General features: G+C 43.0%; 1 protein-coding gene and 3 long non-coding RNA genes across 9 annotated transcripts; 3 read left to right on the top strand and 1 right to left on the bottom strand.

Annotated features, from left to right (window-relative positions):
- The first annotated feature begins 1,526 nt into the window (after window positions 1–1,526).
- Window positions 1,527–7,419, top strand: LOC149916671 (uncharacterized). The gene is made up of 2 exons (XR_016469816.1): window positions 1,527–2,092; window positions 7,316–7,419. It is a non-coding gene; the product is annotated as an uncharacterized LOC149916671 (long non-coding RNA).
- Window positions 7,420–17,646: 10,227 nt separating this feature from the next.
- On the bottom strand, window positions 17,647–132,597 carry LOC116243396 (calcium-activated potassium channel subunit beta-2). Of its 6 annotated transcripts, none has more exons than XM_090147743.1 (5): window positions 132,415–132,597; window positions 30,589–30,699; window positions 25,534–25,704; window positions 23,590–23,785; window positions 17,647–18,675 (listed from the first exon to the last, which is right to left on the bottom strand). In XM_090147743.1, the coding sequence occupies exons 1-5, from the start codon at window positions 132,450–132,452 to the stop codon at window positions 18,391–18,393; spliced, it is 801 nt and encodes a 266-aa protein (XP_090003869.1). In that variant the 5' UTR covers window positions 132,453–132,597; the 3' UTR covers window positions 17,647–18,390. The 6 variants fall into 6 exon arrangements, with proteins under 6 accessions (XP_090003869.1, XP_090003870.1, XP_090003871.1 ...); XM_090147744.1 differs by lacking the exon at window positions 132,415–132,597 and adding an exon at window positions 95,094–95,804; XM_090147745.1 differs by lacking the exon at window positions 132,415–132,597 and adding an exon at window positions 56,927–58,801.
- LOC149916670 (uncharacterized) lies at window positions 50,330–89,786 on the top strand. Its single transcript, XR_016469814.1, has 3 exons — window positions 50,330–51,043; window positions 78,253–86,152; window positions 87,172–89,786. It is a non-coding gene; the product is annotated as an uncharacterized LOC149916670 (long non-coding RNA).
- LOC149916669 (uncharacterized) lies at window positions 128,776–182,219 on the top strand. Its single transcript, XR_016469815.1, has 4 exons — window positions 128,776–129,076; window positions 140,527–140,670; window positions 164,518–164,641; window positions 181,671–182,219. It is a non-coding gene; the product is annotated as an uncharacterized LOC149916669 (long non-coding RNA).
- Window positions 182,220–243,793: the final 61,574 nt, after the last annotated feature.

The following is a 243,793-nucleotide window of genomic DNA, read 5'->3' as shown; positions in this document are numbered from 1 at the left end:
TAGAAGTGGTAATATCCCATGGAAACAGAAGAGGGCAGCTGTTTTTTGCAAAATGAAGAGCGCATTGACAGTTTTTGAGAATGAAATAGCAGCCACTGATCTGAGCAAAAGGGCTTTTTTCTCATGAATGAATAAAAATAGTGCGGTATTCCAGAGCCTGTGGTAGTGTAATTAGTGTATGAAATAATGAGACCCCATCACCTTCTGCTCAGTCCCTGGGCTTCGTCTGGCAAAATTAGATTCTTTGCAATTTTATTGCAATGTAATTAAAATGTAACCAAGGGAATACAGAACTCAGTCTTCAGAGATGTTCATCATCAGGCTGAAAAGAGTCAGAATGAGAAGGATTCAGCAAACTTGCTGGCTTTGCAGCTGATTTATTTGCTTACTGCTCAAACTGAAGAAAATTCAAAAAGTTGTGAATTGTACATATGGAAAGCTATGGGGAAAAAAGTCAGATTTAATAAAATGTTGTTCAAACCTCTAAATGGATATTTTTAACTGAAAGTTGTTTTCAATTTGTACTTGGCAACAAATGGATGAATTCCAAAACAAAACATCCTTCTTGCATGAAATCTTTCTTCTAATCCAAATGAAGCATTTTGTGACTTCTTACTTTTCAAAGCTTTGATTTCCAGTGAAAATAATTATGTAAGTTTGATGTGAATTTGCCACTAGGTTCAGTCCATCTGAACCTCTATGCCCTGGGGCTGGGCTTGGTCCAGTGTTATGCACCTGTTTATATGCTTAAAGCCATAGCAACCAACCAAGGGAGATAGTTCTGGAGCACTGAAGGCTAAATACCTGCGTGAAACTTCCACCTCCCAATGCCTTTGTTGTTCCGTCCCGTAGGAAATTTGGAAAATTCATCAGAGATCCCTTCCAGTGCCTTCCTGCTGTCTCTGTGTCTTTCTGGCTCTGAACATAAATGGGAGTTTTTGTATTTGGCACCAATGAGGAATGTGTGATGTCTTTCTTTTTATATAGCTCTGAGGCAGAAACAATTAGAGACCCACAGTAATGAAACAGTACTGACTGAAAAGGCTAACCCAGAAAGACTACTCTTCTGATGCAGAAAATAATGAGGACTGCCCTAAACTTTTAATCAGGATCTCAACTTTTATTTGCAGCTCCTGACAAGGACTGCATTCCTTAATAACATTTCTGTCAGTTCCAAACTCCTGAAATTAATATGAGAGCAATGAGGATTTAGTGGAAGTGCTAATTACAGATGCTGAAGTTATTCTGCTGCAATTCAAAACCTCTGGAGTGGAGAAACTCTTAGCACGGATGGGCTGCCATCTAATTTCTGTGAAGTTGTGCTGTGGAAGGTGACCCTGGCTTTATGCACTTTCATTCTGAAAAACATGGGCATTCTTCTTTCCCACTGACTTCACACCTTGTGAAGAATTAGGATGCAAATAATAAATTCCTCTTGCTCTGGAAATTGTACTACTCATACTCCTATTGCATGCCATTCCTACTATTTCCACTCTCATTATTTGTCCTAATGTCCTGGACAAATGGGTACCAATAGTGGGGACAGCTTCCCATTCTTATTCATGCTGTGAGCCTGGTGCTGCCCCAATGAGATGCTCTGGGTGCCCAGAGAACCCTGCCAGCACCCCTCACAGGGTTTTATCATTCTTGTGGAAGCTGGGTACACAGCAGCAAGCCCACACTACCCTCAATGCAAATCCTCAATACGCTCTGTCATTTGGTAGCTCAGCAATTAGGGAATGAAGAATTAAGTTTGAAGGCTTTAAAGTTTCTATTTCAGGTTGCTAGTTAGAATCATAGAGTGGCTTGTGCTGGAAGAGACCTCAAAGGTGATCTAGTTCCAACCCCCTGCTGTGGGCTGGCTGCCCAGGGCCCATCCAGCTTGGTCTTTGCACTGCAATGGAATTGCCAGGTCACAGCTGGAACCAATAGCTGAGCTCCAGGTAAAAAGGCATGGCTAACCTAGGGAGCTCAGGTGCAAGCAATGCTCCTAAGTGAGCATCCTCATTTAAGGGTTAGCAGCTGAGGGTGTAGCATCTCTCTTTGGATAAAGATTGTGTTCCTCTTGAACTGTCCCTGGTTGTTGGACAGGGTAAGCTAGTTTTCCTTCTTTATTATTTGTTGTTGCTCTGTGTGCCTGTATCCCATTTGATAGTCTTGTAGTTGCTTTCTTTTGCTGTACAGACGTTTCCTGGGATGGAGCACCCACAGCTCTCTGGGCAGCTAGAATGTCACAGACCTGGGCTCTTGCTATCTTTCCTCAAAAGGCAACAATTTTTGTGTGATTCTTCTCTGCCTGTTTTGTAGCCAGCTCTGAAGCTTGAACCTTAATATTAGTTCCATTCCAACTGTTGAATAGCATTAGATGATTCATCGCTTCTATTAACACAAAAAGTAATACTGCTTTGTGCGTAATGCCTTTTGAGAAATAGATGAAGACATAAGGGACGTCAAAGAATTATTTAATCTAAGCCTTTTTCTCTAGCCCTGCATTTTCTCTCTTTATTGAATGATTATGTGCTGGTCCCTGGCCTTGCCCCATTGTGCTGGAGATGATGCATGCTGACAGTGGCCATCTCTTGTGAGGGAAGGCTGTGATAAGAGTTGCACAAAGGCACAAATGCCCCTGGGTGGAACAGAATGAAGAAGAGGGGGAAAAGACAAACTGTGTTTTCTGTGCTCTGTTAGTAAGCCAAAGCCACTATCATCAGTATCATAAAAATACCACCCCAAACTTTGAAATTCAAAGTGAAGTCTGAATGATTGGGCTGGAAACCTCCTTTAGTGAAGAGGCAGTATGGAGATTTTCTGCACTGATCAGTGTCTGTAGAGTCATACATGCTTATAATCCCAGCAAACATTCTGAGGAGCCAGTGTGCTCCATGGCAATACGGATGGAGAAGTTTTTATTGTTGGGGGTGATGGTTCACAAGTGAGGTGGGTTTTGCAGCTGGAAGGTGAGGACCTGTTGTATGGATTTAGAACTCTCATTACATGGTGAGGGCCTGGACAGAAGGGACCCTGCGCACTCCTTCCCTTTCTCTCCCTTCTCTGCTATTAAGAAGGGGGGAAATAGATCAAATAGGAAATGTTAGAAGTAAAAATGAGAGTCAAGAGGAATCCTATAGCGTTAGGTTTTGGGGAAGGGTATTTGTAAACCCAGTACTCCGTTTCAAATAAAAATGTCCTGTCTCTTCCAGACAGGTTTTTGCTGTTGTCAAAGGTAGCAGCTCTAACAAAACAAGGCTGCATTTTCTCAGCACATCATTATTATGGTTATTTCCCCAGCACTGTCAGCATCCTCATTGCTTTCTCATTATTTAATAGATGTGTAAGAACCTGGTCCATCTTCCATTGAAGTCAATAATGATCTTTCTTAATTAGCACTCAAATCACTACCAGTCTCTTAATGTAGAGATGCAACTCCTACTCTGTTCTTGGAGCACTTCATGGCCAGACTGAGAGCTTTAGATGGCACCCAGTGGCCATCAGAGGCTCTCTGAGATGCTGCTGGAGGAGAAGGACTCCAAAATGGCAGACGCAGCAGTGGACCAAAGGATGTGGTGGCTGTGCCTGCAAAGGGGCAGCTTTGTTGCCCTGCTCCACTCCAGCAAACATCCTGTGAGTGTCAGAACTGCAATTTTATTCACAGAATAAATTCACAGAAAGGAGCCTTTCCTCCTTTTCCCTCTGAGCTGGATCCCTGAGGGCTGCAGTGACCTTGGCGCTCCCACCAAGAGCTGGGCTGAGGCCCAGGAATTAAGACATGCAGGTTTCTAAGGCCAATTACAGCACCTGGGAGCAAATGATAACTGGCTCAGCTCTGCAGCCTGGAAAGCTGCTGCGTACCAGTGCCAAGTTCACTGCAGTGGGCACAGTGCAATTGATGTAGATACTGAGGAGGTGCAAAGGGAGATGGACCCGTTCAGCAGTGGGTGCTGAGATTGCAGCATGTGTTTGCTGTGCGAGGTTCTTTATTCAGATTGTGATCTGAAGTGTTTGCAGTACTTCAGTCAAAAGGAGAAGGAAAAAAAAAAAGGCAAGGAAGAATGTGCTTTGATGAACTTAAAGAGTAGAGCAAACCTGGCTCCCTGCTGACTGTACCAACGTTTGCTGAAATTTAGCTTATCAGCACATGGTGATATTTGCTAGCAAAACAGACTAAATGATCTAAACCAAAGCACCTGGGGCCATTATAAACCTCCAATGCCTTAGAATAGAAAATTGTCTTGTACAGGGGCTCTCAGGCTTCTCTCATATTATCCCTCCCAGAGGCATCTGGAGACATCTGTCTTCAGCTAGGATTTTGAGGGCTGCCACCTATTTTCTTCTCACTGCAAAGCCTATTTTACATTTGCACTATTTGCACTCTTGACTGCTGATTTTTCACAACTACTGGTACAACTGAATTAATTCTGTATATGGATACGAAAGCAGAAATACGTGCTTTGCCCTGAGTTCCATATGAGATTAATGCTGGAGCTTTGAGCACTTTTACTTAAATTCCAGACCTGCATACGTTGCCCCCTCCTTCCTCTCTGAGTTGATAACAAGACCCTCCTGACAAGGACAGCACCTGAAGTGACCTATTAATGTATGCTGCTGGCTTGAGTGCAGGGGCAGACATCAGTAAATAAGGGCAAATATCAAGAAATACTGACAGGACTAGGATTTTTCTTGCAGGGTGGAGCACATCAACTAGTGATAGGACATGAGATGATGGCCTCAAGTTGTGCCAGGGGAGGTTCAGGTTGGATATTAGGAAAAGAGCAGTGCTGCATTGGCACAAGCTGCCCAGAGAGTGGTGGAGTCAGTGTCCCTGGAGGTGTTCTAGAACTGTGCAGATACGGCACTGAGGGATGTGGCCAGTGGACATGATGGGGCTTGGTCGATGGTCGGACTTGGTGCTCTTAGAGGTCTTTTCTAACCTTAATGATTCTGTGACTAGCTGCAGCAGATTGGGTGCATGGGGAGCAGGGCCCCTTGCTGGCACCACAGGCTGCCCCAGCTCCAACGTATTCTTTGTTCACTCACATCTCACAGCAAGGTTTCATTTATCTATATGTGCTAGCTCAACAAAACATCCATTTCTTAACTGCTATGATAGACTCACCTCTGCTGCCTTTTGAAAATAGAAAAATCCGTGCAGTAAAACGGTGTGTTTTGATGAGTATCTTCATGCTTTTTCAGCTCTTTCTTTGCTTCACATCATAGTAAACTTCAGAAACTCACCTTGGCACCTGCAGGACTGCCTTCAATTTACGTTAATTTCAGATACCATAAAGTAAATCCCTAATAGTTTCCTAAGCAATGTTAACTTTTTTCTTCATTCTCTATATATATTAAAAAAAAAAAAAAAGAGTCTGAAAGAAATCCATATACTGTACATAATAACAATTTGCTGTGAAGCAAATACCCTTAATGTCCCAGTGAAAGCTCTTGGAATAAAATACATACAGTTCTCTCTCTTTGGCTGTTGATTCCAATTTCATAATGTTATCCCAAGCCTTTCAATTTTTGGAGCAAGAAGAAAATAAGATCTCAGTTCTTCGTACTCAGGAGCAATACAGCCTCAGGGCTGGGAGCTGAGATGATTCCTGGACTTGCCTGGGTACAATGTGGAGAGGGAAATCCCCTTCCCCTCCCCCCTGATGCTTTTCCAGCCTGGAAGGAGAACTTTAAAGAGCAGTCATTTAAAATTATGATATATATTCCATCAAAAAGGTCCTGGCTTATTTCTAAAGCACAGAAAACTGAAAAATGACTTTGTTTAAGCAGTGTACTTATCTCCATTGGAAGATTAATCCTTGGTCATGTTGGAAGAGACTTAGCTTTGAAATCACAGGTCCAGTGATTTAAAATTAACATATACACCAGAGTGAGCTCTTTTCCTCTGAGTTTGTCCACTATAGGCACTTTTTGCCTCAATTTAATTGACTGCCAATTAATGTTAAGCAGTCACACATTTTTAAGTCTGGTATAGACACTTTCCCATATTAATCCCCATGTTATCTGAGATACCTACCCCACCAACCCCAGAGGCTGTTTTGTCCATTAGATATATGATATACAAGAACAATATATGATATGTGATGTTAAAAAGAACAACTGTATCTTAAGATAGCTGGGCAGCTTTCTATAAATGCCAGAAATGTGCATCTCATCTAATCTTGTTCTGAGAGCAAGTACAACCACTTGCTGATGGCTGCTAATGATGAGACTGGGGCTGCATGCAGCTATGGCTGAGCTAAGCCAGTATTTGAGAGGGAAAAATTGCTGGCAGAACCGTTTGCTTTCTGGTGGTGAGGACCTCATGTCCCAGAGTGCCAGTGACTCATTCTTAGATCTCAAACAACAAATGTGTTGCCTGGTGCTATCATGACAGATGCAGCACAAATCATCAGGGACTCTTTTCTTTGCCTAATGAAAGCAAAGTATTTAATCAGGAGAGACCAAATGGATTATTAGAACTACTTCTTCCAGGACACGTGCTGAACAACTTTCATCAGGACTTGCACCAGCACTTCAATGCCTGAGTCTGCTGAGCTGACAAAGTCCCCAGACCACAGTGAACGCCTCAAAACTGGAGTGCTATGGGCAGCAATGCCACAGGCTGGGCTGGGCAGACTTCCTAATTCAACCATACCAAACAGATTGGCCATACCAGGGGAGTACATCATGGAGAACTGGTGCCTTGATACAGGCAACAAGGACATTAATTCCCCCCCCTCCCACACAAAGTGATAACAAAAAGCCATCACCCTTAGTTTCCAAGATGAACTTTGTCTTCGCAATGCAGCCTCAAGCAGATCTGTAGTTAACCCTATAGCCTGAGGAACAGGAGCTTCTGCGAATGTGACTGAAGGAAGCCCCCATAAAACACTGAACTTGTCTTAAGCAAGGTCAGTAACAGTGCCACAGTGAGTTGAGCTTTAAGGAAAAAAATGCCTTTTACTTTTAATTATTATTTAAAGAAAGGTGGATAGTTCCTATTGATTTTCTTTAGTCAGGATTTTTGGAGTGATTTCATGAAGCAACTTTCACTGCAGTGTTCCTGAAAATAAACGGACCACATATTATGCTCATTCTTTAAACCCACCAGATCTATTTAAAAAGAATGGGAGCTGATTGTGTTAGCTTTCCATAATTGAAAAGGGGCTGGCTGCACCACTCTTCTCACAAAGTAATTTGTCTGCTTGGGAACTGGATCATCAGCTGCAGTTAAAAATCCTGCTGCTTTCAGGATTCTTGTTTTGTGTCCCACTCTGTTGTTTTTTTTCCCAAGTCATACTGATCTGGTCTTTGTAACCTACAGAAACCATGGTGAATGAAACCAAAGCCTGTCTCCTCGCTGACCTTTTTCCCCACTGCCACTTGGATGGTGGTTCTCCTACTGCCTGACTGCTTCCCTTTGATGTCCTTCCTCTCACACGGAGAGTAATACAAAGAAAAAAAAAAAATCATCCGAAAGGAGCCTCTCTCCTTCCCACCCACGTTATTTTGGAAGCAAGGAAGCAGGAAAAGCTTGAGCTGTAGAACCCCACATTAAGATCTCAGAGAAGAGCTGCTGAACCGGTGTGCTGCCAGGGTCTGACAGCTTTCCTCCTGATTTGTGACCCTGTGGGAGGAAAAGCAGTCAGAAATCAATGTTAGTGGATTTTAAATGAACTCCTAAATTATCTCACCTTCGGTCATAGTGGATTAACTCCAGAATGATTCCTAAAAATTATATTGGTTTTAAATGCATGGTGGGTTCAGCATTATATATCCCACTGCCAGAGGGGGGGAAATAATAAAAGAAAATACTAGAAAAAAGCAATAACATTTTTTCTGTTAGATTCCATGTAAAGACCTCTAGATTTACCTCCCAGAGAGCTACTGATGAAAATATCACAATGCAATAACGTTTGTGGAGTAAGAACCCCTGCGCTGCTGCTGCATGTGGCACAGAAACCAGATAACATATATCAAATAAAGAGGCTTTTTTAAGTATATGAATAGAGGGTCATCTGCAAGTTGTTTTTCTTACTGGCTTTGGAACCAGGTGTCAGTAGGTTTAATCAATGTACACTTATTTGTTAGTGTGATACTAGTGAGCCTTTATTACAGTGGAAGAGAAACACCTGTGACAGAAAAAAAACCCACCATAAGTACTTCATCATTTCAGCCACAGCTGCTCCGTGGCACTTGTGCTGAATTGTAAGAGATAGTAAAACCCATAATCATTTCCTTCTTCTGCATCTTCTAGCCAAAACACAATTAGAGTGAAACGCTGAGCTTTGCAGGAAGGAAGAGGTGAAAGCGTGACTCCCAGTGCCATCCCCAGGGTGGGGTGGGGATGAGATTGAGGACGGCAGCCCCCTGAGTGAGGAATGTGGATGATAAGGTCAGGCCCAGGAGCACACACGCAGGTGGGAGGATGGAGCTCCAGCACAGCTGCTGGGGTCAGGGGGCGTGGGGGCCACAGGTGGGCCTGGTTAAGGCCTGTTTGGGCCTTCAGTCCCAGGCTTTAACAGTGCTCAGTGTAACACTTTTAAGTTCTTTAGAAGGTTTTAGGCTTGGATGCAGTATATTGGCTCGTTTCCTGGCTCCTAGCAGTGCTCCCCAGGTATGTATCATGCTATGGATGAGTCTGCATGGGCTTGGAGACCTAAATAAACTTACTGCTTTTGATGCTGTTATGCTGTAAGTGGGGCGAGAACAGGTTATCAGTGGAAATAGTCTTCTAGGACTAGAGTGCTTCAAGGAAAAGCAATACATTTCTTCACCAGCTGTAGTTCCAGGCTGTAAGCAAGGGATGCAGTTCCTTCGGCAACTGCTGAAGGATCTGCATGAGGACGGCGTGGCCTTCTGATGGTGCTTGGGTCTTCTGGCACCACTCCTCAGAGTGGCATTCTCTGGCATTCTCTCCCCTTTCTGTGGAGCAGATGGTTTCTCTTACTGAACATCAGAAACTTTTGGTTGTAAGATGTCATACCCAAGTACTTTTTTCCTTAAAGAATCTTAAATTTAAAAAAAAAAATCAAACTCTGTACCCTGATGCACACATTTTATCTACTAATTAAAGGCTCTTATCAAACCAAGCTCTACTTTAAAAATAGTTCATAGTTTCTCTACGGACTGTGGAGGAAAAAGATTTTCTTAAGCAACGCGTGGTAGAGAAACTTATGCACTTCCTATCACTTCTGCCTCTGGAAAGGCAAAGTTGGGGAGGGCAGAGGGAGTCACAGCAGTGAAGTATTTATCCCTTTCTTAAGTAAAAATAACTTGACCTCTACTTATTTATCCTCTCAACTGACTGGAGATGGGAAGACCCACAGTGTGGAAAGAAGCATAAGGAAAAGGTGATGATGTCCTGCTTGACTTGAAGCAATGCGCTTCAGGGCTGAAAGGCCTGAAGGTTTGGTAGTGTCACCAGGGCTTGTTCCTTTCCCTCTGGAATTGGTGGTGGTTGTTTCTGGAGCTCCTTGCTCCAGTGACACTGGAAGGAGGGCTGCTAGTTTTCCTGTACACCATAGGGAGGTAGAGTAAATGTGGCACTTAGGAACATGGTTGGTGATTATGGTGGAGATGGGTTGATTGTTGGACTCAGTGATTTTAGTGGTCTTCCAAGAGTAATGATTCTATGATGTTTAGCTGAGAAAAGAACAGTTGATGTGCTGAATGAGGAAATCTAGGTGGGTTTTGGAACAAAAGAAACCTGCCTTTCATCTTTTCCTCTGCAAACCAGAGCATACTCTGAGGGTTTTCTCAGTGTTGTCATTGTTAGCACCTGAAAAATATCAACAATGGTGTGTGGAGCATCTGTAATGCTCCAGTTAGAAGCCCAATCCTAAAAGGTGACCAAAGAACAGAAATAGGGATGTATTATTCTCCTATCCCTTCAGCCTGATGTTGTGACAAGGATGAGGTGGCCCCACACTCTGGTGCTGTTGGGGAGATGTGTGGCTGAGCAGTACCAGGCCTGCACTCAATGTGGAGACCCCTCCTCTTTGCCATGCACATCACCCGATTTATGTGCACAGCTGTTCCAACACCAATTAGTCATGTGACATTTGAAACATCAAATATTCTTTCCCTGCTTATCAACACTGTAATTATGGCCTGTCAGGGCTTTATGCTCATCTTAAAATAAACACCCAAATGCTGGTGTTAACCCTTCAGCACTGTGCCTTAGCCAAATTGTGACTTGATTTAAATCTCTAGGATAAATTGAGTTGGAGAGACTGTCCCAAATGCACAAAGCAGGCTTGGTTGGCAGAATGGGCTGTGTAAGCCTGGACTTAATTATTTGCTGCCAAAGTATATGTGAAAGGGTTGCAGCTCACTGAGCCCCCCCATGGCACCCAGTCCAGGAGAGTGGTGGCCCTTTGGTGGGTGTTGTAGGACTTGACTCAAATCAGCAATGCATTGAATTGAGCACAGTTTATTGCTCATTTTTTCAGCTGCATCCTGACTAACTGCAAGCCTCTTCTGCTGGCCAGGCCTATATTTTGCTGACTTGAACCACTCCAGATCTAAAAGTCCCCAGAATTGTGTGCGGACAGTGCACTTGCAGATACCAGCAGATACAGTTATGGCCTCTACTTCTGCAAGCAAATACAATGATTTGTAAGGCTCCCCCTGTGCCAGCACTTCTACCCAAAGGCCATCTAAATGCACAGATGTGGAGCTACAGCTCTGGAGCACTGCTTTGAGCTCTGCTGATCCCTGTTCCTTGCGCTTGCTGCCTCCATGGAAGTGCAGTAAGAGGAGTGCTCTGTCTGAGCACTCACTCCTTTGGACTGGACATAGCCCTGGAGACTGCAGAGGTCAGCATGGCAGATGCAGGAATATGGGGCTATTCCTTGCAGTACTTGCTCTTCTTGCAGCCTCAGTGCCTCTTGGGCCTGCAACAGTCCTGTAACCTGTGAACCTACAATCAAAATCTGTGCCCTTGAGGCACCCCAAAGCAATTACTCATGGGCAGTGAGGTTCAGGGCTGGACTGAAACTCACAGTTCTGAGGGCACATCCAAGCTTTGAATGTCTGCACAGTCCTTGTCTCAGTGCATTGCCTTATTTGCCAGGGAAAACTGTCATGCTGAGTTGGCAGGTGTAATTCTTTTTTTTTTGTTCTGTTTGTAATGCTTGATGTTTCACAATGTGCATATGCTTATTTGCTTCCTGAGGAACAGGAGATACTACATGGTGCAAGTATGCTATGCATTGAGATTGTGTTAATTCTTTGCATTTCCTATGCTGGAGATATCTTGGAGTCAGTGAGCATGAACTCTGACAGATTCAGACCAAAGGCTTAATAATAATAATAATAATAATAAAAAGCTGGAGACATTAAAAACAAACACGTGAGTGATACAGACTCTAACAGTCTCTGCTGCCTGTGAAGCACTAGTCACCATGGGGAAAAACATTTAGAAAAAAAATCCAGGTAAATCAATTAGTTTTACTTCATTTCCTCCTCATTTCTTTCACTGCCTTATCGTGTTTCACCACATTTTGCTGTGACGTGGTGATGTGCTCTGTGGCTGAGAACTGATTGCACATCATGGCGGGGATGGTCACGGCTTGTGGAGAGTCCTCAGTCTGTCTGCAGTGCTGATGGCTGTGGTTGACCAGTTCCCATCTTTCCATGCACACAACCACCCTCCTCTGTGACCTGTCCTATAGACAATGCCCAGATGAACTGGGGGAACGTGGCCTCCAGTAGCTGTTGAGTCTGTGTTGGTAGATTTGTATTTTACTTGAGGAAAGACAGACCTAGGACTTTAGGGAAAGTCTGTGTGCTGGTCTCATTCTCTTCGATCTGCTCTGGCAGACCTCTATGGGAGCGGTGACGAGAGCTGGTGGATGGGATTTCTGGCACAGCTCTGCTTAGAGCAGAGCCCAGCAGTCTTTATTTTGCACCAGCCTGGCCATTGGAGAGTCGAGCAGCAGAAGGATCTGCAGGATTCTGGGGACAGAGAGGCTCTCCATCAGCCTCTCTTTATCCTCACTGTGTCCTCTGCTGAAGGACATCAGATGTTGTCTTCTGTCCCTGCACTGGGTACGGAGGCTGTCTTTACATGATACTGTGCCACAGAAAAACTGCTCAATCTGCATGCTTCTGATGCCCACCTCTGAGCTAGGTTGCCCAGGGCTGGCATGGCTGTCTTTGGCGAGAGCCTTGAGCCTTGGAGAAGGAGACATAGGGTTCTGCTGAGTGAGCAGCAATTGACAGCAGCTCTGTCAGACATTGAGGGCACACACAGAACAACAAGGGTTAAAAAGAAGTAGAGCAATGACTTATTTACTCAATTTCTTCCACTTGGGTCAGGGCTGGGGGTCCTGTGGAGAAGTGGTATATCACTGCATAGTTGAAGTCTGTATCATAATGCGTATATACAAATGGTGCTGCATGAAGACTGTTCAGGCAGCTCTATTTCTGGCATTTTGAAACTTTAGAGTGCTTGCTTTTGCAACCCAAATAATGTTCTTTTAAGTGTATCGTTTGGGTTTTTGTTTTTTTTTTTTTTAGTATGTAATTATAATCTTGTTCTACATAATTTAATAGCATCAGAGCAGGAGATTTTTATCTGAGGCTGGAAATAATTGTTGCCCAAGCTTATTGCTCAACTGAGGTGACGTGAGGAAAGGTCTAAGTGCTACTGTTGGCCATACAACAGAGCACAGGATGAGTCCACCCCTGGCTGTGCACTTACAGACTCTGGGCTTGGAGTGGTGATTAAATCTTTGCCATGCTCTGGATCCTTGGGGTGGTAGCAGTGGGTCCATAGTAAGCTGCTGGGGGGACAGTCAGCTCCCAAGACAGAGGACTGGTGACACCAAGGCATCCTTGGCCAGGCATCTGGATTTTGATTAGTGCTGACTCCAGCTACGTAGCACTCTGATGGGAAGCAGATGGCTCTTGGGCTTTGCTTTTCCTGCTGTTCTCTGCATATAGACGAGCATGGCCACATCATCACAGGGAGAGAGGCCAGAAGGGGTGGGAGGGGACTCAGAGAGGATATGAGGGAGCAACACATTTCCCAGATCATTAATCTGCTATTTGCGGCCAGGATGATATTGGCTTGAGATGAAGGACTGCCAGAGATGGCAGCAGAAATCTGGGACTGCAGATGTTCTCCCTCCTTCAGGTGACTGCTCAGCAGCACAGAGCTAATGGCAGAGAACAGGGACATCAGAAGCAGCGTGTGCCTCCTGAATTTCTGCTAGCTGACCGTACTGTTCTGCACAGATATAAAGCAAGGCATTGACGGTTCAACTCTGGTTGAATTTCCTTAACTTCAGGAGGAATTGTGATGGAACAAAGGCTTCCCAGTTTTGACAGAAGAGTATCTGAATTCCTTTTAATGGCAGTTCTAATTTTGATACTCCTTAGCATGGGGAAAGCCTTTTGGTTAGCTCTGCCTGTGTCCCTGATAGGATGTGTTGGAGTTAAGAGTGAAAAATGGATTGTGATAGTGTTAGCAGAAAATCAGGCTTTGAGTGAGGTAGATCAAATTGCTCACTTGCAGCTATGTCCATCACAGCCCCGAATATGGCTCCTTCTTACTAGATATATCCTGTACTATGGAGCCTGGCAGCTCTCTCGTTGTGCATCTGGTTCGGCAGTGCTTGTGTTCTTTTCCTGCCCGGCACCTAGCTGGGAGCACCCAGCTCTGCAGTTCATTGTGGTTTGTCCTTTGATCCCCTGTGGCCATGCTGAGTGGGGATCTGAGCGCTTCAGTGTTTGCCCCCAGGCAGCAAAACATCTTGGGTTTAGCAAACTGAAGGCAAGCCTGGTGTCAGTTTACCTGGCAGCATTTCCAATTAAAGTGGACCTCTCCAGGCTGTTAGGGACATTGGCACTGGGAGCTGCCACCAGCTGCACCAGTGCTACCCTGGTGAAGATGGATAAATGCTGCTTTTCTCCTTCCCCTCCCGGTGCTCTGGTGCTGTAGGCTCTGATGCTTTGCTTTACTCATAGCTGTGATCAGTGATGTCTCTAGGGCTTGTAAGGGGGGCTGCTGGTGGCTGTGTCCCCGTGACCGATCCCATGCTCCTCTGATGGTTGAGGAGAATGGAAGAGAAGAAACATGTCACCAGTCAGCCTCTAAAAATAAATTCTTCAAAACATTCACTGAACCGAGCAATTGCCGATAGCTTTGTTTCGCATCAAAGGAACTATTATATTTATTTTTCAAGCGTCCCTAGTAGGAAAGCTGCTCCTCTCCTGGATTTCAGCAGGCAGCAGTGGGTCAAACTGAGAAATGGAAACACTGTGTTTTCAAAACATTTCAAACTAAGTAGTTTATACTTTTTCCTCAGATAGCCCAAACCACTCAGAAGAGTCTGTATGCAGTTGTGAAAAGTTTGGGTACACCACAGACTGCGATTTCCTCCTGGATTCTGAGTGCTGGGAAGTGACAAGCTCAGGGTGCTCAGTGAAGCAGGAAAGTGTTCTTTTCCCTGGGTCTATGATAGATGATGAGCAGTGCAGCAGCTAATGGAGAGCTGATGCTATCATCATGCTCAGGTTCTGAGGCTGCAAGGTTGCATTGCTGCAGAGATATTGGTTCAGTCCCCTTGGAAAGCTGCAGTTCTGTTAGTATGGGCATTATTGGATGAGAAGGAGAATTAACTGTCCAGTTCTTGAAGTGCTGTCACACTGAAATTGCTGTTTCCACTAGAGGTTTCACTGCATTGCTGTAGGGCTGCAGTTTCTGTAACAGAGGTGCTGGAGTCTGCCTGGCTGGTCAACAGCAGACACAGCTTTGAGTCATTTCACTGAGCTGCACTGTACCTTGTGCCATGCCAGCAGCTTCTGCTGGGTACCACTTTTGGGATGCATGCTTCAATGTGAGCAAATGCTGATATGCTGCTCCAGAATCCCCTTCTGCACACACAAGGCTTGCCTATGGCTAGCAATGCTCTCTTTGTGATGTGGCCATGATGAATGAGCAGTGAGTACCCAAGGTGGGGACTGTGGCCATGTCTCCAGCCTTGACTTGGGACTTTGTGCCAGATCTGTGATTGTGGCACTGTGTCTTCTCAAGGTGTGCAGCTCTCTCATTTCTCGAGCCCTCTTCCTGCCTTTCTGTAGTTATCTCCAATTTCTACTGATTGCTTTCTGGGTACATTTTGTGAGATAAAAGAGATGTCTGCTCAAACAGAAGAGCTAAACCCAACTGTGCTCTCTGTTGTTCTAGCTGGTGACATTTAGTAAGTCTGCAGCAAAGTGCCAAGTTTCAGAGAACTGCAGCAGTGTTGGTCACTCTTCTTGTTCACAGTTGTTCCAGAGTAGAAATAAGACCTGAAGTAAATAATCTAATTAAGAAAATACCTATTAAAAGGCTGTGTGAATGTGGCACCTGCAATATTACACATGCCCTAAGTCCCATGAGTGGGCCCCAGTGCGTCCAGGCACTGTGCTGACATTTTTCTGTGACGCTTTTCCATTGGGAGTTTTGCAGCCCCGGTTGCTCCCTCCTGCCCCAGCTGGATATGGTGTGAGATGGTTGTGCCAAGAAGCATATGCATTTAGTTGGCATGGTGATGGTTGGTGTAGGTGATGTTAGTGACCTTTTCCAATGTGGTGGGTTTGTGCGAATACTCAAGCTCACCCCTAGAGCTGTGTGTGGATAGGGGATGTTTCTCATTCATTTGTGCTGCCTACAGGAATATCAGTTTTGCTCAAAATGATATTGAAGTGGTGGTAGAGAAAAAGAGCAGCACATCTCCACCAAAGCACTCCTCTTTGGGGCAGCAGGAACTGTCAACATTGTGTTTGCAGTGCTAACGCTTCTGTGGGGGGTTAACTGTGCCAGGCAGTTAATTCCCTTTAAAATTACTGTTTTACCTCACTCCATCCAATTACTCAAGTTATTTTGCTATCGCACGGATCTCTCTGTTAATGTCAACAAAATGATTACAGAAAGCAGCAGCATCAAGGTGCATCACCCACAGGGAGCACTGACAGCAAGAGCAGCGTGCAGTGTGTTTGAGGAGTTCCATCAGCACCAAACAGCACTGATGTGGGCAGCCTGGTTGTCATGCGTGGTCCTGGGGTGATGTTGGATTTGTGAGCTGAGATTGGCAGTGTGGCTCTCCCTTTGGCATGGATGGTAGCAGGGGGCTGAATGGGGGACAGTTGAGCACCAGCACGGGGCAAACCCCTCTGCTTGAAGGGAAAGCAATGTTGTAAAGGAAGAAAACTAGGAACCATGTGTCTGTATGGGTCCTGAATTTGTCCCAAAAGGGACAGCTTTGGCTGAGGACAAAGTGAAGTTTTTTGCTCAACAAAGACTTTGCCACACCGGTCCTGCTAATGGTGGGAGTGCCCAGATCTGCTGTGATCCATGTGAATTGCACAGATTGATCCAGAAAATATTCTACACAGAAACCTTCATGAATTCCCTGTTGCATCAGCACTCCTGATTTCTTAGCAGCAGGAGCTATAAAGGAAAGTCTAATGAAACAAGCCAAATCTGAATGCAGAAGATATTGAAATCTGGAAGATTTAATTTAATATTTTTATTACATATCTTTGGAACCCTGATTATCCCCCCGCCCTTCAGGCATTTATTTACCTAAGGAAAATTATACTACTGATTACAAGATTGCAGCTCCATTTTCACTGCTTAGAACTCTTTTTTTTTTTTTTTTTTTTTTAACAGCTCATGTTACACTTGCATGACTTGTAAAGTTTCATAACATCTTGAAATTTTTAATGCTATGTTGCAGAAAGGTACTTAGATAGAGATGAAAGAGGCAGAAGATTTGCTTTGCAGTCTTTTTGAGGGGAAAAATGTTAGTTTCTTGGCTTGGAAAGGCCTGTGAATGATTCCTTTGAATCTGGGCAGTGAGTTCACACCCTGCATTGTCCTTCAGACTAAGTGCAAAGTGAGAAATGATGAGAGGTAACCTTAAACACAGAGTAAAAAGGAATGTTTTCTATGTGGGGAATAAGAATAAATTATGCAGAAATCATGACTATAGTGTGTGTGCTTGTGTGTATGGAATCAGACCTGCTATATTCCTGTGGTAAATAAATGACAGATAGGGCAACATATTAGGAAAAAACACGAGTATTTCCAATAAATCCTTGCACCTGGGCATTTTAAATCAGAATTTACTTCAGCCAGAACTGCACACTGAGTTGAGATCAGGAGAGATTTCCAGAAGTATTATGATTATTACCTAACAATTCAGTTAATAAGAGCTGTGGAATTGGATTAGATTTTTGTCATTTTGGATGTTACAACAATAGGGACCTTTGCCTGACACAACATCATGAATATTGGATGGGATCCTGCAGTGCTGCTCCTCCACGTTATGATATTATCCAAGGCTGAAGGTTATGAATACATGAGTTATGCTGTTCACTTCTCAGTTGGTAAAAACAAAAAAGCCACCACCCCATAATCAAGTTCTGATACACAACTAGATATAATATAGCTTTTCTTTATATATATATATATATATCTGTATATATATCAAGTAAAAAAATCTAAAATAGTTGGAAGTAAAAAATGAAAAAATAGCTGATTGTGTTACTTTTTCTTTACAGTGATATGGTAGCAAATACACGACAAATGAGTAATAAACCTTTACATAAGGTGTTCTGGTCCCGTCTCCATCAGCAGGGCTCAGACTGAAGTACAAAATGGAACAAGGTGATTTTTGTTGGTTTTCTTTTTTTTTTTTTTTTGGCTACGGCTTCTGCAGATGACAAAGATGCTGTTGGTAAGACAGAAGGAAAATACAGCATAAAATAAATAAAACTCCAAAGTGTTTTGCAAAAGACTGTACATACCACTGGGTAAAATTTACTTCTGAACTGGGGGAGCTAACACATAGCATCACCAAGTCCTACTTAGGCAGAAAATACTCATATTTATCTTGGCCTCACAGTAGTCCGTATGGTGCCACCTGCTCATAGAAAAACCTCTGTTTTGTTTCCCTACTTTTTTCCTCTGCAACCAATAATAAAAAGGCAAAACCAGAAATCCACTGGCAGGGCTGAGCCAGAGGTGAGACCTCAGTGATACACAAGTCATTTGCTGCCTTTTATCCAGGCGTGAATTTCCCCAGAATCCTTTACATTGAGAAAGTCAATTGACTGAGCTTGGCAAATGGTCACACTGAGCCCAATTCTGGCTGTAGAAAAGAAAGAAGTACAAGTCTCAGCATCAAACAAGATCGTCAACACAAACAATAATTTTTTCAGTTGTCTGCATAATAATAACATCATGTTTGCATATAGAACAGCTTTTGCATTATTGCTCTACTTATAAGAATATAGTAAGGAACTTATAACAGACTTGCACATTACAAACTTAAGGTTCTTTGGTGAAGAATGAGAAAACAGTATTTTATCTGTTATTAACTCTTGGAGGAGTTTTCGTTCTTATCTGTTGATCCTTTGGATTCTCTCGCAGAGGAGAGAAAGGTATTGAGTCAGCTTTACCATTGCAACGATGGCAACGCCGCCGATCATCATGCATGTGGGCCAGAAGAGCGAGTGGAACAGCACGTTGGAGCTGTACAGTTTGGTCAGTATCACGTTCTTCTGAGTGCCCTCAGGATCATAGAAGCAGGAGAAGCGTTGATACTTCCGGAAGTTTTCCATCACAACGTTCACCATTGACATGGATTCCTCATAATTCTTGCCGCACTTGGGTATGTACGAGCACTGGGGAGAAATCAGAGGGAGAAAAATGCAACTCCAAACCAGATACCATGTCTGTTTTCAGGTGGCAAGCAGGAAAATCTCAAGATGATTATGCTTTTCATAATAACAGCGCAATACTATTAAGCTAATAATAAATTTATCTCAGACAAAACTCAATATTTTGTACATCTACAGAATTTCCCATTGGAGAGCCTACAAGTGCTGTACAAATATTAATGCTTTAATTTGCACAGCAGCCTCGTGAGATAGGTGAATACATTATTATTGCTAATTTACACATGCAAAAATGAAACTGATTGAAGCACCTCTTCATCTTAAGTGGCATACGTACTCTTGCAGCAAGATGGGTAATTGACTTCCTGTAAATACATATCTGGCAGCTCAGATCTGGCTTGTATGGGATCAAAATGATCTCAGTAGTCACGGGTGTTCACTCACAGAAGGAAAGGCCAACAAGAAAACTTAATACAAATCTTCCATCGGGGCAGTGCCTCAATTAAGGACAAATAGAAAGTCAAAGAGAAAAGGCAGATTTTCCTAGTGACTTCACCTCTTGCTGGGGCTCAACCCTGGCTCTTGGGCTGTTTTTTAACTTGCTCTTGAGTCCTGCCACACTCCCCTGCTTGCACTGCTGATATTCCTTGTAGAGGGTGATAGTTAAATTTAGGTAACTTAACGACAGCAAGAGAGTTTTTCAAAGGAAAAGAGATATCTTTATTAAATTAATGCAACGCATAGCTTTTTATTATTATTATTTTAAGTTATAAACGTTATAAATGTCCCTCTGTTCTTTTTCATGGCTACACTGTGACTTTTCATAACGTACTGAGACGAATCTCTAGTTTTAATAATGATTCAAGGATTAACCTCATAACAGGATTTGATTGATTCATTGGCAAGTTTATTAGCCCAGAATGTGATTTGAAGCACGGCAGGAAGATTGTCTGGAGTTAGCCGACTGCAGCATTAAGGGTAGAGCATGTTGGCCTGCCATAATGAATATTTCATAGAGCTCTAGAAATTAAAGATGGAAAATATCAGGGCAGTAGTATCTCATCCATCTTCCTGTTGGTGCAGGGCTGCTCCCCCCAGGATATTCTCTTGCACTCTGCCCAGCTTTGTCTTAAATGTCCAAAGCTGCAAGCCCTCTTCCAGTGTCTGTGACTCCTTAATAGATCATAATCTAGTCAGTACGGGAAAATTGTCAGTGAAGCTGTACCTAATTTTCTCTTACTGAATCATGCTATCATGGTCCTAACAGCAATATTTCCAGCTCTAATGCTTGGTTGGCTTTTTTTTTTTTTAATTGCAAGTTTGGTGTCAGATTTTTTTGTTCCTTGAAGTCGCAGCTGCCACTGTCCTGAGAGAGGAGACTGAATGAGGACTTGGCTGCTGTTGCACAGTCCTCTCCCCTTGACAGAAAACAGCAGACATGTAAAAGCCCCAGTGATGACAGATTCCTGGAATCAGAGACTACAGAATTGTCCCCAGAGTGCAGTGGGGAGGTTCTGCAGATCCTGACTTCCTGCAGGCTTGAGTATTCTGCAAGCACTTTTGAAGCAGACCTGATGCAGAAGCAGAACTCGAGCTGTTGCCTCCTACACGGAGCTACCAGCCGTGTCGGGCTGGTTGGGCTGCCTGAGCCAACCGGGTTTGAAGTGGTGAAGCCATGGAAGGCAGTCATGCAAGGAAGCTTGATATGCTTTGCATCACAGCCAGGCTCCTTGTGCCAAAATCATCTCTTCTCATGCTTCAAGATAACGGGTGCCCTTCGCTCCATGTGCTAATGTCCTTGTTTCAGTTCTGAGCATTGCGTAGGTGATGGGCAGGCAGGCAGATGCTGATAATGGGATGCTTGCAGTGTTTTCTTTGGTTTGATTGTCATTTAGTTTTCTCAAGTGCTTGGCAGGGAATTTTATATCTGCCATTCTTATGCTGTGTCTATGAATGTAAACTACTAAAGCTGCGCTGCTTTATTACAATTCTGCATTGCCAAACACCTGGAGGTCCGCAAGTATAGAAGTAAGCTTTGTCTGGACCTCTGTCTCAAGTAAGAATTCTGTAACAAAACATGGAAAAAGTGGCTCTTGTGTTACTAGCGATCCGATCACAAAGAGCACATGCTAGGTAGTTAAAAAGAGAACTTGTTAGATTTCCAGCCCTACCTTTCTAATTTAAAGGGCTGGGCAGTTTGTACAGGCTATCTGCCTCTCCACTTGTCCAACCCAAAGCCCTGCTCAGTGAAGGGTCACTTGGCGAGTCAAGCTGTGAGTATCTCCATGGATGGAGACTGCACAACAACTCTGGGCAAGCACGTCACTGGTTCTGATGATCAAATCTGCTTGCTTACCTCACTTACAAAGCACAGATATAAACCAGTGGTGACATGAAAGGAATCAAGATGATGTAGTATGGAATGGAACTGGGGCTTTTGGAACTGCTCTAAGCTGCTCAGTCCTTCCTTGGCATGGCAGATGGATCTGGGTGCAGGGTATGCTGCCCAGTGTACCTCCCCTGTCAACTCTTATAGTGTATGGCAACCAAGTAAGAAAAGTATAGCTGTGAAGGTATTTAAGCTGCCATGATTGCAGTATTGGCAAGGGGCTGGTCTTGCCTTAAGGCTAGAGATAAAGTACAGACAGTAAGAGCAATGACAAGCCATGAAAAACTGTGGATGCTTTTCTGGGATAGGCTTGAGCAGCTCAGCTGGCATCCATTTACTTCCCATTGAGACTGGCAGCGGCACGCCGTATGTCTCAATATGAATGGCACCTGTTTCTCACCACGCCATGTGGGACAGCAGCTCCGTTAGGTAGCAAGTCTCCTAGATTAATCATTATTTAAAATCAAAGTGCATTCTGCTCATTTTGCTGCTGGCAAGAGGGGAGAGATGGGCTGCAGGTGCTGCTTGGCATGCATGGCGGTGCTCAGCGAGGCAGGGGGACCTCTTGGAGGTCGTGTGTGCTGGTGTATAACACGTCTGCGCATCTTCATCTGTGTCAGGGCTCAGTGAGCCAGGGCAGACTTCTCTCTGGCTTGTTTAGCAAGGAGGAAGATAGAGAATGCAGACTTGCAAGGTAGGGGTGGGTAGAGATAGAGGGGAAAATAATAAAAATGGTCCAGTGGCTGCTTAGGGTGAAGAGCTTGCTGGGATGTGGATGTAGGGGTTGGGGTTTGCTGGGAAAGTGTGATGAAACAGGAGAAAGTGGTGAGTACTGAGCATGGGTTGAGCAGGTGTGGGGGTTTTTGGCATTTCCTCTGCCTTTTGGGAAAATACCTCACTTTCTAGTCCACAGCCATGCGTTGTGCTAAAGCTGTGATAATCCTTGGGACTGAAATGGGACATCCTTCTCCTAATCCCCCAAGATCTGCAGTAGGAATTGTCCCAGTGCTTCTGTCACGTAATGCAGATCTTAGAAAACATTTAGGAGAAGGTGGTCCCTACAGAAATGGGCTGCGCTGGCCTGAAGCCTGGAGGCTCTGCTGATCCCAGCCAGGTATTTTACAGACATGGCGAGCGTCCATTAAAAACTGTGTTTGGATTCAGGTCACATAGCCAGCAGTACATGAGGAAAACCTAGGAATCCTCTTGAGAGCAGAGCTTAACCTGTAAAACAACCTTGGGCTGGAGGAGTATTAACTGTGCCCACATTAAATTAAGAGGTGGAGGTGTTTGGGAGAATTTCAAAATCTGTTTTCATCGAACAAAAATCAGTAGCAGAATGTGGAGATTTATGCTAAAACTCCTGATTTACTCGAATCCAGTAGAGTGCGGAAGCTGATCTGATCTGTTTTAATCAAATCACTGGATTATACTTCTGTCCCAGCAGAGAGTCAGATCTGCCCTGGCTTGGGGTGATGGGAAATGGGCTGCAGGTGCCTCTTCTCTGCACTGTTGGGGTGGAATGGGGACACTGCTGTATTTCACACCTCAACTCCAAAGGACTTCGTTTCTCAGCCACAGGAGCTAATTATCCAGCAGAATAACCAGCCCTGTGCAACCACTCGGTGCTTTGACTCATTTTAATATCACTTCATCTTAATATACAGAAGTAATTTGGTCTCCTGAACTGCTGCCATAAATAGAAATACAATAGGTTACGCTGTCAGCTGCTCAAACATGGACTCTGCCATTGCGGACTGCAGCACGCCTGTAGTTTGGGGTTCAGTGACCTTGGATAACTAAGAAGTTAAAGCCTCGTGTTTGAGCTGCATCCCATCTTGCTGCAGCTTGTGGTCTTTGGCACCCAGTGCTGGCTATGCGCAGAAGGGGAGATGAGAGAGGGATACGTCAGAGCCCCATACGCAGCATCGCAGAGGCGGCTAGCAGCCACCTGTGAGCAGGCGCTGCTCGGAGCGGTGCTGCCTGCGTGCCGTCTGTGCGCCTGCTGCCTGCGTGCCCACTGCCTGCATCACAGCCTCCAGGCAGGAGCTGTCTCTGTCCCACCTGGACTGAGTCGTGCTGGGTGCTGGGTGTCACACTTGCTGAAGCAAAGGGGAGTTCTTCTGTTTTTCTGCTTTCAAAGTATGGAATTGGGGAAATGATGTGAGAAAATGGGCTGGCGTCTTAGTCTGCCTTTTATTTTTTTTTATCTCCATCTTTCGTCTTGACAGTCTCTTTTCTGTAAACCTTCAGCATCTTTGCACCATCTGTGACCCCAGCACTGGGAGGGGAATGAGAGGAGGCTCCAGCCCTAGTGCTGTGATACTGCAGAATGTGCTGTCTGTGTGGGGTGGAGGAGAATGTCCCCCTTCAGAGATGAAAGCTCTGTCTGGGCACTGCTCTCTGCTCTGCATTTACCAGGGAAGTAGGAGCTGCAAGCCTTATATCACGTTTAAACAGGGAATAGCTATAACACAGTGAGCAGCCCTCCAGAAATCCATTTAGGAAGAAATTTCATTCCGTGCTCCTACCTCAGAATTAATTTTCATTGTTTCTTCGGTGTGGTAGAGCAGAAGCTTCTGGCCAGAAGAAGTGAGATTGACGTACACCTGCAGGCAGGGGTACTGAGAGATTTTCCAGCAGTCTGGGCCGCAGCTAAACGAGCAGTTGAAGGTTTCTGTGATGGATGCGTTGAGAAGCGAGCACTGAGCTTCTTCTGTCCAGACGCTAAAGCAGAAAAAAGGAGATGTCAGAGCATGGCTAGAATGGGTGATAAGCACTGACTGCAGCTCAGAATTTCCATCAGGGATATATGAGGGGAATCTTGAAGGGCTTTGAGCCAGGACTGGACTTTCTCATGTTATTCAGCAATGCCTAATGTTTGGGGAGACATATTCGCTAATTTCTGTGTGTAGATGAAAAGGGAACTGGGTCTCAGTCTGAAGAAGGGTCTATCAAGATCAAAAGGGATCAGCAGAGAAGGGTACGGAGCAGCATGCTCCGGGGAGAGCATATATCACGTGGGACTGTGATGGGATGCCATGAGCTGAGCCTCAAACATTAACCATGGCATCCAGCTCAGCTCAAGAAGGACAACCTCTCATTGCTGGACTATGGGCATTCACAAGCAGAAACCTGCAGAAACCCTTCTTTTTCTCACTTTTACCTTTGACTGCTGCTTTATTCACAAGTGGGGGTAATAATGTAACACCTACCCATGGGAGACTTGTGAAGTTGGAATATTTGATACATCATAGGTGCTTCAGGCATTTTTTCACATAGTTTTTTATATAAATCAGCTTTCCACATGAGCAATTTTGACCTTAGCAGCCTCTGCAATTGACCCTGATACTGCTGAAAGGTCTGGGAGGGCAGTTTGGAAATGCAAATGTTCTGAGATACTTAAAAGGCCTTGATCCCAGGCTCCAAAAATCTAAACTTTGCTTGGATTTAAGAAGGGATAAATACTTTTATTGCACAAGTAAGATGCTGGCTGGCATTCAGTTCATCCTCATGTGTAATGGTTCTTTTTCCTTATCATGGCAGGGTTGAGGAATGATTTTCAATGGTTGCAGTGATGTTATTGAGGATATTAATACCAGTTAACTTCAGGCACTTATTGTGAATGTCTTAATACAGACCCTGTGGTTGATAAGCCAATGCGGGCCAAGTTTTGGGCAGTATGTCAGTTGGGGCATGCAGACCACCATTTTGATCCGCAATTACACATTTTTCATCCCCCTAACTTTGCTGATTGGGGTGGAAAAAACATTGTTGATGGTTTTATTTCTGTCTGGGATGGATTTTAAATAGGGCTGGTGCTTGAAATCTGCTTTCAAATACTGCTAATGAATCACAGGCCAAAATTTCTGCTCTGTAGCAGAGAAAGAAGCCAGAGAAGGCCTTGGAAAAATTAAGTACAATGCAATAAAGATGAAAGATGATACTTCACTTTCACAAATTGCTGTGTTTTGGGAGGATTTCACTTGTTAAACGTGGAAGCGGTAACCCACATGGAAAACAACATGTTCCAAAGCAGCTGGATTTCTTTCCAAATTAATTCTCCATTTTTCATTTGAAAGTGCATTGTTTCTCGAGGCTGCTAAATACTTTTGCTCTCTCCGGAGTTTGCCTGGGCTTTGTAGCAAAGCACTGGGGGGCTGACAGGTTTCAGCAGGCAGCAGAACAGCTGATGTGGATATTATGGCCCTGTTAAACTGTGGCAAGGCTAAAGCCTATGGATCAGATTTCGTCAAACAGGGATCTAATTTTTCCCTCGCTTATGCCTGCATTGCTCAGCTTGCTTTCACTGTCATTATGCCTAAATCATTTTACGAAAAGGAAATGCAGAATATGATCTTTGTTGACCGAAAGAGAAGTTATGCAACCTAAATAAAACCAGTCATGAGAACAAGCCATGATAAGTCAGCTGGAGCAGTGTTTGTGTGAGGTCAGGGTAACCACAACAAAATTACCTTTGCATGTAGGACCGCAGCAGGGTGATTCCCAGGAGAAAGTACATCATGATAGAGCACACCATCATGGCCAGCCCGAGGAGTATGGCCCGGTCTTCTCCAGCTTTTAGGGCTGTGACTGTTTTCCTTTTGTCCAGTAGATCGTGATCCCTGATTTTTTGGTAAATGTTTCTGAGGTTGAAAATAATACATTTTTATGTGAAATTCATTTAGTCAATGAATCCTCTTTAGGGTGGGCAGTTCCACCTCTATTCCCATCTTGTGGGAGGGAAAGACTTAAGGGTCCTCAGGTGTCCTTATTCAGTGGATTCACTCTGACCTGGTGGAAATTAATTCATCTCCAAAACAAATTACAGCCATTTCTGAAAAGGTAAAAACCTCTTATTGCAAATATAGATTAGACACTTGTGCCAGCTCAGTAGATCCTTCTTTGGTGCAGCTTCATTGTCTCAGAATATTTATGCTGTAGAAGAATTTGATTTCTCAGTGCCAATTTAGGGTACTATAACATATTTGGGTGTGTAAGGTGTCTTGTCTTCAGTCAAATATGGTAACAAGACTTATGTTACTGTATGCGGGATATAACTTGAAGAAAGTATCACTGACATTTTGTGAAGGGACAGCTTTCTTTTCTGATTCCCTACAGGTTAGTGGTTTGGGAAAAGTTCAGCCCTGATTGCAGCTCAAGGCTCATGAAACACTTTGGGGATTTTGCAGTTGATTTCTGTGGGTTTATTTGATTGGGAGCTTATTTGCTTTATTTAAAAAATATCTTTCTGGAAGCTCCGTTACTCATTACATTGAAAACTCTGGCAGAAAATTATTCACTAAAGCTATTTGTTCTGGGATTAAAAAAAGCAGATACAACAGACCATTCCCCTTCAGCAGAGTCCTTTCCATTTTCTAACCGTAAGTCCTCCTTTCATCTCTGAGCCTTTGATGATTCGATGGGTCATGAGGACACAATGGTGAAGAAGAAAATATTTGAGTACATTTCAAACACACTCAAACTTTGTGGGTTTAAAATGTACTTACAGACCTGAGGCTGGTCAAAATCTCCTGTGTTTTCTGTTACGGTTCTTTAGAATCATCCAGGCAGCACCCGAAGCATGAGAACCGCACACCTCTGAGCCCTGGCACCACCATAACTTGGACATGGTAGTACACGTGGAAGAGGTTCCTCTTCTACTGTCTGCAAAATGGCAGGTGAGCAACATCAACATCACTGCAAACCCTCCACTTCTTTAAGCTGAACCACCAACTTTCACTCAGCCTTGGAAAAAAGCACTGTGTGACGAAAGACCAACCGTATCACTTACATCCACCAAAAGGGACAAGGAACACAGTAGAGACAGATGGAAAATCATACATAAGCACAGTAAAAACAAGAAAAAAAAATTCTTAATTACAAACTCCTTAAAAGTGGAATTGAACTTGTGTTTAGGTGATAAGTCATAGTCAAGCAAAGCACAGGTGGTGTGGGGTTTTACAGTAAAAATTGTGCTTAGATGCTACTGCCATCAATGCTCCATAACTAAGACCTCTTGAGGTTTCTTCATCCTTCTGTAATTTACTCCTTTGGCTGTCTGTGGTTTCTCTTCCAAACCATCCTTTGAAGCTTGTCAGTGTTTTTCTAGTTGGGAATGAAATGGTAATTCTGCCTGTCAAAATTTTCCTTGGTGCTGGGGAGAAAAATGTATTGTGAAGTGGTGGATGCCATTGCCTTCAAACAAGTGACGTAGAGTAATAATCTGATGCTACTTTTTTATGATTATTTGTCAATCTGTGTTTAACTCTGAGAGCTGCTATTACAATTTGCATTGCTTTCAAATGGAAGCAGGCAGGAAGGCAGAAATTGTCGTGCAGTTCCAGAACATTACCCCATCACACAGCATAACTTATGTCAGCTTGTAGACATAAAACACAGAGCCGTCGCTCACCAGTGTCACTGGAGCAGCTAGGACATAAAAGGGATACAAATGGACAATTTAAAAACAGATAGCTAATTGAGAATGGTTGCAAATACTTCCTATGTGGCCTTGAGCCAAGAGTGTGAGTTAGAAAAAGATGGACTAAAGGGCAAGTAGAATATTTTGCTGCAGCAGGGCAGCCTGAGCATCACCTTAGCAGCTGTGTTACCCTGCCTGTGAGTTTGCAGCTGTGTGGAATGTGTTTTGAGAATGTTTGAATTTTTGGTACATATGAACTTTTGGACTGGGAGAGCTGGAGGGGTGCTGTGCTAAGCTGGCTGATGCTGCACCCCATGGCTGCCAGCACACAGCTCACTGCTTATCTCACAAACTCTATCTAATAATTGTGATTACCTGTGGCAACTCCCCAAATATGATAGTGGTGTGGAAGTGGGTGTATTTTGTTTTTAAAGACGTCACAGCTGTCAAAACACAAAGTCTCTCCACCTCCTGTAAAAACATTTAATAGAAAGCAAACCTCCAAGGACAAAAGGTCTTTGCTCTCATTATCATTTTCAAGCTCCCCTTATCCTGTTCCCTTTGCCAAATTGTTCACAGGATATGGGCTGGCTACTCTCCCCTGGTTCAGCTGCCAGAGAGGAAACCTTGGCTGTGGGGGACAGAACAGAGCAGTCCCTCTGTGGATGTGGCAGCAGAGTGGGGATCCCACTGCAGGGTGGTCAGCAGCTCTTTATGAGGCCATCAGATGAAGGGAGAGGAGGGTGTGTGTTATGTTAGTCAGCCTGAATGCTGCAGCCAAGGAGAAATACAGTGCCTAATCACCTTCATAAAGAAGTTCCATACCTTCTGCAGAACTGCTCACATTTGCTGCAGCCAAGACTTTTCTCTGCCATCATTGGGGACAGATATTTTAGTAGTAGCTAATGAGAAGGACAAGGCTTGTCACTTGCTTCCCACCTGCTCTGTGGGCTGCAGGGCTGTTGAGATTCCTGTCTGCTGGGAATATTCAGAGTGACTTTGAACCAACGTTTTCTTCTCTGATATCACAGTTATTATGCAGAAGTCATACTTCTGATATCTACTGATAGTGGAAGTCCTTGAAGAAAAAGGTCAAAAACCTCTCATATATTAACCACAGAATTTCTAGTGCTCAGGGGCTTTTCTACTCAGAATCCAATTTATTTACATTATTCCTTACTGGGAATGCTTTGTTGCATCAATTATTATTATCTGAAGTATTGCAACAGAATATGTCCCTAGAACTTGTACATGAACCTCTGTGGCGGTTCCTATCACTAAGAATGGACTTCACTCAATTCCCTACCTTGTCACCTCCAAAAGAGGCCAAACTGAATTGTGCTTTGGTTTTCCAAGCTTATAGCATTCTGGAAAAAATAATGAACAGCTGAGAAGTAATGAGGTCTTGGCTAGGTTTCCAAAGCTTAAGAAGTGGCAGTTGGGGAGCAGCAGATTTCTCAAACATAGCAATGAATGCACTTCTTGGCCTTGGTCCTACCAAAGCAGATGCCCAAGAGACACTCCCTTTCCTGGAGGAGGCAATTATCCCCCTGCAAGTGACCCACTGCTGCAGCAGGCTGTTGTTTGCTGGCATAAGTTTGCTGCTCCAGCTGACAGCCTTTCAGTCTGAAGCTTAATGAGCACAGGATTCCTAGGAAAGGGTCATTTAGGGGATGTTATCTGTCTGAAATGTACTGACTGTATGACATGGTGCTGCTGCCAGTGACCTTATCCGTGCTAAAACTGCCATCAGACAGCAACAGGTGAGTTCCTCCCATCGTGAGCACTTGTTCCGTGTTCACACCTCTCTTCTGCAGTCCTGAGGCTGCAGTCAGCACTCTCCTGTTCTCATTTTCTCTTCCTTCAATCCCTTCTGATGGCTTGAAAAGGTATCTGGAATTGCCACGGCTGGTGCATAGGGGTAGAGGAACAAAAGCCTGGGGAAAACTCAATCACAGAAGAGGCTTGCAGAAGTACAGGAGGCAGTTAGATGTCCAGCTCCAACTGAATGTCCATGGAAACCTGCTGCCAAGCTCAGGTCCTCAAAATATCTATTTGGGATTGGATTATCCAAAGAGCTGAGCACCCTTGTGGCATTTGCAGCAGAGTTCAGTGAATTAGCCAGTCCTCCAAAGAAACCCAACATCCCACGGGCAGCTCTAGTATCTGGACTCAAAACCCATTTTCCTAGGCAGATGCCAGTAATGTCTCATTAGAATAACTAACGAGTGTGTTTTGCTAATTGGCACTGGAGCTGCACTGACCTCTGGTTTTGTTTCACTTGAGTCTGACGTTTTGTGATTGCAGTTTAAATAGTGACTGCAAGGAGAGCTGAAGGAGAGGAGGCAAGGGAGAAGGGGGAAAGAAAGGAAGGGGAAATGTGTTTGGTGGTGACAAGATGAGCTGCCCAGCAAATCTCACTACAAAGCAAAGAGATTTTGGAAGGATGAACCTGAGCATTACTTACAATTGTTCTCTCAGCAATGATATTTAACTTCTCTCATTCCCAACTGAGTGCTGCCTTTGTAAAAAGCTCTCCTTCCCTTTCCTTCTCTTCTGTGTAATTCCCTGCCTGTGTGAGACTCAGTATTCCCCTGTCATCAGCCTATTTCCTGTAGCAGTACTGCTGAACTGGGCTGGACCAGAAGCCAGCCACTTTTCCAGCTGTTTGCCATCACCCAGCTGTTGTGCAGTGTCATGCACATGTGGTTTCCATGTGTGCATGCATAGAAACAGGAAGCATCTCTGGCAGCTGGATGCACCACGTAGACGTGTAAAAGGTATAGGTGGGTGGAGGAGAGGTAGAGGTGGCTGGAAAAGAGGAGGCTGTGAGCTGTGCCTGGAGCAGGGCGTGTGTGTGCTGTGGGCAGGGAGCAGAACACCTGTGAAGGGCTTGGAGCCGTGGCTGCAAATCTGTACTGGGGGTAAGTGTGCTGTGTGCTGTGGTAACTTCAGAGCAGCCTTCAGAAAGCAGCTGGGGGGAGCAAAGGGCAAGGGGCTTTGTATCCCTCCTCCCTCCCCCAGTGCCACTGTTATAGAGCAGTGACAGGTCGTGGTCCTAGAGATTCCAAACCCATCAGAGACAATCACTATTGATGCTATTTACCTTTTCTCATCGTGTCTGTAAGATGTAGAGCTCCGGCCACTGGTCCAAATAAACATTTTAGAGGGTTGCCCAGTGTTGGCTTTGCTTGCTGCAGTGGGGCGATGGAAGGACCTAGGGAAGAGTGATAATTTTTGTCACTGCCCACCCAGTGCAGCAGACCAAGTTACACCCAGATCTGCCATGGCTGTGCTCAGGAGGGATTATTTGATAAACTTGAGCTGAGATGTAAAGTAATGAGAATGACAAATTGGCAGAGGGAATGAAGGATACATTTTGTGTGCCCCCCTGGTAAAATATGTTCCACAGTGTGCAGGCTTTGCATCATCAACAAGAAATCATTGGCAATTTAAGAAAAGGTAATAGCTGCATCCAATGTTATGGCAGAATTTTGTTGGGAGAAAGTGGCTGTTGTTTAAGCAAATGCATGCTTATTGCAATTTATTGGCTACACAATGGCCCTCAGTGAGATGAGGTTTTCAGGAAAGGTGTCTGAATGAGGCAGAAGTATGAGACATAAATGCAGTGTTTTATGGAATTGTATCTGATGTGACAAAGATGTCTTTTCCCACAGAAAAATTTCTGTCCCAAAACCATTTGGCCAGATCGGGTAGAGCTTTCTCTGAAGCTAATGAAGTATGGTTTGCTTGATATTTCAGCCTGGGCTTCAGGGATTTTTCTTCCAATATCACTTTTCAAGAGATTTCTCTAAAATCCCACAGAAGCAGCTCCTGCCTGGGGCTTCTGTGTTTCACAGGCGCGTGAGACAGGTGGTGCCTTCTCCAGTCTCAGGGATTTCATTTTAGCTTCAACCCTTTACTGCAATTAGATCTCATGAATGTGAAACACAGCACTGAATGGACCTCAGGAAGTATTTCTCTTTTGTCTGGACCTGCAGAACTGCCCTGATTTAAGGTGTATTTGCTATATGTAGTCCTAGAAGATTGTGGATACCCTGGATTAATTGAATATTAATAACTATCCTTACAGATTGCAGTTTCATTGCCAGGCTTTAAGAATAAATGATATGGATATTGCTGGTGGGGCTTCCACTCCCCTCACAACTTTCTCCAAATCTGCTCCTGAGTGCAGTGAAGTTGTCTATAATCTCCATATCTGGAAATTGGGCCATACAGATTCACTGTATTTCACATTACTTCTTTGCTTAGCACTTTGTGCTTTCAGGTCTTTCTGAGAAAAGTTTAAGAAAAAAATGAAATATGCGGGATATTGAACGCTTTAATGCAGGAGTTCATGCACTGGAACTCATTGAAAAATACATCCAGTTGCTGATGCTGCCATCAGAGAATGCACTTGAACACCTCAGTGCTCCTTTCCTGGAAAAGTCTGTTACGTCACTATCTACGTAAACACGCTAATTTCAATATTTGCATAGTGATGAACCTGGGAGAATACTGAAATCCAGCTGAGATGGCTGCAGGGAAAGACAGGCATGGCTGGGAGCCAAAATCCATGTGTACGCAGATGGGCTGCTGGGTGACATAGCTGAGTACTATCTGGCATGGCTTTGTGCTGCGTTCATGCACAGTAAATTGGACAAGAAAGTGGCTCCAAAGAAGGGAGACAATGGAAATGGTCTCTTCTCTGGTCTTTTCCTCATGTACATGGTCATCGCTGCAGGTCTGTGTGCCAGTAAAACCTCTTTTCTTTCTTACAACCACAGTAGGTAAGTACTGGGAAATCAACAATAAGAAGTCCTTCCTTCCTGTAATAACTGTAGTTTAGAAGGTGAAATAGCATCTATCAGCCAGCAGCTAAGAAGTGTTTTTATAGTGATCGCAGACATAAATTTGTGTTGTAAGACCTTGGGTCTAACCCTACTCTGGTATTTCTGCACTGAGCAATTCAGGAGAGTGCAGAGCAGCTACCTGAGGCCCTGGAGGCCATGAGGGGTGCTGGACTGAGACCTCTGCCAGGCTCAGCCCCCGGGCTCCTTAGTGCTGGAAAATAAAATTACGTTTGTATTTACCACTGCTGCCTCAAGGGTACAGGATGGAAAGCCTGGCTGGCTGGGCTACTATGTCCTGATTGCTCCCAGAGATGGCAGTAAATGCTATCAGAGAGTCTGTTCCTAATTAGGAAAACTCCGGGCACTTGTTAGAAGTGATCAGCAGCTTCTACTGCCTGCTTGAGTCGGCAGAGCTTCCTGGGCAAGGAATAGACCCACAAGCTCCAGAACACATCACATGAGAACCAGAGGGTGATGGCTGGGCAGTGAGGGGCTGCCCCACTGGGGTGATGCCAGAGAGGAAGAGAGGTGTCCTTTCTCCTCTAACATCAGAGGGATTTCAGAGTATCTCATGGCGCCGGTGCCTAGAAGCAGACCATATGTGATGGCATTAATGCTGCCTGCTTCATTAGCTGGGCAATCCAAGCTAACGGTCACTGTTTAACACACAATTGCACACTTAATCTTGTGTAAAATCCTAACTCTGATGACATCATGGAAGCTACTCCAGAAGTCAGATGGAAGTCACTAAATTTGTATCTCCTTTAGGCAGAGGTTAGCTCTACGGTGCAACATCTGCTGTTTCCTACTCACAGCTATGCAGTTAACTGCTAAGCTGAGGTTCTCCTGTCTGCATCCAGAGATGACCCTGGGGAGTTTGCTAGTCCTGGTATGGAAATAATCTAAGAGCCAGAATCAGAACAAAAACAGAACCTGAAACATCCAGCTCCCCTGTATGGCCCATTGCAACATGAAGGGGTAGATGGAAGTAGGGTTGCACCAGGGAGAGGTTGAGGAAAAATCCAGTGGGGTGGTTAAAATGGATCAGATCAGCACCAAACTGGCAATTCCCATGTTGTGACACTATTCATGGGGCAATGTTTCCTCAAAATACTTCTTTTCCCTGCGGGGCTCCATCTGAGCCCAGTGCTTGCTTGCCTGAATTCCACCTGTCTGTGGCCAGAGCAGAAGAACAGCCAGCATGGACTAAGAGGAAAAGCAATAAGTTAACTTATAAAAGAAATGCATTCACATTAGTGGAAGACAGTTACCACTTAGGGAACATTTAACGCCCTGCCAGCAGCAACACTAAATCGTGAAGCAGCAACAGCGATATCAAACGGTGTATTTCTGCCTCGTGACCAGACCTTGCTGTACTGTGAGCTAATGAGCACGGTGTGGGACAGAATGACATAAATAACTGTTCTTGTTGGAGTATCCCAGGAGCTCCGGCTGCACTCAGTGACTAATCCAGCCAGCAAACGACCTTGAATTTGGGGTTCCTCATTACAGCAAGGGAAAACTGGACAATGGGGAGCTGGCGTTAACGTACTAATGAGTTCAGGAAGACTGATCGCTAATGATGCTGCATTAATGATTTCACCTCTATTTCTGGCCTTTCTCCTAAATATCCCTTGAGCTGAGGCTGAACATCCCACTTGGTTTTTGAGTTAAAGGAGGGTCATGCCTGGGACTGATCTCACTGTACTCCACTGGCACAAACATGGCTAAGATGCTCCATGTCCCAAGGAGAAAGATGAGACTGCTAGATACGACTGAAGCCATCACATGGGGTGTAACTTAGCTATGTGCAGAATACAGGGGCTTATGGTTTTGTTTTCAAAGCCAAACTCCTTTTAACTTCAGGTCATCCCTTATAATTATTAAATCCCTCTGCCCAGTATTACACATTAGTCAAAGGGATGTTCAGAAAATTTGAGTCATACTTCTTCACTACATGATGACATCCAGTATGTACTCACTTCAAAATTAAATATTCCAAGGTAGCCTCTAAATCATCCAGATTTGCATGCCATGATCTTTTTTTCTCCAGTACTGATTTTATGTTTTGTGGAAAAAACCTCAAGCCTTATTATTCAATTATTCCTTTAAGCCCTCAGCTTCTTTCCCACCTGGCTCCAAGAGCTATCTGCCTGTTATGAGTCTAGGTAGTCCACACAGCACAGATGCAGACTTCATAGTCTATACTTCTCTTCATTCTTTTTCCCCAAAGTCTCTTCCTGTCCATTTCTATCTCCATGATAACTTGTTTCTCTCATCCCAGTGCAGTGAATTCTGACTTAGCTGATCAAAATGACTTTTTGAAGAAATTCTTGCATACACAGGTCAGCCACAAGAGAGGGATCTGCTGCTTGTTACTGCAAATAAGAGAGTCGCATCCTCTCTTCTTTGGTGACCTTCTGGGCCACCTCCAAGAGCTCTGAGATTGTGGCTCAGCTCCCTCATTCACCCAATGTGCCAGTCCTCCTGCTCTACCTGGCAGAGGACAACACCACCATGCCACCTTCAGCTGGCAGAGTGAAAAACCAGCCCCACTACTCCCATGTTTTGGTGCTGCTGGGTTTGTAATCTAAGCACGAGGCAATGCCTTTCTTGGCACATTGCAGTTGCTGGGGATAATTGTCCCCTTTGCCTGTCAAGACTCTGCAGACATTTTTAGCTTTTTGTGCTTTGTCAGTTGTAGATTAATTTGAATCTGCGTAGGAAGCGACACGTTGGACGAGTACTGTATCATCTCTGCTGTTCCTGGGGTTCAGAGATCACCTGTAACATGGGCTGGCTTTGGGAGGGTGTGCAGCAAGGTCAAGTGCTGGGTCACAAACCCCATGTTGGAGAGCAGAGGCAATGGCAGGTCCCATCAGCACGGACGTCTCCTCCAGCTCTGTGCAGCTATGCCTCAGTGTCACACTCTTCCAGAAAAAAATCTGATCTGAGAAGTGCATGGTTTTTAAACATCCCTGAAGAGATGTTTCATTTGAGGAAAGCGGCACTAAAACCCTGTTAAAACCCTCCCTATGTGGGAACACAAAGAGGGGGTGACAGTGAGGGCACCAGCTGCCACAAAGGAGGAGTGGGTTGGAGAGTTCTGTGGTTTGCAGAGGGGTGAAGGCAGGGAGAGATGAATAACCATGAGGCAGCACCCCAAGGAAAAGCAGAAGCAGCTGGAGCAGATAGGGCAAGAGTGGCTTTTCTCCCATCTAAATCCTTGAGTGGCTCAATCGTTTTTAACTCCTTTGAGTCCGACCCTGTGCCATCGAGAGCACCAGTCAGAACAAAGCCAAGGCAGAGGCAACGCTGAAAGAACGGCCCAGCGGGAGCTGAATGCTCTGGCACTATTTATTTTTGAGTCCACATTTGGATTAGCTGTAAAGAGCTGTGTGGATAAGCAAGCAGGCAATTACAGCTGGGACGTGCTGCTCATGAATGGAAATGGCTCCAATCTGCTCGGGACATATTGAAATTCTAATTCAGTTAGATTCCTTTAGTTACAGCGCGCATCACAAGCACTAAAAGCGATCGGATTAAAAAATAAATACAAGTCGTATGCTGTCTTTGGTCTGCCTTCACTGTTCTCCTTTCTCCCCCTTCCCTCCCCTATGTTAGCTGTTGTTTGACTTTATTTTCTGTGGCAAAATACAGTGGTCTGCATTGAATAGCTTGTTAATTTTTATGAGAGTCTGGCAGTCTGCAGCTGGCTGAACGTGCTCGCTGCTATAACGGGTAGACAAATCCAGAGAATAACTGAGGTTTCACACGTCATGTCTTGCTAAAGGCCATTACTCAGCGGTGTTTGCATTACTGCAAAAGTGCAGGTGCAAAACTGAGGTACAGAGCAAGGAGACTGTTTGTACAACTAAGGAATGGCCTCGATGGGGAAAGGCAGATTTAATAATTCCGTGATACAGACACAACTGAGGCATGGAGCTGTGAAGTAAGCATCTCTATGGCAAAGCCAAAAGCCCAGTTCTGATCTCACAAGCATCTTTCCTGACTTTCTTAGTACAAAAGGGTAAATTTTGCAGGATAAGTACTCTGTGTTATTTCTCATCTTTTCAGAACACATACCTCACTACCCATAGCCATTCGTTACTTGACTACAATCAGCTGTTGCAATCAGCTTCACCAAATAGAATTTTGTGTGCAAACACCATAGAAGAATACTGGAAATATTTTTTCATGCATTAATTTCATATATTTTCCACTTTATGTGTCTTTATTTTTTTTAAATGCAGTTCTATAGAGGAAGCTGCCTATGGGCTTTGGAGCCTAAGTCACGGGCATTACGGCTTCATCTCCATGGACTGCTTCTTTTTTGTTTGCTTTGCCCGCTGGTGGGGGTCTCCAAGTCCCTTGATAGAGACAGAAACCACCTGTCTAAGTGGAAAAAACATTGCAAAATCCTAATTTTTACAGGAAAGGTGCATGACCCAGAGAACAATTTCCGGAATAGGAAGAGGGCAGCATTTCTGATGGATTCATTTTCACAAACCAAATCCAGGCTGGGAAAAAGACTGAGAGAAAATTAGAAATGAAGTGGGGAACAATAAGGTGGAAGATTAGAAAGACAAGGGATGTAACATGTAAGGAAACAACAATGTGCCCACAAAAGAGAGAGTAGGAATGTCTATGTATTCCACAAAAGTATGAAATCTACTGAAGTAGTGGAATGAAGTGGACAGGAAATCTGGTGGAGTGAAGTGAGTCAAATGACTACTGAGATGAGGCTGATGAGCTGTGTTTGGTACAGTGCTTGCGGTCTGTTGGGTAAAAATCACTGTAAGAACCTGCTTTGTGGGTGAGTTCAGAGCATGATACGCTGGATGGTACAAATGCAGACGTAGCCTCCTTAAAACACCAATAGGTTGAGAGCTTATGAATCTCTGTATAGATGTGTTCTTGTAATATACTTTTTAGCATAAAACCAATTTTTCATGAGAGTCAGGAAAAAAGGAGATGATGAGAAAGAACAAAAGCAAAGTCTCTATAAGAGGAAACAATCTGCCTATGCCCTCTATGCAGTTTTGAAACAACAAAGAGAACAAAATCTCTGCAGTCCTCCGAGGCCAGCAGTGCTCTGAACAGTGCAAGGGCCACGTCCCCAAAACAAAAGCCCAATGTATTTTGGTCTAGAAGTGAAAACAATGGCAAGAACAGGCACAGATGCTTCCATTCCTCATATGGCAATAATCTATATTAATTACAGCAAGCGTCCAGCTTCGAGCAATGTCACTGCAGTGCTATTAATGTTGGAGAGTATTGAGTTTCTAAGGAGGTGAATGTCTTTTTCTCTCCCTAATCATGATTACTTGGTTTAGTACTTGAGCTAAGCTTTTATTTAACCAAGATAAATGGTATTTCCAAAACCAGCCTGTTAACACTATGCATCACATTATTACTCTTTTCTAAAATTTCTTGCCTTGTTTGCTATTTTACATAGCTGCTGAACACAACAAAAAGGAGGAGCTGTGCAGAATTCCTTAAGGATTAAAGATAAAAAAAAAAATTAATAAATCTGATTTTTACTCATTACTTCCATCTATAGTGATAATATCTCCCCTCAACCAGTCTAACACAATGTTATCCCTTCTACCATTTCACTCCCTTGAAACATGAGTGCTCACATCACATTTCTACAGACACCACCAGCCTGGCTGACTAATATTTGTTGCTTTCTATTTGGAATCTCTCTGTCATTTAAGCTTATGTGCCAACACTGTAGGTTAACATTCAGAAGAGCAGATGGGGAATTAGAGGCAAAACTTCTGTCAGCAATAATGGGGCTTCTGTGCTTCGTTTCCCTTAGGGCATGGGGAATGTTTCCCTTTTCAATAGCTGTTAAGCGTGCATCCAAGGCATGCTAGAGGCCTACCCAGAGTGCCACCCCCAGTTTTCTTCTGTGGGGCCTCCATCGCTCGGCCAGGTCTCACCCAGCTTCTCCCAAACACCTGAATGTCTCTGCTGAGCCCCTGCTGAAGAAAACAGATGCTGTGAACCAAGATGTGCGGAATATATCTGTTTTCCCTACTTTCTAAGGAAACTTCAAAATTGCCTCTTAATTTTCACCCTTTTTGAAGATTTTCTTAAATTTCCTGCCTTTGTCTCTCCTAAGAATCCCTGAGGCTCAGTAATCAAATGGATTGCATTCAAATCAAAATGAAGAAAAGCTGTATTTTACATCACAGTAGTACAGGGTTCTCTACAGATTCTGCTTGTTTCTAAAAGCTAGTATTTGAATTCCTCAAACTATGTAGGTCAGTTTAAGCAAAGATACCTGTGGGAAAGGTCACTAAGCCATCAGCTAGCACCCTGCAGCTGGCCCTGCTGCAACACTGGTGTGCCTCACTGTAACACAGCATAGGAAGTAAATAAAAGCTGATCATCTCCCTCCTAATGTGTTCAGAGGGCTTTTCTCCTGTATTAATTTGATAGTAGTAATCCAATTACAGCAAACGTCTTCAGAGGCTGTTGTAATGTGGACTGCAGTTTTACTTCATAAGATGTAACTCTCACTCCCAACTGCTCCTCTCTCTTACATTGGAAGTACTGTTGTGAATTTCCCATTTCAGTGTTTTTATTTTTTGAAAGCTGGTGTAAAAGTTTAATGAAGTCTATCAGTTCAGTGCTCCTTGGTATGTACTTCAGAAGAGACTGGGTACCTGATTCTGCTCCTATTTACATCAGTGAGATCAGGAGCTGAATGCAGAAGGAATCAAGGAGCAGGGCAATGGCACAGAACTTGTCAGCACCAGAGCAAACACATTTCTTCAATTTGTTTTACTCTTCTGGGACCACAACCTTGGTCCAATCCCCAGCTGGACTAACACTGGAAGTTTTTGTGGAATAACTCCTTAAACTGGAAGGCGGTTCTAGAATCTAAATAGAATCCTTGCTGAAAGAATGCTCAAAAACTCAGTGTTGACCTTCATATAAGCCAAAAAAGAGATTCTCAGTGTCTGTAAGGATTCAAAAATTGATGTAGAACATTTTGTCCTGTAGTAAGTTTGCGATTCCTTTGGAGTGTTTGTATTTCTACCTTTTGCCACAATGGAAATTCAAGTCAAATGTTCAAAGTTGAGCATTTTATCACCCTTCTGCTCAAATATCTGCTTAAAAGGTAACAGCAGCAGCTCTATAAATGGTAGATGTATTAAGACAAGGAAAATCAATCTTTCGCTCTGTATATAAGGTAAGATTTTTTAATTATATATATATATATATATATTAATATCCTGGTGGAGCCATGTGCTATGAGAACATGTTACCATCAAAAATGATCTGCCATCGACACTTCACAGCTGTAGGAAAGCACGGCCGCTTGAGTACTTTGGCTGCCATAGTGCTCCACAGTGAGATCTGTCTGCTGGTGGGAGGTTCAGAGCTCACAGCAGGAGCTTTGCTATCAGACCCATTTGCCAAGTGGGAACTGGCAATTCAGTTCATCTCCCTTGGGTGCAGAGAAAAGCAGTATCTATTTAATCTGGAGTTTAGAAAGCTGGAACAGAATTGGAGAGATCATTGCCCAGAACCTTTCCATCTTCCATTTATACCTCAAGGAATGTTTTTCTTCACCATAGCATTCAAAGCTCTCACTTCACTCACTGCTGCTGCAGCAATGTGTTTTTGGTAGCCAGCTCCTTCTAGAGTTTTCTGGTTCCAGGCTAGCCCTGCTATGAAGATCAACAGAGTGTGGCAGAAATGCTCATCCAAACCACTGCTACCATCAGCCCTACCATAGGATACACCACCAGTGTTAAGATGAAGGAATACACCTGGTTCTGGTTCTGCAGGTTTTGATGCTCAGAATTAATTCCCTGAGGTATGCAAGCACTGAGCACTGGCCACTGAGCAATGATATCTATGTGCATGTTAGAATCACTAAGGTTGGAAGAGACCACTAACACTGTCTAGTCCAACCATCCACCTACAACACATACTGCCCATTAACCATGCTCCTATGTACCACATCTCCATGGTTCTTGAACACCTCCAGGGATGGTGTTTCCACCTCCTCCCTGGGCAGCCTGTTTAGTGCCTGAGCACTCTTTTGGAGAATAAATTTTTCCTAACTGTTCTCACTCCACATCATTTGCAGTAAATGTAAAGCAGTCAACTGAGCTGGAAGGTCAGGCTGGCTCCAGGACTGCCCTGTCCTTGGTCACCTCCCAAAGAGCATCATTCCAAACATTGCCCCAGCAGTAACAGCAATTGCAATAAATATCAGAGTATTTCCTGTGGCATCTGCACTGCCACTTCCATGAAAAACACAGAGCTGATCTAGGAATAGTTAATTTGGGTGTTGTAATACAATCAAGGTGAAAAGCAGCACTGGAAGACCGCCTGTGGATTTCAGAGTCCCCATAGTTAAATTAAATGTCATCATACTACATGTGGCTGCTGATTTCAGGTTTGCTAATTTGTAAAACAATGTGAAGAACATGCTGCAATTGAGAATGGAGCAGCTGAATTATAGGTACTTACATGGCACAGTAGGGATATGAATTCTCTTTATTGCACAAACCTGTCTCTAATTAATAGAAACAGTAACATTTTCTTGCTCTGCTTTCATTAATTCAGACCTATAGCTTTGGAAGACTGGATTGGGTTAGGAATTGTTTTGGGTTTTTTTTTTTTTCTGGAAGAACAGGACAGAACCACAGGGCTTTCTTGACTTTTCAGCATGAGTCCTGATCTCCTCCAGTGTGCAAGGAGCAAAATTACTAGCAGTGCCCTGCTGCGTGTAACAAACCATCTGTCACCATAATTGTAGCTGTATTTTTTTCCCCCATACTTCTGGGAGAAAAGACCTAAACTTCCCCAGCTGCTTGTCTGAACTGAGCATTATGAAATGTATTTTAGAACTTAGAAACAGCCACAGTGCGTCCAAAGCCTGCTTAAACCCCAGCAGCTCTCCACTGGCGCTGGCACCTGCTGATAAAAACTGGCTTCGGGCTTTACCTAACAAGCTGCAAACGATCCGAACAGCCATGACTCCTTCAAAGGGAGTTTTATAGGCCTTTCCTCTTCTCTGAGGAAGCATAAACATATCAAGCCCTCAAATTATGCTTTATTTATCTCAGTGGAATGGCGTGATATTGTTCCCACAGAAGCACTGGTAATACTTCACCAAAGCAGACAGGAGGGAATGGCACAAGGAGGAGCTGAGGCATGAGTTGGTTTAGCCATTGGTGGTGAACACTGAAATATAGCACCGGTTTCAGCCTGGGTGTAATTTATTATTTTGGGTGTTTCAAGCACTAAAAGCAAGGGCTCTCTAGAAGGGTGATGGAAAAATATGAAAGCTAAAAAGCTACATGAGGGGCAGAGGACTTCACTTTGCCTGGCAGAATGCTTTGCCCCAGTGGGGACAACAGCCACATCCCTCTCAGGGTCAGAGGCTTGGGAATGGGTATGGCAGGCAGGACTTTCTTCCCAATGGTTCACTGAAAAAATATTAATCTTCATAGCTTTCTTACATGAAGTACATACTGACCATTGAACTGCTCTAAGAAGGGCCTTTTATTGATATGACTCCTCAGCCAAGCGTAATGCAATTAAACGATTGGATTTCATTAAGCATATTGACAGGGTGTCAGTGACGATTTCCATTCCTCCCATTATTTCTATAAATAAAGTCATCTGCCATAATCAGAAAATATGAACGTGCTAAGACCTCCATTAATTCTTCCCCATACTAATCTAAGAGCTGGGCAGATGTTTATTAATACCTTGTTACACTGCATTCATCAGCTGTTTCCAAAAATAGAAAGGCTGAGACCTGATCTCTTGCTGAAGGTTAAATGAGAACAGATCTGCCTAAATCTAGCCTTCTGATTAACTTTTTGACAATATTTTTGTTATTTATCAAAATATTTCTTAAAATTTTACCCTTTCTTTCCCTCTCTCCAGTGTGCTTTGGACCACATGTGAAGCTCAACGATGCTCCAATCTCTCCAGCATGGAATTCCTTTAGCAGAGGTCCTGAAGTCTCTTCGGATTTCCATGGAGCTGAATGACATCAGCCTGTGACCTTCCCAGGTATTTATAGATAAGAAGGGTCCAGGTCCACTATATTCAGTGCTGGGCCCTTGCTGGTAACTGCTGGTGGGTTCTTATGGAGGGGTGTTAGAAACAGAAGGAAAGGGTGGATATGCACTGAGCTGTGAGGGTGCTGGGGCTTACCTGTGGGATGCAATGCACCTCTCTGTGTTCCTAGAGGCAGGTTTTGGAGCTGATTAAACCTCAGCCCCAAGTCATTTCCCACTGTCACCTGCACTGGCTCTTCTACTCCACAATTTACTTTGTGAAAGTACTTTTGTCCTGTTCTTTAGAATTTTGTGCTTAATAACCTTAGGTCACTTTCTGATCTTCCTCTCCTTTCCTATTTGTCTAGCTCTTTCTTTCTCTATCCCCACTCTATTTTCCTTAACACCACATGGGGCTGATCCATCTACTGACAGGACTGGTGCAAGCCAGTGCATTTCCACCCAAGTTATATCAGCAAAACAACTGTCCTGTGACCTCTGTAGATGCTTATCTTTTGTGCACAGTGCCCTTACCTACATGGTTGTATCAAGAGAGCTCTGAAGTTCAGGCTGAAGCCAACCCCCTACTTGCTCAGGCTGCCTACAGGGACAGGAGGCACCTGATTTCTGGGCTGAGCCAAATCAGGTGCAAACAATGCTGATTCACATCAGCTGTTCATAGAAACAGAACATAAGATATATGTCTGTCTTACTGCACTGAGACTGCAGTTGGGCTATTTTCATTGTTTTGTGAAAAGCTAAATCTTGCTGACAGAACTTTGTGAACTTCTCCTGGAGGACATAGCTTCTCAGGTTAAAATGGAGCTGTTTCATCCCCAACTTAAATGATAATTATTGTAAATTTTAAATTTTTATATATTATATATATATATATATTTTTTTTTTTTGCAAACTCCTAATATTTTAAGTACACTAATAAGGCTGAGATCTTATGAACTTTTCTCCTCTGAATGCTGGGCTGTTTCAGTTCCATATTTAAAGCCAGATGATGTGTGGCTCTTCTCATGACTGAGATTTACTTTCAAGGGTAAGATGTAATGCTCCGAAATGGGTTGGGTAGCTCTTGGTCTGATCCTGTCTTGGTGTGTTTTGGCTGGGCCACACTTGAAACAAAACTGAGCGTGTTGAGAGTTGCTCAGGTTTGGGGCTGGCCTCTTCCTGCTGCTACATCCAGCACCAACACCTGAGGGGGGCTCTTGATCTTCATCAGGCCTTAAAGAATAATTTGAATAATAATATTTTCAAGGGAGATCACCACACTACAGTGGGGGATAGGCATGACCCAAAGCCTATCAGGTGGCCATCAGTCCAAATCCTAGATTGATGAACTGGGCTGATGGGAATTTTGAAGTACAAGTGGTGGTGGCCAGCCCAACCTACTGCCTATTGTGCTGTGCTACCTCATCCCTTGCCATCCTAGTGCATCCTAGTGTCAGAGACAACAAGGCAGATGAAAAATGGCTCATCAAATCAACAAACAGGATCTGTGTCAAAACTTTTCTGGATCTTAGGAAAAAGGAAGTGGGTGCAAAGCTATACTGCTTGAACCTGCCAAACAGATGTATGTGGGTATTCGTGCTGCTGCTGCTGTTCTCTCTCTTGACTTGATTTCAATAGTACTCAGACCTTTAATTTTACAGATTCATTTGAAAGTTCTGTAAGAAAAACCAAATAAAAAATCTTATTCTGCTTCCACAGCTTTCTAGCTACTGCTCTCCTCCTTAGAGGTGGATGCTGCTTATCTTGTCTGTCATCTCTGAAATTATCCACTTACTTTTAGCACCCTCTTTCCCTTTCCTGGTACTGCATTTACAGAAATGAACCTAAGCACCTATTCTTTGGGTCAGCATTTCAATTAGTTTTAAATTGCACATTTCTATTTCCTAGGTCCTTACTTATTTATTATTACTTATACTGAGTCTTTTTCTGAGTGTTTGCATTGATTCTGATAAATCTGTTGGGTGCTTATCTCTATAAACAGATCAATAGCTTTTGGACTGCTCTTTCTGAAGCAATAGATTGAGAGGCTTGCTTCTAACTTGAAAGTCTCTGTATGGAATTTATTAATACATCCATCAGTTACAAATGTATGCTTCATAAAATGACATCAACCCCAGTTAAAAATAAGTGGATTTCTTCATGGACAGTCCTATTTAGCTGTTGCCAGTCTTACACCTTTTTACTTTATAGACTCCGTCAGTTCATGAAGAGAACCAACACTGTGTGTCATGTCAAAGTTCTTTCCAGAGCTGACAGGGTTGGGATAACTACTGGCCTTGTTAATTATGGGTCCCAGCAGACAAGAAGCATCATGTGCACCTCCAACGGACACAGCTAATCCCTTGGGATCTAAAAGGAGTAATTTGACTGGAACAGATCTCCCATCTCAAATAGTAAATGCTCCCTTCTCCTAAACTACAGGAGAAAAAACAACAACAACAAAACAACCCTACATCCTTTAAACTGATACTGAATTGAAACTGGGCACAAAACAAGAGTTTCATTTTTATTTCTAGCTTGCTCAAAAAAGACCTGTTTGCACTGTCTTTCTCTAAGCCTATTTTGGGCTAAATAAGAAAATGCAGTTCCACAAAATCTCTGTGTGAAGCCAGCAGAAACACAGTAAGATAATAGTGCTGCAAGATAAGGGGGATTAAGATTACCTCTGGGCTTTTTTAAGAAATAAAGGGTGAAAAAGTTAATGGAATGCTCAAATGGGAGATGTTGCTGGGACCTGCAAAAAGTGATAGACTGAGATAGCTTGGTGCACAGCAGGTGCTTTGTGTGGAAGACTGTTGCATGGCCAGCCTTTTTCATGTGGATTAAATTCCACTATGGCATGGCGCCTTTAGGAGCTATGGGTAATGAAGGTGATAATTTCCAGTGATATACACAGTAAAGTGGATGAAGCACAGTGATTTGGCCATTAGTATAATGAGAAATACAACGGCTGGCAATACAATGGCACAATCATTGCAAGATGGGCACTATGTCTCCTGTTGGCTGGAGGATCCCTTGGAGGTTGTGTTATTTGTTATCATGGTGGAAGGCTCTGTCTATTGATTACACCTCATATAGGAAAGTCTAATGGTTGCCTCCCATCCACTTGTGATTTTTCTGTACCAATCTGTGTCTTGCTTAATGCAGGAAAAGGCTCTGGTGCAAGCACAGCAGTGCCTCCTGCGTTCTGCTTTCAAGAGCAGCACAAACTGTGGCTATATTGTGGAAATTAGAAGTTGCTTTAATCACTACGGTGAGTCTGAGTGGAATATACTGCAGAGACAGTAAAGGCCACTGACAATCCAAATGCAGTGGAGGCCTGGTCTGGCTGGTATTGAAGCTGAAGTAATATTTCTATTGTACTTAATGGACATCAGCCTCAGCCTCAGAAGAGCGCATTTCAGATTGAACTTCTCTGCTTTTGCAGAGATCCTATTAGATTTGCAGAGTTGATATTAGATTTGCTGTGTGCTATGAGAACATTATTATTCAGTTAAATTACTTTTTCATTTAATATTACATTCTTTTCTACAAGGATTTTTTTTTTTAAGTCCTTTCTACCTGTTTGCCTTCAGCTGGTTAGGGAACTCATGCTGGCTTTCTGTCTTGAATTATTGCACAGTGTTGCTCTGCAGAATTAAACAGCTCTCACCCACTTCTCAAATGAGTGTCTCTGTGCTAAACTTCTTGTCTCCTGGACAGAGTGTCTCTGTTTTACTGCTGGGATCAAACCAGGAAGACCCTCTTGAGTTACTGGGAAACTTAAATCAAAAAAGTTCTTGACCCTATGCGTTTCTTCATACCTAAGCCTTTTCTATTACAGCATGCAGGGAGGCTCTGTGGGCCCTTTTCCAATGAAACAGATCTCTGAGCTCCAAACTGTATTACGTTATTTGTAGTATTTACATTTGTAATGCCAGCAGTGTACTAAGTGCTTTGTAGAGACACTGGAAGACAAAGTCCCTGCCCAAAGAGCTTAATATTCATATTTTATTCAAAATGAAAAGTATCCCTACTTTGAGTCTGTAAGACACCGGATTAAAAAGGCTTTTCTCTGTATGCCTGCATATAGAAATACAGCCCCAAGGGGAGCAAAGGAGGCAGCTGTGGAGGGAAGGGAGCCAGCACTGCAGTGCACAAAGCAACCTGGAGATGTGCTCCCAGCCTGGGGTCCTCATGGACTCTTTGTCCCTGTGAGCCCAACAGGGATCAGAAATAAGAATCTAATGCACAGTGCCCTGACTGCACAGACTGCACTATTCCTGATATTTTGTCACATCATTATGAGTTGCTATTTCTATGTAAGCACATGATAGTGATAAAATTATTTCTAAAAATACATTAATTCATTAATAATAGCATTTGAAGAAATCTTTGAGAAAAGCTATGTTCCTCCATGAGGTATACTTGAAGTTCAGTGGAAGAATCATAGAATCATTAAGGCTGGAAAAGACCACTAAGACCACCAAGTCCAACCACAAACACACTCCCACCAGTCCCACTGACCAGATCCCTCACATCCCTCTATGCTTCTTGAACATGTCCAGGATGGTGACCCCACCACCTTTCTGGGCAACCTGTTCCAGTGAAGTGGAGCTGGGATAACTTTGCCATAACAAACAACAAGGAAAGTGAAGCGGAGCACAGTGTTCAGGAATGGAACAGGGAGTGCATCTAACACATATCTGAGCAGAATGCAAACCCACCATTACACACAGGGAGAAGCAGAGCCAAGAGTTTTGGAGCTCTAAGTTCTCCAGCTAGCTGCAGAAGTTCAACATGTTTCCACGAGTTATATTTGTAAAAACAAGATTGGGATTAGCAAATGAGTAAATTAAACTGGATTTGAGCAAAGAGATTTGGAAGTAGATTTAAGCACTCCAGTCATCGCTGGCTTTGCCTCCAACTTTTTTTCCTTTGAAAATAGTCCATGAATTCTTACTGCATCTGAAGTTGTTTCCACTATGTACACTAGAGAGTTTGCAGGGAAATCTGCTGGTGTTATACAACAGCAAGAACAGCCCCTGAAGAGGCATTATGGTTCTGTCTTAATGATCTCCCTTTTGTGAAGCACTCATTGCAGATACAATTTCTGGACTTCCCTCCTGGCCACAACACGAGGACAAACACACTCGATGCAAACCTTGCTGAAAATGTCTGTAACAGCCTAAACCCCAATCTGTCCTTCCAGAGTTAATTACTTCCAAAACCTAAGTGAGGTGCAAAGAAAACTGCAGGTACCGGCAAGACAAGTGACTCTGGCTATTGGCTGCACAGCAGGAATGTCACCCCATGGCAGCAGGCAGGGAACAACTGTGGGGGACCCTGACATGCACAACATGCCAAACACCTGTGCTGAGCTCCCTGCCAAATTCACTAAGCTAAATCCACCCCCAAAAAGTGTTATGTTGGTTAACGCAGGAGCTGGGATGCTGACACCAGCATGAGCCAGAAAGCTCAAAAATGGAGAAAGCAATAAGCATTGGTAAAAGGAAACAGCACATTGTGAATCACCCTGATGATATCGTCAGTGTTTTGTCTGTTCCAGAAGGACCCAGACCTGACGTTTTATTGTACGGGGTCTCAAAGAACACTGCAAGGATGTTAGAGATAGGAAAACAGGTTCGGAGCATTCTGACTACTCACCGTGATCGTACTTACTGAGTCACAATTAGATCCAAGGCTTCCCTCTCCAATTTGTGAGGTTAGATCACGCTGATTTCATCAACAAGGTCATTTTAGCACCCACACTTAATCCAAAATCTAGGTTGATACTTGCTTAAGAGATTTGCGTAATCTCTTTAAGACAATTAATAAGTGTTGATGTCCTAAGGAACAATCTCTCCACCCTGTCTGGAGCACAAGGATTTGAGGTCAGAGTTAGGTGAAGGGTCTTTTCAAGGCACTCCAGAAATAAATCAAGTTCTCTTTAGAGACAGAGCACTTACAGAGAGGAGATTGCAAGTAATTTTGTGTTGCCTTTTGGGTTCAGCCATTTGGCTGCTTTGGAGACAACCAGAACATGTGGCACTAGTGCTGGAGTTCTGGTAAGTCAGGAGCTTTTGCTCCAATGAGTTTTACTGTTCCCACAGTCACCTGCAGTCCCTGACCAAGCAGAACGTGAATGCTCTGATGCCCTTCCAACATTGCCACATGCTGCCTCTTGGCCTGTCAGAGCACTGGCCCTGGGGCCATGTGATGGGACCTAATTTCTAGTTAAGGGAGAGGATGGGAAACTTCACTCAAAGTCACTGATGCTCAAATGCCAAGCTGCTAATCTTCAGTAAGTCCTAATTCAGAAATCAGTCTTCTTTATTGGAAATACTTAGAAAGATAATCTGTGGATAAAAGGTCAAATATTCATTTCAGGATTTCAGGTTAAATTTTAGGAAGGGTTTTGAGGAATAGGCTTTGAATCCTTGCAGCCAAAGCTACTCTGTGCATTTTGGTTCTCGGATGGATCTGAAATAAGCCATTTCTACATGCTGACATCTTGTAAGATTAACCCTCATCTCGCTGGTTGGTCCAAGAAAAATAACAAATCCCACAACAGTGGTGATTCCATGAGGCTGCTATCAAGTCAAGCAGAATTGCCAGCATGCAGCTCATGGCACTGTTTTGCTATTAACACCTACACTCTTCTTCTCCATTAAAAAGATTGATGAAATTTTATCTGGAAACAGAAACAAACAGGGCATAAAGGCCCACGGGGGTGGGTGCTGCGGATGCTCATTTCAGGCACCCTGCTGGCTCACAGCTTGCTGCAACACATAAATGTACCCATGCTCTGAGCCAAGGCTCACCAGATGGAACTGCATCCCGTGTAGCCTCATGAGCAGAGGTCGCTCAAGCATCAACTCAGCTTATAAGCTTTGGACTGAGAGGGAGTTCAGAGCATAACTGGGGATCCTGAGGCCAAATATCCAAACCTGGGAGCACATCATGCAGTAGCTACACCTGGAAGTGCTACTACAGCTCGCCTAGTGAGGTTTTACAGAGATGCTTGCCATCCAAGCCTTTGGAAACTTGTTACTTTGTCTGGCTGACAAATTGCAACAGTGATGATTTTACTCTAAAAACAAACAAACCTCCTATTAGATCAGTGAGAAAGTTATATTAAATCTCATTCTTCTACATTCAGGAGACATTTATATAGAGTCCCAGGAATATTCTGGTATTGGAAAAATGGCAGCTTATATGAGAAAATGGAAGCACCTAACATACATATCACAATCTTTTTGGCATAGTGCACAATATTGAAGGCAAAATGTATATGGCAGACATTGACTGAAATAAATCAATATTTATACATGAGACAGCCAGGGAATATGGTAAATGCAAGAATAATTGCTGATGAATTCTACACATTCTTGACAGGCCATTCAGACCAAGCTGGAGTAGGGAAGACCCTTGCTTTGAAGTTGTCTGCTGCATTTGTTGCAAGCCACCGCTAAATCACATCCTTGTGTCCTGCTGTAGAGCTGGGCAGAGCACATGGCAAGACTTCTCAGCCCAGGGACCTGCCTGTAACACAGGTCCCAATCGTTATGTACATTCTTCTATTAATGTTGGACTGAAAATCTTAAAATCTGAAAGCATATTGAAAAGACACTGAAGTCATGCAGAATTACACGAGTCATTTAGTGCTCATTTCTTGATCTAACATTTGTTTCAGCCGAAACTTTATCAGCTCCGTGGGATCCATTCCAGGTTTATTCCAGGGCAACACTGAACTAAGAAGCCTGTGAAGCTGCTAAAGGAAAACACCAAGGTCAGTAATAGCATCTGCTGCAGCCCAGCTCCAAGGCCTGAATGGAATTTCAAGGAGCAGATCTGGTCCCCATTCAGAGTCCTGATTGCCAAGTCTGCTCACAGTCAGTCAAAAGCCTTTCTATAGACCTCTATGTTCAAAATGTTTTGGAAGCCTAAAAACCTGTAACAAACCTAAAGAGATGGAACAAGAGCTACTTCTTTGGTGACTTCTCAGAGGCAAGGTGCATGAGGATGTAGAGGATATAATTGCCATACAGGTATCACACTCAAGTGCTGTTACCTTTCCGTCTGTAAGCACACATAGCTGGCCTGGTGGAGGCCAGCAGCCGTTACCTCCTTCTTTTTCAACCGCCCTGGCTGCAGGCCGAAGCCTGCTGTTACCAGTGGTACAATGCACAGCTCTCCCAAGCAGCTCTTTCTCGTGGCACTCAGAAAGCTGGGGTGGTCTGGTAGCTCAGAGTGCAGCTGTATCATCAGAGGGAGCACTGATGTTGACTGTTGTGTCATCATGCCCATTTTTAATACTATGTATCCTAATGTTGAAACCCAACGTTGCTAGGAGCTGTCAGAGCAAACTTTTAATTTTTGCTGTGTTAATTTCAATGGATGGAAACAGTTCTTAACACACAGCTTGCTGAAGTTACTGAAAGCATGGCAAGTGGGAGCAATCAGCCTGGAGCTGCTGGTGGATGCTGGCTCCAGGTGCCCACAATCAAGGTCAGACTGGGAGTAGATGAATAGTTCACCCAGGAGTTTTGCTGGCTCATTTGTGGAGTTTCCTGCTGAGATGTTTTGAAGAAGGCAGCTCTGGGAGGCATTGTCTAGCAGGGTGAGGAGCAGTTTGTCATGGAGAAAGAAGCATGCATCCAAGGTACAGTGTCAAAAGCACCAGTCTATTCTCTTTCTGTCTATATGTTGCTTCTTTGTGCCCTTAGTTATTGTAGCCTTCTGGGTAGAAAAGCGTATGTTTTGTTGTGTCAAGGTGCTGCTTTTGTGTGTTTACCTTAAAGCTCAGCAAAACTCAGTGTATGTGCTTTCCTCTTTGTGTAGGAATGTGGCTATGGAAGTGGAGTGCAGAAAAGCATCTATTGATTTATATTTCTTGGTGTTTGACAGGAGCAGATCAGGGACTCGGTTCAGCTGTTGGAATGTACTAAATGCAGCCTGGTTCTGCCACTATTATGTGCAAGTTACTTCTGATGTAGCCAAGTTGCTTTGGATGTATTGTAAAAGGTGAAACAAAGCCAGCTTTATAGGCAATAAAAGCAGAATGCTATTATTTAGGCTAAAATGAGTCAATATTTGGAAAATTCCACTGTTAGCAATAAGACCTTGCCTGAGGGAGGCTGCTTGGTGCTGCCTGCAATGAACCTGCACCAGATGGGAGAGCAGCACAGCAGCATGAGGCAGAGCAGTGATCCTGTAGCTGCAGGGAGGCAGTGTTGGGGTGCAGCTTGAGGGTGGTGGGGTCTTGACCAGGATGGTCAAAGAGCAGGTGGGCTCCGAGGGGTCTGGAACATGAAGAAGGGCAGCTTTAGTTGCATGGTGACACAGGATGAGTGGTGGGGGCCCTATGCCTGGTGGGAGGGGATGTGAGCCTAGTTACCAAAGCATAGGGTGAGCAAAGTGTAGCCCCAGGCTTTAACGGGTGGAGGAAAAATATCCAGCTTGGGTAAGGTGTGAGATAGGGATGTGAACTACCTGGAAGCTTGTCCCTGGTTGTGCTTGAAGCTGACTACCTTATGCTGATGCTTGTCCTACAAAACTGACAGCAATAATGAATGATAGTCTGTATTTCTGTAACCTCAGCACACCTAACAATGTGCCATTGACACCAATTTCGAGGGCTGGATTGCAGCCAGTTTTTTTGAAGTGGCAGTAATTTGGCTGCAGTGGGGAGCACTGCTGAGTACTGCTTGTAATCTGGGTGGGATGTGGGGCTTGCCTTTCTCTTCCCCTCAGTACCTCCTGTGCAGACAAATCTTCCTTACACCAATGCTGTGCGTCCAAGATTGTCTAGAAGGCATTAAGAATGTCACCTGCTCAACCTGAGCACCTAGGTAGTCTCAGTGGGAGGTTCAAACTAGAAAGCTACCTCCTCTACTTACACAAGTGTGTGTTAATCAGCTTTCTCAAATCGGAGCAGGTGTCTGTGGTACCAGACAGCAGGTAAAATGACATTGCTGGATGAGTTCTGGGACAAACTATTGCAGTAGCTTATTTAATACAACTCCAGGGGAGCCAATTTTGTTTGTTTTGGAGAGATACAAACCTTTCTATCACTGGCTCGTTGTGTAGGTCAGAACTTTTCTAGTTTTCTGGTTTTTAGAATGCTGAATCTGTTATTACCATTGTTTTCTGAGTTGTGAATGGAAATCTCAACTTTCAGGCTGTGGCCTTTCTCCATGAAAGGAGAAAGGAGCTGCCAAGCATCTTTTGCATGCAGAGGAGACTGATATGATCGAGATATGAATAACTTTAAAGGCTCCTTCAAATCCCAGACTGTGGGTCTGTGTAAACCATCTCATGCAGAGTGCAGCTTGCACAAGCTGTGTGCTTATGCAATTAGGGTGAAGCTCATGGGGCTTGAGAACTTGATGGTGACACAGAGGTGACTCCCTGGTGTCTGGTTACATTCTTAATCCCCGAGTGGGAGGAAGCTGGCACCTGTTCTGCACAGAGGAGTGGTGGGTCTGTGCTGGGCTGTAACTGCAGGCTCAGAGCTCGGTGGTGATTGCTGTATCAACAGCACCTGTGTGCTTGTTTGCTGGGCTTAGTGCTTATTTTCATGGATCAGGAGGTTGCAATCAATTCCAAAAATATCAAGAGTACAGTTTTAGCCCATTAGTCAGATCAGGAGTGGATGCGTACTTGGAAGAATTTGCTTAAGGGGTAAAAAAGTATTTAAAAGTATCGATCCTATAATCACTGTGAAGAATTGACATCAGCAAGGTTTTTCCTGCTCAGTGAAACAAAACGAGTCAAAATTTCCAGACTTCTGGCTTTCCCACTGATACCTGAAAGCAAGCAGCAACCTTCTTGTAGGCACAAAGACAGAGCTACAATGAGAGCAGAGGTGCCCTGTGACTTTAAGACTGGGCAGTGATGGAGAGCTTTGGTGGATGCTACTGTAAAGATACAGAATGATTAATGCAGGCATCTGAGAACACTTAACTTAGCTTTTGGTGTTGTATCTGTTATTTCACTTATGGGGCTGTTAATATCTCATCAGGCCATATCTCGATGATTAAGAAGAGTCTGTTTTATCAGTAACTAGGGAGAAATGCAATTATCTTTAAGTGGTGGAACTCCTGTATTAACTGGATGAGCGGTATTAGATGGCTTTAATATCTCAGCTGAAGGCTGGCTGGGAGGTGCTGAAGCTCTGGATCCAGGTGTAGGGTTAATATAGGACCAATGTGGTGGGGGCAGAGAGATGGGGGATGGCAGAGCTATGGGACACAGCAGCATAGGTGTGAGTGGGAGAGACAGGCTGGAGATGAGGAAAGAAAAAATCTGGTCCTCCCACACTAAGCCCCTGTGCTGATAACAAATTCTGTCCAGGAGCAACCTGTGTCTCCTCCTGTTGGCCTGCAAATAGCAGAGGCTTGCAGACCTGCCAGCCCCCAGCAGTGGGATGGATGCTCCGTTCCTCTCCCTGCAGCTGAAACTTCCAGTGCTTGTCAGCACCACACAGCATTGTTCAGAACAAATTAAGCCGAATGCTTGCATAGACAGACTTCAGTTTCAAGCAGAATAAACCCAGCCATGCCCTACCCACATGCTCATGACTGGGTTCATTCTATTTGAGACTTTTATTCATTCTTCCATCATACGAGGCATTTTTCTCTCCCTATCAGCACTTCTACACCAGCAGTAGAACTGAATATTAGAAGCAGAGTGGGGTGGAAAAAAAGACAGTTTTCAAAGCTTGCTACATCTCCAGTGGGGAGGGCTGCTGTTCAATTCAAACAAGCCTGGTAAGGAAGCTAATTGCTGAGAACAGTGGGATCTTCCAAAGCTCTAATTAGAGGTGATTTTAGATCTCTGCAAGAGCAGGAAGCCTCTGTTGCTCACATACCGGTGAGCAAGACCACCTTACAGCTGGGAGTGCAGCTGGCCTCTTCTAGCAATGGGCATGGCTCTGCTGAGCAAATGGGGAGTTCAGTGGACAGGAACCGGATAGAAACTTGGCCATGATTCCTCCTGCACCCCTGCAGTGTGGCTGGGATATTTCTGAGCATGAAGTGGCACAAAGCTTGAGCACAGTGCTGGGTAAAGTCAGCAGGATTGGGACCCAGCCCAGAACATCAGTGTGTGCTTGAAGCACCAGGGTTACAGTCTGGCTGTGTTGGGGAATATCAGTAGTCCAGTATCAAGAATAAGTTTTATCTAAAGCACAGAGTTAAAAGTTATTTCCATCTTGCTTCATTTCTGGTGAGACGCCTACTGAAAGCAGCCAAACATTACTCCCAGCACCATTTACCTGTGAGCGGGCACAAACAAGTGAGTCTGCGGCCATGTGGGAGCCAGAGGGAGTTCTGCCACAAAGTTCAACTGTCACTAAAATAATTCCTGTAGAATTGCATTTCTGCTATTGCACTGTAATCTCTCTGCTGTAGACTTCTAGCTTAAATGCACATTAAAGTCTGGGGTCACGCCACCTGGCAGTGAGTTAATGGGCCATAGAGTGGCTGCTGCTGTGCTGCCTCTCCTCCATTAAGAGGCAATGTTGCTGAAAGTGGTTGGTGTGCCCCAATTAATGGGGCTCATGGCTTGCCCCTGCACAAGGGAGGATGCTTGTTGCATTTAAACAAGATATTAACCCAAGAGGCACTCCAGAGCTTCTATATCCAAAAAGGAGACTGAATGGGAGTGGAAATCCTGATGTGCCCTTATGGATTGCTTTGGGGAATCATGGACTCCTGTCCCATTTCTGCATGGGGCACTGCTCCTGCCTTACCCCAGAGAATATTACAGGCATCAGTACTCACATCTGTGACCTCTGGATGAACATGCAAAACCCAGAAGGCTCCTTTTTACCAACACCCTTTTGCTGGCAAAGCATGCACCATCTGGTTGCTGGTATAATTATACACCAAATGATTCTTAATACAAAGAAGAAAAATGATGAGTCTCTGAACACATGCACTACTCCAGCCTGCTTAGCTGCTTTGGGCTTTTGGTAGCAGCCTGCAAGGCTCAGTGCTATCCGGCACCCTGATGCTTGGCATGCAAAGAGGCACAGAGAGAGAGTGATTTCTCTGGCTCACTGTAAAGAGTAAAAAAAAAAAAAAAAAAGATGGAAATAAGAGACATTTACCAGCTGTGGTGGTGGGAAGGGTGCTGAGGCCTTCTGCTTTCCTTTCCCATCGTTGTGCTGCTTTTCTCTCTGGGGCCCCATGTTGCAAATCCTACACTCCCATCTGGAGAGCACTGGCTGCAAGCTCCCTCCAGAGCCCGTTGACGCAATCTGGGTCATTCAGGGAAGGTTGTTGGAAAGGATCCTGCGCATCCCTGTGGTGCTGGTGCTGGGATTTGCCTTCCATGATGTGTGAGGGTCTGGGCTGGTCCCATCCCAAATCCAGCTCTCAGCCTGCTGCAGCTCTGGACTCCCACAGTGCCCACTGGGAGGCCAGCTGAGAATTGGATGTGATGTCTCCACTCCAGGGACATAGGAGGTACCTTGTGGGATCCACCTAAGTGCTTTTTTTGGATGGAGAGAAGTCAATGGCTGAAGCTACTGCAGTAGCACTGAGGAGCAGAGCCTGGCTTCCCTGTCCAGGAGCTGCCAGTGAATAAGGGGATTTCTAAAAGGCAGTGACTCCTTCCTAGGGAAGGCAGGATTTCTTGAGGTGGGACTGAGTGGATTACTATTACTGCTAGGAGCTAATCTGTACGGCTGCTTTGTGGGATTCCCTAGTGCCTGCATTTCGTACTTGCAACAGAGGATAAATGTGCAGAGAATTTCTGATTTCAGAAAGGCTATGCAAAAGCCTGCGGAGATGCAGAGCAAGAGACATCAGTTTGTTTGTATTTTAGCTGTGTGTGCAACAATCTCTTCCATTCCATGGTTTAGCACTGAGGGACCAAACGAGCACCACAGCTCAGTGGTACCTTACTCTAGGTTTTTACACATTATGTTAGTGTACCTAACATTGTTTGCAGCATGTACTGTTTGCAACAAATCCAACTCCAGAGCCATTGCTGAGGTGCTTGTCTGCCTCCTGCTCACCACCCACATTCCCATGCAGAGGCAGCTGCTCCTCCACCCCCACGCAGTCCTCAGCCCACATTCACTCCCCCGTTCTCTGACCAGCTTGAGGGTCACTATTGCTGGTGCTGCTCCCAGCCTCAGTGCATTCAGGAGTATTTTGCTTATTATGTGAGAGGCCCAAAGTGCTTTCTAGCAATAATGTTACAACATGCGTTGCTAAAATATTACCACAAACCTTTAACTACACCATGAATGCTACCAGCTGCAACTTCCTCAGCTGATCAAGTGCAACTTAAATCTTTTAGCAGCTCTTGAACTAGTTTGCATAAACATCCTTCAGTCCCTTGACCAGCCTGGCTCATGCCTCTGCCTGGCAGACAAAAGTGCTCCAGGAAATCCTTTTGGGAGCCTCGCTTAGCAACCAAGCCTGAGTTCACTCTAGCTTTAACTACCCCCATGTGGCTCTGCCCAGAAGCCTGCCTTCCTGATGCGGTCCCCACCTCTGATGCCCCACAGCAGTCACCCTGCTGTACCCACCTTTACCTTGCCAGCAGCAGTGCCTAAAATGCAGATCTCAATGTGGTTGGAGGATTTTCCCCATCATCTACGTGCTCCTGTGATTTCCACTCCTGGTGGGCAGGAGGCTTCCATGGAGCTCTTGGTGCATATCCAGTTACTTCTCCCTGCTCTTGTTGTTCCTGGGTTGTTTGGAATGCTTTGTGTTTCAGTAGAGGTAACGCCAGTGTTCAGTGATTTCTCAGCATCAATCCATCAGAAGGAAGCAGGTGAGCAGACTGTCTCAATGAACCCAGCCTTGAGAAGCAGAGTTTATTCTGCCTGTGCTTTACTTCCCGATGCTCCTTGGTACCCCCGTGCTTACAGGTGTTCCTCTTTCCACCTGCTCTGCTTGGGCTCCTCATATGCCCCCAGGGCATGGTGCTCACTGCAGGCAGAGCCTTTGCTCTCACTTCTTTCTTGAAAGAAAACTGCAGGGATTGGGCAGAAAATCCAGTTTGCAGCAGAGTCTGGTGGTGGGGCAGTCCCTGCCCTGATATCTTCTTGTGGTTCCACTTTTTTTCTCAGAAATGCCAGGGCTGTGATGGAACTGCCGTTTGGCTTCCACTCCTGTGCTTGCTCAACCCTGTGTATCCTTCCCTGTGTGACACTGGGGGCTTTCCAGCCCTCCCCTCTGTCACCTCCATCCGGGCTGCTCTGCCCTTGGATGGTGTTTGCTTTTCTGAGCCAGGTGTGTGCCAGATCACTCGCCTCGCGCTGCTCTCCTACTCAATGCACTTGCTGTTTGCTCCTACTACAGGAATGAAAGCTGCTTTTCCTGGCAGAAGGAATGCACGATCTGCAGTTGAGATAGAATCTTTTTCCCTCTGTTTGTTACATGAGGTCTCATGAATTAAGAAGCTCCAACCCGTCTAGACCTTATACCAGTCAGTCTGATTCATCAGCGAATCTCCTTGGAAACACGCTGTTCCTCTCTGATTTGTTACAAACATCTCTCCTAATTTGAAGATGAAATACAGTGAGAGCAGAAAGAGGAGCTATACCATGTAGATACCTCATACAGAACCACGTGCCTTGTGTGCACTGATGTGTGTGGGAAGCAGCCTCTCCATGCTGTGGCACAGGTGGGAAGGGACTGCCCTGTCCTTGTCCTTTCTCCCAGGACAGGGTGACTGTGCAGGAAGACGGTCCTAAATGAGTGCCACTAAACTGCCTCCAGTTCCTTTTACAGGGTAAATCAGGACTCAAAACAAACTCCTTTGTTTTTGTGGGACAGATCTGTGGCATCTCTCATGTCTGGGTAGAAGTGGCCCAGGATCATGCCTTCTGTTCCAGCCGTGCTCAGATTTGTCTGAAATCTATGAATGCACTGCCCCTATGAGCACAGTCTCAAGTGCTCAAAGCTTGATTTGCTGAGTAATCTGGGCTGCAGTGAGCAGCTGCTGATAAATGAGGGTTAAGGCAATCAAGCTCATTTCCAATGCAATCAATCCATGTCAGGAACATGAACTCTTTCTGGCTAATTGAAGCTTTTGCAGATAGTCTAAGTGATGGTAATAAAGGACTGACTCCTAGAGTAGGGGGAGCCCCTGGGCTGGGGGTGACACCTATTTGCCCTGCTTCCATGAGGCTGAAGTGACACAGGAAGATGGGCGTCCCACTGTGTCACCTGGCCCATAGTGAAATACAGGGGGAAGTCTCTTCTCCACCTCCTTCTCACCTTTTTGCTTTCTATGTGGAGCTTAAAGGAAAAGCAAAGCTGTGATGCTTTCAGATCTCAATGCTGGTGTCTGTTGGCAGGAGGGAGGAGAAACAGGGAACAGCATCAGCAGAGCATCTTCTGGTAGAAGGCACCAGCATAGGAGCTGTGCTCTGTTCTGCACAGCTTCAGCAAGTAACTTTTATGAATTAGATCTTCTAAGATAAAAGCTTTGTTACTGCAAAGCAATGAGCTCTCCACACTCTCAGTAGTACAAATTGGCTTCATTTATACTGGGAAGATACAGGCTTATTGTTTTTAGTCTGTTTCTGTAGCACCAGGAATTCTTAATGTGATAATCAGTGTAACTGAGTAAATGAGAGTACAGAGTTGCAGTGCTCTCAATGGGTGATGATGTCAAGCTGTAATGCTACTGGAGGTCTGTGGGCTTTGCACAGGTGACAACAAGAAGGTGCAGGAGTGACACCTGCAGCCCTGGTCCAGCCCTTCCCTGTGCATTTCTCTGTGCCCAGAGCTGCTCTGCCACATTAGTAGAGGGCTTCTCCTTCTTGCAGCCTTGCACAAGTTACTACAGAGCAGTTTGGCCATTAAATGAAGTTGCTTTAACATATGCAATCAGTATGCAAAACCTGCATTTGTGTGCTGCAATCAAGGGGTTCTGTGCTTGGAGAGGGGGCTGAAGCCAGAGCTGGAGGCATGGCTGTAGTGACGTGTGCTCTGTAGTGTTCACACTCATCAGGAAATTGCTTACATTACAAAGCAATTATCATGGTTTAAAATTCCAATAGCATTTTGAAGGTGTTTGTGCCAGGGGGCTTCCATTTGCAGAGAGGTTTTTATTGCACCAGCTTGCCTAATGACTTTACTGTTTGAACCACACTGAGGTGTTTTAGAAGCCAGTTTGTGATTTTTTTGTTGGAAAAACTCTGTAGAACACTTGCTCCGTTGCAGGCTGCTATACTGAAGTCCCTTTATGCTCTGTGTAGATTTAATTGGGTAGAGCCCCGTACATCGTTTTCTACTCCCCTTCTTAATTGTTGGCAGCATGGCACTCAGCTGGAGCACAGCATGTCACTGTCCTATTACCAAGCCCAGCAGCCTCTCCAGGAACAGCAGTCACTTCTGCAGGACATTTTCACTCACTGGCTTGAGTGGGAAGGGTGAACGATGTCCATAAGCTGCTAAATAGCAAATGTGTTGATGGAGATGCTGGTGTTTGGGGATATCGTGCAAGGTGAAGGCACTGCTGCTCCCTAGGACCCATTGCCAGTGCTGAGGATGGGTCCCAGATACTGCCCCAGCCCCAGTGTAGCCCAGGAGGGCTGAGAAGTGAATTGTGACCTCCTGGAGGGGGTGGTTCAGACATTATTCAGTAAGAGAGGAACTTCCTACAGAGAACAATCATGGAATCATTAAGGCTGGAAAAGACCACTAAGATGATTTAGTCCAATGGCCAACCCACCCCCACCATACCTCTTAACTGTGTCCCTCAGGGCCACATTTTCTCAGTTCATGAAAACTTCCAGACCTGACAATATAATACTTCATAGGACTGCTACAGTTCCCTTAAACAACATCATGAGATTTATCATCATGCAAATTTATTGTATACGCAACACATACCAAAGTGCACCCATAATTACCATAGTAACCACGATCACAGCTTTCCTATGTAGGATTTCAACTGTTGGATTACCACATCAGTGATAGTACCCCATCCATACATGTCCTAGCATAAAGCCCATACTCTTCTGGCAACCAGTTTTGTTTCTAGATGTCACTACTTGACATATAAACACTCACCAAACCTTGATTAATCTTGTAACATATTCTTCACTATACATATGATTCTGTGATGTCTTTCAGGTCATGTGAAATTCTGTTTGCAATCCCTTTTATAAATAATAATACAAAACACTTGCTGCTAAATCTAGCTGTCAGCAAACAAATGCCAAGGAGCAAAATGATTATTACTGTTATTTGCTCTATTCCAAAATCCATTAATTTGCCTGTTGTGGTGTTAAGTAATGAACGCTTCTGCAGCAAGGTCACCATTCCATTTACATCACAGCTATCTCATCTCTTGTACAATACTCGGAGCCTATTTCTTGCTCAGAGCAATATATTTTGTTAAGATAATTTTCCTTTGTTTTCTTACAGATTCTTACAGATTGCAAGAAAACAATTGTAAATTGTAGTGTATGACTATAGAGATTGCTTGTGTGACATCTCTTCTTAAATTCGATGCATAATTATAAAATAAAAAGCAGAAAAGCATATATTGCTACCTTAATACACCTCACTTTCTTTGAACAGAAGGACGTGCTGCTGTTATTTACATGACAACACAGGCTTAGCTGAGCTTTGTGGAATTTTGCAGTCTCTGACACACACTCAGTACAGGCAATGCAATGGTGGAAATAATATGAAAGAAAATGATTTGGTTCAAGTCAAAAAGACTAATGCAAGTAGTAAAACCGAGATGAGATGAAAGCAAGAATTACTGAGATAAATATCTGAGATGGAACCTGCAGGAAAGGTTCACTGCAGCTGCAGATGAGTGTCAGCTGGGTTAATTTGCAAGGTGGTAGGTGTCTTAAGAACAGGTGATGCTGAAGGAAAGATCTCGTGTCCTTGGGCTGGGTCTGTTTATGGAGCTGAGCCCCCCCAGGTATTCTTGGAGCATTCCTGATTTGGTGCAGCGGTGACTTTGGCATTTGTGTTTAAGGGTTGTTACACAAACCTGCCCCCCCAGCTAGTAGCATGAGTGCAGCTTGGACTGAATGGCTGTACAGTGCTTCATCTGCTTGAGCAGCTCTGGCCTCACCACTGGCACGTCCTCTAGGCCACCTTCTCCCCATGTTGGCTTTTTCCACCTCTCTTGGTGGGCTTCTCAGCCCTCCTGCCCAGGGGCCAGGGGGTGAGTGCTGCTCTTCCGTGCAGATAGAAAGCCTTCTGGGTGATGCAAAGTGCTTGGCTCAAGGTCACTATGTGCAGCTTTGAAATCACTTGATAAACACTTCATTCCAGCAAATAACATGCTCTGGGCTGTGATCTTATCCTGTAAATGAATCTGAGATACATCCCTCCTCTTTCGTTCTAGTCTGGTAGTGTATTTTGCCCACACTAAATAAGAAGTGGAAAATCATTAACTTTCCCTTCTGATATATGTTTTTAATTTCCTCATTCATAATGAGTTCATTGCTGCAGCAGCAGGGGTGAAATATGTTGTACTACTGGAATTTCTTTGCAATTCAGCATTAATTAATGTCCACTTCTAACACAGTGTTAACAGTAATGAGCCTAATCTTTCAGAGGCCACTGTGGGGAAATTCAGCCTTTTTTTTTTCTAGCAAGTTGTCAGAAATACAGTGAAAATTGTGTCTTAGCCTTTCTTTAAAGCTTCTTGGGATTTTGAAGGGCTGCTGGGTAGTTAAGCATAGTGGCCTTGTTCTCTGACCCTATGCCATGTAATGAGATTCTGGTCTACCTTGCCAGAATTAGCTCCATCCTGGTGCACGATACTACTGAACTTGTGTGCAACCTCAGTTTTGGAGGTTTTCTTGGACTGCTGAATAAGCTGCTGTGGGAGCCTGTGGAACCAGCAGTATGTGCTGTATTGCAGGGGGCTGAGCCAGTCTTATGGTTTCAGAGGAGGGCTGTGCATCCATCCTGTTTCACTGACCTTCCATCAGTAAAGTTTCTTGCTTTTGTTTCTGTATCCAACTTGGAACATGAGTAGAAATTTCAGTCAGTTAAAACATGAACAATGAAAAATAGGAATTAGTGCACCCTGGGGGCAATGATGTAACCCTCTCTATATGGCATTGAACTTGTTAGGACTGAGAAGGACTAAGTACAAACCCAAGGGCAGCAAAGGCGCTTGAGTTAATAGCACATCATAGCACTTTAAAATGGGCTTTGCAGAAAACTTGAAACCTCTTTGCTACACTTGCAGACAAATGTAGCCCTGATTAATGACTTTTTTTTTCACCAAAGCTCCCAATTGCATCTGTCTGTGCTGAATTAATATGCAGAAGTTTATATGAAATGATTTGCTTAGAGGTCTTAATGAATTTGGTTATCAGAGAGGCCTTTCTAATAAAGATAATAGACGTCAGCAGAGCTGGCAGCATTTTTACTGAGGCAATTTTTCATTGAGTCTGGAGTAAATGTTCTCTGATAAATCTTGTCAGTGCTGTCACTCTCAGTCTAATGGCAGAAACAGCCTTTTAGCTCACAGAACAGCAGAGCTATTCAGTGGCTTGTGGGTTCCGGCACCACACTTGTGTGTTCTCCAGCCTTTCCTGTCTTGCTAATCCCTCTGCTGCTAATTCATCAACTTAGAACATAAGAGAGGTTGTCTCCATGGGAGTCTCAGCCTCTGCTGTTCAGACTTTTATGACAGATGCTGCCAGCTCTCCATGTAGAATGTGAGGGGCATGCTGTACTTCACCTGGCTGCCTTGTCATAGATGCATAGGCAGAATTCACGTTCTTAAAGCACCTGAACAGTCTGTTTTCTGTCTTTCTTTCCTCTTCAAAAAAACTTCTGAATCAGATTTCTTCTGGCCTTCACAGCCAGGTGTAGTCCTGAATCTACCTGAGGTCTAAAAGAGAAACCATGCTTTGTGTTTCTTGCAAATAATAGCTTCATACAGCAGGCTCGTTCATCATCAGGGATGCTGAGCTGCCAGCCAGCTGTGTATCACTTGAGCACTGCAGTCCGTCTCATTGAGGCATTCACAGCCTGGGGCTGAGTCCACAGCTGTGATGGCTGTGTGCTATCGTGATGGCAATGACCTTGTTTTCTCAGCTAGGTGTGAAGCTGCCACTGTCTAATGTAGGATGTGTACCTTGCACGCTGGGACAAGTGAGGAGTTTGGAAAAAGCCTTTGCCTGGTGCCAGGAGTGCCCTAGTAGGTGTAGGATCCAAGTGCACTTTGTGAGCCCTCTGACAGGTGGTGGGAGGTTTGTTTGCTTTAAAATTCTTTTAAACTCTCTACTGCTGATCTTACATGCCACCAAACTCCAGTGTCTGTAGCAGAGAAAATATAATCATAGACTCATTAAGGTTGGAAAGGTTAGAAAAGACCTCTCAGATCATCTGTTTGCCTAACACCAATATTGACCATTGACCACAACCCTCAGTGCCATGTTTCCACAGTTCTGGAACACCTCCAGGGTCGGTAACTCCACCACTCCCTGGGCAGCCTGTGCCAATGCATTACTGCTACTTCAGAGAGGGATTTTTTCCTAATACCTAAAATGAAGCCTCTTGATGAGTTGGTTAGCATTTGTGAAGTTCTGAAAGAAAGAAACCGAGAACTGAATAAATGTTGTACAGCTGAGTGAGAGCTCTGTATCAACCAGATCTAACAGTGACTTTGGATAAGTCCTTGGGTGATGTGAACTGGCTCTTATTGCGAGTGGAGAAAATAAAGCTGAAGCAGTTTATACCAGCTGAATACCTGGTCATTATATCTAATGTTGTAAAAGCTGCTGTGGAAGCACAGGCTAAAATGGCTATTCATCTTTGATCCTTCATTAGTACAGGAATCTCAAGTAATCTCTAAGAGCAGGGCTAGGGAGAGCTCAGTTTTATCTACAGTCCCCTAAACACTGTTTGCAAAATGCTTCAGCTCAAAGGGGACAGCATGGCATGGGAAGCCACGCACGGAAGTGTCCTTTGTGCAGACACCAGGACCCCTCTGCTTCCCTGACTGTTAGGAGAAAAGGCAAAACGGTGAATGCTGTGGTTTGCCTACCAAAGCCTTGCTCTTTGAGAGTCCGCTCTGATTCTGATCTCTCGTATAACATTGGAAAAGGATGGATTCAGTGGAGATTGGGGTGCTTTTATGGTGGATGGAAAGCTATTTTCTTCCTTCTCAACTCATAGTAATAATTATGTGTATTTTCAGAAGTCCTGTAGAAAAACTACTTTCCTCCCTCCAAACTACTTAGTGCACTGGTTATCTCGGAGACTGCAGGAAATGTTTGCTCTGTCTTGCTTGTCCTTTTCCCAACAATGCACACGCACAAAAGCCAATTTGGAAACGTTTATGCATTTTGATTGACAATAGAAATTTTTGCTTTGAATTTTGGCAAAGAGTTTATGCTCCCCAGAATGCTTTTCAGTTAACTCTCATTTCATTTGCATGACTAAACAGTGGTTCTGCATTGCTTCATTACAAAAGATTTGCAGAGCTCCAAATGTGTTTCAATGCTGGGGAAAAAAATACCAGCAAATCAAACTGCAGTGTATGGTTAAATTGCTCCAAAATAAAAAAATTCAATAGCAACAGTTCCTTTTATCCCTTCAAATTTAGCCCTGGGTGATATGAAATGAGGAAGCTTCAAGGCCCTGTGAAGAATCTGGGTGTGGATGGTGGAAACGAGAGATGTTGTCTTTCAAGAAATAATCCTGGTTTCTGCCAGCACAATAATGCAAAATGCTGATGATTCACTACCACATCAAATGTATTGCCATGAATTATTTAGCAAATCTAATTGAATGTTAATTTTGCTATTGGAGATAAGTAGCCATTGAGCTTAGAGTGAAAAATCAATTTATATGTGTCATAGTTCTGCTATCCCTTGAACTTGCTTGGGCATATCCACGGTGCTGCCTCTTTGTGCTGCAGCTTTATGTTCCACAGGCATTGGTTTGGCTGGGGAAGTCCAGAAGCCCTAAGCCTCTGAAATTCTACACCCAGGAGGCTGTAAACCTCTCTGACCTTGCAGACTAGGGAATATCTCCACTATTTTTTGTCCTTTTTGGAGCACTCAAGCGCCTTTGGGCAGTGTGACCGGTCCCTGGTTCAGGAGGGATGGGGTTTGCTGCTGAGCTGTGTCATAAAGGAGCCAGAGCACCCTGGGGCTGGAAATGCTCTGCAAATGCTTGGAAACAGCACAAAGAGGCTATGCAGGGTAGATTTGGACTATCAAGGTCAGCATTGCCCACTGAAGGATTAGGTAGGATCAAGTAATTAAGGAAAAGGATAATTTATACCAGATTTCCCTGCAGGCAGAGTAGATGACAGTTTTCTGTTGCCAGTGCTTCTATGTCTGTGTTTTTTGTGTGCAGAAACACAGGAAGGGGAAGAACTGGTATCAGGTTGCTCAAGTGTGGTGCTGCTGTGTCGTGGGGATGATGATGATGTTGCTGAACCTCCTCGCTGTTGAATTTACTTGTGTCAATCTAAGCCTCCTCTGCTTGAGTTGAATAACTTAAAAATAGCAGAACAAGTGGCATCCTTAGGGATGCTCAAGCTCAGGTCTCAGCTCTGTGGCCTGACCTAATTGACTCCATAGCTCATGTAACCCAAGTGTTTGTGTGGTGTGGCTGGAGCTGCAGGCTGGTGGATCCTGCTGCTCTGTGGGAAGAGCTGAATCATAGAATCACTCAGGTTGAAAAAGGCCTCTAAGATCATCTAGTCCAATTGTCCACCTTCCAGCAATACTGCTGGCGTTCCCTGTTGTGTTTGCTCTTGAGAGCCAGAATGTCTTTCCCTTGGAATATACATCTGGATGACAAATAATTGCAGCCGAAGGTAAATTGACCAATCGAGGATTATTTGCTACAAAATTATCCACTTGGTCCATGAACAAATGGATCTGTGAATCGTTCTGGCTGGAGAAAGGAGGAGGAAGGCTTCTGTCAGGGAAGCTGTCATCCCATTTCTGTTTCGAAGCGAACAAAATGCTGCTTCAGTACTTTTAAAATTAAACTCTTGGACTGCTCTGAAATGGTTTTCTGGTTCAAAAATGTGCCTAACTTTTGAAAAGCTAGATTTTAATACTTTAAAAGGACTTGAAATAAAGTGCTAGTTTCATCATTTACATGAAAGTTGTCCTTTTCAGGTCAACCTCAACTAGATTTTTTTTCTCTCTGGTCTTCCCCAACCATCAGACTGGAAATGTCAATATTTGCCAGTCTCCATAAGAGATACTAGATGCTCAACAAATGGGATCATTGGTCTCCTAAAATCAGTGTGGCTGCTGCTGGAACAGTTTGCACCAGGGAACCTTGCTGGGCTTTGGGGTACAGTGTGTTGTACTTGAACACAGAACCACATTGCTCTTCCTGACACAGCAGCTCTGATGCCAAGGAAGCAGAGCCTGAGTGCACTGATGCTTGTGGTTGCAATATAGATATCAAAGGATGATTCCCTCATTGTTCTTGCTTTTATTGCTGACACTGCAAGTTGTTCAGCTGCAGCATCTGGAGCCATTTAGCTGTGTGCAAGAGAAGATTTCTGGGTATATACTAAAAGGGCTGTGTGTTGGTGTGCTTTCCTCCCTGCTCCCATGCTCATTTTGCACAACATGGGATGCTTGTCATCTCCCCTGCTGTTTAAGCATTGTCTCTTTAAAATTTTTCCTGTAGGTTCAAATTTGTCTTTTCCTCTTTTGGAAAGGCAGGGTGCACACTCACAACCTTTGAGATCTGCACCTGAAAGACAGAAGCAGCTTATCTGATTGCATTTGATTTGGCCTCCGCTAAGAAGCTCGTAGTCCCTCTGCTGTGGCATCTTGCTCAGAAATAATGTTATCAGATTAGCATAATCAAAGTGGGAATGGCTCCTAAAACCCTGGTAGAGATAAAGCAGTGTAATCAGATGCAGCATGCCTGTCTTCTTGCACATGGGATGGGCTGTGATAGATGGTCACCCCAGCACAGGCAGATAAGAAACACTTGAGGTAAGGGGAAGAAAATGGAAGATATTTCCCACTGTCTGTTTGTAGTAGTTTGTATAGTGCTGCAAATTAAACTCTATATTATTTTTTTAGCCTGTGTTGTGGCCAGCCATAGCATTCAAAAGCAGTTATGACTTAGCACTGTTTTTATGCACTCCCTTTCTTGTTTTTTATGCCACTTTACAGCTGTATGAGGCTTTGAGGTTGCAGCCGAGCAAGGAGATGCCAGCAGGAATGTGATGGGTGTGGGAAATGCCATGGCATCTCTTCCATCCTAGCTGGATTTCCATTATGAATGTTCTGTTCTTGCAGACAAGTGCATGGACAGCAAACAGCCCAACTTGCAGCATTGCCGCTCAGCACTGGCTACGTGTCTGTCCTTCTGCTCTGAAGTTTGTCCTGGTGCCCCTGTTTGGAGAAAGTGTGCCCTCTGTTATGATAAATAACAGATGGCTGAGGTTTTGAATGTACCTTGGGCATGCTGGAATAAACTGGTCTGTGTACACGTGTTCCATGTGCAGGAATGACCCCAAGAGACAATCTGATCCCAGCACTGAGGGATTACAGCTGTGTATCCATGCAGTGCCACACAGACTACTGCTGCACTTCATTGTGAGGGACCTTCTGTAGCGATCAATGGGGCAGCCAGAGGCACACTCACTGTACTCTCGTTAATTTTACGTGGTGAAGAACTGACACCGGGAATGGTGGTAAAGCTGATCTTGAGGTGAAAGCAGTAACACTATAGAGCAGGTCAGAAGCTTTGGGAGCTGCACACAGGCATCCAAAAGCAGAATTGAATAGTGTTGCCAGCTGGCATAGAACACGACATGGGTTAGATCAGCAAAATGCTGCCAGGAGGAAGGCCAGGTACAGCTAGGTCCTATGCTATCAGCCAGTGGCCACAGCACCTTCTGCCTGCCTTGGGTGGAAGGGTTTCCTTCTGCCCACCCAGGAGAAATGCACTGCTTTGTGTTGTTGCTTTCTCTGTGCCATACTCTCTCCCTGTAGCATGAGTGCTGGAGGCAAACTTTAACTGTACAGAAGCATAATAGCTATTGAGCAGTACATAGTGTCTTTGTACACATTAGTGGCACTGTTGATGTAACACTGCTTAGCTCTCCTGTGATTACAGCAGATTCAGCAAGACAATGATGTTCTCACTGGCAAAGCAGCCTTTTTGAGATGTGGTTCAAGAGGTCATCAGTGGAAGGAGGGGGAATGCATCTATAAGTGAGGGTGCAGTTCTTTCTGCTGCCTGGTGTGGCATGGTGAAGCAGAAATGCTAAATTGAGTGGGGAAGTATTTTTCTGCACATCTGGAATGTCAGATCCCCTTGGAAGGACCAAGGAGAGCAGAACTGGAAAAGGAGAGTCAAAAAACTGCAAGCAGAGCCCCGTTCCCAGGTCTTGTAGACCCAGGTGATTAGCGTGGAGCTGAAGAACCAATCTGGAGCTGGAGCTCCAGGAAATCAATCCACGGGAGTTTGTGTATTGATCTGTTTGGAGGCATTAACCTGAGGAATTTCTCCATCTACACTTGTTTTCATTTGGGTGCGTGTTCTCAGGGATTGATTTTCTTAAGATCTGAGCATTGAATTAGATGTTTTTCTGGATGTACTGTTTCAAAGTCTGCTTTTGTAAGGAGGCATCAGCTGGGATTTCACCTAATTTGACTTTGTTATTGAGATTCTCAGGCAGTAAGCAGGAGGCTTGTGACTGCACTTTTCCCTGTAGCCCCTGAAAGAGCAGAGAGCTCCGCTATCTGTAAGGCTTAATCATGTTCTCCCCCCCGTGCAATGGGAAAAGAATGAGGGGAGACTTAAATAATGCTGTGCAGGAGTAGGTCATATGACTCAATATGGGGAGAATTCCTGCCACAGTGAAATCTGGTGACTTCTTAACAGGCGAAGACACTCAAGACTCATCTTTTCTTAAGAAAAGTCACATGCATAGGTAAAGGAAGTGTCTGTGTGTGTGTATGCATGTATGTCATACCCAGACTGTGTTTGTGTCTTTTGGCTGTGGAGAATGGAGCCTTAAATAGGAGGGAAACTAAGTGGCACTGTATTGTGCCATTTGGGTTGGAGGAGGAGGAGGAGGAGGAAGAAGAGGAAAAAAAAAAAAAGAAAAAAAAAACCTTTTCTAGGGGAGAAAAGGAAGTCAAGGGCTACAGCAGAGGACTGCAAGAAGGCTTCCCTGTTGTCTCTGCTCAGTGATGATGCAGCCTATTTCCCAGCAGGCCCTGTCTGGGTGCAGCCCTGCCTGCCCTTTGCTGTGCCAAAAGCCCCTAGAATGAACAGAATGGGCACTCATAAAGCAGGTATTAACAGTGTTTTTCTTTCTGCTGGTCTGAGTTCAGGCACAGTGTGTCACCAAAAGCAGATAATAAATAGATGTGCAACACCTTTTGAAATGCTAACTTCCCCTGAAAAGTCTGTTTCGTGACTATTTCTAAGCAACACAAAGCACCTTCCTAGACAGTCTGCTCCCTTCTCTCTTTTTTTAATAAGCAAGAAGCATAGCATATGGCTGGAAAGAATGTGACAAATACCTTCATATTCACACAGCTTAGGAAAGCAGGGACATGGCAGAACTTCAAGGAAGCTCAGTTTCTAAGTACAGAGATGCTCAGAGAAGGAAAAGCTGGGAGCAGCTGGGTCTCAGGCAGGGGACTGCCTCTCCCTCCTGCTCCCATCTTTTCCCCATGGACTGGAAGTGGCTGTGCCTTTCCAGGGGATGTTTTATTTCTAAAATAGTTGCAAGAGCAGCTGAAAGCCCAGGTTTCTGCTGTGCCAGGCTCTGTTTAACACAATGTGCACTTGCTTTCCCCAGCTGCATTTTCCCTGTGCTCTTCTGAAGTCGGGTTTGCTGCTGAACTCCTTGTGTGGGTACACTGTGACCCATTTCAGTTCAAATGAACTAGGTTAGCTAAAGCGATGCAGAATGTAGGTCCTTGGCTGTTTTGCCTCACTTTGAGTGAAATCCATTGGCCACAGATCCCTCGGCTGATGCAAGTCAATGCACCTCCTTTGACTTTGGAGGTTTGTATCTTCATTCCAGCTGCAGATCTTGCATGGCATCTGCTACGATTTATCCTGCATGGTATTTATTTTAATAGCCTGATAAAACTGTTATCCTCGAGGGGAGATGGAGGCTGGTAGCTGTATGCTTAGCACAAATCTGCACCCGTGTAGATTCCATAAGTATTTGCTTCAAAGATGTAAACACCACATTACCCAATTAAAGGAGTGTCCTTAATAATTTATCAGGCAATTAAAGTATTCATTGCCCTTTATCCCAGGGAGCTCCACCAGTGATATACTATCTGAACTTGAGTTAAAATGTGATAATAAATGAACAACTATGCAGTGTATCAACCATAATGAGAACATTAAGGCAATGAAGGGTGGTTTGTAAAAAATACAGTACATAACACAGATAGTGGAGCTAACTTAATTTCTAGAAAGATCACTCGTCTTGGATTGGGGCATAGAGGGAGATGGCTGCGGAAGAAATCTCAGGAATACATTCTAGGGAAAATTTACTCGTTGTGAAGTCAGAGATGGAAAAGGTCTGTCTCCCTAGTTGTTATTAATAAGCCTCTGAGACTGGGGTGAGAAAGGGAAATGAGCCGCTGAACGAGGGATCGTAGCAGGAGCTGTGTTTCAGCTCAGCTCTGGCTGCTCATCATAGCACGGTATCACTTTGTCCTTCTATAATGGAAAACATGAAAGCAAAGGGGAAAGGAAAAGAAAAAAAGCAAATGCTTTTGTGACTAATTGTGGCCTAACAGTTTGAAAATGACCCAAGAGGTTATGGGTCCAACTCAGAGAGTTCTAATCTGATACAGACACTTCACAGCTCTTCTGGAAATCCCAGTCACTGCTATAGAAATGCTGGGACTGCCCCAGGGCTCCTGTTGGTGCTGTTAGTCCTGCTGCTGGTGGTACCTGGGGCGCTGAATGTACACCCAAAGGTGATATTCATACACAGTTGAGAAGTGTTGAACTGGGCATGAAGAAGGGATGATATCCCCATCTTTCATGTTTAAATCATATCTTCAGGCAGGTGAGGGGACTAAGGGCCACTGCTGCTACTTTTCAAGGATAGTTCTTGTGCTGTCCAATTCTAGGTATGAAAAAGGATGAGATGGAAGTGAATGCAGATAAGAATATATTGATTCCCCAGTTAGGCAGCCACAAGCAATTTGCTTTAATGGAAAAACCTAAATAAGACTTGTGCTCCAAATTGGGATGGACTTCACAGATACAATGATTTTGACTGTATGCATGAATGTGGCATGCTTTGGAAATGGGTTCTGCCATACCTCTTTTAGTGGGTGAATTCTTGATTATTTCATGGTGACAAATTATTTGTTGGTTAAGAAAGAACTACAGTATTTCAGGCAATGTTACATGCTTTCTGATTTATTTGTCCTTCATAGACCTGTTTAATACCTGTGGAAACTTCAGTCGTTAATACTGAAGGTTTAGCATAACACCATTATCTGAAATCATGCATATTACATCAAAAGAAGTCAAATGACCAAAGGTATGTTTTGGAGACATTTGCAAGGGCAAGAAGTACATGGGCTCTATTCCTACACTGTTACCAAACTGCTCTGCAACATTGGATGCTTTGTGCTATTATTATTCCTCCTTTGCTTATTTGGTTTCCTGTGAACTCTTTGGAGAATGAACAGCTGCTTGCAGCAAGATTGTGCAGTGCTCAGTGCTATATGGCAACTCGTAACAATAGTAGAGTGATTGGATAGTGAGCATTATATTAACTAATTTGGAGTGGATTATATTGACTAGAACAGTGTACTTGAATGCAAGGCTCATTTTCTCCCCACTACTTGCAGTACATTAGCTCTGTTTATTTATATTGCTATGCTTTCCCCTTAATGTGATATGAAGGAGAGTCAGCGTCCTGCTATGAACTCACCAAAGGTTTTGGGGTGAGGATCCGCTCCCTACCAGATATGAGAAAGCTTTTATAGTTATTGACAGCCTCTGGAAGAAGCTTCTTCAGACCTATGTGTGGCTCTGCCACCTTCCCAGTAGCATTGGTGCTGGCATCCCTTTCTTGGTGGAGCAGACTGGGGAGCTGGGCACTTCTTCACAAATTCTTGTCCTAGTCTACATGGTAAGCACTCCTATAGGGGTAAAATAGCTTGGTTTGCTAGGTCACTTCAGAATCAAATTTTTCACTGAATGAATTTAAGGACAAAAGAATACACTTCAAATAAGATCATGAGCCATAAAAAATAAAAGCAAAATATGCCTTTAATGTGATACTTAAAGATTCTTTGTTGTTGGTTTAACTCAGCCGGCTTTTTAAGTTATTTGTTCTAAGCTAAAGTGGGCATCTTCCTCTTCTATCTTAAGAAAGGCACGGAGAATATCCTTATTTCCTTCATTTGTGTAGCCTGCATGTCCTTGCCTTTCCCTCTTACCTTCTGCACTTGTTCTCTTTCTTTTGCAACTGAGCACTTGGATGCTATTCAGCCCACTGGGGGACTACAGCTGTTCTTTCGCTCTTCATCATTCTGGTCATTTGGCTGACATTTCAATTGCATACTTAAACTTCCTCGTTCCTGGTTTCAGTCTGATTTCTTTGCAACCTTTTGTAGACAGAGCAGTACAACCTTTTGTATCGTTATGAGACAAAAGCAAATGTCCGTGCTTCTTAGAACAGTCATAACTACTTTTTCTTGACCTATTAAGATAGTTAAATGAGAAACAGCTTGTGTGGTTTTCTGATGCCCTGCTGCTGTAAAGGTTATGGGAGCTGCTGAAGGTCCCTCTGCAGCTATATACTGCCACTATTTTCTTTATATGAATGCTATCACTTGGCATAAAATTTAGAAGAAGACCTGAAACAAAGCCAAAGACCCAATCTCCCATCCTCAGCAACTTAGGAGAAATGTGCAGTTCTAAATGTACTGTGAAAATACTTGATTTGTGACTAATTTCTAGGAAGAAAAATTACTGCCTTGCAAAAACTGCAAGAATTTCAGTATCATATAAGATGCATTGCTTTTGGTGACCATTTGAATCCTCCTTGTGTCATATAATTTATGTTAATTAAATGCTGATAGTATCTGAAGAAGCATATTGATGGAAGATGTATTCGAGATACTATCATTAATTCATCACTCAGTAGCTAGTGCGTGAAATAATACGTTCTGAGACTTTGATTTAGGACATTTCACTTTTGATATTACTGAGCTGTCTCTTTCCAATAGAAATAACCCTTTGCCATTTTTCTGGAAAACAAAACAAAATCAAAGATCTCCTTGAAATCAGCTGAGTTGAATATTAATTGTGCACTTCCAGGCCTATCGTGCATGCTGATCACAGTTGCCCAGGCAGATGGACAATAAATCATTGATTTTTAAAGTAACAACATTCAAGTATGGAGGAGAACTTTTAAACTCAACAGCATGTGCCATATTGCAGCCCTAGTTTAAGTTTCAGCAAGTATAAAGACATGGCAGTCTTCCTGGAAGTTCAGCAAAACTAAGCTTTGTGCCTAAATCCTCACCAGACCTCAGGCGACAAGAGAGCCTGTAGGTGGTCTTGGACAGTGGAAAATAACTGGGAAAGCACAGGGGATGGTTTCCCACAATTTTACCAGTGTTGGAATTGGTTTTATTCACTGGACGTTTACAGATGACCTATACTTTAGAAGTGCATGTGGGGAACCAGCAGTGCCCCACAACTTAGCTGTTTCCAGTATGCTGAACTTCATTGGCAGAAGGGAGAGAGCCTGATATCCAGAACTTGCTGTTTTTTATTAAAGGTTTTCCCTGCCACTTGCAGCTGTAGCCATTAGGTTTGCTGTTACCAAGAGGAAGGGCTGACACCTTGATAATTCCTCAGCTGTGGAACAGGGGAGGTTGAATATCAGATGTGGGAAGATGATGGTGAGAGATTCTAATGTGCAGTTCTCACTGACTCCATAATGCCTCTAAAAGAGAATTGTTGTTTTCATGGGAATACATAAAATTAGGTCCTGAACAGCCTGTGCAGGTTTAAAGGTGCTCACCCAAGGCTTACAGCTTCCACCGCTCTGTAAGAGCATCATTGATTCAGGAGCTGGGGAAACGCTGCTGTTGACAAACCCAGTTAATGCATGGGGACTTCCATGCGTTCCCCTTCACTGCCTGGAGCCCTAGGCATGAGTTGGAAACAATGGAGAAACCTAATGATGAGCTTCTCTCTGGCAATTACAAATGTAATGGGGAAGGAAGTGGAGTAAGCAGTGAAAACAGAGGTGAAATTTCACGACTGACTGAAGCTGAGCTAACTGTGGGAACTTGCTGAAGCTGCCCCATCCTCTATTCCCAGATGTGTGGCTTTTGTTCCACCAGTACCACCGTGTGGGTGGCAAGCTGAATTGTTCACAGAGTTATGGGGTTAGTTTTCAGGTGCAGCAGTGAGCTGAAGTTAGGAGGAGATGCTTTTGCTGAAGATGAAGAAAAACTGTATCATTGCCAAACTGAGCTGTACAACTGAAGTTATAATGCGACGTGACAGCAGGATATGCGTGCGCAGGTGCCAGCTCCAGCATGCCTCTTTGACAGGACTGATTCGAGCCCTGATGGATCACTTGTGATTTTCTTTCATCTGTTCAGATGCTTCAACAGATTTGTTAAAAATTGCCTCTGTTTGACCCATTAATGGAAAATTAGGTACAAGGATCAGCTCTGTGCCAATGCTAATGAATTCTGTGAGTAGAAAATAGAGAAATGCCCTAGGAGCCAAACTGGACTTTCAGCTTGGACTTGTTGTTTCCTAATCTCCAGATCTGCAAAGAATAGGTTTGCTCTGATTGTTACCAAAGAAGATTGTTTTTTAGCTCAGAGATGTGCAGTGCTTCTTGGTGTTGCCAGCCTTACAGCCTAAAGTTACAACAGTGTCCTTCTGCTCCTGTTCCCTTAAGGAGTGTGGAAAGTCTGTAGGAAGATGCTTAGTCTCAATAGCAGGATAGCTTCAGAAGAATTAATTGGCTCCCCATGTGTGCAGACTGTTGAGATGAAAGCACTCAGATTCTGTTTTTTTCCCTTAGTTCCTGCCATCCTTGTCAATATTCTGCTAATTTTCAAAAGATGAAAAAGGTAAGAAGTCAAACCAGTGCAGTGCTGAACCAAAGGAGGTAGCAGGAATGTGCCAGCAGGGCAAGAGGATGTGGTCACTTGTTGCCTCAGTTCTTCATGGCTTGTCATGCTGTAGGTTGGGAACATAGACCAACATGACCGCTAGGCTGCACTGAGGAGTTGTTGGCTTTGCAGTGTTCATAAGCAGCTGGAAGAATTGAGTATTTGGCCTTATCCTCTAGGGACGCTTATACTGCACCATCAAGAGAAATTAAGATCTGGGAAATGGTTTTTTAAAGCATCTGTGTGGAGAGGATGGAGATGTTCCAGATTGCAAACAGTCACTTTGCTCACCGAGACTAAACTCCAGAGTCATTCTGAGTTTGTTCATAAATATTCCGGCTGCTGGATTCTTTATTTAAATGTAATCCCTGCAGCTTCTTTGGATTCCTCACATCCCTAGGCTTTCAGAGCATGGTGCAATATCAGGAGGTGTGGGGTCTACAGTACAAAGCATGAGAAACTTCTGGCTTCTGCATCACATATAATCCTCTGTTCTTGCATTTCTGTTGATTTATGTACAACCACCCGCCTGGGGACTTATCTTATTTGTTATCTATCATTTTAATTATTGTCTGTGAAGGTGCCAAAGATATCGGGGCATTGAGACAACTACATTATTCATTAATTATTTGTTACTGCTAACATCTTGCTAGTAGAGAGCTGCACTGAGTGAATCCTCCCTCATGGTAGCGAGATAGCAGCTTTATCTGCTTAACTTTCCTTGCTTGATGGTAAGATTGCTAAAAGCTTTGGGGGAGGATTTTCATGTTGGTGATAACTTGTTCTGATGTGAATCTCTAAAACCTGACCTAAAAATCAGCAGAAGGAATCTAGGTTCCCTAATCTACCTTTGCACATTACAACCTATGCCTGACTTCTATCCAGAGAGCTAGGAGAGGGTTTTCCAAGGTGGGTAAGCTGGCTTTCCTTGCCCTCACTCCCACTGAGGAGATGTATCCTCCTTTTGTAGATCCACCCAGGTGTGAAACTCCTCTGGGTTATCTCTAAAGTTCAGTGCAAAAACCATGATGATCTTCATTGCACTTAATTTTAAACACAAACCTTAAAAATAGAAATATCCTAGAGCTGAAATAATTTCCCCTTCCTAGCTGACTGCCTTGCTCACCAGGGTTCGCTTACATTTTGCCTGCAATCGTCAGACTGGAGCTCCCCAGTGCTAATCCCAATGGTGGTTTTCTCACAGAGATACTTGGTCTTGATTTGCCATGGACTTTTATTAATTTATCATCCCTCTGCAATCTGATTTTCACTATTCCCTGTACTATTATAAAAGTAGTGGAGTTATAGATGCCATTACTCCAGTTTTTGAGGCAAAAGAAGCATGTTCCTGGCTCAAATTCAGTGCTACCTTCAACCCGCCTTGCTTTGTAACACTGCAGTTCATGTTGCTCAGTACTAGGGGATATATATGGTTGCAAAAGTGGCTTTTAGTGTAGGTAGAGGTGTGAGCTCTGGTGCCAAATGGAGCATGCATGGCCATGGTTAAGCCAGGTGCCACCATGTGTGGCCCCCCATTGTCACCGCTGCTGGGTTACGCCTTGAATCTGAGCTGGCTACATGCAACTCTGAGCTTTAGCTTTAAGCAAGGTTGTTTGAAACTTCAGGAAAGATTTAACAGGCTGTGTGAGATTTATTTTGGGGTTTAGTTCAAAATAACTAATAATAGCTTAACAGCTGATGTTTGGCTTGAGAGGAAAAGACCTTAATTAGTTGGTAATGAGTTAGGTTGAAACTCCTCAAGTGGATTCATCAGATCAGGCTTTTCCTAGGGATAGCAGAACAGGATTGGAGGCAGAGTTGTGCAATATCTATATATTTTGTCCTCTCGAAAGGGAACTTTTTAGAGACAGCTCCAGCAGCCTGCATTGCTGTGTGCCCTTCTGGAAATAAAGTAAAATCAATGCAGGCTGCTGGGCACTGTCATGGTGAGCAGATCCCATGAGGCTGTCAGGAGAATTTCTTAGTGTGTTGAGGGTGTTTCTGGGAGCTCTGAGACTGAGAGAAAAACATCTCTGGTTTTATGGGCTCATCAAAAATCCTCCTGGGACTCTCTGGTCACCGTGACTGCCTGCTCAAGAGATTTCTGCATCTGCTTGATTAGCATGTTGGATTGCTTTGGTAATCAAGGAAATTAAGTCTTTAGTGCTATGGACAGATTTTCTGACATTTCTAGAGAGGGTTGGGAGGGAGCTTGGGTGAAAACTCCTGGAGCTGGAAGGGTAAATGTAGAGCTTGGCATTGTCATTGTCTGTTTCATGGAAGACAGCTCAATCACTGGTGCGATCAATCCCTATAGATTGAGCTCATGGCTATTATCAACTTTTCCTACGCCCTTCCTGCTTGTAATTTTAACTCCAACTGTCAATTACTTTAAATGAAAAGCACAGCAGCACTGCAGAGAAGGAAAACATGGTGCACACAGCAAAATGTGGTGGGGAAGCACTTTTCTTTGCACGAAGCTTAGTGTCTGCCCAGTGCCTGTGTGGGCTGTGCCGTGCGTTCAGCCCCCTCAGCGCCCCGTGGCTGTTGTTGAGCAGTCACAGTGCGATGCAGACGGATGTGCCTGTCTCTGTCCCTCGACAGTTACACACTCCTGTTGTAAACACTTTAAAGAAAAGGCTCTCAGGAGAGCACAGCCCATTACACACAGTTGTGAGCGTCTCTAGCAGGGATGCATATATTAAATGGCTAGTGTTCTATGTTTTGCAAGGCAATTTTCCCTCTATTGCTCTCTCCAGCTCTCCTACTGCTCTTGGACTCAAATATTTTCACAGTCCCTTGCTGATCTGCCTGAAGACGTTTAGAAGACAAGGTGGGAAAATGCTGGAGAAGTGACTGTCGTTAATCCTGCACTCACCAGCAGCCTCAGGGCTGTGCTTCCGTCTGCTATCTCCATTTCAGAGGGCCCCACAACCCAACACTGAGAGCACCCCAGTGCTTGGCTGAGTGCTGCTGGCTCTATTTGAGGATGAGATGGCCTGGAGCTGGTGTGAGGAGCAGCAGGAAAAGCCTTCTAATGTGAGTTCCTAATTTGGCTACAGGCACACAGAGTAATTTTAGCTCTTGCTCACTGCTCGACACCAAGGCGTTAATTTTGCAGCACCCCGATCTGTTTGCCTACAACTGTCTGTCTCGCATAGACTGCTTTGCGTTGAGCCTGGGCATGAAGCCAATGGCTAGAGGCGTTGGATATGGCAGCAACAGGAGCATCCCATGCCAAAACCACCTCCTAGGCCTAAGCTAATAGAAAACAGCTCATGCTTGCTCCATTTGAAAAAGAAATGTCAACACTGGCTACCAAAGGCCTTTGTGTGTAATTGTGTAGAGACAAAAACTGCAGAAAGGGATGAACTCTGATAATGTCTCATCACCTACAGGAGTGAATACTCCATATATTTTCATCTGATAGCGTATGAATTATCGCCTTCTCTACCTACAATCCCCTATAACACTACTCCTGGCTGTGTAAGGAGCAGTGAAGATCCCAGCATTTTTCACTGAGCCTCATGCAACAGCAGTGCAACATCATCCTGACAGCTGCCCTGCTGCCTGGAGCACATCCAAAGCCATCCCTGCACCTGCAAGGAGAGCGGAGCCCATCTGACACCACATCTGCCTGTCCTGTCCCAGGCTCCTCATGAACACAGGGATGGCTCAGGCTGACGTCTGTAGGAGCCTTGGTTCACCAGCCTTGCTGCCACAGAGATTTCAATCCTTGCTTAAAGGAGAGAGAAACAGAAGTGAGGAAAATTTTGTTTTCACTATGACAGCTTCTGTGCCAAGAGTATGGCAGTGTAGAAGTTGGTCCTTAAAGCAAGTACATTGATTGTAAGAGAAAACTAATACAGAGGAGATCTCCCAATCCTTCCTATCTTCATCTAGAAGATGTATATGCATATACTGTATGTACTCAATGCCAGGGCTATCAGCAGAAAGGCATCACTAATGAATAAAGAATTCTGCTGTTGGAAAGCTGCAGGTATCACTCACAAAGAAACCCTCTCTGCTGCCTGTTATAATCTTCTAATGAGAAAAAAAAAAAAAGGTACCGAAAGCCAACAGCTTCTTGCCAGCAGGTCATCTTCAAATGTGTAATTGGTATCACATTGTGATGTTACCAGAGCTAGCAAAAATTGTAACTGATGATCAGAAAGCAGCATTTTCTGGACAAGTTTTTCTCCCTGGTTAATTTAGCTGATGGAGTGCTACAGCAACTCTCCTGCTCCTGGGGTGCCTGCAGCTACCCTCCACAGTCCCCTCCTGTCACTGCCTCGAGCTGCTTTCATCCCACGCATATTCTTGGGCACTGAGGCACATAGGTATGGGAAGAGAGATGCAGAGCTGCCGTGTGGAAGGTCTTAGGGATCCTTTCAACAGAAAAACAAAGCAGAGTGTATCCTCAGGTCTCTTTCCTGTATTAAGGCAGTTTTTTGTTCAGTCTGTTTGCCTCAAGAGGGACTGTGGTAACTGGTCTGTGGAGATGGTGCATTGCTTGCAGTAATTACGAGACCCAGGATGATCCATTCTCCCAGTGACCACCTCATTTCCAAGTTCCCCAATATCACCTCCTTTTGCCTTGGGTGATCTCAGAGAAGGTGAAGGGGAGATGCTGTGATTTGATCTACGTCCTGCTGAACTGAACACACCTTTTCTCGCTCCTCCACATATACACAGGAAGTTTCTGATTGAAAGTAATACATTTTTTTACGTTAGGAAAAATATTACTCAACAGTATCTGGGGATATTCAACTGGCAGAGATGAAATGTGCTCGTCCTCCCCTCCCTGCCCTTTGTCAGTCACCTCATGGTTGCACGACTCAATAGTGGGCTGTTATCTGAGGAAATGAAATTTAGCAAAAAAAAATATTTTTTTTTATAAAGGCAATCTGCTCCCTGGGAGAGGCAAGGGGAACGTTACAGCTGCAGTATTTAATATAATTTAAAAGCTGATTACCCTGCATGTGAAATAACTACTCCTCATAAGGCTTTCAACTATGTATTGTACACACCCTAATTCATATTAACAGCTCCTTAGGAGCCATCGTAGTTTATCAAGAAAGTAATATGCATTTTAAAAGCACTCAAATAGAGATTTACATGATAAACCTTAATGACTCCAGAATGCCTTATTAGCTATCCCTACACTCCCAGCACCAGTCACTCACTTTGGGCAAATTAGATAATTCAAGAAGCCTATGGAAAACTTCAGCCCAGAGCGAAGCTGTTGCTCACCCACTAGCTAGGATTTATTTCCTGCATGAAGGAATGCTTTTACCTCTGCGTTTGTATGGAAAGTGCTGATTTTTGTGGACAGGAGCATCACTATGATCTCTTCTAAAGAAAACACCCCGTTAAATGTTAAGGCTCATTATTTATCTTATAATGGCCTTATATCTCTGGCAATATTTCCCTGCAATTGTCCTGTCAGCCAGATGCTAAGTTCGATATCAGTATAAACTGTTTTCACAATATCTGTGAAATATTGCAGGAAGATAACAACATTACTGAGATGATGTTTTTAAATCATGCCAAGAGCAAGCCACTAAATTAAGCTATAGCTTCTGTAAAGCCAATGGAAAAATTATTACCGTGAAGAAGTGGGGTTAGCAACTGCATTTCCCCCAGCAAGATGAGATCAAAGCAACTGTGAAAAAGAAAGCTCAATGACTCTTAATTGTGCTGGAGACTGGGACCCCCACGATACAAAGACTTGCATGGAAGGAGGGAAACTGCATCCTAAGGAATAACAACGTGCTCCAAGTGAAAGGATTCACTGACCTTCCTGTGCCCTTGTCCAGACAGCTTCACTTTAAACATCCCTCTTAGTAAGAACTAGTCACGTCATTACAAATGAATGGTGATTTACATTTTTTTCCACTGACTTCTGAGCTGATACTTTCATGCTGTCATTTCTTTATTTTTCAGCTATTCTGTGTTTGCAATTATTTTTATGGGAAAATACCAGTGCAGCAAAGCCTGCTGGCATGACTGCCTTGTGTCTGCCTCCACACGGGTAAGGAAGTGTCTATGGCTTTGACAAGAAGTGCTCACTTTGTGCTGTGTCCAACCTTGTGCTCTATCTGAGCACGAGTTGCTTTGTGGCCAAAAGGGAGGAGGGCTCCAATGGCCCCGGTTCCTCAAGTGCTGCCCAACCCTGCCTCACTTCTCCTAGAAAAAATGGGTCCCTAGCTACATTAAAATTAATATTAAAAAAAAAAAAAAGGTCCTTTAAATATCGTTATTTTCCTTCCCTGTTGTTCTTTGAAAATATGTGAAAATACTGATTTATTGGTTTGCTTTGTAAAGTAAGAAAAAACAACTCTGTGGTCTTGTGTGTGTTCCTCCTGCCCAGGCTGCTTTCAGGCTCTGATTTAGTAGCAATGGGAGCCGTGCTGTGCAGGAGGAAGGATCCTGGCTTACCCCCAGCTGACCCAAGTTCATTACCTGTTTATAAAAAGGCTCAATGTCCATGAACACCGTGCAAATCTGGAAAACTGGGCTGCCTCCAAATGAGCTCTGCTTGTGTGAATGGCACACAGCTTAGTCTTGTGTTGGGGCTGGAAAGGAGGAGTAAGATGGCTGGGAGCCGAGCTTGCCTTCCCTTAGATGGGGCAGTCCTGAGAGAGCAAAATCCTGCCCCTGTTCTCACCTAATGAGACTGTTTCAGATCCTGCTGGTCTGATGACTACTTTACACGTATGCATTTAAAAACAATGCTATTTCCCCATAGACTTATTTTGCTGTATCTCCTTCAGCTGCTTGATGCTGCTGATCCCACCTTAAGCACTATGTGATTTTCTGACAGTTGGAAAATGAGCCTTGAGAAGAGGCTTTGTTTCTGCAGGAACACAGTGAAGTTTTCCTTTCCTCCTACCATGAACGCTAGTCTTTGCTTTTGGGGCTTGAATTGTAGGTATGTTAGGTATCTATTTATACAAAATGGAGAGTTTAGTTGTGAGAGGATAAAAGCAAATCTGGCTTTATTGATTCTCTTCCCTGTTTAAGTGATCATAGAAGCAGCAGCCGTAGCACAAATGCTTGGACACGCTCATTTCTCCTTTGGCATTTCCTCTTGGTAGCCTAAGTCCGACTTTGAAATGAATTTTCTGCAAATTTGTTTCTACGTATGAAGTTTGGCACAAGGCAGATTTGAGACTTGGCACAGCAACAGTGAAAGGAAAACTGTTCTGAAACACAGGGAAACAATCCTGGCAGCATTTCAGTGCTATTTACCTTCCTCTGGAAACCTTCCTTGTAAACACTGGAGCCAGTAAAAGGGGCTCTGTGCTCCCCTCCTCCTTTGCAACTTGCATGCTCCCATTAACAGCCAGGTCTATTGGCTTGTGTGATCCCCTAGCCTGTCATAAAAGACTGCTCTAATTAAATAGGTAAGTGGCCATCTCAGAGTGGGAGTGCAGCTCCTGAGTGGACATTTGCGTGGGTAATGAAAGAGCTTTGTGTAATGGCATTTAATGTTAATATATGAGATTTTGGAGCAGCAATAAGAATCTATGCTTCAGGGCTCAGCTTCTGTCATGATAAGACCATCACTAGCATAGATGATCCTGCATTTATCAAAGAAAGGTTGCTTGGTTTCTGACCAGGTTGTCCCCAGGCAGAGGTGGCAGCTCTTAGATGAGGGGATAAGACAAAAATAGCAGTACCCTTAAAAATTATGGGAGTAGAAGATATGGGATTTAACCAGTGTGCTGGGATCTGGGAAACTGCTGACTTTGATTTAGCCTTTCTCCGTGTTTTTGGACAATGCTCATAATTTTTCTGTGGCTTTGCTCATCTGCTTTAAAATAAAAAAACAGCATTTCCCCCATCTTTGCAGTCAAAACACCAGCCCCTGGCTGGGTAGGAATCTGCTCTTGCTGTGGGCTTGTACAGTGAGTGCCGGCACCGTGCAATCATGGAGCCTTGATTGAATTTGAGGATGTTGATTTTTAGCTGTGATGCTGCCACTCCCGACGATAAGGATGACAGCTGCAGCTCTGCATTTTCTGAAGTTTATTGGTTTCAGCATTTGTTTTTATGTTTCATTTTCTTGCGGTAAAAGCTACTTTTCACACATAACAGCCCGCTTATTCCATTTTTAAATTGTGCGGATGGATAGTAAAGGCACTCAGGAGTTAGCAGAAGGTGAAGTAATTCCACAATATTACCAGAATCTGAATGAAGAAATCAGGTTTAATTTATGATAAAATGATGTCTTTGCAACATATGTTTTGTCCTATTCATCCAGATTTAGCAAAGAAAGATAGCACGGAGCAAGACACGTCTGAAGTCTCTGGAGCTGGGAGATGCTGCCATATATAATTTGTTACTGTTTTCTCACGTCTCAGTATAAAATACTATAGATGAAAAAGATGAGTTAGGGAGGCAAGGGAACTCTCTTTGGGTAAACAATGTTTCCTAGTTATGTTCAGGTGAAAGCCAGAAATATCACACGTGGTACTAAATGTGAGAAGGAATGGAAAAAATGCTGTTCTGGGAAATTTGTATCTGAGAATCTGAATGGCGGATGCCGCATTAGAGGGGGAAGGCTTGGTTTTGTGGTTGCTGTGAATCCTCATGAATGAAAATGTCATTTTTCTGGATTTATGGTATAATACAGTGCAATTTAATGGCTGGCTACAAGCTCTCTGAGGCCCAGTTCCAGAGATGCTGCAAATACAGCCTTTTCCCTCCAAAAAATGACCATACGCAAAGAGTGAGAAGAGAGCACAGTCTCTGTCTGCCCCTCCACCTTCCTCTTCCCCAGCCCAGGAATGCTCTGCTCCCACAGGCCCAGGATCTTGGCTGTTGTGCAGCCTCAGAGAGCTACAAAATGAACCTTCTGTACTCGCACTGTGGCACTTCATTTGCAGCTGCTGCTATCCCGATCTTTCATCACTCTCTGCTGCCCACACTGAACAGTTCAAAAATATGAATGAGGTACTTCAGGAAAGGAAAGCTGGGATCCTTCCTCATCCTTCCTGAGAAAGGTAAAGCAGGCTCTGTGCTCAGCACTCTCCTGGGCTATAGGTATACTGGGTGACTGGCAGCTACAGGGTGACCAACAGCCTGCCAGAGCAAGGGCCCATGAGATGTGGCCAGAGGTTGTTGCTTTGGTACCTGCATACTATATTTTGTTCAGAGCCTGTGTGGATTCACGTGTGGCTTACTGCTGGTTCTGCACAGTCGGTACTGTGTGTTTGGGGAGCACAGAGCAGTCAGCAGAATGATGCCAATGGCATGTCAAACACAGACAGCTAATTACTGCCCTGCTCCACACTGTGCCCCTCTGAGACACTGCAAAGAAACTTACATCCAGGTGCAAAACTTACATGGCAAATGTGCATCCACTTGGGTTTTCATTTCTTCTTTACAAGCTATACCCAGGGCTGTTCAACTACTGGGACTTGCAATCTTGCTTCAGAGAGTAGGAAAAAGGACAGAGAGAGGCTGGGGGCGAGGATACCAAGCTCTGGGAGGGGTGGCTCTGGCTGCGTCAGGGATGTCAGCACTGCTAAAGTGCTCACAGGCTCAGCCCTGCAGGGTTTGTTTCCCAGCAGGTTCCCCTCGGTGATCCCCAAAGCAACCTGTGTGCTCACATGGGTGGCAACAGTGGGCTGTTTCCTCTCACTGTGGGGAATCCCAATGCCTTGTACAAGCATTGTGTTCGTGTGCCTCCCCTAACACATTTAATTTATCTTTATGGCCATGTGTTTGTCTACCACCTGGCACAGCCTGAATCTTTCAGCAGCCACCACGTCAGACACATTAATAATAAATATGCCAATTAGGTATAATTAGTCTGATAACTACTTTGTGTTTTGCATCATGCATGAAGGTGCACAAAAATTGCCATACGTTTGGCACGCTGTCTCACAAACCAAACACATGGGTACTCATCCAAATCCCATACCAGGGACTTGCTCCTGTGCCTCAGCTTGAAGCAGTAACAGTAATCCTGTGCTTCATCACAAAAAAAAAAAAAAAAAAAAAAAAATAGAGACTTTCAGTGCTAGGTGATGCTATTACAAACTGTTTCTAAGCTGTAGGAAAGATATGATGGCTGTGCGTTTTTTCATAGGGGCACGCTGAAAATTGAAGACAAATGGCCTTGTTGTCCGTTTTCTAGAGAAGTCTGGAGGAACTCTTCATGCCAAGGGCTTTTGAAAATCCATTCTTTAATTTTGACAGGACTCTTTGAAGAAAAGTGGTGTTATTGCTGGTGTTTTCAGCTTTTGGCAGATCCCAAATTTGTGACACTGTATTTCTATCTCTGACCAGCCAGCGTAAAGCAGTGCATAGCCGCACTGTAATGAATAGAAGGACAAGTGGCTTTGCCAGACCTCTGATGAAGTGTTCGCATTCGATTTTCTCAACTTTGAGACAAGAATCAGGCTGATTTTTTTTGTCCAAGCCTGTTTGTTCATTTTTAGTTGTCAAACAGCAATAGAATGGGTTTCCGGTTATCCCTGGCACTGTGCTGAATAATCCCTTCTATTGGGTTTATCAGGTGCCATCATCAGCCCTCCATCAGGATCTTTTGCTGACATCTCTGAAGGACACTTTCGTATTCTGATCTCTCCAGGGTAAAGCAGTTTGACACCTAATACAGTTCTCAAGGCAGAATGTGTTATGAAGGTGAGATTCTGCAATAACATTTATTCTCTGATTGCCTTTATAAACTCCCAGTGCATCTTAGCCTTTTTATATTTCTGACATATGCACAGGAGATGAAAGTTATCAGTGTGAAGAAACGCAGAAATCATTAAGGATACATACTGTCACAGTGACTGTGATATTTATTCATGCACATCTGGGGGACTTCTGAGGCTTCTGGTATAGCCCAATAGAAATTACAGGGTTGGTGGGTTTTTTAGCATTAATAGTTGTTAAATATGTCAAAGCTACTGAAGGCAGAGGAGCTTCACATAGAGAAATGTATGAGCAGCATGACAGTTGGTGAGACTCATTGATGAATGCTAGTAAGATTGATTGGAAAGAGTTATCTCAACTTCTCATGTGTTGGGGGGCTTTAAATTAATTATGCTTTAACCACTTTGGAGACAGACTTGAGAACAAATTCTTGGAGCCCAAGTAGACGTGGCTGCTCGATAAGAAGGAGAGGAATAGAAAAGTAATCAACATTTTAGCTGTGTACAAAATGAAAAAGTAAGAAACCACAGAAAATATTATTATAATGCCATTAACATAAATCAATTGCATGCTCTCCCCTCAGAATCCATTTTTATTTCTAGTCATCCTATCTCATAAATTCTCTAATAGATGTAAAAAGAGTGCAGAGACTGACAGTGAAAATGATTAGAGATATGTGGAGATTTGTGCACAAGTGGAGGCAGTGAACTGGGACTGCTTAGAGAAGCTTTAGCTTTCATTTGGAGTGTTCCTGAAAGCCAAACACTTTCTATCTTTCTCCTTGGCTTAAAGGAGAGAAAAAAAGGAGTATTTCTGAGTGAGATGTAAATAATGTTCAGTGACCAGGTCTTGGGGTTGTAAAAGAACATGTGCACTGGTGCTTTAATAATTTTGGTGGTTGATTTTAAGCCAAATCCAGCTGGCTTCACTGAAGCAATTAGCCTGATTATTGCCAGAGGGATTCTCACACAATTAAGGTGAGCAACGTTTGATCCTCCTTACAGAAACAACTTGTCTGCACAGAACTGGCTGACAGAGGAGTTAGGGCAGAACAAGAGTGCTAACAGAAACCTTCAAACCCTGATAAAAGCATGGCTTCTTCCAAGGAATTTGGGCAGGCTTATGTGTCTGGGGAAGCTGGGGGAAGCTAAAATCTAACAGCAAGATGTGCATTCTCACATGGAACTGAACTGTTGCTGCTTCCACGGCTTCCCTAAAGGAAGAAACATTTAGTAAGCTCTACCATTGCTATTTATTTAAAAGAGCATCTGAAGTCTTCCAATGTTTTGTTTTGTTTCTTTTTTCCCTCTCCCTGCTATTTCTAAGATACCTTTCAATGTGGTACATAAGTACCATCTGGATATCTGGCTATTGACCAGCAGGCTATGATATGGGAGGCTTTTTAAGTACAGGCAAGCAGAACAGGGAATAGAAAGAGTAGACAAACAGTGAACAGTTTAATGAAGACTGAAGAGGATATTGATGAAATCACTGAGAAAGAGAGTACAGAAATCCATTTGTTGTTCAACATTTGCTGCTCAAAGAACAGGCTAAGCACTTCTATGAACCTCCACAGCATATTTAAGCTTCCTGGAAAGTGTACTTTGCGGGGTAGAATCATAGAATAATTAAGGTTGGAGAAGACCACAAGATCATCTCGTCCAACTGTTGAACCATCATCACCATGCTCACTAAACCATGTCTACTGCACTGACTCCAGAAATGAGTATTCACAAAAGAAGGGAAGGCGCAGCACTCAGCACAGATATGCTGGATTTCAATTAAGGAAGGGAACAGCTCTGAGATCAAGCCAGACCTTCTCCCTCACCCTAAATTCAAGAAATTTAGTTTTTATCTAATTCATAAGAAATGAAGAAATGTTACAAAATGTGAATTGTCTTTTTTTATTGACCTTAAGAGTTTCTGAATACACTACTGCAGGGTTTTAATGTGAACAAACTGATATTTACTTATTCAAACTCACTCAGGTCAGTGGACTTCCTGCATATGATAGTACTGTTCCCCATGTGGTGTCCAGCAGGTGATGATGTTGCAGCCTGGCAGAGTAACACTGCTAAAAAAACTCCTGCTGTCAATTACTGGGAGTTTTCTTTCAACTCTGATAATTTTGGAGGTGAATTATGACTTGTGGAGCTGCAACAGAATCTTGCAAGTTCTGTGATGGCTTTTGACAGCCCCATCCCAGCAGGGAAAGACTCCTTGCTCAAAATCTATCAACCTCTTCATCACAGGGGAGAAATGAAAAAGAAATCTGCCTAGAAGCTCAAACCAAGTTTGAGTGGGGATTCTCTCCAACTGAGCTGAGTCACTGCAGTCATCTTTACATGACAAGCATATTCATTTGGGGAACCATCTAAAGGCAGGTGCCCGTAACAAAGACATCCCGTTCACGCTTAATGCACCAGATAAATTGTCTTAAAATGTGGAGTTATTTTATGAGTTCTTGAATAAGTGCACTCATATATACATCTCTGAAGTGATTTTTAATTAATTGCTTTCAGTCCTTTTCTTTTTGAAAAATTAGAACAATGAAGGAATAGACTGGCTATGGAGTTTGGCCGAAGAAAGATTATACTAATCCACTTAAAATATGATTAAAACAGCAAGCAAGAAGAGATAAAAGCATTTTTTTCAAAACTCGTTTACCTGTGACAAAATCCCTCCATATCAGCTGCATACAAATTGTTGGATTGTCTTAGTTAAGCTCTACAAAAAAAAGATTTTGCTGTGGACTTCTTGGACTTTACAACCAGAAAGTCCTGTGTTGATCTTTGCAAGATGGGGAATTGCACGTTTCATGCAATTAATAGGAGAGCAGAAGAGCTTTCAAAGAACAGAATTGCCAGTGAGATCAGTGTTTTATATGGAAGTAAACAAAGAGAAGTTTTCAGAAGTTTATGCTATGTCCTGGTGCTTCATTAAAATGGGTTTTCAAAAGCCAGGACACTCATCTTCCGCAAGATCTTCCAGTTAATAAAATGCTGTGGGTCCAAATGAACTTCCTTTGTTCCCTGCCTGGATTAGTGCTCCTTGAAGTATATGTGCTTTGTTGGAGGGATTGAAAGATGGCCTAGTTGCATTGATGTTTTCCACTCAGGCTCTCTGAATGTGCATTTCCTGGATCAGTAAACTTGGCCAAATTACAACAGATATCCTTACATCGGCTCTACAAGGGCTATTTTTCACAGCCATCGATTCTTGCCCTATCACCACAACAGCAGCTCTGGAATTCAACATATGAGCTCAAAAACTACTCATCAATAGATAGAAGGGCCTCAGCAATCAAAGAGCGCAGGCAAATTCTTGGGTCTTTTTTGCTCTTCAGTTCTTTTACAACTCTTGGGCTCTGCAATATGTTGCTATGGTCAAGATGTGGTTATCTGAAGCCTGTTTCTGCAGCAGGTTCATTGAGTCCTTAGGACATAGGAGTTTGGGGTGTTTAGCTAGAAAATGTGCTGTGCTGATGCCGCTCCCCACATCTCACTCCTGGCTCTGCTTTCCTCCTGCTTTTATTGCACCAGCTCTGATGCTTGCTGAGTCCCAGCTGGCATCCCAAAACCAAAGCACATTTTCCTGGATCGTTTGTGAGCTGATTTTGTTTGCCAGGAGGAGTAGAGGGGCGGGAAGGGGGAGGCAGCAGGAGGACAGGGAGTAATACAAGGGCAGCCTGGCTGCTGAGTCTCTGGGGCTGTGCTCCCAAACCCATGGCTTCTGAAGTCAGCGTCAATCTGTCTGGCAGCAGCTCTGAAGAGTGTGCCTGCTCCCATGCATGGAGACGGGCACAGGTCTCCAATGGATTTTATATTCCTTTGTTTCCTCTGACTTTGATTTAACCAGACTGTGATGCTTTAAGTACCAGATATTAATTAGAAGAGGTAGGGAGTGTGTCCCAGAGGGACCATACTAGTAGCCTTCTCACCATTCTGAGTTTGACTTATTTCAAGTTATTGCTCTGAAATATTATTTATTCACTCAGGAGCCTGACGTTTATAGGGCCCATCTAAATTTGCAAATAACTAATGGCTGTCAGAAAGGAGTACCACTCTGCTGAGGTGGAAAATAGCCTGTCTGCAAGTAAAGTACAGCCAAATATACTGAATGTTTTCTGCAACATTTCTTTAAGGCATCGATGTTATCCCAGCCCTCCTATGGTACTGGGCCTTGGAGGCACAAAGGGCTGTGCCACGCAGGGGCTCCTGCTGGGACAGTGACATTGGGAAACGGACCATGTTGGGCTTACACAGAAACTTCAGCCTCACTCTGATCTCTGATCCAGACAGGGAAGTGGGGAAATGGGACAAATAGTCTTTTGTCTCCTCTGGCTTTCAAAATACTTCTGGTGGTGGTTGATTTAGGGCAACTCAGTGGCATGCAGAGCAAGAGGAACACTGAATGTTCCTGAACAACAAAATGGCCAGGTACTTGGGGGTGGCTGGGGCTGGTCCTAGCTGCCGCATGCCCATCGCATCCACTGCGTGGAGATCTAATCATAACCCCCATTAGAACTTTTAGGGTCATCTAACACTGCCAGCTGTTTTCCTCCTTCCTCCTGAAGGACACCTCCTCTGTTGTTTTTGTATCTCTCAGTTCCTTGGGGAGTTTATGGGCAGGCCAGTGCCAAGGGGCCAGCAGGCAAGACAGAAGGTTTTAGTGAGGTTTTGGCCAAGCTCTGATGCAAATGGTTACCTAAAGAACTTGTGTGTTTACTGAAGTAGTTTTGAAAGACTGATGAGTGCCTCAGAGCTGACAAGTTACTCCTGCAGAGCTGCAGAAATGGATGATAAATGGACAGTGGGGAACTCCTGTTCACTAACAGCCATGTTGCTGCCTCTAACCTTTCCAGGGTCTTGGCAGAAGGTGCTACAGCTCCAGGATTGTTGCTGGGTGTCCCTGCAGAACTTGCCATGGGAACATCAGAGATGCAAACATGGCACCCAGCAATGAGGGCAGAACAAGCTGGGATTTCTTTGTTTCCTCTTTAAAAATGAACTACTGCTTTATAAATGGTCTATACAAAATTATCCTGCCTGGAACAAGCACAGATATGGGCAAACTGTGGCCAATAGGTCAGCTTTATACTAAGAAAGCAAAAGCAGCATTTGAAGAAAGAGACATAGCAGGAGTTTTAGCATTATCCAAGGGGATTTCACCCCAGACATGAAATCAATTTTTTTGTAGCAAAGATCCTCTTTGTTTTCTTTGTTTTTGGTTTCCCTAGTTCTTCTAGTTCTATTACTCTCCCCAAGCAGCACTAATCTGGCACTGTGTATGCCCTGACAACATAAATGCACAGGTACTGCCCATGGTAACTGTTGGTGTGTGGCTTGTTCGCATTGTGCTGTTCAGGCTTGTTTCTACTTTTAAAATAAATAGGGATATGTAGGATCATTGAGGTTCAAAATCACTGAAAGAGTGGAAGGAGCCAACAAAATAGGGTGTCACAGTGCTGGTTGGCTCAGTGCTGGCACAGCAGTTCCGACCATTCAGCAGGCACCTGGTTTATTCTACATACAGTGGGGAAGTAGTTGGACTATACAAACACTTGATAAGAGACCTGAGGTTTCCTATTTGACAAAAGTACAGTACAGAATTAGTTCAAAAGGCAAACACATCTCTGTTCTATAACCTTCTCCTCCTCATTTGTTTCCGAGTCAAAAGAGCTTGGTATTTTGACAGCTGCTTTTTTTTCTGTCTCAGAAAAACCACTTGACTGAAACTCTTCGCCCAACTGCTTTTCCCTGCTTTTCAGCCGTACACCAGATGTTAGTTAGTTTCCTTTCGGTCTGCTGCTTCACAGCTCCTCCATATCTCCCTGGCATGCCGTCAGCGCCCTGCATGACAGCACTGAGCCACGTCACCCCCTGTCCCCGCAGTCAGCACCCGCAGGGGGGGACAGCTCCGGGTCCTGCCCTCGCCCGTGCTTGCTGGGATCAGGAGCCCTGAGGTAATGACCTCCACTCACCAGCATCATCGCTAAAAATTGTTAGGGCATATTTACTTGTTCATGCTGTGCCAGACCCTATCTCATACTGTTCACACTCCGCAAGCACTGCGAGAGAGTGGCCCATGCCGTGCGCAGTGGATGATGCTGACTGTTCCTTTTAGCAAAGCTGCAAGAATTCCAACATTTGCCATGAATATTCATATGAATCTGAAAGCTGTTAACCCGGCTCTCACATCTGCCTGGTGGGAGCCCTTCAGCACTTATGTGTTGCTCATATGACTCCTCGCAAGACAGGAACTTTAAACCTGACTGCTCAGATAGTGATGGGAATCCAAGATGAAATTGTTCGCTTGGTTGTAAAATCTGCTATTCACTTGGTTAGTTAGTTACACAAATCATCTACCTGAAGAACACCACATGACTAAAGTAGGCAACGCAGTATGAATTTGCAAGCATTTGCCGTTCCCAAAAGATCTGCCAGCCAAGTGTTATTCACTGATGAAATTCCCAAATATCAAATAAATAAATTAGAAAATTGCATGAGCTCCACAGGCAATTCATAAAGCAGAAGGACGAGTGAGATTCATAGCATAAAGTACTCGTTCAGCTTTTGAAGAAAACGGCAAAATTGTTTCTCAGCACAGTGAATCAATCTGATGCAGGTTACTTCATTATCTGCTGTGCACTGGTGGAGCATAGGGAGCACGAAGAGATTTGGAGTCGCTTCTGACAGGCTCTCAGACAAATGGATATTTGCTACTGGCAGACGTTTTTGTAAGTGGCAAATTCGTCTGGAATAGTTCTGAAAGCAGATTTAGTTTTGAATCATGGGATTTGCAGTATGTCTTATTTACAGTCAAAAACACCTGAAATATGAACCTACTCCTGCAACAAAAGTTTGCTTTGCATTTTCCCTTTTCTTGAACTCTACTTGCAGCCCTGTTCCCTAAGCACTACTACTAACTACATGTTTACTGGTACACTGTCCCACAGGTCTAGAACCACTGCCTGCGGTGCAGTGAGGCTGGGGATTGCCCAAGGCCCTGAAGGATGGAAAGTAAAAAAAGTAAAATTGCCAAAGCCTCTGGATAAAAGGCAGATGGAGAAGAAAAGATGGGTGCTTGACTTCTGCTTGCTCATTTCTGACACAGGTTTAATATCTCTGCATCACATCTCTTTAATCCATATTGCAAACTACTGGGAACATTTTCTTGAGAGAAATTTTTCTCTATTATCATTTTGTACCATGTAGTAGTGTAGATAGCATGGATTGAAACGATTTTTCCCCCAATCTGCAATGCAAAGCAATGCGCTTGACTGAAAAGTTGTTGCTCGGATGCTGAATATTTTTAAGTTGTGTTTCTTAGGGGGAATTCTCGCTGTTCCTAATATTTCTTCCCTTTGGCACAAACTGTATTTGCTGTAACTGAAGGCATGTGGCACTTTTGTTGTTAAATTGTCATCAGTATATCATTTTCAAATGAGTGACCCATGACCCACGTACAATTTGCTTGCTATAATCATTGAAATTCTCCTTAAATGGGACATTTGTTAGGATGAGTAAATTCAGATTCCTCTATAAGTCCCTCCTACATTGGAATCCCTTTTTTAATGAAGCTGTAATGAAAACACTCAATCTACCAGAATTCTCTAAGTTGTGAGCATTTAACAACAGCATTGTAAAGTATGCCTGTAGACACCCACACTGAAGTAGGTTTAAAATGATATCACAGCCTTCCTTTTTATACTTAGCAGAGTGAGCAGTACTAGATCCCTTGCTGCAAGACATGACTCTCAGCTCCTTTAAGTGCATTTTTAATAGCTCCTGTGAGAAGCATTTCCGCAAGCAGAGCATTTTATTGTTGCTAAATACCTCTCACTCTGAAGTCTCTCTGTTGTTTGGGAATTTGAAACTTTAATGCGCAAGTAGAAACAATTCATCAGCCCAGGGAAAGTCACTCTCACATCACACACCCCAAACAATACTGATGCTGTGTATGCACCTTCATAAGGTTTTTGTTCATTAAGCTCCTGCTACTTATCCTGGTGATACACACAAATGTAAATACACAAACTTGCAGCCCAGCACTGAGCAGGGCCACACACAGACCTCACTGCCCTGTTCTGCTGTACAGACCTGACTCTGAGGTTTGGACGTTTTTTGGTCCAGCAAAACCAAACGGGCACGTCGCTAAAAAGTCCACGAGGCTCCCAACTTTGCATATCTCCTCCAGGACTTTGGTTGAGATGAAACCAGCCTTGTCCAGAGGCTATTCCTGTAACACTGCTGAGCATTTCTCCAGTCCCCAGCCCTGGCTGCAGCACTTTGGGTACCCAGCAGAGCACTGATCACATCTCTCCCCACACCGCTGTTTTATGGAGGGGGGTGGCAGGGATTGGCAGCACAGCAGGGAGCCCTCCCTCCTTCTGTCTGAAACTACAGTTCTCATCCAGCAAAACAATGTCAACAGTGCAGAGGAAGCTTTGATTACGCAAAATGGATGGACACGTTATGTTCTGTGGTTTCTTTTTTTGCAATAAGTTATAACCCAAGGAGTTCCTCACCGGAAAATCCAGCCCCTTTTCATTTTCCCCTTTCCAAATGACAGCAGTGGCACACCAGACACATTTTCCACGTTAACAGCAGTCTCCTCCAGCTGACAGGTCTGTCGCTTTCCCCTTCCCCTTTTATTTTAGCGCACCCTCCCCTCTCCACCCCAGAAGCAGCTCGGTAGGTGAGGGGCGAAGTATTTCCCGCATGACCTCTATGCATTCCGCTCACGGGAGCGCACACGCAGCGGGAACGACTCTGGAGCCGCTTTGTCCCCGAGACGTTTCTGCCAGAAACCCCAGTGCTGGCGGCAGCGCTCCCCGCAGCCCGGCCCTCCCGGCCCCCACCTGGCTGCACAACCCGGAGCACCCAGCAGCAACAGCTCCCTTTGTCTCGCATGCAAATCCTACCTCCGACAGCTGTCACATCTTCCTCCGAGGCGAAGCCTAATTGTTAATAAACAGAGCTCCAGCCGTATCCTCCAAAGTGCCACCAGTTGTTAAGCGCTGTCATCGTCCCCTCCCGGTGCTCCAACCCCTTTGGACCATCCGTGTCACAACCCCTACTAACTCATAGCTGGGTGCTCCCCGCTCAAAATGTCTGAGATAGTTTGGAAGGACAATGGGAATGACAGGCACACTAGACAGCCATGCTTGAAATTAGTTATCTCCGGAGCACTTAAGGCTGTTTGCAGCGCTTTAAGGCATTGCTCTCGGGAGGGTTTATTCACCCAGGCTGGGCACACTGCTCCTGCCGCGATTCAGTGCTGGGAGAGGGCGGCTGCTGGAAACGCAGCGATCGCTCTCACCCCACGCTTCCCCCCGCGGCTTTTAAACCTCCCCGGGAGAGGAAATAGCTTCAGTCATCCTTAAACTCACTGAGGCTCCTGTGCCTGCAGAACTGGGCTTCACACATTGTTTGGAAACTAAGAGGAAAGCCGCTCCGGGGAAGGGAAGGAAAGGACTGGAGCTCCTGAAACCGATGCAAGCAGTAAAATGAGGGCAGCAGCACCTGAGTGGGGCTGAGCTGGGAGGTGGGGAGCTGAGAGCTCTCGGAGCTCCGTGAGGCGGATGAGGCAGGAGGAGAGCAAGGGGATGTAGGGACTGTGCCGGTGGCTGGAATTACGTGGGACAGAAGCAGGCTGTGCTTCCCAAAAGGTAAAATACCGTTTGCAGAGAGGGTCTTGCAACCTAAATTTGCAAGTTGACAGGATGCAGGATAGTAATGAATGGAAGAAACACAAACAGTGTGGTATTTGTGGTGTGTGGAAGAAGCGTTGTAACAGGATGCTACCAGGCTGCTGTTTTCAGTACACCTGTGTGCATCCCTAAATCCTAGGTCAGAAATATTACTGCCATGCTGAGCTCTTTGCTCCTTGGCTGCTACTTCATAACCATCCTGGTGAGGACAGATCAAAATTCGTTGGATAACATCTGCCGTCAGTCCGAAGTTGCTGGTCCCATTGTGGTCCCTAGTGGACAAAAGGAAAAGCCACCAGTGCAGCTGCACCTCCAGCAGCAGTGGCACAAAGGCTGGAGGCAGCCTGAGGCATTTGGCACTCTGCTTCTCACCAGCACCTGCCTGAATTTTTGGTACCATTCAGTCCATGACCCTAAGATTAAAACGGTGTGCACTGTGACAATTCCTGCTTTGTGATCTTTTAAAGAAATCTTCCTCTACCACCTATCCAGCATCTTCCTAAGCACTGAATTTACCCTTAAGGGAGAAGAAAAAGGGAAGGAAAGAAAAGTTCTCCCCAACCTGAGCAACACACAGCTGTCCCACTTAGGGGCTCACTGTGCCATTGGTTTGTGAGTGGGATGGCCCAGCAGTTCAAGAGGCATCAGACCTGGGGGTTCTGACTTTTTCTGTGACCCTTTGAGAGCTTTCCGTGCTGAAGTGGAGACAATTGTGTTTACCAGCAGGCTGTAGCAGGGGATCATTGCTATCTATCTGCACTGTTCCCAACCTGTGTATGCAAGGAGGCTCATAAAGAATGGATGGCTCTCAGCTCCCCTCACATGGTCAATAAAGAACCCCTGGATCTCCCTGCCACAGTGATCCCAAAGGAGACCCTTTGTGATAATTTAAAGTCACTCTAACAACAGGTGCAACTGTCAGAGGGAGCTGCATATCAACGGCCCTGGTCTGCAGCAAACCCTCTCTGGGAAAGCTTGCAAAGGAATTGCAACAATTTAAAAATGCTTTTGTCTACCCGACCAACATGCGTGTAGGAAACAACCAAGGAGGGGTGGAGAGGAAGAATTCAGGAGATTTAGAGTTTGCGTGCTGATTTTAAGTCAAACAATATAACAAATGGAACAAATAATGCATAATTTCATTATGAGTCATCCTAATTATAACAAGAATTTGATAGAAACGTAACTAGGAAGTGTAACTCTCTGTTATACATTTCTAATTGCACAAGGGAAGTACACAATGTAATTAGAGCTGCAGGTTACACATACAATAACCTTTTCTCCTCCTGTGGTGATAAATTCTCTAGGAACATTATGAATTTGTTTTGAAATTGCATACCTATCAGACAGCACTCTTTCTACTCACTTGCTGTGTGCTTTTCAAAACATGTCTGCATTTGAAACAGCAGCAGGGAGACTCATTAATCCATAGGTACTTGGTGTGAGTCGTGTGCTGAAGACATTGGAGCAATGATGATGGCTCTTCCATGCTGGGTCAGCACAGCATTAGACTGGCAGGGCTGCAGATGCAACATGCACAGCAGCTAACACTGTGCATTAAGAATGTATAATTACAGCATAAATGAATCAAAGAATCATTAAGATTGGAAAAGACCTCTAAGATCATCTAGTCCAATGGTTCATCTATCACCAGTACTGCCCACTGACCGTGTATCTCAGTGCTATGTCTCCACGTTTCTTGATCGCCTCCAGGGATGGTGACTCACCGCTCCCTGGGCAGCCTGTGCCAATACCTCACCACTCTTTCAGAGAATAAATCTTGCCTAATATCCAACCTGAACTTTCTCTAGTGCAACTTAAGGCCATTACCCCTCATCCTATCACTAGTTATCTGGGAAAAGAGGTTAACATCTAACTTGCTATAACCTCCTTTTAGGGAGTTTTAGAAAGTAAGGTTAGTTTTAGGCAGAATAATCCTTTAAAAGAGGCCAAGTTCTATCATGCACATCCAGATACTCTTGGGCTTTGTGCAGCCTGAAGTCAGAACTGAGCTTTGCTGATGGCAGATATTCCATAGAAAGAGGGAGTCCAGCATGGGAGAAGATAAAATCCCCATGTTGATCTTGGCTACACATTTTAATCCCACTCCCGGCTTTTTGATGAAAGAATTACTAAGAAAGCCAGTTGATGTCAGTGCCTTCATTTATAGCTCTAGCTGCTCTCCATTCTCTTTCCTGTGGTACAATAGTCAACATCTGTGTCTGCTGCAGCTTTGGAGTGCACACACTCAGCCAGGTGACTGGTCATAATGTACAGCGCTAGCGCAAAGCCAGGAATGGCTTGTTTCCTGATGGCGAATTGCAGCCCTGTGTTCGGCCCCAGTCCTGCAGTCTCTGTTGTGCTGAGCACCACAGACAGCCAGGTGTCCTGCAGCTCTGTCCATTAACTGAGTTACCTTTCACAGAGTGGTTAATCACTTCCACATGCTGCTTGATTGTCCCTTTCCATGCCGACTGGCTCTTTCTCACATTGCTCTTTTTGAGCCTCTCGCCTCAGAGAAAATGACTACATCTGGAGCACAGTTAAATGACCCAGAAGTCTCTGCCTTGCAGGCTGACACTATTTGATACAAATAGATGGCTTCTTGCTGTGCAAATCTCCTCGGTTGACAATCCATTGGGTACTTCTGATGATAGTTATCTGAGGAGTTAAAGCACAGGCTCCTCTCTCTGCATATTGACGCTCTCAACCTCACCCAACTGTGGGTATTAAATCCTTCCCGCGCAGTTTTGGAGGAGGCCTTCCTCCTCCCCATTTGTTCGACAGCTGCTGGTGCACGTTGCTGCTTCTCTTTGCCTTCAGCTTTTGCCATCTGCCATCATTAAGTTGCCCAGGTGTCGGAAATCTTCTTGCTCTTCTCTTGTAAACATTATTCTGCCTTCTCCTTCAGTAACTCAGCCTTCATTTATGTAAAGGCTGATAGATCAGGCTGGCTGTTCACAAACATCTGCTACATTCTGTACTTTACGGGGGTGGATGGGGAACAGAGGATGTATACTTGCTGGCAAAAATAAAGGCAGCTTAACCCTTCCATCACTTTTTGTCTCCAAGAGCTTACTGCCTTCCTGTGCTTCCAGATTAATATTTGCCAGTTGCATGTTACACTAATCAAATATGCCATAAAGCACAGCTAATTTTCAGAAACATCAAAGCATCCACGTGTTGTAATAATGTCTATAGCCCTCAATGGTACCAAGGAACAGCAGAGATGGGAAATGTCCGAGACAGCTATCAGCAAAGACATCGGAATAATCCTTTTCCCCTCTCCTGTTGGTGCAAACAGGGGCTTCACTATTTTTTCTGCTCAGATACAAGTCAGGCATCCTTTTATGATTACCCGGAGGGGACATTCAGACTCGAACAGCATCTTTCACAATGGCGGGTAGTGTAAACTATTGAATTCCTTTGGCAGAGATGATGAAATAAAATGATTTCTGGTGTGCCCAATCCTCCTCAGTAAATCACTGAAGATTGACTGTGAGTTTGAGCAGCAACAAAACAGAATCCAACAAAACAGGCTGCTTGCACAATGCTGCTTGTTGGGCCCAGTGGATGTTTACTGCTTAAAGGGCAGTAAAATATGTATCTGAGGATGCACACCCAGTTGCTGGGGCCAGTCTCCAAGGTGCGTGGAGAGTAATTCCAGCAGAATTTCATGCTCTGGTGATTTTACTCTGCTCTGTTTGGGGCTCAGCAGCAGTGCTCTCAGAGCTTGATTTTGTGTGCAGCCATTGGGCAGGGATGCTTTTCTGCTCTGAACAGTTCTGCTGAGCAGCAATTGCTGCCTGCTGCTTTCCCATTTGTTAAGCAATGGATTACTGCTCAAACATTTGCAGCACATGTTGGCCTAAGCTCTGCATGCAATTCTCCCAATTTACTCCTCTCCTGGAATGCCATGATCAGAGGGGTTTCTTCTTTGTTCAGTTATTTCTAGAAGCAGTGTCCCAGTCATCTCTGCTGCGATTTCCATGCTTTGTGATGGATAATCCGCTGTGTTATTCACCTTCCACTGAAAAAAACAAATAGGCCACTTAGATGCTCTCTGATTTTCTATATAGTGTCTAGCTGTTTCTTTTCCACCTCGTGCTGGCTTTCTCTATCCACATTACCCTATTCCTACAGTAATTTTACTTCTCTAACAACTTCATCAAAATATTGCTCCAGAATTGATCCCTCGCCCTTTTTTTCCACCCCCTGCAAATCATTTGCTATGCAATGCTCTCCTTTCTTCGGGACTCAAGTATCTCCTTTAATCTCTTCTTGCTTTTATTCTTTATTCAGCTGCTGCTTTGTTTTGCTGGAATAGTCACTTCTCTGATGAAGCTCATGCTTCTATTTTCATTCTCTCTCTTTTTGAAAGGTCTTTTGCATCAGCGAAATGTTTCTGTTTTAGTGCCTTTGATGACTTGGTGCTGTGTGCTCAGCTGTGCACTCCAGGTACTAAGGATCAAGTCGTGAAGAGAAGATGCGATGCAGGAGGGAAAGTGACTGTTTTGTTGAATGAGGCCATTTTCGTTGAAGCAATGATGTGGTATGGGGGCAGAGGGATAAATGCCCTGGGAGCTGGGAGCTGTTCTGTGGAGGGGCTGTTTTGTAATGTCGTGCTTCAGCTTCCCCACCTGTAAGGCAGAAATAATGGCTCTGCTTTACAAGGTGCTTTTTGAGCTTTGGCTGAAAACTAAAACGTATGTGGATATGTAGATATCAAAGATTCTCCAAGGGTCCAAAATTCTCAGTGGTCCTCTACAAATCAGGAGTGACTAGTGGGATTTCACTGTGCTTACTGCAGTAGAGTCATTAGGGATTTATAGCACTGTGGTCAATGTTCGGTCTGAAATGTATATCTCCAAAGATATATGGGCTGTATATGAAGTTATCTCCCACATAAGTGAAAAACTTACTGCGTCTGCACAAAGCTGCCTCATATTCCCTGCCATCACAACTGCTGAGGACATGGGATGAGCTTATGGATAAAGGACTTGGTCAAAAAAAAAAAAAAAAAAGGTGTTTGGGAACCAAACTGATGCTTTCTAAGAGAAAATGTAGAATGATAAAGCTTTGCCTTTATCACAGGCCAGAGGGGTACTCCTTTGGCATAAACACACTTTTTCCATTGATAAAAGAAATCTGTGTTTTTCATCCTCACTGATAGGTTTTTCAATCTCGCGTATAAAATATTAATGTATCATCAAAGGCTGCAGTGAAGAGGACTCCAGAGGAATTTAGCCAGGGAGTTATGTCAGTTTTTAATTACCTAACACTATTTGTTTACATCTGTTTGAAATTATTTTGCACTCATTATGCCTATTGAGCTAATGTTGCATCATTTCTCTACTTGGGTAACGTTAAAAACAGAACAAAGTAGAAGGAACAACTTGTCCATCAATTCACCTGTAACCTGACCTTTCCTCTGCTCTGGGAAGTTTTGAGATTCTCTAAATTCTTGTGTCTGTACTTGCTCTATTTTGGGACTCTTACAAATAACCTTGGTAGGCAAAGAAGACACTCTGCAAGCTGTGGAACACGTCCCTACTGTTGTGAGGGGCTAACTGCCTAAAATATACATTGCCTATGGATTCGCCCAACAGGACCCAAGTCCTATGCTTCTATTGCAGGGCTCCCAGCCTTAGCCCACAGCCACTGCCTACATCTTAGTGGAGAGACAATAGAAACGATCTGAAAAACAGCCCCAGAAAGTCTTTGCTCCCTCAAATAATGCTCAGTGGCAGTGAGAGCAGCCAGATGTTGTAGGATTTCCTTTAGTTAGCTTTCATGCTTATACTTCTAATAACCCTTGGTGCAGCAAAACAATGTGAAAACAGAATGTGGCCATGCCTAACCTGGGGTAGTGTGAGGATCACTGACCTGGTGCCAATAGGTGCTACTGAACTGGCAGTAAGTGATGCACACACCAAGATGAGGAACGCAGCTTTGAGTCCCAGCACTGAAGATGTGCTTATTCTTCCCTCTTTCACAAATAAATCAACCACAGGTATTAATTGTTCTGGACAGCTCAGTCCTTTCAGGATTTCCTGCCAGGCACTGCACTGTTGTGTCAGGAGCCGTGCAAATACTGTACAAAAAGACACTGTCCACAATTAGTGGTGCACTTTATTTCAGTTGTCCCTTGGTATTTTAGCTACTGGAACACTCCTTAGCCCATACAAAAAGTTTGAGATACTCTGATGATATTTCATGTCATTAATTTTAATATAGCCATCTTAAATGAAATAAAGGAACAAGATTCTACATCTAAATATTTGGTATGATATATACATAATATATTCTCTACTTTGCTCTATTTCCTGACTCTAGATGAACATTTTACTCTTAAAAACTTAAAACCCAAAATGGGATTTTGCTCCAGAGATCTTCCATTCATTTAATGACCCTCAGTAATGTTTGAGTACGACGGGAGAGCCACCTAAATGTACATCTCAGCTCCTTTGCTGTCGGGCAATACAGTTTTACAAAGGAATTCTTTAACTTTCCTGAAGCCCTTCTGATTTCAGTGGGCTGACAGGAATATAAACGAGAAGGAAATTTCCCAGTTTGCTGGCATCTGATTTCTAAATTGGATTAATTATGACAAGAGCTTCTTTTTATCCTGCAAAATCAGATTTGCTAAAATTTCCTTTCTAGATTCATAAAAATGTTTTGTGAAACATTTAAAAGTAAGTGTGGTTTTTCTCTGCAGTTGGGTTCAAATTTAGCTGAACTTTCATCTGGACTCTGGTATTCGTTCAGAGTCTGTCTTTGTTAATAACCATATTTCAGTTTCATTACTTTCTCTAATTCCAGCCACTGACCATTCATTTCATTTTTGTAATAGGAGCAGGAGATTAATTGTCCATGCAAGGCTGTTTGAAACAATCCTAGTACAGCTCGAGTGAAATGCCCTCATTTTTCTTAATTTTCATTAACTCGTCAACTTTACTGTTTGCATGTAGCACAAACAAGTAGTAAAATGCCATATTGCATTCCTGTACGACACGACTTGGAGGTCTGCCTCGTGAGTGATTGAAATGGCCTGAGTGCCCCTGCATCCTGCCCTGGGTGCTGAAAATGAGGATGTGGATAACTTGCTGACATGACATCAGCACACAGGCACCTATCAGCTCCACAGATCTATGTCCTTTTCCAGAAGTGACCAAAGGAAATATAGAGCTGCTTAAGAATTAGATCCTCAGCCAGAAGGCTGTGGTCACCTAACAGCCTGTTAGCTGCACCATCCAGAAGCCTTTGGAGCAAACCCAAGCAAAACACATTCTCCAATTTATTTTCATTTCTAATCACCCGCTTCTGGGTACTTTACCTTTCTCTGATATGTTTTAGGGAACAGATTCCCTAATTGCCATGGGAAGGTATATTGTATTTTGTTTCCACTGGTCGTGTGGAAATACAAGTCTTACACTGGTTTTCTAGAACTTAGTCTGTTTGTTTCCTACACCCTGATTCTGTACTTCAGCACTGCAAAAGCCATTGTAAACCACTTTTGAAGTAACAAATGTGAAACACTCCAAACATTTAAAAAAAGAAAGCCACCAGCAAAGTAGGTAATAGAGGTTAGCTGCTTTTTTGATCTGTCTTTGCTGCAGTCAATATGTAGGGAATCTATCTGCAGACAGGCCTTGGATCCCACTGCTGCTCTGTATAATCCCTGCTTTGCATATTATAAGAGAAATGTGTGATCAATATGACTAGAGGCTTGTTTGTCTGACCCCAATGTTATAAAAGCCTTTATGAAAGAAAATGACTGCTTTTTGATGGAAGGAATGCAACATAAGTTTAGCAAAGGCATATTGGGTCACATGAATTTGATTCTTTTGTTTGATAAGAATTTATTTTCTTGACAAAAGAGTGCAGTAGTTTAATCTCTCTGGACTTCTATCTAATCTCTCTGGACTTTAGTACATGACACAGTGAAAATCTTGGTCAAACTGGAGGGAACAGAGATTAGTGGGATTGTGCTGAAAGTCACTGATGGCTCAGGGAAAATATATAATGGACTGGGGAAAGTTTGGGATGCAGTGGCTGCCCCTGGACTCCGTTTAGGATTGCTGTGAGAGGTTGATGGCATTTATGATTCTCACGGGAGTTTATATTCCTCATGGGAATCACGTCATGCATTGCTGATGTGAAATCCAGCATTGAGGGTCGCTGAACCAGGGCTGAAGAGGCCCCACCTGGAGTAGCAGGCAGTCCTGGCACACCCATTCAGGGAAGGTGTATTAAAGTAGGATCAGCTGCCGAGAAATGCAGCAGGCGCAGCCTTTATCTGGCATGGAGTGATGTGATTGCTGTCTATAAATGTAAAGTTAACACTGGAGAGTGAGGAGAGGGATTTAAACTCAAGGCCAGCTTTGGCACAGGAACAAATAGGTATAAATGGGTCACGGATATACTTAGGATGGAAATTCTGAGGTTTCCAGCCATCAGAAGAATGAGGCACCAGATTGGTCCTTTTGAAAAAGAAGTGGAGGTAAAAACAAACTAGCTTCAAGACAGCTTCACTGCTGGTTGAAAGAGATCTTGTGACATGGTGACTTGTGACTGGGCCCAGTGACGCAGAACCCCCTCCCAGTCTGCTGCTTTTCTCACCCGCCATGAGGGCTTCTGATTCACAGCAATTCTGTGAAACCCTGCAGGGGAGGGGCTGAGGAGAACTTGAAGGAGGGCTCGGAGGAGAAACTTTGCCCCTGTCTGTGGTGCAAAATTACCAAGTGAAGGCCAGCCCTGTGAGTCCATGTGAAAATATCCCCAGTGTGCACATTTGTGAGTGTCAGCATCTTTCTGTCCCCTGGATGAAGGCTTGCTCGATGCAGGGTACTCCAGCCAGGCAGCTTGGCTGCACTCCTGCTCCTGCCCCACAGGAAAAAAAGGAGTCAGGCTTCCTTGCAGCTGAAAGATTCATGACCTGTGCCCAGAATTTTTATCTAAATCCTGAAAATAGAACTAGTCTGAGCTTCAACTCCCAGGCAAACAGCAGCAGCAGAAGGTGCAGCAGTGACCGTCCTTCCCCCTTCTTGTTCCTTGGGCTCTTGCTAAATGACCTCCAGCTGCTGCTGCTCCTGCTGCTGTGCTCTGGGAGCAGCACACAGCCAGGCAGCATCACGGGGCTGTGGCACCTGCAGAAGATACACGCACTGCTGCAGATGGCTGCTGCTCTGCTGCAGTGCTGCTTGCAGGCCAGTGCTCTCAGGTTATGTAGGCCCAGCCTCCTGTGCACCCAACCCTGCATGGTTGTGGCTTGTGTGGTTGCAGCCTCCTGCTGATCACACCGCCATGGCACAAGGATGCAAAGAGCGCTCAGGGCAGTGCTGATGCTCTGCACATCTCGGGGCCTGGCACTTCAACCAAGCTTACTCATGTCTGCTGGTAAAGGTCTTAGCACCATGTCACAACGATGCATCCCAAAGGGTAGCAGGGCTACAGTGGAGTAACAGAAGCCTTATGGAGCACAGTGAGAAGTTTTCCTTCTGCTGGCACGAAGTAGATGTCTCCTTAGCTCATGTAAGGCGAGCTGAGCAACAGCATGGTTGAGATGCCATGTACTCATGAAAGTACCTCTTGACACACTTTCTTAAGAGTGACTGAAGCAACAAGGATGCCATTCAAACACTTGTTCTTATCCAAGCAAGCGTATTTTCAGCTCATGCCCCAGCAGGTCCTGTCTTTGGGGCATAAAGGTATTCAGAGTCCATCAAATAGCTCTCATAATTAAGTCAGGAAGCAAAGGGGACTGACTGAAGTGTCTGTATGCCTTCTTTTAACAAGTTCAGGCCATGCAGTTTACTGCGCAGAATCCAGACAGCATTGTCTGAAATGGAAATAAAAGTGGGTAAGTTAGAGTCCAGGTACTATCGGCGCTTGAGAAGTACCTGGCACTTCAGGAGAGCAAACACTTGAATTTGGGAGGCTTCTGTGTGTCACAGGTTAAAGATGGGAAAATAAGCCTAGTTCTGTGATCCCCGCAGAAAATACAGTTTCTGAGGGGTGAAGAGCTCGTGTCTTGTATCCCTTCCTTAGGTGCTGGGTGACACCTACCAGCGCTTCTCCAGCAGAGAGAGCATCACATAATCGCTCCTATGGTCCTTTGTCAGTGACAGTGCAGCTTCTCTTTTTCAGAGGAACTGAAAAGATTTGTCAAAGAGAGAGCACAAATCTTGCCTTTTGACAAAAATAGCAGGTAGAAGAATTAAAAAGACCCAGAAGACAGAAACTGGGTACTTAAAAGTAGGGGAAAAAAAAAGACCCAGGCCCTTTTTCCAGTGTGAATAACTTCAGGCTCATATTTTCTACATAAGGTCCAAGAGCTCAGGGCACCAAAGGTGCAACACTGGGTATGCAGTCATCATCCCAGTACAGATGTCTTGAGGTGATCCTTCACCCCTGCGTTATGGAAGGAAGAAACCTATTTTCCTGACCCTACTGCAGGCTTTCTTCCAAGAAAGAGCTGCTCTAGAGAAAGAAAACACTTCAGAAATTGATCATTAAGGGTTCACGGATATTGGGAACACCATTTGGGATTACTCTGGTGATGGAGGATTCATTGCCATCTTTTGTCACTGTGTAATATATGTGAATGTGAATGCTGACACTTTTGCTTGGCTTGGCCCCAAGGAGACTGTAGGTAAAAGAGGAATTGGCAGTCACTTTTTCTGCAGTCACTGATTGTTCTGTTGACTTACTGAGCAAAACTTTTTTTTCTAGTGTTTCAGTTTGCTTATTTGTATAGCAAATATTTTTCTGTTGCTGAAGATATTTGTAAAGCCAGGCAGTGTCTGCGGAGTGCTTTGAGATCCCCAGCAGTCCAGAATTACCCTGCTCCGCTGGAGTGGGCAGGGGGTGCTGCTCAAGCCCAAGGTCATGCTGACCTTGGCTGCTGGACGTGACTGAGCTGCCTTTTTTGTTGCTGTTAAAAGTAGATGCAATGAAAACAGTTCGCTCCCTTTCGCTGTTTTGGCAGATTCTCTTTTACTGTGAGAGCTTGCTTCAAGTCAAATGGTCAAATTGTAAAAGGTTTCTGTCCATCTGGTAAATGCCTCAGAATGAGAGGAAGCCAGCAAAGATGACACCACAGCATATATCAGCTGCCTGAACTCAGCTATTACAGAAGACTTTTCCCCATCACCTCATCTGAGTATTAAATAGCTAAGGAGTAATTATGTCTAATATTTCCTGATCTCTTCCCTATTTGCACATGGTAGCTGTTCTGTTTCTGAAACACTGGCCTCATGTTCATGGCATTTGGCCTGCAGCACTGAGGTTGAGTCCAGCCCCAGAACGTCTAAAACATTTTCTTCTAATAGATTGCTCACCGTAAGCTAGAAATGCGTCACACACCAGCCAGTTATTTCCACATCATAAACTCCTAATACTTCTTCAGACTGATGGGGTTTCATATTTGCTAAGACCTGGAAGTATGCCAAATATTCTTCCATGCATTATCTTTCTTTTATTTTAGCCACTGCTGAGCTAATTGTTGGGTATTTCTGGTGCTTGAAAGCTCCTCCATTTGTTTCTGAGAATTAGCTTAAAGCACCATCCACTCTCAGCTTAGCAGCACCCAGCATATCAGGGACAGGAAACAGTTGTGCTGCGATGTCACATCTCAGCAAGGCCAGCAGGTTTGCATTGCGGACATTCTCAGGGCTTCAGGGAATTCCTGGGGCTGTGAGCTGAGCTGTCCTCACGTCCAGGATCCCCCTTGGTGTACTTCCAAACATTTTCTTCGAGCTCTATGTGCTGCTGTTTCTCTTCTTCCACGTCTCTTCCTTTTTTCCTTCTCTGCTTGCCTTCCCCACCTAAAACCGAGTTAAGCGGCCTGGCTGGGAATTTTGAATCATCAGTGTTTGCTGGAAGAAGAGGTGCTTGAGGGGGTGGTTAGAAAGGGTGGGCTCTGAGCACAGATTTTTTTCAGTGGTGGCTTGACTTCTGCTCTCAGCGCTCTCGTGTTCCTGCTGGGATGCAATTGATTTCTGGTCCCAGGAGCCAGAATTCAACTCTAGTTCATTAATCGTTTTGCAACCTGGTTTCTGATGGTCTTACTCACATGATTTGCCTTCCACAAGCTGTCCCACCTTTGAAGTGCTTCCTCTGCTCACTTCCCCCTTTAATATACTCCATTTATGGCAACGCTTCAGTACCTGTTAGCAGAATTTTCCTTTTTCCCCAACTACTCCAAGCCTGATGTGCTTTCTAGAGTCTCCTGCTTATCAACACTAGTTAAGACGGTGCCAACTTGCCAGCAACAAAGCCTTCTTTATTTTTTTTCTTGTGTGTACAAAGCTTCAAGCATAACAATCTGCCTCAGTCCTGAAGCTTGGCAGACAGCATCTCAGGCTGAGAGCAAGTATCTTTGCCAGCTTAAAAACAAAGATAATACATTTGGCCATTTATCAGTAATGAAAGGTAATCATTGGTGTGATGCAAAAGTTTATGGGTTTATTTAACTAAAAATGAGTTTGATTTTGCGCAAGAATTTTGCAAGGGACTCATGCTCAGCATAGCTTTATTGCAGTGCTTTAAATCCCTCCTCCTCCTTTTTTTAAGGTTAATGCAGTTGCATTCACACAAAGGTAAGAATGCATGTGTTCTGCTACAGTGTACTTTGTTCTCCAGAAGCTAGGTGTTAATTACATTCACAGACTTGCTTGCATATGTACATGCATGCAAATACACACGGGCGCATGCACGCCTGGTTTGTTTTCTCTTTGCCCTTTCTAAAATCTCTGACCTTGTACCAACTCTTCTCCTGGTGCTACAGGAACGGCTCCTTCCAGCTCTGCAGAGCTGCTCTCCACAAACAAAAGATTTCTCTCCTCAGTGCATGGCACAAAGTACCTGCAAGCCTCCACTCCTGCATCCTGGCTGACCCGGCTGACAACAGCCCTCACTGTAGACAGAGAACCCTTCAAATGTCAGCTCCCCTAGGGAATACATATCAAAGGACGGCAATAATAGTAATACATTCCACTTCTACCACACTTCTCATCACAGGATGGCAAAGCATTTGATCAGTGCTGGGTTCTGACTACAGGCTTGGAAAATAACTGCAGAAGAAGGGTGTGCTGGCATCTTAAAGCCTAAAAAAAAATATCTTGACTTGACTGCAAACATCACCCTAATGCATGCTGTGGCCATGGCCAGAGGCTGGACAGGAGCTCTGGACATGGCAGGCAGGCAGGCACGAGAGCGTGGAAGGAAGGAAGGAAGGAGGGAAAGAAGGAAGGAAGAGGGAGCAAGGCAGCTGCAGTGATGAGATTCTGCTTTTACTGCGTTCTGACTGTGAGTCAAACTGGTTCAGCTGAAAGCATTCGTAACTCACAGCAAGCTGCGTAAATCACTGTAAACAAAAGCCAGCAAATCCCCTCCACACTACCTGTGTACCTGCTGATGTATATTCTTACAGCATCCCTACTTACACAGCAGTGTAAAGATGGGCCAAATCTCACACCTTAAGATAGATGAAGCCTCTAAACATTTTATGATGTCTAGAAAATAGATTAAACAATGCAGTAAGTTTACCGTGACTCATAATGCACAACAATTAATAACAGGAGCACAGTTACTGCCCAAATCCCTATAAGCACAAAACAAAAGCCTTCCTGTAATAAACACAGCATCGTGCTATACTGCTTAATTCCACCCCAAAACAATTCAAATCCCCTCTGCCACTGGAGGGCTTTGCAGTTATCAGAAATCCAATAGATGAAACCAAAAAGGCATGGCAGAACCGAGACTGTCCAAATTAAATCCCGAGTTTCTCTGTAAATCCATAAACAGAACATAAAAATCATTAATTTATCTCCTGTCTTCACATCCTCCTGACAACTTTGTATCCTAATGTTTTACTGGTGGCTTTTCCCAGCAGCTGGTGAAGTCAGAAGAAAATCAGGAAAGAAAGGGCTTGTGGCTACCAGCACAGACCTGGGCATCGTGCATCCTATACCCTCATGGTCAAAATACTTAACCTTTTTATGCCCCATCTCCCTCTCTGTCCTGGATAACAACTGCTGATTTACTTCACAGGGCTTTTGTGAAGCTCCATTTGTCAGTGCCTGTGATGTATTATTTATTGTCAAAGCCATAAACAGTCGCATCCTGAAGATGCTGAGCACATCAGCTGCATTTTGATTTCTGCCAAAACCTCATTTAGGACAAACCCTTTCTTCTCCTTCACAACTGTAATAGTATTTTATTAAATGATGATCAAATTTAATAAACTAATCTGCATGTTTGGCACCACAAAGTCATGTCTCAATTAGAGACCTGCTCTAACAGGGGAAGTTCCAGGGAAAGCCTTTGGATCCGCGATGCAGTGGTGGCAAAAAGCTTTCCCAGCTTGGAGGGCTCTTTGGAAAATGCTTGCAATGGGTGTCCTGCAGGGTGTCTCCAGCAAGGTGTTGCCTGTGTCTGAAGGACAGCTTTTAGGGTATGTCCTGCATAGATGCTTAAAGAGCAACAGGATAAACATGTGAGGAAGGAGCTGAGCAGAGTCCAGAAGCAGCATGTATCTCTCAGTTAATTCTACAAAGGGTAAATGTGTAGAAAATATGAAAGTACATTTTCTGTGAATCTTGGTGAAAATACAGGTTTGGTTTTAATAATTATTTCTTTCTTCTGGAGATTCTGGTCTATCAGACTCCCTTGTTTCTGTTACAAAACCTGATGACAAACTACGCAGCAGCTAGATTTAACATCCTGACTGACCTTATCTAACTGACCTTGCACCAAAGCAGCACAGCGTGCTGCCAAATTTCCCAATTCTCTTCAGTACCTGAAGTCTCAGGGGCAACATTTCCTGAACAATTTTGCATCTGCTGACCTTATCACACCGGCCAGAAACAAAGATGCTGGGCATTCAGGGGGCATATGAGCACACTGCAAAGAGGGAGCTCTGGGTGCAAAGCTTTTCTCTAATTGTGCCAAAGCACGGGCCGGCCTGGCTGATGCAAAGGGCTGAGGGCAGCAAGGGCTCTTGCTGACATTAATCTGGCCTCCAAATTTCCAGGGAGGTGATGGAGTCACCATCCCTGGAGGTTTTCAAGTAAAAGGTAGATGTGGCACTGAGGGATGTGGTCAGTGGGCATGGGGGGGGGGAGGGGGGGGGATTTATGGTTGGACTGGGTGATCTTAGAGGTCATTTCCAACCTTAATGATACTGTGATTCTATGAAATGCATCTGAATATCAGTATTTGACCCAAATCCTGTCACACTGTGGATGTCTGAAGATGGTTTCAATGAGACAAAGTGCTGTGTTTCCAAAGAGTTCCAGTTTAAGGCAGAGCTCTATCCAACAGTTACAAAAAAAAAAAAAAAGAGAGAGAGAGAGAGAATGTCAGAAACCTCTGTCATGGCTCTTCAGAAGAGTTTTATCTTGTCACTTGTTATGCAAGCAAAAAGTGGGCTTAATGCAAAATGCCACTGGCTTTTCAATCATTAATGACACAATCAACTAAAACACATAATCTGTTGCAGTGAATACAGTGTTTGTAAACACGTGCAATTAAAGTGGAATAAGATTCAATTATAATGGGTTATGTGTGCATAATAATGCAGATCATGCAATTCTTATTAGCTGGGCTGTAGTCTGAGCTCAGTTTGGGAGGAAATTATATTGAAATGTACTATAATGAAGAAGAAATTTTAATGAGAAGGCAAGGTTGAAAAAATATTACTCAAAGCAAGAGAAATGAAAGCATCCAGAGGCAGAATGCAAATGACTGCACAGAGCCATCTGACTACATCACTGCTGCTGTGCCAAGATCACAAATTTACACTTAGCCACTGCCAGGACCTGGGCAGAAGTGGGCACTGCACAGGAGCAGGGTCCATGCTTCCTCCCCCTGCCTTTTTGTGGTCAACTGCTTTTTAAGTGGGAGCAAACAGTACTCCCAAAGATGTTTAACTTCATTTTTTTCCATGTTTTCTTCAGATAAGCACATGGTTAAAGTCCAAGGTAGATGTTATACGTTTCCTCATCTTTCCCTTTGTTTAATCACCCAAATTCATGTGATTTACTTCACATGAATTGCTTTAATTAACTGTTGGGAGGAGGGGAGCAGGACCAGACTACTCAAAAATGCACAGAAAATCACTGGTAAGCAGCATGTAGCTGGTACTGAGCACAGGAGAGCTGATCTCAGCTGAAACATGCAGACCTTGTCTAATTCTGGAACAGACAGCTCACCAACTACTTGATAAAAACCAGTTATAATGGATACACGTGTATAACAATGCAAACAGTGCTGCTCTGATTAGAACAAGGCTTTGAATTGACTTAATCAATATCTGAGAAGTGAAAGCAATACAGCGCATGAAGTTAAACAAAATAGATGAGAACAACAAGGTGCTGCATTGCATTAGTTACACAGTTCTTAGGAAATTGAAATCCTGAGGAATTACTGGTATCAGCTAGGGCAGGGCATTAAGAACATCTGCCCTGAGCTTGTTGCTATCAGCTTGAGCAGCTTCGCTGAAGAACATAGAGAGGAATTTCTGCAGTGCAACAAGTGACTGCAAGTGTGAGAAATCAAATGGGAAATACAGATGCAAACCAGAGGAAACCTATGTGCATGCATCTTGCTCCCAGTGTACTGTGAACCATAAATGCACTCAGACAATCAAGGAAAAAAACATTCCAGAGACCAGAATCCCAACTCTTCATTCTGAGCAAAAGCTCACAAGAGGAAACTTGAAATTCTGGGAAGGAAATGATGCTGTCGCTACAGCTCGCAGTGAGTGGAAGCCTCATACAGACAAGGCTCTGTGGCCTCCCTTGTCAGGAAATGTTTATGGCTCATCAGTCTGTATTTTCTCTTCCTCACTTTGGACTCCTCGTACTTTCTTTTACACCTTTCCCTGCTGCTGAATTTTCCCCTCAGTTTGGTGTTTCTGCACTAGGCTATAATATCTTTCCATAGCCATTTCTCTGAGTGACAGTGTATTACAAATTCAGCTCTTCCAGTACTGATTTAGCTCCTTTAATCTTATAAATGAGTCTCTCCATCCCCTTGATAATTTTTGTTGTTCTTCTCTGAACTCACTACAATTTTTCAATATCTTCTTACTAATAAGTTCCCCAGAACTGAACACAGCATTCCAGGTGCAGAAGCAGCAGAGCAGCATCCAGGTGGGCAGGAGTCGGGCTGCCCCAAATGCACTGCCCTTCCCAATGCCCTGTCTCATTCCCAACTTATCCCCACAAGTTTTGAATCTCCTTTCCCCCTGCCAATGAAAACTGATTGGTTTCTTCTCTTCCAGTGCAAGGAAAGCTGGTTAAATTCTCTTGTGCTGTAACCAACCCTGAATTCATTCTGTAATGCCCTTATCCAGCTGCTTCTGCCTATGGATCTTTTGTGGAGTTTTTTAGTTCCTCCTAATGTCATCTCATCTACATATCTTATTAACATGTTGCTTTCTCCTCTATTTCTATATAAACAGGCAAGACCTTAAATAAAACTTCTGTGCTTTGTGGTTCTTCTAAGGATTCCTCATCTTCTACTCTCTGCTTTGTCGCCCTCTGTTAACCCCTCTTTATGGCTTTCTAGCCCGTTTTCAATCAAGAAGGGAATGTTCATCTCCAATCTGATTTAAATTAATTTTTCTAGAAAGATTTCATGAGGCACAGTATCAAATGCTCTACTCAGATGCAAATATATTACAGCTGCAGCATTCCCTTCATCTCTTAATTTTCTGTTTCTATCAAAAAAGCAATCAGGTTTGTCTGGTGAGATTTATTCCCACCAGACCAATGCAGTCTGGGGCTTTGTGCTGCTGAAGCTGCTGAACACCCATGGCCAGAATTGCCTCCATGGCAGCTGGATGTGTAGGCAGCTCCAAAAATGAGTGTTGGGGTTACTATTATGTCCATCCTACACTGGGGTTCTGCTAATTGGGAGTTCTGTCTTAATTATAATTAGTGCCAAGACCTTGATGGGGCGCAGCATCCCTGTAGGGCTGTCCCAGGGTTGTGGTCCCTCCACCTGCTAAGAGCACAGCCCTTGTCCTGCAGCAAGGTCACCTCGCACAGCTCGGGAAGCCCTGCAGCAGCACGCCTCACTTAACACCATCTGCAAAGCACCCGCCTCCCTGCCAGGGCTCTCAGCAGTGGCATGGTGCCTGGCCAGCACGGGGACCTCCTGCCTGCAGTCTCTTGACAGATTGAGGAGCAATGAGCTCCTGGCAATGGTGGCCTTTGTCATGAGGGACTGCAGCCACCCGGGGACAACTGTGGGACCTTTGGATGGACCAGGTTTCACCTGGCTGTATTCCAAAGCAATACGGATTTATTTCAGAAAGATAGAGTTTTCAGCACGATGTGTTTTGGGATCATTTATTTCTCCTTCTAAGTGTCTGTATGCGCTTTCCTTTAGTCACCTCTCAGTCTTCTGTTTATAGTTCAGGAGGGCACAGTACGATACGGACAGTACAATATTTTTGCCACTTCCCCCTGTATCCTGGGCTCATCTATATCAGCTGATTTGCATGTATGATTATTTTCCCTCAAGTACTTTCTCACATGTTGACTAGGAAGAGATATTTTATTGGCTTTTTCCTCATTTCTAAATTGTTCACATTTCTTTCATCTGTCTCATTAAAGATACATTCTAGCAATCATTAGCTTCACACCCACCCTAATTTACTAATTAATGGACATTCTCTCTCATTCCCCTGACACTCATGCAGTAAGTGTCTTCTGTATTCCCTTTAAATCCTTTGGCAGCATTAATTCACTCTGAATTTTTTTGCTGTCCTCATCCATCCCCTGCTGAGCATTAAATGAATCTGTATTCTTGTTTGATTTCTTCCTCACCATTTCCTATTTTCAGTACAGGTTTTTTCAACCTCCCATCTCTGAGCATTCCTCATGCAGTCTCTGTAATTGCAGCATATAGCAATTTTTACATGCACACATATTAGTCATGCAGATTTGTGGACACTCAGCTGCCATAGAAATTGGATGAAGTAAATGTGAAAATGGCCCTTTGTGAAGAGTGGGTGTGGGACTGGTCAGGATGGGGACCACTGCCATTGGTCCTCCAAAGCTGAGTGCCTTCCCTTGTGCCTTCATGCTCAGGAAGAGCAATAAGCATCTTTCCCTCAGTAATGAGTTCCTTTAATAATTAGTTAATATTTGTACAGTGCTTTGAAGATGCTAAGTGCTCAATAAGTGCACACATTATTTTTGGGATTTCAGAGCCCTTTCAGCCTGGCAGCGAGGGGTGCTGGCAGCACCTAGTTCTCAGCTTTAATGAGTTACATGACATTGCTTAGGGGGATTTGTGTTTACCAGGATTAGTTGCTATCTCTTTGCTATTCTGTGGGAGAAGGAATACCTAGCTCCATTGACCCTTAGGGCAGCTGAGAGCCTCATCCTACTGCAAAGGCTTTCTCCTGGGTGGGAAACACAGCCTCACTCTGTCCAAGGCTGCTCCCAACACAGTTCTGTTGCGAATCCTTTCTCATATGGGGATCTGGTGGGATGAGGGGAAAAAGGTAAATTAAATCCTCTCCTTCTGAGCCAGGTAAATCATTGGTTTTTTGATTTCAGCTTGGACACTGGTGACGTTACGCTTAGTGCTGAGCTATGTAGTTACTTGATAGGATATATCAAAAGCAAACGGGAGTGTTGGTGTTATGGGTTACATTGTTCTTATAAACATACTTAAAGCTCCTAGCTAAGTCATTATTCTGGAAACCTAATGCAAGGCAGCAGGTACTACAGTTCCCCCGCCGAGTCTATTTTCAATATTAATTATCTTGCTGTGCATTAAGTAGTTTTTGTTTTTGCATTAAAAGGTTTATGAAGATTAGATGATTAAAGTGATAAAAACTAATTTTCTCAAGCATAGCCCCTTGGCAGCAGCCAATTGCAAAGAGAAAAATACGTGCATTTATTTGCTGTGGAAGGGTGGTACAACGAGTAAGCTATTGTATGGAGGGGAGGGACCAGTGGGAAATGCTGTTCTATCAGCAACGTAGCTGCTGTCCTGCTGGCCATACACTTGCGCTGTGTTGATGTGGCAGCCATTCATTTTAATTCCCAATAAAGCAGAGTTTTGTCTGAGAAATCAATTTCTCCATATGAAAACCAGTGACAGGAATGGCTATCACTTGCAGACATGTGACATCTGCTGCAAAGCTAAGCTCAGTGTGACAGCAGGGTATGCCTTGCTTGCTCTTTGAGGAGGAGGGGAGCTCTGCGGCTGGGTCTGGTTTCACGGCACTAAGCTGGGCTGCCAGGTGAGTGCCTCTCACAGGGGCAGCTGTCACTGGAAGGAGATCTTATGGCTGAAAGAATCCCTTGTGTAATAGCAGGGTTGTACCTTAGCCCCCTCGCTGCCAGCTGATGAGGAAATTCTGAAGGAGAAGTTTCAGCTCTGCCTTCTGGGAGCCTGTACAGTGTGTGCTTTTCCTTTTCTTTCCCCTGGTTATAAACATGGTGATATATAGGCAGCATAAGTTGTTTTGCTGTAACAATCTTTCCTTCCTGTCAGGTAGATGAACATACGTAACACTTGCTAATGCTAAAGCCATAGGCATTAAAATCACTGTTATCATTAGCATGGTCATCCCCCATTGCACAAATGAAAGTGAAAAAGTAAAAGGTGCTCTGTGGAGTACAGTGCCAAGAAGCTGAGGACATGTAGGAGAATTGCACTGATTATTTTGTATATTGCATGGATCACTTTATGCAGTCTTTATGATTTCTGTATTTTGGAACACTTCCCTTCATTGACTAGCACTCTGAATAGATGATTTCTGTATGAGTTTGCTGTCATTAGTGTTATGAATTCGTATTTGTTAGGATCATGAAGTCTTTTCAATGCCTTAGAATTTATTACAGGTTTTAGAAATGCCTACATTTATCCATTTTACACCTTCATTATCTGATCTAGCCTCATCATTGTACCAAATAGATAGAATGGTATTATCACTGCTGTCTCATTTCATTATATTTCCCATTTCTTAGAAATAAAAGCACTAAACAATTTGTAAGAAGACATGCCTGAGCATAATCAGCACCAATATTATATACATCTGAATCTTGGGTATTGACAGAACGTGTCTGTGACTCAGGGCTGGCACAGTGTGTGTTTTAGGCCAATGCTGGTAATTGGGCCTATGAGAATGTCAATGCAGGATCCCCAAAAGCCTCTGAAAAGCCTGAAATACCCATAGTGAACCTTCAGCTTTCTCAACATCCACAGTGCAGGTTCCTCACAGTGCTAAATATAATATCTGTCCTCAGAAGATGAATTTGTCTTACTAATAATGTATGATATGATCATTTTCCCTAGTTCTTCTAAACTGAACTTTATGCTATGTGAGGCTCCAGAGCCAGCTGCAGGGAGTGGAAAGAAGGGAGAAGGCACAGGGGAAAGGAAGGTGCAACTGTCTTGAAGATGGACATCACCCTCTGATGGTGACAACTGTTGTTCAATTCTTATGTTGAGAGGGATTTTAAGGATCAACTTAAATAGAAAGTAAATCCAAGATGAGAGGAAAGGGGACAGAAAGACAGCTTCAAAGTGCGTGACATGAGGTGACTCTTGATTAAGAAAACAGCCTGTCCACAATGGGAAGAGAAAGTGCGCTTGGAGACTAGGCCAGCTCACTGAATATCCCTCCTGAGAGAAAGCATTGTAAAAGCTGACCTGAATCCATTTTTGGCAGTGACTGTTCTTCCAGCTGGAAGTGTTTTCCAGCTACACTAAAGTCACAGTTCATAGGCAGGATCTGCTTTGCTGGACTCTGCAGTGCTGGTTTTCAGCCACCAACACTTGGAGCAGAGCCTCGTCCTCTAGCAGCATGATGTAGCTTATGGCATTCTTTGACCACAAGCAATAAAGAGTTATAGGAAGTCTTGCAAACTGCTGCAAGAAAAGCAGATAATTATCTCTGTATTTTAGGGAAGCTTACAATGAGTCTGTGTTAGTAGTCACAATCACAGCACATCAGCCATGCTAAAGTCTAAAGGGAAAAGCTCCAGTTTCTCAGTTTGCAAAGTAGTGTTAATAAATCAACCTACAGAGAAAATATTGGAAGTATTTTGGAACAAATAATGTGATTGAAAAAGGCATATTTCATCCAACAAGTCAATTACTACACCCACTGATATTTGTTAAGATTCAATTCGGTGAAAAAAGAAATGTGTGTTTCTGCTACAAACTCTGGCCCATTTCCCATAGATACTAATCCTTAGTTTTTAGCCAGAATTCGCTGATGCATTGTCTGACACAGAAAAGGGCCTCTGAGCTCTGACATAAAATCTAATTACGGGAGGTATAGTAAAATAGGGCAAGAGATGATGAGGAAGAATGGTTTTAAGCTCAAGGAGGGAAGGTTTAGTTTGGATGTCAGGGGGAAGTTCTTCACAGAGAGAGTGGTGAGGTGCTGGAACAGCTGCTCAGAGAGGATGTGGATGCTCCATTCTTGCAGGTGTTGAAGGCCAGGTTGGATGGGGCCCTGGGCAGCCTGGTCTAGTATCAGATCTGGAGGTTGGTGGCAGGGGGTTGGAACCTGATGATCCTTGGGGTCCCTTCCAACCCAAGCCATTCTATGATTCTCTAATTCTTGTAATGCTGAAGACATACATGGTGCTTGCTCTTTTCCATAGCAAAGTACCCAGTCCCACTATCACTACATTAGATGCAGAACATGCACGCAGACACATGCATATGCCTGTACTAAAAAGCATAAACTGCCTCCTCTTTGCTTGAATTCCAACTGCCTGCAGCAATATCAACAAATGCCATAGAAATGAGAAATAACTCTCCAATTCCCAGTGCAAGAAAGCTGTGGTGTGTGCACATCCACAGAGAGGAAACGTGAGGATTTGGCTAATACGTAAGAAGTCAAAATTGATTACACACAGAAGTGTCTCATGAAAGCTCGTCTATTCATTGGAACCTGCCTTGTGTTTGGGCGATGGTGGCAGCTGGGTAAGTCCCCACGATATGCTGGGGTTTGCATCTCTGTGGGCACCAGTGCCTCCAGCATCAGGATGGATTCCCTGGGTACCTTTTCTGTTCTTAGCACTTGTGAAGCTGCACTTTGCTGACACTTTTGCCTAGAGGCTGTGTATCCACACAGACAGGAAGAGTTTGCTCTACGAAGCAGCAGAGAAATGAAAGTGGCTGGCAAAAGGCAGGTTTACAGCACGGCTGCATAACAGCATTTTCCAGCTGCTCCCATTGCTATACCCCACCACTGCTCTTCTCTGCCATCCATCTCATTCTCACCACATATCTGAGACCTTGTTCTGAGCGGCACAGTGTAATCCTAACACATCAGCATGCCAGGCAGCAGCTGCCAGAGCTCACGTATAGGCCTCAAATGCATTTGTTGAGAGCAGGGTTCCCAGATGGGCACAATTAAACAGTCATTCTCTGAGATGTGCCTGATCACGCATCATTCCTTTGCTAAACGAGGATTAACATTTCAAAGGATGCACAGTCTCTATGGCCACTTCCTTCAAGCAACAGCCTCGTGTGTTTCTGCTCTCTTTTCCAGGGACAAATTGTAGAATCACAGAATCAGGAAGGCTGGAAAAGAGCACTAAGATCATCTAGTCCAACCACTGACCCATCCCCACCATCCCTATTAAAACACGTCCCTTGGTGTTCCTCGAACACCTCCAGGGACAGTTAAATTACCTGTGCACGTTCTTGACCTAACGGTGTTAACTCCTATCGTAATGATAGCAGGAGCTCAGTTTAACCCCTTCTTTTTACCTTAGTAGCACAAAAAGCTAAACTACAGCTATAGATACAACATGCTGGAAACCGTGATCTCGGGCCTTCCCTCTGCAGTCCCCGCAGAAAGCAGCACGGCCGGCTGCAGTGCTGGTGTACACGACAGTGACCGAGATGCTTCCAAAAAGCACTTTGTGGGGGTGCGGAGCGCTGCGGCATCCCCCCGCCGCTCCCAGCCCATTGCTGGGGGAAGAGCAGCACCTAGAGGCCCCGGGCGGCCCTGCCCCGGGCTCCGCAGGCACAGGAGTCTCCAGGGCTCCAGGACTTGGGGGCACTTTGCACTTCTGGCGGCTGGGGGATTTAGAGATGAAAGCAGAACGAACCCATCCTCTCTGAATCCCAGACCCGTTCCTTCTGCGTTCAGCCCTGCCAGCCTCTGCGTGGAGGTCTGGCGGAGAGAAAGAGTCCTCCAGTGCTTCACCTAAAGGTTGGTGGTTGGGAGGTCGGGGTGCGATGGCCTTGTGCCACCTATCTGTGCTGAGCTGTTCGTTGTGCTCCGCCTGCTGGACCGGACCCACACGGTCTCACAGTGTTCTGTGAGAAGATGCTGCAGACCACATAATGGCTTTCGTATGGCCCTGCTCTGATCCCCAGCTTCTGCTTTAAAGATGTCATTGCAGTAATTCAAAAGGTCACATAGGCAGTAATTATCCCCTGCGTTTAGTTTAAGGATCACAAATACAGTGTTAATTCTAATTCTGTCATCTCAGATTGAATAATTTCTGCTTGCAGGTGACTATAAACTCCAGGCCTAATTTTTGAGAGAGATTTCACCAAAATAGTAGATCCATGCCCTGAATGTATACCAAGATTACTTCAGATGTTGAATACATTTCTAGCGATGCAAAGTTAATAGGATTATGTTTAAAATCTCTGAATAAGCGTTTCACAAGCAGCGAGAGCTTGGGATAAAAAATAATTTGCTCTTCATTAAAGAGTCCAAAGGGCAAATTTTGAAACCATCCCCTTGACTTTAGAAACCTGAAAATTAATAAAGATGAACTTTGCCCAGTGTTTGGATAGAGGAGCCCAAAAGTCACACTGCCCTCATTTTGTGCACAGCTGTTGAGCTGTGTCTGTCTTTGTATTTTGCTTAATTAAAATCTTTTATTCCTATTGGCTTGAAATGACGGTATGGCTGGATCCTTCATGCTGGAGTCTGCTCTGAACTGACACGATCCAAAGATTTGCATCCTTTGCTATTAGCATTTAGCCTCGTTAAATGCACTCTCAGGAGTTTGGTGGTGAAACCTGAAGCCCTAATTCTCACCTACACACAGCTGAATTAAATCTTTATTTCAGCTCCTAAAGTTTAGAGGAGGCAAGCTGTAAATCTCTACTGATTCCCAGGCCCTGCTGGTATCCAGGGTGTGGGATAGCAGCCTGTTCCCCTCCTGCATCCCATATGGCTTCTGCAGCACTGAGAGCACAACTGTTGGGTTGAAGAAATGTCATGTTTGAATATTATAGTCAGACAAACGTGAGGTTTTTTTCCAGCAGATCTTTTTTGGTTTGAGTTAATCCAGGTGAAACCTTTAAATGAGGGCTGAGGATAGAACCCTCATTGTGGAGGATGAAAACAAATACTAACACAACATTGTCCTTTTTTTAAACAGACCAGGTTAAGAATATAAGGAAGAAACAGTCCATTAAGTGGGAGAGCTGATGAGTACATGGAGAGCTCACCTTGCCTCTGCCTATCACTGCTTGGGCCACTGGTGGATTCATCCTAATCCTGATTAGGGGTGGGCTGAGGTATTTCTGAGCTGTACAGCCCCTGCAGTTGCTGACAAGGATGGCTATGACAAAAGCTGAGCTCCTGGAAAGGCTATGCACAGGACAGATGGGCAATATATATGTAGACCAATACAAATTAGAGCAGAAGAGCATTTTGTGTGCAGATGTGCTTTTCCAGCGCTTCCCATTGATCTTAGTTTAAGGTAGGCCCAATCCTAGCATAGACAGAACAACAAAGGGACAGAAACACCCCTTAAGACATGGCCTCAGTCCTGTATTAAAGCTGTTGGAGATACAGACTTTACACAAAAACTTTGACAGACATATAAAAATATATTAGAAGACAGACCTGGAAAAAACCAAACAAACAAAAAAAAACCTAAAAACAGGCAAACAGAGGATAGAGACATAACCAGAGAAAAAGGAGAAGGGAAATAATTTTCACAAGTAAGGCAAGTCCCTCTGCCAGAGACACTTTGCTCTTTACACACTCTTTAGAGCCAAACTGTTTCTTTAGTCTTGTTTTGCTTCCCTCCATCTCTCATTAACCTTCAACTTATGCAAGCTGTGGTTATATTCTATTCAAAAGCTTTTATGCAAGACAGGTGTTGTGATAACTTAGTGCTTTCACCATGCCCCGCCAACCATCAAGTTAGCAAGATAATTCACTGCTCTCCCTGTGCCTGGCAAACTGGAAGGCAGTTCCTTTGGATGTCAGTGCTTGTAATGGTAACTGCATTTTCATTTGTGAGGTTTGTAATATGCTGGTCACCACTTCCAGTTAAGCAGTAATGATCTATGGAGAGTCCAGACCTGGGAGTAACTGTACATTTGGTAAGACATCAGTATGACTGTGTGTGTTGGAATTGCTGAGACACAGCCTGATTGAGCACCTGGGGAAAGGACCCAGCCAGCCCTGGGAGCACAGGTGAAGGCAATTCATGTGTGTGACCAGAAGGGGTGGAGCCTGGCTGTACCTCTCTTAGACCTCATTTAAGGGCTGACTGCCAGCATTGAAGGCTTTCTTTTTGGAGATTTAAGGCTTTCTTTTTGGAGATTTCTCCTTTGTGGAGCTTCTTTTGTAAGCTGGAACCTCAGAGATGGATGAGCAATCCTTTCTGTTCCTTTGTAACATCTGCTCATTGCTATGATCCTTTTGCCTTTATACTCTGTAATATCATCCTATTGTGCTGGCTTTTCTGTCATTACACTATGCATAAGATCAAAACCTGCAAAAATCAGTAAGGCATTGTATAATCAGTGAAAATTATATAAAGGAATATTATATAATCAAATAATATTAAGATGTTACAATAATGAAATAAGCAAGAGAGTCAGGCACAGCGAGACAAAGAGAATAAATAGGATGCTCACCCGTGTCATGGGCTTGCTCAGGAAACTCCAGTGGAGTGGATCTTCCAAAGAGGGAGAGATCCTTCCCCACTGGCAGTCAGCTCTTAAATGGGTCCAGGAGAGGTGCAGCCAGGCTCCACCCCTTCCTGCAGCACAGGTGAATTGCTTTCAGCTGTGCTCCCAGGGCTGACTCAGTGCTCGCCTCAGGTGATCAATCAGAGGTTCAGGCAGTGACTCAGCTGTTCCCATACAGGCACACAAGCCAGTTGGTGTATGTTAGTGTAACTGCAGGATTTCTTTATACTGGTTGGTCAGATACCAGCTCTAGGCTGCTGGAGTGTTTCCTTAGAAAACATGGAAAGAAGCAAAACGATATTTGGAGCAGGGTTTTGCAGGCACACCAGGGCAGCTGTGGGGCAGGGCAGTGCGAGGCAGCAGAACAGGCTGCCTGCGTGCATCACTTGGCATTAATTACAATTGTTGGACTTCTGTGTGTTCCTTCACAACTTATGTTTGAGGCGCTGCTAAATCAGGCATGGCACCACGACTGTTTTGAATTGTGGCAGTGATGCTGGTCTGGAAACTATGCTAACAGGAAAATCTACAAAGCATCTGAGGTTGTTGTCCAGAATGTAAGTAACCTTGTTTGATTTTATAGTAGGTATTAGGCCTGATGGCATTCTATTTATTTGAGTGAAAGGGGCAAAAGTAATTGCTGTCTTGCTCAATGTTGTGAATAACTATTGAAGTCAGTGAAGTCAGTATTGGCTATGAGGCCCATTTCTCTTGTTAAAATAATTTTGGTGTACAAGATTACATCACGTAACAAGAAAGCACTCATTGACTGAGTACTGCAAAGCTTTTCATAATTGCAGTTATTCCTTTCTATCTTTTATTAATAAACTGAATCTGTACTAGAACTGCGTATATAGCAGTGTATTTAAAGACAGAAATAAGTTCCTTTTCAATCTCAAAAACAAGGATTATTTAGCTTCCTGAGAGAGAAAGGTTGAGTTTCCCATAGTAGAAGAGGAAACTTAAAGCCCAGACCTTGGCTAGGATCTCTCATTACCTGTATAAGAGCCAGGAAATGAAGTTGGACCTCTCATACTTCCACAGCTGCTCTGTAACTGGGGCTATTCTCCCTATTCTGCGTCCCTTTTTTGTGCAAGTCATCAGACTACAAACATGATAATTAGACTGGGAGAAAAGTACTTAACATTGAATATTTTTAGGATGTAATCATTCCAGCCTCAACTGGCAGTAAAAAGATTGCTCTTAATGTCAAAGATAGGGAAACTGAGGCACAACACTTCAAGCTTGTGTGGCTGTTGGAATCAGAGTCCTCCAGCTCCAGACTATAACCCTGTGTCAGTCCTATGAACTATGCTATCTATCAGTGCTAGGGACTGCCACTACTGACAAGGGAGACAAGATATGCTTTTCAATTGAGACAGAGTTGATTAGGCTCATATCACCATGCAATCTGGAGATACTAAGCAACCAGCTCCCTGCATTTACATCAGTGGGAATATTGACTAGGTGGAAATTTCAGGCTCCTCCTGAAATGCAGAAACCTCTCAGTGCTGTATGGGGGAGGGAAGAGAGCTATTTTGGAATGGGAGAAATAAAAACTTTCTCTGACTCCCTTAGAGAAACCTACACATGGCATCAAGGTACCTAAATCTTTCTTGAGTTTGTTTTGCAAAGATAGTGTCAGAGAACAGCCTGCTGGAAGAGTGATAGTCTGTAGGTAACTATCCTACTCTTACCAGTACAATGAGTATTTCTATACAGTGAGGTCACATCTATGTTGGGATGGGATGAACAACAGGAAAGTGATGTCTGAGTGTGCTGAGTGCCAGGATGAGTGCTCCTGTTCCTGGCACAGGTTTTGCCTTGGCAGTGGTTCCGTTGCATTGGATGGTGGACAGACCAGTAGGTGAAGCAAATGCCCTGTACTGCCTTATCATGCTTTGTAGATGAATGAAGCTGGGACAGATATTAGAGTGGGAGAGATTAGGGACTATTTACAATCTAAGGTTTTGTAAAGCTTTTCAGTGAGATTTTTTGGTTGCAGAAACATCTCTCTCAAAACACTCTGCCTTTTTGGTGGACTGCTCTGCCCTTAGTGCTATTGTAAACTTATTTGCCTCGTGATGATGGATCTGTGGGCTGCAGAAGGGTTCCCTGATCTGCCTGCTGGCTGCCAGAGATGCTCTTGCTGACTGAGGGAAAAATGTGCTCCAGGGCTCCTGCAATGGTTTTGCTTGAGACCTTGCATGGCCAAGGGGGACGTAGCATGTGCAATTGGAGGCAGTCAGGGTACCTAAGGCTTTCTGGAAAATGAGCAGTATTTCTGGCTGACTGGGCCCAGTGGTGAATTTACAGAACTCTTTTTGCCTCAAAAAGGAGCAGCAGAGGTGAGGAGGGATGGATCAGCATTGATTAAGCTGCCAGTTCTGCTAATGTCACTGTGGACACAGTCACTTTTCTTTGCCAGCAGCAACTTAAATAATAAGATGCAGAGGGAAAAGGAGGAAGTGTCAGTGCTGAGCTACTCACAGTGCTGTTGGCAGTATTTAGATGAGAAACTGGTGGTGTGATGGATGGCCATGATGCAAAGATACATGGTGATCAGCTCTTGAAACAGGCAGGCTAAGGACTGCGCCTGGCTAGTCTGAAGGTGACTTCACCAAGAGCTGTTTGCTAGATACTAATCAATTTTGTGCCAGACAAATATTATTTGTACTGAACTCAGCAGTAGGTTCAATAATTCATGCAAATATGTTAGCAAGGGCCGCTTTCACGTGTTGGTGTAGGTTTGCACACCATGCTGCTTGCAGCTGGTCCTAGCACTCACAAGCAGAGATGAGCTTGTTTGGTCCTGAGCAGAGCTGTGAGGGGTGGTGCAGCATTTCTGTTTCCATTCCCTGTGCCCCTGCTGATCAGCCACTGTGTGCTCACTGAACAGGCAATCACACCACGCTCTGAAGGTGAGTTCACTTCTCAAACCTTACAGAAATATTTTTCCAAATTCAAACTTCCTTCTGGCAGGCAAAGATCATCTGTACATCTCTACTTAAGCATCTCTAGCTTCCTGACCTAGAACGAAGTAGATTTTGTATTTCACACAACTTTTTATGTTGTCCTGCTGGACTTAAATTAGGCCTCATGCCTTTCATTTTCATGACCGTGGTATCCTATGGTCAGAAATAATGAAATTTATTTTGTGATTTTTTTTTTTTTAAGCTTGACATGCATTTTATATATTACAAACCCTGATAAGCATCTCCGAGAAGAACCTATTGTATAAATACCCAGACATTGCTGTTTGCATCCACATTTTGCTGGTCCTCAAGAAAAGGTGATTTTTTTGACGTCTTTCCAAACAGTACATCAAGCTATTTTGAAGGAGGTTTCTCCTTAGAAATGAGTATAATGCTTTTGTTCCAATTTTGTAGGAGTTAAATTGAATGTTAATAACGTCTCCAACATTTGACTTAATGTATAGAACATTAGGAGCATCTATCTAGTGTTTCCAATTAACCAGGGACACTGCCTTTCCTGTCTGTTTCATCCAAGGACAAAAGTAATTCGTTTGGATTGCAAATTCCATTCCTGCACATTAGCATTAGAGTATCACTGCAAAAATAATCCACGCTATCTGGATTATGGCAGTGAAATTGCTACAAGTGAAAGCTGTTTTCTAAACTAATATTTGGAGGAGATGAGAGAGAAAGAGAGACATGAGGGGCATCATTAAATAGATTTTGATATTTCTTGTTTTGAAAGGTTTCTACTGAAAAGGAGAGTACATCTATCTTGCAGGGGGTTTCCTTAGAGGGTTTAAATGAAGACTGAAGCTTTAAGAACAAAGTGAAAATGGAAGAAGAAATATACTGCCATGGGTAGCTCAGAAATGAGGCACTGGGGGTTTCACAGAGTTTTCATTAATCCTCTCCTGCCCTGAGGGTGTTCCTGTGTGACCATCAAAATGACACATGTGCAGCTGTCTGGTGCTTTACCACATCTCTAGGTCTGATGTACTTTGCTCTGGGGATGGTTAAACCTCCAGCTGTTCAGAATGGCAGTTTGTTTCCTTTAACAAACATGCTTGGATGTTTATCTGAACTATTTAAGTCCACGGAATTAGATTATAACTTGTTTCAAATGGTTTTTCAACACATTTTCCTTGCTAGAACCTGGTAATCAACATCTGAAAACCTGTCTCGCTTGAGCACTGCTTTACTATTACAGCTGGACTGGTGGCTGTGCCTGGGGTATCCTAGCAAGAGCCACTTTACTAATGCAGCTGGGAGGAAACCAAGCGCTTGTCTACCTGACTTGGTGATAGGACTGCAAAGCTCATATGTACACCCAACATAGCAAAAAGCAGTCACTAGGTGCTTCTCTGTGGCAGTACAGCTCGTGCAGTTACATGGCAGGATATACTTGGGCAAAAGGAGGCATTGGGTGAGTCAGACACATCTGGTGGAGGAGCAGCAGCTGGGGATGAGGGCAGCTGGACTCCTGGGAAGGCACTGTGCTTCTGCACACCTGGCTAAGCCAGCAGTGGTGGAAATGATTTGGTTCTGATCACCTCATCAGCTTGGACATTCTAGAGATTTAGAGCATTGAGAAACAGATTAATAATAACTGACAAGATATTAGCATTGATTTTTAACATGCTGTAAGGGTATGATAAAAGAGTAGGTATGTGACTGATGACAACTGTATGAACTATTTGTTTGGCGAAGCTCAGTTGGTGCTGACTGAAAAAGATGAGAGAGGAAAAAAGGATCTTCTCAGCCTGCCATGAATCTTAGCAGAGGAAAGTTCAGACCACCAAGGTTATAACAAATTTCAGAGCTTCTCTTAACATCCTATGTAACAATGTACTGATACAGAGATTGTTACTGAGACAATATCTGACACCTAGAGACAAAATGTTTATTTGCTTCTATTGAGAGAGAGAAAAAAAAAGGCAGGAAGTATGGCTCAGGAGTGTGAACTGGGAAAGAGGACAGATATTTCCAAAGCTAGTGCCAATCCCCTTACATGGACATGATGAGACTATTGCACTGTACTGGAAAAGGATTCATGACTCAACACGTGAATCTGCACCGAACTGCATTCACAGGTTTAAATTTATTATGAAGCTTAAGGTCCAAATACAGGAGCCTTTCAAAAAATGTATTTTAGAAAGATTTTAGAGGGTGATTAAAAACAATAACATTAAACCTCACCTCTGAAATAATGGGAGCAGTTATACATACTTCTTGGCAGTGGAAGAACTAAAATCCAGGCATTTTCTGACTCAGATAAATCTTAAGTTTCCCATGTGTGCATTTGCAATTGTAAATTTGGAGAAAGACTACTGCAGTAAGATGAAAAGTGCTCTTGCCACAGGAGGACCTGGCCCTTCTTGCTCAAATGACAGTGTTTTCAAGATAATTCAGTTTGTGATATATAGGCAGCTCTAAATTCAGATCTTTCAATCTCTTAACTGAAATATTCCTGAAAATATTAAATTCTTGTATAATACAGGATTCGGGGAAACTAAAACCAGTTGTTTGGCCTCCTAACACACAGATGAGGTGCATTTCCCCACTTAAAAATCAGGACAACTGTATCAGTACAGTGGAGGAATATGTCATTCAGGGGGTATTGCAGGCTGATATAGGCAACTAGATATGTTGTACAAAGCTGTCTAAGGGCAGTGTTTGCATGCACAACCTTTCTGTTCCTGGGAAGGGCTTTAGCTTTTCAGGTGTCTGACAACACAAAGACCAGCTGTGTGCATAGCCTGTTAGCTCTCCTCCAGAGCAGGACTGTGCTCTTAGAGCAAAACAAACACATCAAGTTGGCTTCATCTAAACCGTTCTGCATAGCTTCTGTTACTTGTCTACTAATGCAGGCCAGCTGTTTAGTCAGTGAAACAGAAGCATCAAATTACAGAAATAATAAAAAATGGAGAGTAAGAGGCCCCTTAAAGGACATCTTGTCTGTCTGCTCCCTTGGGCGTGCTCAGATTTACCTACACCATTACTCTGTGGTCTGTTGAACTGGTTTTCAAAAGTCGTCAGTGATGGAGATTCCAGATTTACCCACAAACAAGTAAAAAGTAAAAGCTATGTTAACAGTTGAACAGCTGATCGGTTCTGTCCGTGACGTTGGTCTTACAAAGAAAATATCTGCTGCTGAAATATCTGTGTGCTTTACTAATGCGTCAAGGAAACATGCTAATCCTTTGGAGACATGCAGACCTTAGCACTGGAAAATGGGAAATGCGTGCTGATTGTGCCTGTAAGATGGTGAGCAGTAATCTGCATGGATGCCTTTCGGCAAGATTTTGGGATTTTGGGACTGTTGTATTTATGTGTGATTGCCTTTTAGACTGTAATTGTAACAGATGTGATTAGTCTACAGTTCTCCAAGAAGATGCACTGTGACAGGGTTGGGAGTGTTTGCTTCCAACCAGTGCAGGCCAAGGATGAGCTGCACTTTTGTTTTCTATTTTGAAACCTTGTCCAAAGCACTAGAATGTAATGAATTAAGACAGTGCTGAATTGCTGGCCTAGAGCTAGCTATTTTTCTCACTGTGAACATTTTTCTGTTTGGTAATAGTTATTGTTTGAGTGGATTTGGTTGAGTGCATCTTTTCTCTTGTTTTATTGTTGCTTTTTTTTTTTTTAATATATGTTTTTAGAATGAGGCCCCAGAGGAAGAGGCAGAGAAGCAGAAAGCAAGAGCAGAACTTTCTGGGGCAGAGAAGTTGATGTAAAACCCCAATCTTTCAGATGCTTTTTAATGTCTGCAGATGTATCCAGAGGAATAAAATATATATTGGAGAGTTAATTTTGTAAATAGTTCTCAGTAACTGACCAGAAGTTTTGAATATGTAGTTAGATGTTCCTTCCAGTTCCTTAAACACAGCAGTACAATAAGGAATAAACAGATAACTTGGTTGCAACCTAGCTTCGTACTGCCCAGGACATACAGTGTCAGGAAAATATTTTATGTAAAAGCAGGAATTTCATTAAGAAACAACGGCTGAGACACTGTCTTTGTTAATTTGCAGTTCAAAGTCACTTGCTTTTCAAAATCTCTGCTTTGATTTCTGTCAGATGCAGAGGCATGATACATGACACAGCATACATCAATTAACTCTCAACATAAAAAGGTGTGATGATTTTTCTCTAACTGAGGGGATGGGAAGGCAACTTTTTTTTTAATGATCTCGTGAAATGATTTTAAATGGCTGTCAAACATCTGGCATCGATTAGTAGCCAAGTCAACTGAATGGAAGGCTTTCATTTTCTGTAATTGCCTGTTCCCAATGCTTTGTTTTTAAGAGTATTTTACTTTCTGACATTCCTGTTGTTACTTATAGAATGCTTTCCTCCATTTTTAAGACATTCAAATTTGCCTGATGACTTCAATATGCCATTCTGATAATTTCCTTCGGGATCAGTCAGTTCTTTTCCTATGGTATATTCCACGTGAGAGGTTTTTTGATCTTCATGTGACTATCAAGTATCGTCCATGAGCTTTTTTGGTTTTGCTTTTGTTTCCTCCTCCTTGTTGGCAAGTCTACTGTGTTTTATTCTTATGTCCCTACTGACTCCCAGCATGTTATTTAACGGGTGAATATTGTTCTGTGTACTTTGCACATTATTTTTCTCAGACTGTTTTCTACAGTTGGCAAGATTGCACCTTTTTAGGTTAGAAACTCAGCTAAAATAATCTGGGGCAAAATATGAGGAAGAGAGAACTTCTAACTCTGAACTGCTCACAGCAGAAAGCCGGGCTCTGTGCTCCATATGAGAGCTCAGGAGAGAAGGGGCGGCTGGTCACACCTCACCCTGTCTTCTCAGGACACCATTCTGATAGTTTGGAACTGTGGCTGTCACTGTGTCTGTCTCAGTGCCACTTCTGAAAAGCAAACATCTGCAGCAGGAAGCCTATTGGAGGTCTTAGTGGAGGTGGATGTGCTCTGAAAAAGCAAATGTTCCAGTGAGCCATAGCTGCTGCTTTGGGCGGAGTGACTCAGCTCCCTGGGCATGGTTTTGCCAACATAAACGCAGTTTAACTCAGTGTTTCCCTGAAACTGATGAGTAAACTTAATTTGGGGTCTGGTACTGCCATGTAAAACTTCCATCAACTTCAGTGAACTTTTTGCTATGAAAAGGGATGAATTAAGTCAGCACATCCTAGTTATTATCTGTGCTACGCTGCTATATAACTACGAGGCAGACACTTAGAAGCAGTGCATGAGCACCTAATAAATGAAAGTCCCTCCCCCAAGGAATTTGGATCTGCATGGGAGAGGAGATTGGGCAGGAAGTGAACAGGAGCAGCCAGGGGTGATGTGGCTGACAGAAAGATGATTCAGATGCTGCAAAATATTTTGGGGAAGTGTTCATTCTTTTTCATATGTGAACTAACTTTGTGCTGTGTGACCTGCGCTTTTTTCTGTCAAAAGTCCTAAGCAGACAAAAGACTGAATGAACAGAAAGCAGAAAATAACAGTGGATTATTGGATTATTTTCTTTTTTTTTTTTTCCCTGGGAACTGAAAAGTCATGAGAATGCAGTTGGAAACAAACAAAAACATACCATAGGTGTTCATGTAAAACTTTAAGTGACTTGGGGTTTGATACTAGAAACAGTCTGCAGAAAGAAGAAATGATTTTTTTCAGAATTGTTTGAAGAGGAGTACAGGAAAAAAAACCCTGCATCTCAGTAAGTTTCAAGATATTTGAAAGATCTTTCAGAAAATGGAAAGAAGAGATGTCTAGAACTTTTACGTTTTTATTGCCTGCTTTTGACACACATGAGCAGTGTTGATTGGATACGTGCCCCTTTCTCCTCACAAACCTTTTCCATATTTGTACAGCACAATATACCAGCCTATTTTCATCCACCCAAGTGCCAGATATGACACCCTGTGGGTAGAAGATCTGCATGTCATCAAATCCTGTACTGAATGGTTTTCCTTTAAAGACACCATTTTCAGTTTATCTCAAAGTCCAGCTTAGCTCAAAGTATCTCTTTTATGCTGGTACCACCAAACTGTATCAACATTACAGGATTATGAAGTGGGATCACTTACCCTGTCAGCTCTGTGCTAGCATTATGGCTTCACATTGATACTTCCAGCAGAGCAAGTGCTATATTTTATTAGTTACAGAGATTCATTGTGCATCCAGAAACTGCCCTCTGCTCCCTGCTTTTATAACAGGATTCAGTACAGCTGAGCAAATACAACCTCTGTAATATATATGAAATACAAGAAGATAATAGTAGCAGGACAAACTCTGATTTGCTATATAGCGTGCACAGTGAATTGGGAATACAGAGATACTTTGCAAGATGGAGGGAAAATGTATTTAAGGTCTGCCATGAAGGCCTAGCAAAACCCACTTAAAGGATTCCTATCCTAACCAACTCTCCATAATTTCTAACAAAGGCCTGAACGCAATTATTTCTACAGTGTATTTCCAAGCCAGATTTTAGTTACGTTCTTAAAATTGCAGTCAAACTGCAGGAGAAAACGAACCCAAATAAATACTGGTTGTTATCAGCCTCCAAATAATGAGCTGAAAGCAAACCCCCAACCCAAACAGCTCGAGCCATTTGTTTCTACTTACCTCCATTTGTCTCTCGGATATTTAAAGCAAAGACTCATTTTGTCCTGTGGATTCGGTGCTGCTGCTCAGTGTTGTCTTCCTGATCGTAAAAAGGCTCCTGACCAAAAGGAAGAGGAAAGCAGTACGTAAAACAAACACAGAAGCCCAAGAGGAAAGCTACACCCTAAAGACCAGCACTAATAGCAACTGAGAGACAGGGAAAGAGAGAACACTCCCAGTTACTAACTTTTTCCATTGATACATCTGTTACAAAACAATTTTGCTGCAAACTTCTCTTCCTTTATTGCAGGCAATGCTTTGCTGTCTGTGTAGACCTCAGATAAACCACACAGTAAGTGTGGGATTGGGCTTTTTTCTTTTTTTTTCTGTACCAAGTAATCAAATTAGTGAAATATAAGCTAGGAGCTCAGTTGACTACTCTAAAAGCATAGTTCTGGGCAGCAGTTATCACAAGGTGCGTTTGTCCATACTTGAGTTGTTGTTATAATCCAAAATTCTTCAATAGTAAGAGGGTGATGTTTGGAGTAGCCGCCTATGGGACTTTCTGGCCAGAGAGCCTTGGTGCAGCAGAAGTGAATGTTTAGATGGTTAATAACTTAATTTTCTAAGGGCTTGATGGGCAGGCAGAGAAAATACACCAAACTGTCATTGCCACAAAGGGGTTTTTCAGTGCCAAAAATAATAATTAAAAAAAAAATTAAGAACAAGAGTTCATGAATTCACCTCTAAGGATTTCAGGATGAGGGGAATGTGCAGGGGGCAAAGTGGGATTTACTGCAACAGCAGAAGGCACGGGGCTCAGCGTGTGTTCACACTGTCCCTCAGTGGGTTTTGGCTTCTCCAGGGCTGTTCTTTAGTGCAGGTCGAGGAGTAGCAATGTGTGCCCGCAACGGCTGCACGGAAACTTTTCTCACTGACATTTAATATGTGGCTTGGAACAAATAACAAACAATTTGGTTTGAATTAAAAAGTTTTGACAGTTCCATTTTGCCAAGCATTAGTCAGAAAGGAAAACTGATGGATGTGTCATGTTTGAAAATTCCCAGGGTGTAGTAAACTCATTTGTTTTTAAAAAGTTAGGAGCAGATTCTCCCCTCATTTCAGAACAAACCTGGCCCCATTTCAGGGAGGCTGATCAAGCTGTGGTGACAGAAATTAAGGTCATGTCATTTACTAGGGTAAGTGAAATCTGCTCTGAGCCCACAGCTGGGAAATGCTGCATACAGCATCGGAGGTGGGAAAGAACCACTTCAGACAGTAAAGCTGACGCTGGGCCTATGCAGTCAGCATCTCCTTTGAGTCTTGTTTTCTGCAGGTGTGTGTGATGGGGAGTCGTGCACAGCTCAGAAGGGTCAGGGCACCAATAGCTCCTGCTCTGCAGTCTGCCCATGCTGCTGGTGTGCTGGCAATATGGGTTTGTTTTCATGCCTGCTGGCCTTACTGCAGGGCAGTTCGGTGTAGCTGAGGACAGCTCTCAGCCAGCAGTGCTCCAGTCAAGCTTTAATTCTTCAAGACAAGGTCATTACCGATTTGCTGCGCTTGCCTCGCTGACATGTTTTGCTGATCAACTTATTCACCGAGTGTGGCCCTCTGCACAGCAGGGAGCTGCTACAGTGGGAAAGAGGGTTCTCTGTGAAGCTTTAAATAAGATTTGTTTTCCTTTTTGTGTGTGTTTGGAAGAAGCTCTGTGCTGACTTGTCAACATGATTTTCTTCCATCTGTATATGTTTATCCTTGAATTAGAGTATCTCAGAAGTTGAAGAAGGAAATCATTTTAGTCCATCTAATTTATCTGGGAGGTCAGATATACAATTGGCTGCTATCACAGATTTTCCAGAGGTAATATTCCAGTTGATATGTTGCTTCTATTACTTTGCATAGAGGAATTTTTTATCTCAGTAGATCTTTCTTTCTAAAGGTCTGCAGTGGCCTTTGTCTCACTACCTTCCTGGTAGCTGCAGTGCCGCTGTGCCACCCTCATTCATCTCTGTATTATGGATGCTTTCAAAATCAGCTTATATTAAATGTTGACCACACCAGTCAAGTTCTTCTAATTTGTCCAGGCTTCATGTCAGATCCACTAATTGCATCATTTTCTTTGTTCTTTTTTTTTTTTTTTAATTGGGACACAGCTTTGAAGCTGAAAATGCCATAGGTTTGGCTGTTCAGTATGACTTTGCAATCCCCATATGTGCCTCTGTGGAGCAGGAGTGGTTTGCAGACCGCAGTTTGATGGCTGATCTCTGTTTCTGTGCCATGCTTTTGTCAAGCTTAAAGCATTAAGTGCTTTTCTCTTTGACAAGTGTTGGAAGGCGTTTGCACAACGGTGGTGTTTGATGGCTAAGTCTCATTATCACCTCTCCTGGTGGTGCAGGAGGTACAAGGCAGGATTTCCAGTTCATAAGACAGGGCAATTCACCCTTAATGGGCACATTTTCAGAAGAGCCCAACGTGTTGAGCATTTGCACAACTTTGGCCTGAAGAAATCGGCTTGGAGTCATTAATGAAGATGCTTGGCTGTCAGATGGAACCTGCAAACTTGCAGAGTGCATGTCTCACAGTGCTGCACAGAATCACAGAATGCAGGGATTGGAAAGGACTTCTAGAGATGGAGTTCAACACCCTGCTAAAGCAGTTCCATACAGCAAGTTACACGGGTGGGCATCCAGGCAGGTCTTGGATATCTCCAGGGAAAGAGACTCCTGGCTCTCTGGACAGCCTTTTTGCAGTGCTCCACCACTCTGACAGTGTGAGAGTTCTGCTTCACTGCTGCAATTCAGTGCTATAGATTTCAGTGTTACAAACTTGGCTTTCTGCAGAGTTAAGGCTCTAGGTTATGTGACAGCGCAGGAGGCACTTTCCAAATCTGATTTCCAAATTTATGCACTCAGACTTTGCCTTTCAGCTCTCAAAGCACTTCACAGACACTATACACACTGATCTGGTCAGTTGCTTTATGTAACATAAATGCATGTAGGGCGGGGAGGTGCCCACTGCAGTGAGGTACTAATGAACTCTGCAGGGCAGGGGAGCCGACTGCAGTCAGCTTTGTTTGGGAGCTGAGATCGATGCAAATTAAGTTTGTTCTCCAAGAGCAGCTGGGGAAGCAGAGGAGCTGGAAAAGGGCATTTTGGAAAAGATGTTAAAAAGTGATTTACAGGGCATTAAAGGGAGATGTAAAATACTGGCAATCATAAAAAGCCTGGAGGCTGCTCTGCAGTTCTTTGAAGCAGGAGAATCTAGTCTTGGGAAGCGAAAGAGGAATACAGAAACAGAAGAATCAACGTGTACTTGGAGTACAGACAGTAGATTTGTTGCAGTCAGCACTATGGGTTGCAAAGCATCTCAGCGCCGCAGAAACTGTGATTTGGGTCCGTGCTGCGCCTTTCCGACTGCACTATTGAGCTTTCAGAGGCAATCCGTGCGAGCAATCGATCTCTCGAGGCTCCCGTTGCACGAGTTGCTGCTCGGGGCAGCAGGCGCTCAGCGCACCGAACAGCGCAGAGCCTCCCGCCTTCGGGCCGGCGGGGGATTCCCGCCCAAGGGCCGGACCCGCCTGCGGAGCCGCTGCGTCGCCACAAGATGGCGCTGTCGTCACGGCAAAAACGCTCCTGCAAAGCGCTTGTGGAGGCCTTCCGAGATGGTGCTAAATACGCTTCGAAAACAAACAAACATAAATACGTTAATTTCGTGGGCAGCAACGTGGTAAAGACTGTAGGAGGGAAAAAAAAAAAAAAAAAAAAGGGCTTTGAAAGGATAATCTGTAATCTCTTGAGTTTGCAAATTGGCCCCAAGCATGGAAAACAAACATACGTGTGGAGACAACCTGGGCGTGACTGCGGCTCTGGAGAAGAACAGGTATGTTTGTAGGGCTGACAAAATGCCCAAATCTGACATGTAGGGCTGTACCGAGGGCCACTTCCAGTGCAGGACCAAGCTCACGTGCTGCTTCCAGCAAAAGACCCTGAGGGAAGAAGTTCCACCTTTCATATGCTCATTTCTTAAAGGTTACTGTTCCTCCATTCTATTCCCAGTTAAATGCACCTGGATCTTCTTACGGGCAGAAACAACCGAATCTTTCTTTAATTCCTGCTATTTTGGCATCAGAACAATTCTCAGCGCACACTCTGGGACACAAGATTTCCCACCTCTTCTACCGGCCGGCGCCATTTGCTGGCATAGTTGCACCTCTTGTCAGTGTAACGCGAGGCACTGTGAGCCTTCTGCTGACAGGAGCTCCACGAGGGTGGTGACAATTTTGGATTGAGGAGTCCTGAGAACCCTGAATGCCTTGGAAAACCTCTGTAGGAAAAACTTCTCAGGACAGCTCCACCTGTTTGGCTTTATAAATTTATGGAAGATCTGATCAGAGTCATAAGTAACCTTACGGATAGAATATGAATTGATAATGTGATCTCTGGTCTGCTGAAATAAATGCAAGCTGGTAGCTGAGGGTAGTCAAATGCAGATGTACAATAAGCTGCAAAATCCTAACAGGATAATTTGCTGTCAGAACAACTCTTTGGAGGCTTTGGTGGAGTTTTAATGTGATTTACCTAAAAATCCTGTAATTTAACATAGTTCTGCTACAGCATTTCCTGAGCCTCTCTGGTAACAAAAGGAACCAGAGCTAGAACTCTAAAGCCGTGGTTTATTTCTGTAAGACGGGCAAAAGCAGCCAGACAAGGAGTTTCAAGTAAAACTGCAAAAAAAGGAATGGTCTTTCACATGGAAATTATTTTTAGTACAGCTGAGATTAAAGAGGCAATTCTGACCCAGAGGCTATTCCGAGATATTGGATGATTCCTTTTGCAGCCAAATTCCCTGGGAGGTTGTCAGCAGTGTTTAGTGGGCAGAAGGTGCAGTATCATTTCCTCCGGATATAAACCTTGCTAAGATCCTTTCAGGTTACAGGTGTGCATACTGGCAATGAAAAGTGAAGGCTTATTTCCAGTCCCAATCACTACTTTGCTGCAATTCCCTATGATGATACAAACTCACTCTGCAATTTTATGTTCTAATGTGGATAACTGAACTAGCATCTGTGCCCTTTCCCTCCTAGCCCTATCTCATTGTGCCAGTCATGTAAGTTGGCCTCAGGCAAAAAATCTCAGCCTCTCCTATGTCAGAGTGCCAGATCAGAGTATGAGCTCTGGTAATGAGCTCATATACATGATGTTTCTCAGATGAAAAGTAGAAGTATCCTGATGGCTTGTACTCACCTTGTTCATGCAACTGTCTGGGACAGTGCCTATCCGTGTATCTTTTACACTTTGTCTTGCAAAGTTTTGATTTTTATTGCTGGACAAAGGTCTCTCTCCTTGCAGTTGTCACCCAAGAAGGGCTACATCATTAGGCCAGAACAGGGTTGAAGATTCTTTTCCTGCTACTAGCAAAGGAAGACCTGAACAGACTTGACCTAAATCCCTCTGAAATAACTATACATTATTTTCCAATTTCTTGTGGTGGCACAGATGCAACTGAGTAGGTGGCGGTTGCCAATGTAACAGTTTGGAGAGGAAATAAAAGACCCATTAATCCCTTGAAAAATCCACGTGTACTTTGCCTTGGGGTTCTACACTCAGCGTGACCTGAGTTCACTGTGTTACTCACACAGAAATTTGCTTGTCTTTAGTCCTGATGCCAAAAGTTCCTTTCTCTGCTGGGCTCTGCTGTGAGCGTTCAGCTAGCCCTTGCCAAGAGTACTTTCATTCACTGTGCCTTATTTTGGCACGCTGTCTTGGGAACTAAGGATTTGCAGCTTACCAAGGAGTAGACGTGTCTTCTACAATGCATTTTTTTTTCTTCCTATTTCTCTTAACTTTGTGTTGTCTCAAAGCTTGATTAGTTTGATTCTATTCCCCACTTTGAATGCAATGCTCACCTTGTGTTTTTCTGCCAAGCAGTATTGCCGTTTAAAGATCTGAGCTTCTGTTTTTAATTTTATTTTGCTCTGTCCCATGGCGTCTTGCAATTCACTAGTGTTTAGTCCTGAGGTATTGTTTCCAGTGAGCCTGCTGCCACTAAGCCTTGTTCTCACAGATGCTGCTCATTTCCTTCAAGGAAATCTTTTGTGCAAAAGCTCTGTCCATGGCATCTGTGCAGTGCATGGATATGTGAGGGGGGTGCATGGAGGGCATCCGCATGGCTGCAGTCAGTGGGGGAGCATCAATAAAATTCACACTTGCAGTTTCCGCAGCCTTGGCCACTGCAATGGCTCCTGTTGAGAATGTCGGAATTGAACTTTTCTAGGATGGAAAATGATGCTGAGAGATTTCGTCGTAGCTCCCATAAATGCCATGAATGCTTTAATATAACTAACACGTTGAAAAGTCACAAATGTATGATACATCCAAGATGTGGGCACTTAGCCAAAATAGTAATTCTGTCAGTGCACTTACTTTTTTGGAGGGGTGATAATGAGGGATTTCCTTTAATATCGATAAAGGACACCTGGGCCTGCAATGTTCTTTTTAGAAAGGTTATTCCAGCAATAGGTAGATATTTTCTCGTCATTATACATGGTACAATATCTGCTCCCAGAGTCATTGCTTTACTACAGAGCCATTTTATTGAAGTATTACTCATTGGTAATGGTCATATTCATGCCATGTATTGCCAAATGAATACAATAATAAATGAGCAAATATTACTGCATGTGCACATCTGAGAACTTACAGCCATTGAGGATTACCAGTGCAGACAAGCCATAAAACAGCCAGACAAAGGCTTAATCCTGCAAGGAGTCCTTATCTGTGATGGTCCCAGCACATGTATTTGTCCACAGTCAGCTTTCAGCCTCCAAGCCACAGTGCTATCTATAGAAGTCTCAGCCTTGTTTTGTAAATAGCTGCGCTTGCAGTTAGGAGGCACGTAAAGTACGTTGTTTGTTTGTCAGAGCAGCCCAAGAGATTGTTATAGACAATTATCATTTTTAATCTGTTAAACACAAACTGTATGGTAAAACACTGCCAAAAACACAGTGCTACTTTGGCTTGTCTTCTGTGAACCAGCCACTTAGGTTGAAAAGCTACATGAACCCTGCTTGTATTGCCGTGCGAGGATCTGGATGTAGAAGTCTCAATCAGTGCCAAGCAAGACATTCCTCAGGAAATGTGAACCCTGGAGGAATTCAGTTTGCTTTAGTGACCTCGATCAGTTATGAGATGAATAAACTTTATGAGCAATTGGACTTCACATCCAGTGTGCACCTAGTCAGCTATGCTGGCTCTGTGACTAGGGAGGCTTCCTACTGCTATCACAAGTGTAAATTCTCAATTCATTTCAGCTTTTATTCTTTGAAATGAGTCTGACTAATCTCTAAGTAAAGGTTGTCCCCTAGTGAATCTCACACTGGACGTGAGCAGGGTCACCGGGAATTTAAGAAGGGTCATCAGCTTTTTGGACTCACTTGTGTTCCGCTGCCCTTGCCAAGATTTGCTGCCGGTGTTATTGATTCTGTGGTTGAAAGAGGTTCTGGAGGGCTCTGCTGAGCCCAGTCCTGGGGCTGCCCAGATCAATTGTGAAAGACAGATCCTGCTCAGAGAAGGCAGGATCACGTGTGGGCATTGATCAGGTTATGGATCTTCTATGCTTCAAATTACTGGGGCATACAAAAACATATTCTTCTTCAGCAGTATTTTCTCTCTTTCATAAGTGTCTCCCAAGAGAAGTGTAATGTATCATTAATTCTGAAAAAGGGAATGTTGGAAAGATCAAAGCCTTTCAAATGGCAACATATTTCTCCCCTCAAGAAAGCATTAAAAACAACAAAAGTAGATTAGGAAGATGTTATTAGTCTCCCACCTTAGGAAAAAAAACGTAATTATTTTGGCAATTACTTATTTCCAAAAGATTAGAAGGTATCAAAAACTGGCCTGTTCCATTTTGTAATTTAAAGCAATTAGAAAAGCCTGATTTTGCAAAATTCTGAGCTCTGGTAAAGACTTTGATATTAAGGGTCCCTCTGGGATGTACCCATTCTGGTGAGTTCCCTTCAGCAAAGCAGCAGGTTTGTGTTCACAGCTTAGCTTCTCTTCTGCTATTGTCTTTCGGTCTGCCATGCGGGTGGTTTTGGGGTGTTATTTTATTATTTATTTATTTTTCCCTCAGCTTTCTGCTGACTGAAGAGGAAGGAGGAAAACAAGAGCCTTGCAACAACCTCCTATCACTGTTGTGTAATCCAGATTCAAGCCTTTGGTGGCTCTGGGAAAGTGACAGGAGCTCTGCTTGACACCATTAACCTTGACGGTCAGGGTAAGCCCGGGGGAGGAAGAGGCTCTACAACTTATTGCTTTGACCCTATAACATACCAGCTTAGTCCTAGTTTAATTCCAGTAAATTCAGTAAGGTTCCATCAGGGATCAATTTGTTCCTAAGTTTTTATCAGTGCTTTCAAGCATAGAAGTGTCAGGTATTATTAGCAACAGAAGTCTATCTTGTGAGATAGTTTTGAGAACCTGATACAAGCGTGATTTTGTTTCATATTGGCAGAGAATATAGGAAATGCTGTTTGACTCCCTTCACAGCATGGATTAGCAAAATTAGACTTGTCTCCTTTGCACTAACAAGCCCCAGAACAGACTGTGAGCTATTAAATAAAGGAAACTCCTTTCAGACACACACACATGCAGACAAAAGCTGTGGGAAAATAAATCACATAGGCTTCTAGGTGGATAGATTATTACAGAGTTCGTATCTGTAGGGCATCTTCTCTGCAGGATTTTTCTGTGCATGGTGATATGACTTTATGGTTTTATTTACATTTTCTTAACAGTTCACATGACTTGTTTCTGTGGAGGAATGCTGCAGTTGCCTGGAATACACTTTTATATTTACATCACACATACACACACATGATTCTGCCTACACACTGACTTGGTGCCGTGTGACTAATCAGCAAGTAACTATGATGGGCCTGTTAATTTAACAGTTCAAGTCAAGTTTTAATCTCATAAGAGTATTGCTACATCTTCATTTTATTTTACTATTTGCTTATTTTTCCTTTCTTTGATTTTTTCATGAGTAATACATTTGGAACCCAGTCAAATCTGGAAGCAGGTAAATCCTGTTCTCTGAAGCTGCATGTAATATTACTTGCCTTAGGCAAGATTTGCAGAGAAGCTCATTTCTATTAAAACATCCACAAAATTGACTGGAATCTACCTTGACCTTCAGGAACAGTCAGAGTCTGGATGCCAGTTATCTCCTAGTCAGGAGCTTGAGATTTGGGGTAACATAGCCCTGAACAGGCATTGTGAGTACTTGAAATTTTCTCTGAATCTTTTGAAAATCTGCCCTTGAGGTTAAGCTCTGAGCTGACTTTGTGGAACAGAGCGACTTCATTCATTTAGTCCTCTGGGCCTTAAATCTGGCTCCAGCTAGTTTCGCTTACAAATAGAGCTCAGCTTTGAGTTGAGGTTCAGTGAGGACAATAAGCAGAGTTAAAATAGACATTATCTGTGTTTGCCTTTTCAAAGCATTTCTCTGTAGAAGTTTTATAGACTCTGTTCACACAATGATGTTTCAAAGTATTCATGGAAATTTTCTCCCATTTCTATCACCTTAAGTCATACCATCCTCTGCTTGGTTTTGCAGAGGATTTTGTTAGGAAAGTCTTGGATTCAGAGCTCACACCTCAGGCAAAAAAAGCCTCAGTGTGTAATGAGAAAATTGCAGTTTCTTCCTCAATAGATTCTTCTGAGCAGCAAAGAAGCATGCCTTTCATGACATTTCCCCCTCTTCAGTGCCTCTCCCCTCACCCTTCAGAATATCAGAACTCCTTTAAACTCTTCAAAGTACCAGACTGCCAAGTGTCAGACAGGAGCGTAACACCACAAAGTGTTAGAGCTTCAGAGAGCCAGTCAAATGCCACAAAACATTGCTCATGTTCAAATGACGTTATTTTGGTTCTGAATGATTGTGCATTTGTCCACAACCACTTTCCTCCTTATTAATTAATCTCATTTGTTCACACTAGGCTACTTCTGCTCACGTGCATGTTAAAGGAATGACTGTATTTTCAGAGGATTTGAATAATTGGACATTTGTTTTAATATAGATCATTAAGTGCATGCCACATATTAGCTGTTATTTCATTAATTATTCGTCACATATAATCTTAATTTAAAAAGTTCTAGTTATCCAGTCATCCAAGGATGCTGTCACGCAACTTGTGACATAATTTCATAATCATTTTATGTTACAAAAATCTGTCACTGCTTCTTGGAAGATGGTGTCACCTGCCCATTTTTTCCCTTCATCCTACACGGTCCCATTTTTCAGCACAAGAATTCACTTGGTCTTTCAGAGAAAGAGGCCAAGAATATGACCTAGGTTAAAACTAACACCACAAAGGGCAGACAAGCACTTGTGCTGGTGCACAAAGGAACTGGCAGAACAGGGAGTGCACAGGAGTTTCTGGAGGAGAATTCATCTTCTGATGGTCTGTGTAAACTGGAACTGATTGAGAAAGAAGATTGTAAGATGACTGTTACCCTTGCCTGAGGAAGAAATGGTGCACAGCCAAAGCAACAAGTTTGTGACTGCCCTAGATGGCAAACGTGTTTTAAGTTCTCCTAGATGTGGGTGCCTCCTCTTGCAAGGCTGAAGAAAACCTCCTAGGTGCCCTTGGGAGGCCTGTGGTACCAGTAGTCTCCACCACAGCACCATATGCTGAACACGCAGGTAGGAGTGACAGCGTGGTCTCATATAAAGACACCAGGCAGTGGTTTTCCATCCCCACTGGAAAAGCTGGCCTACCTTCATCAAAAGAAAAAGGTTTAAACCAAATGACCACTTTGTATTAACTTTGAAGTTAAGCTTTCTGTTCAGTTTAAGAAATTTCTGCCTGTATCCCTAGTGCTGTCACCATGCTGCATTTCCTTGTGTGTTTACTACCCAGACTAATTGCTTGGACTGGTAGCCAATCTGTGCCACTGCAGGGAGAGGAAAACTACTGTTTTTAAAATGAAGGTTACTGGCTAAAGAGCAGCATAGTGTAGTTGCAAACCCAGCACACTTCAGAGCTCTTAATGTGACAAAACTGAAACGCACTGTCCAATTCATTACCCTTACTGTCTGAAAGAGTGCTTCTGCTGCTCAGCCAAGGTGTTCTTGAAACAGATAACATGCATCTGTGCTTTTCACAGGATAGTAAAAATGAAGATTAACCCTTGACCAGTGTATTTGTGCCGTGCAGGAATTTTCCTTCAACTCTGCCCCAGACTGGTTCATTTTACAGGCAGAGCTCAGCTGCTGGAAGATCTGGGCTTCTCCTCTTGGCATGCCTTATCTTTCCACTCTCCCTTTTGCTTTTCTTATACTGTCTTATGGATTGTTGACTCTTGGTTAATATACTTCTCCCCTGGCCCTGGATAACATGTCTGTTCTTCTGTTTCTCTTGACTCTGGAACTGAGGAACAAAGCAGCACATCTCAGCAATGCACGTTGTTTTTTGACCTTGGTAAATTGTTTTTTGAGTTTGATTTTTCTCTTTCCTCCTTCAGTATCTCCAGTAACCTCGAGTCTCTTGAGCTCCTCTCATCTTCTCTCCACAGTCTCTTCCTACTGTGTTCCCAGAACTGTTTGTCATGCAGACAAAGAGAAGCATCAATTTACTAGAAAGGGAATTGTATGTTTAAACATCACCAGTCCAACACATATTGACTTTTATTTTAAGAGGGAGCATGTAAAACAAATCAAATGTAAGTTTCTGGGGCTTTCTGCTTGGTCAGGCTGCAGTCCCTCCATCACTGATGCCTAATAACAGACTGTGGAACCCATCTCCATATGCTGACCCACCTGCAGACTTTCTCTGAGGATTTAATTTGTGCTGGATTATTTACATTACAGCCCTGTGTATTTGCACTTCTTTATCTCCAAAGTGGTACAGTGATAAACCTTTAGTCCTCTATTCCGCTTTGCATCTGAATCAGACCCTTTTCAGTGCTTTTATGGAAGGCATATCATGTCACTGCTTAAGCTATCTTTGAACCCACAAGCTGAAGGTGACCCTATGCTCCAAGCACACCTGCCATACTCAGTTTGTTTTCCTGTACCATGGCTGCTCATCAGGTACCAGCCTGAAACGTGCCATGGTTTGGCTTGAAAATGGGAGACTGTAGCACCCATGTGTGGAAACACCCTGGCATTACTGAGAGGTTCATACAGTATTGCAAAATGAGTGTCTAAGTAGACTCTAAGGCGGCTCAAAGACGAGCCCCCGACTTCAGGGCATGCATTGCTTCAGCTATCTAGGTCCCTTAGGCAAACAATAGGAAATTTAAGGCCTTTCAGGTGGAGATATGCCACAACTGTAGGGCTGATGACCCATTTACTTCCACTAGAAAGTCATTAGGATTAATCCAAAGCACCTGCAACCCTAATAAAGCAGGTTAGAAAGACGTTTGCAGCATCTCAGAGCTCAGTTTTCTCTGGAGCACGAGGGTAGAAATATGTCTAGTGTCCCAGTGAGATCTGTAAGGGACTAAGGAATTGTAGTTCCAAACGTGTTCTTAGCGATGAGCATGCGGTGAGTGTGAAGGATCACAGTCCTCTGACTGACCTATCCTGCTTCTGAGGATAGCCAAGCTGTGAGCAGCACTGCACAGAGAGGTAAGTATTTGTGTGTGCCTTCTCTAGGAGCCATCACAGTTGTGTGCTTGCTCAGTACTGTGTTTCTGTCTTTGTCCAGGTCTCTACCCAGTGTAGGAGGGTCTCAGTTGGAATTTACTGAGTGCTTTCCTGACTTTTTGCTGTTTGCCACGTGATTCCATCCATATGTTTGTTATGTTGGCTGCTCTGGATCACTTTTTGCAGAAGCCCGCCATATCTTTCTTTGTATTAACTTTGTACCCTGAGTTTTAATGCCATGTTGTTTGTGTCCCCTGCCATTTCACTTGCTATTTGTGCTCAAAAAACCCTTATTGTTGGCCTGTATTTATTGATGATTGAGCTTTTCATGGATTGGTGAAGAAGTGTGTGCTGCTTTTGATCATGGAGGGAATTAATACAGGAAATCACTACAGGTTGCTGACCTTTTGAAATCTTAAGCATGAAGCTTTCTTTTCATTTGAGATCTTATTGGAGGTTATTGTCAAAACATAGACAAGCTTTTCACAGTGCAACGTACAATTCAAAAAGGTTTTTTAAGTGTCAATGTAATTTTCAGAGAGGATAGGATGTGTAGCAGAAAAAACTTAAACACAGTGTTAAAATTTACTGTAAGCTGTGCTAAAGTAATACTGGAAACCAAATAAATGAATTACTGTCTCCCAGCCAATCTATTGTTACAGGTTGGTTTGGTTTCCCCTAAGAGGAAGTGATAGCAGAAATAGCTGATATACTTAAGAAGAAAGAATAAACCTTGTTGAATGTGATGAGCTACCACATGGTGTTAAAGACAATCGCAATGTAAGGCATGAAACAATCTTTGATTGCAAGACAGCTTTAAGGGCCCGAAGAACTTTGTGCTTAATGTGCAAAATGAAAATGTATAGTGCTTGGCTGGCAATGTAATTTAGCTTGCTAATTCTGTTGGTAGCTCATGGAACTGACTGGTGTCATCCATGTTGCTCTTGCAGGCTGTCTGGGTTCTGATTAGGAGGATGCTTCTCCTAGTGGATTTGATGCTTGGTAACACGTTGTGTATTTTTATTTCTTGACTATATACAGGCAGTCCAGTCAACATGGTGTAAAGCACTTTTCGTATGCTGTCATTCTAAGAGTGAGACTGTATTTTGCTAATTTACTGGTAAGAGGCTGTAGTGACTTCCTGGAGAAATCTAGGTGACATTATAAGACTTTTTTCTTGAGCTGTCTTCTGGTGATGTGCTTTTAAACCTTGAAGTTCTCACAAAAAACACACTTGTTTTTAGGAAGTATTTTAAGTTAGACAAAATAAAAATAGATAACAAAGGAAATGGATATTATTAAAGAAAACAATGAATGTAAGTTGCAAGCATTCATGTAAGCAGTACGAAATGGAGGATATGTAACTGAGATCTTAAAATACTGCAGCCTCCAGGTTACTTTGAAAAGTGAAAATGAGAGCAAATACTAGATTTTTATGAGAAGCATTGTCAATCTGCGTGAGCAACAGCATACACCTTAAATTTTCTGTTCTTCACAGTGTGAATTGAACACTAAGGTATGAAGTGCTGCATGGTGGTGGTGTGAGACTCTTGGAACTGCTCATGGAGACTATGGCATGGCCAGGCCTCCGTTTGCATTCTATCGATTGCCAAGGTCCAACTCAGCCTTTAGGGCTCTGTGCTGCCCCGGAGCCTTGTTCCCAGCACAGTCCCCGAGTGCAGGCAGCTCATAGTAGTCATAGCCTGAGTTTTTGCTTCTCTCACTCATTCGATTTATCAGGTGTGTAGCACTTCTTACTCTAGAGGTCAGTATAATGTTAAGAATGGAAGTGGTGCAAACTCGATTCTTGTTCCCCGATGAGATGTTCCAGAGTGAACTCTAAATTATACTCCTTCCAATTTAAGATGGAAGAGAAATTTCATACTAGGGAAATGTACTTGTAAAAGCACAACAGCCAATATGGGAAGCTCAGAGGGCGTTAAAGAAAACAATCATTGAGCCTCTTTGTTGAATGGAAGTTATGAATAAGCTAGTAGTAATTTTCTGAAGCCATAGACAATAACATAATGTGAGTGGGTGATGGAAGAAATTACATAGGGTGAAATTTAGAGAGCTGACAGCAGCCTATGCATCACTTAAGACCTATTTCTGAGGGCTTAATTGCAGCTTAAATAGCACACAGGACTTGTGCTCATCTTCTGAGCACAGAAACAAATTCCACTGAGAGCACCGTGAGCGGAACGTGGAAATTGTAATCTGATCAGCTGTAAAACTCCTGCTTTGGGGAAAGGGTGTTCTGTACTGAGAACAGATGTTGGCAGTGTAGATTTATGTTGTAGTACGTACATTATAAAGGTCTAGCGCTGTGTTTCACCATAGGATGCAATGATCTTAGTCCAAAGAGATGCCAAGAGAATATCAATCTTTAAACAAATGATAAAATCAAGTAATGAGCACACTGCAGGACGTTGTGATTATCTACTTCATTCGTGAACTATGTGGCTGATAACACTGAAAGCAGTCTCACGAGTGCTTTTGAGGCATTTATATTACTTTTGGGCTGACTGTCCACAAATATTCATTCTTAGTGGTCTGAAGGCTTATAAAAAATACATTTTCAGTTTTGTTGTATGGCTGTGCAAGAGAAATCAGAACTGGAGAGTCGTGTATTTGCTACAAAATGGTTGCAAGCTACTTCAGTAAAAGAAGATCCAGAGAAACATCAAGGTGGAAAACCACTTTGCATAGTGAATATTAAATGCTTAGGTTTTCAGTCAGTTCCCAGAATGTTTAGAAAAAGGTATGGTGGTAAAGCCGAACCCACTGAACTTGTCCTTATCTTTACATGCTTGGATTTCTTGTAATATTTAACTTTTTCTTTGCATTTCCTGGACTTAGGATTCTTAGTTCTATGATAATCAATGTTCCCTCGTAATGTATTTTGACATATGTTCCTGATAAGCATTTACCACTTTAAGTTCTAACAAAGGTTATTTTGGTCAGAAAATAAAAAGTAAATGGAAGTAGTCTCCCACTGGCTCTTCTGAAAGCAGAAAGAGACAAAATATCAGGAGTATCTACACTAACAGCACTTTTCAAAGCACGAAGCTCTATGGGTTTAACTGTTTTCTTTTTAATTGAGAAGCAACCTGCAAATCATTGCTGTTCTCTGAAGAGATCTGCTATTCAGATGTCTGTTAAATAGTTTGCACGCATTCTATTCTGGTTCAGGGTTTGTTCACAAACCGTTCACAAATTGTCTACTTTTATGATTCACAGTGTGTGATTGGACATGTGGTATATTTTCTGCTCTCTGATTTAATGACTGAAACATTTTGACAGGGAATAACAAATGGTGAATGGCAACTAGTAAACAACATACAACTTGGGGCATTTGCAAGCACTTTCAAGAATATTAGCAATCGGAAGAACGTTACTGAAGTCTGGGTTGCCTGACCCCTGTGAATGACAATGATTCATATCTCAGCCATCTAGCTACAGTTGTATTTAAGTCACTTTGTCATTGTTTACCAAGATCTACAAAGTCTGCATGGAAAATCACTTACTATGAATGGTGCATTTTTTTCTCAATTCAGACCTTACGCTACTTGTAAGTAGTCTAATAGTGAAACTTGCCCACAAAGGAGCAAATTCTCAGTTAAATACATGTATAATTAATGAAAATAACACACCGTCCTCTAGAAGGACTGTTGACATGGATAAGTGCCATATGCTTGTGTGAGGTATAAGCACAGTGCTACAGCTTGTGTATCTGACTTTAGAAATGCTGCATCTCTGAGATACAAAGCTAACGTGTTCATTTAAAGATGCCCTGTTACTTTTCTCCAGGTAGAAAAGCCCAGCTTTAGTTGATAAACTTAAGTCTCAGTTTCCACACATTTCTTCACTTCTTTAGCTTGGTGATTGAAAAATGACACTATTCCAATCCAGAAGGCTTTGAAATGATGTATGATGTGATTCTCACATGGAATATTTTTAACCTTTTTTTTTTTTTTTGCATGTCCTAAGATCCTTGAACTGTATAAATGATTAAGGTTTCATAACACTGCAGGCAAAATTCTTTCCCTTGATCTGAGCTGCAGATATCCTTTGCATTTTCTGCACACATGGTACTTTCTTTTCCATCAATGGGAATTCCACGTGCTGAATAAGGAAGAAATATTTGCATTCTGGATAAGTGCCTTATTTGGGCGCTTTTTCTTGCTTACTTGTGCAAAACTCCTTCTGACTTTGATCTTGTTGGCGAGCTGCCTTTTGGATGAGAATCCCTGGTTTGAGGAGTTGGTAAATGGTGTTTTAATGACAAGGGTCAATGATGATTGCCGTACCATTTTTCTTGCTTTCCCCACCACAAACCTATCATCTGAAGTAAGGCACTGCAGTTCTTTTCAGAAGATTAATAGTTCTCTGCTAGTAACAGATTTTCCACTAGCCAGAAAGCAGTACACCCACTGATGAGTTTATCATTTGAACTTTGAATCCAGTCGGGAAGTTGAGATGTAAACTCTTCTGTGATGGTGATTTGTGGTATATTTCCAGTTTTCAGGGTCAGGTTATTAACCAGTGTAAGAGTGATATAAGCACATGTCGTTGAGAACATGAATCAGAGGAAGCATCTGACAAAGACCTCACTGTGCAGGCAGCTTTCCTTGGAGGCTGTGCAAGTCTGATGTGTGTCACGAGGCTCCAGGTGTCAGGCTTGAATACACCACAAGTATTAACAACCAGTGTGTGTATATAAAACTGTTCTTGGCTGCATTTTTTGGTGCTCAGGATTTTATGCAGTGGCCTAAGGAAGGATTGTCATTTTGTTCAAAGTTCTTGGTTTTTCTTTGCTTTTCTCTATTGATATTGGATAGTCTTTAACTTTTTATGTAGAATGAATACTTGCCATTTTGTATTTGGTAATCTTGTTATGTGTTCCTGTTAAAATGAAGGTACTGAGAGAGTATAATCATCTTCAAATTTTGAATATGTGTCCTGTCATCCTGAAAGTTCTAAAATGTAGTAAGAAAACTGGGAAAAAAACTGGTGGTGTAAAAAGAAGTATTTGAGCTGTACAAAAGTGAAACCGTTACTCGTAGAAATCTCTGATTTTTCTGACAGGTTTCTGTCCTCAATTGGAATAAAAATTGAAAATCCTTATGAACAAGAAGTTCTGTAGAACAGTACAGTGTAGAAACACTTAGCCTTTTGTTTAGAACCAGTATAATGTGACACGTTTTGGGAACATGTTATGAGAATTGCAGTTTAGGTGTCCCTTGCCTCCATTCGGCTTGCAGGGATTAGATGTTCTTGCAGCATGGTCTGTCCCATGACACGCTCTATTTTATGGCTCCCACAAAATACTAAACACAGAAGAAACCAGAAAGTACTTCCTGTGGCAAGTTTTCAATCTTGCAAAATATGGTTTTGGTGTATTATTTTTTCCCCCATTACAAATTGCTTTGAGGAAAACCTCCCAGCTAGCTCTGAATAATAATGAGTTCAGCTTCTTATTTAATAGACATACTCAGTTATGCTATGGCAACTTCTCTTTTCTGAACTGTTTGGTCTGAACGAATCTTTAGAGCACAGATAGAAAAAGCCTGTCCTTTAACAGCACTTGAAATAATGCTGCATCCCTCTTCTGTGCTGACTCCTACTCAAAGAACTTGATGTAAGCTGCAGATTTGGGTGTGATTTAAATGCAATGAAGTCACACAAGTTTTGTGGTCTAGGTAAGTAGCATGTGAGATTTAGTAGTACGTGGGTTGGACTTGAGAGAAGAAACATTTCTGTTCCATTGCAGTGGCTTAAACCATGCCCAGAATTGAAGCCTGTTACTTGCAGCTCTGCCAGTGACTTGTCTCTCTGCTTCTGCATAGGGATTCCTCTGCTTTCCCTAGGGAGAGAATGTAGATCCTATTCAGCAGCTGTTGTCGTGTATTTACATATCACTGACATGCAAACACTAGTTCTCTAAGTAAAATATGCATAATAAAAATTCTTCATATTGCATGCACTTAATTCTGCATGTTGAAAATGGAAGAGGCTGAAGTGCCAGGAGAAGGAGCCCATCCTCACAGCATCCTGCCTCCTGTGAACACTTTGCTGTTGCCGTGAGATGGTGCAGCAGCCTCTGCTTGTGTCACATGAAGTCCTGCTGCCTTTGTGGACGGAGCAGCTCAAAGGCTGGCATATAAATTAAGAATGAGTAATTGGAGAAGATCCCCACTTCTCTAGAAGCAATACACAGACTAGATAATAGGCCTTGGAAAACTAACGAGATGATAGGGTTTCTAACTTCACATTTTCTAATTGCTTCAAATGAAACCTATTAGAAACAGCTGGTCTGATTCTCAACTGATATAAATTGTCATGTATTTTTCAGATTTAAATAGCGCTCGGCTGGCCTCACCCAGATGTAAACTCTGGCCTAGATTATGTGATAGCTATTGGCTTTGAATGGAAACTTTAGTGCTACTTTTATAGGCAAATTTATTTTAATGTATTATCAGGAAAATCTAGCACATTTCTAGATATCAGGTGTCTGAAAAAGTAATCACCAGTGCCAGTCTGCTAAGAAGGCAGAATAAAGCAATGCACGTGTATCCACATCGTTGTTGCTTGGGGCAGCAAACTGAAACAGAAATCCATGCTGTGTGCTGGGGACTGGTTATGTAGGGCTGGGTGCACTGAGCCAAGGGTGTCCTCAGCTTCCTGGCTCCAACAAAAGAGAAAGGCATGGTACTTCAGGGGTGCCAAGATCCTTGTAGAATTGCCAGTACATTAAGATAAATGAAAGTAGCTTTCTAGCAAGGGTAAAATGATTGATTTAAACAGATTTATCTGATGTGATACTGTGATTCTTCTCTAAAGTAAAATAAGCAAATGTTTCCTTTTTCTTTCTAGGATAGATTCTCACTTATTAAATATTCAGAAGAAATCACAAATCTGGCCCTTACTTAATTGGGATTTGGATTAGTGTTGAGCAGTCCATTGCTATGGCCTTTTTCACCAGCATTGTTCTATAGATTTTTTTTTTCTGACCCACATTGAAAGAATTCTTACTCATGGGTCTAAGGCCTAAGGGAATTGGGTTGTGGCATCTGAAGTTGACAGTGATGCAAAATTACAAGAAGGCCAATTAGCCTCCTTCTCCTTTTCCATAGTGCGTTTATTTCATAAAGTGTGTGTGGGGGTAGGAGGGAGGATTAAAACTGGATTGAAGTGGGAGAAACTGTAGAATTTTTTTTTCCAATAACCATAAGCTAACTACTTACCTATAAAAGACCTATTGCCTATAAAAATGATTTCTATTTCTGACCTAATTTAAACTAATTTCAGAACAGTCAATGCCACTATACGTTGCTTTAGAAGAAAAATTTGGAATGAGCTCACTCAAGGAATGAAACATCACTGAAGTTTGTAGATATTTGCAGCTGTGGGACTCATTTTAGGGAATAAATTGTCTGAAAGAATTGAATTCCAAATTACTTCCTAAATTAATGACAGTTTTCCTGCATGCTTCTAGTTTTACACAGTTCCATAATCAAGCAATATGGAGTCACGTGAGTAATTAAGGTTGTAAACCTAAAGCCCTATAGTACAGGCATCAATATAAATATACTCGGCAATAAAGGATTGTTATGTTAATGTGTGTATTGATTAGTTACAAAATTATTAAAAGGCCTCTGTTGAAAAGCACAAGGTTTATAATAGGACGTCAGTTAAAATTCTTATATCACAGACAGCAGATCTTTTCTCTGATAAAACAGCAAGTTAACAAAATGAAGCAGATTAAAAAACTCCAATGAACTTGTTCTTTTCATTTTTCCCAATATAGAAGATGTAAATAACTGTGTTACTACTATTAACATATTATTCCAAATCATGTTTCATGTTAACCTTGTGATAGTTGATCACAGCTGCTCTCAGTTGGAGTTAAGGGATATCAGATAAATTTAAAATTGATCATAGAATTTTAAAGGACTTGTTCTATCAAAATGGCAATTTGAAAATGCATTTTATTTGATGATACCATTCTGAAAAAATGGACAGAGTACATTAGGACTAAAGCCTAAGTAGAAAAATACAAACTGAGTGACTGGCTTAAAAGCCATATGAATTAATAGGCCTCTGTGAATATTAGACTCTATATTTCAATATCTTAATTATCTTCAATATTTCATGCTTTTCTGTCCAGTCTTAATGACTAAAATTTATGGGAGGATACTGCCCCCCCTTCCTTGTCAATCCTCAGTGAGCTTTTTTTCACCTGCAGCTTATGTTATTCTGTTGATGGCCACATTTCTCAATGTGGATACATTTAAGTATTCAGAAATCATCTGTCACATTCACCTCTCTTCCCTATGATCTCTTCCTCCATTTTTTTCTTTTACACCAATGAGCTCTGCTGCTTTTAGAAGTTTCATCAGATGAGTGCTGCTATAGGTAAAATGTTTGTTTATGTGCCAAAAAGTTGATGCTCATGTTCATTGGATTAGAACAGTTCAGCTGATAGAAACGGATCCTCACTGGGCTGAAAGCATAAGGTGTTCTGCTGATACACACCAGAGTTTGTGGGGCAGGAGGTCCCCTAGATAGACATCGCTGTTTTTATGTGAAAGCAGGGAATGAGTAGAGGAAGGAAAAGCAAATACAGTGCAAAACATTCCCTTCTTCACATTTTGTTTCCTTCTGCTGTTCTCAGTAGGCTGTCATCTTCCCTGTCACGGATGAGAAAGACAAGCACTGTTTGCACCAGAATCTGGCAGTAAATCTCCTGCTTGCTTACATGGTTGCTCCCATCTCTCTTTCTGGATAAATTTGCAGAGTAGCTGCCAGTGCCATTTATCAGTGAGTAGGTCTGAAGAGGGAGCATTTGAATGAGACACCTGCTTAGAGGCAAACATGGAACCTTTTAAATCACAGACCTTGTGCTGCTCTTTATTTTAGGACTAAAAGAGAAATATGCATCTCAGTATTTACTGCCTTTTTATTAGGAGAGGCTGCTTGCTATTTCTTACAGATTTTATTCATTTTAATAAGGCCACATCTTAATCATCTGGGCTGAAATTAGGAAATATGCTTAAGATCTTATCCACTGAAGGAAAATGAAAAGTCTGGATTTGCTCCTTATCTAGCTGAGAGCATCAAGCTGACAGACTTGCACGAATAAGCAATCCAAATGACAGTGCAAAGACAACATGGCTTGACTTGTCTTCCCAACCAGAGAAGAGTGGTTCTCACTGTGGAAACACCAAATGTCTGTGACTGAGTCTTTCATTCATCTATCTCTCTGTGTCCTTTGTGCTGAGCGAAGACCATGGACACCTCCTGAGGATGTTTTCCCAGTCTGCCTGGTACCTGAAGTGAGAATGTGCCAGGACTTCCCACATGCATTTAAACCCACTCGTGGGGGTTGGTCCCTTCCCCTATGCATCTGGTGTTCAGCCTTGCTGATGCGTTGGAGGTTTTGGCAGGACTTGAACTGCCAAGGTCAAAGGTTGTTAAGATGCTGGGACTTGTGCCACTAGGCACCAAAAAAACTCAGCTTTCAAGGCCCTGTCACAATTTTGTGTGGAAAGTAATAATCTTAAAAACGTGGAGGAACAAAGGGATTTTTTTTCCGTTTTAATCCCCTTACATCTCAGTTTTGCATCTGTGAAAAGAGAACAATATAGCTTCGCTTTTATGAGCAGCAGTATGTGTTGTATTCCTCATGAATCATGCAAATGCTGTGTGATGTCCCATATTCTCGTAAAGTGTACAAGGAAACAAATAATGCTATTGTCAGAGCACAGCAGCAACAGAGGTGGGAGGGAAAAGGCTGAGAGATTTTTCCAAGTGAGGAAATGCAAGTAAAGCACCAAGTAGTTGCTCTTCATGCAAATGTCTTCCCCTGTTTTCACTGAATGAACAGAGGTTTCTGAAGGAAGGTGATGCGAGACGTACAAAATTTAAGTTTCCTTGTATAGCAGGATGGAATTAAGCAGTGACAATGCTGATGTTTCTGTGCTTTCAGTACCAAATTAAAATTAGATATTTTCAGCTGACTGCAAGCCCCATGACAGGCCTTGATGAAACCGTACAGTGGAATAAGTGTTAGCAATGTTTGGGGATCCCCTGGCTGATGGACCTGATTTATCACAAAATTGCTTTTTCTGGTGGCCCACTTGTGGCATGGCCTGTACTTGCAGGCTGTTCGCTTGGGTTCCTGGTCCTGGCTAGTGATGGAGGACAGCACTTCTCTATAACTGTTTTACCCTTCCAATCAGCTCAATTACACTTCAGTGCAAGAAACATCTCTCTGGCTGTTCACATTGGTCCCATGCTCTCCTACATCATCCACATCTCCTACATCCCACATCACATAATCAGTTTCATAAATGTTCATAAAATCAGAGTGCTCAGTAGGTGAGTTGCCAGACACATTGCTTGTCTGATGCTGAAATATTTTAATTCCATCTCCCTCTTGAATATTTTCACACACAATGGAACATTTTGGCAGTGTAGATATCCTTGAGCCTGCTCAAGTGTGGATGTTCCTGTTCTGCTGCTATAAAGGCTGCAGATGAGAAGAGGTGGTATGACTCAGTCTTATTAGAAGGTATTAAACTACTTCATCTTTTATCCCTACAAGCAAAACCCGAGAAAGGCTGTGGGTGGCTGTAATGTCAGTGTCTCAATTTTTTTTCTTTGTGTTTCTGTTGCTCAATAAACATTAATGCACTGTAGGAGAGTTAGAAATTTTATTTAGCTGGAGCTGTAAAAGTGCTTGTTCCTCTCTAATTTCATCTCATTTTTTCCCTTTTACCGCTGATGACTGGCATCATCTGTTTGTCTCCTGGAGGGTTTTGAACTCAATTATGATGATTGTCTCTTGCTACCCTTGTTTTCTGTGCACAACTTCTATATTCCCATTGTCTTAGATTAAATTTGCCCATATCCAATCCCTATCCTTAGCAAATTTAAGCCTCAGTATGGGAAAGAATGATCCTAATTTTTAATATGGGAATTTTTGCTGACTAGGGAACGCTGTGAGCTTTCAAAAGCAACAATGTTGTTTTCCTTAAAACCTCTATAGATGTTCTTGTGCTTTCTGCTCTTCTTGTAGTCTCCTCAGCCCAAGATGCATAGCTTATGGTTTGGCACCTTGGTTTCACGGTTCATTAAAAAATTGCCTCTTCCCTGGTGTTTTCACTCATGAAAATTCTATTTAATTTAAATACACACCTAAATTAGGACCAGGTCTTAAAACATTGGGGTCTTATGACTGTGTAACAGAACTGCTTTTTCCAAAGTATGCGTTTTTTTCCACACAACCCTCCAAAATTAATATTGTGTAAAATTAAACTTCAGTCCAAAATGCAGGAGGGGAGGATTTTTAATGAAGATTTGCTGTTAGAATATCTTCTTATGCCAAGTGTAAATGAAATAATTTTTAAACAAACCAGAAATATCAGACTTGTTGTTTCAAGCTATGAGATTAAAATATGTACTGTTTTTTTTTTTTTAAGCTTGTGTTCCCTTCTTTTATTAAACCTCTGAGGCAATTCAATGATTTGATCTGGATTTACAAATAATTGCAGTTGAGAAAGATCTTTCTCAGAGAAAAATTTTATTCACAAAAATACTTGCTTGGCTCTAGCCAAGTAGCATATGGGACTGTATAATTTCTCTCTGCAGGATGCGTTTAACCCCAGGTGATGAGCATACTGTCAGCGCTTAATAATTCTCAGTGGAGAATGTGTTAGGAATCATGTTGTTCCTAGGACCTCAGCTTATTTTATGCTTACTTGTAATGGATCCTTACCTGAGGATGCTGGGCTGCCTTCCACCAGTTCCTTTTTGTGCTCTTCAGTTGATGGCCCATGAAACACACCTGCCAAGGAGAACTGTGCAGCAGAAATGATCTTCAAACCTCAGGCTGCCATAAACCGAGCAATCAGTATGTTCTTTGTTGCTGAACCAGGCTTCTTTTTAAAATTCCTTACTGCTTTCTTACTGCCTACTGCACTCCTGTAGAAATCAAGGGTAGGGGAATGATATAATGTTTGGTAGTAAATTGGAGAAATTATGAGCACGGGGTTCCGCACTCCCTAAGAGCATTTCTACTGTGCTGTGTTGGAAGAAACCAACCATAGGTCCATCCTTACTTCAGAGTACACTAATATATTCATTAAAATGACTGGAGAAATGAAGGATACTTGGATAACTGAAGTTCTGATACAATATGTAAGACTGAATGAAACATAAATTAATTTAAAATGGTTTGCAGACTTACAAAAGGTTTATTCACTGCATGTAACATGCTCACTAAAATAATATCCTTTAATGTGCTGAACTCTCCATGCTTTTCATGAAGCTGCATCTAATTGTACTGCTCAGAGTTGGCTAATTCTGCTACTGCTTTCCTTTGAGAGAAACAGCATTTCAAGACGTGACTAACACTCTAAGTAGTCATTAATTCTTAATTCAGAATGAAAATGAAACTTTTTTATTATATATATCAAACTGAATACCATACAGACACATGCAGTCAGGTCATTAATTTTGACATTAATATTGGTTAATATTAAATGTTAAGGGGAAGATGGGGAAAAAAAAACCCTTAAAAATAATAGCAACAGCCAAACAATTTACTAATATAAATATTGGTTTTATTGACAACTACATGTTAATGTATTATTACAAGGCTTTGTTTGTACTGCATGATAAAGCCCATTATCTGGGAATATTTCACATTTGGACATTAAGAACAAGCTTACAATCATACCTATGTGAGTGATCCACTACTACTTTTATGTCAAGAATATTGAATCTGACAGTTCTTGTTTTTTTGTTTGCCTCAGTGAAAGAAGGTAGAGATGTCTGTAGGTCATTCTTCAAGTAGACTTTTCTCTTGACAGTTCCAGCTAGGCCTATTTTATGGGTCCTGTGGGCTCCGCAAGAGAGAACCCATCAGACAGACTGGCACTGTAGTTGTGTTTTGTTACTGCTGTGGTTGTGGAAGATGCCCTAATAACATGGGTTAGCAGAGATCTGTTTAGAACAGGTCAGCTTGACACTGTATGCTCCTGGATCCAGCTGTGTCAGGGATGTGGTGGATGAGAACATTTCAGAGTCCTAAGGAGAAGAGATGCAGTAAATCATGCTTCTGTTTGTTATCCCTGGGTCCACTTGACTACTAAAAGTATTTGGCCAGATTTAGGCTTGTACGATTTTTCTGCAGCAATGATGTGCCCATGGCCATGAAGAGGCACTTAAACACAATACATGCATGCAGGTACCTTCCTCCAGTGAATGTACTGACTCAGAATTTTATCTATATTTTATTCAGAATAATGGCTATAAAGAGCAGGTATATCATGAATACATGGTGAATATAAATAGGAATACATGTATAATCGTAATCAGATTTATATGTGAAAGTTTGTGCCAGAACCAATGATGGGGCATCCTGATGATTGCTTGTAAAGAAAATTTAAGTTTAGCATCCCTTCGTGCCTTTGATCTTTGCATCGGAACTGATAAGTAATGAATTCTGGAAGAGGCTCTCTGGGCATTTTATGTGCAGCAGATTATAAAAGGAAGTAGTGTCTTTGAAGGAAGGCATGAGTTCACTACAAATTGTTTATTAACATAGGAAGGGGGTAAATTAGTTTAATTCATTTGATATGTAACATAATGAGAAATGCCATGAAAGCCCAATGAAAGTGACAAAGACAAAATCATCCTGATTGGTGGTAGGGATTGTGCCAGGAGAGGTGGAGCGTGGGGTCTTCAGGCTTGCTTATCTAGAAGATGAGAATAAAGAAATCATTTAGAGAATAGGCTAATAAAAGTTCAAAGGCCCTCTGAAGACATGCTCAAAAATATTCCTTCTGAAGATCTGGAACTGAACCCAAAGACTACTGGAACATTTTAATGCGGGAGATGGTATTCATCTTAAAAACCATCTCTTTGCAGCCCCTGAGCATCGGACTGAGCAGCTTCTTTTTCTTTTAGTCCTCTTTTTGCATGGCCTGGCATTATATAACTCTTGGGCAGCAGTCATTGGAAATAGGCTTACCTGATCCCTTGTGATAACTGGAGATGAGCAGCGTCCTAAAATTAAATCTTCTAATGAAGAGCTCGGGATGGGAATTTTGCCTGTTCAAAGGCCTTTCCACCTTTCTATTTCTTAGAAACAGTGCTGCACAGAAATCACCAGCTGTCTGACTGCCAGCCTGGTAACAATACAATTCTTTCCAAGCTCCTGACCAATTTTTTTTTCATCTCTGGGATTGGTTGTTCCCTGCCTTTTGTGTTCAGAACCTTAGAATAAAGGTAATGAACTTCAAACAATAATTTCAGTGCACCTCTAGCTTCTGTGCTGGTAATCAAGGCACAATGTACTGCTGAGGATGCGCTCTGTATTATGCAACTCATTCACCCTGTAATTATCCCTGATTCCCCCCCATGTTGTAGCTGAACAGCTACAGATGCTGACATGACTGTTCTGTGTGGCTCCTGCTGTTTGTTAACTGCTGAGATTACAACCAAATTGGTGGTGGTGAACTGGGGTTCAGGGCTGCACAGATTTTACAAATTCAAATTCATTTGTTGTCAGAGTTCTTGAGAATATGTCCAATAGCTGAAGCTTACAGATCAGATGCAGGATTTGTATGGTCAGGATCTTATAATATTTCCTGGCTGAAGTGCTAAAATACTTTAAACCTGCCCCTTCCTCTTGGTTCTTCAGAAGCTGGCCTGGGAGGTTGCTTGAAACATTAAGTGATTCCAATACTACTTCAATTTGGAGTTTTTCAGAGGTTAACTGAGTGATGGATTAAAGGAGAAGGGGAAAAAAAAAATCTATCTGAAGCTGCCCACTAGAAGTGTGGAAAAGGAAGTGCAGCAGGTATAGCCAGAACAACTTAATTGTCTTAAAAGAGGGGATCCAATCCAGAGATCACCACTTCAGCCTGTCCATGGCTCTCACCCTGATGGCTGTGCCCACCTCTCTGCCCCACTGTCTGCTAGCAGCTTGCTGCAGCAGTGTGCCATGCTCTGGTACTGTTTGTGCAGCTGTTGGCACAACCAGCTGGGGTCAAACAATCAGAGATGATAGGCTGTGACCTTCTTTGTCCTTCTTCCTGTACCCTGGACCACTTACCCTATTCCTATTGTATTCCATTTCTTTGGAAATGACTCTTCCTTTCAATCCTATTGTGGGTGCTGGTGTCAGTGGAAGTCTTGTGTTCCTTGAAGGACTTTGGATCAGTTCACTGATGTTGGATGTTAAATGTGGTCTTGCTGGAACGCACTAAATAAACAAAACTGGTGCAGACTTCCAGAGGAGAATGGGGGAAAAAAGTAGTGATATGGATAAATGCACCCCTGTGTAACATAGCCTCCATTAAATTCAGGATTCTGAAATATTCACCATTATTGATTTCTATTTCTCCTCCTGGATTTCCAAATTGTAAAACAGAAGCCATTGCCAAATTCTGCTGCTTCAGTCAGTGCTACTGTAAGGCTTTGTTCTTGTGTTTTTGCTGAGCAATGTTGCCCCTCCTCAGAATGCTGTTCCCCAGGCAGCGGTGCCTTCTCCTATGAGCCAGGAAGTCAGCTTTAAACCTGGAGATGTTTGCCCTCCGACATTATATGGCAATATTCTTCTGTGCATATCCTTGCCAGGGCAGTGGTGAGCTGGACAAGTGCACAGGTGATCAACAAGCCGTAGCCAGTATTTCTAGCTTTTTTCTTTTCTGGATGGACTAAACAAAACATAAGGCAACATGGGCATTTGAAGCATGATCTCTTTCTTACGGATCACAAAGCTTGTAACCTTGGGTTAGATTCTTTCTTGTACATTTGTTTAAATTTTGTGTAATAACAGTCGCTATGATGATAGCAGTTACCAGCTAATTCCCTGCTGAATGCAATTGAAGTTACATGAGCCAGGATGCTCTCAATGAGCCTTTCACTTTTTTTTTTTTAATACTTAAGCATTTTTGCATTGTGAATGTCAGGAACACTGGCTGGCACTGTGATATTATGAGTAAATGAAACATGAAATAATTCTTACCTTAATTTGTGTTTTTGAAAAAGATCTGAAGCACAGCTCTATTAGACAGTTGAGCTTAGTGAGAGAATTACAACTTAAAATTTTTATACTTTGCTTCTTGTAACTAAACATGTCAAAGCTAGAAGGGAGAAAAGAAATGTAGCAAGAATTTTGCTGTGCTGTAAAGCTTCATTGAAACAAATGTTATTAACAGAAGTTGTTAAGCAGAACATATCTATTTCAATGGAGAAATAATTATTTTCAGGTAACAAAGTAAGTTAAGCAAACAACTGTAATATTAAATCATGACAAATGCCAATAATGTACAGCTTTAAAATTAAATGACAGGAGGAAACAACAACATGAAATAGTGCAAGAAGTATACTTGTCTGTTGTAGAAATAGCTGTATTTTGGGATCAAGATTTGGGCAGAATTGCTGGTCTTGGAAAATGAGGAAAAAAAAAATCATTTACCTGCTTTTGTTTTTCAGATGCAACCCGTGAGTTTGGCTTTATGGGATTAACTTCATGTGCAAACACAACCTTATCCAAAATTTCACCAATTCACTGAAGCAGTTTCATTGATTTCCAACAAATTCTTGACTTGAATTTAATTAAAGTGTAGTTGTTGAACTGTAACCAATGATATTTGACTGCCGATGGGAAAGGTGAATTTCTCACTTCATCATTCCAAACTTGAGTCTCCGTGAGATTATTATCAAAGTGTGCTGTTAGAGGGATTTCTAAAATAACTGAGACAAAAGCTGACAACCTAGACTTGACTGCATTGCTTTGAAAATTTACAATGTCAAAAAGGGTAAAGTAAGTCTGAATGACAGAAGCATTGCTGTGCTTAAAAAAAAAAAAAAAAAGCCCTATAGAAACCAAAGTTACTAGGAGTGTATACCTATGAGCCCTGTATGGGCTCTCATTCATGCACTCCTCCTGTGGGTATAATTATGGTATTTGACTTTTAAATCTCTGCATGTGCCAGCATGGTGATGAATGGGATAATAATAATTGACAAGTCTGATGTTACCCAGCAATGATGCAGTTTATGCTTTACCACTGTGTTTTAATGCTATGCTTCATAAAAGACAACAAGACTTGCTTTAAGTCTTAATCTGTCACTAGCACTGTAATCTAGTCAGGTGAGCTGTACTTCCTTCTTGCACAGATAAAATAGCATAAAAAGTGAATAATTCAGAGGAACTTAGAAGTAAAGTTTAGGAAACAATTTCACTGCATGCCACTCGCTTTTGTGCTCTATACCTGGCCTGGCTTCAAAAATGCTTCTTCATTGAGGAATTTCAGGCTGTCAAAATTAGGAAGGATTTTTGTTTGAAGAGGGAAGTCGCCTTTTTCTCTCTGTGCTGAGAGGGAAGCTCATGTTGGAGACCAGCTGTGGCTTCCATTGACATATCTGATCTCTGCGCAGGCACACTGGCAGGGATGAGATGCAGGATGTGCTTCTATATCCCTATATCCCTGTTTCTTACTATTTAGGTGGTAAACCCTTCTGGGCAAGGGCCTCCCTCTCCTTTGTGAAAAATACCAGCAGCCAGGACTCTGTACATGACGGTCATTTATTTCTGGTTGAGAGTGACAGTGTACTGAATGGATAGGATAAACGATGGCTGCCCTGAAACACTGATTGCCTTTGAGTAGGGACAGCTTAGGGCCTCTTTGCAGCCTTGAATGTTGCTGCTTAAAAGCAAGCAGAGGAAGAGTGCAGTGTGCTGAGGAAGGGATGCATGTGGTGCTCTCTGAAGAGCTCTTGCTCATCTTCCATCACAAGTGATAGGTTGAAGTTCTCTGGCCTGTTCCACACTGCTGTAGCAGTAGCATGAAACTCAGTTTCAAGCGCAAAGTATATATCCACAGCTGCAAATCTGGTACAGGACATAAAGTCTGCTGTCCTTTCCTCGAAAAACTATTGCACTGCTTGGAAAGCCATGAACAACTGGATAAATTACATTTATGCTTATCCATGCCATAGTTTCTTAAAGTTATGGGCAGTGTCTTCACTGCCTGGTCACTGCAAAGTTCCAGCTTCTGCTGTTGGCTCCAACAACTAAAGATTTAATTTCAGAGATACGTATAAAAGGTGAATTAATTTTCCCAAATGTTAAGCCTGAAATATCTGGTTGTTTGACCTTCCAGCTCAGTCAGGACTGGCTTGAACTCAACCTCCTGCTAAATGAATACTGCCTATTGATTTCAGACAGCCTTACACCAGTTTGAATATGTTTAAAAGGCATTCCTTCAGCCTTCCGAGGGTTATAAATCAAAGTATTGTGGGGCTGTTGGGGGTGGGCTACCTGGACAAGATACTCCAAACAGGCATCCTTTGTGTGGGTGTTCCTTAACAGATCATATTTTTCACGTGGCAAGGCCAGGTTAGAGGCCTCATCCAGGGCAATCGGGGCTGTCAGATAATATTTTTTGATAATAAGTTTTAATCTTCATTTCTGTGTTTCTGTTGGAGTGGAGCTGGTAGAAAATTTTAGACTAAAAAGCAAATGTGTTTCAGTCTTCCAGTGGGGAAAAATTAGGTTTTCTTTTGTGTTTTCTTTATGGGGGAAAAAAAGTTTTCGGACACTCTTTGGAATATAGGATCTTTGCATGGCATTTCAGACTTCCCTGGAAGTGGCTGCATTTCAATGGCAAAAGATAAAGTAAGCATTCAGAATACTCTAGGTTGTAATAGTCCTCATATATAGTTACTGGAGCTGACAGATTAGGTTAAAGTGAGTAGTGTTAAGGCCAGTGTGTGGTGAGAATGTGATCCAAAAGTTGTGAAACACAACTTCTTTTTCACTTTCTTAGAGAGAAAAACCCAAGCTGAATTCAATGAGGTTTCTAAATATGATGTGATAGCAGTAGTTACTTACTTAGCCTATATAATCTTCTTGTATTTCTGATATAATTCTACCCCTTTAAACACATCCACAACATCTACTTATTCTCTTTTTCCCTTTCGATATGTAGCTTTGTTTTTAATCTTTTCCTCAGCAATTCACTTGTAAATTAGAACAAAACAACTGTGTATTTACTTTGTGCCTTTGGTAAGTTTGGAAGCCTCAAAAAGAATTAAATTTTGTGCTTCTGATGATTATGGAATATTTTCATTTTATTTTTAATCCATCATTGTATGGTCAGCCATTCTTTACAGCTGTTACTACAACCCTTTCTCGTCAATTTGTCCTGAGTATGAGGTGGCTTACTTGGTTATCCCTCTTCCAATTTAAGTTTTCTCATCCACGTAATCAAGACAAGCTGATCAGCAGATGGGAAATAGCTACCTCCATGACTTCTGCAGTCTTTTCTCTTTGACTGTTCAGTACCTGGAAAGCTGTAACTACAGGAGAGTGAAATCCTCAAAAAAAAAAACAAACCTGTTCTGTCTCTAACTGATAATAGCTTTGTTTAATCTTTGTTGTTTTCAGGTATTTCTCCCCTGGCAACACAGATGAGCTGGTCATGAAACATCTACAGATGACGTCTAGCCTTGAAAATGCCTGTAAACTCCATACCTTGACAATTTTCAGCACCATTTTCCAGAACATTCAAGTAGGTCTGCTAGACTTTTTTCTTTTCTTTTAATGTTTCTGGTATCTTCTAATCATTTATTCTACTTGGTGTCTTTTATACTTGATAATAAAATGCGTGCTCATCCTTAGAATTACAAATCTCAAAGAAATGCTTAAGTTATATTTAATAAGGCATTCATTGAACAGTATGTTTTCCAAATGCTACAAGATTATTTAAAAAGCGTAATGACGTTTGTTGGCCAAGTAATTAGTGCATTATGCTCTCGGAGATCTGTAAAATTTGTAGTCGATGTCATTTAGTATATGACAACCAAGAACTATTGTTATCAAACTGCTGGGATTTGTACTGTTTGTAGGCAAGCAAAGACTGTGAGACAGGAAATGTGGCATTCGTGGTTTAGTGCATGCTTTGAGCTATTGGAAATGTTTAGAGATGACACTGAACACCTTTCTAAAATGCAGACTGTATTTTAGATGTAGTAGACTGGTGAGCTTGGAGAGGTGTGGATTTGTTTCAGAGTAAGACTTTTTGCAAAAGATACTGTGAACTTAATATTCTTTTATTTTGGTTGAATACAGTTGGATGCTCTAGGAAGAGTCAGTGTAATAGTAAGGATCTTCTGGGAGCTGCATGTCAGCTGTCTCATTTTGGAAGAAAAATAATTTTGGGACATCAGCAAAAGTTTAGATCACCTAATTAAAAAGTAAATTAGGTAGACTGACTTAAACAGTAAATCAATGGACTGATAACTGTAGAAATGTTTGCTCCATTGTGAGGATGCTGTAAGTTTTTAAAGTTACACTCTGAACATTTATATAGAATTTGCTTAAATTTGAACTGTGGCCTGGCAGAATGAACAGGAGGATATCACTGGTATGGCTTTGGTATGGTATTGAGTTTGGGCACAAAGAGGTGTTCCTTGTTGACTGGTGAGGTACCAGAAGACTGGAGGCTTGCCAATGTGACTCCCATCTACAAGAAGGGCTGTAAGGAGGACCCGGGGAACTACAGGCCTGTTAGCCTGACCTCGGTGCCAGGGAAGGTTATGGAGCAGATTGTCTTGAGGGAGATCACGCGGCAAGTGCGGGACAACTGGGGGATCAGGCCTAGCCAGCATGGGTTCACGAAGGGTAGGTCCTGCTTGACCAACCTGATCTCCTTCTATGATCTAGTGACCCGCCTGGTGGATGAGGGAAAGGCTGTTGATGTAGTCTACCTAGACTTCAGCAAGGCCTTTGACACTGTCTCCCACAGTATTCTCCTGCAGAAGCTGGCAGCCCGTGGCTTGGACAGGTACACTCTTGGCTGGGTAAGGAACTGGCTGGAGGGTCGAGCCCAGAGAGTGGTGGTCAATGGAGCTAAATCCAGCTGGCGACCGGTCACGAGTGGTGTTCCCCAGGGGTTGGTGCTGGGGCCTGTCCTTTTCAATATTTTTATTGATGACCTGGATGAGGGCATTGAGTGCACCCTCAGTAAGTTTGCAGATGACACCAAGTTGGCTGGAAGTGTCGATCTGCCTGGGGGTAGCGAGGCCCTACAGAGAGATCTGGACAGGCTGGAGAGCTGGGCTGAAGCCAATGGGATGAGGTTTAATAAGACCAAATGCCGGGTCCTACACTTTGGCCACAGCAACCCCAAGCAACGCTACAGGCTTGGGGTGGAATGGCTTGAAGACTGTGTAGAGGAAATGGACCTGGGGGTGTTGGTTGACGCTCGGCTAAACATGAGCCAGCAGTGTGCCCGGGTGGCCAAGAAGGCCAATGGCATTCTGGCTTGTATCAGAAGCAGTGTGACCAGCAGGAGTAGGGAAGTAATTGTTCCCCTGTACTCAGCTCTGGTGAGGCCGCACCTTGAGTACTGTGTCCAGTTCTGGGCCCCTCACTGCAAGAAAGACATTGAGGCCCTGGAGCGTGTTCAAAGAAGGGCAACAAAGCTGGTGAGGGGTCTGGAGCACAGGCCTTATGAGGAGCGGCTGAGGGAGCTGGGATTGTTCAGCCTGGAGAAGAGGAGGCTCAGGGGAGACCTTATTGCTCTCTATAACTACCTGAAGGGAGGTTGTAGTGAGCTGGGGGTCGGCCTCTTCTCTCGTGTAACTGGTGATAGGACTAGAGGGAATGGTTTCAAGCTTCGCCAGGGAAGATTCAGGCTGGATATTAGGAAATGGTACTTCTCTGAAAGGGTGGTCAGGCACTGGAATGGGCTGCCCAGGGAGGTGGTGGAGTCACCGACCCTGGAGGTGTTCAAAGAACGTTTGGATGTTGTGTTGAGGGATATGGTTTAATGAGAACCATTGGTGACAGGTGGATGGTTGGACTGGATGATCTTATAGGTCTTTTCCAACCTTAGTGATTCTGTGATTCTGTGTTTTCCAAAACAGTACTGAGAATCCTTAATCTCTCTGTAGAAGAATACTTAAGCCCATGATCTCTAAGTATATTGACTTCTAAATGAAGCCTGATTTCTAAGTGCTTGAAAACCAGCTTTGCAAAGCAATTCAGATGCTGATTTTAAATTCAGGAATATGTCGCTGACCACAGTGACTATTTTCTGTGGATTTCATATTCTCTCTAAATTATTTTTGCTGTTCTCCTTAGACTTTATACTATGTAGTAGACAACTTTACGATTTTTGGCTAAATTTCTTTCTGGAGTAAGGTATGTACTTAGTATGAGTTGTACCCAAGAAAGATTTGGTATTTGCTCTCTGTTTCTAGAAAAGAGAAACCAGCCACCCTTAGCTTGCTTGTTTGGACATCCTTACCTTTTTAATCTGAGTATTTTAAGAGGCGCAGAGAGTGAAAGATACTTTTAAAGTCCTCATTCCTCATTATTCTGTGTTTGTCAGCTTTGGACAACATTTGCCATTAGCTTCTAAATAACCAAAGTCTTACTATAACTGACAGGAGCATTCTTCATTCACTGTTCACAATCAATTTATAAGCAGTTCTCAATTTGCTTCCTGTTCTAATGTTTTTTGTATGCTTGGATGACTTTTCCCCTCTTTTCAGCTTCCTGCAACATTTACTACTGACCTTGTGTTAGTGTGGTATTTTTATTTAAAACAACCTAATTTTCAGTTGAGAATATGTGCTATCTTCATTGTATTATTGTACAACTAAGTGATACATGGCTGCTCCAGAAATTAAGCTTTCTGCCTCTGAACCATTGATGTCTGTGGCACGAATACTTCTAGCATACTTCTAGCAACAGTCACCGTGCTGCGTTGTGGGCACTGCGCTGCTGGCTTCCTTCTAGTATTTTCACAGCATCTGAGGTTTTGCATTGCTGTGGTGTTGCTGTCAATTGCATTAGGAATAAGAAATGTTACGGGAGCTAAACAGAGACAAGCCTCTATTTCACAGAGCTCGGGATGAAGGGAAGGGCTGAAGGTAACAATGGATTGTGGTAGGAGGGAGAGTGGAAGTCCTGAGGACAGTGAAGCCAAAAGGCAGAACTGACAGCTTTTCAGCTGCCTTCTGCTTAATTAACAGGAAGACAATGATTTGTACCTTTTATAGAAGAGTACTTTCAATGGTTTTCCTTATTTCTGTTAGCATAAGTTCTTCGTAAAATTGCACAGCAAAAGCTACAGCAAAAACAAAAATCAGTATTTTTTAAAAAGAAAGTTGTTTGTTGTTTTTTTTAAAGAAGTTGCATGCATTTATTGCTCTAATAGCCTGCAGGATAATTCATCTGCAGGAAGGATGTATATGGTATACCAAGCTGTGAGCAGTGGCTCTCTCCATCAATTGTTAAGTGAACACAGTTTCTTGACAACTTTCTGATCACTTTTTTCCTCCTCCCCTTTTAGACTGATTTGATTCAAAGTATCAACAGAAGCAATTTCTGTGGTGAAAATCGAGAAGTTGAGAAGGTAGTTGAAGTTGCATACCCTTTGCTGTTAATGCTCCAGAGTGTTCATTCAATTCATCTATTATTTATTTTGCCCCTGAGGTGTAACATGAATAACATTTCTAAGGCATTACTACTAGACTTCTCGCATATGGTGAAGTAGTATTCAAAACCGGGCCAACTTTCACGCAGCAGTTTACCATAAGAAGTTCACTATTACAATGTATGCAGACAAAAACTGTTAAAATAGGCATGTGTTCCTCTTATGGAAGTGTTGCTCAGAGGATAAATCCATTTTTCCAGCTGTAACAGAGCTTTTCTTTGACCTTGGGCTTTAGCTATGTCTGCCTATAGTTTCACTCTCATACTTTTCTCCTTTAATATTTTGGCTAAACATATGGCTTGTGCTTACACCCACACAGTGATCCTATTCCCTTCAGCCTTTGCTGTGACCTCTTGGCACAGCGCTAATGGGAGCAGCAAAACTCACGCCTTCCCTCTCAGTGGGGAATAAGCTGCATCTGCTGTCATGTCAGCATCTTGGTGAGATCAAGTCATCATCTAAGGTGTGAAGCAGCGTGCCCCCACCCCTGCTATCACCTCCAGGACTGGGTGTGTAAGACAGGCTGTAATGGTTCCATGGGAATTAAACCCTGCACTTCTCAAAGACAAGTCTGTCCTGCCCTCAGGGGCACAAGTTGACTTTCCAGGGCCAGAGCAAAGCACTCCCCTGCCTTTTTTTCTTTTTTTCCTTTCCTGGTAATTATAGGTAAGGCACAATCCCTGGGCACTCGCAGTCATGCCAAGTATCTCCATCAGAAGCAGCAAGGTTACTACAGATTTATGCCAGTGCTCCCAGGAGATGAATGATTTTCAATCATCTTTGAGAGCTGTCACTGCAATGCCACTGAGCTCATAAAAAGGATAAAATGTAAATATTATTGAAGCCTAACGTAGCACAGACATTAGGTGTGATATTAAAGGAGTTTTTATCAGTAGCCTCTCCAAAGATTTATATCTGTTGATCAATGCCTTTGCTAAATTAAATACATAAAATCTTTACTTGAGACATAACAAAAAGTCACGAACAATATCAGTATTCAGGCAGTATTAGTGACATGCAGCATGACAAACTGTGTAGGAAGCTAGTTATCATAGCCTTGTGATAGTGAAAATGGCTCTGTTCACAGCACAAAGTTATTACTTATCTTTCTTAAGGCTGAAAGGCTGCTTTAAAAAAAAAAAAAGCCTTGTATGTTTATATGTACATTAGAGTTATCAGCATACCAGTTTAGCGCTGGATGCTTTGTTTCTGTTGTTCTGGTTAGGTTACATGAGAGCAGCTCGACCATTTCCCCCTCCAGGAAAACAAGCAGAAACCTGAGCAACTGCAACTGTTGTGTGGTTCGTTTGCTTTGGTTTTTGTTTGTTTTGTTTCTTAACATGATGCCAAACACAAAGGAGAAGTAAGTGTTTTCTAAGATAAATTTAGAATCTATCTTAAACCATTTGTAATAAATCTAATGCATAGAAACATACTCTGTCCAGATACTCAGACCTGAATGTGAGCGTCTCTTCTATCTAAAACTAGCTGGGGAAAAAAAGGAAAGCCTGGGTATTTTGAGATGATATATAATAGAAGCAATAGACCCATAAACATTTTTTATTTTCTTTGGTATATTTGAAAACTAGGAAGTTTCTAAAACATAGAAACCGATAAATATAATAAGTTATTTTAAGTACCTAGGTGTATCAGTCTTCCATTACAATCAACAGATCTAAAACTTTTGAATCCGTACATGTCAGGACTATGATGCTGCCAGATGTGCGCCTTGCCAAACAAGTGCTGTAGATGTGCAAGGCAGGTATATTCTTGAGATGAGACATCCCCATGGTGCTGGGAGAAGTAAGGGATGTAATCAGCAGCATCTGGCACATCCCTGGTAGGACCTGCATTTGATCAGGACTTGAGCTCTTCTGCAGAGCTGTGAGGTGTCATCAGCTTCGTCCCAAGGTCAGTTGGGGTTAAGCCTGAGCATCGCAAGCTGAGAGGCATGATTTCCATGTGAACTTGGAGGCTACCTACGTACCAAGGTTAATGCAGGAGAAGATACAATACAGCCATTATTCTGAAATGTGATTCAGGAAGCGTGACACAAAGCTGCAATGTGGAGCATGCCTGGAACCAGATTCCTCCCCCAGTCCCTCTAGGTTGTTAGCGTCATCATGGCTTTTACTTCATATTTATCTAGTGTTGTTGCTCAAGGTCTGTGGAACATGCCCATTGAATAAGAGAATAACAGGAGAAAGAGCACTATGTGCTCTGCCAACCTGCAGCTGTGACCTTCCTGTTTACTATATATTTTTTTTTAAACATTTGTTAGAGGAATGAAGCAGCAAATCACCAACAATAACAGAAAAATCAATACCCGCCTCTGCTTCTTTTGTGAGATCTGGAACATGGCCTCAATCTGTCAGACTGAATTACAGAGACTGTGGGTGTCAGCAAGGGCTCAAACAAATAGACCTGCCACTGCTCATTGATAAAAGGCTTAGGTCTATATGAGTGTCACTGTTCCTGCTGCCTCCACCAGGCATGGAGAAACACCAACCTTTCCGCTGAAAGGCGAGTTATGTAGCACTGGTTGTGTTCACTTGTACTTTGCATGTGAGATTGCACTGATCTGTGGAATAAAAAAGGTAAACAAACAATTTGACAAATACAAGAGACTGGGGCATTACCTTGTTAATGATTATTAATGAGTATTAAATTAGGTGGCTATAATTGAATGGAAGGTGATATATCAACACAGAAACATCATTCTAAAATATGCCATTGATCCACTAGCTAAGAATCCAGTCTTTGACAAAGGTCAATACATCAGAGAGAGGAACAATCTCTTTCCAAACTCATCATTTTCCAAGGCAACAGTAAAGGCTGCATCAGTATGAAGAGGAAAGCTGCTTCATGACTCCGGATGGTAATTAGTTTATATCCTGGAGCATCAAGATTAGCATCCTTTATCACTTTTAATTTTGCTAGCGGACCATAGGCTACTGCAACGAGCTTTTGAGTAATAAACCGTGTCATTTTTGTATTACAACAAGGACCTGGTGTGGAAGCCCAACATGATCTTAGTGTTGTCCCACTGCCACTTCTGTGAAGAGACAAGGTAGGACAGCTGCTTTTGCCATCAGAGGAAGAGGATTGTCAGTTTAGGTCTAGAGAAAGTAAAAGTTACCATTAGGAAATTATAGGCACAGAAACAAGCTTATGAGTGGAGCTGAATATAACTTTATTATTACAATATGAGGGAGGCTCAGACCACCTTTGGTTTTCCTATTTAAAGATGCTTGACACCATGAAATAGGAAACAGCACTAAGCTCTTTCCAGTGTAGTAACTAAGGCTGCACTGATGAATTTGCAGCAAACTATAATCCGCAGAGCAGTGCACAGCTTTGGCTCTGCGCTGTGCAAACTGCCACTCTGCTCCAGAGCAGCCTACTTGTGCCCAGGCAGGCAGGAGTTCAGCACCCAGCCTGCCCACCTCCCTTGCCCAGGTTAGGGTAGACAGTGCCAGCTTGGTGCTGCTTGTACTGTTGGTCTTGATGTGTCCCTTTTCAGTAAGATTTTTCTGACTTGTCCAAATATTCCTGTAGTGAGATAGAAACAATTGGCTTTCCTACTCCAGAAATCAACCCTAGATTTCTGAAAGTCTGCAGCTGCTTGACTCTGCAACTCACTGCCTTCTTTTTTGGTCTCTCCCTTTTCTTCATTATTTTTCTCATCTCCATTTACTTCTCAAGCATCCTATTCTATGTGCCTTTCTTTTAAGAGCATTGTTAAGCCTAATCCAGTCAGATAACTCAGACCCTTGTAGAGACCAGCCACTCCTGTTTCATCTTTTCTTTTAACTAAAATATTCCCTTGCTAATTTATTTCCAAATGTGCTTTGAAGGTATGAATATTGCTAGATTCCTGTATTAAAAAAAAAAAAAATACAAAATACGATTTCATTCTACCTCAACTCTGAGCAGGCAGCAGTTAATTTCACAGGCTGGTTGGACCCTATGTTCAGCAGGAAAGTCTTTCCTTTAATCCATATCAGCCTTTGCAGCCTTTCTAATTTCATGAAATTTTTCCTCATTCTTTCCTGTACTGTGGGTAGAATAGGAAAATCCAAAGAGGTTTCATTGCCTTCTTTGTTATTTTGTGTGTCTTTGTCATTCTACGTCTATCTATGCATCAATGAAATACTGTTAATAAGCGATCAGAAGCCTTTTGTTGAGAAGATATGGCTGATCACAAAAGACGCATAACTAATAACGTGGTTAAGGCAGATCACACACTGGACCTAGGCTAACACCTGAGAAAGCAGTGAGGAGCACGCTGCTGTTCTTCATAAAAAGAGTCAGTACTATAAAGAGAGCAAAATAAAGGTGAAAAGGAAGAAAAAATCCCCCTCTTGGAGACTGTATTCACTTCTGTACCCAATATTCCTTTTTTTGTTGAGTTTCTTGTTTTGATTCTCAGTATAGCAGCAGTGCTCTGTGAAAGATTATTTTTGTGATATCTCCATTTTCAAGACTGTTATGATAACATTTGCTCTAGCAAAGTGCAAAAATCTTGATGATCCAGACAAGTCTATGAACCCTTGTGTGGCTGAACTTGCCATACAAGGTTTCAAACTAAATTTGCAACCTTCATTAGGGACCTGATTCAGCTTCCTGTAAAGTCAGCTGGAATCTTTCCAAGGAAGTCAGAACGACCACGTAGAGGCTAATAGGCTTGTGTAGATTTGTACAAACTTGCTTTTTGGTAGCAACATTAGAATCATTTACACGTAGACCCAAGAGAGGCTATGACAAGCAATGGATATTTAAAGGGATATGTGACAATAAAGATCACGCAGCCTGCAGCTATTTTAATTTTCACAGGGAAAAAAAACAAGCACTGTATTGAAAGAAATATGAATGTGTAGTATCTAACCCAAGATCCCTAAATGGTGACCCAGCTGGTGCTGACGTGCAAGCCAGATTTCCTTGCTCTCTGAAACCCCATGTGGTATGCCTTCAGTCAGATGTTAACCTTGTCTCCTCTGGTGATAGGAGCATCTACAACAAAGATCTGGCTGTTGTTCTCAAACCCCATACAGGCTGAAATTCCTATCTGAAGTCTGTATTTTGAAGAAGTAATGTCAGAAAGTTGGCTACTATGAAGTGTTGGGGAAACTCCTGCATAACTAGCTACAGTCTGATTTGTGAAAAAAAATGAAAGAAAATGGGATTTTGGAAAGTGGGTAGTCACCAAGGCAGGTGGGCTGCTGACATCCAGTACACGAATTACTCAGTATGTTTCTGGTAAACATTTTCTTGATTTGTCTTTTAGTAATCTTTCTGCAAAACAGTTTCATTCTAGTGAGCCAGCTCTCTGTTGGTTCAGTACACTTCCCAACTCTGTTTCAGAGATTGCTGCAGTGCAGATTTTAGGTAGTGGAGTTTTCTGCTAAGGTTATGTGAGATGAAACTAGAGGTCTATTTCAGGCAACTAAGGATGCTTCATGGAAACAAAAGCTGTTCTGCTTGATCATTCTCTGCTACTCGTTTGCAGAAGTCTTATCAACCATTATAATGTCAGCAGACAGCCAGGCGTGTACCCAGCCTGTCATCTCAGAGATGCACTAAGGATCAGCTTTGGAAAGGGATTATGCTGAATTTTCTTTTCATCTGTATTTATGAGTTTTTTGGCTTGGTAATGCACTGTGCCAATCTTGTGTTTGCCCAGAGGGAATGTGAACCACAGCCGCCTTCTTGCCAGCTATTTCCTGAATACCTGTGGTAACAATTTCCAAGGGGGTGCGCAACTTATTTTTTCATCTAAATGGAAAAGTATTGCAGCAGCGCTCAGAGCAAACAGTAGGGAATTGAAAGAGAGTGAAGTTGCTGCAAATTGAAGAACAAGGACAAAATGACTAACCCTTGCTTGGAAAATAAGCCACAACACACAGATGACCTTTTTAAAATGAAACACACAAATATGCAAATACCACTGTGCCTTTTGGAATTGTTTTGTGGGCACAGTTTCCGTTGGCAAAGACGTTCACGTGGCATGAGCCACAATCAATCAATTGGCTTTAGAGGTGTGAGCAGTTCTGCAGGGCTGGCAAGGCATACTTATTCACTAGGCATGCATCCATTGCTGTTTCCTATACAGCATCCATGTAGCATCTCAGTAGTTCAAGAATAGTAAACAAAATTCATATTCATCTCGTACAGCACTGAATAATTCACAATCTGAAGTATTTGTCCTGCACATCAGGTAGGGTGGTAAACATAAACAGAAGAATCCTTTGCGGGAAAGCCAGCCATGTGTCAAGGATGTGTGAGAGAGAACACCAAGCAGGATTACCTCGCATAGCAAAAATGAACTAAAAAGAGTTGCTCCTGTCATTCACCCACGCAGGCTTTTGAAGTCAAGTGACTGTTTAGTGCTGTGGTTGGTGGCTCCAAGAACAAATCTGTGGCACAGAGCTTGGGAGAGCTGTGGTTTTACTTGTGCTTCTGCTTGATTTTAAAGAGGTCACCTAGTCTGTTTTCTTTTCTACCTTCTGTAGTTCAAATAGGAAACCTTTGTATAATTAAAACTGACCTGGGGCTCATTTGTACCATGTTGTGTCTCCTTAGAAGGCTGGCATACCGCCTTTAGGCAAACTTCCATTTTTGGGCTTGCCTGGCAAGGAAAGGTCTGCCACTGAGAGCCAGCGCAGGAGCTGAGCTGCCTGCTGCAGGCAACTGGGGGGATGCTGGTGGGAAGGCTCAGACCGTGCCTGTGGAGAAGGGAGTGTGGCCATGGGAAGGACTCGCACTGTGTTGACATGAGCTGGATGATGCTATCTCTGTAGCAGCCTACTGTGTGCAGCTGTAGGGAAGCTTGTGTCACCTGTGTTTGGCCGATTTGAGAGCAGTGGGCTCTTGTCTCATTGCATTTCCACTTGTATGGAAATAGATTACCTGCAATATCAACCCTGGAAGTTGTGCTGGAAACTTGCAGTTCATGGAGATAAGGCAACATATGTCCTCATCGGTCCTGACAAAAATGAAAACATGAGTGTGAGAATTGAGTTTTTGCTGGCAGATGATCACTGTGACTTTTAACGGGTTTCTGCCCTACCTTGGGCTGCCCGTAGTTATAGTGCTTTTAGTGGCTCTTTACCAGAAACTGGGCTCCTGCAGAATGATTACATGCAGCAATGTTCTTTTCCCTTTCTTTCTAGTGACTATTTTAAAAGCAGCAAATGGCTTTTCTCTTGGTGCAGCTTAACGAAATCCAGTAACCCAGCAACCAGACACTTAGCAGGTGAAGCCCTGGACACAACAGAAGTGAAGCAAGAAAACCTCCAGGCAAGCACCAAAGTGTTCAGTGCAACTGGTGAGGGTTCTGCAGCCCAACACACAGGGTTTTGGGCTAGCTCTGCCCTGCTGCTTGCTGCAATGTTTGTCAGACAGCAGGTAGCTAGACTGAATGTAAGCAGATGATGCACGAAAACCTCAGGAAGATATTTTAGCAATTAGTTTGCTCTCTCTGGGAGAAGACTTGTTCAGAGGCTTGGTGCTGCTGTGAGTGTTTTGAGGTGGTGGAGAGAGACAACCACTTCCTTACACTGACTCAGACCTCCCCACCCAGCATGTGAAAGCCAGGTTTGTTCTTTATTAATATCCTTTGGAAAAAGCTTTTCTTTTTTTCTTTCTTTCTTTCTTTTTTTTTTTTTCTTTTTTTTTTTTTTTCCCCTCCCCAGAGGCTCCATGGGCACAAGTGTCTTTTGCAGTTGCTTTAACAAGATGAGTCAAATTTCAAGGACGGATTCCCACAGACTGATTACATGGGTAAAACAGAACTCTTCAGGAGGGCATCTCCTGAAATGGCTGCCAGGGGTATGGTGGTGCAGAAACCCAGAGCCACTCCTGTAGTGACAGTGTTATGGTGGGAAGGAACCACAAAACTCATCTCAGGAAGCGTGGCCTGTACTGTGCCTAGCAGAATGTGCCTGCAGTATGCTACCAGAGCTTGGGTGCACTGGTCTTAGCTGTTTAGTCTGTGAAATGTAAATGGTGAGAAGATTGCTGATGTGCAGGATTGACAAATAAAAGCAGAGCGTGTCAGCTGCTCTAAGAGGAGCCTGTGGTGGAGCTGTGGCCCTGAGAACAGGCCCAGCTCATGTGCTGCATGGACTCTGCTTTGGTGAATTCTCAAGTCCTCCAAATAAAAACAGATGTTGGTTAGACACAGGATTTTGCATGAGTAACGTTTAATTTTTTCTCCTCTGTTTTGCAAGAAGAATATAGTTTCTTGTGCCAATTCTGGTAGTGTTTGGTTGAAGCCTTGGGGAGATCACAGAGAGCTGAGGACTTCCTACCCAGGTGATCTCACATTTGTGGTGTTTGCTTCAGTCTGGTCTCATTTAAAGAACTGAAGTGCATGTTTCTCATCTGGTTTTTATGTTGAACCAAGACTTCCAGATGGTGCTGATTTTCTTCCTGAGTGCTATCCCTGCTGTAATGGCAGGGCAGCCTCACGACTCTTCCTAGTGCCATGGGAGAGGTCTTTTAGGAGTTCAAAGCACACGAGGAACACATGATATGAAAAAGGCTTTTGTAGTACAGATTCACTCTACAATAGTTCTGTGCTCAACAACAGGTTGTGGTTTGAAGAAATATTGCTTCTGTCAGCCTTGCATAATGGAAACAGTAATCAGCATCCATTAGGTCAGAATGTATTGTCAATCCACAGTGAAGCAGAAAGGACTACATCTCAGAAAACCTTTTCATTAAGCAAAGAAAATTGATACCAGTGCTTGGCTCAGCCTAACACTTTGTTCATGGAGTTGAGTGCGGATAATGGCTGTGTTTGTTTTCTTTTCATTTGTTTCTCTGTGCACAGTTATTTTGATTAGGAAATGTCCACCTTTCATTCTAGATGAACAATTCTAAGAACTTTCTCCCATCATTTATCATCTTAAGTACACAATCAGTGCTTGTGTAAAAAACAAAGTTAGACATGAAGTCAGGACAAAATATTTTGGCTTACATGATTTTTCAACATTTTAGTTGAAAATTAATTCCTTTTTTTTTTTTCTGTGTAGTTAAATACAATCTGTTTTTTTTCTTTGTGGATTGTCTCAGAATAGTACAGATGATGCTGGTGAGTAATAATGTGCTTATGAGCAGATCATCACATATGCGTATTAACGACATTGTTATACAGGCTACATGGGGCCCTGTAGCTGTATTGCCAGTGTATGGAGGGACTGAGGGTTGAAGGGAGTAGGATGGTGTTTTGACAGAAGGGATAACGAAAATTCTTTGTAGCAACTTTCTGTGAGGGTAACAGAATAATTAATGCTCAGTCTGACTCGTTAAATAAAAATCAGTTCTGTGCTCTAGCCTTGCAAATACCACTATCACATTACCATGACGAACTGATGATGATGAAAAAGAGGTGATGGATGAGTGGTCTCTTGCATGCTGTTATCAAATGTACTAACTGCAGAATGAATTGCTGCTACTCACTCCTATTGCTACAGGATTTTCTCTCTCTGCTCTCATCCTGTTACCGCTGAGCTGCTCTTAGTGGAGAGGAGGATGCTACCCAAGCATTCACACTCCTACATTGCTGCAGAAGTTGCTGTGCAGTGGATCAGGCTTGAATTAATGTACATAAGGATTTGTACTGATATCAGGTACAACGTGATATATCCTTAATCCCAAATTAAGTGTCTTTGTAGATGGAGAATGTCTCTCCAAACTTTTACATGAACAAACTGTTGGAAATCCTGATTTTTGGCTTCTTTCTCTTGTACTGCAGTTCCCTGTTGTTTGTTACTCTACCTGTTTGTCTGTCTCTGGATACAAATGGCTCTTTTCACTGCAGTAACTGAACATCATGAATAAAATGAGATTGTAAATTCCTTTAGGGGACATCTAGCCACACGTGAGTGCTATATAAATAATGATCCATCTAGAAGGAAGGTGCTATACAAATATGAGGCAGTTATGGTTACTTCCATAGCATGTAAACCTGACACTGGGTGCATCTGCCACAAAGTGTTTAACAGGTCCCTTATTGCAGAGTCTAGAACAATTCCTCCCCAAACTAGCTTTCTTCTGTCCTTGTGTGTTTATCTCCCGGACTTTTGGATCACAGTTGTACATTAAGATGTCACCTTTATAGTCGTTTTTCACTGTCACACAGAAGAAGTGTTAAGCTCAGTCACAGAATTGCAACTGAGGAGAAAAAAAAGTGCATCTAGCATTATTAGGCAAGCTTCATAATGCCAGCACCTATCTGTGCAGCATTTTCTTTGATTCCGTATACTTCTTAACACAAATCTGGGTTGCTGAGGAAGGATTTTTCTGGTAGAGATTTTCATCCTTATCTGACATATGTATTTTGGGGAAAAGGTCTATTCACTATGTTATTTCCTCTTTTTTTTTCTTTTCTTTTTTTTTTTTCTTTTTTTTCCCCATACAAAGCATAAATCTGACTGTGATGCAGCAGTTTTGAGTAGGGAACTTTACAATGCATTTGGCCCTCGGCTGTGGTGCAGGAAATTAAGGTCAATGAGGTCTTGTGTGAAGGAAAGGGCTGCAGTAACCAAAAGCAAGAAGCATGGTGCAAAAGAGCTGTGGTAGGTGCACATCTCTGATAGGCTAACAGCATCATGAGACAGAAAATTTTCCTGTAAATTTGTGACTACTATCTCAAGAGAACCAATCCAGAATGAGTACAGCATCTTGCTTTGGCTTTATGTTCTTTTAAAGTTTAAGTTGTTTGGCTTTTTGCTGTTTAAAAAAAGAAAAAAACAACAAAAAACAACAGACAACAACAGCTAAAAAACAAACTAACCAAAACCAAAACAAAACTTGCAGGTTTCAAAGATGCTGATTCTCAACTAATATTCTCAGAACAATTTCTCCATTAATTTTCTAAAATTTGTCTTTCTGGAAATGTTTCTTTTGTCACTTTGGTTTAAATGTGACACAGACTAATGACCTTATTAATTTTTTTGGTCAGTTTCTCCTGTTTCAATATTTTAATTGTGATTTTATCTGAAAATGATAATCTCAAAGCCTATTTCAATTATTATTTTAGAAAATCCTAGAGCAGCGTGTAGAATTGCAGCTTTTATGGCCGGTGTTTTAGCTCAGAAATTCTACTGGTGACCAAGCAGGTTTTTCTAAGGCTAACTCAAAAAAACAAAACAAAACAAAAACAAACCAATGAAACAGAGGAATGGGAAAAAAGATGTAAATACATAGCAAATGTGATATTTGCTGACCACCTCAATCTTGAAAAATGCAACTTTCCTGTTATGTTTTGGCAGTTATATCATCTGGCATGTTTTCCACTGCCTGCAGGGATAACAAATACCAACAAGTCCGTACCTGGAGGCCTGAACCTTGCTTTAACTATTTAATGTTGCACAATGATTAGACCATGTCTCCAGGCCCATTTACTCCATCAGATTAATACATCAGGCAAGAACACATACTATAGAAAGAAGTATATCCTGACAGATATAATCAAACAGCATTTAAATCAAGGGAGACGACCGTGACATTAATCTACCCTGGTATAACAGCCCATTTAAATGAGTAGGAGGAGGGAGGTGGTACAAGTGAGGATAGATGGTGTGTTTAAGTAGAGAAATGAAATCTGTAGAATGACTTCAGCGGAGATAGTTTTGATTGAAGTCAAGCAGTAAAACGAACAAGTGAGAGAGATAAATTTCTTTAAGCTGGAGACGCTTCAGGAAAAAAAAATGCGTGCATATCAGGGATCTGTAACCTGCTCAGACCCATGGAGATCAATGGTCTTGATGCAGATAATATAAGCCAAATTGTTCTATGCTGTTAATTTCCTTGTGGAGATCTAGAAGTTGTTTTCTTCCTTTTATGGAACAAAACACTTGGTGTGAGTTTGAGTTAGTAGATTAAGGCCAATCAGATCATAAATAAAAGGATTTTTTCAGCCCAGTATAAAATGGGAGTTGTGAAGCAGGAGAAATAAGATAAGATAAGCTCATAGATGAGAGAAAATTACTGAAGGCATATGCTGAAGGTGATACTGAAAACTAGTGGTGTCACTAATTAACTGGAGCAGTAATGCAAATGAATGCAATCGGGAAATCCAGATATGTGGCAGCATCAGTACCTGGCTGTGTGCAATCTGGTATATTTAGTTCATGAAAGGGAATTTCTGGGGTATCAAACAAAATCATGGCTTGCTATTAGTGCTCTGAAGGCACTGCTGGAGGCTGAGGGAGCACATGGGCTATTTCTGAGACCAGCTTGGCATGGAATTGATGCAGAACACTCACTTGCAGGTCTATCTCTAGGCACAGTGCCTCAGTTTGGGTTTCTGCAATGTCTTGTTTAGATCTTTTGGTGTGAAAGTGGTTTAGTCTCACTGGATGACTTAAGTGGGAGAGTAACCTGTAAACGAGAGAACAAATTAAGTGTGCTTTTGTCCTTTCCCCATGGCTAATGCCCACCAGCTTCCCTGAAATTATGCTTGGTTTTTACATCTGACATACAGCTATACTTACTCAAGAGCCTTGAAGAGGTGTCTGACCTCCTCTTGATTCCAGGCAAATCAGATTATTAAAGAGAAAAACATGACATGAAATGTGAGTAGTCTTCAAAGTTGCATAGAAAGCTTGGAGAGCTCTGTTCTAGCAAAGTGCCATTATCAGCTACTACAGATTATGCAAAGGGAGGTTAGGATTGGAAGGGACTTGCTATGCTGTTCTGGAATGGCTAATTAGATGATTCACATTCCATCTAAAGGGATACAGAGGAAACCAAACGAAGGAGGTAAGGTATGTATGCATGTTGCATAAGTCTCTCCAGGAAGAACACTTAAGACTAGACTGTACTTGCTAGACAGAAATACTAGGAAATTTCTGTCAAAATAATCATAAATAATCATGAGATGACATCCTTTTTATAAAAACTTTTCAAATTCAGAAATGTGCCATGAAGATATACCTCCATACATCTGTTACACCTCAGAAATAATTCCTTGGATCAGACAAAAAATAATGAAGGACAGGCGTTTTTACGAAAACATTTTATAAACACAGATTTTTTTAATTTTTTGTTTGAGTCTTTTTTTTTTTTTTTTTTTTCTTTAAAGGGTGTTGTTAACCACCACTTCCTTTGACCCACAAAGAAGCTGGGGTATGGAGCTGGGAGTGCACAGAGCTAAGGGTAAAGCGTTAATGAGCAGCAGATGAACCTCATGCACAGTCACCGTCATCCTGCCCTATTCAACAGGATTGTTTAAAGCTGGACTCATCTGGGCCTTTTCTTCCTATATTGCTCTTTTGTTTCTCTTTTCTCTATTTTAGGACAAGGGGACTGTATTAAGAAAAAACCACATCTCACTAGGTCTACTCTCTTTATTAGGGTTTTCTTTCTGTGAGGTTTTCACTTAGATTCACACTACACTTTTTCCTACTACAATGACTATTTTGTCATGCTGAATAAGTTTTCCTACTCTTCATCTTCCATTTGGGAATCTGGGCTAAAACTCAGAACAAAAGATATGATAAAAGACAGGCATAGTGCTTTCATTAAGAGGACAGGGAGCTTTTGAACTACACTCCTGAAGTCAGCAAACAAAAACTAGGCAGCAAAGAGACCTGCCTGTTACAAATGTGCTGCAGAGATGAGACGAAGCCCAAATGAAATATTATGCTTTTTAGTCACTGGTCCTGCTTGAGAGTGATGAAAGGGATTTGATGACTTTCTCCTTAGTCAGAGCTTTCATTGCCCCTGAGGAAGGGATACATTGGTTATATAAATGACAATTAATTGAAGTACCCCAGAGCCTGGGAAACTCCAGAGCAGAGAAACACAAGCCTTTGTAGGTGGCATGCAGAAACTATCAATCAGGAAAAGTGTAACTTTTTTTTTTTATTCTAAGCTGCAATTGTTCCTGCTAATATATTTATTTCTGAAATCCTACATCCACCCCCTGAGGCTCAAAAATAATGTGCAATATCATTACAAAACCAAACTCTCACATTTGAAATGCGCAGAACATAATGAGGAAACCCTCATCAAACTAGAGCAACCACTCTTGCTATTTTGCCTGAAACTGTCTCTATATCCCAGATGAGAGCTCGTCCCCACGCACATCTTCTAAAGATGTAAGACCTACTTTAGAGAATGACATTTCCTAGTATGGAGGGCAAAGCTATGAGAAGCCCTCGGGATATTGGAGTGACTTCAGATTCTTCTCTCCACCGAGTTTATTCAGCTGTACTCTATCTACAGTCTATACGATTAATTAATGTCTGATAGATTAGTAATTCCCTAATAGGAAATCAAGCTCTAGCCGCAGGCAGTAGCAGAAGAGCACGGGGTCTTACTCTGACATTACTTGTGCTGCTAAAACCTGAGAGCAAAGCTGCTGAGTCTAGCAGGCTGACAAAGTCAATCCAAGGAAGATGTGGCTGGCAGAGCAGCCAGCAAAGCCCCCTTTGCCCCAGTCTCTGAGGCAGTCACTGCAAGTGTATGGATGCTCACATGCAGATGCTTCGTTTATTCTCAATCCTTTTGTTTAATGGGATGAAAAAGAAGTGTCCAATTGGTAGAAAATCATAAGCTCCTGGTGGTTACCCCTGAAAGGTTTTCTGTCTGGGTTGTTAAATAAAACAAGTTATTCTGAGGATCAAATCAAAAGAGGGAGTTGTCTTTGTTGCATATAAATATTACTGTTTTGCCTAAGATCTTAGGAAAATGCAACCTAATTGCAAATCCACTCACTATTAGTACTCAATAAGCATAAAAGAAGTGTGGATGAACAATTGTTTGAGACACTTCTGCAAACACTATATTTAAACCAATTGTTCCCAACAAAATAGATTTCTTTGTACCAAATCTGAAAATTGCAGTGAAGAGAAGTGTGTTTTTTTCAGGTGAGAGTTTCCAGTTTAAAATACTGGGTTGTGGCCTGCAGCACAGGCAGCCTGTGATTTGGTTCTTTTACACCCAATCTTGGAGTTATGTCTCTAGCAGAGGGTAAAAACCTTGATTTCAGTGGTGTACCATCAGGCTTGTCTGTGCGTATATGGTTTTGTTTGATTCCCCTTTGTATTGGCATATGATCCTCAGAATTTATAGGAGCGCTTTATCAGTGAAAGCTCTGTGCATTCCTATGTCATTTTTTCCTCTCTGTCTAGATCTCGCCTCGTTAATCTGTGTGTTGTAATGATTTCATCTGGTTGCAGTACATTACTGAAGTCAAAGTGACTTCAGCTGTTATTTTGCTAACAGACCACCCAGCTATGCTCGCTATCATCTGCCATACTGAGAGCGAATGCTCTGGGAGATAGAGTGACGTAGCCAGTCCACCAGTCTGTGCTCACGGTATCTCATGTTGCTACATTTCATTTTGCTTGGATCATACGTTCTTCTCTTCCATTTCCTTTTGTCATGTTTTCCTCTTTATGATGTTCTGAAGTCAGCCGCAGACAATCTCTCGCCATCTGACGCCTGAACATGAAAGGGCTCTTTGCTGCACAGCGCGTATTTAAGGTTCCCTTTCCACAAATGCTCCTCAGGATTCTTTGGCAACCTGTGCAGTCTGAAAACAATTATGCCAACAAACCTGTTTTGAGAATAGCTGTAGAAATTTGCATTCTGTCCCAGTTTCTGTCACAGACTTCCTTTCTAAGGATGGAAAATTGCTCAGTTCTTATCTGTCTCAATTCTCCAGCTCTAAGGCGGGAATAATAACATTTCCTTTCCCCAGTGCTTTCTCTGTATATTTAGATTAGAAGCACAAAGGCACAACGACTGTTTGTGTTCTGGGATAGCTGCTAATGCACAGAACCGCTTGTCCTGGCTATTACTAATACACATTAAAATAACGCTTTCAAACACAGAGGAAAGCTGGTGTAAAATTTGAACCACTATTGATTTTCAAGATTTCCCAAAGTCTAATTAGTAATAAATGAGGAGCGTTGTTCCTTGGCTGCGCTGTGCCACATTAGTGCTGGTGCTGTCACCGAGCGCATCCTGCAGTGCCCAGCAGCTCTCGCAGGCTGCACCTGACACACTGCAATGCTGCTACAGCCCTTGGGCCTGAAAATGAGCGCGGCCTTTCTGCTGTGACCACACATCTTTTAAACCTTTCCTTATGGCTAATTAGAAAGAAGGTTTCACTGTAACTTACAGTTATAGCTGCAGACTGGACCGCTAAGTAGTCTGCTATTCCTCGAGAGTATTTGCAAACTGCTCATGTTTCTCTTTTGCTGTTATATTTATGTATTTGGAGTGGCGAGAACAGCTGGTTGGGAGGCTGAATTTCCTCCTGCTAGGAAAAAAAAATCCAAAACCCTACAAACCTATTGCTTTAAAAATATCTTCATCGGAGTGTTCTCTGAACAATCTTTCAATTTTTGCATTCATAAGAAGTATTTGGTCATTGAAAACTGAGTATTTTCTGATTTAAGCATAATATTTTTCTGGGAAAATCCTTTTTGCTAAAAGTGTAATTTTCCTTCAGAAAGACAACGTGACCATTTCTGTAATAGTGAATGTGTCTGTAATTGGTTTTGTCACACCTCCATAGTGGTGTTAGTGCAGATAGAGCTCTGGGCTGCTTAGAATTGCTTTGCTGCCAAATACCATGCGTTGAGTGCAGGACTGTGGGAACATCCATTTCTCAGGGAGTTTTGAAATACCTTCTTGTCTCTGGCAATAAGTGAAGTGTTGGTAATTTGAAAAGTGGTCAGCAAGCCTCTTAGCCCAAGATTCATTCAGTTAGTTTCTGTATTAACGGGTGGAGTGTTTAGTTTCTGACGCAGTTCAGAGAAGTACTAAATTCTCTTCTGGTTCTGAAAGTGTGACTAGCAGCCACTTAATCTCCTTTATTCCTGTTAACCATCAGCAGTATATCTAATTTGCTGGGGTTTCCAAGATACTTGCTTTGTTTTTAACAAGCTTTGAGGTTTAGGTTAACTGATGTCTCTATAGAATATCTGACTACAACTGGCCGAGCTAAAATTTGTGGCTCACCTGTGTCTTTTCTCTTTGGATCATAAGCAATTCACCATCTTTATGATTTTACCCCTACCCTGACCCTGGGGGAAAAAAAGCTCGTAGATCACCTTGCAGCCTGAGCCCTGTCCCTTGCACAAGACTTCTTATACTGTTAATTCTGATGTTAGGTTTGACAGTTGAGAGATAGTGGCTATAAAAGTCCATTTCCTACCAGTGGAGGGAAGAGTTAAGGGCAGGATCGTAAAAGAATGCAAAGCAATTTCAAAAGCATTTCCTGCTCTTCTCACTGCGAGATGGCACGATTTCACCAAAGTTCTGTGTCTGAAGAAGGGATCAGCTCCTATTTACCGAGATCCCTGCAGGGAAGGCAGGTGAGGGGCTGGCAGCTGTTTGGGCAGGTTGCTTATTGAGATACTGCTTCAGAAACACTGCACAACAACTTACAGTGGATGTGTGGTTACAAGCCAGCAACTCCTCACAGAGAGTTATGCAATCATCCTGCATTGGGCTACTACATGCTAGCCATTCAGTCCTGGGTTTCAGCTGAAATACATTTGGCCCTGCAGAATGCCCAGCAGAAATGTGAATATCATCTCAGTACCCAGACACACTGCAGTATTTTGTGCTAGGAATCTGTGGAATTACTGTGGTCTCTGTTGTTGTGCTCTTGAGCCCCTTACCTTTCTGTGGTTTCCAAATCGAGTATCAATATCTCTTTATGTTATTCACAGGAAGAGGCACAGCGGGGTTATAGAACTGTTCATCTGCGTGTCATAAGCATCAATCCATTAGAAGAAAAAAAGTGTACATGCATTCTTAGCTCAGAGATTTTGAAAGAGGTGAAGAAGTTTGTAACCAGAATTGGCATAGAGTACTGAAGTACAGAAACTCTGTCATTAGAGGATTCGAAGAATACTAATAACAATTTCTGCTCTTGTTTTATAAGAAAGTGGCAAAGCATTAGCATGAACACAAGTATGTTCCCACAAGTGATCTGCACGGGGAAGCTGTCGGATTTTTGACCTACTGAGATCTGACATTGCTTTGGATGTGCACTGCCAAGTCTAAGCATACCACTGGTTTCCCAGTTCTGCAAGACAGTGGTTACTCCCTTCTGTGATAAACGTTTTATCATCTACAAATGTGGCTGCCACAGTTCAGTTCCCAGGTCAACACAGGTATGCATCAAAGTCTTTCTGATTATGTTTAGATTTTTTAAAAACAAATTAGTTCTTTCACTGCCTCTCAAGCACACCAGTCTTTGAAGTTAAATGTCCTCTCAAGCACAATTAGAGAGCTAGCTTCAAGCGGAGAGCTGATTTGGCTCTTGATCATCAAAAAGCCTTTGAAATGCTTCATTTAGCCTTCTTTAAGAAATCTGGACATCTTCAAATTCTTCAAAGTATCTTAAGTATTTATTTGGTTTTGGTGTTTTGTTTTTCTTTCCAACAGAAGAAGTGGAGATGGAATGTAATTCTGGAAGCCGTTGGCTTTTAGTATTCAGTTAGGAAGACTGGAACACTGTGTCAGGGTTTGCTCCCACTTCTCTGGGTAGATATTCTCTCCACAAGTTATTTTCTACAGAAAACTTGCTATGATCTGGATCTATTTGTCTTAGCTTTCAGCAGGTAGCATATTGTTAGTGGAGCTGAGAGATACAAAAAGATAATCTTGCAAATGCTGTCAGAAGGGCTGGAGCCTGCTTTTTTCAGATTTCTCCAAACTGGAGCTTACCATGTGTTTATGGAAGAAAAATTCCCCGGCTTGTTTCACTGTTTTTGTTTGTATAAAACTGGATGGGATTATTATGGAAAAACATACGCTCTGACCTTCAAAATGGGAATTTCACATGAAAACATTTCCTTGTGAAAGTGCTTTCCAAAATACATATTTTTTCATTTTTCAGTTTCCTTTTGCATCCTCAGCCAACCCTGCTCTGGTGGGTCTACATGACCATCACTGACTGTGACAGCTTTCTGCTCTGCTTCTTCCTCACTTTCTGTATCTTGTTTAACTCCAGGAGTTACTTCTCTGGGGAAGGGAATGTCACTTGATCTTCAAAGCAGTCTCCTCTGAGACTTGAAGGAGTTATTATAACTGAAAATAGTACTGTTGTGTGGATTTTCTCAGACCTGCAAGTGTTCGTTGCTTTTCCCGAAAAAAGGGAATGAAAAGCTTGATATTTTACTCCCAGTGATATTCCACTTTGAACATGTATTTATCTGAATATTGATTCAAAAGCAGAGCATGAGATCTCCAAACCAAGCTATTCTGAACAACAAGGCTCCTGTGAACCACTTGGAGCTAAACCCTTGGTGTTCTTCTCAGCCTTGTAGGAGAGGACGAGGAGAGCTGGGAACCTTGTTTCATTCCTGTTGCTGCCTCCGGGTATAGCGGTGGTTTGCCTCAGCTGTCGGCTTATCTTAGTGGAACAAAGATACTACAGATATTTGCTTTCTTTCTTTCTTTCTTTCTTTCTTTCTTTTTTTTTTTTTAAATTAAAGCTGCTCATTTATTTAAGTCTTCTATCTCCCTGCTGATAACTGGGATAACAAAGCCTCCCAATGTTGTCTCTCTCAATATATATTTTAATACATCTGACCTGCTTGTCATATTCTTGGCAATGCAGCCTGTGTGCTTTAACAAGACTGCTTTGGAAAGGAGCTAATGACATATACAGGGGATTTGCCTGGATACCAGTGGACTTATGCAGCTGCATGGCACAAGAGCTTTAGGAATGCAGAGAGCAGCTCTGTGCTCTATTGCTTTAAATGTACATCGCGGCGGGGCTGGACCTATTTAAAAATCCCCAGAGGTCTTGCTAGTTAACTTCCCTTTCATGTAATAGAAAAAAAGGTTGAATGAGTCATGTGAAGCCAGCCATGAGATTAATATAGACAAAGATGTCATATCCTCATGCATGCAGCTGTGAATGGCATATCTACTTTGCCATCTGCAGATTAAATGGACATAGTGTCTCAGTGGCTGCTGCAGGGCTTGGTATAACTCAGTTATCATCAGGCAGATTTCCTGTTGCCTAAGACCCAAACACAATAGTTGTTTAGCGTCAGTCTTTGGTTTCTGGAGTAGTTTCAAAACCCGCCAGCCACAGTATGTAGTTTTATAACAACACCACCGTTAACTAATTGCACACACTCACAGAATTATGAAACCCAAGAGGATAATTTGGTGCATCACTGAGTATATCTTTGTGAATTTTTCATAGGCAGTTTAGATTTTAGCTGATACTTAAAATGAGAATATTTTCCTGCAGATCTGTTTGCACTAATTTCTTTCCTCCTGGTAATTTGGGGCTTTCTTTTCTGACAATTACAAAAACAGCATTCTGTTTAATTACAATATTTACAGAAACAGCTTTTTCCCATATTGCAAGTTTTAACTCCATGTGCTCCTGAGATGTTAATTAATGTCTGTATTTGCAAGGACACATCTGTCTTGAACTTTAGGTACCATTCGTTCCATTTGTAAATTGGACAATTGAATGTGAGTGCTGGATTTATAAAAAGCACTTGAGGACATAAATTACTTTAAGCACACAGTCTTGGTGGGGAAATATCATAACTCACATCTTTGTGATATTCTTGTTATGGAGGATATCACTGAGAAAGTTTATCTAGATTCTTCATCTGAACTTATTTGTAAGTTCACTTTAAAAGGCCAAAGCCAGGAGAAAATCTGTGCTCTTCAGTACTGAAATGTTTGATGCAGTCACGCAGTTCCCATTTACTTCTGTGAGTCACCCATGTGCACAGAGATGAGAAGTCTCCCTTGTTAGGGCTTTAAATGTTTCCATGGGAGTTTGCTTCTTTGAATATTTTATTTTCAGCTTTGTTATGGTAAGATGATTTTTCTGACATTTTGCTGATCACAAAGCAGCTGGCCCCATAAAAAATAAAGCACACACACAAAGAAACAAATGACTGAGTGTCTGGGGAAAAATGTGAGTTCTGTGTAGGAGCTGCAACAGATTGTCATCATTAAAAGAAAACATCAGCAAATGCTGGAATGATGGGCGTTGAAGAGTTGAAACCATTTCTCAGGTTGGAAGACAAAAGAAAGGTGGTACTTCTTTAATTAGGCCGTTGTTCATTTTGGTTGTATTATCTGGGTCTGATCATTTTTAAAAGTATAAAATAATAGTGTTGAATACAAAGGAGAAAATTACCTGAAGAAACACTATAAGGCATACTTAGTTTAATTGTAAACATCTCATCATAACTCTCAGTGCAAAGTCCTGCAGCTGGGGAGGAAAATCTCCAAGTAGCAGGGCTGTCTGGGGCCACCCAGCTGAGAAGCAGTTGTGCAACAAAGGACCTAGGGGTCCTGGTGGACAGCATACTGAATGGGAGCCAGCAGTTTGCCCTTGCTGTTAAGGCAGAGCATCACCAGTAGGTCAGGAGAGGTGATCTTTCTGCTAAGAGAGGCTCTGGAGTCTCCTTTTTGGAGATCTAAAGCCACCAGGACACGTTCCTGGGCACCCTGCTCTGGGTGGCCCTGTTTGAGCACAGGTTGGACCTGATCAACCCAAAGATCCTTTCCAGCCTCAACCATTCTGTGGCTGCAGCTCTAAATATAAAGCTGAACACATCTGCCAAGATTGGAGCACCATAAAATAAGAAAATGCAGATGCTTGTCTGTGTCAGAAGATCTCTGGCAGAGAAAAGCTGAAATGCTAACTGCAACCAGGAAAAAATACACACATGCATACACACGTATACACACACACATATACACACACACAAAAGACCAAAAAGCACAAAATAAACAAAACAAACCCAAACACGCAAATAACTGTCATAGGAATAGCCAGTTTCAGCTATGATCTCTCTTATATCTTTAGAATATAATTACAGTGGCAGATGCTCTTGCACCTGGTTCTGCACACCCGTAGCACCTCTTTGGCCAACTCCTCCCAAGGACTTCTCTTGTAAGAGACCATGCAGGTGGATGATAGAGTGTTCTCTTGGAAGGAGATGAGAGCAAAACCTTTGGTCCTTGTTGTACCACTGGTGCAGGAGAGGGAGCTCCACCAGTGCCAAGGAACAAACATCTATCACTTTTCATGTCATAGAAATATCTGTAGCAAAAGAAGTGGTCCATGAAGGGCAAAAAAAAAAAAAAAAAAAAGCGAATGGCTTTTTTTTTTAATACCCTTCTTTAAGGTTTTAATAAGTTCTTTGTCTTCTGAGTTTTCCATTTGTTTCTGTATCTATTTATTTTCATGATTTATTTGTTTCTGCTTATCTATATTGCATGAGTCATCATCCTGTTCAAGTCCCTTATTAAGGAAAGTAAATAATCTTCTTAAAGTAACTTATATGTGTCTCTGCTCCCTCCACTTATAGTTGTTTTCTCCCTCATTATTGGAAATTAGAGGCCAGAAAATGGGCTTGGCCCAGAATTTTCATGGGATTTTTTATTTTTTTGAGGTTTTCTCATAAAAGCTGTTTAATCAAAAGCTGGAACTGAAGCCCAAATCACTTCTACATTTTCAAAAGGAATAGGTCAGCACTCGGGGTTTGTATGAAATGTTACATGTTCAGAAACAAAGAATTGTAACCTCAAGTTGAATAAAAATGTTCTTAGGCAGACAGCATCCTGGCTGCTGGCCCAGGCAGCTGTACTGTTTCTCCCCAGGCTGGGTTTCTGGTCAGTCAGAAGTGATGCAAAATATGGAATCCAAGACTTCCAGTGATGGAAATGAAAGTGCTGTGCACTGATGATTTACCTTGTTCTTTTTCAACAGCTTTCCTGTAGTTGCTTTCATTACAATTCCTTTTTCCCATTCACCTTTCTTTATCTGTTCTTCTTCCCTTCTCTCTCATATTCACATCCCTGACCCCTTCTCACCTTGTTTCTGTCACCATTCTGATGCCATTGCCCTTGCAGTGATGCATCCGTGTGACCCAACACTGGAAACATTATGTAGGACACAACATGTCCTGCAGAAAGCCAAGATGGATTTCAAGGCAGGCTGAAAGCATCATTTATTCTGCACAGCCAGAGCTGTGGGTCCATACTGCAGAGCACACTTCCTCATTCATCATATGCTGTCTTATCTGGTGTCTCACAAATCTAATATAGATATTAATTGCAAATTGCTGAGATAAGCCTTTCAGGTCTTGGAGTGCTCTTGTGATCTTCCAGTTTGCCTCCTTTTCTAGCCAGTTCTCAGAGAGGAGTTTTAGTTTTTCTTTTACATTTTTGGTGACTACTTGGTGTTTGCCTTATCATTTGAAAGAAAGCAACGTGAAGAAGTGTGTGTCTGATGAAATATTTAGACTTTTAAGACTAGCAGCTCACAGAATACCATAAACCATAATTTATACCTGTTTATAGCACTTCTGCTGGAAATATCCTGCTAATCTACCTAATATATGTTAGAAAATGCAGACATGCTAAGATTTTTTATTATAACTATCAGTCTTTGCTACTATATTATGAAGTAACAGGGAATGGCCTTTCCTAGGATCTTGATGTCCTATTTATTAAAGATAGTGTTTCATGCTGTGTGTTAGAGCCCTGCGTAAAGCACTGGGCGACCTTTTTTGAAGAATCCTATCGGCTTTAGGCTCAAGATTTTGTCACTTCCCCATATGAGGCTGTATTAATTGGATCCTACTTAGGTCCTATATTGTGCATCACGGAATGAAACCTCTCGTGGCTGATACCTTCACAGAAGCTGTTGGGTTGAGCACAACTGAATGAATGTAGTTGCCTTGTGCTAGTGGATGAGTAGTATTCACCAGTCTGCTTTTCCCTCAGTCCTTATGTCCAAGGGAACACATCTCAGAGATGTGCCTGGGGACTACATTTTCAAATCCCCTACGGTTAAATATTCAAGATGTCTTAAATGTTGTGGCTTCATAACACTTTTTCCCCATGTTGGACCTGAAGTTGGGACACTTATACAAGAATAAGCTTTCCCATCTCCTCTTCCTCTCTGCTCCAACTGGCATGTAAACCTAGAGAAATGGTTTTGTAGTTATATTTAGCTGTGTTTTCGATCATTCTGACCTTGAACAAAGGATTTATAGGCCCAAAATTGATCAATGTATTTCCTAAATGCAACTCTTGGTTTGACAAAAAACATCTTCTCTGGAGGTGTTTCTTCCTACTTGTTATCTTTAGGTGGATGTGGTTTAGACCTGCCTCTTCCTGTAATGCTTTCACATATGTTGTTAAAATGCCATTAGCACGGCGTTTTCACATTCAAACTCTACTTTCAGTAGACATGAATCTTCACAGGATAAAACCTTAAAAAGAGACCTAGCTTAATTTTTCCTGCTGAATACTACCCTGTTCCCCTCTATGTGACCTATTGTAGGAGGAACAAGAATTAAGTCTGTGCTAACAAGGTTTCCCACCTTGATTTCCAAGGAATTATTTTTACAGTGGCAAGCCACATTCTGTCCCTAAAAGCTAATTTTTGCCACTGAATATTGTCATCACACGTAGCAAAATTTAATATTTGTTATTGTTTGTGGCAAGAAGAAATTCTATCGAAAGCTAAATCCCAAGATCTTCAGATGGTGGTGACTATATTTTTTGTGCTACAATAGAAATGTAATTCAGGTCAGTATGCAGTGCACAGGAGTGAGTGACTGAAAAGACTGCTGCTGTACTAGAGTTCCTCTGTCACCTGAGGGAGAAACAAAAATATCTTAGAGACAGTAAAAACTCATTTCTTTGTCTGCAGGAATTTTGTGGAGTGTGATGCTCGTCACATCCAATCGTGGTAGATGGCTTGGTGGTACAGAAAGCAAAGAACTGAACTGGCTCAGGGACCTGGAAGTAATTACTCTAGTCAGGCTTCTGGAGCATGTCTGCACAAACTCACACGGGTACCAGATGCGCTTAGGGTAAAGGCATTATGTTTTCTTCATTGGCTGAAGTCTGCAATATGTTTTTAAGTTAACTGCATGCTCTGCACTTGGCTTCGGCATGCAAGATCAAAAAATAAATCCTATTAATACTTTTATTTAAAGTAGATATTCAAATTGGAGCAAACTGAGAAGTCATAAGCACCCAGGTTTGCCCAGGATTACCCCTAGCATAAATTATATACACATAACAGAAGTACGAGAATATCAAGTGAGTTCATTTAAATTAATGTTATTAAAACAAATGGAAAATTGATTTGTGGTAATAGAGGGCTTGATTTACCCTAGCTTAACTCCGTTGACTTTGGTGGATTTGTTCCTGCTTCACTTTGGTATAAGTCAAGGGAATTCCAAGCCCAGGAAGCATAAATGCTAAGACTAAAGGAAATGTTTATTATCTTATGTCTTATTGCATTCAAGGCAGGAGGAAATGTGTTTCTTCTGATTTATTCTACTATATTGCAGACAGTGGCCAGGAACAACAGAAATAACGATTAGCTGTTTATTGTAGTGAGTAGCCCTAGTAACTTAATATTGTGTTAATACATCATTATGGATTCAAATTGAGCTTATACTTAAGATATTCCTAAAGCAACAAGCAGAACTCAGGCTTTGATGGTTCACAGACTGAGTTGGTTTCAAACCCTTGGACTCCACAGGGTGTTAAGCTGTAAACTGCCCATGTACCCAGCTGCAGTCCTTCCTCCCACCTTTTTAAAGTGCCTTCTTACTGCTCCACGAGTGAAAAATTAATGGACCTTCCCTCATTTGCTTTTGTGACGAGAAGGAAGCACTTCCATTAATGACACTAAGAATAGGATTTACTGTAACTTGGGCTGAGATGGTATTTGTGGTTCCCACACATCCTGTAACAATATGCTTTCTAAACTTAAACGGATATTGCCACACCGACTGTTACAGAAAAGCAGAAGGAAGATGATGAAGCAGCTCCTAAAGACTCGTTTTTTTCTGAGGCAAATTTATTGGCCTTGTGTTCAACACCTCAGCAAGGTACAAAAAAAAAGCCCCAGCATGAAAGCGAGACAGGTTGCGAGTGTGTTTTACCAGTGTGTCTGCCATGTGATTTCCTGCCGTTAATTACTGATGTGAGAGGCAAAGTAGAAAAACAGACTTTTAGAGCTGGCTTTTCACTCTTGCATGATAGAAGTAGGGCACAAATACCAAGCTCAACCCCTCCTTTCCCATTCCTCAGCCCACCTCTCCTCCACCTTTCCAGCAGTTCTTCCAGCAGCTCCTGCCCAGTCCTTTTGCACGCACACCCATCTGTACCCCCTGGGCAGCTCTCTTGCTGCTGATAAATCGCCAAGTTCAGTTCTGGCTGACGATCCGCTGCCTCTGCTTCTGACCTCTTGCCTGAGGCTGCATGTAGACCTGTCAATCACGGGGATATTTTTTGTGAAGTCAACTCTTTAAGCAATTAAGGATCTATATGTAGGCAGCCAGAGCATCTTGCACGGTGCTTGGGCCAGCTAAAACTTCTCTTCCTCGTTACCAGGCTCTGAGTAAGCCAGTCCTGTGTAGCACAGATAAATACCAACCATCTATCATCCCCCATATGCCTTAGGAGTGTAATTTCACGAGCTGCCTGTGTGGGAGAGAAGTGTGAGAAGATGCTGCGTCAGTGTGTGGGCTGCACAGGGGACAAAGAGGTTACTTAAAATTTATACTGGAAATAGAGAGTGAGTAATAATGTGCCCACCATGGACCTTTCTTCAGGAGAGACATGCAAATGAAAAATGAGTTGAATGATTGATGTAGCTACCAACTGAGGAGGAAGCTAGAGAAGGGAAGTGGAGGTGTGAGCCAGCCCTCAGACAGGACAGAGCAGCACACAGGCATGTGCTGCAGAGTGCACTGAGGGTGCATGTGCATGTGTGTGTGGATGTGTGTTGATTTGGAGCTTGGAAAGTTCCTGTGTACCTGCGTGCTGTTGATCTTTTCATCTTTCTTTTTATTATGGAGCTTTCCCATAATTAATGGAATTGCAAGGGGACTGCTGAGGTGATGTTCTGTGCCTGAGATCGGATTTCTAAGATGAATGCAGATCAGAATCGTATATCCACAGGGAAAAGGGATGGAGTTTGTGCCTTGGACAGGTGAATGTGAACCAGACCACCAGATCAGTCCCTTCAGATTGAAGGCATTGTAAATAGGGTTCATAACCAATTATTGCCACATTCCATTTGCTCTAGCAGAAAAGACTTAATTTGCATACGTGAAACAGACAATAAACTGCTGGGAGAGCACACAGACTATATTTAAGTCGATAGAATGATCTATCCTGATGTGGTATTTGTCAATTGTGTTCCCTAAATCCTCCTGTGCAATTCTCAGGCATTCGTGGGTCACGCTGAAGCAGGTTTTTAGCAATAAGGAGTCTTCAAAGAGAGTCCCTCTTCATGAAAATAAGATGGAGGGAGCATTCTTTTATTTTTCTCGCTGCCATTTGTGTGAGTAGGATAAAATATTTTCTCTCCTCTCTATTCTTATGCATCTTCCCGCTTGAGATCATTATGACTGCAAAGCCAGTTTGGTGAAAAACATCTCTCTCCCATCCCTTTCCCTTATTTCCTAAGAAAATAGATACTTTGAGAGGCGTGAAATATAATACCGAGTGCTGCCTTCCTAAAGAATGTCTAAAATTCCTGCGAGACAATGCATTGTTTCAAAACAAAGCTATTTCAGGCAATTCTATCCTTGTATGTACAAAGCTATTCATTGGAGAGACTTTCTTCCAGCACAAATATTCTTGCTCTGGGGCTTTATCTTTTAAAAGAAAAAAGAAAGTGTTTTAGAAGATCAGTTTCACATTGTTACAATTTAAAACAAACCAAACAAAAACAGACTCTGCAGAAGTTCAACCAACTGACATTCTCCCTGTCCGTGTCTTGCTAAAGCCAGCACAATCCCTCTGGAACTTCTTTGACAAACTTTATTTATTTAACAGTCAGCCTCTGGTGTTTTTTTGTCAGATGTACCATGAATGTTGTGTCACACTTCACTTTTAAAGGAAGAGTACAGTGGATTTGGTTTTGTGCATTCTATAGTCTTTTATGGACCTCAGCGTGGTGGGAACTGCAAGTCAATGTGTCCCTGTTTCGGTGCTGCTGAACAAGAGAATTGGCACTGCAGCTGGCAGGGGAGAGAACCAGAAGCCTGGCCTGCTGCAAGACATTTTCTAACAGTGAGGATGTGACCAATAGATTTTCATGCACTTTGGTTCACAAAATCACAGAGCTGAAAAGTTATGAGCTCTGTAAAGGCACTGCTGCTTCCAAAGGAAATATTTTCTACAAGGTAGGTAGGTTTTGGCCAAGTAGAGAAGCTCAGCTGGTGCTTTGTGTACTCTTCCCATGCATGAATTCATTGTGGGCTTGACCAAGAAAACTTGGCTAATGCTGTCACAGTAAAAGACAAAATGAGCTCAGAAGTATGGACAGAGCGATAATGCTCTCATTTCTTTCAATTATTTTGCAGAAAACATAGCCTCAGACCATTAGTGTTGCTTCTGTTCTCAGCACCAGCCCTGCTCACTGAAATTAGAGCTCAAAACCTATCCTTCTAACCTTGTGTTTTGACTCCACTCCAAGGCATTGGTTTTGTTATTACAGCAGGAAACAGATATTCACAGAGCAAGGGCAGAACACTGCAAAGTAAATTGTAGGTGTCCAAGTAGATAAAGATCTGAAGGTGTCCCTTTTCATTTCAGTGCTGATGCTAAATGGGGAGGAAACTGGTTTTAGCACCCATTGGTAAATAGCCACTTCGCAGAAGCATATGCTTTTTTGCAGCAATAACAAAAACAGAACAACAACAAAGAAACCAAACCAGAAACATCCGTTCTTTAGAAATATCTGTTAAACAAAACCAAAAAGTGGAAAAAGAAAATTAGCAGCTGCTCTTGCACTAAACTTTAACATACGGATTCTGCTTTCAGAGAGCTATCATTGTAGCCAAATTAAAATATAGCTGAAATTTTTCTAAATAAAGCTGTCAATGAAGATAAAAAAGTTTTTATGTTGACAGTAAAGCAAATGATTTTTTCCACTCTGTTGAAGTTTTGTAATGGTGCAGTATATCTGGTTGACTTATGGCGTGCTAATGACAGATTAACAGCTGCAGGAGAGACGATTGCGCTGAGACTCGCTCTCAGAGAGTGAAGCTGAGTGTGGGCAGGGGCTGGATTAGGAGGCAGAAATGGGTGGAGGGCTTGTGCAAGGCTGCACATTGGTGACACAGAGAGCAGATTCAGGATGGGAGAAGTAGGGCTTCCTGGTTTTGGGGAAGTCCTGTAAGAGGTCACATCTCAACACTGCAGGGACTGAGCTGGGGTATTACTGTAGGAGAGGGACAGTTTGCACCAGGAGAGAATGCTAAGTGGGTTAAAGGAGAATAATTCAGGATGGTGCAGAGGGCAGCTCTCTGTAGCGTGGTACATGGGAACAGGGCTGTAAAAATGCTTTGCGTGAGGCAGGATTTGGCTTCTCATGCCCCCATGCCGCAGTATTTTAATGCGTTGCTAGTATGTTCAGCCACCACAGACATCCCAGGAACCAGCCCCAAATAGTTATTTCCTTGGGTGTTTCCCTGAAAAATTCACTTGGGAAGAAAAGGTCACGCTAGAGAAATTCGTCCTATTTCACCACACAAAGCAGGGAAAGCAGTCAATGCTGTCCTGCCCTGCTGATCTCAGCATTGCCACACTTCCAGCTGGGGGCATGTGAAATGGGGGCAAGGCTTTGGGAAGTTGCTTTCTTGGTGCAAACAGCCGTTGGGTTAAAAATTCACCTCTGTAGATTACCCACTTAGAAGCTGCCCAGAGGTCAAGGACTGTTGGCTGCTCTGCTGGGTCCGTCTCCCCTTAGTTCCTGAATTTCACCACTTTTAGCACAGAATGTGCATTTAGCTCTTCAGAACTACTGTAACTTGGAGATCTTTGGATGCCTCCAAACCCACTGGCTGCAGTAACCCGAATTCACTTGGAGATACCTTCACCATTTAATTAGACTGCTTATTTTGGCACAGAGAAAGAAGTGGGGGGGAGGGGAGAAGCAGAATGTTTAGAAAAGATCAGCTTTTGCCTGGAATGTGACATCTGAGTAATTTAAAGAGATTTTAAGAACAATGCTTTATTTTAATTAGTTTCTGAACCATTTTCTTTGCCTATTCTCCCCTCTCCCCCTTCCCCCCCATGTACTGTTTATTTTTGATGACATCTGCAATCCTAAAAAAAAAAAAGGAAAAAAAAAAGAAGCAAATTAACTTGGTTCAAGGCACATCAGCACATCCCTTGGAAGATCACAGCAGTCAGCTGTAAAAAATGGGTTTATGCTGGAAGAAAATGAGGAGCTCAGAGGGCTGAAAATGTACTTACCTATTTATTAACTACATCTATCTCTATTATTTTTGTATGACACCAAAAAGTGTTCTTGGCAGATCACAGATGTGCACAAAGGATGTGAGATGGACTGCTATGGCACTATTTTACTAAGGCAACTCTGCATTTACTTCTGCCAAACCAGAACAAAGTACATCCTTTGAGAAACTCGTCTGTATCTGAACAGGCGCAGTCCAGGAGAACACCAGGGGAGGAAATGAGCTGTGTGGCTGTGATTGGCACTGCAATTAAGGAACACCACGTTAGTCTCACAAAATCCTTCTTGCTCCTTGCAGTTCCCTGCCCTGTGGTGCTTTGTGTTTTGCCAAGTCCTTCTGGCGTCCTGTTCCTGCCAGGCAGTGGGTGAAGAATAATGTTTTGGAGCCAGACTGCCCACATAGCCCACCTGTGAGGTTAAGGCATGTGAAAGCAGGCAGGGCAAAAGGGATGATTGTAGAATTACAGAATCGTAGAATGGCTTGGGTTGGAAGGGACCTGGAAGATCACTGAATTCCAACCTCTTGCCATGGGCAGGGCTGCCAACCACTCAATCAAGCACTGGATCGTGTTGCCCAGGGCCCCATCCAACCTGGTCTTGAGCACCTCCAGGGATGGGGCATCACAAAGACCTTCTGCAGATATATGAGAAGGAAGAGATCTGGTAACCAAAAGCCTGAGGAAGGAGATCTGATAGACTGATTGCTCCTAACTGCAGTTTCATTTAGCTATGGCTGTTTTTCAGGTGGGACTGGTTGATCCCTTTAGACCTAAGTTGCCCATACAAAGAGCTGCTCTCCTTGGATGCAAGGGAGGGAGATGCGGCTCCCTTCTAGACTTGGGGGCTAAAGAAGTTGGCAGAAAGATATACAGATCTTCTCCCTGTCATTGCCAATCCATTTTTCAACATAAATATTCCTGTGTATTTTCTGGAAATATAGGATTCTATGAAGTAAAAGAACATGAAATATCATTGTAATTTTTAGATGATTTTGGATGAAAAATGAAAAATTGCCTTAACTGATATATCTTGCAAATTAATATAAGGCTCAGCTAATATTTCAGGTAAGAAAGAAAAGCACGAAGCAACCTGTCACAAAAAGACAGAATGTCTGATGTTTCATTTCAATATTTGTCAAACAATAAGTTTTGAATTTTTTTATTTGAAGTGAACATTTTGGGTTGTGAAATGTATGTTTTTCCTCATTCTTTTTCCATCAAGCTGAAAGTGAATCATACAGTTTTCCATCCCCAAGCCATGTTTATTTTCAACCTTTTCTAAATGCCAGCAGGATAAAAAAGATAAAAAAAAAAAAGAGAAAAGAAAGTTTTTAGTGCAATTGTGAGAGACGTGGTTTGTGAAGGGGCCGTGCTGTGACGAGGTGCTATACACTGACTCACTGCTTCTGATCTGAGTTCAATAAACTGAGCATGTAAGGCAGGTTGCAGAGGTAATTCTGTTACCGTGTCATTCTTGTCTTGCCAATCCTCTCCTAAGCATTATAAACTAATGTGTGACAGCTATAAAGTGGATTATAGGCCGGTCTGTCTGATGTGACTAAACTGCATCCATCGAACATATATCACTCAAAATCTCAAATTGGACTTGAACCTTGCTCTGTGAAGTTGCAGATAAGTAATTTGTCACGTTTTGCTAACACCTTTCTTCTGTTTGGTGTGTCCCTTGTGGTCCCATATTGCAATTCAGCACGCTCATTTTAGCTATGTTTTCAGGATGTAATATGAAAATTACTAGGCATTATGAAAAGGTCAGCTCTGTTAGACTGGCAGAGTAAGTAGGAGGAATGCAGTTGCTCTTAAGATATTCATCATTTGTCATTACGTCTTATTAATCATCCCAAGCAAATCTCGAACGACGGTTCATTAGAGAGCATTTATCCTGCAGCTGGCAGCAATAGGTGTATCTTCTCTATCTACTGGATTTTCTCTTCCTGACTTTTTCATCATGTTACTAATTGAGATTCTTATTGTGGTACTTTGATTAGTGCAAATATAAAAGGCATACCAACATTTTACCTCTGCTAAAAGACCTTTGTTGGAGGCAGATAGATATTCCCTGGCAGCCACATAGCCTTGGTGAGCAGAAGGACTGTGTGGGCAGGGATGAACCTACATGCACAGTTTCCCTGCTGAAACCAGATCCAGAGGCTTGACAAAATTTAGGAGATGCAAAGCATTTTCTGAGAGAAATACACAATGTCAAAGGTTTTTGATATGCTTGGTGTAAAGGAAACATGAGACAGCATAATAATTCAACTCGGCACAGCCCAGTCCACTGTTAACAATGGAGATGCAGCTGTTGTTGGAATGTTCTCTGAAAGGTCTGTGCATGTCAAAATGGGCTCTGGAGCACACAGACTAGATGGGGTGTGTCCTTGAAAGGCTTTCAGTTATGTTCTTTGTTTCTGGATTTCAAAAGCAAGTCTGAAATTAACAACGCTGAGTATATCCAACTGAAATATTGAACTGCTCAGCTTGTTCCTGTATAACTGAAGAGCAAATACACATTTCAGCCTTCAGAACACCCCATCTGAAGGAAGAGACATATCTGTCACATCAGAAGGGCATTAGATCTGAAATGGGCCAGAGAAGGTGGAAGCACACTATAAAATAGAGTGTTCAGAGTTTATCCTCTGACTTGTAGATTAGAAAAAATGCTTGGTGCCTTCTCAGTATTTGTCTTCAGACCTCAGATGTGAAGGTTTAAGACTTTCTTTTTGTTCTATGTCTTTTGATGGGGTGAGTAGAGGGGAATAGAGGTGCAAGGCATTTTTCCTTTGCTGCCCCTGTAAGCAAGAGAAGTGCCAAGTCCTTTGTTGGTGGAAGCAGCAGTAGTGCTGTTGAATTTCAGAAGCTGCTATCAAGGGGTGATCCAGGGAGAGTGAGGTCTGGAGCTGTTACAATATTTTTGCTGCAGCAGCTTCAGAGAAGGTGTGAACCCAGTTTGCAGTGGTGTTCTGACCTGACTCGTCAGAATGATGAAAATGAAGGAGATGCAGACTGCTTTTTTTTTTTTTTTCAAACCGTAGGACCAGACTCCTATCTTGTGTAAACAGACAGAGAGGTGTGTGAGATAGCAGGTGTTACACAATTCTACTCAGCACTGTTTGCATGGCTGTCCTCTAGCAGAGGAAGGCTTGTGATGAAATACCAGGAAAGAAAAAGAAATGGGACAGCTTGGCCTCTGACCAGCACCAGAACTGGCCTGTGGGGACAGAAGCTCCAGGCTCTGTTGAGTCTGTCCACTTCACCTGGAGGGTTGCTTTGAGGCAGTGGGATTTCTTGCATTAGGACTAAGAGACACCAAGGAATATGGGCATCTTTGGTTTTGTATAAGTTCTTCCTTTAGATTATGTGCAAGAAATAGGAGAAAAACATCTGATTGGTGCAAACTGAGGCAGCCGTAGGAGGCAGGAGAACTGCGCTGCGCCTTCAGCTCAGCAGTGGAGCCAGCGCACGTCTTTCCCTTCTGTGTTTGTAGGCCTCCTGGCACAGAGGAGCATGCTTTCAGAAACCACAGCAGTACAAGTAAGAAATGGATAAAAGAGGATTTTGTTTCCTTCTCCTGGAGAGTTTGGTCTATTTTTAGTGGTCTATGTAAGATGAGCCACATAGATAAATTTTCAGCACTCTCTCTGCTTGCAGTACTCTGGTAGATTGGCACATAGCAAAAATAAATAAATAAATAAATAAATAAAGTTGTAATTTGGCCTTCTTTCTTCCATTCCCAGTATTTTTTTTTACAGAGATTAAATCTATCACCACAGATTAGCAGGGAACAACCAAATGGTTTTATGATAGCCATTGGAGCTCAGCTGTTCAGGAGGTAGAAGGTCAGGTTTGCACTATTGCATTCATTTATGGATAACCCCTAAATAAATGTATAGTTGTAAAGGGGGAATTTGTTTCATGGACATTTCAGGAGCAGCGTGTTTCAAGTTGCTCAAGGATTTGATGTGTGACATATGTGAAAAATATGATGCCCTGTGATAATGCAGATGGTGGGATGAGGAGAGTGAAACTGGCCCTCTGGGAGGGGGCCCTCTATGCTGGGAGCTGGGGGCATCCTGCTGGGCTGGGGGCAGCAGCTGGTGGGCTTTGTCAGTTCTTTCTGATCAGTTCTTTTGTCAGCCTCCTCTAGAGGGTGACAAATAGCCATGAGGAACGTTGTCAACATGAGTTTCTCATGGGATACTCCATCATAAGTCTTCACCATAAAATTGGAGTGGCAACTCTGTCATAGGACTACCTGTTATCAGAGCTCTTCTGGCACTCCCTTGTAGACAGTCTGTGGTAGTGAGGAAGCTGTGGAGCAGCATGAAGAAAGTGAACAGCAAGGAATCATTTGCTCTGTTGTGAGCATCAAATGAAGTACATGCACTCTATGCAAAGAGCATAGACCCTTGTACAGGGTTTGTTTGAGGCTGACACTTCATATATAGCCTTCAGAAAGTCCTCACATTGCGGGCTTTGGGAAGTGAGGAATGATCTGATGAAGCGAATGAGCTTTCCCCATACTTTTGTTTTCTCCTGGGCTGCAGTAAGACACTGAGTTCTGAGCTGGAATGGCCTTTGGTCTGACATGGTATGATGATTATTGTGCTGGAATGCATTGTAATAGCACAAAACATAACATTCTGCAAAAATAAAGTGATTTTGTTTGGTACGATTGACACAGACTTGGAAATAACATAAGGACTTTGCAGCAGAATAACCATATGCAGTACAGTTCCTTGAGGCAGAAAAAAGAGGTGATGTCTACTAGCAGGTATGGAAATGCATCATGAAACCAACTCTGTTGCTTAGGTCATCGCCTACCTTTTAAATAAGCAGAGGACAAAATATAACTGCTTTTTATTTCCCCAGAATAAACACAAAAGCTGTAAGCAAGGTATCTTCCTATGCATGTTGCATTAAGAATTGTAGCCAAAGCTCCCACAGAAGAGGGTTTGTATCCACCAGATCAGTGAACTCAGTAGCAGCAACAGTACAGGATGATTAAGGGTATGGAGGGGATGACATGATGCAGAGACTTGTGAGAGCAGGGAAAAGGACTTGCATTGGTGCATCAGACATGAATAACCTAAGAATTCACTCCCACCATACAAATATTTAAAAGCGTATTTTAAAGATTAGTATATTAGATAACAAAAATTGAAAGAGAAGCTTTTCTATGTAAAAGTGAAGGTAAGATTTGGAGTTTGATGGCAGGAATTGTTAAGCAAAATGCTACTCAGACACATCCACTTTGTCAGCAACATCCACACATCTCTTTCGCTTTTGTGAGGGACTGCAGAGATGGTTATGATACAATTATATATTATGGTGCTATTGTTGCATACAGAATGTGAGCGGGGGAAAATGTTTGGAAGGAGGCACAGAAATGAAAAAAAAAATGAAAACCATCAGGACAGCCAAGCTGAATAATACCAGCTGGGGACCTGACTCATTTTGTAATGTCTGTGGCACACCAGATGCGTGCACAAGTATTGTGCTTACTGCCCTGTGGGAGTAGCTGAAAGGAAGAAAAAAGACATTTCTAGAACAATACTGGCATAAGGCATGTATTTTAATACTAACCCCCCTGATGTGTTATGGTTTTAGATTAATTGTGTGGGCGTTTGGTGTTCGAAGGAGAAAGGAGAGATACTGCAATGAATCACCTCTTCTTCCCCTCCTGGCATTTGCACTGTGGGCAAGGCCAGCAGAACATCAAAGGCTTTTCTTGCTGAAACACAAAGACATGCATTGACCTTTTACTGTCTTTTAAGGTCACGTGGGACCATTTTGCTTCACTTAGTGTAACCCAGCCCAGCAAACATTGCCCTGGAGGGGCCTGTCCCACTTGCCTACCCCTTCCTGCTCATACCGGGTACAGCAGTGATCCCTTCTTCTCTCTGACTTGTCCTTCACCCATATTCCCATTGTTTCTGATGTTCTTTTTCTTCAGTCTTTTGGGGCTTCTGTCTTCTGCTTCTGCACTCTTAGCCCCGGTGGTGTGAGAGTTCAGCCTGCGCGGTGTGTTTCTCTGCCAGGCAGTGGGCCACAGGTGCATGGGGTTTTCCCCAGGTGGTGTCTCCTTGGAGGTGTGCTCTGCAGCTGAAAACTTGGCCACAAGTAAATCAAATGAAGGTTTCCATTAAGTCTAATAGGAATAAAGCTTTAGCTGGTGAGGCAAATGCGTGGATGATGTATTCTATTTCAACTCTACATGATTAATATGGGGAACCAAATGTCTGTATCAAATTCAGTGTCTGTTGCGGTTATGCCAAGTTTTAGGGCTCAGACAGCTGGCAACCACTACGGAATTTCTTTGGAAACGCAAACCATTTGCAAACAGCCCTAATTCTTTTACTACCTTTTTCCTTTTCTTAGCTATTTTTACTCCTCCTTTTCATTCCTATTATGTTTGCAACGGATTTTTCACAGTCATTTTGAGACATATTGGTTTGTACTGCAGAGAAGACAAAGCCCCATTTGGCTGAGCCAGCTGAGGAGCTCCCGCTGCACCTCGCTGCTGTGCTCTTCAAAGAGAAGCTCTGATGCAACATTCCTGTGACCAGAAAGCAAAACAAGTCCCATGGGAACGGCTTCATCTCCTTTGATGTTTGGTGGATTTGGCTGTTCAGCATCACTTGATTCACCAGCCTGGCAGAGAGCCGGGATGCCTGCAAAGCAGGTCATGGCTGTCGTAATTTCACTGTGGAACAAACCCATTTTCAGACGCTGTTTCGTAACAGCAGCCACACATTCCCCTGTTCCACAGAAAGGCTGGGTAAGGGGTGAAACCCTGGCTCAGCACTTGCTGCTCCTGGGCCCCATTGTGTCTCCTGCACACTGCATAGCCAAGCCTGAGTCCTTGCTGAAACTGCAGCAGTGGAAAAACACCCACAGCTCTGTGCTGCTGCTGGAATAGCTTACTTTGATGTGCAGAGTGCCCAGATATTGTGCTTGTGGTATGCCCTAATGCATGTGCATACATATATATGTATGTATATATGTTTGTGTGTAAATATATGTTATTTTAAGAGCCTGAATGATAGTTCTGTGTGGAAAATCTCTGAGATTGTGTCAGGCCTTTATACCTTTAAAAAGCACTGGTATTTCCTAAATCTACATTGACTTTGTGTTTCCAGCTCTCCCAACAATATTGATTATGAGAACCGACCAAATGCTGAGTTACATGTTCTGCTGAGCTTAGGTGGGACATGGTTATGCTTGCTTAATTCCCGGGTACTATTCCTTGCCATAGGGCTTGCATAGGGATGAAGTAACCTAAATAGGCAGTGTTGCTTGTCAGAAGTGGGGATTTTAGGGTTCCCATGGATGTTGCATTAGTGGCAGTGTTCGGTGCTCAGCAGGGGTGGCTGTGATGGTGACTGAGTCTGTAGGGAGATGCTGTATCCAGACTTGCAGGCATTGGTGGGGCAATGCTGGTCCCCCAGATCAACGCAAATGTCCCTGCCACCCACTGCCCAAGTGTAATTCTGTAATGACAGCTCTTGTTCCCACTTCCCCATCATACATGGTTAATTGTACTGAGTTACAGGCCTGGGGATCTAATGATACAGGAACAAAATATAAGAGTGCCATACATGGAAAATAGCAGTAAAAAGGATTAATTATCTTTAGCACTAGGAGGTGTCAGCAGTGAATGAAATGAGAGCAGCTCGGATGCCTGCCTGCTCGTGTGGGAGGAAGGTGTGGAGGCTGTTTGTTTACAATTCTTCCCTTTCCAGAGAGTTGGTACAAACCGGTGCTCCCTGACCCTGTTCAAAAATCAATGAAAATCCTTCTTGGCTTTGATTTTTTTGCTGTTTCACTTAACCTTTAAACTTTATCTGTTGGGCAAGCCAGGAATCAGCAAACCAGAATGGTTTGGACGTGAATGAAAGCCCAAACCTCAGTGTGACACGCACTGTGCTGAGGCTTGGGCTGGGATTGGTGCTGGGAGGTCTGCAGAAAACAACCACTGCTCACTGCCTGCTGAGGTGCTAGGTTGCTGCAGGATCCGCTGATGACTTGCATGAGCATTTTTTCCTAAGTCACCTCTGGTTTTGCTATGTTCTTCTCAGGACAGGAAGGGCAGAAACAAGCTGTGATCTTGTTATTATTATTATTATTATTTTTCCATTTTGGCTGGAAGTGCTGGGGTCTTGAAAGAGAAGCATATTTGGTCACCCTCTAGGCACCCCACAGGACCTCCCCTACAGAGACCATTTCTTTTTGGTGTTACAAGTGCCTCAGCCCCAAAGAGCCACTTTGCTGCTCCTGCCCGTCTCCCACCAAAGCTGGTTTGTCTGTGATCTCTCTGTGTTGGGTTGTTGTTTTTTTTTTGTCAGCAGGATCATTTAAATGCTTTCACAGGACTCTCTGTGACCAGGAGGTTGAAGAAGCACCTAAATAAGAGCTATATATATAATTAGCTGCAGAGACTGTGACTCTACACGACAGCTTTAAGTGCCTAGAGCCAGCTGTGAGCCTGCTTTAAGTCCTTGGCAATTGGCTTGGCATTGCAATGCCCAATTTAAAGATTTTTTGTGTGGAAGAACTTAAACAGGCTGTAAAAATCTGTGACTTCAGCCTTTGTTCTGAGATAGGTAATTCCCTCTGAATGAAGTTTTGGGGCTGAATTGCTGTTTCTGAAAGCTGGGGTTGATCTGAATGCCTCTGAGCACCCATGTTGCTGCAGTGTATGTGGAACAGAAGAAATCTCAGACTTCTTGTCCTCTGGGGTTCCCTGGATGGCAAATGCCAGAGGGGACATGATTGGGTCAGTGAGCATCAGACCGATTTTATTTATTTATTTATTTATTTACTTACTTACTTACTTGCTTATTGTTAAGAAAAATACAGTCTAAATATTTGTAGGTATTTAGCTATTACATCAGGATTCCTTCCTGCTGCTCAGTGCACCGAGCACTTCATCTAAAGAGAATGGGCTCAGAGTGAGGATGAACAGAGAGGAAAGAAAAGAGGGAAATGGAATTAATCACAGAGCCATAGGAAAGAACAGTGGCAGCAGTACGACAGAGCTCCCTGGGTACATCTGGTGCCCACAGCTACAAGTGAAAAGATGCTGTGTTAGAAAAGGAATCTGTACCCTCTTTCTTAGTAATTTATCCACTTTCCACTTCTTTTTAAGCTGTAAGCTTTACATTTTCAAGGGTGAGGACTGTGCTCACAGCTTCTGTACTGTGAAACTCCAAAATGTTGGTGTCAAGTTTAAAAATGTTTCTCTGGAGAAAAAAAAAAAAAAAGGTGTCAGCAACACCTATACCTGTAAAATTAGGTGTTTAACTGAAGAGCAACCTATGGTGGCTCAGGCTCAGGTATCTGAGTGCTTCCAGCTTTAATAATTTGCTGAGGTTTTGTAACAGAGATGTGGGTGCAGTCATTTCTTTGCAGAGAACACAGTAAAAAAGGCTATTTTGGCTTGCACCACAATGCTGCATAATAACAGTGTTAAGCTGCGTGCCAGCTATTCAACGGGATGCTCCTTTCTTTGGATCACATATCTGTTATCTCTCCAGACAATGAATATCTGATACAAAATAAAAGTGATGGATGCCAAGTGAACCAGTGAGTGGGGAGAAGTTACTGTGGTTCATTGACTAACCAAATTACTTTAGGGGTACTTAAATGTATCTCTAGCTTTTTATTCTGCATGGACTATTATAGATGAATTCTGTGATGATTCAGCCTTGGAAAAATTAACCTGTTGTGTTCCTTGTGGGATGCTGGTGATGGCAGGGCTATGATGCTGTGGTGAGGGTCTGTAATGCAGCCTTCAGGACATGAAGGGGCTGAGTCTGGACACCAAAAGAAAATATTTCAACATTTATTGACAGTTCATTTAATTTCAGAAGAGCAGTGTAGCTGTTGGTATTTACAAACTGTGCTGAAACTGAATGTAGATTAGAAATGATGGTCTGTGTAGCTTTAGGCAGCAAACCAAGCACTGCATTAATGCATTTGCTTGACTTTATCCTCCATTTCACTGCTGGGCTTTCTATTCCACCATGACAGAAACTGAGGTGGATTGATGAGTTTATGGCAGAAAAAAAGAAACACCTGCTAACTGGAGTGGGGAAAATCCCTCAGCAAGTTATCTGCAAAGAAGTAAACAGATTCCTGGATTGGCTTTGCTGGTGGTTGCACCCATCTCTTACTTTGTTCTGAGGGGATCGTAACACATGAGTTTGTTTGCAGTGATGTTTGCATAAGATGGGAATTAGAGCTTGATGGCAAAGAGTATGTGTAGAGAGATATTTTGGATTTAAAACATAAATAAATGCAATAAGAGTGGCCAAAATTACATGTTTCCATCTATGTATCTTTTCCAAATTAATGAACAAAGCACGCTTTTCCAGTATCAGATACCACATTCCTTATGAACAGCTCCAATTGTCACGAAAAATATTCAGACAGATGGTTAAGTCACTTTGGAAAATGTGATGCTGCTTTTGGACAATACATACCCAGAAGAAATCCTATCCCACCCGACCAATCAGCTCAACTTTGAATTCAAGCTTACAGAGAATAGAAGCCCTCCAGTTACCAGGAAAATGCTGTAATTCACTAATATGTAAGAATACCTGAACAAAAACATATTTTAAAATAAACGCTTATATTGAGCTGCAAAGCATGCAGAGCATCACAGGGACACTCCTGTGGGTATTCCAGTGAGTGACTGCAGTTGGATTTTGCTGCAGACAGGCAGTTGCCATGCAGAAATGCAGACTTGGTGCTCATGTTGTCATCTTGGGTTGATTTATGGCTGACCATGAATACATCACGATGTTCTGCTAAATGCCATAAACTGGTTAAGTGAAAGTTGCTGTGTCTTTCTCTGCAGCTGTTGAATTAAGATGACGGCAAAATAAAGTTGAACTTAAAGACATCTGGGAGGCTGGGGAACTGAAAACCATCAACATGGAGGATTATTTTTGCAGATAAGCGTATATAAGCTGACAAGTAAAGCCTTCAAACAGAATATGTGCTGCCAGTGATGTGCAGTCAAATATTTATTGAAATCCAGGGAGTGGGAGAATTTATAAGAAAATAGGAATATTGGTTAGTGGGAAACTAAAGGGGTCAATCAGAGACTTCCCTGCCTGTGGTCGTAACCTTCCAACAGCCTCTACCATTAGCCCAAATTGTTATCTGCTAGGCTGTAAAGTGTTACACATCCCATTTAATTAACAAATTAAAATTGATCTTGATGGTGTGAGAGCTCCTAGAGAAAATGAAATAAATTCATGACTGGTGTTAACAAAGACACTGTTGGCAAGTGAATAGAAATCAGCCCAGTTGCCTGAGAAATGTCCAGCTACCTCTTTGGTATGGACGTGGAGCTGGGTGAAGACATCAGCTCCATACACGTTGCAGCCATCCACAGCTCCAAGCTGCCCATGAGGACAGGCAGCAGTGATGCAGGCGTCCCCCAATGCCTGCCACTAGGTGACATCAAGAATCATGGAATCAGAGGTTAGAAAACACCACTAAGATTACCAAGTCCAACTGTTGACCCATACCCACTGTACACACTAAGCCATGTCCCTGTGTGCCTTGTCTACACATATCTTGAACACCTCCAGGGATGGTGACTCCACCACCTCCCTGTGCTGCTTGTTCCAATGCACTGCTACTCTTTTGGAGAAGAAATTTTTCATAATATCCAACCTGAACCTCCCTGGTGCAACTTAAACCCATCACCTCTCATCCTATCATTGTTACCTGGCAAAGAGGCTAACCCCCTCCCCCCCTCACCACAACCTCTTTTCTGGGAGATGGAGAGAGCAACAAGATCTCCCTGGAGCCTCCTCATCTCCAAACTGAACAATCCCAGTTCCCTCGTCCACTTCCCATAAGACTTGTGTTCCTGGTCCTTCACAGTTTTCTTGCCCTTTTTTGGACATGCTCCAGGGCCTCCAAGTCTTTCTTGTAATGAGGGGCCCAAAACTGAATGCAGTATTTGAGATGTGGCTTCACCAGCGCCGAGTACAGGGGATTGATCACTTCCCTTAGGGCTTAGTGTGCTAGGAGTAGGAGGACTTTTGTGTGCAATTACAGTTTGGTGATCAGTGTGTGACAAAAGCCTTTCAAAACTTGATTTTGAAACAGGAATAGAACAGATTTTCTGTGGGCTATCTAGTGGATCCATTGCTGGTGGCAAGTGGAGATGTATGACAAGAAGCATGTACGTAGAGTTGGGTTTCTTTAGGTAATTTTTTGAATTTCTTTCCAACCCTATTTCTGATATTGTTGTTATTCTTGCCAAAGATAACAAAAAAAAGCAAAGCTCCAGATTATTTTTATATAAACTGTTAGTTTATATAACTTCTTTTGCAGGGAAATAATCATTTCTTAAGTATTTCTATGTGCAAAATATGTTCCATATGGGCACATACCAACTTCAGAGCAGGAAGTTCAGCCCTACCATACTGGGAGCGATCTTTCATGTAGGACCCGAAAGCTGCAGCGTGAGCCAGCAGCAAATTGCTCAGCCTCAACTTAGGCTCCTGCTTGCATTTTGTAACAGACCTATCATGGTGTCATTCAGCGAGATTCCTGCCCTGCTGGCATTTCTCACGTGATGGAATTTGCTTGATCCACGCCACAACCCACAGTGCCAGGTCGGACTGCAGCCATTCATTGCCCAGAATGCAGCAGAGGGGTCAGCTCCTGGGTGCCAGCTGCTGGCTTGCAGATGGTGCATCACTGGGCTGCGAGGGGACTCCGCTTCACACTTAACATATCAGCCGAGTCACCCTCGCTTCTTGCATCATGTGCACACCTCGGCAGAAAATCCTTGCTGTAACCATGGGAACACAATTCTGCTTAAGCAGCGTTGGCTTGTCAGGATGCTGTTCGAAACGAGCAGCAGTGATTGGGGCAGGTGTGCAGGGGAGAGAGCGAGAGTGTTCAGCTCTGCTTTCCACTGTCACCGCTTTAATCAAGCGCAAGAAAATTGCGTCAATGAAGGTCTGTAATTTCCCTTCACCTCTCCACCTTTTCCCAGGTGTTCTGTCACTGGATTTTGCTTCTGCATTAAACACAGCCCCACAAATCTTGTTTTCAAAATCAGGTGATGGATACAGCAGTGTGATGCTTTTGCACCCTGGGAGCCCTGGCAAAGCCCTTAGAAGCCAAAGTCCTGGGGGCTTCAGCTTCCTTGGAGAGCTGGTGTCAGAAATATGGACATCACAGTGTATGTATTCCCACAGATTGGTGAATCTCTCCTGAAGCTCCAAATGAGAGCCAAGTGAATACGTGCTCCCATCCACCGTGCTCTCCAAATTCTGGCCATGGAACTGTTTTCAGGTTGCAGCTGCAGCCACTGCATGCCTGGTTGTATTGAGAGGGGATGAAAGGCTCCTTGTCCCAGGGGACATTTTCTTGCAGGTTTTCCATAAGAAATCACTATCTGATGGAGCTCAGCTGCACATGGAATCATCTCAAGTTTCCATTCCTCTCCACATAATACCCCTCCCCCCCCCAAGACGGTAGGGTCCAAACTGCTCTAAGCATTCTGTCCCTAATTAAAAGGACCGTTTAAGACATGTTTAATTGCAACTGAACTAACACGCTCTAGTGTCTCCCTGAGGAGGGATTTCCCTAAGCCAGCTCTCCCTGCCCTGGTTGTAGTGGGAGCTGCAGGAGAAATGTTTTTTCCAAAATGTTAATTCAAGAAAATCCCTCCCCCTCATGCCTTTTGTTTCTTTTCTTTTGTATGAATCTATTTTTTTAAATTTCAGTCATCTACACACATGACTTAAGGCTGAACCAAACCCACATGAGTTGGGATATCAGCTCTCGCAGACTTAGAGGAGCTCTGGGTCATCTCCCAGCATGCAGGGCATTGGAGCTGAGCTGAGATGGTTCAGGCTATGCCCAGATGTGAGCATCCTGGGTATCGAATGCCACAGGATACTGGATAGATGTCTTGCTGCTATCCCCTCCAGAACAATTGCTATTCTATTTTCTCTATTTCATCTTTTATCTGTTCTGTATTATTGTTTTCTGCAAATAGAGGAAAAAAAAAAACATCTAAGGAAAGAGTATGTACCAGCTATTGCCTGCCCCCTCGGGAGAAACCATTTGGGAGCACTGTAATATATATGTAGGGAGAAATTGCTATAGCTATTAAGCAGTGAACAGAGACAAAGCTGAACTTACATCCTTGCTCAGCTGCTCAACATGGCAGTGTGATAACTGCAAAAATGTATTTCTCTGTGTGAAGAGATGGGAGGATTTAGGAAGTAGAATCCATTGTTTTTCACATGCCAGATTACTACATTTGCTTTTATGTTCTGTTAGGTTGCCGTGGGCGGGGGAAGTAGCTTGTTTCCACCAAGGGATGTGCAAGTCAGGCACGAATCTGGAGGCAATTTGTGTAAGAAGTACACAGCCACCTCCAATATTCACCTCACTACTACCACGTCACAGGGCAGGGCCAAAGAACGGATCTATTAAACCACTCTGCTAATTCCCCTGCTAACACTGAGTCTGGGCAGCATTCCCAGGCACTAAACCTCACTAACAAATCTATGGGCTGCACGTTTGCTGAGGCAGAATGGAAATTCTCCCCAGCTTTTCACTTACCCAGCCTTGCCTTCCATAAATAACATTCATGAAGAAAGCCTGATCATGCTTACTTGAGGGAACATTGTTTTGCTTTCACAGCTACACCCAGCATGGGACGGGTACCAAAACCTCAGAGCCGCAGACTTCTCATCCTTCATGGGAGGGCTGGTGTGTGTTCTGCTGGGGCTGGGGCTTCCCACCCATTCTGCAGCCCACATGGGCGCTGTGGAGCTTGGATGTGTGGGTGCTCACTGCTCTTTGTGGATATGTGCTGTGGGGCATGGAGCGCTGCATGCCTGCTGGGGCTGAGTCCAGGCAGGGTGTCTGGAAGGCGGTTAGGAACTGAGAAAGGCCTGGAGAAGGGCTCTTTTGAGACCCTGGGTTTTGGGGCACTGACCTCAGAGGAGCTGGGAATGTTCAGGTGGTGTGTGCTTCAGCTCTGTAAGGAAACAAAGGGAAGGAAATGTGATGGATGATGATGATAATTCTTTCTTTGCTTCGACCTAAGGATCTCAAGGAGAGTACACTGAGAGCAGCCTCAGCCTGTTATTTTTGCCTTTTGTTTTTTTAACTGTCATTGACAACAGCAGAAAGCGCAGTTCAGCTCCTTTCCCCTCCTCCACCACAGCAGCCTCTGTTCTCACGAGCCCTTCGGTAGCAACAAAAACATTAGCAAATTGAGCTAAGTGCAAAAGGAAGCTTCCAAGATGTGGTTGTTTAGCAACCTCTTTGCTAACAACAACAGTGTCCTCAGAGTGTAACAAGCTGGACACCTTCAGTGGGTATGTTTGCACTTCTGGGGACAAATTGCACACCAACACCCTTCTGGAAAGGGGAGAGGAGACAGAAAAGCGAGTGCAAGATTTCACCTGCCATGCTGGCTGTAGCTCTCTCCTTTCCTCCCTTCCAACCCACAGGACAAGAGGGAAAAACCAGGGAGTGTCTGGTTTGCTTTCAAAGTGGTTGTCACCCTTCAGAACAGTGCTTTCCTCCATTTGTGACTGAGCCTAAGACTGACAACCCTAGGTTGTCTACTGAAGAGCAGGCATAGCTGCAAAGTGCTGGCTTTTGCAAATGAAAAAGTCATGGCATGTTCCAACACTGAAGGCAGTGGGAGGAATGGCTGTGGAGCTTGCCCCTGCTCCAGCTGCAGAAGAACACGTGCAGTGCAAATTATGCAGCCTGAATCTTAATGATGTCTTGTTTGCATCGCTTGGCAGTTCTAGCTGAGCCTCTGGGCTTTGGGTTTTCATCTTGCTTGCGGGGCTGGAATAAAGTTTTCCTGATTTATCCCAGTGGTCACCCAGCGGGCTGTGTATGTTAGCCATCCCATGCAAAACTGGCCAGAGGGAGGCAGATGGTGACCTGCTGTCTGCAGCAAGGTGACACTCCAAATGGCATGCCATGAAGGAATTGGGGCTGGCTCACTCATACTTTCCAAGAAGGAGCTTTTTCCCTCTTTAAGGAGTCACATTGATGCTTGTGAAAAGTGCTGTGCTCTTGTGAAGTTCGCTGCTGTGGCAAGGGATTGCCCCTGCAGTCACAAATCCTGCCAGAAAAGCAGCAGAGCTGGATAGCTGAAAGAAAGACTGTAAAGCAAAAAGGCAGCTAGCATCCTTTTCCTCTGACAATAATCTGGTGTGTTTTTAACCCCTGTCTTGTTATCCACCTCCAATGTTAAATTTTTCACAGGGACTCTGATCTATCATGGCTTGTATGATTGGTGATCTCCTGGTCTCAGTTGGAAGCCCCTTGCTCAGCTCCCAGCCGTGCCCACCCCTGGGCTGGAGGCAGGCAGGGCCAGGGCTCTAGCCAGCCCTTTTCTGAGCCCATCTCTGCTGCGCTGCACAGAGCAATTGGGTGCAAGGCACTTCATGTCAAGATGATGATGAATCTTCTGTCTGACATCACGGAGACATAGGCTGATTTTTTCCCCTTCTCTGTTTTTTAACAGAGTAGGAGTTTGCCTTGTGAAAATAAAACCAGTGTGTTGTTCCAAAGTAGATTCAGAAGATTTGAAGAGTTGGGTCACATCCTTTTCTCTGGCTTGTTGGGTGATTTTGGCCAAGTTTATTGACCTTCTGTGTATTCATACTTAGAAAATAGACACAGAAGTATTGTGCTTAGTTAAGAGGGTAATTTTTTAGTTTAGTTTAGCAATACAATAGAGGAAAGAGCTGTGGAAGGGCAGGCAAATGACAAGCAGAGCAAAGTGAAAAATAGAAGCCTTTGTAATCATACATAACAATTACTTGGAGTCACAAGATGGCAGGATTCTAGACTGAATTTCCTTTTGTCCTGCAAATGAGAAAATAGCATCTTCTACAAATGTCTGTCCAGTGAGCTGTGGATCTTCTTAAGTACCAGGGGCATAGTGTGTTACCATAAAGAATCCAGGTGCAGAAGTCTGGGAGCTATGATGAATAATCTGCAAAGCTTTGTCCGTAGGCATGGCAGTAGTGGGGAGTGCCACTGGAACCAGCCCGCATGCTGAGCTGTCATTCTTCAGGCTTTGCTCCAAGGTGTGCAGTGTTCTTCTGGAAGAGATGCTGCAGCCCATGTGGGGCCCCATGCTCGGAAGTGCTGTGGCTGTGGGATGAGGCTGCCAGCTAATTGCTGTGGTCTGTGATTCCTCCCTTAGGTGTAAACCTGGAATATGTCAGCTGTTGACCTCCAGAGCCATTTTACTAGGGGGCAATAAACCAATATGCATTTTCCAATGAATGACGCAGGCAGCACTATTTCATTTTTCATTGTCTGTGTGATGTAACAGCGCTCAGGTCATTGTGGCATTTCCTAAGAGGTAGGAAGAAATGGATAGGACTTCTGTGGGATGTCTCTGCTGTCAGCCTTCCTTTTTAATAGAGGACATCAAAAGAGATAACAGAGAGCTGACAAGAGGGGCTGAATGTGTAGCACCAGGATAAATAAGGCTCACAGTCTCTTGGATTTAGAGGACATCCCTTCATTTTTGCTCAGTAAAGTCCACTCTCTCCTTTTTTCTGTTTTCATGACAGATCTGACAAAGACAATTTTCTCTTGTAATGCTGAGTGCTGCAAGATGCTCGGTTCTGTAAGAGAATGCAGTTTTGATCAAACCAAGCCAATTACCCCATCAAAGTAGATACTTTACCATTCAGAGTTTGTCCATCTTACAAGACACTGCTAAAATCTTTTTTTGTTTGTTTTATGTACTTAGGTATTTTTTAGATCTACATCATTATTTGCTTAGACTTCTCTGCTAGAGAGCAAATGACACACTGCCATGGAGGTAACGTGCCTTCAGCTAAATAAAGACTTAATTGTGGCACAAGTCATTCAGCACACATGATAGCAGATGAGTACATTCAGTCTGAAAGATCGATGATGTTGACAGCTTTTGAAAATTGTAAAATGGGATTGTTATTACAGCAGGGTGGTGGGGGAGGAGCGGCATGGTCCAAAGTAGGTCTTGTTGGCAAGACAAATATATTCTTTGGGGCTCTGAGTATGGTTTGGTTTCTCCTTAATTCCTGGTGATGGGATGGAGCCAGGTGAAACTACTTCCTCTGTGCCCAGGGCTGTCGGTGGCAGCACCTGGCAGCAGCGCTTCCAGCCCAGCATAGGAAGGCACTGCAGTAAAAATAATCTCAGCTGCTATGCAGGTCGTTTGAAAAGGGCCTGCTGGAAAGTGTTCATCAATGGGCTTTTTTTAAAGGTCTTGTATTTCCTGAAAGGAAATTACTCCTCGTTCTGAGAAGCTTGAGTTCACAGTCACTCGATCAGTCTCCTAATGTGTGGTTCTTTCAAAGGTGCTTGGCTCCAGCTTTTCAGCTCTTCTCAGTGGCATCACCCTCTTTTCTCCCTGCACTTTGGTGCTTTTCTCCAGCCTTTGTCCATTCTTCTACCACTGGTGGCCTCCATAAGCTGCTTCTGCAATCCTTCGCAGGGCTCGTAAATGAACTCTCTCATCCTTTTATACCCTGGATCTGTTGTTGATACCTTCAAGATGTGCCCCTCTACCTCCCTCACAAGAACCCACCACGGGCTCCCTTTCCAGTTTCTCCCATTCAAGCTGCAGAATGCCAGGCGGTACGTTACATGTGAGCTGAAAGGAGCTGGTGTGGGACTGACGTTTTTCAAAATGCCCGTCTCAAAATATTTTGCCAGATGATGTGGTCTTTTCCTTCATTCTGGTTTTACTTAATTAGTTTTTGACTTGCTGCTGTAAAAATTGAGAAGTAAGGATTTACTAATCTCCAAATTGATTTCCACACATGCTATAGAGAGCACGGTGGAAATTACACTGGAAATTGAACATCATACAGAGTGATAAATAGTAATTTGGAGGTATATTAACCTGCTTCCTTTAGGTAAAGAAATGTCTCATACAATAACTGTCCTCATTCAGGAGCTGACTATTCTTTCTGATGAGGCATTTATCTTATGGCTTGATTATCTCCCCATGAAAACACTTCACCTCTGCCCTTTCCAGATGCTGTACAGAATGTGCTTCCATGCGGACTGGCAGCTTGCAGTGGCACAAGGGCAACTGGGAATACGAAGTGTTTTGCCTACTCTAAATCACCAAGATGGTGACAACTTGTTGAAAAGCCCCATGATGAAACCTAGTTCCTTTTCTTTCACTGCAAGATGCCTTATCTCGCAAAGAAAAATGGGACAACATAGCAAGGTCATGTGGTAGCACAGTTGTGTGCTGAGGCGAGAGCCAGCACTGCTCCCCGTGCTGACCTGCCCCATGTCATGGGGATATTTAGATACAGAGCAAAAGAGGGCTGAAACAAAGCCAAGTGCTGCTAACTCATGGAGTTAGACCTCCTCCAGTGCTCCCTTTGCTTAACCTGAGCCAGGACAAGGCTTATTTCTTTATGTTCTTCTATTTCCTTATATTTGTATATTCCTATTTCCCAGAACAGCCTAGGGCTCAGTACACCATCCTCTCCTCACCAGCCTCCTGCTGCAGTGCTGGATGAGGCTGCAGCTCCTGTGGGACTGAATTCAGAGGGAGAGGAGAGTTGTGTTTATACAAAGCTTCCTCTGTAAGGAGCGAGGTAGGGCAGTGGTGAACTGTTTGGCCTCATTAAAAAGAGCCCTGACAAAGCCACAGGAATGACAGAGACAGCTGTGTTCCTTCTGAATTTCTCCTCTTGAGTTTTTGCTGTGAAACGAATTTCTCTGTTGGGTCTCACACCCTGCTCCTCTCCTCTGTGTGGCCCCAGCAGCACCGGGGCACCTTCTGCACCACTGTGCCTCCGGAGCACCTTAGGAGAGGGAGTGCTCAGTAGTCCTTGTGTGGGAACAATTTTAGGAGTTGTCTATGCTTATTTACGCAGCAATAGCTAATTCTAGAAGATACGCCATGTGTCAGAAGCGTCACGCTCCTTGTTTCTTGCAGCTGTTTATCTCACTGCTTTGGACAGATGTAGTGTTGCAGAGGCAGCCTATGAGGAGAGCCCTGCTGAGCTAAACAGTGGCAGTGTGGGACACACCTCGTGCCTGAGAGCTGTCAGTGTCCGTAAGGGTGTCCTCAGGTTAGGCTATTGAGTCCCCTTTGCTCCCAGCCTGTCCCTGAGCTCACCAGACTCGGGCAGGCTCCCAGCAGGCAGCTGCCAGCGCCCCCCTTGCACTTTCTTGCACAGTGTCTCAGAATCACTGGAGCTCCTTCCACATCAGCAAACTTCAAACAAATCCAGCTGTGGGAAAAGCATCAAGCTTTCTGGTGGGTCCTGCCCCGATCCAGTACACGGGATTTCCCACCTCCATTTTGCAAAACTGAAGTGTCCTTTTCCCCAGTACATGGTAGGCATCCAGCACCATCAGTGAGATTATTTTCTTGTCAGCATTTGGCTTTCTATCTTGCAGCACCACTGAGGTGAGCAGAAATGGTAATAACCTTCTCTCCCTTCCTTCTAATTAGTGGTCCCTCTCTCGTGCATCCTAAAATTGGCCCCATGTGACATCTGCATATCTACAGGGCATTAATTCCCAATTGGCGCAGAGTGATTCTGCAGCTCAGCATGCAGCCACTGGGTGTGTCTGTAGCTAAAAAGGAGGGGACCCATGTGGGGTCAGAGGGGAACGGCTGAGACAACTAATTGCTTGGGCATTTGAACAATTAACACCAGTTAATGGAATCACGAGGTTAATCATTTGTAAGTATCACCAAAAGTTGATTTAACTGAAAATAATTTAGGAGTTTTGGAAGTCTGACTTGAAATAAGCTCCCAGTGCCCATCCAAGTGCATGCAGCTGTGAGGCACCCAGGTGGGAAATCAGATTTCTTATAATTATCCCCTCTCTGTACCTGGTATCTGAGCACTCTTTGTTGGGGATCTCATCACTTTGAGGGCAGATGTGAAGTCAATGTCCTGACCATGTGCGGTCACTGGGGATCCCACAGTTCCTAGCAGTGGTGCTCTGGCCAGCTTCCAAACTTGGTAATTACACTATGCTTCCCCAGATTCCCCCTGTAGTTTCCACTGGATACAGTTTTCTTTTTCACATCCTGCCTGAGTCTGTACTGTGGCCCTGTAACTAATTAATTTAAGAGCTCTGAAAGTATAAAATGCTATGTAAGTGCTGCAAGTACTATTATTACTAGTGTCCCTGTGTGATGCTGTGCAGCTGTTGTGGGCCAGCCCCAGAGGTGGGGATCCTGCAGAAGAGCTGAGGCTCCTTGCAAGGACACTGTAGACCTGTACCAAAGTAATATCCCTGGAAGAAGGAATAAGAAGTAGATTGCATTTATTAAACTTTAAAAAGTTTAATGCCAGTATAATCTTCTTCCCTTAATCTCCTTGAATGAAACAGTTTAACTAATACATTCTTGTGATGTTGATTTACTCTCATTTATATTATAGTTAGCCACACAGAGATTAGCACCTCCTTATGCTAAGAGCTGTATAAACTGTAGTAAGGATTGGATCTCATAATACAAATAAATCAGGCAGGCAAGGAGATGAAAGTAGAACTGAGCACTGGAACCTAGAAGCCAAGGCTGCACACACCGGACTTTAAATTCTGCTCTGTAACCCAGTCTTTATTTCCACCTATTGTGGCTACCTCATCTCTGGAGGTGATTAAGGCCAGGTAGGATGGGGCCCTGAGCTGGTGGGTGGCAACCTTGTCTGTGCTAAGGATTGGAATTAGATGGTCTTTAAGGTCCATTCCAACCTATGCCATCCTATGATAATCTAGGGTACCCAGCCTGCAAGATACCTACACGCAGCATTTGGTGCTCAGGGCTTCTCAAGGAAAAGGAGTTGTCTCTTCATGGAATTCATGCTCCCTGGAAGCCGCTCCTGGAGAGGGAAGGGACAGTTGCCAACACACAGAACTCTTTTAGTCTCAAGACAGCAATACTGGGCAGACTGAGGGCTCTCCATCCCTTGGGATGAAGAGAAAAATGGTTATTTAAGGTTATTTGGAAGCAATGCTAAGGTGAGCTCTTGTATGTACGTGAGCACAAAACAACTAGCCTGTGACAGAGCAGGCCATTGGAGCGATGGATGGCTTCATTTTAAACAGTAAACTTTTAAGCTTAAGGAGCTCAGAAATGAAATGATGTTTTTAAAACTAAGACAAAGCATGGGCTGTGTCACTTCAGCTCGCAGGAGAGCAGTTCTTACAGTGGCAGCTCTTCCGCCCTGCCTGCTGCTAGCTCTGCTGACAGGCTGTAATGGGAGATCCATCAAACCTGGCTGCTCACGGTGAGGCTCTCTGGGAACCAAGAGGAGAGATGTGCTCTTTCATCTCTGCCCACACAGCTTTTGCAGTAACACTACTCCAGCATCTGTAGTGGAACTGATCTCAGTTTGTGCTGATGAAAGCTTGAGAAAAATCAGACTGACTTGTCTTTTTTGCTGGTTTATGACCTAGTCCTCCAGCCCTGAGGCACCCTTACATGGAAGGCAGGATACACATCAGAACCTTCATGCTGCAGTAATTGTCTGTGGCTGAGGCTCTGGCAGCCCCTCCATCCCTGAAGCCTGTGCTTTGGATTCTGTATGGCTTTCTTTTGGATCCTCTGTCCGTATGGGCAGACAAGAGGTTTAGCTCTGCACATGGGAGAGTGTGCTTGAAATGATCAAAGAGGAAAAGTATTGATTTCAGCTGAGCTTTCTGTAGCCCTGAATTTGGAAAGCCTCAGAAAGGAGATGGTTAGCTGTGTCCAGGGGAGGCCCTCGCACCATTCTGACTTGAGGAAAAGAAGATGAGAAATTTAATTCCCAGGGAGGGATTTGGACAGTCTGAGTAGCCCAAGGATGTTACACATAATGCAGAGGGAGTTTGGGTCTGAGTGCTATTTATTTTAAACTCAGAGACGCACAGAGACAGTAGTTTAGTCTTCTCTTGAAGCAAAAGCCCAAACCCAAAGGCACTCAAGATCTTACTCACTTTTTTTTTCTCACTTTTCTTTGTGTTCCTACGTGACCTTGCTGTTGTGAAGCCCAAGTTAAGATTATGAATTCTGGTGGGTGCAGAACATGAGAGCTGTGCCAACCAAAATCAGAACATGGATAGTAGAAGCATCCTGAAACAGCTGTGCTCAGGTCTACATTATATACAGCCCAGAGCATCTTGTTTCAGCCTGAGATTTGCTAGCAGCTCTGATGCTGAGTCAGGAACAGGGGAGATAGAACTGTGTGTGGTATAGCAGGGTCTTGCTCATGGCATGGCATTGATGCAAACCAGTCTTTGGCATCAATTCAAGCAAAATGCTGGATTGGAATTAGGACAGGGGATGGGAACTTTTCTGTGTGCCAAGGTGAGCTGGTGACACTCCGCAGCTGGATTCACATGCCTGTCTCAGAACTGGTGCCTTCCATGATCAGCCTTAGGGACTGGGATCCTTCATGCTCTCTGCCAAACTGCATAAGCCAGCAGAAAACCAGCAAACCTCTCCCCAGCCCAACTACCTGCTCGTGCACTTATTTGTTTTCCTCATTCAATGACCGAGTGAATTGTTCTGTAATCTTGGTAATTATTATATTTCATGGTTCAGTACAGGGGAACGTGCTCACTTCAGGGGGTGCTGTTATTTTAAAGGGACAGAACTCAAGCCCGAGGACGCTGCAGGGGTGCAGTGTGCCATCTGTTTAGCTGCTTTGTTTATGGTAAGCTTTATGAAACCCATTTTGCTCAGGAGGATGAACTGGATGTGAACGGTTGACAATGACATTTAGAAGAGACAGTCTGGCAAATAAGAAAGCATGAGAGTCTCCTGTGGACTGTTAACTACTGAATAAAATATGAATAGCGCTGTGTTATTACTAAAGTGAGCTATTTTTAATGATTCCACTTATAACCTGCCAACCCTCTGACGTAACAACAGCAGCACTCAAAAGACATGAATAATAAAGAAGGCCGTTTAAAAGTTGCCCTATATATTAACATATATTCTGACATGGGTCTCAGGTGTCTCTAATGAAGAAAAAACGTTTGCACAAAGAGCTAACAGGAAAATCATGGATTTCTCTTTCCCACCTGAAAGTTATTGATTTAATTTAGTGTAATGAAGCAGAAAAAAATCTCAACATGTTTGATTAAAATTTTCTGTGTTGTTTTTGGACAGAAGCAGGGAGCTTTACTCTTACTAGGTGAGGAAATTAACAAGATTTAGTAGAGTTGCCTTTTTCTGATTTAGTAGTCTGGAATAATGTGCACCCAAGAACTTTGAAAGTCTGGATGAGATTAACATCTCTGGTTAGCAGATGTTCATTTTGAATAAATCTTGGACTACCCATAAAGAGTAATAGAGCACAACAAGTCTGAAAATACAATGTTCTAGTTCAGATAGAGAACTGAAAGAAGAGGAGGTGTTCTGGCCAAAATCCAGCTTCCAACACAGGTCCCTACCTGAGCTTGTTCCAACTTCCCTCCATGGCCACACTCCTCCTTCACTGCGGTATCACGGCGCAGTCTGCCTTGGCAAGTGCTGCTGTCCCCTTCAGCGAGAGCAGAGTGCCAGGTTAGGACGTTCCCAAGCCCTGAACGAGGAAAGCAAAGGTTAACTGGGCCAGGAAGCAGCCTGGGGATTTCTTGGTGCCTGGAGCATCCTTAAGGAAATCTGCTACCACCGAGAGATAAAGAGCCAGGCTGACACATGGCAGGAGGAATAGCACTCTGATGGAGGTGCTCCCTCTTGCTGTAAAAGATTATGTTGTTCAGGTAAGGAAATGACAATTGGATCTGAAATAACAGAAAAGGGGCAAACCAGCCCCAGCCCTCCAGGCTAGGTGAGTTCACCAGGCACCTATAGTTGTTCTAGATCCTTATGGCTTCTGCCTCCCATCATTGCTGGTGAACCGGTGATTTATGCACACACTTGTGTTTTTCCAGGGCTTTGACGAAGACTTTGTCTTCATCCAATGAAATTATTGTGGATGACTTCCAAACCAGACATTCATGAGTATAATCCTAATTTATGTGGGAACTTCCACAACCTGAGCTCTCTACTCCATGGCCCTCCTAATGCCTGTAGTGGTTGTGGGTGCCCAGCGGACAGACCTTCTGAAGAACAGCATCATCAGTCACACACAGTAATCCTTTTCCACGCAGAAGTTGAAGGATTTACCAGGACCTTGTGACATGTATACCTGAATACCTCTGAATTTGATTTAAAGGTGCTCACAGAGTAGTAATTAACTCAGAACCACCAAGCACAAATGCAGTTCAAGGAAGTAATATTTCAGCTTTTCAACACTTAAATGGAAAAATGAATTAATCATTGGCAATTACTGAGTTAAAAGACTAAACTCACAACTCGAAATGCTCCCACACAGTCTCATTTCCAAAGTCTTCATTAACTGAGCTAATAATTGCTACTGCAGTTATTTAAAAAATTTACTAGTCGGTTTTGCAATGTGTAAGAAATTCATGTTGTCCATTCTATGGAAATGTCCCATTTGAACATAAATCTTTGCTTTATTGGACAGTAAAAGTGTCTCATGTGCTGGCAGAAACCTCCTGGACTCACTCCTAAACCAAGGGTCTGTTCTAGCTGCTCATGGGCTCTGTGGTCCCCATCAGGGCTCTAAATGTGTGGAGTAGTATTTTTCCTCAGAGAATGAAGCTGAAATGTCTGATGGTTTCCCATCAGACACACATCAGCATGGAAAAGTTTTCATTTGATTCCCTGTTTTTGTTCTGTCTAATATAAAGATGATTCAGTGTCAGTAACTGAAGGAATGATATCAAACACTTAACAAAGCCAATGCTGGAATAGCAAACAATTGTGTCCTATTGCAAACATCTCCCCCCAAATGACAGGTTCTCTGCCAAAAGGAAAGCTTGGAAAAGAGAAGAGCTGGACAGGAGAGGAGGTCATGGAGAGGGGCAGCTGGCAATGTGATATGGAGGAGTTTGGATGGTGGAGAAGAGAAAGAGAACAGGAAACAATGGGCCTGTTTTGTTTTCATTTCTAAAATGGTATCCTCATGTATGGAGTAGTCCAGCTTTGATCGATAGGAAGTTTAACAAACAGACTGATTTATCAGATCAGCCTAAACATCGTTGTTTTGTTTTTTTTTTTTTTTCTTTCTGGCTTATTTGTTTATTTTCTTGTCAAGAAAACAGAAAAAATACTGCTTTGCATTAATGCTCAGTGATTTTTTTCCCCTTACTCTTGAATTAGCCACCAAACAGAGGAACCTGTTCTCTGCAGAGCTGTGGGTGCCTGGGGCATTCCCTAGCTCTGCAGCTGCCAACACAAAGCAGGACGTTCTGGTAGCAGAGGTGAGCCTCGCTCTGCATCCCTGCAGCACTGGTTGTGTTTGTGGAGCTTCCCTGGGTGAATAATTTAAGGCTTTTGCCACGGTGCTGTACAATCCCTTTTGGGAAGGGAATTGTAAAACACTGATCTTGATTCTGTTTAGCGAATAGCAGGATGGTGGAGGACCAGAAAGAAGAGTTCTGGAGAACAGAATGAGTGAAATGTGTTATTTGGAAGTTGTTCCGCAGCTCTGTGTGCATGTGCACATCAGTGTATGAATAGTTTAGCAGACCTTGGCAAAGGAATTGGGAACTGCAAAAAGCTATACTGAATGGCAGGGAGTTAGGAGGGGAGGCAAATGCATCTTGAGGCCCTGCTTCTTTGAGTCCCTCACTCTTCCCATGTACTGATGCACATTCAGGGGTGAAGCTTTGCTTTACTGCTGACTTGACACAAAACCTTATCTTTTTGGCTCATCTGCAATGGGCTGAATGCGTGCCCACATCAGAAATTCTCACTGATCTGGTCTTCACAAAACACCCCAGCTATTGGCAATGCTTAGCATAGAGCTTCACAGCTTTTGGAAACAACAGGAAAGAGAGAGGGACTTAGAGCAAAATCAGAACATGTCTAGGCATTGAAATGCCCTGGTCTTGTTTTTGTTGGACACTGCAGCGTGTCTTTGTGGTATCAGTCATTAGGCAAAGCATTTGCAATAATTTATTTGGTGCATCTTGCCCATTTTTATTCTTACTAATTATACTAAAGCAGAGTTTGATGTCTGTATTTTAGTTTTTGGTATTCAAATCAGATCCAAAGCATTGTGCCAGCTTATTCCTGCCTGTTGGGCCTATGGAGAAACTATTCACTTGGAGTATTTACCACTTAATATTCATTCTTCCAACTCCACAATTGGGCAACCGTGTGATCTAATACTAATTTTGGAAGTTGGCTGAACCTCTGAAACATCTACAGAGAGGATAAGAGGTTCCAACTTCTCCTACCAGGCTGATTCAGTAGGAGGTGTTCTACGAGCCTGCTAACCTCAACTATTCTGTGTCGTACAGTACCTCTAGAAAACTTTGCAACCAACATTTTAATGAACATAGATCTTTTTGTATATATTTGAGGATAAACAAAAAAAAAGGCCCACAAACTGAAGCAGATCCATGGGCTTTGCTCACATCACTGAACATTGCTATGTGTTTTCCAAGCTGTGATGTTGATGGCTTTTCATCTGATTTCCATATAATAAGAAAAAGAATCATTTTTCCCTAACTATAGGCAATTGGATGAGCCATAAGTCAGAATTAAAATATGATTATCTGTTGCAAAGATCACATATTCCTTTCGAAGTTTCATTATTTACAATCCTTTTCTTGGTGACATTTCAATTCTTAGGAAATTATGCTCTAAATTGTACCTAACATGCTCACCACCCACACGTAACACATGCAATAAGCTTATGAGATAGGAAGGGCGAATGTTTCCATTTTAATTTTGTTTTTTAATGAGATTTTGGAGTGGAGGGTGAGTATTTTACTAAAATATACAGCAGAGATTTCACAGCAAAGGAGTCTAACAGGGCATTCAATACCACTTATCTGCAATATTGTTTTCCTGTCATCTGGGCAGCATTCATTCCATTCTCTCAGAAGCACTGAGAATGTTCTCTGGAGATGCACACAGGATTTGCTCAGCTTCATAGCGTGTTTGGGACTCATGGGAGCAGGGCATTGTGTAGAAGGATGCATCCCCAAGGGATATGTAATTCATTGGCCATATGTAGGTGCTGTGGCAGATGGTTGCAATGTGTGGGGCCTTCAGTTCCACTCCTTCCTTCTCCAGGAGCTCCAGTGATTCCCTGCTTGTTTATTGACACCAGTGTTTGGCTCACAGCATCACAGAATCACAGAATGGCCAGGGTTGGAAGGGACCTCGAGGATCATGAATATCCAAACCTCTCTGCCACATGCAGAGCCACCAACCTCCCTATTTAATACCAGACCAGGCTGCCCAGGGCCCCATCCAACCTGGCCTTGAACACCTCCAGGGATGGGGCATCTCTCGGGGCAGCTGTTCCAGCACCTCACCACTCTCATAGTAAAGAACTTGTACACTTCAATGTGGGTTTCCTCCAAAATGGAAGAAAGGAAAGCACATCCTTTATTATTATTAATTTTATTTTTTTTTAGAAAATTTGGTAAAACAGATGTTGAGGGGAAAAATAATTAAAAGAGCTGTAACTGGGTCAAAATCTGATCTCAGATAATCTGCTGTGACCCTGAAGTAACTTTGTGGGACTGAAGTCAGGACTGCAGTTATTCTGCCCTTCCTTAGTGCAGAAGCACAGAATCCGTTCTGCTGTCTACTGGGAAATACAGTTGGATATGATTTTGTCTTCTCTTTCGGGAGCTTAATTGGCTTCTTTGCTCAGAGCAAGAGCAGAATGCTGAAATCTATAGAAGATATACCCATAATCATAAAAGATTTATTTAAGGGTATTCCTTTCTCATTTCATTACAGCAACAGCGTAGCCTAAAACCTACCTATTTCCAAAAGCTTACAAAACTCACCTCTCGAACCAGTATCTAATGCACTGTTCAGTGCTAAAGTCCTTGTGGGAGCTGGCAATATTAGAATTACAGGATTCCCATCTAGCAGCTGCAGGATTTCCAGCAGGCTGAGACTGCCTGTAAAGACCATACGGATTTCGCTTGTCTTCACGTTAGGAAAGTATTCCCGTTTTATACACCAGTGTCCAGATTCTCAGCAAGCCTCCAGTGTTTACAGCCACAAAATTTGTCAGCTCATATGTCTGGATGCTGCGATATTGTAACAGCGGATGCACCAGGAATTCCCTGTGCAGCTCTGCAGTTACAACTCCCATGTCCAAAAGACAGCTGCAAAATGTGCTCATTATTGCAGAGTTGTAGCCAAAGAACTACAGCACCCCAAATATTACAGATGGTGCTGCAAGGACACGGGGTCGGTGTTTGCTGACAAAAACAGCCTGGGAGCTGAGGCTTGTGCAGGGGAGGGACAGTGCTGGCTAGAGACTGTGCTCAGTGCTGTGTTGGGACAACATCAATAGACAATGTTAGGTATGAGTTTCCCTGGGAAAATATTTGTATTGCCATGGCTTCCACAGATCTTAGCGGATGGCAAAGCATCCTGAGGCTTCCCAACTTGGCAGGGGACACTGGATGAGCTGCTCAGGTGCAGAAGGGCATGTGAGAGCCAGGACCTGACCCAGATTGCTGTTGTTTTTTGATCTTAGCTCTGAGACAATCTTTTCTTGCTGCTAAATTTTAGAGCACCCTGATCTAGATTTTCTTCAAGCCGTTCTCTGATCCGCACTCTATAAATAGTCTTTGCATTCAGCAGCTTAGATGGAATAAAAAAAAGGAAGGGGTATACTCTTTGCTGCAAAGCTTGCAAAGCCCACAAAGCTTGCCTTTTGAAAGCACTCTGCTTAGTAGGAAGAGGAGGAAGTAATGGGTGTTTGACGAAGCTAATGCACTTGTGAACCAGGGGAGAGCTGCAAACTCACATTTTTAAATAAATGTCAGATTAATTTTTAAAGTTTAAATGCATGTTTTGCATTCTCGTTCTTAGCTCTCTCTGATGCTTTCCAAAATGCGGGGATCACTGCGGCCGGGCTGCCAGGAGATCCCTGGAGGCAGCGGGAGGGATGCGGGAGGGTTGCAGGGAGAGATGCAGGAGGGATTCTGCGAGCACCATGCCTCCCATGGTGTTTGCAGCATGGGCATAATTCCCTCCTTGCAGAGAAGCCCTTAACCTGCTGCTTAGCTCACTTTGACAAAAATCAAAGAGCACTTTACCTTTCCATAATGCTGTTTATTTCCTTTGGGCGATACCAAATTGAAGCCAAGTGGAGCACATGTTTTACAGCTTATCAGTGCAATGGCATCTCCTGTAAACAGGGTCACTGTAGTTATGTCAGATCTCTACTGAGCGTAGATTTAATTTAATCAAGGTATTTTCTAGTGTCAAGGCCCATCTGTTTAAAATTAGCTCTATGATCTCTATAGGTCCTTTTTAAAATGTTGAAGGTCCAGAATCTGTATCCCATAAAGGTTTTACTGTGCAAATGACATCCAGAGTGCTAAAAGAAAGGATATTTTCTAATGATGAAGCTGTCTTTGGAAAGCTTGTTGATGAGCAGTAAAAACAAATACATGAGTGGGGAGCTGTGCCATTTGCTGGGACTGGAGGAATTTGGCAAGAGGGAGGGCTATAGGGGTAACAAAGAGGCAAGGTGTAAGCAAGCAGTTCCCTGGCACTGGAGTGGGAGGAGAGACCCTTCCAGGAAGCAGACCAGCTGCAGAGAGGAGCAGAGGGCAGGCAAGGCTTCCTGCAGCCCTAACAGCGGAGCAGGACCAAGGGAGGATGCTCACCTGTGGGACAGGCAGGGTGTTCTCCAGAGGAGATCTCACAAAGCCAGAGCTTTAAGCAGGCTGGTGGTTGTCTTCTCTTTTCCTATTTTGCTGTACATTTTAGGTAAAATCCCCAGAAGGGTCCCCCAACTGCCAGCTCTAACAGCCTGAGCCCCTGCAGTGATTCACCGAGGAGGACAGCTGGCGGTCACTGGGGGTTGATTTATCCTCCATAACACAGCAAGGTATGAATCTACTAGAAGCTGGTGACAGCATAGATTTGCTAAGTATTTTTTTGATTAAATGGGCCTATAACATCACCTGGGAACACTCAGACACTCAGTGTGTAAGTTTTCCTTTCCAAGAAATGGAAACACTAAGAGCTTCTCCCCCACATCCACCGCATTTCTCTTCCCAAGTAGAAGTGAGCTCTGTGCTTGCATCCAGGCAACCCAGCCTGCCCCCACTGCTCTCCTTCTGAGCCCATCCTTTTCCAAATATCAGCAGAATTTAAAGGCAGAGCTTGCAGTAAAAAAGAGCTGCGCCTTCGAAAAAGAGCGCCTTTAATCACAGTTTGCAATGGCAGCTTGCACAGTAAATAATATCTTCTTAAAATTATGTTGCTGCTGTTCAGCGAACTCTTTTCTGCGAACAGAAATGTCACAATGGTCCTACCCCAGCCACTGTCCCCTGGGAAGCCCTTTTCCCACCCCATGTGGGCTCTGGGTCCCTTCCCTCAGCTGCCAGAGCTGAGCCTCTGCCTTGACAGTCATGCTGGGGATTCAGGTCTGCAGTTATTTTCCATTTCTCTTTTCAAAACTGCTCTTTAATAATGACTAAAGTCATTATTAATTCCTTTTTTAGCCTAAAACAGAGATTATCACGACTGTCTCTCAAGTATGCACTAGCACTCTTTAAAAGCAAGTGTTTTATATAGCACCTTCAGATTAATATGTATGCAAATAACATTTTACAGATTAATTAGTATGCAAATTAAGCCATGTGTTATTTGTGTATACATATATCTTCCCAAGCCTGCTGCATGGACAGTATGGGGGCACTGGTGTTTCTCTCTCTCTGGCAGTTGTGTGCACTTTATTTTGTCTGCCCCTGCCCATAGGGGCCACACAGAAATATGAGGTTTGGCTGCAGAAACTGAAACCAAGGAGTGTAGCTACAGAGCCGTATCATGGCCTGCACTGCTCTCGTGGTGCTTCCTGCATCCTTTTCTTCCTCTTTTTCCAACCAGCTGAGTGTGGCTGATCTCAAAGAGTATCTGGACTAGCAGTCAGCTCTCCAAAGCCAGCTTTCCCTGCATAGCATCACTCAGCACACAAACAGTGTGGGACCAGTTTGGTGGGAGGCTTTGGTATGGCTAACTGAGATGATGAGCCATGGGGTGGAGCAGCCTTCTGTTTAATTTAAGAATCTTTTCCCTATGTTTCGAGCCCAACAGTGAAATCCCTGCATCCAGCTGCATTTCACTGCCTCATTACTTCATAGATCATCTCAATAATCTGATTCCAGAGCTCCCACACTGTATTCCCACTTCTCCAGCCATCAGCCAAGTGAGCTGGGTTAAATTTCTCGCAGCGCAGAGGGAACTAGAATAGACTACGCAAGAGCCTAATTAGCAGTCTTTTCCTTTTACAGCATATTGAAGTTTTCTAGGCATTGAGCCATGTTCTTTCATAGCCTTTCTCTTCCCTCCTTCTCTCTTTTTTTTGGTAGCTTCTAATTTTTTATTAAAGGATAACAGCATTATTGGCAGTACAAGATACCTTCTTGCATACCACTAGGCAGTAAAAAGGGAGGTGTCAGATATACAAGATAAAAATAGAGCCAAAGCAGTGAGAGGCACATTGCAGGAGCTGTACATACAGCCGTAAGAAAACCTGTATCAGTAATTTGCTTTTAGTCAGTTCATATCTTGGAGCTTTCTTCCAAAAACGCCCAGTTTCACCTTCCTGGGAATAAGAATAAAACCTTCCAATTTTCTTCACTGGGCCGTTTATCTGGAGTGGGCATCTGTGGCCCAGGTTACCTGCCGGGGTTGCTCCCCTGGTGAGTGGCAGTGTGTCTTTCTGTCCACGTGTGCCCTACGCCAATAGCAATGAGAGCTGCTGACCAGCCAGGCAGGTGGTTATGTGTTCAACAGCAGTGCAACCATTGCAAGTTTCCTAGAAGGCAAAGGATAAGCGCGTGTCTAGGATCGCCAGACTTACAAAGACCTGTGTTATGGTCTTGAGAGTTTCTCCCCAACCATCCACAGCACTGACAGTCCCCGTGCATGGTAAGAAGCTATTGAAATGATGAATGCAGCATGCAAACGCGTTCAGTAGTCGATTCATTGCCATTGAAGATTTTCCTTTTCCCTGAGTGTGCTGAACAAAGCAGAGCTGGGGAGTGACTGTGGGAGGTCCAAGTCCATGTCCTTCAGCTGCCTCCCGGGAGGCTTTAATTTCTTCTCCTGCAGCCTTAATGAGCGCCCTGGGCAGCCAAGTTAGATGTTTTTCCTCTGTCCCAATCAATGTTTAACAGCTCACACCACAATAACTGAGAAGGACTCACCTTGAAGAGTCAGTGGTTTGCTGGACCACTTCCAGTTGGCCTCTCTAAAACTGGACCTGCTTCTCAAGGATTTGATCAAGTTCCCACTGAATTCAATAGCGTAACTGCTATTAAAATCTACTGGAGCAAGTCATATGGTGACAAAAGTTGGATTTTAATTTATTATAATAACATGAAGCCTAATGCTGGCTTTGCACAATGATCCCCTGGAAGGGTGAATGTGGAAAAGATGAAAAAGAGCAGGAAAAAGCAAAAAGATGCTGTTAATTCAGAGACAGATGTATTTATTTCAAGTAGATTATTCTTAGAAACACTCATAGCATTATTTACAAGAATCTTTTAAAAATTGCAGTGCTACAAAACTGAGATTCATCACTGAGGTAAAACATTTCATTATTATTTCTCAAATCAATTCCCCAAGCACACTATGAATTACAGGATTTCAGCCAGCCTTTTCAAGAAAGCTCTTTTAAAAATTTACATAGCTTATAACAGATTGCCAGAAATATTGCAAGCAGCCATTAATTTACTCCTAACCAATTAAAGACTATGCTAACACATGCAGTAATATGCACACACTTGTTCCTAATTTTTCTTCTGCAGTTAAGCATGAACAAAAAGACATGCCTTAGAACTAAAAAGAATTTAAAGGCATTTTCATGCTTTCTTTTTTTGGACTCGAGGGCAAATGTGCCTTTGATAAATATCATCCTGTTTTGCTTTTCCAAAGATGAAACCTCTTTACAAATCACTACAATTTCTCTGCTGATGGTTGGCAGGTAGATTTGCAACAGCCGCGTGCAATCAGAAGCAAGACCTCCATTAGCTTTTGGGATTAACTTGCTAGGGTTGGTGATTTAATTAATTTATTGGAGACAATGGATTGAAGAGAAATGTGGAACAATGGGATTTAGGGATTTTTTTTTAATTTTTTTTTTTACTTACTGAATTGACAAGGAGATCTACAAAAATCACGATGATCACAAACGTTGTCTTGAGAGCCCTGAGTGTGAACCCATTTACTCACTCTTTTTGTTAGCAGGGGTGGTACTACTTGAATTAAATATCACTGCTTTGTCAACAAGGTGCCTGCTGCCTCAAAAGACCTGCATATTGCTGGGTTGTCTTCCAACAGGGGGATCCCCTTCATTCTCTGCTCTGGAAACAGCTGGGATTACAACTCCCATTGCCACTGTTGATGGTTTGTGCCTGGAGAAGGAATTAAGGGGGAAGTAAAACAGCAAAGGAAACTGGTTAGAAATAGGAGAGTGGGAAAGCAATTAATCTGGCCATCAGTGATGCGCTTCCCTAGTGTTTCAGAGCAGCGGGAGTGTTTTGTACATTGAACTCACACTTGGTAGAACAGTGGTAGAAGACTCCTAGCTGAAGCCAGGCCTTCCATTTTGTCTTTGCAAGTGGAAATCTGATTTATATCCCATCACAAGAAGGTTTGTGTAATGAGTGGAACACTCTGGCTAACTCGCAGGGAAACTTGGGGCTGAGATGACCAAAAAATGGCAGGTCCACCTGCAGTCAGCCTGCAGGAGCTTTAGCTTGCCCTGAGGTTCACCTGAGGGTTTGGTTCATGTCATTGGGTTGGTGCAGTCACACCAGGGCTGTAGGAGTGCATGAAGGCTGACATGGCCATCAGGGGATCGTGCTTCAGACTCTTTCTCCTTGCCAAGTAAAAGCCGGTATGAAAATTGCTCTGCAAAGCTGTGGTCACCCTTGAGAGTCATCCATCTGAGCTGCTGGCTGTGCTCCACAGGGCAAGAACATTCCTCTGCAGCTAAGCATTTTCCAAATTATAATAAAACCCAAGTAAGACAAATGAGGTTGAAAACATTGTGATCCCTGCTATGAACTTTCCACTCTGTTTCAGCTAAAGCTGTAATACTACAAGCCCTGTAAAAAGGCTTGAAACACTGGGTTTACAATGCAAGCACTGCCTAGTGCATGCCATGGTGCCTGGAGTTGGCAACATGCTCATGTACTCATACAGCTACAAGGAACCACAAGCGCTTCTTTGGGAAGGCACCATGGTTATTCTTCCTTTGGCAATGGCAAAGCTTGCCACCTTCAACAAATTATTACGAATTTCAATAGGGAAAAGAAAATCAATTGCACTTGAATGAAATTTTTGATGGTTGCTCTAACTCTTCTGATGGGCCCAAACAAAAGACTTGAGTTTAATGTGTGTGTATTTTGAGCTGTGCCCCTTGCTGACCCTCCAGTTTAATTTCCGTCCTTCAGATGAGATGAATGGAGCGTGAAGCAGGTCATATCTCAAACACTGACACATGGGTTACAGACAGAACTCACGGGCAGGAGAGGCAGCCAGTTTGTAGATTAAATCAAAGCAGTTCTGAATAGATGGGAGGTCAGCAAGGGCCAGCTTTGACATTTGATAGGACCTTGTGATCAATCAGCTCTTTCTTGGGTCTTCCAGGTTTCTTGATGACAATGCTTCTTTAAATAAATAAATAAAGAAATCCAGATGGGACATACTGAAAACTGCCAAAGCAGCCCTGGATTGTGTAAAACGAGAGGGATTAATTATTATCAAAGATGATAATAGCAGGAGTTGTTTAAAGCAGCCAGCATGGAAGTTAGTGCTCTTTAATTGGAAGCATTTCATCTGCATGCAGCTGTAATCAATTTTTTGCATAGTGTGTATTATGTCACTAAGATTTTGGTAATAATCCAAAAACATGATAGCAAATGTTGGTTGTTTATGGCACTTGGGAGTAATCAAGAGTCCCTGATTAAAATCCTGCCATTGAGTTGAAAGAAAGCTGAGGTGATATCCTGGCCTCTAATGAAACGTGCCCCCTGCTAAGTCATCCCTGCCAGCATGATTTATCTAGGGGGAGTGTAGGTACATCTCTGAGAAGCAAATGTTTGGCTTCAGACCTGGACTGGGTCTTGTGAATAACTATTTTATGTGCAATTCTCCATGGGAGGAACCCCCATCTGTGTTTGCCCCAATCTTTGCCACATAAACACGCTCAGGTAGAAGCTTGCAGGACAGTACTGTAGGGTAGCACTCCACGCCAACCCCTCTCCCCCCATTCGATATACTGATGTACATTGTTTTCATAGGCAGTATTAAGCTTTTCTGGGAGAGTATGCATCTTAGGAGAGTTTGTTGTGACCAAATGGAGCAGTGTGCTGAGAAGATTACAAGAGGATTTTTTTTTGGCTATTTTTCCACCCTTAGAAAAATAAATGATGTGGTTTCTTGCTCCTCTCCCTTGCTTCATGCAAGAATGGGAAATACAGCATCTACTTGGGAGCTGGGGTGTGGAATCTAGTCAGAGATCATTCTGAAAATATTGTTTTTCAGGAAAATATTAAATTTAAGAAAAGCTGCCAAAAGTTTCTTTTGGAGCATAAAAGAAAAATAGATGCAAAAACCTCATTTGATGGCAAGGGAAGTGCTGTAATGAAATGGAGTTGAGCTGATGAGGAAAGCAGGGTTTGGAAGCTGGTTTAGAGAACAGTGAATTTCCCCAGTGAGCCACAAACTTCTCTATGTGGTCTTAGCCTCCTGCTCATGGTTCACAGGCTAGGGCTAACATTTCCTTACCTTGGGGGATAAACTCCTTTCATCTACAGCAATATAAAGACAGTAGGTCCTGCAGTGATGGAGAACCATATAAGTAACTTGACAGGCAGAGTAATGGGCTTGTGTTTCAATGCTCCGCTAAATAAGGCTCCGCTGGGCATCCCTGGACACATGCTTTCAGGAGAAATGAAAATGTCAGGAAGTCTTGTTGCTGCCATAGGAATTCAGTCAGGCTGTGATCTCACAGATCTGATCAGCCAATGCAATGTGAGGGCAGGATTTGGCCCCTGAGACAGGTAGTGGCCATCAAAAGATATTAGCTTTCATAAACCCACTGGCAACGAGAAGATGGGAGTGGGGAGTCTGCTAATTATAGCTGGAGAGATGGAGCCAGAAATTCCCAGCTCCTCTCTCCTTACCATTTGGTGTCTTCTTGCAAGGGCTGCAGGCTCTGGGCAGCTGTAATTCTCTGTACTTTAGGAACTCCTGCGAGGAGTCTATTGGAAGTAAGGTCCATCTGCATGCCTGCTTTGTCTGCCCATTCCGTGCCAGTCAAATCTCAGTCACCTCAAAAGGTCTTGAATTCAGCAGTAAGCTACTGGATATGGAATGTTGAAGTATTATAGGTGTCATCTGCCTATACGTGATGAGGAATTAGTTAAAATGATACCATAACTTAATCACAAATATTTCAACACTCTCTTCTGTACATCCATTTCTTCTATCAGAGACAGAGTCCTTCTGTCTACTCCCTCCCCTCACCATGTGCTGTTGCTCCAGTGCTTAACCATCTTCTCTGTGCTGTCCTTGTTTGCATCAGATCTTTCAACATAAAGATATGTATGCGGCCATGTTCTCATCAAAACACTCCAAATCTTGCTTGGGAGGGAGGGGAAGGTAGTAAATGCCAAACGCATGTTCCATGCTAAGAATACAGCAGATCTGGTCTTTATGAGAAACTCAAAGTGAATGCTGTTTATGTAGTAAGAGGTGCATGCAGGCAATGCCTCTTCTGATTAGCAGTTTGGAGAATGTTGGAGCCTATTTTAAGCTGAAGGAGGGAGTGACAGAGCAGCACCCTGGCTGGGAACAAGTGTCCAGCCTGGGCTGCGGCTCAGCCACTGCTTCAGGTGAGGCTCTGTAACAGCTCAGAAAGAGCCCGGCTAAATATAATGCAGAACTACACTGTGTTATTTCATTTTACTTTATAGGAACTCTGCTCTCAATTTATATTTAAGAACTTAACCCTTTTCTTCACTGAAAAAATGGGAAACTGGGGATTGTTTCTTTCACTTTGGGCTGGTAGAGGTCAAGTACCCGGACGACAGCTTTGGCCAGCAGGCAGTGTTACTGTCTCTCTGGAAAAGTGGGCATGTGCAAAGACCTTCCTCAGCTCTGGGCAGGCCCCTCGTGTTGCTGTTTGCTTGTTCTTGGACAGCCCGCAGAGGTTCTGTGACTGCTTGCAGGTCTTGGTCTTTATACCTGAACACTCAGAACTTTTAACATTTTGCTGTCCTCAGGCTTCAGGAGATGAACCCTGGCACAAAGAGCAGGCTGCAGGCTCCTCAGATGCCCTCTTCCATAAAATCCTCAGTCTACCTCATCTTCAGAGACGATTACTAAAACTCTATTTTTAGGGATCTGCGAAAAGCAAGTTTTTCTAAAACCAATTACATATTTTGTTCCTATTCCAAGTGCTGGCTTTGACAGGAAAGGGCAGCAACCAGTAAATGGTTTAAATTCCTTCCAGTGGAGCAGATGCAGACCTGATGTAACAAAAAGCTGCATGCTTCGCATGCATACGCCTGCACTGAATGCTAGCAGTGGGTAGGAAGGCAGCTCTCCAAGACCTTTAGGACACCCAGTAAATGGGTGCCTGGTGCAAGATGCATTGCTTGCCTCCCTCATTTTAAGGAGCCATAAATGCATGCAGTGCCTTCCTTAGATGTAGTCTGACATATCTAGATGTAGAAAGACATGAGGCAGGAGAAAAAGAAAATGTTTGGTAGAGTGAATCTTTATTGCTACAGTTTAGCAAAGTATGTCTGAGGGAAGCAAGAATGGCCCTTCTGAATCATTTCTTGCATTTATTATACCGCCTGTGGGAGAGAGGAATGCTTTAGGCAAGCTTGCTGCAAAATTTCTTGTAACAGCCCCTGCTCTGTCTGTATGTGCTGAGAGTGTGCTCGTGTAGGAGAGCCCAATGTGATTAAAGCCATTTCTTTCCTCCCTGAGATCTGTCCTTCTGAAAGCATCTTTTCACTTGAGCACCTGGTCTGTGATAAACCAATTTGTCACCACCATGTTTGATCATCCACTGTGAAGAAGGACAGCCTAGGTACAAGGAGCTTGTTCAAGTAGCAGAATAAGTATTTATGAGTAGAATTTAACTCCTGAGATACTGAATTTTCTTTTTCCTGTGGACTAAGCAAAAACTTAAAACACTTTGGAGCCATGGACTTCCAGGTGTGGACTCTAATCTCAGTTTTGGTGACTGTATAATCATGAAAATTAAAAGGGAATGGAAGTGCAAGAAAAAATAGGATCACTTCATTATTAATCATACCGTAATTTATTTGGGAAGTGTCTGCCCTTTTTTGTTTCAAATAATCTTGCTCTATCCTGATTCAAACACGTTGCAGGCTCTCCAGAACATATTTTCCCACTTGTATTCAAAGTCTGAGAAAAGAGTGCCATTGCAAGCTGCCATGTTTTTCATGCTTCATTATTGTACATTTTCTAGCACGTAATGAACTATCCCCATGAAAATTTGCTGTGAATTGTCTTGTAATTGCCTAGATATGAAAGAAAATGTGGTTAGAATAAAATAACATTAACGTTAAAAATAGGAAAATTGCAGTTAATCCATGTGAAGAGAAATACTCCATCTCAGGAGGAAGAAAAGGTGCTGGGAAAGAGCTGGTAGAAATGGGGAGCTCAGCAAATCGCTGGGACCTGGCCCCAGTGGGGGAAGGAGATGGCAGGTCTGGCTCTGGTTGTGGAAGGGAGAGGGTCAGGTCAACCCTGTGGTCTTGGTGGCCATGGTTAGCCTGCTGAGGATGCCACCTGCCTTGCATAATAAAAGTTTTGCTAGAACACTGTCATTCTGGGGATATGGATGGGTTAACATGGAAAGTTATGTAGCAAGGCAAAAAAAAAAAAAAAAAAAAAAAGAGGATAAGAGTGGAGGAAGGAATTAATGAGAGGGAAACCTGTAAGTGCAGCTTGAAAAAATAAGGGTGATTTTAAGATAGAGAAAACACAAATAAAAGTATGCATATGAAGAAAAATGCGCAGTCCACAGGGAGGTGGTTCTCATGCAGCAGGATTTTGCAGAGCGGGCTGGGGAAAGCTCTGGGGGCTGTAGCTGAGCAGCAAATCATTTGCCTAACAGTGAGCAGGACCAAGTGATCTAATAAAGCTTTTCCGTTCCTTGTGTCTGGAACTGGGAAATTAATGCTGGATGCGCTGCCAAACTACGTAGGTTAGATGTGTCTCTGTCAGCGTTGGGGACAAGTTAATTTTGTATGTTGATGATCGCATAATCCGTAGCACACTGTACCAGAGGAAAAGCAGGCAGTTAACCTGGGAGCAGGGAATGTTTATTTCATGCTTGCCTTGGGGTAAGAAGTAATGGCAAATGTTGTAGAAACAGCATGCTAGATACCATCTTGTCTTTTATTTAAGTGTACTGATTTATCTCCTGCGGGAGGTGCTGGGGTCCCTATCAGCTCCTGAGTCATTTAAAACTCGACTGAACAAAGCACTCGTGAATAGACTCTTGGGAGCAATCACAAACTGCTTGGGGATGGACAAGATTAAATAGGAGATTTTTAGCCAACTATCGTTCTGTGGTTATAGAGCACTAATTAGGCTCTGAAGTGCACAGAGGCTGGCATCCCCTGCATGGCATCTCATCCCATCTCTGGTGACCGTTGTTTTGGAGGAGGGCTGCACAGAAAGGGCCTGTTTGTCACGTGTCTCTAGGGTGCCACGATTCCCAGCCATAAATACACATAGCTGTCAGTGTGACAGGATAATTACTTTATTGGTGAGTTTTCAAGAAAAATATGGACCCAAACTTCCTTGTCCTACTCATCAGAGAAACTTCAGTGAATTTAAAATTACCATTCTTCCAAGTGAAACAGATTTGGCCCTAAATCATAATCAGCTACTGGCACCCTGCAATTTAAATCTTTTCCACAACAAGGAAATAAATCTTTTTAAAATGTATATTAAAATCAGTATTGATTATTCCAAGCAGGAGTGCTGCATTCAGAGCAGTAAATCTTTTTTTAGGATCCCGAGATAAAATATTGCAGCAAAACTACTGTATAAAAATCACTACGATTTAATCATGTGGTAAATTACCAGTATTTTTGTTTGTGGAATTTATAGGGCACCATTTCTTTTAGATTGAAAGGGAACATTCCTGATTTAGCTCTGATTACTCATCTACAGATGGGTTAATGTGATGTGTCTCTTTGGGGATGTATCTTCTTTAGTAATGATGTCCTTATTGTGTGCTCTATGGATCCATTGTCAGGATGCCTTTAAATATATCTTTGATGGCCCATGGAGGTACCAGCAAATTAGATGTTGAATTAACAGGTAATTCAATCCACCTTGGTGTTAATCTTATTGCAGAATAGCAAGCTACATAAAAGCCATTTAAGTGCGATTTAAAAAAAAAAAAAAAAGAAAGAAAACGTTCAGCAAGATATAATCTCTTTAATCAGAAGCAGATTTTACTCAATTACCTTCAGTCTCCTCTGTAAAAACAGCGTGACTGGAGCTGCTGTACTCCCAACAGGGCAGCCTGGCTGGGATCAGGGCTTGCAGAGTGTCCCCTGTGCTGTCCTCTCCTTTCCAGTCACCATCTGAGGCATTCAGGATGGGTTTGGAAGAAGCAGCTCTTCCCCTGCTCCTCTGCTCATCTCTCTCTTGCTCCCAAATTCCTGGCACTGATACTCTGTACGGGGCTGAGACAACCCACGCTCCACTCCTGATGCTTCGTCCTCCCTTTGTCTTTGTTGGCCAGCTGGCGCTGTGGGGAGATGAGGGATGATGGTGATGGTGGCGATGGGTTGATGGTCAGACTAGATGTTCGTAGGAATCTTTTCCAATCTTAATGATTCTGTGATCACACGATTGTATGATCAGTGTGAAAATGCTCCTTGGAACTTAAGAAAAGTCTCATGGTGGCTTTCCTGCTGCCCCTTGGGCTCTGTGGTCAGAGGAGTCTAAGCAAGTCTCTTTGTAAGGACCTGTGCTGGCACTGAGCAAATAACAACATGCAAAACAAGATTCCTCTCTGCTTTTTCTTTTGTAATTTTCGGGTTCATTAGCAATGCAAAACTATTTGCTTATCCACTACCAAATGTCTTTCCATTGTATGAATAATTGCTTGGTTTGTTGAGAAAAGTGCACTCTTTTTATTAGTTTTCACATTGCCTTGTTTGTTTCTGCTTGTCTCCTATGCTTCTGCTGTCTATGCCCAGGCTTAGAAGAAAATTGCAGACTTCAAATCTTCCAGTCAAATGCAGAATTTAAAAGCCTGTGTTCTTTCTCATTAGAGCTGAGCTTCCTGTTTGTGTGTGCCTCATGGCAGCTTAATATAAAACGGTCAAAACCTAAAACTCTTTCCTAGAAGACAAGCCATATTCTTGGAAATGCTCTCTGCTATGCACTCCTCCCTTGGAACTAATTTGAGACCATCCTGTAGCAAACCAACAGGCAGCAGATGGGAAATTCAGAGTCCATTAATCCCTTCCATTCATTTCACTGCTTTTCTGTACGAGGCCAGTGTCAGGCCTGAGTTTTTTGAAGAGCGATGCTCTGTCTGAGCAACGGCCTCAACACACCTTGGTATGAGTCTACAGCTGATCTGTATGTGCAGAGGTATATGGATTTGAAAGCATGAGCCTTGATCTCCTGAAAACTCGTCTGGTCAAATCGTGTTACAGCCATTGGTTCAGATGGAAAACTAATGATGGCTGGCACCCCTTGCCCTAGGCATCCGTTTCACCAAATGAGATGGACAACCACGTTAGCTTACATGTGTGTGGGGATCCAAGCAAAACCACTACACTCTGTGGGACACTGAGTGATACAGATGTGATGGATATGAACGGGAAGGGATGAGGAAAGAGTTTCCTTAGCAGTCAGCACTGCAGAAATCCTCCAAGAATAAGTCTGTGTTCTCATTTCTTCTCATGTCAGCAGTCACCTTACGGGCAAGCATGCAAAACAAAATATTGAAGGAAGACCTGAAGCAGAGAAGCATCACTAGTCCCTAAATCTGTTCTTCCCAACCACTGCAGTGCAACAAGCTAAATCCTGCCTTTGTATCCCACTTTATGCTGTACTCCCCAGGACTGCCAGCACTGACTGTGCCCCAGCACCAGGGGGACATTGCTGCATGTCCTTGGGGTGTCCTGCAGAGCATGCACACACCACTGGAGCATGCAGACAGAGCATGACTGAGGCAAGAATGAGCTTTACTCTTCCTAGTAGAAAATCCTTATAGTGAATAGGGCTCTGCACACTAGATAAGGCTTCTCAGATGAAAATATGCTTCCCCTTCCCGGCAGTCTAAAATTTCTTCTGATGGTGATGATGCCTTGAACAATGACAACTTTCATTCATCTCTTCTGGCCATGAGATTGCTGAGAGTTCATGTTTTAAGCTCTTTCACTTTCTCGAAGGCACATAAAAGCCTCTCATCACTGCTCAAGCACAGTCCTCCATTAGGAGTTATTTAAACAGGAACAGCTTTCACTGCTCCAAACATCTTTGTATGAAATACTTCTAGCACTGTGTGTGGCATCAGCCAGGAGCTGATCTGGCACACACTGGCTGGACATACTGGTAATGGATAGTTAATTAACCTGATTTATCAGCCAGTCCCTTTCCAAGAAGGCATTGATGATTTTAAAGCTAAAATGTCATACAGTCTTTCCATTTTCCCCAAATCCCTAAAGCTTTTTGTCATTGTCAGATGTTAAAAAAAATAAATAAATGAGAGCACTTTCAATTGCTACAGTTTTTTTCCACATATTTCATTTGCTGGGCCATTTGTATCAGCCATTGTCTTTATTTGCTGAACTGTGTCAGGACTCTGAGGTTTGCCCTTCTGGCAAAATGCAGTTTGATCCCAAATTTGTTTGCAGTTTTTGTCTTATTATCTGCGTGGCTTTCCCAGCAAGCTATAGTAAAATGAAAGAACAGTCGAAAGTTCGCTGATTACCGATGGTGCCTTTTTTCTCCTTAAAAATTATTTTGCACATATCCTCAAAGAAGATATTTTCTGTTGGAGCTAGCACAGGAAGAAGAATGGTCTTGCAGTTAAGGTGATTTGGAACAAAGTTTATTCCGTGCCTGGCTTGTCTCAGCCTTCTCTTGTGACCTTGGATACATCCCCTACCTCATCACAATTTTCTTTGCTGGTAATCAGGATCAGCAAAGGTATTGTGGGTTTAAAGGTCAGGCTTTCAAAAGCGAGTGGTTTTGTTTTTCTGACTTAAGCTATGGAGGTTGAGTACTCCAGCACCTCTGAAAATGAAGCTCTGTTGCAGAAATCTGATGTGAAGAGAGGCAGCCAGCAAGGCAGGCACCTAGAATCAATAGTGGCTTTTGAAAATTTTGGCCTAAACCCATGAGTTCTTGTGAAGTACTTTAACATCCAAATGTTTGAGAAGAGAGAATGATTTAAAAGTTTTGAACTTATTCCCACGGCTAAAAGTTTGCAAGACTGTGTCACGGTAAATATATATATATATATATATCCATAGCGGGATAATGAGGAAATTCTCACAAGTTCATGGGGGAGAGAATATTTTCCCCAGTTGTTGCTGATTGGCTTTAGTCTGGTCTTGTCTTCTTTCAAGCTTGACATAAATCTTCTGAGCAAAGACACTTTGGGGAGCCAAGCAGATGTCTACCGAATGGCTGCATTTCACTGCTCAGCAGCCGACGAGGCAGTGCCCCGTGACCTTGCAGGGCACACCTCTGAGGACGATGTGCTGATTTACACCCCAGTAGCATCTGCCCTGTAATATTTCCATCTGTTTGCCTGCTTACTT

Source organism: Phasianus colchicus, chromosome 10 (assembly GCF_987193195.1).
Source record: "Phasianus colchicus chromosome 10, bPhaCol1.hap1.1, whole genome shotgun sequence".
Lineage (NCBI taxonomy): Eukaryota > Metazoa > Chordata > Aves > Galliformes > Phasianidae > Phasianus > Phasianus colchicus.
Note: the sequence above shows the minus strand (reverse complement) of the source record. Positions and strands in the feature narration are given on the sequence as shown.

Bases quoted from the DNA above. Each gene is read 5' to 3' on its own strand.
- LOC116243396 (XM_090147742.1), bottom strand. From the start codon at position 55,545: ATGGGAAAGGAAAGCAGAAGGCCTCAGCACCCTTCCCACCACCACAGC. The intron at 23,786-25,533 runs GTAATTTTGTTG...TTTCTGCTTTAG, and splicing joins CTGCGGTCCTACATGCAAAG to CGTCTGGACAGAAGAAGCTC. The intron at 18,676-23,589 runs GTAGGAGCACGG...ATTTCTCCCCAG, and splicing joins CAATGAAAATTAATTCTGAG to TGCTCGTACATACCCAAGTG.